The sequence below is a fragment of the Thunnus maccoyii genome, chromosome 2 (genome assembly GCF_910596095.1).
Source record: "Thunnus maccoyii chromosome 2, fThuMac1.1, whole genome shotgun sequence".
Classification (NCBI taxonomy): Eukaryota; Metazoa; Chordata; class Actinopteri; order Scombriformes; family Scombridae; genus Thunnus; species Thunnus maccoyii.
Window position 1 is genome coordinate 16,694,484 of NC_056534.1, and position 243,192 is coordinate 16,937,675.

A 243,192-nucleotide genomic window follows, 5' to 3' on the forward strand; every position below is an offset into this window, starting at 1 on the left:
CTTTTGAGATTGTTAAATTATTACAGTTTAATTATTCACAATCAATGGCAAAAGTAATTTATAAATTATTTGTCAATGTGTTCATGTAACTAATTATAAATAATACAAATGGTAGCCATGGTAAATACTTCTAATGCTTCTCATTAATTACTTACGAGTATAATATGTATTATAGTGATTGATCATCATAACAGTTTATAAATTCTTCATTATATAGTGTTACTTGTAATCTGTACAATGAAATTTGTCCAAGTTTACCACTGTTAATGAAGTCGTTTGAGTGACATTTTCTTATTTACAGCTTAACAAGGACATTCCTACATATTTAGAACTTTGTTTCCCCATATAGTGAATTTGTTTTGTGAATGAAGCTGCACTTCCAAAGCAGTGTAACAGATGACTTTACCTTCTGCTGATGTCTGTAGTTGAATGATTAAGTCCTGATCTGCTCTGTTGCCTCATGCACTCCCCTGCTGGACCGGGCCTCCTGCCAGAACTTTGTCCCTCTGTGTTTCCCTCTCTCTGCTTTCCAACTAACAGTCTGAATGAGAGAGGAGGGTGAGTAGACTGCACATAGAAAACAAGGTTTCAGTCCTTGCACACAGACTCACGATGCACAACAATCCCTCTAGCTGATTTCATAACCACCATGTGTTGATGAGGCTCAGCTGTGTTCATGTCTGTCCTCAGAGCTCAGGGGGGAAACTGAGGCAAATCTTAGCTGATCTGCCATGAAATGTAACATGCGCTGTGATTGGCCAGCCTCTGAATTTGTTGGCAGACCTGCCTGTTTCTGTGCCCTTGACACTTTCAGAAGGAGATCTCTGGTTACATCTCACAGTAGATTCCCAAAGTTTTACCACAACAAGGCCTCAGAATGATGTGTACATGATGAGAGGCCTTTAGCAACTCCTTAATATAATATCTACTTTCATTAAATATTGTAAATTCAATTATTTATTTAGAAAACCTTTATTTCCTGTATAATTTTATAGATTCAGAGTGCACAATTTATTTAAGTATTAATACACCAATTTATGAATCCCTCCCCTTGTCCTATTGTCTTGTTAAATAGCTGTAGGTTCTCCAAAAATATAGTGTTTTGTAGTGTTTTTTTGGTGGCTCCTTCAACAAGCTGCAGGTGCAGAACAAGACGTGTTTGTAAGTTAGATAAGAAGGAGACTTTAGTAGGAAGGATAATGTGGGCTGTTGTTCAGAGTCTTTTGGGTTGTGCAGCAGGATGCAATCAGGCTCAGTGTGACTGTCTGCCTGTGATTGAATGCTATCACTTTATCACTCTATTCAGGATTTGATTTGCTGTATTGAAATGAGGACTCCAGCTATGTAAATGGTTGATTGAACAGTATTTAATATAAATAATGTAAAACTATAATGAAATCAAAGAATTTAAAATATAAATTTCTCCCTTGTGGTTTTTGATTTTTTCCTCACAGAAGAACACAAGATGAGTGATTTATAAAGCAGATATGTATGCTGTAGTATACAAAAAAAGACAATTTAATTTCAGTTAGACTTTTAAGGCCCTGCACACCCACACAGGTGTTTTCACTTGTGGCTAATTAGACCTCTGCTCAAGTTAAAGTTGGGTGGGGCTATGTAGAAAATGCTTGATGTCACCAGCTCTATGGAGTAATAAGAATATGACAAAAGTGTAAGAATGTAGTCACACAAGCACCAATGTATGCAAGTATTCACTTTGTCATTCATTTCAGTTTAGGTCCATGAGAATGACAATATCTGCATGTATTTCTTGTTCTGCTGCACTGCCAAAATCAGCAGGATACGTTTGTTGAACTTCGACAGGTGAATTTGCAGTCAACCATAGAAAAGAACAGAAACAGTGACTCATTGTGTTTGGATACGGAGACGTTAATCTAACAGTGTCCCCCCCCCCCCCCCACCCCCCCCCCCCCCTGTTTTGCATATTACACTATCAGCCTACAAAGTGCAACGTTGCTCTCATGCAACGTTGATGTCATTCTGTGGCCACTTTTGTTTGGCTGATGTCAGTGTACTGTAAGTCTTAACATGTGCAAGAAAACAAACTGCATGCTTCAGTTAGGTTCAGTCTAAACACGCCCACACATGAGAAGAGTTCAAATCAGGCTAAATAAGTGAAAACACCTGTGTTGGTGAACCATGGGTGTGCAGGGAGTTTAAGTGATCGGGCGACTGGAGCTGTGTGTTCATTAATAAACACACACAGTGGTTGATTTTCAGAACTCAATTTTAGTATTCATCAGGGGATTTTAAATTAAGATGAGAAAACTAAACAGGCGGTTGTTGGCGCTGTCTCTCATAGCTGGCATGTTAAATGTCGTTCTCACGCTGAAACTTGGGTCATTCTGTTCCTTCGAGTTACCATCTCATGCTCCTTGCTCTTTGTAACTGGCAGCAAGTTGACATCCAAAAAATATATCAGATCTGTGTCCTTGGCATTTGTTTGGTTTGGAATCGTTGTTTGGCCATTAAATTTTACTTCAGCCACATCCCAGAACTGCACAATATGAGACGAAACAGAGCATGCTTTCTTAAAAACCATTCGAAATTAATCAATAAAAATGTTGTGCTCTCTTTGTAATAATAAACCAAACAGTTGCAGCATTACACTCTAAATGAAACCATATTGTAAAATTGCCTAAGGCACATTTTGCAATCATGAACTGACATGACTAAATTTGAGTGAATTTTGAAAAACTAGTTTCAATTTCAAACACAGGAGTCAACATGTTCCACAGAGCTTTGTTATTTATTTTCTACTGTAATGTAGTGCTTTATTATTAATAGTTTATTTGGATCTCTATAAAAAATATCCAAAGTTGGATACAGAGGGCAAACACAACATCATTTTGCCTATTTGTTTTAAATTTTGAATTCATTTGTAGTGTGTGCAAAGGCTTGAATAAATTGATCAGTAATGGTGCTCCTTTTAATCCTATAATTAAAAAAGAAAGAAAAAAAACAAAAAAACAAGCTCCACAGCTGCCTAAACACCCATCAGGTGGTGAAAAATGAAGAACTGCAGCTCAAATATTTAAGTGATACTGGCTGCCGTGTGAGGGAGAGCTTTTAGATACCAAAGATATCGTTTCAGTAAATGTCTTGCACTTGAAAATCTCTAAGGTCTAAAAAGAACCGGCCCATATTCTAGTGCTTGATGTTCTGCCTATGCATTGAAAAAAAACAACCATCATATTATTAATACTTACAGTATTATTGTGTGTCTAACTTCTTCTTTGGTGCTGGAGAGACTCGAGCCATGTGGGTGTTAAAACTCATCAGGTTTCATGTTTGCAAGGTTGCACTTTGCACATATTTGGAGTCAGAAGTTACAGTACAAGTACACATTCAAAAACACAGTCACAATAGATCTCTACCACTTAAGCATCAATAGAAAAAGAACAAAATCAGGAATATTTCTCTGCTGTTGTTCTTCTTAATTCTTATGCAGATTTTGAACTATATATTTTACATTTAACGACTTCCATGATATGAAGTGCTTTGTCATGTGAGAAGTAGAGCTGAAACAATTAGTTGATTAATAGATTTAGTCAATCGTCCAAAGATTAATCAGTAACTTTTTTGATATGTGATAGATTTTTTGAATTACTTTTAAAGCAAGAATGACCAGCGTTTGAGCCAGACTCTTAAATGTGAGTATTTTCTGGGTTTTTTTACTGTAAATTGATCATCTTTTGGGTTGTTGGTCAGACAAAATGTGCAATTTGATTTATGTCCTCTTATCAACATTTTATAGACTAAACAATTAATTGATTTAGCCAGAAAAAAACAGCAGGTTAATTGATGGTGAAAATTAGTTGCAGCACTAGTCAGAAGAGAAATTTGTTGCAAATACTAAGATCCTCTAACAGACTCCAAAAAGGGGCACAATGTGACAGATAGCACACATGCTAACATGCTAATGCTACATGATACTGTAGATGTGGGAAAATAAAGGAAATTTGAAGAAAATTAAGTTTTTCTCGATTATTTTGGAAGTGGAACATGACAAAATCATTAAAAATATGTGGGAAAAAACCCAAATTATCTCCTCTTATGTGTGAAAAATGTGAAATTTTGAAAATATGTCATCATATTCAGATGAGGAAGCACAATTTCTTCTAACGTTATGACTGTGAAAGTTGCTAATAATCGGGGAGGAAACACACACTGATTTCCTTGTTTTCTGTTGCTAATTAAAACTTTCCCCATGTCCTTTCAGCCTGTTTGTCAGTGAAGAGGAGGATTAACACTGTTGTCCAACAGAAGTGAGGACGGGTTGAGGTCTGTTCTAACACCATCTGTCACTTTGGCACAGCATTATGGCTTCTGAGCCTTTTCTTTTCTTTCCATGTACACTCACTTTATGCCTCCTTCTCATAGATTTAAAAGGATACCAACATAGTGAAAGTATGGAAACAGCTCTTGTCTGTGGTCGTACCATTCAGTGCTCACTTTTTCACTTCCCTGGCAAAGAGATGGATTAAGAGGAGATATTTAATGTCTTCCACTTTGTCATGATGTTTTTCATTTTAATGAATTAAAAAGACTGAGCCGGTTGTCGTTAGACGATGATAGAACTTTTTATTATGTTAAAACTTTCTTAATTTTATTTAGTATTTCCATTATTTCTGAAATAACATAACGTACAGAAGGCACTTACAAAAACAAGTTAAATTACAGATGCTGTTATTATAAACATTAAATTACTGATTTAAAAAAAACAACAATGACATGAATGATAAAGAAAAGAAATGACAGCACCATTGGCAACTTTTGAACTGTACATCTCAAAAAAAAAAATTCTTTTAGCATGATTCGAATCTACAGTACAATAGAAACAATACTTATTTGTAATCAGTGAAATAATGCCCGAGCTATGTTTTTAAGTATAACATAATCATCAAGATTAATCAGTTCAAAACTCAACAGTTTGTTTATTTATATTCTTTTCACTAGTCAGAGGTTCATTTTATTTTACATATTAGGCTTTGTGGTTTCAGCTCTGTGCAAGTCCTGGTACATCTCTATCAGGCGAGTGGCCTCTCTCTGCCCTGACAGCAAAGCACCATGGGTAGTGGAATAGTATTTTCGGTGGGTGGCCTCTCCAGCAAACAGGACCTGCAGGGGCTGAGGAGGAAGGAGGGGAAGAAAAAGGAAATGAGAAAGGGAAAAAAAGGATTTGAGAGAAGAAAACCAGATTCAAAACAAGATCCCTCAATGTCGTCTTGACATATTTTTGGCCTCTTGAGTAGCACTGGTCTGTTTCCATCACGGATTCCCTTGTTAGCGCTCTACATGTTGCAGGCTACAGTTACTTTTCCTGAGGGCTTACAATTTCAGTTTAGCAGAATTAAAGGGCTTCAGCAAAGGGGTCGTGCTGTTCCTTCAGCAGTGTCAAGTGAACACACAAACACACAAACCCAACCCCCCCCCCCAACCCTTCACTCTCTACACCCAGAACGCTTCAGGTTTCATGGTCTAGAATGCAGGCCAGGAAACAGCATTCATAACCCCCCTGACACCAGCTGTATTTGCTCTGCATGTGCTGGGATGTGACATGGTAGTGATGAAACCGCTGCGTTAGCCAGATGCTCTCAGAGTGCATGCAGGGATTGTAAACAACCAAATGTACAGTCACTGAGAATACTATTGTAGAAGCAGTTATGTCCCAGTTTTTCAGTGAATACCGTATGAAGCAGTTACTATAAACAAGGAAAAATAAACACATACTGTATAAGTATTGGTAACACTTGATTTACAGTTCTAATAAATCCTTATAATTTCCTAGATTAGAACTGGTGCATAACTTTAAATTCATCACAAGATTAATGTGATGTGTTAGTAATTATAGGGGAAACAGAGACTGTGGTGCTTTGGTACGATTCTGATTGAATTATTGATTCCAGTTAATGACTAGTGTAACAGACGGTGTTCTAGTCAGTGAACAAGAGGTCATGCAAATATATGAAATTTGTCTGCAGGCAAGCATACAACTGAAGTAGGGTTGCGATGAATGATTATTTGTATTGTCAGTTAATCTGACAATACGTGATTGCTGATTATTTTCTAGATTAATCGACTAATCGTTTGGTCTATAAATCACCAGATTGTCCAAACAAAACCTCAAAATATTCAATTTACTACAATGTAACTCACTTTTGAGAACCCAGAACCATCAAATAATAATAATAAACTAATGACTGAATGTTTACTTGGATTTAAATGAAGCAGTTATTTCAAGAAAATTCCTTTAAAAAAATAAACAACTAATTATAAACTGAACACAACTAATTTAACTCAAAAACAGTCTCAGAACTTTCACTCTATTTTCCCCAAAATTAGTACAAAATAACATTACAATAACTAATAGGAAATGATGTAAAAAAAAAAAAGGAGAAAAAAGGCATTTTATTACACTAAGAGCTCACAATGCTTACAAATATTAAGTGGAGGACAAAATAACAGAAACGCCCAACAAAATAAAGCTGTAAAAAAGACCAATACCAGTAACTGTTGCTTAACAGTTGCCATAAAGCTGAGTCAACATCTCTGACATCATCTAACATGATAAGCTTCACAAAAATGAAGAGTTATTTCAGGCCTGTTGAATTACATTGTATCATATCATACGTATATGTTCATATTATTGTGTCCACCCCCTGTGTCATCCTATGATTGTCTCACCGGAGCCTTGGTGCTGTTGGCGTAAGGCAGTGGCATGGACAGCCTCTCAAAGTCTCCGCCACTGGAGCCCACCCTGGTGAAGGAGTAGGAGCCTCGGATGTGGGGGTTACTGCCCCACGAGGAGCGCAGGATGCGCCGGGGCTTTGGAATGTCGGGGTTCCCTGCGGACGAAGGGACGGAGAGCGAGGGAGAGAGAGACAACTTAGTACAGAGAGTGGAAGGAGTTTGTTCAAAACTTTGTAACCAACCCAGTCTCACATTTAAATGTGTAATAGCTATGTTGGTCCACAGCGCCAAACATATAACGGCTCTAAAATTGTGAGATGCCTACGTTTTTTCCATTTTTCGCAAAAATGTATTCAAAAGTTTACGTGAAGCTGACTTGAGGCTTCAGCTATCCAAATCTGTCAAATCAATTGGATATCTTCCTTAGTTAGTCTTTGAAAATTCCCTCTGTGTTTCCGTGTTGAGTGGAAATGAAACGACAGTAACAAAGAGAGGGAAATCAGTACTAAAAAGCCTGTAACCTTGAAAGATGCCCACTTGTTATGACTCATTTTGACGGCTGGTGCCTCAAGTCAGCGAATACATGTTTGTGCAAAATGGTCGGTATGAGCAGCATAAGAATGAACAGGAGGAATGATAAGAGCAAGCAAAACCTCAAACCGAGAAATATTAACCTAGAGGTAGAGTAGCTCTAGAGGAAAACTCATTGGATCATGAGGATTCATCCTCTGGGGACCATGAATGTAATAACAAAATTTCATAGCAATGCATCAAATAGTTTTGGAGATATTTTAGTCTGGATGAAAGCAGTTGACTGCTCAACCTGACATTGCCATCCCTAAAGCCTCACTGCTAGCAAGTCTGAAAAGCCAGCTCATTACAGAATGAAACCAATTCAAACTAAAGACGTGGCAGCTCTGAATTGAGGCCTTTCACTGGGAAGTCCAATCTGGCAACACTAATAAACGCGTGACCCTCTATGAGCAGAGAGGCACCAGCGAGTCTATATGTAATTAAGCAACAGCTGAGGGGATTTAAACCACACTGACCTAAATGAGGAATGTGTGTGTGTGTGTGTGTGTGTGTGTGTGTGTGTGTGTGCATGAGTAGTTTGTAATTTACAGTCTGCAGTTATAGGAAGTCAACTGACCGCATAATCACGTAACAGTCACTGTTTCTGTGCACGCACCGTGACCTATTATTTCTGAAGGCACTTACCAAGTTATAACCTGAGACATTTGTATAATTTACAACACATTTCCAAATCACACAGTGAGTCAGCTTGGAGGCATGCTGTGAAACTTAGCTGCAACACTCAATGAGCCTCAGAGAAAGTGGGGCAACCATCCATACCATTTGTGTGTATGTGTCGCAGCATAAAGGATGAGTGATCATGTGTCAGTTAAAGTAAAGGCTTTATCTTATCTGACACATGATCTGACCTTGTGGTAAAAAGACACAGATGCACAGTACCTGAGTCATTCAGCTGTATTATCTGTCAACCTTTTTTCATGGGAAAAGCTACTTACGTCACAGCTGAGGCTTATGTCATATCCTTTATATGAAACACAGTTATCCAACCCGAGTCACAATTCTTATGAGTCACTGAGCTGACAGCCTACCAAGGCTATTGTGTTAGTTTGAGATTACTGATTGTTAGTACTAGAACAGAACTGGAAGACGGAAGTTGATAGTCAATATAAGTCAGAATTACAAAGGTAGAGTCATTTTCTGTAAGGAAAGAATAGTTTGCTCTTCAGAGATCTTCTCAGTCACGAAATGATAAAAAGAAGAAACTCAATGAAACACAAGGGAATTTTAACACAAAACCTTGTGTTAAATATCACCTGAAAAAACCCTCAAAGCTTCTATGGTAAACAGGATTATATGAACGATTGCCCATAATACACAGATCTGCCTCCTTTTGTGTGCGTGTCCTGACCTGTAAAGCGCCTCAGCAGCTCAGTGCAGGTCTCAGCCACTGTTTCGTCATCGCAGCGCTCCATGTGCAGCGCCTCCTGCCCACAGATCCAGCCGCTCAGCATGTAGCCGTAGCGCTCAGGCGGGTAGAGGACGTCAAAGCTACAGATCTTCTTGTACCACAGCTCCTCCGGGTAGGCCAGCTGTTCTAGCTGAGCCTCATCCTCCCACACAAACTGGATGCTGTTGCACTCGGGGCTCCAGAAGGGCTCAGCAAACTCTAAGAATATCTTATCGGTGGTGCTAATGCCCAGCTTCTCGATGGCTAGCACCTTGTCCTCAGGCAGAGAGGGGGAGAACATGGCTTCGTGGTTCTGCTTCAGCACGCCCAGAGAGGCTGTCACGATCACATGGTCTGCTGTGATCCACTCCTCGTCTTCGCACTCCACGCAAATGGGGTGACCCAAGATCAGAGCGTCCTCGTGAGGTTGGCATCCGTGGTTGTTTTCGTTGTGGTTGTTGCCCTGGTTGGTGTCGTTACTCTTGGCGATCAGCTCTTGACGCTGGGCTGTGTAGTTCCAGTGGATGCAGCGGACTGGTTTGCTAAGGCAGACAGTGTGGGAGGGGATATCCTGGGCCAGGAGCTCCACGATCTTCATGAAACCACCAGGAATGACGTAATGAGCACCAGGGATCTCTGTCCACTCGCCAAACTCACTCAGCGACACCTCATCCATACTGGGAGAGCTGCTTTCACAACTCTCCACCTGGAGAGTAGGAGAACAGGAGCGCATACAAACACAGATAATCAATCAGTTACATTTCCACTGGAAAACTACTTGCTGACTTATAAACTGGAACACAAATCTCCAATTTGCTGTTTCACCCCCAAAGACAACACTTTGATGACTACTTCAAGTTAAATTCATACTGGAGGTGTGTCAACAGCTTTATCTCTGCAGCTACAGCCCTGAACAAACCAGCATGACTGAACTGGTTTAAACATGCTGGGAACATATCATGTTTTATTTATAGGACAACTCACCAGTAGTGTATTAATAAGAAACAAACATGTGTTGGTGCTACTGTCTCTGTTAGTAAGTTAGCCAGCATGGTGGAAGTCACCTGGTGGCTGCATTTAACAAATATGTTTTATTTCCTGTGTGTTTCTGTGAGTGGGTGGGAGTGTATGGACGAGCGCTCAAGAACATGAATATATGAACAGGCTACCGATACAAAATGGTGTTTTCACAGCCTACAATAATCATACTCACATCTTTTTGACAAATAGACGGACAAAAAAAATAGAATAAACAATATAATTTCCAATCTTTTTTTGTCTTTATGATAAGTTATTCAACATAAAATGAATGCATACAACAATTACAATCATTGATTAATCATTTAGTTGCTGTTTTTGTCTATTTTATAGAACTGTAAATTTAATATGTTTAGGTTTAGACTGTTGAAGATGCCACCTTAGACCCTGGTAAATTGTGCTTGAATTGTTTTAAAACTTTGTAGTCAGATTAACTGATAATGTAAATAATTATTAGTAGCAGCCCTCATATTGTTCATTGATTGCTTGTCAAAATGCCTTTCTAGTACAGAATGTGTTTTTCTATTAACACACAGTCTCATACAATTTAACTGGAAGTTTTTACATTGTATTCAGACAAAGAAATCGTGTCTGAGCAAAGCAGCGCTCTCAACTGCATGGTAGGAAATAAACACAAAACAGCTGTGCTTGAAATAACAAAAGGCCGCGGACTAAATATTTGCCAGTTTATATCAACATAGATTATAGGTTAGAGGCTAGTAAATAAAAGCTCATTAGTACTATATAATTAGCAAACCAATCTTTTTGTAATTAATAGCTAATTGTTGTAGCTATTAGGAACACCAAGCACAAAGATTAGAGCAACATCTGCATCTCATTCCAGTCCAATTATACAGTAGGTCTGTAATTGTAATTTCCAATGTTTCCACATCATTTTCCAAATATCTGAATTAATGATTTATGAATACATATGAATATATATATTCATATATATATGAATATATCAGCAAAACAACAGCCAAAACAAGAGCCTCCTGATGCACCACTCAAGATACAACATGGTTTTGATAGGAGAGGAAAAACCCAGGAAGTGATGCGCTGTTACAGTATCACATACACAAGTGGACATGTGGATGTGGAGAACACACACACACACACACCTTGAGGTACTGTTGAAGCATTGACAGTTTGAGCTTCTTGGTGCTTTCGGAATCATCAGGATCCAACATGATCTTCTTGCGCACCACGTCTCGTGTAAAGACGCCAACGCTGTTCTGGCTTTCAGCACAAACTGGCTTCCCGTTCTGGAAGAACTCCTGAGTCAGCTCGTACACCTGAAGGAGGGCAAAGGTGAAGAAGAAGGAGGAAGGATGTACAGAAAGCATAGGAGGGTGAAAGAGGGAAGAAAAACAAACCACTTTAGTTTAATTCAACACATAGTAAACTTTTAGCAACACCACAGCAGATTAAAAATAAAGGCTACCCGTCACTACAGATGCAACACCTTAATAAATAGAAAGGAGAGAGCAGGACAAAATACTGCAAAGAAAGTCTCTATTGACCTCCAGGGTGATAATAAACCTTTTCCTAAAAAGCACAGAGTCAAAACAGCACCAGTAATGTATCAACATGTATCGAGTCAAAACATTAACAGCATGAATCTGGACTGTGTTCACTTTAAGTTAATAAAGTTCAACTAGATAAATTCCTTGACATATAAAGTGCAGCACGCACTGTAAGTGGAACACTTGCTAAATTCACGGTCTGTGTATGTTTAGGTATTATTAGTTTTGATAATAAATTATGATGTTGGAGATTGTATGCAGTAAGGTGACATGATTTTGTGTAAATTGAAAAATCATCTATAACAAGAAGCAAACATTCCAATAGATGAAGTGGGGAGAAGGTATAAGAGCAGCGATGCACCAGAGACAGTGACAAACGAAAAAATCCTGGAGACGGGAGTCTTTCCAAGTTAAATCAGTCAAATCACAAATTTGTCTCAGAGAGCTTTACCAGCTGTACAACATATGCAAAAAACATAAAAACGATTTTCAAAAGTACTAAGAAAACTGGAGAAAGATTGACTGACTTGGCTACACAGGGCTGCTAAATGTAGCAGAGGAAAGAGTATCTCCGGTTTCCAAGGTGGTGAAACTGCAAGGCCGTTAATATAGAATTCCATTAAGATTTATCACATGGAGTTAGCACGTTATTGAGGTGCATGCAGAAAGCAAAGATGACAAAAGAACTCTATTGTCAACAAAAGAAAATGCCTTCTGTGTATGTAATATGTGTGTGCTATACCTTCCCTCTGTAACTGCTTTTCCAGACGTGACCTACTTAAACGATACTAATCCTGCTCAAACAAGAGCTGCATGAAGGACTTGAATGGCTATTCCTTGTTAAAATCTGCACACTTTGGAGGTCAGATATGTCCAATAATGCTGTTGTGGATGTTAGCTGTGGTGAGACTGACGGGACATCTCGATTCCTTAACATACATTTCTTTTCCACACTGTCTGACAGTATTTTGTATATATTCTATGTCTGCTTGCTCCAATTCTTCATTAAAGCTGTATAAGACTTCCCAATTTTTTCCCTGTTTCCCCAAAACTGATATATATTTTATATAGTTTTAGTAGGTTTCAACGATGTTTGGCTGCACAGTAAGTGTTTGTAATGACTGACCAACCAGAGGGCATTTATGGGTGGTCCCACTGACTTCATATAAACTTGCTACTAAGGCTATTTGACATAATTTAACTCACATATTACATATTCTGATGATCAGTCATGCTGAATAATGAGTATATTTGTGTTCTGGTCCGTGCATACATCCATTTGTGCATGCAAGAGTGAATTCCTGTGCGTATCTATGCGCCTGTGTGCATATGCGTCCCTCTCACCTCGTTGTACAGGTCACTGAACTCCTCCACCAGGTCCTTGGGGATCCTCTTCCCGACGTTGGTCTGGTAGTGAGCCACACCGTTCTTGGTGTACAGGCTGATGCGTCCCACACTCCTCTCCCCGTCCGTGGTGTCCTCCAGCAGCCCGTTGTCCTCTGCCAGGTGGTACACTGGGTTCCCATTGGCGCCATGGATCCAGGTGGCTCCGAGCTCCAAAGTTGATTTTCCTACAACATAAAAAAAAGCAGAGATCAGTGTGAGTTTGAAAAAAATATCTCTTTGAACTCAACACCTCCTGCATGGCTTTGAATGAAACAATATATAAATTCCACTTGGCTCAGGTGCAATCACTCTAGAGAGTTAGATAATTTGACAATTCAATTTGAGGTCAACTCAATTAACATACTGTAGCTGAAGGCCACTTAAATACCATTATTTAATGTTTTTCTTAAGAATAATGGACTGACAGTACCGTGTATGACAGACTCTTTTTTTTACATGGATTTATGTAATAAAAACAGGCCGATGCAAGGACAGAGATGGCTAAATGCTTTACATAACGTCTAAACACATAAAAAAGACTTTTACGTAACCGATGCAATTATCCATGTGCCTGACATACTGGTTTGTATGTAACGGTGCAGTACGAGTGTGTTTTTGCACGTGACTACTTTTATAACCATGCAGTATCAGTGCCACAAGCAGATGTTGTTTCCTTCCTTCTTGCCAGCTGAAAGAATTTGTCATAAAATCAGCAGCCGCCAGAACAACTTTCTCTGGCACAGTTCAGTCGAGACTGTTGGGAAAATCCACTAGCGTCACTGAATTACTCTGAAGTGGACCAAGTGAAAAAAGACGTTATTTCTCTTGGCACTAGGAACAATGCTGGTTGCGTAAATATACAGCTTTCAGGTATTACATGTTTGGGTGTTATTAATGCATACACACATTTTAAGGAAACAAATTCCTCTTACCGTGCTGAACACTGTGAACTCTCCCGCCGATGTGGTCTGACGCCTCTAGGACTGTGACATCCGTGAAGCCGTTTTTCAGTAGGACCTTAGTTGCAGCAAGGCCGGCCAAGCCAGCACCAATCACCACTATTCGAGGCTGCCGATGAGTGCGTAGGCCGCTACTAAGAGGATCATCAGTGCTGTCTGAGGAAATTTCACAACTTTGCATGCCTTCCAAGCTCCTCTTCGATGGAGTCTGTAGATAAATTAGAGAAAAGAACCCAAGTTAAAAATGGAAGCATTAACACCGAGTCAGCTGGCAGACAGAAGCTCATAGAGCAGAATATGAGTCTGAGTTTATGTGTCCTGTAAATGACACGTAACATACTTTGAAGAAATAATATACTTTAAAGTAACTGATTGCAAACACTGTTGGTTGGTTGGGTCGTATTAGGTTGCATGCCAGTTACAGTAGCAGTAGATGCTACCTCTTAAACGCTCCTATTTTCAGCTACTGATCACTGCTTCTCTCTGTTGATACAGTTTGTCTGTGTTTAGCATATGTTGTCAAGATTTTACAGATTATTAACCTCAATATGAAGGATTTTTTTGACCAGTGTTAAAAATTTGCATAAAAAAATCTGTCCAGAAGTCATAATGTGTCACTGTCACTCTGGATAATCCACAGAAAACGCTATAAAAAGGACCTACTTTCTACCTAAGAAAATAATTCCTATGATAACTGAAGTGAGGTCTGTGGATTATCCAGAGTAACATGGACACTGTTTCTGGAAAGATATATTGCTGCTGAATTTATGTAATTTTTCAAATCTAACCACACCACAAAATCTAAAATCTTAACAAATTAAACCAAAACTATCTTTGTTGCTAGAGAAACCTCAGACTTAAGTTTAAAATTGTTGTTTTTGTTCAATATTTTGGTGAACTGATGCTCTAAAAACTTTGCTGTTTTTTTATGACCGGTGTACCTACAGTACTGATGCCTGTAATTCAGCCTATGTGGAGCTCTGTTGTCTCATATTGCTAATTAGTGATGACTACACAAACCTCTTTTATAGCTGATAAGTGCTTCTTACTGGCATATTCTCTAATATGACCCAAGTTTACAACTCTATTTATGACTGTGATTAACCTCAATTTTCCATGACATGTTAATGACATGTTAACGTTAATCTGCCTTTGTGCAATGTATCATGTTGTATGACACTGTTTACTGAGGTCAAATTAGACGTCCTGACACAACCCTGTTATTTGTCAGAACCCAAACGACACACAAACAAAAAGCAATTTCATGTTACAATATCTCTAATTATACTAAAATTGCTCAGGGGCATTAACATTTAAAGTGAAGAATACACAGACGGCCTTGTCTGCCTTGAATGTATGGACAGCTGTGTGTGAAACACAGTGGGAGTCTATTCAGAAGACAGTCCTGTTAACCCGATAGAGAAATCTACAAAGTACAAACTGGAGGCGGCGGTTTTTCATCAGTAAACTGTTGTAATCTGACAGTTTTTAATTTTAAATGGGTAATTTGTCTCAGTAATGACATGCGTGAGCAACAATATCAACTCCTCTGAGGTAAAACTGTGATATCCTACCGCTACACAACTCACACACATACTCCCCACTTTGTTACCACAGCAACAGTGGACACGATGTGGTACATATGGTTCTCACAGCAGAGACAATTCAGTGAATCTAAATATCATAATAACTCATATTTGTGTTACACCTTGTCTTAACTTATATGAGCTCATTAACCTACCTCCAATTAGCTAAACAAGTACATGCATGCAGTATGTAAACCACAAGTAGATAGCGGCCATCGTCAGCTGCGTTCAACCTTGATTCAACTTTGACATTTGTGAAACTGTGTTGTAAGCAAGTTGTCAATCTTGACAAGTCAGCAGCATGAATCACATGATCAACAAAAGCTGACAAAGATGTCTGACAGGAATCCACCAGCCAGCACTGCATGAAAACTGCATGATAATGGTAATTGTGAGCACAGATTTACTTGATTTTTTTTTTTAAAGATTCATGTTGAAATAAGGACTAGACTGTGGTGTCAAACTAAAGAGGACATGCACTGGGATTTCTGTAAATCGGTATAATTTCCTGTTTGAGTCTTTTCATGTGACCTTTGGCACAGATGTGGGTTAAAACTGCTTATCTGGACGGGTCAACATGTGACATCTGACCTGACTTCACGACCCTCATCCTGAATGAGGGTCGGACACGGTACGGATTTACTGAACATGCATTTCAATTAGAAGTGGCGATATGACAATATACACAGATAGACCATATAAATGTGTCTGAAAACAAAAAGAAATTAACAAGATTGTTTTGTGGAAATATTGAATTTTTATCTGATTTTTGCATCAATGTGATGATGTGTCTTGATTTGACAGATATTTAAATCAGTGACTGGTCATTTTCATGTGATTATTTTAAACAGTTTATCAATTGATTTCCCAGAAAATTGAAATATATTACTATGTCTTGATTTACATTTACCATTGTAGAGGAATTTATCTTTATTGCACACTCCAGTGAGACGTGTCAGTGTCTAGTCAGCAGCTGTAGTTCCCAACACGTCACTGCTTAAACCACAGAGTTACACAGAGTTACATCTTTGTACCGTAAGTGCCAAACCAAGTTTCACATTCAGTTCTCTCACTTTTTTTGAAACTAACCTCAGTAAATTGTAAATTATCCGCTGGATTCCCAGAGTCTGAAGCTAAAATATTGATGCAACAACATCATCATAAATAGTCATTCTTGGGTTTCAAATTTGAAGGAAAATGAGGGTTGATCTTGGATGTTGTTGGTCCAGTGTACTCATTTTATCATACAATAGGAAATATAAATAATAGCATCATCTCTAACATGGGACCTGCCATGATAGCGATTATACAGTTAAGCTTGTCTTTAGTAAAAGACCTTCCTGTGCTTGCTGGCTGGGACGTGACTTTTGAATCTGTGGTCTTGAAATGTGGTCTTTCTCTAGCACGTCAGTTTCCTGTGCCACCACATGTGCAGTAAGTTAAAGAATAGATGTGAAATTGTGGGTTTTCCAATGGATGTTGTTGTTGTTCGAGAGGAGGGTCATAAGAGGACACGGCTTTGTGGCGGACAACAAATGAAGATATTATGTCTGACAGAGGATACAGCGATAGACTGGATGGTTGGGTATTATATTTGTTGTAGGATGTTTGATTATAGTATTTGTTTATATCATAATTTATCAGTTTTCTGTCTGGCATTTTAAACTGTAAGCATCAGGCCTGGGGTTTATTGTGTGTATCTGGTTTTCTACACATCATTTGTGAATAAACTAAATATATAGTAACATATTTACATTGGCAGCAGGTAATACTGTACGTCTCTAAGTATATGAATAATAATAAACCTGCAGCCAATCAAATTATGTCTGATGAAAGGCTCAACAAGCAAATGTCCTGTGACTAATAGGTAAAACCATTTAGATTATCGCTCAAGTATAAAATGCAAATATGTAAAGTGTAAAACTGTTTCCTGGCTACAGCCTTGGGGCCAATGGTTTCATTGCTTTACACAGATGTTTACATATGTATACATGATGATTTTCCACGCTCATTTTTTTCCACACAAAACATTTAAGATAAGATAGGTGTGATTAAGTGAATCAGTGAAACATCCTGGCAGTAAGAAACAAGCATACTGCATATCCAAAGATGAGTATTTAATCTCTGTCTGTACGCTCAGTATGCTAATGTCTTATCTCTGAGATGCTGTTGTTATATTTTAAGCATATAGTTGAATAAAAGCCAACACTCAGCCACTATTAATCTATTACTTTCCTTCTTTTGCAGCTGCCTCTTTGTCTGACAATAAGAGACACACTTCAACAAACCAGTAGGAAGTGCTAAAAGGATGCTGACGAAGCCAAATATCCTTGTATTTTCCTTTTATATTGATAATGTGATTGTGTTTTGAGGATTTAACATATTTGTTTTCTTTCTTGGGAAAATTCCAGATCATAGCTTAAAGGGATGACTTTTCACTCAGAATTATTTTGTCAATGTGGGGCCTGACCTAAAAAATAAATCAAATTTCTGTATAAACCTCACCTGATTTTACAAACAAGTAACCTAATTTGTTTAGCGAGACAATAATTTTAAATGGATGACAGATTGACCACTTCACACACTGGCCTCCCTCGACAGATTGCGCATTCCTCCTTGGTTACTTGTAATTCCACGACTGGTTAATACACTCGCCACATGCCACTAGTCCACACTTTACGCCATCGCCACAGATTAGTGTGTGGGCCGGCCTTGGGCAGATAGGCGGCTCAGGGTGGGGTGAGGAGGATGGGGGAGGGAGGGGGGGGGGGGGGGCTACCACTGACCTAGAAATGGCAATCTACAGTGTGTCTGCTGGTGGCCTTTTCAAGAGCAGAGCCGGCCTTAAATGCCTGTTTGTGAGCTCCTGTCTCCCATCTTTACTGCTTTCCTTGGTCCCCTTTATTTGTGGACAGAGCTCTTTGCAGCTGTGTCCACAATCACATCTGCATTTCTTCTATCAGTCCCATGTGAGTACTCGCATTGGCAACAAACATCTCTCTCCCTACATCAAAAAAAAAATATGCAGTGTAATCTAGGGGCTTTGTGCCAAAGGCCAGACATTCCACACTTCTCTCTCCCAGCTCTGATTTTCCCAAGCTGGGATGATGGAGTGGAGGCAACACACACACACAAACACACACACATATTCACACACACTAGGGATGTCAATGGTTAACCGTTAGTCGGTTAACCGCTGAGAATATTTTTGACCGGTTATGCATGTCGGTTTATAGGTTAATTTTGCATACACCCTCCGCTAACAGTAGATAATTACATATCATCAGATTCTTTTTGAATTACTGAAGTAACAGTGTAAAACCAACTCAAACGCGCAGTGTTGCATTATGGGTTGTTTGTAGCCTTAATGTTGCTAGGCTAGCGAATGTCTTAAAGTCTGTTCACAGTGAGTGTGTTTAACCTGCAGGAGTTTCTGATGGCTCGTGTAACATCTTTTTCTGCCATGGAGGGAAATAAATTCATAATGAGTAAAAACAAGTCCAAAGCGTCTTCCAGCATCTATTCTGCAGAGACGGACTATGTCGCTGCCAAATACCACTGTCACAGATAAGGAATTAAGTCAAGTGAAGTCAAGTTAAGTTTATTCATATAGCACATTTCATAAGACAGTCGTAAACTGTGCAATGTGCTTGTCTAAAAAAAGACAAACAGGCAGTCTTATAAATAAATGCTAACTGCTGAAGAAGTGAGATGGTGTGAGCAACTATACCATGATGTGAGTTATATTCAAAAAGTAACATTATTTTCGGCCGGTCCAAGGCCATCACCCAGTTGGTGTGCTGAATGATTGAGACCGATACACTGCCAATCAGTGTGGAACACTTTGAGGAGAAGAGGGATGAGCTAAAAGTCAAGCTAGCCAGGGAAGATAAGCTAGCTCTGACCACCGACTGCTGGACAGCTCTCACAAACGAAAGCTAGATCACAACTTTTCTTAAAAATTCACCGGTTAATGGGTGTCGGTCTATCAAAAGCAAAATTAACTGAAACTGACATCCCTAACACACACATACGCACACACACTCTGCTAGGGCTGTCACAATAACTGCAATATTGCAATACCGCGCTATAGATAAGTCAACCGCAGTGGATGCAAGCAACTGCTACAACCGCACTATATTCAAGTTTTTTCTTTTATTCATGAGGCTAGGCCCTTGTTTTACACTTTGTGCGTGTGTATAGAATGTCCAGCGGCCCCTCCGTTCTGGTCCGGCGGCTCACAAACCTCACAAGGCTACAGCAGCTAGCATCCAGGCTAACAAGCTAACCTGGTGTTCAGCCCTCATAACAGAGCCGGGCTTGTTGTGAGCTGACCGGGGTCAGTGCTGGTGTAGTTAAAAACATGTCTGTATGAATATTTTGTCTCAGTTATATGTTTAAATTCTCCCAGGTCACCATGCGGCCGAGCAAGCTGCCGTTTAATCTGCTAGGTAAAGTAGTTTTCCACCAAACATACAATCCAAAGGGACTTGGCTGTAGGCCACAGTTGTTTCCTGCCACAACACGATTTATAGTGTTCTCTGTGTTCGTCAGGTACTGCTGCTCAATTCAGACAACACATAATCAGGCTAACATACCTTGACCCCTTGACCCCACCCCCAAAAATGGCGCTAATACTTCATATGGCCGCGCTGTTGAGCCACCCTAAATCAAAAATTTTGGTGAGATTGGCTCTGACCTGATATTTTTACTCTTAACCCCAACCAACTCACAACTCCAACCAACAAAGGCAACAAGTTCTAGCCAATCAGAGACAGAGTAGAGTGGGTCTTCGCGGAATACAGATGGAAAAAAAAATAACACCAGTGGACAGCATAAGAGTTTCGCAAATAGGGTTACCATCTAGACATGACCCTTCAAACTGGCTCCAATGCAAACCAATAGGTGACATCAAGCCTTGCTACATCCATCTTTATATTTAGTCTAAGGTCCAGATTAAGAGGAGAACAGTGCCCTGATAACGACAAGAACTGCAGATTCAGGGAAGAGACTCATTGGTGACTGACAAATTATCACCACTGAGAGAGATCAAAGAAAAAGATAAGACATCAAAGATAATATTTAACTATAGGCCTGTATATTTTGTGTTTCTTTAAAGACACACACCCTGATCTAGCACAGTGAGTCACATCCTTGAAATTTAAAAAAAAAAAAAAAAAAGGAACCACTTTCTTTCAGTCACGCTATGTAAAGGGTTTACACAGTGTAACAAATGTTTTTATTAACAATGAATAAATCATCCACTAATACTTGATCAGTTATAACCCGTTATTAGGCGCAATTGGGCTGCCAGGTTGTCACTTTCACTTCCTTGGACTGAAGTCCATTTATTGGCAACTTGTTAACATTTACACCTGCAGAGTCGATACACTAAAAACACTTTATTGAAGATTTATTAACATTTTAAGTTCAGACTAGAGGATTTTTTTAAAGCAAGCATGTATTAATTTGTTACTAGCATTTATAACTGTATTATTGCTAAATAGAGCGGTTAAACACCAGCTAAATGATTTTTTCTTGACCTAAATCTGTAAAGCACTGGTGAATTATTTATTGACCCATAATCAATCCATTAGTTAGTCAGTTAGTGATAAAGGGTGCCTTGTTGGAAAGTGGCACCAAAGTGTGGATTAATAAAATGAAAATAAAAACTTTTAATAGTAATCTGAGCAGTTATCCTGCAGATAAGAAAAGTCTGACTGGAGGCAGAGAGCAGATAAAGAGAAAGACAATCTAACTGTTTGATCTCAGCTCCTCTATATGCTGCCTGGCTGGAAAACTATAGTGTTGGGAAAGCCTTTACTGCCACGTATAAGCTGTGATGCCAAAGTGGCAGCAGTTTGAAACAAAGAAAACTACTTCACTGAGTTACTCTGACTGATTGTCTGTGAAAGACAACGTGTGTTGGAGACATTACAACACATAAATAGTGTTTAAAAGCGATAAAACAAAGCGAAAAACATAAAAAATCCACCTTGTTCCAGGCGGTGCAGTTAAATAAATCCAACGACCTACAACACATCAGTGCAACATCACATTTTGATTTCAGCTGCCGGCGCTGTGTGTACACAGGTTGTTTTTGTGCACCGTTTTGCTGTCTTTTCCACACAAACAACTGGGTGACATCTATTATAATGTATTTACGGCCGCTCGCAGCGTGACAGCCACAGTAAACAAGCTGTTCTCAGTGTGTTTTCAGCGATAGAGCATGTTCTGTCCTTTCTGGTCAACATTTAAATCACCACACTCGCCATCACCGTCCCGCTGTTAAATAATAAGTCTGTTTTTCAGGAGACGAGCTTACCTGACTCTCTTCGTCTTCAGCTTTAAAACCTCAGCTTGCGCCGTTTTCCCCTCAGCTCTGACCGGCTCCGCTTTGTATTTATGCCTGGAAACCAGAAGCAGCCAGTTTCTCGGTGGCCGCTGCCTCCTCATTAATTAAATATGAGGAGTGATGACGACATAGACCAGCCCTCCACTGAGTCAGCCTGCTGCTGCGCAACACGCGCGCGCGCGCGCGCGCGCCCACACACACACACACACACACGCACACACACACACAAACATCCTGTGTGCCACATGCAAGCAAATCATCATATAATAAACATGAATAGATGGATAAAAGTAATAATAATACACCAGTAACATAATAACAATAATATTAGCCTGATAATAATCATGCGTTTATCTGATGATTATTATTATTATTTACACACAGAAAACACATGTGAATTTATCACATATGGAACATTTTTATTTATTGAATCCTTTATTTAAACTTGTAGTCTCATTGAAGTATGGACAGACACGTAAATATATATATATATATATATACAAACACAAGTTAGGCATTATTTTCACATTACAACAAGCAGTTAGTGGTATTGCAAGTGCTTTAGTATAGTCTTTTAAAATCTTCAAGTGAAATGAGAGATTTTAACTTCCTTTTCACATTATTTCATATGTGAAAATAGAATAGAATAGAATAGATTAGAATAGAATAGAATAGAATAGAAACCTTTATTTCTTCAGGAAATACCATTCATTCACAATGGTGCCCCACAAATACAAAACTAAAACAAGCCATAGGCTATAACAAGAAGTGTAAAAGGTGTACAATCAACAATCTTATACATAAATATAGTATAAACACAAGACAAACGACTTACAAAATACAAAAAGAACACAAAGAAAAGACAGTAATATAAGTATATTGCGCAGTGATAAAACAGACATGAAAAACAGGAGCATTCGTTTTTAAATAAAATAATTGTTTAACAGAATCTTAAAATGTTTTAGGGTTAAAAACTTGTCTAATTTAAGAGATTCTTGAAGCTTATTTCACCTATGAGGAGCATAATAGGTGAATGCCGTTTTTCCCAGTTCTGTGTTCACATGTAAGATATCCAAAAGTAATGCATTCTTGTGAGCGAGTGCAGTATCCCATATTTCTAAAAAGGGATGATAAGAGCTTATTTAGGATGGCTTTATAAATAAAAAAAGAGACAGTGTTGTTCCCTTTGAGTGGTAAATGATGTCCACCCAACCTTCTCTTAGAGGATACAGTGACGGGCTCTAAAACGATATCACATAAGAAAGAATAAGAAAAAAAAATAATAATACAGCCACATAATGGCTCATGTGGTTTTCATACAATGAAAGACAGTCAGTTTTTTATCTCATATAAAACATGTATGTATATTAACCATGTACAAGATTCACATATAGGCACATGTGGTTTATCAAGTGAAACAGAATTTCACATATGTTTGTGATTTTAATATGAATATTTCACAATTGTCATTAACTCACATTTTGGGACATTGATATTATATTTCATGTGTGAAAATATAATATAAATATATGAATTTAATATGCTTTTTTGTAAGAGTTGGTATTACACTTGTGATTATCAGTGGTGAAAGAAGTATTGAGATTGTTTAGTGTCAATATGACAATGTAAAAATACTACATTGCAAATAAAAGTCCTGCATTAAATTGTTTTATTAAGTAGAAGAAGAATTATCAGCAAAATGTAATCAAAGCATCAAAAGTAAGAGTACTCATCAGGCAGCAAAATGGCATTTTAGAGTGTTATATTGCATTATTGGATTATTATTCCTGGTCTGTGTAGGGTAAAGTTAGCATTAAACTGAATTACTGTGTAAGTATAAATAACTCAAAATTGCACTTCTTGTTCTTGAGTAAATATACTTAATTGCTTTCCAACACACACCATCCTTCAGTCAACACATACAAAACATTTACTCCTCATGATCCGGATGCTGTAACAGTCCAACAAAAAGAAATGTTGCAATAAAGAAATAAGTTACAAAGGCAAATCTACAAGGATGAATTGATGTAAATGAAGATGCTGACTGTGTGCGACACACACACACACACACACACACACACACACACACACACACACACACACACACACACACACACACACACATATTCAAAACACACAAACCAAATGTTGATGGGACAGATGGTTTAATTTTTTCCAAGTCCATTTCCATTATTTACACAGACAGAATCAATTTAGGATGGAAATGAACAATCTTATATATTTTCTCAGGTTAGTGCTATAATTTACCCTAAAATACACCCTCAATCAAACTACACCCCACCTCCGCCCCGCAACCACAGAATAAAAATCTTAATTTAAATAGAAAAGATGTCCAACAACAAACAAAAAGAATAACATGTCACTAACATATTTATGGCATCTTCTCAGTGACAACTATTTTAAATTGATGATCCGTGTCTGTGGTGGATTCGTTTCATGTTGTTGAGCAGGAAATCCCTATGGAAGCAGGCGCCGTTTGTTTTGGTGGGTTGACCCTTTAACTGCTCCGAAAGGCCACTGCCAGCTGTTTTGTCTATACAGATCCAAACCCATAAATCAACAGGAGGTCATGTGGGTGATTCAGTGGTAGGGTGCACCTCTCGGATGTCATCAGTGTTTGTCTGTGTATGGGCCAACAATCACTGAAGTTCATCTTGCAGGTCACCTCCCTTCCTGTCCTGGGCTTTGTCTGTGCTTTGTTAAAAGAAGGAAGTTTGCCAGACAATCATTTGAATAATCAGCAGAAAATGACACACGCTGTGACAGAAAATGGTGCACAAACCATTAAACTAAACCATCAAACTAAAGTGAACCACTATCTATATCATACATACTTCATGGATAGTTTCTTATCTGTTTGTTTGAAGATACGGTATTGTTACTGCTGTCACAGCAATCATTGTGAAGAACATTTTCCATGTCCAGGTGCTGAGTCAAAAAAAAATTGTAGATAATTTCTGCTTCCCAAGGACTTGCAACACTGAAGAATGCTCCATTTCAAGTATATTTTTTCTTTATTTCATTGAGAAAAGTATGTTTCAAGCTCAAAGTGGCTCTTCATCAGGTACAGAGACACAACACAGGAAATTAAGGTATAATAAAATATATTATAATGCAGTTTCATTAAGTTCTCAAGTGGGCGTTTTCTTATATAAGCACTCAAACTCCAGACGTGGAATCCAAACTTTGATACATTTGTACATGTTGTTCCACTCTCCTCTCTCTTTCTACCCTCAGCTTCTGTCCTTCCGTTTACCCTCGTTTTATTGTGTAAAAGGCCAATTTGAGTTGGGTTTTGCTCAGTTGTGATTTCATTCCATGAAAAATTATCCCCCCTCCAAAAAAAGAAACAAAACAAAACAAGAAAAATAACACAGCAGACAAGCATCATAATTATGACTTTTTGATGACCTCTGAATCTTTTTCGTACTTGCTGTTTTTCTACCACTTCTCCAGAGTGATGCTCTTGTATTGTTTTGGCCCATTTTAAAGTCCAGATTTGTTTTGTCACTGAAGAAGTTGTTTGAAAACTATGGTTCTACCAGTAAGCCTGTGGTTTTTACCTTTTAACTGTTGGTTTACTAAATGGACTACTTTGCTCAGTTGGCTTTCTATTTGTAGTGCAGATGTTGCTCTATCCTGTAAAGTAGTCTGGTTAATATACTGGTCTTCAAGATGATGGGGTCAGTTTAGGTAAACTTAGACATGCTTTTGATGAAATGTTTTGGTTCTCTAAAAGTTTCTTCAGTGTGGACAGCTCTGTTTTTAGTTTGTTTGAAACATACAGTACCAGTCACCAGTTTGGACATACTTTCTCATTCAAGGGAATGGGAAGGTATGTCCAAACTATTGACTGGTACTATAAATAAAAAGCTCAGTTAAATTACACACCAGCATGGACTTCAAACATGTCCGGCTGAGCGTCATGCATGTTTAAGAAAGATTGCAAGAGCCACATTTCTCTTTGGTGTGGATCTCTAGCACCACACTAGTCAGATATATGCTGAAGACATGACATGTGGCAGGCAGGGGGTTAAAATGCCAAACCAATTCCAAGCAAAACTTTTCTCCAGTTTTTTTTTTCTCTCTGATTGTTTGCTTTTCTTCAGGAACACCTTATTCAGTTGCACATTGCTGGAAGCTGTGTGGAGAGCTGGTAGCTACATTTACATTACAATCCAAGGCGGAGTCCTTTAATTTTATGGCTCAGATAGTCATCTCGCTATCAGCTGAAATTTGGATGTGTGTGTCTATTTGTGTTCAAGCAACTCAAACAGCAATTTGTAACTGCCTTTCTATTTCTGAGGCTCTGCCCATAACAGGGCATTATAAGCTTTAAAGTGCAGAGTACTATTGCTTGACTCCTCCATATAAGATTGACATGTAAACTCGATGTCACATCAGGAGGCTGACTGACTTTGAACCATCATGCAACAGGTCAGCATGACATAACCTGGCTAGCCAGCCGCTCATTCTCCATAAAACTGTAACTGTAGATGTTCCAGATAACAACACACAGGAGGCTGAAGTGATGTAACTTGTCCTCTCTCTATGCTTCACAGAAGGAGAATATAAGCATCCTGCAGATTAGTCTGAATTAAATAAACAATGGCCTAGAACTCTGAATGGACAAATTTTATCAGCAATGGATGTGACGCCTGCCCTTATAAACTGAAGAGTCCTATCTGATAGGTTCATCCTGATAGGCTGAGCACCTGTATGGAAACTTTAATGTGCTGAAATGATAATATCTTGTGCAAAATACAGCAGCATTAATTTATATATGTATCTCTGTGGAAGCATGCCCTATGTACATACAATATAAGCATTTAAATTGTTATATTAATATATTATGGTATTGTAAGTACCCTTTTTATATTCATGTTTGTACATCATGCCTCACTGTATTGTTTTTTATATATTTTATAGTTTTGCAACCCAAAGAAAGGCAACTTTATTTGTACAGCAACTTTTAACAATAAGGGAAATCAAAGTGCTTCAAATGTCAATCAAGTAACACTTTACTTTAGGTTCCCCTACTTAGGACTTATAAGCAGTATATAAACAGTTTTTAACACACTATGATGTAGTTGTAAGCAGATTCAAGTGCTAATACATGGATGCTGGTATATTAACAGATAATGAATGACAATATAATAAAATACAGTTATAATAATTATATTATAGTGTGTTAGAAACCATTTATTACATTTTTATATACTGATTATAAATGCTGAATAGGGGAATTAAAGTAAACAAAATGTGTTAACAAAATGGATAAAAATGAAATAAAACAAGATAAAAAGAAGTTACAGTGCAGTGCAAGAATAATAAAATGGCCCTAAATTTAATTTAGTAAACAGCTGTGTAAATCAAATATACAACAGCATATATGCCAAGTATAAAAAGAAAATTTGTATCAATAGATTTATTTCACCATACTGTGTTCATTGAAGCTCAGCTAAAATTGTAAGGGCACAGCAAGAAACCCTGCGGGTATCTACAAGACACATCAGCACAGATTAATCAGCCCGTCTTTTATTGACAGTATTATGCAACCACAGGACAGTTTTGTTCTCTCTATGCATTGGTGCTCTCAGATCACATGTTCCTTTTTGCTATCTTAATTACTTTACAGGGCGCCCCGGCTGAGGTGACGTGATTAGCACGTGAATATGCATGTGTCTGCTGCATAATTAAAGTGCAGGGGAATGCTGGCGTGGGACTGGTGAAGCAGTTGGATCATGAGAAAGGCCCCTCTGTTTGTTGGTCTACCGGGGCACAGAGACCTCACATTGTGAGTCTGGCCAGTGTTGGGTTACTGTATTGTCCATCGTTTTCCCACCTCCCTTTCGGTCTCTTGCACAGCCACGCACCGCAGAGGGGGAAGAAAGTAGCTTTTCATTGATGGGTCAGTTGGAGCATGCACAGGAACTCAGTGAGGAGGGGAGTCAGTCAGCTGGCGACAACTGCCTCTCATGGTCTTGAGCCATTCCCCAGCAACAAGCAACCTGCATGAATGCTACAGAGTGACTCATTACCTCCACCGCCACCGTGAAGCAGTGAGGAGGGAACAGAGGACCAATCAGAGTGTAGTCGTTAATGGAAGGTTTATTGTTATAGTGTAACATGCTTTGGTCAGACTTCAAGGTCCTCTGTCAGTACAAAAGAACATCCACCGCCAAGTCTGCAGAGTTCAGTGCAGGACAATAGGGACTGCAAGCATTCTTATTTATGTAAGAGGACTACAGCATATGTTGCATTTTGTGTTGTCAAAATACACAGTATGTATATCTCCATCTCTTTTATTTCTCTTGATCAAATACCTTACAACTGTTCATCAAAGGGCCAACAGCAGGGCCTAAAAGTCTCTAAAATTGTTTAATTATTTCTTTTTTTCATATTTTGTTTATTTATCTATTCAGTTGTATTTTCCGTATTTTTTTTTTTTACAGATTTGATGTTATTTTTTAATGTCTAAATGCTGCTTTGTCTGCTTTGTCTGGTGAAATACTTGAATGATTTATATTTTACAGGTTTTTGAATATGCTGAGTTTAAAAACACTGGACTCCACATATAAAAGACTCACATGTGTAAGTTGTGTAAGAATTTTACCTCCCTCCCAGGTCCTCCCAGACCACAAAACTCCACAGAAAAATACAGAGGACATGACCTTTTATGACCTAACATAAGCATGTGAGCCACACACAAACTTGTGTCTTTCTTCCTGTTAACAAATGACAGCTAAGCCATTGTGCCACTCGGACCATTTAAATGCTAATGCAAATAAAAACACATTCTTTTTGTTGAATGTTTCAACAATATGTTTCATGTGCCCCTGATGAAAGGCACTCTGTGAGGAGGGTAGATGTTTCACTTGATGGTAAACAGATCTGAGTACTGCGTCATAAAGGAATTTGATCACATGTTCAAATGGAAGTAAAGATGAGCTATTCAGTGTTTCAGTGTTAATCAGAGTAGGCAAACAGCAGACCATAAAGCTGAAAAGGTTTCACTATCATTTCAGATAGCATGTTTTTCCTCTCATCTGCCTTAAACTCTGTTGCCCCTTACTCTTTTTCACACCCTTTTGTGTATACTATCACACCACCGGTTGCGCAACAGGTCTTGGCCAGAGGTCTGAGTTTTCTGTTGTTGTAGTGTAACAAGGAACCCTGTCACAAGTGTTTTGGCCAAATCTTTCCTCCCTCTCTGAAACTGATGCCCCCTCCTCCTCTTCCTCCACCCCCTCCACTCTCAAGTCTCTCTCCCACATGTTAACTAGTACGCTGCCTTTGTCATAGAATCACCCAAACAACAAAGCAGCTTATCTTAGTAAGGCTGAGGAGTGGTAACAATGTGCTTACATAGTAATGTGAAAAGTGTAAAATAAGCTCACTCCTCCCCTCTTTATATTCTGCTGTTCCTAAGTTGAGCTCATAGGACTTGGTTTTACAATCCTGTATAATAATCAGCAGTCATTCCTTGAGTGGGGGTAGGGGTAACTGTTTCATTGGGTCATTAGGTTGGCACCTTCCTTCCTTGGTGTTTCGTTGATAGGCCCACACAGCAACAGAACTTTCAGGAGGATCAGTCGAGTCCAGGTTTCTTCTGTCAATAATTCAGTCCTGTTTGTGCGGACTGTAAATCACAACCAGCAGCAACAGAACTTCAGGAGGATAAGTCAAGTCCAGGTTTCTTCTGTCAATAATTTAGTCCTGTTTGTGTGGACTGTAAATCACAACCAGCAGCAACAGAACTTCAGGAGGATAAGTCAAGTCCAGGTTTCTTCTGTCAATAATTCAGTCCTGTTTGTGTGGACTGTAAATCACAACCAGCAGCAACAGAGCTTCAGGAGGATCAGTCAAGTCAAGGTTTCTTCTGTCAATGATTCAGTCCTTTTTATACAGACTGTAAATCATAATCAACGGCAACAGAACCTCAGGAGGATCAGTCGAGTCCAGATTTCTTCTGTTAATGATTCAGTCCTGGTCATGCGGACTGTAAATCATAACCAGCAGCAACAGAACTTCAGGAGGATCAGTCAAATCCAGATTTCTTCTGTCAATGATTCAGTCCTTTTTATGCAGACTGTAAATCATAATCAACAGCAACAGAACTTCAGGAGGATCAGTTGAGTCCAAGGCTAAAGAAAAAGCCAAAAACATGCTATTGTTGGTATCATAACAATGTCAATTGTAGTTGTGAAGACTTACAGTACTACAACAGAGCAAAACGTCTACTCAGAAAAGAACAAATTCATATTAGGAACCAAGAAAAGAAGGGTAAGTAGGTGTTTCAGTGTGTATTTGATGAAGAAGTCAGGGGACCGTTAGCATAACTTTGACAATCTATAGAACAAATATGCAAGCTTTCAAAAATATAAGTATTGACCTTTGGATGCAATCTTTACTTCTGTTTGGTGAAATTAAATTTAAACACAGTCTATGCCAATATAATTTGTATGAATGAATATTTTGGACAGACTACATGTATGCTTTTACTAAATCTAGCTTTACAAACCACTTACCTATCTAAATATACAGTAATACAGGCTGTGACCAAAAACATGCAAAGGCATGAACCCCCTTCTCAATCTTAGATTGAATCACCTTTTCAGAAATATTTAGAAATAAGATAAAGTTCTAAAATATCCTAGTTCCACAACATCAGCCATACTGAAATAAGCCATCATTGCTGCACCTTCTCAAAGAATTTAACAAGGCTTAGAAACAGGAGGATTATACAAGTCTGCACCCACATTAATCTCCTCTGTGATTTCAGTGTGAGAATAAAACAACTACAGTCAGAGTGAGAAAAACAGTGATACTTATAGAGGTGTGGCCGAACAATGTAGGACAATGAATCATTTAGTAGGATAAACAGTGTTTTTCAGCTCAAGACAACACGAACAATGGCTGAGTTACACAAACCTTAGTTTACTTCTGTCTCAAGAAATCAGAACAACCTGAAATCTTGGTTGATGATGAATGAAACTCTTTTGAATTTAAGAGAAAAAACAAAAACAAATTCATACTGTATGTCAATTCAGTTCCAAAAGATCTGAAAAAGTTAATTTATACCATAAATCTCTACTACTACTGTACACTTATGGTTTCCATGGTTATACAGTACATAAAATGGTCATGCAGTTACTGATATTGTGTAATGCGTAACATCAAATGGAGGAGTCTACAGTACAGTTTATATACATGTGGTGTGCTACAAGGATCTATCTTGGGACCTTAAGACTTTGTACAGATCTTCTTTTCCCATTTAGTTCACTGGTGGATCTAACATTACATACAGTCTTTCATATAAAAAATACTAATGATGAAATAGAGAGAGTAGTAAAATGCTTTCATTCAGTATTAAAAAAAATACATTTTAGAAAATGTCAAAGACTTAATAAATGTAAATAAGGAGCAGACACAGGATACCTGTTTTCTAGGCATTTTGTTTGATGAAAAATTGAACTAAAGAATGCATATTTATATATTCATAGCGTTATAACTAAATAGTGAAGTTACTTGGTATCATCATCAATAACCTACAGTTTAGTTTAGTTTATTTCGGTCATTTTCAACTTATACAACTCAAATACACATGTAAATAAATAATAGATAAATAATAAGTCATTACTTTTGACGCACTGACAAACTAAAGCAAGATTAGACTTCAACCTACACCTTGTTTAATAATAAGCCTTAGCGTATTACACCTACCCTTTTTATATTCATGGTTTGTACAGATCCCTTTAGATTTATACACTGAAAATAAAAAAGAAGAAAAAAGAAATTTAGTTTAATTTAAATTTAATGACAACTTGTTAATATCAAACCATCCTTTTAAAGTTTTCAATTCCATTTCCACTGTATTCAGAAGCTGCTCAAAATCTTAACCCAAACAAAATAAATTTGTATCATCTGCAAACACAACAAACTTTAGTAATCTGTCTGCTTTGAGAAGTTTGCTCAGTGTTTGCTTGTTTAACTCCGCATAATTCCATGATTTATTCTCCTTTGATTTCTTTGGGCTAGAGATATCTAAACAAATTATTCAGGCCAACATGTATTACTTTTTTTCATTTATGCTTTTCAGGGGAGTTTCACTGTATGAGCTAATGGCTTCTTGCTCTATCCTGTTACATTTTTCCACTTGCCATTTTATATTTCCACAAGTACATCCAATCAAATACATTATCATAACTGAAACATGCTCACTTAATGTGTCAGTGTCGGTTTGTCTGGATGTTTGCTTTACTCAGCATATTCAATTCCTTGGTCCATTCCTACTTCTCCATCTGAATCAGCGGAACAACAGACCGCAATCCTCCTTGTGCGTTTTTTTTAAACTAACGCTGTCTGGTATGATGGAGGACTCACCCTTTTGCAAATAGGACAAAGGGAAGTGCTGAAGAATGAGGGAAAAGGTCCCTCCCATTTCCTTTTCATCCCTATCAAAAACATATTCTTAGTTAGTAGTAAGGAGCATGTTCATGTTTGTGATCTGTAATTCTGCATAGTACTACACAAGTAAAACAGCGTTTAATATTATTTAAGCAAATGAGCTAAGAGCACTTTGAGAATGAGTTGCAAAAAAAGCTGATGAGTTCACTTCTATGTGAATTAAAAAGTTTTGTAAAGTAGAGTTGAGGAACTTTTAAGATGCTAGAAGAAGATTTAAGATGTCATTATCAACAGAAGAGAAGTAAGGTTTCATCTTTTTGGAGTAAAATTCTAAGTGTGAGTGTGTATTCATAATCTGCACACAGTATTAAAAACCTTGAACAAATTAAATGACAGCTTCCTCTTGACTTGCTAGACTAAATTAAACTACTATGAGAACATCAAAGGCATGACATTCCATTGCCAGTTGCCCCAGTGCCCCTATACCTTTCCTTTCCATCCATTTATTCTTGCTTTCTTCAACAAGTGAGGGAAGTGAGAAATTAGGACCACAAATAGATACAGCAAAGAAAAAATAAGCAATAAGATGAATGTTGATTTTTTAGGCAGTAGGAAGCAGATAGAGCTAGACATGAAGAGAGAGGGGGACAATAATAAATATAGCTTCCTGTCTTATCTTTGGCCCAAAGAACAAAAAAATGGCGTGATTATTACATTAGTGTCCAAGCCCTTTGCTATGTGTCATCCGGTGTGTCCTACAGTAAGGACATGAATGGGAGGTAGGAGATAACCCCTTGACCTCTGTGATATGGAGGTTATTTTAGAATTCCAGGAAAGGGATGAGTGACCAACACCCTGATGCAGTCATTCTATGACCTACTGTGAATATTATTTTCAGCCACCAGTTACTGGTGCTCTGGTCTTTTAGTAATACCATCTACCACTTAATTTTTCAGAGTAGATGATAGTAAAATGTACTAATGATCATATTTAAAGCAGCATTAATTAAGTTTTTGGCCACTTAGGGGCAGCGGGACAACTTGCAAGCACAACAGAGCTATAACTTTTAAGTACAGCTGAAATCATTTATAATAATCCCTCTTATGTTTTTAAATTTTTTTTTAAAATGTATTGTTAATCATCTTGTACTTTTAGAAAAAGAAAAAAGGTCTTCAAAAATGTTCCTTTTTGTCTCAGTTTGAAGCTTCTATTTGGAAGGCTACTGGTAATACACTATAGGGAACTGAGACAAAGTAAACAAACTGCAGTGGCTACAAGTCATGGACAGACAGTGAGTTACTAACAGGGATTTTGAAGAGCTATTACTAAACCAGCATCTAACAGGACCAAAGAGATATTTTCAGGTATGTTAACATGCTGTTTAATGTACTGCAGCTGAGCAGCTACTTAACTAGCCTGCTAACTGACATTAGCGGTTCACTTTCCGGGGTGAATGTTTGTTTGGTGGCTCGTTCAACAAGCTAAGGTGCAGGACAAGACATGTTTTAATGTTTGGAAGTTAGATAAGAAGGAGACTTTAGCAGGAAAGATAATATGAGTTGTTGTTTAGAGTCTGTGGCTCTTGTGTAACAGGATGCTATCAGGCTCAGTGTGACCATATGCTCCATGGACGTATAAGGAGAACTGGATACAGCATTGGAGGCTGTATTCCTATGAAAGCTGCGGCTCAAGCCAAAAAAGCCACTTCCCACTGTAAAGAAATTACCCAGATGAAAACATACTGCACACACTCTTTGGGCCCCATGTGCCCATGGAGCATGCTCACCAGAGACTTCTGCCAGCTGAGACCAAGTAGGTCTATCTGCAGACTCACAGCATCTACATGATACACCCACTTGATTAGGTTTTGGCATGAAGAATGGGATATTTAGGGTTAGGGGTCAGGGTGTGTCGTGTAATAAAGTGAGTGTGTCATGTAGGTCTGCAAGACTGCAGATAGACTATTCTCGCTGAGACAGCTAACTTCTGGTTTAGCCCTCCAGCTAACTTGAATGAGAATAAAATAATTCAATCATGTGACTCCTTTAGACTTTTGAAATGTGATTGGACCAAATCGATCAAATTTTGATAGTGAAATGAATCAATTCACAGGGGTTGCAACGCTCAAAAAAATGTATCCACTGTTTTACAGCCACTCCTTTTGCCATGACTGTGTGTGGGAAAAATGCTTTCTAGGCCTCTGTTGGACTTTGAAGTTGTAATTCCACAGTTTGGCCACTATGTCAAACTGGCTTCAAAGTCCACTGCTGTTCCTGAGGGCTCGGTCTGCTCTGCTGTTATCACTTAGCTTTTATTCAAGATTTGCTTTGCTTTATTGAAATAAGGAACTCCAGCTGGCTGCATAAACGGATGATAGAAAAGTATTTAATAAAAATAATGTAAAACACAATCATGAAATCAAGAAATTTAAATTTCTCCCTTTTGGTTTCAGATTTTTTTCTCAAAGGAGAACACAGGACAAGTGATTAAAGAGCAGATACAGTATGTGCTGTAGCTACTAGACAAAAAAAGATTTTATTAAAGTTTTATTTCAGTTGGACTTAAAAAAGTTGATATGGTGAATGTGTCCAGGATAGTGGAGCAACATTAGCATTCATGTGGAATCATGTTTCTGGCCCCCTGATGAATGAAAGTCCAATGTTCACTCTTCTCCCATTAGCTCTGTTTTTGTCTCCACTAACTCCTGATGGAGATATCTGGCTCTTTAGCTGCAAATGCTCCACTATGCTCACCAACTACTCACCAACATTGTTTTTCTGTCATTTGGTGATGAGCAGGTAGTGAACAGTCGACTTTCATAGCTTTTTTGTGTCATTTCTCAATGGTGTTAATCCTAATTTAAAATTCTCTCTTGAGCATGACCTACAGTGAGTATCGTTTCTCGATATGGGGATTGAGTTAAATAATGGGAGCCTTATTAGCACACTGTACAAGAAAGAAACAGATCGCAACTCTTTTCTTCTGGCTAGAGTTCTAAAATATGATTTACATAAAAGTCAATTTTACAGATTAGGATGCCATCCTGATGAAAACTTCATATAGAACGCCCTGGGGATGAAACGCTTCCTAGAAAGGGGTTATGCTACTAAATGTATAGATGAGGTTTATCATATTGCTCTATCTAAACCTAAATCTGACGAATTGAAAAAGGTGTCAAAAAAGAAAAACATTGCTCAGTGTCTTGCATTACTACTTACACTCCTGAGGCTCACATTGTTAAGAACACTATCCTGAAATATTGACATATCTTGGCCACAGATCCAGTCTTAACTCAACATTTGAAGGACACACCTCTCTTTGTTTATATAAGAGGACTTAACCTGTGTAATAAATTGGTTATTGTCAACATATTGCCTAATTCCAAACAGAATCTCCTGGCTCCTCTTAAACAGGAAAACTATGCCTATGGCAACTGCGCCTAATGCCATAATACTCGGAGAACTAATGACTTTAGACATCCCAGGACAGGAAAAACCTGTCTACCTGTTGAAATGCCCATGTGATAAAATCTATGTTGGTAAAACTACCCATCCCCTTAAACAAAGAATTAGTGAATACAAAAGTTAAATAAGATGCAAAGATATCGGCTATCCTGTAGCCTGTCACTTTAATAACCACTCACACCCCCTTTATACTGCTGCATTTACTTGCTACCTGTTCATGCTTTGAAAAAGGTCTCTGACTGAAAGCTTGCTAATTAAAAAGAATCTTGCATAGATATTTGCACAGATTTTTCAATCAGTTTATAGCTTTTTTGCTTAAAAAACTGCTGCCTGTTGCAGCCAAAAATTAAAGCTGCAAGCAGCGTTGAACGGGCCCTCGCGCGCACGTTAGGCCGTGGCGCAATCGAAGGGCTTCTGTCACAGGCATGTGGATGTTTTCAGACCCGGGCTGTTTTTAGACAGTGCAAGAAGGATATAAACATCACTTCCTTTGTCCACTATTTTGCATGCTGCTGGGGCTGCTTTGCTGAAATTTCGTAGGGGGCGCTATTCAGCCAGTTTGCATCACTGATGGAATACTGTCATGTAGACATGTTGCGGACGGGAGTCTTATCAAACATGTAAAGTCTGGTGCAGACTGGAGCATGTACAATAAAGTTAAAGCAACTTCCTCTGTCATGGTGAAACATCAAATCTAAACGGTGTGAGGATGAGAACTTTCTGCAGGGTGAGACATGTCTGTGGCATCAAAATTATGCTTATGCTGTTTTGGGCCATTTCACTTGAATTTCAATTAGTAGATTGAAAGCTCTTGATGACTTTGTGTGTAAAAGAAATTAGTTCCCTAATTTTCATCATGTCTATTTTTTAGAAAAGTAAAGACTTTTAACCCACATGACCTGGTGAAAGTTTGATTGAAATGTGTACTGTCAGGTGTGTAGAGACAATAAGTAACTGCAGCTGGACACAGAAAAATACTCATACATTTAAATGGGGAGTGTGAGTGAACCGCTAGGTGCTTGGGCCCTAATAAAGGAAAAACTGCAGTACAGAGCTACAAATTTTAGTCTTGATTTTATTTTTCTGCAGCACTTTATCACTAAACTGTCACTCTCACTACATTTTTTCCCTTCCCCTCATAGGTCATCCCCACTACTGAATTATACATATAAGACTCATAATTATTGTAAAATAATTGATAATAACACCAAACTTCATACAAAGTTTGTATATAATGCACTGTATGTATATAGACCTTTCTGCTGTATCCTTCAAAAATGACCTCCATTTAACCGTGACACCCATCCCCCCACTTTTTTCCCTCCTTCTCCCTCTCAGCTGGAGAAAAGGATTTCAGAGTACTACATACTCTTCTTATGAAATATCCTCATAAATCCCATGACTTTGGCCAAATGTTACATTAAAAATCACATTTTAGTAGGAATTTTCGTCGTGAATCCATTGATACAGGTTTGAAAGTGGTCTGACTTATAGTTTAGACGTCAAAAGCCTCAGTTTGGCACAAAGTCAATGCCTAGAGATTGCCTCCCCATTGGTTTACATTGTAAGGTGCGATGTGGCACTCCAACTTTCGGGGCTTATAAAATCTAAACCGTTCGAGTTATTACAAAGTTTTTAATAACTTTTGTTCAACACAGTGTGATAAGTCATGTATTAAAGATTGAAGCCAATACCATTAACGCCCTAGGAGGAGATAGCATTTGTTCGGGGTCCAAAATTGGCACAAAGTCATACTTTGATGGGTGTATTGTGGACTTCCTGTTGGATTTAGGTCAGGGGTGTCGTGTATGATTTGTAGGTCTTGATGAGACAAATAATTGAGTTTTGGTTCAATCTCTCTACGACATTCCTACAGGCCGTGGCGGCCATTTTAGTGACATAGGTGGCGCTATAGAGCACATTTGGCTCAGGCCCTAATGATGCTGATGAGAGCAGTGAAAGTGAGCCAGCACAGTAACGTTGCAGGCCGTACAACCAAAATAATGAGCTGAAAGACACTAAAATACCCCATAGAGATGAGGGGAACTGCAGAGTCAGGTGAAAATTTCTTGTGTGTCATCACTAGGTGTGACACCTCTCACATTACTTAGTTATTTGATCCATTGGTAATATTGAAATATTGATCATGGCAATAATCAGTAATCAGGCTGTGATTTTAATCTGTTTTCACAAATTGGCAAAGAAAGTAGAAGTGCTGCTTTTACATTAAAATTGCTGTTGTTATTACATCTACAGTTGAACATTGTTTACTGCAACACACCTCCATGCTTTGCTCTCCATGTGAGGTCAGCGAACACGCTCTTGTTTTCATTTCGCCTGTGTTTGTCACTGGATATGCCACCTCGTCACAGGCCACTCTGCTAAGTGTGTCTGGGTGGGAGAGCTGGGGGAGTTATGTGACCGTGGACCTCTCCTGTTACAAAACATACAGTGCAGCCCCACAACCTTGCTGATTCTAAATGTCACACAGATTGCAGGAGATGCTGACTCTCTCACATATGTACAAGTAGGATGTTCTTCTAATTTTTAATCAGAGCTGGCAAGCTTATAAACACTGAATGAATTTTTTCACTGTGGCTGATCTGTAACTGCAGTAGAGGAGTTGACTCGTAGTGAAAAGAATGTGGACTCTCATGGGCCTCTTTGTCAAAGTTAGTTAATTACCACAGATGGACTGCACTTATATAGTGCCTTTCTACCTTAACAGACAAAGCACATTACAATTTTTGCTTCTTATTACTCATTAACTCATTCACACACTGATCAGCCTGACCATCGGGAGCAACTTGGGGTTCAGTGTCTTGCTCAAGGACACTTCGATACATGGACAGGAAGAGCCAGGAATCGAACCACCAACCCTTAATTAGTAGACGAACTGCTCTGCCTCCTGAGCCACAGTCACCACAACAATGCTTGCAAAACTGTTCAGTTAACTTCAGGTTAGTTTAGAACATCAGAGATGGCTGTTTGTTCAATAGGATTTATTTGATGTTACTAGATGATAGTCAGTCAGCTGATAGATAATATAATATGAGCCACTGATGGTTAAGTTTAAATGAAAACGCTGATAACCAGTCAGTTGATGCAAGTATGACTGTGTTGCTCCTTCTGAACTAAAGTAATGCTCTTTTTCACAACACAAGTAATTCAGTGATGCACAAAGTGTATGGCAAGAAAATCCCCCATGATTCATCAAAATATCTTAGAGGGAAAATTATTTTTTTTTACAAAGCAGGAATCAAAGCAATATTTTTATTTAATCGCTGCAAGCACAGTGACATTTTAATGTTAAAAAGACAAAAACAGAACATTTCAGAGCTCAGATATCTGGGTAATGGAAATGCCTATGCCTCAATAATGCCACAGAGGGGATTGCAATAACTGTGGCAATAACAACTGCAAGAGATTGTATCACCATAAAATACAATATGACTCTTTCTTTTATCCTTGATTAACATAACAAGTGCTGCAAAAATAGACACATATCTGTTTATAATCTGCATCTCCTTTACTTTTTATACACAGTAGGTCCTATATTTGAAAGGTACGTGAAGCCTATATACTCTATATACTTATATACTATATAAGTGGATTTGAATTACAAAGACATGCACCACACCTGCACATTCTGTACGTCCCTTTTAAGATATAACTATAGTGGGATATAATCTCTGAGAAATTCACTATCTGAGAAATGTAGACCTACTGAGTCAGTAATATATTTAAACAGATAAAATGTACACGCAGTAAGCCAACTGTGTAACTTTAAAACAGCAAGTTAAAGCAGCAAGTTTACTTTTGACATATCATGGCAAGTTCACTTTCAGAGAACCCTTCAAACAAGGGAAATCCAAAGTGCATATGAGACAAGGAATTAATAAAAATGACACTGAAGCAGTTATAAGTACAGGAATAAGTAGCCTAAATTTTTATAAAACATAATCATAAAATAAAATATGTCAGCCTTCATCATTTAAACCAGTTTATAGCTGGAACAAACCAGAGATCTTCTGTAAGTTTGTTTCAGATGTTTGGCTCATACAAACTAAAGGCTACGTCAGACAATGTTTTGTTGTGAGCCTTCAAAGCAGCCAGACTGGCAAACCAGACCTGAGAAGTCTGCTGGGTTCATAACACAAGAGAGATTTATGTTGGTGTTTATATAATCAGAACTCAAGCAGCAGACTGAGCTGGAGCAGTCTGTATGTTATATTGGAGAGAACTGGACACCAATACAGTGGTCTAGTACTGGTTGCTTAATCATACCTGAGTCCCCCTGACAACTGTAATCAAGTAAATGATATTGAATGTCTTATTTTCAGAATACTTCCCAGTAAAGTACCACTCTGCCCTCTACAGGCCAGCTATACTCCTCTCTTAAAGTGGGACAGAAAAGCCTGGCAGTAATCTTTTAATGACTGGTTGAAATTAGGTCTTTGGGTCTTTTTTCCAAAAACAAAGCATTGTGTATATTTGGCATGCAGATAAGAAAATATAGTCCTTTTACTGACCCTTAAATGACATAAATTTGTAAATATACCAAGTAAACATAACTTATGCATGTCTTTAAAATCACACGCACACATCTATGTCTCCTACTTTGACCTAATATCTCATTCCTGCCTATAAAACTTCACATCTCAAACCTTACCTGTTTCACATCTATTGATTAGAATGTGTGTATTATTACATGTCTTTACAATGTCATTCTTTCCAATTTGAAGCAAATGATCTAAACATATAATGCACTATGGTCACCACTAGAGGGTAGCAAATAGATATTAGTGCATGAACGTGTCTTTCTAGAAACGCGTCAGTCAAATATTACATATTGTCATGTTCTTGACACTATGCTTGAAGAATGAAAACTCAATGTACAGTACAGTACAGTAGGTCAGTGAGACATCTTCAACTTAAAGAAATGAAACAAAGTGAAAAATTATGGGACATATGACAAAAATTGGTCCATGTTATGAAAAAGTTTTAGTATACAGGCTGTTTTACTGTGAGATTGTCACCATTTTGCTGAAAAAAGAACCTCTCAGGAGGAATTTTCCTTATCTGTGGTAAATATACTGAGGGACTTAGCTTTCAGAGTGTATTAACCATCCACATGGCAGCAGAACAATATATCATGATTCTTTGGTGTATGATATATAATATACAGTATGTACGATATATTCTCTGCAGTATTGGTTTGTATTACAGTAGCAACACTATATCTGTTTGATTGTATTATAGTGCTGATACAGTAAGCGCACTCGAGGAATATACTCAACACAGTCCTGCTTTTGAGATTAAATGCAATTTTATCAAGTTTTATCAGTTTTGTCTTCTCATCTTGAAAAAAAAACTGTGCTAACTGGACAAGACATAGTGAACCATGCTCACTGCTGTCTAGAAAAAAAAGTTTTCCACATTAATGTAGAAAACTTCAAAATGTTTCTCTGCTCCTCAGTCTTTGATGGTTTACATGTTTCATTTTACTAGTCATTAAACCATATCCACCACTAATCATCTCCATGACTAGATACACTACAGATTACTATGTGTTGATTGAGCTTCTGGCAGAATTGTGGATAATTACTGTTACTAACCTTAAAGTCAGACCATGCAACTTTATTGCCAGCCTAGCAGGTTTGGCAGCATTCAGTTCGTCACAGTTTGCTCTCTTCTTGACTGAGACATGTAGTAACACATCATTTTGCTGTGAACACAAGACTTCTCTTACAGGCTGTGTCACAAATATGTTATTACTCATGTTTTTACTTTCCCGTTTGTCAAGGCAGATGGCTGCCCACTTAGAACCTGGTTCTGTTCAAGGTTTCTTCCCGTTAAAAGGGGAGTTTTTCCTTGCTTCTATCGCCAAGTGCTTGCTCATGAGGGAAAGTTGGGTCTCTGTAAATTAAAGAGTACAAGTCTAGACCTGCTCTATGTGAAAAGTGCCATGAGATAACTTCTGTTGTGATTTGGCGCTATATAAATAAAATTGAATTGAACTTATATACAGCATGTTTTATCCCAGTGAGGGATAAAACATCATTACTAAGATATCATCAGATTAACCAGTAATCCTCTTAGGGGTGCAAGATAACAGACAATGTTTGTGAATTAAATGAAAGTATTAGCCTGAGAAAGAACAGTTATTACTTTGACCCTTGGCAGAGTACAAAAGTATGTAATCATGTTTCCATGGCTATGATTTTGTGCCATTTTATGGTGCTTTTGTGGTGCTGAAAACACAACAGCCTATTCTTAGCTGTATGGACAAGACAGAGTGGTAAATCACACAAGACAGTATTGTATGTGAAGAACTGGACATAATGGCCATCAACAGACTGAAGGAAGTGTAACATGGTGATAATAAACCTCCTCTCTCCAATTCTTCCAAAATAATCCCTCCATTCAGTCAGTACCAAGCAGCAGCCTCCTCCTGCCGTCCCATGGAAGGGAAGGAGGACCAGTGCCAGTCTTGTACCTAGTCTGCAATCCTTCAATAGGCCTTTGTGGATGCTGCCATCCTTCCCCCCCGGCCAACCCCCGGCTGCCCATTCACAAGTGTCACATGGCACTCCCACTCTGCGCCCATCTCACAATGCACCCCTGTCATTTGCACCTCATTGACATGCGCTCATAGTGATGTGCATTGGGGAATGGTCGTGCTCTTCCACTAGTTTCAAAGGAAATGAAGTGCCAGGCTGGGTGGCCAAAGTGTGGCTTCCTGGATACGGTATTCATATTTCGTAGGAGGAAGTGCTGAAACGTGTGTGTGTGTTGGGAGTTGGCATTGAGTTTCAGCAAATGTGTCACACCAACCTCCAACACCTTTATCTGTCAGTTATCATGAGTAAATGTTAAATTGATATTATAAACCAATAGCAGTCTTATTAAAACCATACGGTACAATGTAAAGGCTGAATAAGTGGGTGTTATAATGGGAAAAGTCATATTTAAATGTTACTGCTAACATGTGGACGTATCATGTGAGAGATGAGGTTGTAAGACATGAAATGTAGAAATTCTAGATGTCTTCCAGGCCTCTGTATCGTCCCCCACACTTTGTTCAGTGATCATGGTAACTCAGTCTAGTTATCAAAGTATAAAAATTCATGATTTAATGAGATGTGTGAGAACAGACAAGAAAATGTACCCAAATAGGCTATGTCCACATAACAAAGGCTCCTCTTAACTGTTTCATATCTATCATTTAAAACATTTGGAATAAATTTCAGAGCAGATACAGGTCTGTTATGGTGAGAGACGTTTTTAATAAAATGCGTGGGTTTTCTGATGAGCCAACCAGCATATAATTTCACTTCAGTTCTACATGCATAGCTTGTACAGTGAAGTAAGAAGCTGCTTGAACCATCAGAGGTGAGCTTTCCGCTCTCATCTTTCTGTGTGTTGGTGGAAATCTTCTAACCTGTGATCTGAAAATTGAAATTCAGTCTGCACATGTATGAAATTCTGCATGGACCAGGCATCTTTACTTACTCCAGAGTCTTTCAATGCTCACATACAGTAACTTGATTTTATGTTTACATGCTCTGGTTAGTTTGGACTCAATGGATGGCTCGAATCTAGGTTGTAACCTGGTTCTTAACCACCACATCACAAACGGGGGAGAAATGTGTCCTGACATACAATATCCCTCTTTGCAACGGCAGTACACATCAAAGCAGGCAGTAAGTTGAGAGCTGACTGTGGCTCTCAAGTGTAATTGAGCTCAATGTCAGAATTGTCCATAATATATTGGATCAGCCCCTCACGACTCATTACAAAGATGTTTGACTATTAGCAAGTTATGAAATATGAAAAAAAAGCAATACTAATATATTTATAAGCAAAGACATTGTTATGGAATGGGCTGCGTATGACAGCTGTTTACACGATTTAGATCATAAATGAACACATTAGAAAGTGTGCCTGAAATACTTAAAAAATGTAGCAGAATCTTTTTGTTAGGCATTAAGGCCATATAAAACCATATAAAACAATAATTGATGATCCATGTTGTATATTATTTTGCTATTGAGCCCGTGAGGTCACCTTGAAGTTTTTGGGAAGAAATCTATATTTTTTTCTTTTTCGTGTGTTACTTTATGCCCCTCGTCTAGGAAAATTGCCAAGTGAGGTATGGGTGAATGGCAAACGTCAAACTGTCAATCTGCCTTCAATCTCAAACTGGTAGCATGATGGAGTCAATTTCTGTCTATATTGTTTATCTTAGCATTATATGCTTATTTAATTCCATCCAAAGAAATACATTTCACATATGATATGCTTACTTGTGTTTCAGAACTAATCAGCCGTACAGGTAATATTACAGAGACACTGCCTCTATTGTGCAGTAATCGACAAAATCACATCAGAAAAATAGCCCTAAAACAGCCCTGAAGTCTAAAAATATTTAATGGACCCAATTTTGAGATATTACCGGTATGAATGACTTTCTTTCTCAGCTGTATCCACCCATTACTGAAACAGGCCACAATCACCACCACATCATCACCATCATTGTCATTGAGAAAGACTAACAGCATAGAGTTCACTACAGCATGCAGACATGAATAAACATTGCTTGCTGCTATTGCAACAGCTACCCTTATAAATAAAGGTTCAGGTTAAAACTGAGGGTGATTCCTTATGTCTTGTGGTATTTGATTTGATTTGAATACTGTCAGTAACTCAGTGTTTATCATCACATCCGTCTTTGGTACCGCTGACTAATAACACATGATTTATAAACCACTAGTAAACCCTCAATGAAGGGTACTTAATGAGAAAGTGCTAACCCTTCTTCTTAGTGATGGAAAGCAACTACACTTGCTCAGTTTTGAGGTACTTGTACTTTACTTGATTACTTAAATTTTATGCTACTGTACACTCCACTAAATTTTAGAGAGCAATATTATAAATATATCCACTACATTTATTTGACAGCTGGTTTAATTGCATTGATTTAAGAGGTTTTCCTGACTGTAATCATTCCTCCTGTTTATTCTGGCTATTAAAAGATCTCTTTTCAAAGTAAGCGATGGGGGCCAAAATCCACAGTGTGCCCACACAGTCATTTTTTTTCAAAATTAATTTAAAATCAGAAGCTTATATGAGGCTTCAGCAGTCTGAGTTAGTCATATCAAGTGGATATCTGCCACATTTACAGTCTTTTTAGCATCAAATTCCCTCTTTGTGTTTCCCTGTTGAGCTGCGGTGGAAATATAGTAACAAAAAGAGAGACTTTGGCACTAAAGGGACTGTAATGTTGAAAGATATCTACTTGATTTGACTCATTTGGATTTGAAGCTTCATATTAGCTTCAGATAAACTTTTAAATACATTTTTGCACAGAAGGAGGCTTGTGGATTTTGGCTGCCATCACTTACATTGTAAGTGCATTATGAAGGGATCTTCTAATGGTTGGTATGAGCAGGAGGAATGATTATGGCAAGAATTTTGAATGCGAGACTCTTATGTGTAATGTGGTATTTTTACACAGTGGCACTACAACTTTTACTTAAAGATCTGAGTGCTTCTCCCCTCCACTGTTTTTAAAATAAAAAGGTTGAAAACATAATATGTTATATAATATTGAAGTAAAATACATAAAGGGTCAATGCCTTTTGAAATAAAACTAAAAACATAAAAATGATGCAATGATAAAACAGCAGCGGAGTAACAGCAGCCTACAGACTGTTTAACATTTAATTTAATACAAATGATCCTTTGCAGATCATTTGCTATAAGTGTACATTATTTGCATAATTATATGCAATAAAACCACTGTGAACATAAAGGCTGACATTCAGAAAGAATAAGTGATAGGTTTACATTATCCCACACTTGTACTATTCTCATCACCATACTTTCACTATACAGCTCTTTATGTAACCTACTACACTATTTAGATATTTATATCTTCATATAACTTTAAAAAGCAGCAAAATGCACGTATTTAACTATAACCAACTGTTTCAAGCATTTAACTACATTTTTCCTTAATACCACATTTTCACTTCACAGCTCGCCATACAACCTACAACAGAATTTTGATATTTATATCTTGATATATATATCGAATGGTATTTCCTTCTTTTAATCCAATGGCTGTCTCTCTTGTAAAAGGTGTTATTGTAAATTAGTACATACATAAAATATAGGCGTATTCTCTTGTCACGATACTACAGTACTTTTGATACTTGCTGTTTTATATTGCATATTTAGATACTAGTAAGTGCTGCAGCTGCCAAAGTACTCTTGAATTGATTAATATACTGTATGTAAGGGGTTCCTTATGAAATTATTCCATGGCGTCACCGTTACGGAACCATTGATGGTTCAGAGTTGAACCATTATTTTTAAGGATAACTTGCGATCAGCTACGTGACCATGTGCAGCATCCCCTCCCTCCTTCCCTCTCATGCTAGCATCACTCCCCCTCGTACGTACACGCTGTCCTCAAAACCTCCGGCAGCAATAGCCGCATTGGTCTGTGTACACTGAGCCGACTGGGAGGAGGAGGTGGGATCCAGCTCCTGGTGGTCGTGGGCTAACAAACGTTTACGTGCGAACGGTGCGGATCGCAAACAACGACTCCCGTTTGCTACCGACTGGGTTTTTGGGGGGAAATCGCGACGAGAAAAGCCCATTACGGGACCCTCCCTCCCCCCTCCTCCCTGCCAACTATACACATTTATCCACCACTATTACATTTCTTTTAAGATTTAACGTCGTTTATTATTATTATTTTTTATTTTTTTAACCTCCGTTTCCCCACTCGGACTCCAGCTAGCGAGATTCCTGTTGTGACCACAACCGCCACCAACGTCCACATCGTAGGCGGGGGCTGTGTGGTGAAGTCGCCCTGCAGCAGGGGCTGGTTACGTTAATATTAAACGGTATTGTTGCCCAACAGTTTTCGCTTTCAGTTTGGGTCGACTTCTCGTTTTTATTTTTTCTGACAACGCCTTGTAGCACCCCGAGTGTGTGAAGAAATACATCACAGAAGAACACAGCTACTACTGGGACTGAGGGAATCGCTGGTGAGTGAACGGTCCTTCGTTTATTTAACGCCTTATCATTGTCAGCTAACATTAACCGTTGAATGTGTCCAACTTGGCCGCAAGCAGTGATGCTGTTATATTACGAGTTCACACCCAGTTAAATATATGGTTTGTTAACTAGTTCGGCATGTGAGTCGCCCTGTATTGTCATGAATACTTTTCAGGGTGAAGTGTGAATGTTTCTGAATTGACTTAACGCAAATAACATTATTATTTTTAGTTCATTTGGACCGTAAGCAGCTCAGGGATAACGTCAAGTAACGCTATGTCATTCGTAGCTACGGTTAACGCTAGCTATTAACGCTGCTAGCTAGCGAGCCTACGCCCAGTTGGCTCCCGTCCTCTAATAAGCAATAACCGCATCAGGAATGTGTTAACCATAGGTGCTAAATAAAGATGCCAGCTTGTCATGGTGTGTATATAATGTTGTGTGAAGCCCTTTAAATTAGCTCTCACTGAGCATAATGTGTGGTCAACTGGCTCAATGATGTCCTATCACCGTAATCGCATATATATATATATATATATATATATATATATATATATATATACACACACATATTTTTTTTTTTTTTTCTTGCTGTCATGTCATATCATTAGTCACGTACACAGAAAGTGCAGTCACGATAGTTGGCACCTAAATTCCCCACATTATGAGCCAGAGAGTGATGAGCCTTGTGGTTAAAACGCATGGTAGGGCTCAGGGGCTTTCTCTGGGTTTCCGTCAACACTGACAGCATTGTTAACACGCCTGACCTGTAACACGCCAGGCTGAATAAGTGTAGTTGGCAGCAGTTCAAGTATGATACTGTTTAGGTCGTATCTGTATGCATTAATTTACTTTATGTATTTATTTAACACTTTTTTGTAAAGAAAAAACAAAGAAAAACTTCCAGTACTTCCAGACTCTAAGCTGATAAAATGAGATGCATTTTTTTTTTTGATGTTGCCAGAAATCAGGCACACTGACTTCTGTCTGTGGAAGCAGCTGTCAAGTCATCAGAGACTATGTACAATGTCCCAAAATCTCTGTAAAGGTTCTGGTATTTACAGTATGGAGAGCATGTATTAAATCACAGTAAAGCATTTCTTTTCATAGCCGTACTCTCCATTGTGTTGAATTCAGGTTATTTAACTGGCTACAACCTTGATCCAATGCTGTCAATAGACAGCGGACTGCACTAAAAGTTCAAATATGTTCAACTTTCCGTGCACTGACCTCTGAGAGCACTGTGCTCATGACTGTATCTCCTGTCCAAAACAGAGGAAAACTTAACTGGTAGTGCCTCTGAATTTCCAGGAGTCTATAAACAAAACAAGCAAGGAAACTTAATTTATATAGTGCTTCAAAACAGTTAAAATATACAGCTGTCTTAAAAGCACACAAAGACTTCAGATGACATCTTTCCGTGGCTGAATGCCATCCTTTAGATGGAACAGCAGGTCCCAAAAGCTTGATTTGAGAGAGCATTGGCAGTGATCAGTGATGTTTGCCAATGTGAGCATTATTACCCACCTAATCTTGAGCTGGAGTGGTTAAACATTGCACTGCACTAAGCAATGTACAAAAGTGAATGCCCCATAGTAGCATCTGCCACATGACGCTTTTTTCATCAGCCTCCAAGCTGTCATATTTGGAGACTATCATGCGTTTAAGGCAGTTTTAGTCATCATAGTATGAATAAGGAAGGATAATTTCAATAAACGGGTAATTTCAAATGTTGATTATGTAAATTATAGCTACAATCAGTTAAAAAATATGTCAAACCAGGCAAATAGTCCAGAATGTCCTCAGGTCATATTTTATGAGTCATTTTAAGTAGGTATTACTTAACAGTTTTAAGGCATTGGAGAAATAAATATGTGAACAAAGGTGAGCACAGTAATGCAGAATACTTCATCATCTACAGCTTTTATTACTTTGTGCTGCCAAAGAAGCGTCAGGGATCTGTTTTCACAGCTGTTGATTTGCCTAGCATCACAGGGGCCATCTATCTATCTATCAGTAAGTAACTGAGTGTTTATGATGTTATGTCCCTGGAGGTTAATTTCTGCTTTAAGCCAGATAACATTCTCACATTTCATTGAGGTGTTAGTAGTATAAGACAAACTGAAATGAAGTCATGGATGAAATGGCTCATATTTATACCTATACATTTACATGCGTTTGGTGAGCACTCAGACTTCCATCTTGCATTTTTCTTTAGTTTACATAGTAGTAATAGTCCACTTGAAGACATGTAGGTTTCATTCTCTGCTCTTCTCAACATGTGCACCAGGTTGGTGGCACCTTAAAGGACCTGGAGCTGGGGGCACCAGCTGCTCTTAAGTCCAAACTTAGTCTAGTTATAATTATCTGGTTATATAAGACAAGATAAGAAATTTGCAGTATAGTTGTAGAGTAAAATAGGTCATGGAAGATGGTCGACATATCAGTTTCTGTTTAATAATAATGTAAATCGAAAAGATTTAAATAATTTTAAATTAAATCATTTTCCCGCCATTTCTTCAGTTTTAATGATAAAACTCGATTCAGTAAATTATGAGTTTGAAAGCAGAAGGCAGTTAAGATCTCACCACAAAATTAATAATGGATTTACGAAAAGCTGCAACTTAATCCTGAAGAGATTAACTACAAGGGAACGAGCAGAGCTTGTTCCTTTCTTCCTTTTTCCTATAGTTACTTATACTGAGAGAGTTTTTCTAAGGGATCACGTAGCTGCAATACCGGGCGTCTGTAACACTAAGGTGCTGCTCTTCATCTGACTTCACTGTTCTCTTAACAGAGCAATGCAAATGGTTGAACTGGTATTTAGACGGCTTCTGTAAAGGGTCAGATACTCTGAGACAAATGGGAGTCAGCTATGTTTCTTGACACCCAGTATCGCCAAATATGAAAACACACTCCTGTGATTAAAGGGATTAGTTATACAAAGATAACCTTGATGGTGAACAGCTTGTAATCACCCTCTCATACAGTCTGCTAGTAAATCAGTGAGCCTACATGCACTTAAGTTAACAGGTTATGCAGGTGGAATCGGGGAACACGTTTACATGCACCTCAGTAACTGGTTTACTGTAAATCTGTGTATACACACAGCAGATCAGAAATCAAATTTTTGCTTTGCTTATTTTGAGTGTATTGATTGTATTTTATGGGTCGGTGTGTTGGAGGAGATGATCTAGAGAAGACAGGTAAGCAAACAGACAGATGAAGTTGAGGTCTTCCTCACAGCGCTGAAGTATGTGGACTTCTAGAGGCTAATTTGTGTCAATTTCAGGCTGAAATTCATATGGAATTATTTAAAATATGAGGACACGTTACTCTGTATAACTACCTCTACTTTCATCTGGCTACCCAGCTGTTCCTTGTGTGACCAGTGTGATGTCTTTTGTCAGGCACATGCGTATTTCTAAAAACATAATTAGAAACGCGGTTACGTGTATACACGGCAGAGAAATCGACGTTCTCCAGGTTTCTCGTTTACATGACAATTAAGAAATCGGCTTACTCTACAAAGCTGACTGTAAGCCGGTTACTTGCGCGCATGTAAACACCCTGACATGCAGTTTAGGAAATGTACTGCCAGTGTGTTAATTCCAGTTGTGTAATTTTCCAGTCAAGAGGAAATTAACATTACTGAACATTCTTGAAGTGTAGGGAACTTACTTGAGGGTACTGGTCTATCACAATAAGGGCAGAGGTTAAATGGTCAATTACCAGATAAAATAACAGATTTTGGTCAGACTAGTGTCTCCATAAACATGTAGAGCCGGTCCAACATGTTCCAACTACACGTTTTTTAGCCTGGACATTATAAGCTTGACTGCCACAATACTTCAGACAGTTGTCCTTCAGACTCCTTCAGTCTCCTTAAGTACCTGCAGTAATCACACATAATGAAAGTGAAATATGCAGTTTTTGTAAGAGTGGGAATGAACCTAACGGGATTTTATTCTGCGTAACACAATATACTGGTGGCTAAATGTGGCAAAAATACATTTTGTGTGGTTAGAATCCATTAAGTTGTCACAGGAGGCCAGCCTTTAACTTTCAGAGGTTAACCATTGCTGACCTTGTACTTGGCTGAACATCAAAGTAAATACAATGATGTGGCCCAGGCTTTTTTTCCATGATATATTACCCTCCACAAAGAATCACCAGTTCAGTCTTTTGGGGTGAGGGCTGCTGTAACATGGTTTGACTTTAGGGGGCATCTTCCATACAGTTAGAATGTGAATAAAAGAAACAGGCAAAGACAAAGGTGGTTTTAATAGGCTAGTGATACCAATAGGTGTTTTTTGTTCCCTTTCATTTGGAGAAAATTATGCTAAATAATGGCTCCTACTAATTCTACTTATGGCTAAACATATGTTTGGATACAGTGAGCATAATTTATGTAAACATAATGCATTGAATTTAATCTGGACCTACATTTATTTTCTCTGAGTAAATTTAACTAAATAAATAGAACTAAACTCTAAATTGTGTGTGTGTTATTGTGATGTAACAAATATATGCATGATTTAGTTTTGTTGCAGACCCCTAAATATACAGGTCGAAGCAGAAATAAGTTGCACCTGTTGCTAATAAAATAATCCACATTACCTGATACATCTGATAGAACCTGTCTTGTTACTGTAACTTGAAATTTGACTCAGAATTTGGCTACAGCTAACTATATGACTTGTTTTCATAGTGGCAAAACAATACCAGTAAATTGCTATTTTAATTAATCTGTTAGTGTGATACTGACCTTGACAAAATGAATTAAAGAACCTCCGGAGGAAATATTATGTAATGTAATATAATATAATATACATGCAAGCAATGAGTCATGCGCAATGCCTGCGTGTGCACTGAGTGTTGATCAATAAGTTGCCCCCTTTTGTGTTATCTTAATGTGGAACAGTTAGCGGGCAACTTTTGATATTGTGTACTCATGTTTGCTCTTTACTGTCATCCAGTAATCATAAAGTTGTTGCTCTTGGCCTTGAGCATAAGGCTCCTAGCCAACTCAAACACTAATTTGTCAAATAGATTAATGACAGTGGTGCCTCACTGTAGATGAAAATATGTCTATTGAGTAGACACACAAAGCTGGTGTCCATTAGAAAGCAGACAAGGGAATATTTTAGATTGACTCAAAGTTACTTGACACTTTCGCATGTTCCATTTTGTCTGGATTACATTATTTGTTTATTTCCTCCAGGTCAGTAGCAGATAACCCCAAGAAGTGATATGACTTGTATTGGGTTCAGGTTGTTTTCATGTTTTAGCTTGACTTACTCACCCTCACATGACCACAGGTTTTATTTATAGTGACTGTGACCCTGCACTTTGCAGAACAAGTGTCCTGTTTCTCTAAAGTAGGTAGCTGTGCCAGACATTGCATAGCATTAATTGTGTTACAATTTGAATACCAGCTTGTTCAGTGATATGAAAAGTATGTTGTTGTTGTTGAAGCAACCCATTAGTTTTGATTTAAAAAAAAAAGTGTGTGTGTGCATGTGTGTTTGGCCAAAAGACAAACCTAGAAAAAAGGGTTCACAGTCCACAAAAATAAATTAAAATTTAGTAAAAAAAGAAAAAAAGAAAGTAATTATAAAATGGTGACAGTTAATGAGGTGAGGTAGAGTTCTGAAAGTAGAAAAAAAAAAACTTCCAGAAAAATGTGGCACTGGATATGAGGAGACAAGAGTGCTGTGAGACAGCTGTGTGTGTCAGTTCCTCTTGTTTGTGTCAGCTTATGTTACTATCAGAGTCCACTGAGGAATGATGGCGTTTGAGTGGAGGGAGAGAGAGAGAGAGAGCAAAAGAGCAAATATGGAAAGGTCATAGCAATGTTTTTCATATTTGTCCTATTTAGATGAGTCTAGTTTATGGATAAAGTTCTCTTCTTTTCCCATCTCATCATGATTTTGGATTCTGTACTGCTTGTCTTATTTTGGATACCTGAAATCCTAATTCTGTTGCTCTTCTGAACCTTCAAGTTTTTATGTTTTAGTGAGCTGTTTGCAGTTTAGCATTTCAGGATAATGTTGCGTATCTGGGTCAGACATAGTTTCAAAGTGAATTAATAACTTGGCACAGAAACACAGATGTCATTTATCAATGAATAACATCAAAGATAGAATATGCTTATTTAAGTAATCTATAATATAACCCAAAGTTGTTTTTTTTATCATATTAAAATTAAATTCCTTGTTTGGCAGTTTGGCAGACTAAATAAGCACTTAAAGGCTTAAAGCTCTAATAACTTGTGATGGACATTTATTACTATTTCTAATATATTTAAGACTAAATGAATTACTGACACATCAAAAACAGTCACAAGTAGCCACAGAATATCTTGTTAGTTACTGGTCATTGCATGTATGGAATGACCAGTCATGGAAATGATATACATACCACCTGACGGACCAATGAACAAACAACATGACACTGAGCATTTGTTGCCCTAGAAAAGAAGTTTTTAAATTAATATATTTCATGGAAATAACATGACAACATGTATAGGGATGGTTACCAAGGACTGGTCTTAAATTGTTACTGGCTCCTGATTGAACAGTAATGCCTGTAAGCTCCTAGAGAATTTGGTATTGCTGTCAGTATTTGGACAAATTCTTTCATTAATTCATAGTTCTGCAATTTCAGTTTGCCTGTTGAATTAACTTTTTTCCTACATGTAGCTGTCCACTAATGATGATGAATCCCTTTGTGTTGCGCGACTGCTTGTGTGTACATAATGTGGACTGAATAATGGACCGAAATGCAACTAAAAATTTTAACACATTAATAATTTAAGCTGTGCGGCTGGCTGTGGTACTCTGATGCTCTGCCTGCTGTCAAAAACTTGCTGATCTTAAATTTATGCCATGCATATTAGAATTTTCCTTACCCGTTTTTGAAGACACTAACTTCCTGTGCACATATGTTAAGTCACTACTCTGTGTCCATATGGAAGAAAAGGCTTGTTTCTGCACCAACCACATGAAGGCTACGCAGCCTGTTACCAGTTTAGTTCACTTTGTCCCTCTCTAGATGAACAGCAGTTAGCAGTTTGCCATGATCACTTTGAAAAATATATAAACTATATATATAAAAAAATATATAAAATATATCTATATATGTGTTGGAGGGTAGTGAGGTGTAAGGGTGTAACGGTACGTGTATTCGTCCCATACTGTTACGGTATGCATGTTACGGTTCCGTGCATGCAGTCATACTGAGAATATGCTACGTGACCCGAACAATATCTGTCAAAATAGTTTGATAATTCACTTACACCAACATGCAGAACAGTAACTCTAGAGCGCACGTTCCACCTGGAACATTTTGGCAGCGCACCACTAGCATGCTCACGGGTATGTTAGCTTAGCCAAGGTAACGTTAGCCTGGTTACCCCGGTTACCCTATAGTGTCGCTGCTGTCAGAATGACAAATGAGAGACCCATAAAACTGACCAAGTGCAACACTATTATTAAAATATGCTCTGGTATCTCCTTAGTGAAATGATACCCTCCCTTTCCCTTTAAGTGAAGCTGTTCAGAACAACTATTTGATTTCTGATGTGGTCAGACAGCACATCATAAGAACCAGTTCTGAGAGAGAGAAATTTAGTGAAAATATATTAAAGTGAAAGTAGTGGTATGGTCCCTCTGACTGAGAAATTATTAAATATGACATCATTAGATTATTAATACTAAAGCATCAGTGTGTAAGCAGCATGTTACTGTTGTAGCTGCTGGAGGTAGAACTAGTTTCAACTACTTTATATAAAGTTAGACCATAAATTCGCATAAAACAGCTGTCAGCAGGTCAGCAGGCGTCCTGACTCCTTACAAGAAACAGAAAGGTTGTTTTCCTTTTCCATTGCAACAAAACTTAACTGTTCCAGTAATAGTTTTGGCCAATGAGCTGTTGTTGGATGTATCCATTTTTCAAAATGAAAAACCACAATGTTATTTTCTGACTTTCTTTTTTGTTTTCCCTGCTGTGCTGAAATCATACTGAACGTGACCCTAAAACTGAGGTACATACCGAACCGTGAACTTGGTGTGCCGTTGCACCCCTAGTGAGGTGACATTAGATGTAAATCCAGTCATTGGAATTATATAAGCAGCCAACATTAGGTTGACCTTATCAGCTCCACTCAGGTTCTGCGCCTCCCACATCTCCATAATGGGAGTTATAGTTACAGCAACCTACTTACTACAGAACTTGCCACAACTTTGGAAAAGCAAGCTTTTTGTAATGCATATTTCAGGACTTGAAGTGGAAGCACTGTTGGTTATTTTCAAGTAATTGGGTGCATTATCATCAATATCATCATCTTCTTCACTGTTTAAACAGAGAAAATAGTTTTTCAAAGCTTTCTACATCTTTCACTGACATTTCTATCCTTGATCTTGACTGTTTATGCATTTTGACACATCTGTTTTCCTCCTCTCTGGCTGAAAGGTTGGATTAACTAACCACTTTTTTCATGAAACATAATTACTAGAAGCAGTTATATTTAGATGGATGTATTTACAGATATAAGAGTTGGCAATGCCTCATGCCCTCCCCCACTCACAATTCAGAAAATTTGGGCTGTAGGTTCAGTAAACCAACATATCAATGTGGGAATTCCACTTACACAGCCAGCACATTTTGAAGAGTCCCTTGCTCTGCCCCGGAGGCCCCGGTGTTTTTTGCTGCCCTTTGGCATATTAAGTTTCAGATGTGCAAATCTCATGGCCGGCCGTGGCTGCTAGTGGAAATTTCCACTTCTCTTTTGGACAGCATCTTGCAAGTATGATGTTGTGGGCTGATCACAAGTAGGCTAACTGTTCAACAGAGCTGGGTTTTTGGGGTTGTTTTAAACAAAATATTAGGCATGTAATGAGATCATTTAAAAAAAGAATAAATTATACATACAACTATTTTGGGAAAATACAAAGGTCAGGAGTATATTTAAACTGTTTTGGTAAACCACTTGGATACTTCTTCATGGGAAAAAACCCAGTAGCAGTGTTATTCTATTTTACACAATTGATCAAGAGTGGAGTCTAGAAGAGGTCTAAGGAGGTTTGTGGGCGGAAGAGCGGTGCGTTCATTGTGTTGATTAAGCTCCTCCGTCATCATACTGTATGATGAATAAGTTACATAACAACTGAGCAAGAGGAAAGGAATGCTTTAAGAATGATCTTGGGTTGTCTAAGAAAACATCAAGTTGGCTGCAGTTGTGTTAAACTGCAGTAATTTAAAGTTTCATGTTAGATTGGTTGCATAATGATTTTGATAGTTCGAATTTTAGTCCAGCCTTTGTCAGTTGTTACTACCTCACCAGTAGTGGGGAAATGGTTCACAAAACCCAGTGTAGTCCATGTAACATTTCTCTGACCCACTTTCAGGGTTATAGCTTTTGTTGCGTAATATAAGTCCAGTCTAGTTGCCAATACTTAGTTTAAGTCTTTTCTTATATAGTTTAACATGTCTTAAAAGCATTTTGGTGTCTCTATTCTCTATAAATATGTAGGGTAACTACTAAGTAGTCATTATAGTCCTGAATGGGATTTTGGATCAAAATATTGTGATATCAGACTGTAAAGGTGACATCATTAAATTGAATTGTCACATGAATGTAGAGTATTTTCGAAACTGTTCTAAGGAAGTCTGCGTACTTTCTTTCAACATAGCATTGGGTCAAAATGAAACCATTTTGTTACACAAATAAGTGAAGACTTCTTGGCATTATGGTGATGATTCTTGAAGAGGTGTTTGTGAGTGTAGTCTTGGTTAATAAATACTCAGAAGAATTTGAAAAAAAGTAGTAAAACGATTACCAGCCAATATTTGGAGGGAAGAGAAGTAATTCTGAGAAATTATGTTTGCTTAATTTAGTCAGAGAGTGATATTTATTTTAAGAAGAAAGCTTAAGTTTCCTACACACACACAGCAGCCCAGTAAATGGTTTTATTCTATGGAGGTCTCACCAGAAAGGAAAACCGTACTGTCAGTTGAAATTCTTCTGAATCATTTTTTCATTTGTGCTAGTGGATCTTGTGGGATCTGGGTACAGGGTCTATGAGTACTGGAACTCAAAAAAGTGTCACAAAATGTCCTTATCTTATCTCTGACATAAAGATTAGTGGGCACACCGCCCTTGGCAAATAAAACCAAATATTTTGGCATGGCCAGACACCACTACAGGTTGGAGAAAATATGGTTTTGTTCTCAATTCTTTTAGAATATGGGTGAACTGAGTCTTGAAGGCTAAACTGAAGACATGGTGTGTTAGCATTCATCTTCTATTTGCTTTTACTGCTCTGTCTTTCATTTCACAGAATTTGAAAGATGAATTTTCCTTCTTCCATCATATCAAAAGAAACACTGCAGTGCACAATGACTGTGATTTTTCCCACACATATCCAGTGAATGTGATGTGCTATGCATGGTCTTGTTGCTGGTTATGTAATAGGGTGAGGCCATGTGAAAATGTCTGAGTGAGAGAGGCAGATAGTTGGTAGAAATGGTGGGATGAAGAGAGCAGATGCAAGTCACATCTGCCCTTTTCAACAATAAGACGCTGTTTGTTGCCAGCTCATCAAATTCACCCTGAATGCAGTTTTTCTCTCGTAGGCTTATCCTCCATTACATGTTTTTACAACAACATAGCATTTATAACTGGTATACATCTCTACTTCCATTGTTGTGCAGTAGAGCTACCTCACTTTACATTCACGTTTTTCACTCAGCTAGTTTTATCCCCACTGAAGCGTGCAAGTTTGACTTTTGTCCTGGTTGGAGCCTTCAGAGGGAGAAGGGCAGCAAGGTATTTTTAGATTTACAAGAAGCTATTTCATAGCAGGAAACACTATGGGAGGAGTTTAGGAAACTATTTTTAAATCTAGACAATGATTAGTTCTTAATGTCATAGCAGGTATTTGCATCAAATCAAAAATCTGACTAAGGTTTGTTAAAATTTATTGAAATAGAGATGGGTGACAAATTAAAGTGAAACCCAACAATAATTGTCTAAGTAAACTGTTGGGCCACTACTGGCTGCCAGAGCAGCTTCAGTGGGCCATGGCATTAACTCTACAAGTCTGTTAAACTGGAAAGAACACCATTCTTCCAAACCATATCCCCTAATTTTGGTGTTTTATTGATTGTGGTGGAGGGCAATGTCTATCACATTGGTCCAAAATCTCCCATAGGTGTTCAGTTGGGTTGAAATCTGGTGACTGCAATGGCCATATCATATGATTCATATAATTTGCATACTCATTAAATCATTCAATTATCCCTCACTGCCTGAATGGAAGCATTTGCTCATACTGTGTTTTTCCAATCACTCATTCAGGTTTTTCTTTAAATTTGTCACCTGTTTCATTGGTGAATTTTTGTTATCAGTTAGTCCAGCATTTCGGCTCATTTTGTAACAGACCCCTATGATTGACAATGTTACACCACAAAAGCATTTTTTAGTTAAGTGGGTTGTTTACTGCAAAGGGGTAAGATTTCTAGATGACTTGATCTACCCAAGGTCCTCTAGCTCAGCGAATCCTGATACTTACTGTAGGGGTGTTTTACAGAGCGATGGTAATAGCCTTATAGTGCAGAGCAGAAGACTTTTAAAGTCTAGCCCTAAGTCTAACCTGCATTCTCAATGACCAGCATACCTCCAATGACATACTACGAACTCCAAAACTATTACCCCCACCTGAGTGACCCATGTCTGTACTAAAGCTGTCCATACTCCATATTGTAGCAGTGTAAAGGTGGATTTATGCTTCTGTGTAGCGTGTCATGGCAGTCATGCTGTAGATGCCTCAAGCATAGAAACTGATTTATAGTTCAGCGGAGGAGTTAACCCACTGACGGTCTAGCACCACTGCAACACTTGATGGATGTGTTGTGATTTATCAGGCCATCTTGTGCGTTAAATATGCAAAGTAATTGTATTTACATGCTTTCCATCACTTCATGATGGCGGGAACATTTGCCTTGTCACTTCATTGATTTAGTTATGTAAGCAAATTTCTGTTCGGGAAGGAGGATATTTTGTTAAGTTTTGCTGCAACCAAGCAGGCGCAAGTGTCCTGCTGATGTAATTTGTAGTCATCACAGAAGCTGGCAACAGTAGCTAGCAGGACAGGACAATATATCAATATTATGTCGATATCCTAATATGAGACCAGATATCGTCTTAGATTTTGAGTATCGTGATTTGGCATAAGTGTTGTGTTTTCCAGGTTTTAAAGGCTCTGTCAGACCATAAACAAACAATTACAAAATTCAGGCAACTCACTTATGACGCCTCATATTACTCCACTGATCCATAAAACACCCACAAAAATTGTCTTGTTACATTGGCAAAGGCCCAGTCGATCCAACGAGTAAAATCTTTAGTCCGAAACACATAATTTCATCAATGAATACCCATGGACCGCCGTTGCATCATTTCAAATTAGCCAGCAGAGGTGCTTGTCTTCCACCTATTTTCCCTCATAACTTGAGTTAGCTTGTAAATATTAGCGATAGCTTGGTATCAAAATGTCGGTTGAACTCAGACTTTTCGATTAACACCTCACTTGACCCAATAGGAGCTTCAATTTCCTGTCCTCAGCCTACAATAGCCAACGAGAGTCCATGTTGAAAGGAAGTGCCTGCCCCTCCTCTTTCTTGTTAAGATCGAGCCAGTTGGACCAAATGATGACTGGCGCTTCATATAGCCATTGAAATTCTGAAATGACCATGTGCAGTTTTAATGGGTTCTATAAAGCCACAACAAGAAAATTATGTAAATTTAAATAGTTTGCTGTGTGTTTCCTTCTATATAAACTGCTTTTCCACCATAGCACTTGTTTTGATTCTTTTATAGGCAGTTTAGTTAAGTTTATTTTCAGTTACTCTGAAGCAAGGGTCCTTTGGAGTCTCCAAATGGCCTTTTTTTGGAAAAGGCCCAGACATACCCTTAGAAAAACATGTGTAAAATATTAATTTTCTGTTGTATTGTTATCATTTTTGAACGTGGACTAGTTAAGGCTGTGGTCCCATTGTGTTTTCCAGCTAATAAGTCCCAGCTTTAGCTCAACTGCAGGCATCTGTTTGCAAAAAACCTTATACTTCAGTGTGTTCAAACTTCTATTACTCAGTGCCAGCAGCACTTACAATGTGTCTGACTGTTGGTGGAAAAAAACTTCAGTGTTACCTTTCAAAAGAGACCAAAACCATACATATACTCCAAATGGTTCAAGAACCAGTTTCAATTTACTCTGGATATGCCTGGGATAGGCGTTTTAGGGTAATTTTAGAGGAATTTACAGGAATGGTATCCACACATTATGTAATGACGGGTATTTTTTCTGTTTGTGAAATTGTGGGTTGTCAGTTTTTATTAAAAGGTTTTTTGTTTTTTTTTCTGGCCTGTCCCTAGGGGCTTTTGTTCTTACTTATCTACTGTGTAGGATGCATTGTCAGTGTATTGGTCTCAAATTCCCCCAGAGGTGTTTGGAAAGCATGTTGCTGTGCAGTGTGTTTGTGTGACCAGATAAGTAGGGGGAAGGTTGTTGTGGCTCTGTTTAGAGAGAGAAACCAAAAGGAGTCAGAGAGTGAAGCAGGGCTTGAGTTTGGCATGGAGCCTTAATGAACAGGGCAAAGAAGGGCTGCGATCCAAACAAGTCAACCAGAGACAACCCACTGACAAGGCTGTTAAGGATAAGTCATGTCACTTCTCTAATGCCTGTGCTCTGTATAGGTCTGTACAGACGTTTCTGCTCTGCAGCATGAAGGCACCACGCGGGTACAGTAAGTGTATGTTGTATGTGTGTGTGTGTGTGTGTTTTTACATGAAAAGAATAAGATATAATGCTTTAGTTGTCAGTTGTTCTTGTGAGGTTGACAGCTGTCCTCTCAAAGTGTTCTTTTTTAAACCAATTGGAAAAAAGTCTGCTTCAAAATATGCATGGTAGTAAAATAACAAATAGTTCGCTTCACGTTGTATTCACTGTATTTTGTCAGCTTATGCCTTGTTGAAATATTATTCAAAATATAAGAAATGACAGTCCATAGTCCATAGGATTACTTCAGTACCTACAGTGAAGAATGGAATGTCTGTGTTGGTTTCATGTATCTCCAGAGGTGTTTAGTTTGTGTAAAAGGCATGTAGGTCCGCAGCATGTTGTGTTTCTCAGTTAAGTGAGGTGGGGGGGTGTGTCATGGCTTTGTTTAGAGAGACACAGAGAGAAGCAAGACTTGAGTTTGCCATAGTACCATTAGAAAATGGGCAAGAAAGAGCCATGAAAGTGACAGGATTTCATAAGTTAGCTGCAACTGAATTTGTCAGCAGCACTTTGATAATTAACAGCGAAATAAACAACTAAAATGACTTTGTTGTCATTTGGATATAAACACAAATACATTGAGCCCTAGCTGGAGCACTATCTCCAGCCACCACTTGAATCTCTAGATTACATAGATGTGATGATGCTGTTTTTTAAGACAGTTTTGTTTGGCACTTGCATCAGCAATACATGCCAGTAACATTCATGCACTTTCAGTTTATGGACAATAGTTTCAGTTTGCACAGTACAACTCTTAACGCCGTGTCTGCACAGAAATCATTTCAGCCAAGTTTTTCAGTCGTCCGTCTTGCACTTGTCTGACAGAATGGATGTGCTTCTATTTTAATCAATACAGCTGTCTACAGGGGCCACATAATGGTTCACGTTTCACTGTATGTTTGCTGTATGCATGTTAACGCATAAGTCTATTTTCCTCTGTTTTATACATGTAACTACAGTGATTGCATACGGGGCTCTGAGTCCTTTCAAAACACAGGTGACCAACACTCAACACTCTAAACGCGTCCTATGTAGACAGACATACGTAGCACTAGCTGCTGCTTCTGCTCTGCTAACATACTGCTCATGCGACGCCTCCTTTGTAGATGTGATCTGGCCTTTTTGCCCAATCTCTCTGCATCCCTTTTCTTCTTCTGGTGTGGCTGCATGTGTTCTATAGAGTGAGAGTTCCCCGTATTTAAAAGTAAAATGTGACTGGCTGAGTTGGCAGTGAGTTGTTGAGATAAGCTTAGCTGGCAATATGAAAGTTAAAGATAGTGAGAAATTGAAACATGTGTTTGAAAGAGAACTTCATGTTACTCATCTTATCACTCCTGTTCTCTGATATCATGAGCGAGATCTCTTACCAGAACAGCGTCCTGGCATAGAAAGCTAGAAAGAGGTGTGAATATCTTAAATGGTGAATGACACTTCTGCCAACCCCCTTTTTATAGGTGAGTCAAGTGGTCCCACATTGAGGCGCCTGTCATGACTGCTGATAGTAAGTAATGTTACATAGAGGCTTCTGGGGATACCACTGATACAGTGTTCCCCACAGAGAGACACCTCACTTATTTAATAGAGAACAGGTTTTTGGGTCACTCTGATAGAGATATGGTGTGATCATAAGCAGAAGAGAATGTCTGATGGGTTTAGCAAAACCTACAAAACTTTCCACTATCATGAGGAGGACAGAGAAATGAAGCTCTCGGTGTTTGGTGAAGGGGAGGGGCACAAGACAGGGTTTCAAAATGAGCAAAAGTTATTCCTGTCCTCCCCTCCTCTTTCCTTGGTAAGCATAGACATGTCTAGTCATATCCCTTTGGTATATTGAGTAAGAGCACCTGACAAATAGATCCTTGCTGTTGTGCCATGACTTTTATGAATCACTTTTTTACAAGGAATTTTTTAGGCTGCTTACGTAACATGAGCAGACAAATAATAATGTGTTGCCTTTTATAAACTTTGTTTTTTTGCCTGTTTTATTACAGAAAACACTGTGTTAGCAGTGTGTCATTATGTATTTCAAAAATGTGTGTTTTTAAATGATAAAACAGCATTTAAATCTGAAATATTTCTCAGAGCAGTGTGTACCCGCACCTTCCCTTTCTCTCTGGATGGCCATTTGCCATGTTTATGGAAAATAAATAGAATACTGTAAGAACAAAGCTCTACCTGACTGTTACTCATAAAGGACACAAATGAGAATTTAATACATCATATAATGTTACAATATGCTTATTTCTCACTGCGCCATTGCCTTACTGTTTGCTTTCAGTGTAGATTTTGAGGTTTGGGCATCCTCCCAATTTAAGCAAATCCTAGAGCTGGAGGGCTTTGCTGTGAGTTGTAAATCAGCTGTACAGGGATTGCCATTGGCTCAGTGGCTAAGAGAGGGAGGGAGCTGCAGTCCAATGCATATTAACCTTAAGCTACAGTGGCTTTTCATTGAATCATTCTAATGTTTTAGTGTCTGTTTTTCTGTGAAGCAAAGTGCTCTTTTACCTGTTCTGAACCAACTAATCTGAATTGGATCAGGTTCATGAGCTGGCAGGGCAGGAGGGAACCAAGTTTCACTCCCTGCCTCCAAACAGAGCTCAAACACCCCATCCTCAACTCAAAGCTTTTACATATACAGTTCATGGACATTGTGGAATAATTATGTGGATTTAGAGATAATAGGCAATGTGATTATAGGATTAAAAGGTGCATATTGCAACTGAAGCCCAGGAGATTTCTGCTTACCAGTGTGGATGCCATTTTTGGAAAAGATTGTATTTGAAGTCTATTTGGCTATATCCTGTCACATATTCTCTCATATAAAATAGTTGTGTTGTATGTTTGGGACACACTCACAGATGTAAAGAAGTACACACATGACATTATTAGAGCTGCTACAGTCCTCTAATCTTCTTTAGACATTAAAATCCTACAAAAAATTGCCATTCAGCCTTGGTTTAGTTATAGCCTATGTACTTAAAAAAGAAGCAAAATAAAAGAAATAGTGTTTATAAAAAAGATGTCACAAATATCTAACTTTCTAAAACTTTTCCAGAACATTTTTCCATCTTGATGTGAAGACATGAAATGTGTGAACAGGCTGATAGAAGATAAGCTCACAGTAATAATAACAGTAAAACTGAAACCTGAAATATGTTCCTGTAATATTGAAAGTAATTCTGTAATTTGAAAGTGGAAGTACTGTAAATGACTTTACTGTTCCAGTTGCCCAGTGTCATTTGTTGCTGTTTCGTTATTGGTCCAAGTTATTTCTGACTTCTGAGTGTGTGTTGGAAATGTGTGGAAATACTTAAAAGTCATTTGTCTCTCTCCCTCCAGAATATCCATGAGCTCCGATTTCCCGCACTACAGTTTCAGGATGCCAAATATTGGGTTTCAGAACCTCCCCCTTAATATCTACATTGTGGTGTTTGGGACAGCCATCTTTGTCTTCATCCTCAGCCTCCTCTTCTGCTGCTACTTAATAAGGTAAGCTCAATGCACCTTTTAGCTTTGGATTTGGCTTTGCTTCGAATTTTCACTGTAATTGATGTTTTGCTGTGTGGGTTTGTGGCAAAAGGTGTCATACAGGGGTTTCTTTGGCTAGTCGACATTCACTTCTACTCACTGAGTGCAACAAATCATTAATGTGATCGTTGTGCAACACAAGTTGTCTTCAGATATTAATGGACTGTGTGGACTGCTATATCCTGCTCATGCCATGGCCTCTTTCCAAAAGGCACAATGGAAAACATAAATACATATAAATGTCTCTCAAGAGTAATGTATCTTTAGGCTTGCAGGGCTCTAATTTCCAAACCAGTCAACCATAGAAACCAAAAAGTCAGCCAAACACACATCGACACTTCTACAGCATTTAACACTGGCTGTAGTTTTTCTTGGAGAGGTCCGATGTGTTCGAGATTTGTTTGTCCTACAGAGTCATTTACAAATTCAAATAACTAAGCAAATTTAAGCTATTGTCGCCCCATTTCTGCACAATCACCTCTTTAATCGGATTTTACATTTAAATGTGGATTTACAAATTCACAAAGCTTTGCACATATCTAAATGGAATGAAATCTTACTTACTATACTCTTGATGAGAAAACTGTCTGTAGTACCTATACTTATCTGACACTTGAAATTCATAATGAGAGCTCATTGTTAATTCTCCAAGACTGTTATTATGCAACAGTCCTCAAAATACATCATTGTACATTTCAGGTCACTTTGGCTCATGAATTATTCACTCAGAAGTGCCCCTTTGTATTCAGATTCATGCATAAACAGGATACTTTAACTGGCATTGTTGTTTCTTCTCATAGAAACACTGCAGTGGAGGTCAGTAAACAAGTCTGCACCCTGAATTTATGTTCTTGAAATCTATGCAAAATACTTATCATCGTGTCGTTGTTTCTGTCCAACAAACTGTATGACACTTGTCACTATGGCTGAATTAAAAGCCTTTTTTTTTCCTTTTTAGAAATGTGTGTTTTTGTATTTGTTTTGCTAATATTTTTAGTTCTTTCACAAAAGGGCAAAATGTTTCAACAGCACAGTTTGGAGAAAGTAGCTACAATACTACAATTGGTGACTTGATAATCTGTATTGATGAGGAAAAAGGTAATATTACGCTGAGGTTCAAAGCTGCTTGTCTACATTATTATGATCATGGCACTTGGCGTCAAAGAGACTAGTGATAATCCTTTTTTTTTTCCTAATAGCCACTCAACCTCCTTAATACCCTCACCATAGTCCCACATTAATTCAATTTACTTTGTGATATTCATTTGCATTTGGATGTTTAAATATTTTGTTTGTAACATTTATATTCATCTAGTTAAAGCATAATTTTTGAGAGTTGAGTGTAATCCTGTAATTATTAACCCACAAAGGAAAAATGTAGGTTGTTACTAGTCATTCCCTTGCCCCTCTTTTTAACCCAGCTGGTCTAATCAAATTGTCCTGGCTACTGTTGCTGCAGGGGTTATCTCCTGGCAGCGACAAACTTAACAGAAATAATGTCCAGCATCTTTTATCTAAAACAGCGAGAAGCAGCAGTTCCCAACAAAATTCACCCCTCGCCACCCTGTAATATGCTATCTTGCAGGCCAAATGGTAAGTAGGTTAAGTTCACCTGTGTTCCTACAATTGCTCATCTATCTGTAAAGAGATACGACTTTGATGCAGTACCATGATTCAATACTGAAAGTCAAGACTGCTAGTTTAAGTCACTGAAGGCAAAAAGAGCAATTTCGCTCCATTAAAGGCGTCTAAAGATGCAGTCTCCCAAAGGAACTGGCCCAAGATTACTTAAATCATGTGCACTATCAAGGATGTTGAGTATACAATTCAAAGCCTCATTACTTACATTTTATTTTCATACAGCCTGACAGCTTCATTTAAGCAAATTCTTCCTTTGCTATTCATGCAAAAAGTCATTTGAAAGGAGGAATCCTATAGTTTCTATACATGAAGCATCATTGCTATTGTTTACATTGACAGGTGAATGAAGGGGCCAAGGAATAGAGTTGACATGTGACTGGTTGTTATTCCCACAAAGACAAACACACACACACACACAGTTTGACACGAGACAGCCTCTCACAGCAATACTCAACTACATCTATCACACATGTGTGAAATATTCATCGCTGCATTCACAAGGATGTGAAAGTATTTCGTAAGCATTGAATGTTGCTGAAAGTAAAGTAAGGGTCATGAACCTAAATATTTATGAATGTGCAAAGTAAAGAACTACGCAGTGATCTTTAAAATAACGACCAAGGTCAATCTACCATGTAGTCAGCACTGCGGTTTGTAACATTTACACCCTATAAAGATGGATGACACACATGTACAATTTGAGTTGCCCATTCACTGTCAAATTATGATAATGATAGCTTTAAGAAGACGGTCAATTTGGACACCAGTTGTTCACCTTATCCTTTTTGCCCACTGAACTTGCGGGCCACTGTGCAACCCCCATCAGTCGCCCATGACCCCTCACCCTTGACCTTGTCCCCTACCCTTGGGAGTCTCTGCACCTTTACCTGCTGACCTCTTTCAAAATGTCAGTTTCTCTCCTAGACTGTGCTGCTTGTTTTACAGATCCCTCTCACTCTGCTGCGAGAGGTTAAGGTTACTTGTAATGGAGGTAAATCTTACAAACCTATGAATTTCTCCTATCTCTCTTGCTCATTTTCTTCCCTCTTTTCTACACATTTTGTTTTCATTCTCAGTACTTAGATTCTTGTCTTGCTCTCCCTGTTCTGTCACTGAGCCTTTTTATTTTTTGCTCATTTACAAGAACAATGTTTATTAAGAGTTACACCAGCAACGTTGGTTGTATCTGTGAGTACTCTCTGTTTAAATTGAATGCCTCAACAACCCACCGTAATGTTTTTTTTAATGTCTGATCCAATGTACAGTATTTTGGGTGATGTTGTGAGTTGATATTTTACTTAAAGTTCAGCACTTGTTGTGAAAAGAAACCAAGGCTTATTTTCTTTTAAGCATTATATCTGTTAATATGTAACTTGGCTTACTATTGTATTACTTAGCAACACAAATATTTAACAGAGTTCTGTTAAATGTCGTTTTATTATTTTCATTGTTTCTGTAATTGGTTAATCCAGTTTTTATTAATTTAGGCAGTAGTCTCATTGTTTTGCCTGGTATATGCCTGAGGCAGAATCATCTCCTCTAACGCATGCAGTCATGCAGTGCATACGCACCAAAAATATTTTTATCTCAACAGTCTGCACTGCAAACTCTAGTACCAGTATGATATTCAGCATGTATTGCCAAATTGCTTTTATCATCTGGCACCACATTGATTCAGTAGCATAGATTGGTGTCATAAGGCAAGTATTTGATAAGGAAATGACATATAAGTTTGTTGTTTTTCTCTCCTTTTCCAGGATGTATGAATGTTTTACCTTTTTTTTATGTAATGTGGTGAGTTGAAGAAGGTCACGTACTAATCAAATAGATGTTTTGTCTTTACGTCTCCCCAGGTTACGGCACCAGGCGCACAAAGAGCTATATGCATACAAACAAGTAAGCAGTCCAGTGACACACACTCACACACACACACACACACCACTTAGGAAATTATAAACTATATACACACACATTCAAATATTATCTAAGAGAAAGGGAATGTGTTAAGAAAATCACACGGTCCCTCTGAATTGTACCAAAGTTGAAGGGAAGCAAGTGGCTCAGCTGGAAAAATCAGGTTCAGGTGGGAACTTGTCAGTAGTGTGTAACCCACAAAACCAGTAAGAGGGAGTGATGGAGGGCATAAACATGACTCGCTCATGTCCTTCAGTTATGTAATACCAGTATGCAAGAACACTCCAACATGCATACTGGCATAATAGATGGTAGGGTGACGACTGACTCTAATTTGTCTTCCTATGTATCTCCCTGCCTGCCAGCTAAAAACATTAACATCATGTACATTACCATTCAAAAGTGTAGACACACTTTCTCATTCAAGGGAACAGGAAGGTATGTCCAAACCTTTAACTGGTACTGTATGTATGTAAGATGACTAAGCTCATACTGTAGACACACACAAAAATAGATACACACAGGCACTGGAAACCAGCAACTGTATTACAGTACATAATTATCTCTGCATCTCTTATTCTGACTGGTTGATTTTTCATTAGATGCTGGTTATTATCTGTTGAGTCTCTTTATCTGTATTTCCAGAGGAACTGCTCTCTGTGATAGTGTCATCCAGTGACTAATCTTTTATTATCTCTTATTATGCCTCTCAGGTCATTCAGAAGGAAAAAGTCAAAGAGCTAAATTTGCATGAGGTAAGCACTCATCGTCCTTGGTCAGTTATTATCAGTTGGTGACACTTTAATACCTAAAAATTGTTTTTACTTAGCACTAGAGCTATCTAGTGGGCAGAACGTTCTGTAATGTAACCTGACAAGTACACACTGTACTGTTATATTAGCTAATTTTGGACTGAGCAGCCATGTGTGTGAGTAATTTTAAAAATGCTTCAGCCCCCCGTATATATTTACTACAATCATCCTTCTTGTATTTTCATCCTCTTGGTTGTGCAGCTATATGGAAACCCATGATGCACTGTGCCCTCAGATGATTTAAAGTAAACGGCTAAGCCCTGGAGCAATTCATGCTATTGTTATGAACATAAATGTCCTCAGCTTCAAGAAGGACAATAAAAGCTTACAAATGGTGCAAACTCCTGTTATGTAATGGGCATCAGAAGCAGACGTATGTACCTTGTCTGCACATCCAAGGGCACATGGTGATGTTTGTTCGCCGCAGTTGCATGTTACTCAAGTGTTGTTTGGTTTTCTCAGATTTTGCAACGATAATAACATTTACATTGTTTGTCATTTAACACTCAGCACATCTGTCTTGACTCACTGCCATGTCAAAAGGAGCATCTTGTGGTTAAGTAATGAGTGTCCTCCCTGCCGGTATTACATAATGCTGTATGCCAGCTCAGCATAGTTGGAAAATTACAAGCAGCAGTCAGTGTGTAAAGCAGCCGCACTGGCTTTGCAGTGCAGCAGTGTTAGTCCCCATCCAAGGCCACTATCCCTTTAACACTACAGTGCAAATGAAATGTTAGCAATAACATCTCGTGTGTGTGTTATGGCACTGTGCTAAACATCTTCAGTGTTGTCATCAGTGTTGGTATTTCCCACTGTCACATCAGGCTCCAGCCTTTATGTTATTAGAAACTGAGAGAACACATCAGAGGGTGTCATGTGAGTGAAGTCAGTGACAGACAAAAACAAGCTGTATTGTAAGGACAATAACATGCACACAGACACATACACTAGCCTGGGTGGATGACCCAGTTTTGAAGGATCCCACGCTAAAGGATCACCCTGAAGACGTGTTTAGACTGAGCTGCAAGGATTCAATCTCAGCGTTTAAATGGAATAGCCAGAATAGGACTGCTAATATGAGATCAATTTACTGTTAAAGACATGTTTATGTTTGTGTGATGGTGTAACTTGACCAGTTATCCTAGATAACTGCTTTGACATTGACTCCTTTCTCCACTTACTTGTGTAGGAAATACCCTAATGTAAAGAATTCATGTCATACAATATGGGATGAAAGTATAGCTGCTAAATGCCGCTGATCTTATGAAGGAAATCATATGAAACTATATCTTTTTTTACATATGTGTAAACAGTTGGCACGTGCAACGGATGACTCTAATGATAAGAATGGCCCGTGGTCTACAGGAGTACAGACTGCTTGACTGATTGTGATGTTCTGTTTGGTCGATAACACAATGGGCCAGATTTATGTACACAAAAGAGCAGGATAAACTTGTGATGTGCTGTTCATTCAATTTGCACTCAGAATCTGTATGTAATTAGTGTCTGTCTTACTAAGGAAGCAGCTCATTATCTGATCAGCCACTGGAACTACTTCCTACAGTAGTTATATTCCAAGAATGAAAAGGCACACTTCAGCGGTTGAACTTGTCTCAGTACAGCAAGCTCAGGAAAAAATGTAGTGATGCTGAAATATAAAACCTCAATAGTGAAATTATTCTACACATACACTACACTTATCACACATTAAAAAATGTCCGTACTTATTAAGATTACATTTAAATGTCTATATTTATAGGTGTGGAATGCAGTATAAATGTTTTAACAAACAAATGATGTAAAATGACACATAAAAGATTGTGCATAACAGTAAAATATACTACAGTATAAATGTGGTTTGTAAATCCACAAGACTCATCATATCTCCTCCTGTTTATTTATTTTTGTCATTGAGATTGAGATCTCTCTTTCAAGAGAGACATGAGAACAAGAAACATTCATGTTCAGACAAGCACACAATCAGCAAACAGAAACAACACAATTAAGGTCAGACAGTCACAATCAACAAAGAATTAGTAAAAACTGTTAAAAGAATTATAAAAAAAATCTGATAATAATGCTTTAAACCACCGAGGAGAATGAAATGGTCTAGTTTGAGGGCAGTTTGCAGTTCATTCCTTTTAAAAGGTGTATAGTACCTGAAACCAGTCCTGCCAAGATTAGTGCTTTCATATGAAACATCTAAGGTTAAGTGTTTCTATTAGTATTATTTGTGCAATCCTCATTTTAATGCACATACATGAAGTACAGAAGGCAACCAGTACTTGCTGGTAGATGAAGAGTCTTTTGCACTTTACATACAAAGTGCAAAAGAATACTAAAGTACAGTCCTGTGTACACACAGTACATATTGTGAAAGGATGATGTCGTCTGTGAGAGAGCTTGGCTGCAGTGGCCTTTGCTTAGCCTCATATCCTGGATGACATGCCACAGGATTGATTTTGTTATAATGGTAGAATAACTATCAAATTTTTCACACTCATCTTGAACTCATTTGTTTGGGTTTCACAAGGATGACAGTTGAGATTATATCTCTGTTTTAGTCCATGATTTCGGTTTTTATGCCTCTGTCTTAAAGTAGTCGTATCCAGCATTGTAAGGTTCAGTGCAATTATTAGTCTGTTGTTTTCATTTTGATAATGTAACTAGTTCAGTATGGACAATGTTTTGGTATTAGATTAGATTAAAGGCCTATAAATATTCAATGCCAGATAGATCGTTAGGAATTGGCCGCCACCCATATCTCTCTGCAGTTTATTGACATAGGTGCCTGTTTTAAATATTGAGTTTTAAACTGAGTTTAATGTGGAAAAGTCAGTAAGACATCAAGTACACCATTCACACTTACCAGTAAATTTTCTGTCAATAAGTGGTTTTGGTCAATAGTCTGTTTATTGTTGCACTGTGTCCATCCAAAATAGAAGTTGAAAACTTTATAATGTACTTGGTTAACCTCGGCTTACAAAGCCATGCAATTTACTGAACCGAAAAGGAACTAAGTTGTTATGGCCCAAATTTTGATTTTTAATTACCTGACTGGATGACAATGTTAATAAACTAGTTTCTGCTGAATAATCTATTGTTCTGTCACTTAAACTTTTATAATCTTTAACTATTGAGCATTTCGTATTAGTCTTTACAGGTATAAGTTAATGTTTATTTTTGCTCTGATCAAATTCATGATTTGGTTTTTTGAGTTTATCCACAAATTTAAGTCCATGTACTTTGCATGTTACATGATTTTGTTGACTTGATAGGGAAAAAAGAGGCTCTGTCAAAAGTTGTCTAAGGCTGCCAGATCTCGACTGTGAGTGTGACACTACAGACCAGGCACTGAAAACAAGAAGAACGTTGATCTATTCACAAGTAAAGAGAGCAAAGCAGACATCTTAACAGGGGATTGTTCTGTGTCCAAAAATCCTCTGGAGAAAAAGCTAAGAGCCCCCATGCTGTTCTTTTTATACAGAGTTGTCCATCCACCGCCCATAAAATGGAGCTGGAAAAAAGAGAATCTGTGTTGCTAAATGAGTAATAGTTGCAGGGTTAGACAGCCAAAGAAGAGATTGCCAAATTAAAAGCCTCTGCCATGAAAGTTTTGTGGTGAGAATGCTGCATGGACGCCTACTTTGGACATGTTTGCAGATTTTTTTGCCCTTTTTCCTCACAGCTTTGAATGTCCATTACCATATGCACAGCAGTTCTTCACTCTTCTCCCCCAAATTTCACCACCCACTGTGCATACGCCCCAATCAAAGAGTCACTAGTGGAATAACAAACACGAGGACCTTTGCCATTTACCCACTGGCAATCGCGGCCAGTGGAAGGCATGGCCAAGCAGGAGGTACCAGTAACAGGAATCGAACACCTGTACCTGACAATTATCATCCTGCCTGGTTGTCTTTTCACCTTGCATCACCCTGGAGTGATTCCACTATTGCAGTTGGCAGTGATGCATGTGGCAGAAAACTCTTGTTATAGGTTTTATTATCGTGTTTAGAAAGGACAACATGCAGTTTGACTGGGGTGGTCTTTATGTAAGAGAAACCCAAGACAACTGAAACTACAGAGCTCTATGGTGAACTGATTGATGATTTTCTGAACAGAACATCAGCCCTCAGCCCTCACCTACGGTCAGTAACTCTTGATTGTGACAGGAAAAGCTTAGATAGTGTATACAAGTTTCCTTTGCAGGGAGCCGAGGCTTACCCGTAGGGACAGGGTGGGGAACTGCTGCTTTGTTGCATTGAAGGGAGACAGTTGAGTTGGTTCTGCCATCTGATTAGGATGCCTTGTGCAGACCAAGAATGTGCTGCTGAAGAAATTATATATCCTGTTGGGCCTGGACACACTGAGCTGGAAGAAGTGGATTGTAAGAAGAACGTCGGCTTAGCCTGCTGCCAGGGCGACCCAACAGTAAAAACAGACAGATAGACAGCTTAGCATACTCTTCGTACTGTACACCAGAGTCTTGCTAATTTATTTAGATGTCAAACGTCTTCTTCCCTGGTTATACCCAGGATGCACTGAACAAATTGTACATGCAAAGCTTCGTCATCATGTCTTCATAATTAAAGAGCAAATGACAGTTGCTTAATAAATAAAAACTGACTTGACATTATTACATAAGGAAATTCACAAATATTCTTTAATCTGCAAAAGCAGAATCTACAGATTTCAATAAACTGGCAACTGATAAAGATCGTCCCTTTCGTATTTTACTCCATGAATAACACGTCACACACAGCCAAAACAGTTTGCTAATGCTAGCTGGTAGGTCGTGACCTGTTGCTGAACACGTGTGTGTAAAGCAAACAAAGACAAACAATTCCAGTCTATCAGGATTACCTCAATGACCCAACAAAGGACACCAGCTAGAGCTATAGGACTATGTTAACACCACAATTTCCCTGTTTTATCAATCATGACAGAAACTAACAACACTGAAGAATTATAGAGTCTGGTAGAATACCATGAATTGGAAAGCTGGCAAAAATGTATTTTTTGACTAAAAAGATAAGTTGAATATGTACCAGTTTTACTGTTTTAGATTGGCTTGGATGTCTACCATTGTACTGTGTTGTGGGTCCACTGTTACTTTGAGTTTTTCTAACTTATATGTTGGAAACAAATGCTGCAAAAAGTCATCTCCATCACAGTGACCACATTTTTTTTCTTTTGAAAAGAAATATTTCCACTAAAAGGTAGTTTCCAGCCACTGACTGAACAAGTCCCCAGTGTGAGTTAAGTCAGAGTTATATAACAGAACATAGTCGGTTAGTAACTGCTCTGTTGTTTCTGTCAAATTTTTTGCAGATGTTGGCCACATTTTGTCTTTTTCCATTTGACCTTTGCTGTTTAGACAGTTTGTTTCCACAGTTTGTTGTTTATTTTATCCACCAACACAACAGGAGTCCAAACACCAGGGTTCAGCTAACAAATTTAAAGTTGTTACATGGCTCTTTATGGAAAGTTTCTCTCTAACCCCCTCACTCCCTTTCAGATATGTGCAGTATGCTTGGAAGAGTTCAAACAGAAAGACGAGCTGGGGATTTGTCCATGCAAACATGCCTTTCATAGAAAGTAAGTATAAGGTTTTGTTTACTTTCATGGACACACACACAAAGTCAAGGACACATGGATCTGTACAGATTTCCGTACAAAGTAGTCTATTTTCATGCAAAATCTTTAAAGACTAAAGTGAACAAATCATTGCACGGATTGAGAGTACATTGGTATCTAAGACAGCAATGTCAAAAAGTAAATAAATAGATTTTCTTGTACATAACTTACAAAACTACATGTGTATGAAGTGAGAAACTGCACAGGACATGATGGATTGCTTGAGCCAACTTTATCCCACCCCCACTCTCCCACCCCCCCCGTGCCCTGACCATTTCAACTGAGTTGTTTATATCAGCACGACACCTCCCTTGGCCTAGTTTTTTTCCCCCCAGTTGCTGCAAGAGCGGTCACCACTCACTGAATCTACTGTATAAACACTCCTTTTAGTGTGTGTGCAATGAAGCCGTGCTGTTTTGCAGAGAAAACAGACATTCCAAACAGACCGCTACCAAAAGAATTCAGGAGTGAAGAGCATGTTTTCTTTTCATACTTCCAAACATAGAAATTAAAATCAGTAAACTGCCAAAGTGAGGTAAAAGACATTACATTTATAATAACAATGCTGTTTCATTTATATTCAAGTTTCATGTTCATGTCACATGTGCTTTAAGAAGTCACTACTCAAGCTACTACTAGCAACCCGAAGTGACAGTCTATTTTGATTTTTGATTAACTTCCATCAACAGTCACATAGCATTCTCGGTCTTATGAAACTTGTACTCACACACAACCTCAGCATCAAAGTAGAGTTGCAACTAACAGTTATTTTCATTAGTGATTCATTTTCTTTATTATTTTCTCAATTAATGGATCAGTTGTTAACTCTACAAGTGTTTAAAAATAGTTAAAAAAAACACACCATTATAATTTCCCAGAGACCAACATTACATCTTCAGATTTCTTGTTTTATCTGGTCAATAGTCCAACATCAAATTATATTCTACTGACAATGATATAAAATCGACAAAAGCAGCAAATACTCACGTTGGTTAATCTGGAAACACAGAATGTTTTGCATTTTGGCTTGAAAACAAATCGATCGCCGGAATAGTTGCCAAGTAACTTTTTGTTAATGGACTAATCAATTCATCGACAGATTGTTTCAGCTCCACATGAAAATCACACATAGATCACAGGAGTGGAGGGTTTAAACGTATAATGGAGACACAGACAAGTGAAGTGAATAATGTTGTGTCAGTGACTGACAGCGGTAGTATCACACCTGGAGAGCAGAGCAATCAGAACAACAATGATAATGATGATGTGTTACATCGCCTAATTAGATTTTGTCACCTTATGTCACTTAATTAGTGTGATTATAGAATTTGGTTTTGGTTGGTCACACTTGTTGAAAAGAAACCTAAATACCTGCCTCTTCCTAAACCCATCACTCACCTCTTGTTGATTTGAATGATTGCTGTAGTTTGTAGTTTGCTTTTTCACAGAGAACAGAAACTGTGGTCAGTTTGGATTCTTGGCATTTACACTGGATTCCTTTTTAATAACGAGTCACCACAGTGAAAAAATATCTAAACATCCAAAGAAAATAAAGCCACTCCGGCCCCTCCACTGCTGACCATCTGTGTTAGAGCCCGACAGATACTGTAGAGTTTTTAGGTCGGTACCAAAATCTACATTGGTATATTTAAAGGGTCTCTTAAACTTTTGTCTTTTAATTATACTCAACATTTTGCAGTTGAAAGATACATTTGTAAAACATCTTTGGTGGACACACCATGTCTAAATTACTGCAAACATAATCTCAGGCATGTCCTTACTGCAATTTCCTGTTACTTATCTGCCAACATGAGCCAATATAATCTGTTTATGATAAGCTAAATTTGTTTGAAAATAATAAAGTGATCATAACAATAATAATAATAATAATGATGATAAAGTTCATTTATATAACACTTATCAAAATCAGTGTTTACAAAGTGTTTTACAGAGAGCAGACAAAAAGAACTAAAAGTAAGATACAAAATAAACATATTTATGTACAAGTACATCCCCACATATATAATACATACATATGCACAGACAGACACATACACACACAACCTCACACACACGAAAAAAAATCACATAATACTATTATACATTATATTATGGAATATTATGATGCTTCCATCTCAAACTTTATGATCCCACCAAGCTCTGTGTCTTTATATAGAGGCTTGATAAGTGCCTTTGAATGACCTTTGTGATTTAAGCAAAGCGAAGTTTACATTGTTCGTACATTTCACATATCTCTGTCTTCCTAACTCTCCCCCCCCCCCCGCTGCTTCGTCTTTCTCCCAGGTGCCTCATCAAGTGGTTGGAGGTGAGGAAAGTGTGCCCGCTGTGCAACATGCCCGTCTTGCAGCTCGCCCAGCAGGCCGGCAGCACAGACCCGCCTGTGCCAATACAGCAGCCTCTGCCCGGCATCGAGAACATGGTGTAGCAGACTCCAACCCTCTCTTACAGTACACTACAGACACACATAAACACACATCCCGACACTCGTACTCTCACCTGTACAGGTACACTTTGGTATGAGTCTGTGGACACACCGGAGAAACTGGAGTTACTGCGCAGATACTCACGAAACCTGTGAATCTGCAGCCATCGTCACCTCTCTTATCTTTGCATTGGTTCACAAAAGGATTTTCTGATATCAGTTCTGACTGATGATCAACTGTTGTCATGTTTTTTTTTTTTTTTCTTTTCACGGACGATGAAGAAGAGTTGATCTAGAAGAAGTTTCCTTCTCGGCCGAGATGTGGTTGATAACTTTTTCACAACCAAAGCACTTTTCTGGGGACACCAGCTTAAGACCAGGAGGAAAAAAAACACAAAAGCCAAGAACTACAATACACTAAAATATATTTTTTTCTTTAACAAGCACTTTACGAGAAGTCAAACCTTAATTGCTTGTGATCGTAGTAGCAAGGTATGTTTTGTATTTTATCATTAACTATTATTTTAATGTACAGTACAAAGCCACATGGTTTTTCATTTTTAATTAGTAAACATTGATTTCTAAACAAAAAAAAAATAATCTCAAAGGGACAACAAATACCTATGTTAGCTATCAGGAAATTTGGACAATGCTTTGTGTTCTAATTGCACACACACACACAGACACACATAAGAAATTAAGCTCAAAGCAACCTCGAGACTTGATGTCTGACTAAATGTGAAAGGTCTGAATGTGTGGAAACCCAAAATTGTACACGCAAACACTAACACACTTCATATGAAGCCTACAGAATTTGTTCCCTCATCACCTGTTTGTCGTTCTTATAATGTGACTGTTGTTTTTTTTTTTTTTTTTTTCTTTTTTTCTGTCAAATACAGAAAGGTGATACAGTGAACAAAGTTTATTTGGACTAAAGGAATTTACCGGGTAACATCCTCCATATATGAGTGCTGTTAGGCAAGCACAGGCTAAAAAGTGACCATCACCCCAGGCATTGTGTAAGATTTTAATTTCATCAGAAAAATATCTTCGACAGAAAAGAAATTCAAAGTTACTACTTCAAATACTGTGATTATTTAAACCAGTATTAGTGTGTATAACCTGGTGCTTTATAAAACTGTTTTACAGAACAAACAACGGTAATGAGGCAATATTCAACACATCTATAAACTTACATGTTCCAGTTTGATTTTGCTCCGTTGCTTCTTTGTTTTTATGTTCCTGAAGCTGAGCTGTGTGAATGTTAACAGTGCTTTACTTCAGATTAAGGCTGAATTGTTCTGTCAAATTGAGACACTTTACAAAACAAAAAACTGTTCCGTTGATCTATCTTAAACTAGCATCATACGGTATATCTTGCTAGGAAGTGGATGATAATTCAGTTTAGGAAAAAGACCAGAAAGAATCCGTTTTTTTTGCCTTTTTGCCATTCAGCTTCTACTTAAAATGTGCTGCAGCCACAGTAGCGGTTACCTTTGTTTGCTTCGACCCTGATAGATTATTTTAATTTATTTTTTTAATTTATTGTAATTTATGGGTACAGTTACACAGAGTGAACGAGTAAACGGATCAACACCTGCATCAGAATTGCTGTCCTCAGCATATCATATTGGTCAAGATACACACTAGTGAGGGGCACCCATACCTATCATGCCCCCTCCCCTCTTCCCCCCAACGCCCCACAGCTGGGCTGCCAGAGAGTCAGTGGTCAGCAGGTTGTAATGAAGCAGCATTTCCATTCATACACACACACACAAACACACACACACACACACACAGGGTAATTCAGCTTTTTGGGAGCAGTATTCTGGTGCTTTCGCCTCTCTCCCTCTTTCTGTACGGTACACGGTGCTTTTTGTTTTGCACCATACATACAGTAACTCTGCTTTTGTGCATATTTTTTGTCCTCATCTCTTGTTAGCTGCTTTTGGTAAATGTGCTGATGAGTTTAGCAAGGAGGGGCTGAAAAAAGAAAGCTTTGCTACACAGTGATGGATAAGTGAGAGATTGTCTTTTACCTGTGATATGTATTGTTAAAAAACAATCATACTTTTTTTTAAAGGCACAATCTGTGATCCCAATTTAAACAAAAGGGACTAACAGGATCAATGAATTACACTATTCTACACCAGTGGTTCTCAGACCTTTTCATGTCAAGGACCCCTAAACTGAGACAAATTAGACCATCGACCCCCATCTGATTGAATAAGATTTTTGCTCTTATGTGTTTAATTACAGAAAATGTATGAAGCCCATGACCAAAATAGTCACATATTCTGTCATTGTGTTACTTATGGATGAAATTATAATGAAAATAAATTATTCCCCTTTTTGCGGGGGACCCCCTGGAACCCCCTCAAGGACCCCTCGGGGTCCCTGGACCCCACTTTGAGAACCATTGCTCTACACTACTCAACATTTAAATCTTACATTATTACAACATTAATGATGAATAATAAACAACTAAGCAGACCACTATTTCAAATTCTAATCGGATGAGAAACGCCAAATGTTGAAAATTACTGATTGTGCCTTTAACAAGTTCTCAGTTAGATTTTATTAGGGCTGCAACTAAAGATTATTTTCATTAGATTTCTATTATTTTCTTGATTAATAGTTTAGTTGTTTAGTCTATAAAATTTCCCAGAGCCCATGATGACATCTTCAAATGTCTTGTTTTTCCCGACCAACAGTCCATAACCCAAAGATATTTCTATTATTGTCATAGAAGAAAATATGGAGAAAAAAAAAATTCTCATATTTTCTTAAAAAATGACTCAAAGCGATAAATTCATGATCAAAATAGTTAGTGATTAATTTGTCTGTTGATCAATTAATCGTCTAATCGTTGCAGCTCTAGATTTTTATTCTCTAACACCAAACACAGTCATGCACAGGTTCCCAGCACATGGGCGGTTTAACAAGTGACAATGCATTTGCACCTCCTACGGCAGAAAAGCATTGTTACTCTGACCTCTGTGGTTTGAATGTTTCATCTCTGCTCAATGTCTGCTCTCGCCCCCGCAGCGATGACCTCTGCGGTGGGGGTCAGAGCACGCAGCAAGGTGAAAATGTCAACTGTTGGATGAGAGCGAAAGCAGGATTTTCATCCAGTGTGTAGCGTTTCAGTCGGTTGTTACGTGCCCTCAATGAGGCCCAATCCTCTTACAACTCAAAGAAACTCAAACTTTTACTGTCCACATTAGCCTTATTTGAACAAAAACAGACTGGGTCGATTGGTAATATCACAGTCTCTTCACTCTATAGATTATGATGTGTTGTGTGATCAGAAAGGACTAAAAGTCATTTTTATTGCCTGGCCTGAGATTTGTTGTTTCCTGTTGAACAAAATGAGAAACATAAGGGCCCTCTTCATTATGTTGTGTGATGTAAAGTATTTTGATACCTTTTGGCTTCTTAGTCTTTGGTAATTAAGAGGCTGTGACTGTTTCATTGAACTTGTATCTCACCGCAAATGTTACAGAGTAAGACCCAACAACATTCTTGGCTGTACATTATTCCCCAAAACTTCACTAGTTCAACTCAACATTGGTTAATATTTCTGCCGCCGTCCTCGAAAGACGACACATTTGTAGCTCAGTGCTGATAACACAAGTCTTAAGCTTTTTGTTCCGGTTTTGTCTTTGAATGTACGTTTCATGAGAGAAAGAATACGAGGAGATTTAATGTGAACGCATGCTACTTTGCATAGTCAAGTTGCCACTGATATCACCATTGTTAAATGTATGTAGACAGTAGTAACAGTAGTAGAGTATTTATACATAATGTAAGGTGCACAAACATGCTCCTGCATATAAACTAAATGGCAGCTGAACACTTCCTGCCATTTGGCCATCTTAAGTGTTGTGTTTGATTGTAAACACTTTTAGCCTTTCCACCCAAACTTCCCTGTTTCTTCCGGTGTGCCGTCCTAATCCCACTTAAGACTTAAGTGCCAACCTAAAATGAACTGTTATGAATCAAAGTCCCTGCCAACAAGAAAGAAGGTTCTGCAATTTGAATGAAAGAGAGACAGTCTAAACAGATAAAGGAATCTGATCCAGTCATTAATATAGTAGTAAACTGCCTCCCTCCATTGACATCAATGCAGAGTTTAATCCATTATAAATAGAAAAGACACGGTCGGATGAAATTCCACCATCAGGAATACAGCTTCACATCAAAAATGTACTCATACTCAGTAGAAAGCATCTGAATGATTGCATCAGAAAGACGTCACAATGTTTGATGGAAATAGTGTTTTGGCAGAAGATGACAAAACTATGGTTTTATTTAAAAATGTAAAAAAAAAAAAAATTGGTACTCACATCCTCAATAGATGAGGAGTTTCGTTATATTTCCATGGTTGGTTTTAGCGACCAGACCATTTAGGACTTTAAATCTCTTATCACTGCCTCCCTGAAGTGAACTTTCTTCTTGTTTGTATGGCGTGTTATTTATTCCTCTGTAGCTCTCGTAGTGCCCTTCCAACTCATAAATAACTTCCCTCCTATCTGTCCAAACAACCCCTCCCACCTACCTGAGTAAACCCCCCCACCCACCCACACACCCCTTTTTGTTAACACTGATTATGTTTGTGGTCTCTCACAGACATTGTTTGTAAAACTAAGAATTCTGCAGCAGAATATTTTTGGAGACAATTGCTGTACAGTATTTGTAAGCTCTATTTTTGTATATTGCTATTTTGGAGAAAATAATATGCTTTTTTTTCTTTTTCTTGTTTTTGCTAATTTCATGTTTATTCATTTTAAGAAAACTGTTGCATGTGACTGACTTGAACTGTAAATAAAATTTCCAAGTTTTGGAAAGATTTTAGTGTTTTGTCTTGTTTTACACAGAATGTGATTAAAGAACACAAAATTTCTTTTATCAAAAAAAGTGACAAAGGTTAGAGCATCTGATGGAAAACTGTTCAATCCCAAACTAGTCACACACAGTAAGAAAGTTCAGAAAGTATTCAGACAGAAATGTGGCGCTTCTACAAAAGTATTTAATAAATTCCGAAATACTTTGGTAAATAAGCAACTTCAGTTTTTGATTTTTAATAAATTTGCAAAACATTTCTGCAAACATGTTTTTCTTTGTCATTTAGTGTGGAAACAATTGTATATTTAAACAATTTCAAATTAGATCAATATTGCAAGGGGGATATGAACACTTCCACTGAAATCCACTGTAACTAATTTTATTGTTCAGATTCACTCATGAACTCATCACCAATCAACTCACAAAATTAATGCCAATATTTTACTTTGTTTAAACAGTAACTACAAATGTCTGATGATCTGGATGTTGACCAGACAACCATGACGATTGTGTTATACCACCATCCTGTGGGTAAATGGTGTTAGTGCAAATGATTTGCTTTAACTTGTCCTGACTACAAAATTCACATTTTCCCAATGGTTCGACTACCGTCGTGCTCAATGCTGAATATAATTTTAAGTCTTGGAGAAAGCCTGAATTTGATTTAACCTACAAAACGACCATATTGTCTCAACAGAGACATCTAATAGTGTTTCTCTTACAGCCTAAAGTGGAAGAATTACAGTAAAACTACTGTTCCTTTACACACTAAATTTTAAAGATCCCCTTTAAACAGGTTTTTGGAGTCATATAAAAATCTTCTGCTTGGAATAATTAATTCTCCGACATGTTTTTCCCCCAAAAAATGTTCAGTTACAATGGTAAAAATCCTTAAAATGGCATCTTCTCCTTCTCCCTTATTAAAAATCCAGAATCTATGAACAGGCAAATATTTTCATTTCAAAAGTTTAACTGCTGATACAAGATGTCTCCTGTTTCACTGTAGAGTCAATTCTCAGTGTTTGTGCACTGGAGGCTTCAAGTTTCCACATCACACTTGTGTAAGTTGTTTACTGGCCCTTAATTGGCTCCAAACTAGTTGTGATGTTACAAATCCTGCTGGTAGGTTCACGCCTTAAACTCAGATTTAAGTTGAGCAAAGAGAAACTTTCCATCTTCAGCAGATAAATGTGAAAACAGCCTTCAAGTGTCAAACTCTGCACATACATCATTCTGCACAGTGAAGCTCAAACATCCAAGTAAAGGAACAAGATGAAAAACATATTTTTGAGAGGAGGGAGACTTTAACATTCTTTGAATTCTCTTTTAATCCAGTGATTCTTTGTAAGGGCACGTTTGTGATCAGCAATTCTGAGGTAACAATCTTCAGAAATGGGATATGCACTACCTGCTGTATGCTACTGTGAAACAGTATTAGCAGTATATATATAAAAAAAGGTGAAGATAAAAAGACATTTTAATTTTTTTGTGCTTGTTCACACAATGTCAACTGACAATTGTTCGGGTTGTATTGACACACCTGTGCAGGCACTTGCACACTGATTCATGTGACTGATGAATCTCATACGACTGCCATGTGACTTAAGACTCACATATGACCTTCAGTGACCCTCAGTATGTAGTCATATGTTGTCTACTGACTACATGCTGTGTTTATGTATTGTTCTTTCAATGCTGCAGGAAAATGTCCTTTAGGAACAAATAAAGTGATTGATTGATGTCGGGAGCCAATCAGCTCCTCTGAGGTGGTAACTGGGATTAAAGACAGTAAGAATTCCTTAATAAATTTGTATTTGTTTGCGTGAAATAACCACAAACTACATCAGGCTTGGTAGAATTGTAGCACAGGAGTACTGATTTGTTTTTTGGGGCTCTAATCAAAATATAACAACAGCTAAGTTTTGTATTCAGTCATGGTAGCCTGAACCTGCCTTTAATCATTACACACTTAACTGAAATGTGACTTTGTCCCATTTGTCATGTAGACATTGTTCATCTGATTTGTGTCTGTGTATAGGGAAATAGTTGACTTATGTTTTCATTTTATATTTCTAAAATTATGTATTTTATAATATGACTGCAGGTTATTTTGAGTAGCACAGGGAAGAGTGATAAAGAATTGTCTTTAGACGTTTATTTTAGGTGGGTGACGCCTGTTTTTTTGTCACTTTGGCAAATAGTCTCATTCAGCAAGTCATTTTGATGAATGGTGACACACCCAGGTCATATGTCAGGTCATCAGTTAGAAACATTTCTCAATGCATGATAAAAATAGACTTTAGAAGGAAACGTATTGATTTTGTACGATTTTTCAGTCACATATGCATTAAACAGTGGCCTGACAGTCAGGATGGGTTTGAAGTTCAAAAACCATTTTCAAGATTTAAGAGTCTATCAAGTTATTTATTGAGCTTTTTGTATTTTGGCTGAAAAATAACAAATATCTTGAAGATTCTCTCTTTAAATGATCAGCACCTATGTTTGTTTACTACATTATTTACATTTTCAGCTTTAGACCAACTGTTCACTTTACACAGGATTTTAAGAGTTCAAATCTTCACTCAAACATCCCCTCAAAATGTTAAATCACTGGCACAAGTTTAGCTTTCTTGAATCATGTGAAATAGATCATTTTAACATGTAAGGTGGAAAAATGACTGTGAGCGAGTCGACTGGGCAGGAAAAAAAGCAGTAAAATATTAAATGACAACTTTTAAAATAGTGGCAACATAAAAACACAAAACAACTTATTCTGAGTTCTCACAAACTTTTATTATAACATTTGAACACATTGTATCATCTAGATTTTTTAAACCTATCAACACTAGTATTACTGTGTTTAACATAAATTACATACTAACTATGCTTCAGTGTAGCTAAAATTACTGCATTCTTAGAAAAAAATAGATAAAAGCAAAAACAACCAGGTTACGCTGTACAGAACTTAAAAAGAACACTGAAGTGACACATAATAACCAGTCTGCTCATGTACATGATCCCAGCATTTGCAGCAGCGTTAGTGGCAGTGCTGTTTGTGTTTGTTGAGTTTACTGTTGTTATCACCGCTGCTGTTGTTGCTGCTGCTGTGGCTGCGCTGTTGGCGTTGGTGGCTGCGCTGTTGGCATTGGTGGCTGCGCTGTTGGCGTTGGTGGCTGCGCTGTTGGCGTTGGTGGCTGCGCTGTTGGCGTTGGTGGCTGCGCTGTTGGCGTTGGTTGCTGCGCTGTTGGCGTTGGTGGCTGCGCTGTTGGCGTTGGTTGCTGCGCTGTTGGCGTTGGTGGCTGCGCTGTTGGCGTTGGTTGCTGCGCTGTTGGCGTTGGTGGCTGCGCTGTTGGCGTTGGTGGCTGCGCTGTTGGCATTGGTGGCTGCGCTGTTAGCGTTCGTGGCTGCGCTGTTGGCATTGGTGGCTGCGCTGTTAGCGTTCGTGGCTGCGCTGTTGGCATTTGTGGCTGCGCTGTTGGCACTCATGGCTGCAGTGTTGGTAGTAGCTGTTACCTGGGCATCTACTGATGCTATAAAACAGAAATATAAGATATGACTGTATTCCTTTTCCAAAAATTGCAGTATACAGTTTTGCTCCAATGAGAAAAACACACTCACCGATGATCAGAAGATGTATCAGGATTGTCAGAAGCATCTTTAATCTCTGTCTGAATCTCTATCTAAAAGAGAAAAAAATCAAATTTTCTTTATGTGAGCACATGGTACAGTTCCCTCCATTTAACATGAAACTTAAAGATCAACACAGTCTATGAAAGCTTTCTGAAAGTTGTATTTAAAACATAAAATAATGAAAATAGTAAAAACGACAAATCAGAATAATACAATTAAATCAGTAAAGTGAAAAAAAAAACTCCTTATGAAGTAGAAAAAGTTTGCACTTACAAAATGTCTTGAGGTGCTCCCTCTCGTCTCCCTCTCGTGTTCTTTTAAAATACTCAGTTTGTCACAGCCTTTATATGGTGAATGACAAACAGGAAAAACGATGTCAGCTTTACACATGTTTGAAGAATGATCATTCTTTCACATCGGTCACTTCAGTGTAACACGTTGCTTTGTTTATCTGTGTATTTTCAAGATGTCAGATTGCTCTACTGCGACTGAAAGGGTTTACAGAGCAAACAGGCCGGTGACAAACTCGAGGTGTTGTCTTGCTGCGTGACACAAAGACAGCAGTCTGTGTGACAATTGTGAACTATTTGTGCATAGGCTCTACATCAATAATGCATTTGTCATTTTTTTAAATGCATGGAATGAGAATAAAGGTGAGGAAAAACCAGAGCACCTTTGTGTTCAAGCTGCTATTTTGGGTGAACATACATTAAGATGTTCTTAGACTGAAACCACGTCTCATGATGTGTTCATTTACGTAGGTGAATTGTTAAGTTATGTGTCAGTGGTGTAGTGGAGGGTACACACAGGTATATGGAGTATACCCACCCATCAGCCAAAAAAGACATTGAAATATATAGGAGAGTATATCCACATTGTTTAAGCATGAGAGTTAATTATATCCACTTTCGTTTTCCAGTGCTTTCAACCACATCATACGACCTTCATCAGCGGATGGAGTTTACCCTGCTGTCATGGATTTTTTTATTCTTTATTTGGATTCCCGACAGAAACAATAAAACAAAACAGCAATTTAAAGTCACATTGATTCATAAAACAAGAAAAAGCAAAACAAGCCAAATATAAAGATCACAGAAATAAGAAAAATATCATAAAATAAGTTAAATAATTCTATGAAAAGGTGGACAAAACAAACTTAAAATAAAAACAAAAAACACAATTGTCAAGATAGATAGAAGAAGAAAGTAAAAATCATCAAAAAGGTTCCTAAACTGCAATAATTAAAAGGAAAGTTGTTGCCGTGCAGCTCGGTAGCTGTTCAGGACGTTGTGGTGTATTATCTTAAAAAATGAGGTTAAAAGTTCATCCTTCATTGGAAACAGCAGGTTGGAAGCTCAACATATAATCAACTTAACCAAAAACTATCCTCTGATGTGATGGTTCATTAGTATAAAAGTTGTGATTTTACTTTGTAAATAATTGATCAGATGTCACATTATGTCAAACAAACTATCTATGAACCATTTTTCACTGTAAAACACTAACTAGTGCTAAACTAACTAATCCAGTGGTTTTAAGAAGTCCTCTAAAATTGGAAAACTGTGAAAAAAGTCTGCAATTCCAAGATGGTTTATCAGATGTGGATGTAAAAGCTGAGCATAAACACCAAAACTTGTCCTATTGTCAGAGTATTTACCGTGTGCACAGTAAATACTTTGAACCAGTAGCATAAGCAGGCACTTGGTCCCATGACAACAGCTTCTTGCTCAACACACCTGAAAATGAAGAACACACGATTGACTTGAGGCACAGGTACCACACCCTGTACGTCTCAGGTGAGACCATAAAATTTCTCAGCAACCGTACCATCAATGCACACACAGAAAATATCTTAAACTGCATCATCAAGAAAGTCCAGGAAAGAAAAATTATACAGCCTTCACTAACTGTATTCATGCCTTATTATTTAAAAGATTCTGATATGGACATTCAACAAACCTCCTCTCTCCATCAGCTGAATCACTGAAACACAAAAACATAATAATCAAACAGGAAGGTAACATCATGTCTCTCTCTGCTCAATACCTATCAAGTTTCTCCCTCTAGAAACATCACACACCTCTGTCCACAAGATGTCTCTCTTCAAAAACATTTTTTTTCCATCTATATAAAGAATCCTGAACTGTTCTGTTTAATCCCAGACATGCAGTATAACCCTCCACTTGTACACTTGTGTCATTTGGTGAGGTGATTCTTCTTCCTGCCATGTCAGCAGAAACTATTTTTTCACATGTGATGTGATGTATTGATGTGATACTGTTGCTTATCAACCATACGGAAAACAAATCCTACGCTTGTATTTATTAAAGTGAAAAGATATTACTACTCTACTGTCCCATGAATGACCCCTAAAACAGTATAGTCTGCTGTTTGCATATATGTTAAAGGGCTGCATTGCTTCAGTATGGAAGTAAAAATGTTTCTACATGAATCATTAAGATATAAGGTATGTAGAGCTAATAGATGAACGATCAGGAACTTCTATTATCCAGGTGTTAAAGCTGAGAAATGCAGGTATTGTGACTTTATGCAACCGCACAAGGTTAATGTGTGGACGCTGCTCTCTACAGATGCTGTGTATAAATTCCTCTCAAAACTGTTCAATGAATCAACATCAGAAACTTAAAGCAGGTGTGTCATTTACGCCATTGTGTTGTCAGGAAGTATCACCCTGTTGAAACATACCCATGAATACTACAAATGTCTGGTCTACTCTGACATAAAGACTTTGATCCAAAGGTATTAATGGAATAACCTCAATTTAATGTCTCCAAAACTATTATATTATCTCCCACAGACCTGCGCAATTCTAATTACATACAGTGGCTTCACAAAGTATTCAGACCACTTCACTTTTTGCACACTTTGAGTTGTAGATTTCATTTTAAATGGATAAAATTGCCATTTTTGCCCATCAATCTACACTCAGTGACACAGTGAAAACAAATTTTTTTGGTTGTTTTTTAAAAAAAAATTTTTGTTAATTTATTGAGAATCAAAAACTTAAATTTCTCATATACAAGTAATCAGACCCTTAATTCAGTACTTTGTAGAAGCCCTTTTGGCAGCAGTTTGGTTATGTTTTTACAAGCTTTGCACACCAGGTTTTGGGCAATTTATCCCCCTCCAAGTGAAAACATGTTTATATAAATTTTTGCAAATTTTTTAAAAGTCATAAACCCCATAGAACATCTGTGGAGAGACCAGAAGATGGAGGCATTTCACAGAGTCTTCTTCTTCTCATCCAATGTGGCAGAGTTTGAGAGGACCTGTCGGGAATAAAGGGATAAACTGCCCAAATCCAGGTGTACAGAGTTTGTAGAGAGTGAAGCTGCGGCCAAATGGGATTCACAAAGTACTGAATTAAGAGTCTGAATACTTATATAAATGAGATATTTCAGTTTTTGATTTTTAATAAATTCGCAAAAAATTCTACAAACATGTTTTCACTTTGTCGTTATGGGTTATTGAGTGTAGATTTGATGGGCAAAAATGGCAACTTTATCCATTTAAAATGAATTCTACAACACAAACAAGTTCAAAAATCTGAAAACTCAGAGTCTAGAAGTTAAAATGGAGGCTCATCAGCAGTCCAGAGATGATGTTTCCAGTACCGCTGTTGTATAATAGCAATAATACATTTTTAACATACATTTAATGTGCCTGTTTTATCCTCAATTAATGTGACAATTTGTTTTTCAGCAAATATTTTTATTCAATAGAAAATCCTGTAAGTGAGACAAAGTTTCACTTGTATGTGATCTTTTTACAGGCACACAAGCACCTTTAAGAAAACGTATCAGGTCAATACAGCAAATCATAAATATGATATTTATAATCCAAGAAAAGACAACATAGAAAGTTGAATCCTCATGTTCATTGATGTAAGTAATCGTCATATACAGCAGGGTCAACATAACCGTCACACTCGCTGTGCAGCATGTTACATTCACTTTACTGTTAACACTTTTCTATTAGGAAAGCTTTCATTGGGTTCTTGTGTAAATAAATCCTCCATCATAAACTAGTCTTTCATGCCTCGCCTGTTGCCAGAGTTACAACATGCAGGCGAAGGACTGAGCAGATACATTTTATTATCTCATCCTGTCTTCAGGTGAAATCTTAACCGTGGTCGGCCTTGTTGGTTTTTTGCTCTTTGGCTTTTATGTTCTGCTTCTGAGATTTCTGCAGCAGAGCCAGAGTGTCTCTCTTCTCGATCTTCCTCAGTTGTTTCTTCTTCATCCTCTTGATCTTGGTTGTATTACGGATCTGTGAAAGCATACAAAAGGTCAAATTAACAGTGACATAAAAACTGCTTTTTTTTTTTTTTTTTTTAAATTGATTTGGTTTTATTTTACACTTTTTTGGGCAAATTTAAAACTTTCTCCATAACTATAGTCCATCTCCAGTGTTGCTCTAAAGTTGCGACAACTGCTGTGTGTGTCGTGAAGGCCTTTATTTTCACCATTTACCAATTGATTGGACCATTATCAGACCTTAGAAGAAGCTTTGTTGGTATATTTAATGCCTTAAAATACAGTCAATAGACAGAAAATGAATTGGCAACTGTTTCTTAATAATCAAATAATATTTTTTTGTAATTTTTAAAGGAAAATATGAGGATTTGAAGCTTTTGTGTGTCATATATGATAGTAAACTGAAAATCTTTGTATTTTGGATGGTTGCTCAGACAAAGAAAGACATTTGAAGACAACACCTTGGCCTCTAAAATTCTAACAGGAATTTTTCATCATCTTTTGATATCAGAGACAAAACGATTATTCAATTAATTGAAAAAAAAGAAATTGGCTCACACTCACAATTTTGTACAATAAGGTGAGCATCTACATTTAATTCATATTTGATATTTGTGTGAACAACAACGTACCACTTGCACAATCTCCGACTTGCGTTCGTTCTCTGCGCGTCGTTTCAAGTTGTCTTCTCTTCTTTTCCTCTTTTCCTATTGAGGCAGAAAAAACAGAATATATATTTTTTAAAAGGTGCAAATGCTTCCATATATTAAAAGCGTAAACTGACCTTCATCCCACAGCTTTAGCTCACCTCTTTCTGTCTGGCTTTCTCCTCTTTAAGCTGCAAAGAATACCGTTTCACCAGCTCCTTCTCTCGCTTGGCCTCCATCTTCTTTTCCCAAGAAGAGCACAATGGTTTATCTCTTACTAACGCAGAGAATCTGGAAAACAAAAATCATAAATGGCAGGTTAATAGATGATACAAGACAATTTATAACAGTGATTCCATTCATAACATACATTCATTAGAAATGGTGCCAATATCTTAAACAAGATTTATAACAAATCAATTCTTTTCCGCAACAATATGTTACTTTGCCAAGAAAAAACCTGTTTTTACAAAAGACTTTGTTATTTATTATCTGTCCCTTGTATTCGATCATTGTGGAGATTGTTAAAAATCAAAGAGCAGGACTGATTTATAGCAAGAATGTGATGTTCTATATTGATTTTTTAGGTATTTAACTCATTGGATGAACCAAAAACTGAGATTACAATCTGATTACTTTATTTCTAATCAGTTTCTCAAATGAATTTCTTGACAATTTCCAATAAAATTACATGTAGATCAAAAATTGTATCCATAACGGCCATCTCGACTACAGAAGGAAATATTAGAAAATATGTCATCATGATCAAATCAGGTAATATCTAATCAAATAATTTAAGTATTCTGATAAATCAGGTGACACTGATGAAGCAGCAAATTTTACATGTGTCACATATTAAAAGTTGGCTGCAGTTAATAGTTTTAGAACACAATGCTTAAAAATAATGAGGCTTTGATGCTCAATCTTAATTAATATTTCTGCAGCATCATCACAGATAATAGTCGTCTATAAAGTGACACATATTTCACTTTCAGGTTTCATGTTTAACTGGAAACTCCAGATTTCTGTCTGAAAAATGAAATTAAAGGACACGTTCACAATTTTTCAAGTGCGTCTAAAAACAACAGTCAGGTGTCAACATGAACAGTGAAAGAGGTTTTCCTCGCTATAATCATTCCTCCTGTTTATACTGGCTACTAAAAGATCCTCTTCAAATGTGTTTTCAATGTAAGTGATGGAGGCCAAAATCCACAGTCCTCGTTTTGAGCAAAAATGCATTTAAAAGTTGATCTGAAGCTTATATGAGGCTTCAGCAGCCTGAGTTAGTCATATCAAGTGGATATCTGCCACATTTACAGTCTTTTTAGCATCAAATTCCCTCTTTGTTTCCCTGTTGAGCTGTGTGTGGCAGAATAGTAACAAAAAGAGGAACTTTGGCACTAAAAAGACTGTAACCTTGAACGATTTCTACTTGATTTGACTCATTTAGACAGCTGAAGTGTCATATTAGCTTCATATAATCTTTTAAATACATTTTTGCAAGGATGGAGGACTGTGGGTTTTGCCCCCCATCACTTACATTGTAAGTACATTATGAGGGGATCTTCTAATGACCAGTATGAACAGGAGGAATGATTATGGCAAGAAAAACCTGTATTAATGTTCATTTGGGCACCTGACTGTTAATTTAAGGCAGACATGAAAAACTGTGAACCTGTCCTTTAAAGGTTTAAACACTAAAGTTCAGGGACTGAAGTGAAATCCTGCTCCTGGTTGTCACCTCTGCTTGTTGCGGTCCTTCCAGACTCTCCCTGACTTAGGTTTTCCCAGCGGAATAACTGGATTAGGTTTTGGACCCAGGCGAGGTTTCTTCTGTGTTTGAGGGCCGGTCTCTGAACTCGCGGGTGCCGTTTCTGCAGCTGCAGGCCCGGACAGATGACCGTCTCCGTTCCCGTTAACGCCCGCGGCTCTGTCTGCGTCCGCTGCAGCCGAGCTGTGCGGCTCCGGTTCGGCACACACGCTGGGTTTCTCCTCGGCCGGTGTCGGCTCTGGCTCCTCCGCCGGCGGCACCTCCTGGATGACAGACCTCCTGGTCCTCCGGCTGGGAGTCCTCACCGGGGCTTCAGAGTCGAGCAGCGCGGCCGGAGTGCGCACCCTGCGGCCGCTGCGGGTCCGTCTGGTCTCTGGCGGCGGATCCTGCATCTCCTCCTCTCCGTGTCCCTCTTCAAAAGCTGCATTTTTATCCCTCTTCGACATGTTTTCTAATTAAACCGACTACAACACATCACTCTGATAAACTTCTCGACCCACGTGTGACCAACGGCAGCGTTGTTCCGTCTTCTGCCTCTGAGGCGGATGTAAACAACTAATGTGCAACACCGCCGCCTAGTGACAACCTAGTGGTCCGGAGGGTGAACTGCAGATATAAAAATAATAAATATTCTGGTAACTACATATTTTGTGTAAAGATCCCCTCCAGACATTTAAGATGTATATAAAATACTCCATAATAATACCTCCAATAGTAGTTTGTGCGTAATATATGGTTTTTACAGAATCTATGAATATATGAATATATTTCCTTTCAGACGTTTAACAGCTGGACACAAGATGTCTCCTACTTCACTGTAAAGTCTATTTTCAGTGTTTGTGTCACAAACCCTGTTCGTAAGCCCGACCCCTTAAAATCTGATTTTCATTGAGCTCAGAGAAACTTTCCTCCTTCAGCAGATGAATGTGAAAACAAACTCTGCTCATACATCATCAAACAAACATTCAACTGTAGGAACAAGAAGAAAAACACATTTTTTGAGTGGAGGGGGACTTTAAATACATTTATGAGACTTAGAATATGATACAAATTAATTTACTGAATGAGAACATTTGCACCTAAACTTGTGTCAAAAGTCATGAAGAAATTCTGCACTTTTGTCCTTTATATTTAATCAACTTTTATCTGAGAAATATCTGGAACAAACAGGTGAACTTTCTGCAAATAAACTCACATAAATCAATAGATTTAAGATTTATTTTACAAAACCCACAAAAATTACATAACACATCAAATCCCTTATGTTGTAAATGTATTGCAAAAGATATATCTTTAAAATGAATCTTTAAATGTTCAGTTTATTGATTTATTTTAACCTTTTAGTTAAATCTATAAAGGCCTTGAGGATAATAGTGTAACATAATTACATCCTGTGTCTCTTCAGCCTTTTGTAATGTGAGGTATTCAGTTTCACTATTAAAATATATCTGTTCCTGGTCATTCTTATGATTTTATTTTATAATATATAAATAAAATAAATTATTACATACTACCAATGATTGAATATTAATAAATGGCTCTCCACATTTCCGAGTGTTTCTGATTTAAATTCATTGAATGAAATGAATAATTAAAACATTTCCTTGGAAAATTTAAACATTATCTCTGATTCATCTTTCCTGCCACTGTATTTATAAACATATTTTCATTTGTCACCTACAACACATTGAAACACTTGTGTGTTTTAAAGTTGGTTTTGGGCAAACATCATATTCACAAATCCAGATTTCTTCAGTTTCTTCCAAATAAAAACTTGTTTTATGTTGAACTTCAGATATTCTGTGATTCTGTCTGTAAAGCATCTAAAAACAAACAACAACAAAAAAAGCTTTAAAGACTCTCTTACAAACATTGTGGACAACATTGTTAGATGATTTAAGTTAGTTTGCAATATTGCTTATTGATTTTTGAGATATATTTATTCATTTTTCTCTCTTAATTTCTGTGTTATGTATCTTTTTACATTGTACAGTTGCATATCTGCTTATATTTTGTGATTATTTCATTTGATCTCTAATACTCCCTGTTGGTTATTTGTCTTGTAACATTGTTAGATATAAAGCTCTTACACATTATTCTACATGAAGCCTCATGAATAAACTGCGCAGTGCTGCCACCTTCTGATTTAAAAACGTTCTTACACTATTAAAATATGGCATCACATGATTTTTTACTTCCGCAACCCATGATACCAGCCGCACATTCAAAACACGGCAGTGTAATCAGGGAAGTAAGTACTGTAGCTGGCTGTGTGTAGCTAAATGCTGCATGACAAGCTACTTAAATTTAGTTTTGCACTGGAAAAAGGAACAGTGAAGACTCATCATGTCTCTGCTCAGAGCTGGAAGCCTCCTCCTGCTGCTGCTGTGTGCACATTCAGTAAGTAACTCTGACTTTTTAAAGGGTTTAATGAAGGCAACAACTGCAGCATTTCGCAGACATTAAAAACAGAGAAGTTACATCTGGTTTTATAAAAGCTTTGCCACCATAATGCAACACCTTTGGGACCTGGTCAAATTAACTGTCAGGTCTTCGAATACACAGAACCAAACTGTACACAAACTATTAGTTATTTATGATGGGTTGTTTACATATTTGTAAACACTTGAGGCCAATATTTTCATTTATTGTCAGTTCCATAAAACAAAAACAGGCTTGTTTTTCATCTTGAATTCACACTTTTCAGTATATATGTGCACATAATTGTAATCTACATGGTTTAAAATACCGATCAGGTCTTTTAACCTTCATCTGACCAACATATTTAATATACAAGGACTGAGGACTGGTGTCAAATAAACTACAGTAAGAAACAACCATCATAGCAAAATGTTAACTTATTTCTTCTCAAAACATTATTAGTTATGTAATTAATGTCACCTGAAAAAACAGAATATTATTATTTTAGGCAAGTTACAGTTAATTTGCAAAATATATTCTTTTCTTTAATATAAATTTCAGCTTTTATCCTGAGTACAATCTTTCCACAAAGCCTTCAAAATGACTGACAGAGTGCCCCTCTTTATACATCCATGATGCTACCCACTTGATAGTGTGTGATACTTTAAATTAGGACCCATGGCAAACATGAACTCAATAAATAGTTCCATCTATTAAAACTGCACAGGTGGAATTGGGTGCTTTTGACTGGGACCCCAATACATTGGTATTTTTAAAAAGCACCAATTAAAACAGAAACAGAAAATGATGAATGATATGAAGTCATTACGAACAAATTGATTGACAAAGTCATGAGAAGTTGGAATGACAGAATAAATCACCTGTGAGATGACAAAAAGCAACTTGTATTTACCTGGTTAAGGTTAAAAACACTTTCCACTTTTTAAAAACAATGTTGTTAAAATGGTTGGTAGGTACATTATCTCACATTGAAAGCAATATTCACAATCCTGAGTAGACAGTCAAGGTTTCCATGTCTGAATGACACATCCTGAAGTCAGCTGAGATGTCAGCTGCGCTGTAAAAAGATGAACCTTCAACCAAATAACAAAACACAATATTTCTCTACATATGAGGATCACTGTGACGGCCCCTCTGCTTTGTACTCCTTGTTGCTGCTGTGTTCTTTGTTTGAAGGGGCAGGTTCCTGAGCACATTGATTAGCAGGATAGGAAAACACCTCAGCCTGGTGTGCTCCATATATGAAGTCAGTTCAGATCCTCTCTTCTCACCCACACACACTCCTGCTGTTGCTTTTCGGTTCCTTTTCTTTTGTTTTTACCATACTGTAAGCAGAGAAGTAAGTACTGTAGCTGGCTGTGTGCAGCTAAATGCTGCATGAAAAGGTACTTAAATTTAGTTTTGCACTGGAAAAAGGAACAGTGAAGACTCATCATGTCTCTGCTCAGAGCTGGAAGCCTCCTCCTGCTGCTGCTGTGTGCACATTCAGTAAGTAACTCTGACTTTTTAAAGGGTTTAATGAAGGCAACAACTGCAGCATGAAGGGGCAGGTTCCTGAGCACATTGATTAGCAGGATGGGACACACCTCAGCCTGGTGTGCCCCATGTATGAAGTCAGTTCAGATCCTCTCTTCTCACCTGCACACACTCCTGTGTTGCTTTTTGATAGTACTTTGTGTTAAATAAATGTACTTTTGTATTATTGAATACCTGTGTGACTTCCCTTTTTTGCCACAGTCTAGAACCGGGCTGTGACAATCACCACAACACTAATAAATGCAGGTGTGAGTCAAATTGTGTTGTAACAGTTTGTGTTGTGTTGACCTGCAGCTCGGTGCACCTCCTTCATTCAGTGTGGATTACCAGAACGACTGCTTTCGTAAAGATGGGGAACAGTTTCGTTACATATCAGGAAGCATCCATTACAGCAGAATCCCCAGAGTCTACTGGAAGGATCGTCTGCTCAAGATGCACATGGCGGGGCTGAACGCCATTCAGACGTAGGTTTACCTCACGTGCTTTGCTTAGGTTTGCTGTTTCAGCCGCAGCCAGTTGTTGGGACTGTGTCATGTTTGAAATGCTTTCAATATAAACTTATTTATTTATTTACTTATGTATTTATTGGGACCATGTATAGCACAATTACAAACAGTGCAAAGCAAAAAACACACAGGACTCATAATACAAAATACAAAGCTACACAAAATAGCACATCACATATACTCACTATGTCAACTAGAAATTAATGATGTAAGCTTGGCAAATTAAAAGCAAGATTATTTGCGTTCATGAGAAGACCATGAGATGAAATTCACAGTCAGTGGTTACAGAATGAGTAGATTTTAGCAGATTTTTTAATTTGATTTTGAACGTACTGATGGAACTGTGTTCTTTTTTGAGCAGAGCTGAAACAATAAGTTAATTAATCGATTAATTATTGGATAGAAACATAATCACCTAATCATTTGACAGTTGATTGTCTTTTTATGAAGCAAAAATGCTCAAATATGAGGATTTGCTAGTTTCCTCAATTTTATGTTATTTAATTTATTTTATGTTTTTGGGGGTTTTGGACTGTTCATCACCTTTGGCTCTGCGAAATTGTGATTCACATTTTTTCTATTTTATGATGTTCTATGGACTAAACAATTAGTCATTAATAGAGAAGATAATCTATAGATGAAGATGAAAAAAAATGATTTCATGAATGTTAGTAGAACCTTGTTGTTGTTGTTTTGCTCTTTCATGAGTTTACTAAAGTTTGAAGAATAAACACAGTTCTATGTCCTATATTCAACTGTTCTCATCAGGTTAAAATTCATGAACTTACATGTGATCAACAGAACAGTTTGCAGGATACTTTGGTGTCTTCACAGTTAAGAGTTTTTTTTAATTCAATGTCTGTTAATAAGACTTGTAATTGCATTCAAGGATGATGGCATTCTTGTCTAAATAGGCCAACCACAAGATATAAGAGCCTACATAAAATAACCCAGGTGTTGGATGTGTTTGGATGATACTGACACTTTGGTCATTTCACAGGTACATTCCCTGGAACTACCACGAGGAGTCTCCAGGCCTGTACAATTTCAGTGGAGACAGGGATTTGGAGTATTTCCTTAAACTGGCTCAGGATGTTGGTTTACTGGTCATCCTTCGGCCGGGACCCTACATATGTGCAGAGTGGGACATGGTGAGAGAAGCTACATTTATTCACATTGTGCTTGTGTGTATTCAGAGACAGTTAGGAAATACTGATCTACTACTACATTTTTAACTCTTAGCGTACAATATAACAGAAATGCATTTGCCTTTTCTTTATAGAAAATATATTATGCTGCTCTTGGATATCAATCCATATCAGTGTTTGATGATATAAAAAATGATGTATTATGTTAACAGAAGCTTCATCAAACATACCACTGTCTCTTCAGTGTTTTGTAATAGTCTCACACTTTTTAAACAGAAGGATGACTTGTATAACTTAAAGGATGTTGCTGGCGATTTTCTATATATTTTTCTTTATGTCAACAAATGTCATGTGCAGAATCACACCAACGATGAATTGATCCTACTTACAAATATTGTGTGTGTATCCAAAGTCTGATATAACTTATTTCTCTGTGCCGTAGACCTGCGTTGTTGTCCAAAAACTATTAAAGAGACGTCAATGAGCCACATCGCTGCGCTTGTTGACATGATGCTTCACCATGAAGAGTACAGGCACGGTAGTTTGTTTAGAAACGGCTCCAAAAACTAATAACAGCAATCATGTTTTCAGCCTCCAGAGAGTTGTTCCATGTAAGGCAGACGCCACTGTGCATGCACAGGAATGCTTTTTGGACAACAGTGAAAGCACAGAGGAATAGATATATAGATAGATGTCAGATAGATATCAGATAGATATAAGATCTATCAGGCTTCGGATACGCACACAAGTAGGATCAGTTCATTGTTGGATTGGCTCTGAATATGAGATTTGTTGACAATAACAGCTTTTTCCTTTTAAGGAAAAAATAATTCTATCTCAGTCATTTTGGTCCACTGACCAAAACTAATAGTCACAAGTTTACTGTTGAGTAAACTATGAATCATGTGAGTCATGGTTAAAGTGATGGTGGCTGTAAATGTTTGTACTTTGCTCATCTGTAAGGAATTACAGCTTTAATTGGTATCAGTTATAAAATGGCACAATCCAGCTCTCTGCTGTTTATCTTTATGCTCCAAACAGTAATAGTTTGTTTCTTTTTTTGCTAAAATATGGCAAAAAACACTGCTTCCATGTCATGCTGTCACTTGCCTCAAAGCTGTGTAGAAAATATGTTTGTAACGAGGATTTTGCTGCAGGAGTGGTTTGAGACATTTCTATACATGTATGTTTCCATTTTTTGTAATCCAGTATAGAAACTTCTCTCTGGAATCCATTGCAGCTGACATTTATGCAAGATGACAACAAACCACTGTTTGTGATGGACAAGAATACAAACATTTACAGCCACCTTTCAGATGTATAGTGGATGTTTGATACTGAAAAGAAAGTAGTATCACTTTAAATTCAGCTTAATTTAAACAGTACGTGGTTCGGTTTAATGTAGTACTGTATGCTATTGTGTAATTCTGTCAACCAGGGTGGGCTGCCTGCCTGGCTTCTCAACAAGAAAGACATCGTGCTGCGGTCGACGGATCCAGGTGAGAATCAAAGATGAACAGGATGAGTGATGAGGAGATATAGATTACATGCTGCAGTTGTACAGTACCAGTCAAAAGTTTGGACACACCTACTCATTCAGATGTTTTACTTTATTTTTACTATCTCTACATTTTAGAGCAATACTGAAGACATCAAAATTGTAAAATAACGCATGTTCAATTGTGTAGTAAACAAAAAGGTTGTTGAAATTTTCTGAATTGACTGACTTTCATGTCTTAAAGTAATGATTGAGTGTTGTTTCTCTTTACTGAGTCAAGCGGTTCTTGCCATAATATTGATTACTACAGCAGTCGAATAGGGCTATCTGCTTTATACCAACACTACCTTGGCACAACACAACTGATGGTCTCAAGCTCATTAAGGAGACTAGAAATTCCATCAATTAACTTTTGACAAGGCACATTTGTTAATTGAAATCCATTCCATGTGACTACTTCATGAAGCTCATTAAGATATTGTCAGTAGTGTGCAAAGCTGTCATCAAAGCAAAAAGTGGCTACTTTGAGGAATCTAAAATATGATACATATTTTGGTTTGTTTAACACTTTTTTGTATACTGCATAATTCCACGTTATTTCATAGTTTTGATGTCTCCAGTATTATTCTACAATATAGAAAATAGTAAAAAAAAAAAAAAAAAAGTAAAGAAAAACCCTTGAATGAGTAGTTGTGTCCAAATTTTGACTGTACAACACTATAATTTGTGTTTTTCAGATTACATTGCAGAAGTAGATAAGTGGATGGGAAAGTTACTCCCAATGATGAAGCCTTATCTGTATCAGAACGGTGGACCCATCATCACTGTACAAGTGAGTGTTAAGTTTCTACGACCACTGCAGAAGATTTGGTACTGAATTAACATCTCTCTCCTCACACGTCTGCGTTCGGTAGGTGGAGAATGAATACGGCAGCTACTTCACCTGTGATTACAACTACATGCGTCACCTGACCAAACTGTTCCGCTCTCACCTGGGCGAAGAGGTGGTGCTCTTCACCACAGATGGTGCTGGGCTTCAGTACCTCAAATGTGGCTCCATACAAGGTCTCTATGCCACTGTTGACTTTGGGCCAGGTAGGTGTCAGATGTGTAGTTGATGTTGTTAAATTTACTGAAAATAGTTCACCATCACTTAAACTTCAAATGGGAGGGAAATGTAAAGAAAAAAAACGTTTATGTCAGGTTAATGGTTTTAATAATCAGTGTTTTAGTTAAGTAAAGGTTTGGTTATGTGTTGTATGTCCTAAATTAAGGTTGAATTGTAAATTCTTGCTTGAGATGATATCAATTACTTGTTGTATTTTGTGTTTCAAGTTGTCTGTTTCTTGTTAGCTTCTCATCACCACTTTAGTTCAGACTGAAAAAACTCAAAAACTATTGGATGGGTTACCATGATGTTTTGTACAGACATTCATGGTCCCCACAGGATGAATCCTAATGACCTTGGTGACCCTCTGACTTTGCTTCTAGTGACATGTAGGCTGACATTTGTGGTTGTTACTGAAACATCTCAACAACTTTTCCGATGGGTGGTAGTGGAATTTGACACAGACGTTCATGGTCTCCAGACCAAGCTAGACGAAAGGTCACTTGACTTTTCATTTAGTGCCGTCATCAGGTCAAAATTTCAATTTGTCCAATACTTTGGATTATGACTACATACCTGCAAAAACTAAGAAACGACATTCCCATCATCTCAGCCTACTTTGTTTTTAGTGCTAATTAGTAAAGGTTAGCTTGCTAACATGCTAAACTAAGATGGTGAACATTGTAAACTTAATACCTGCTAAACATCAGCCTCACAGAGCTGCTAGCATGGCTGAAGACTGTTACTCTTGGGTTTCTCTATAATGACTCATTTTCACATCCTTAATTAGTCAGGTGTCATATGTGCTTATCTTGTGGTTTTTTTTGTTCCTCTAGGTGCAAATGTAACCGCTGCCTTTGCTGCACAGAGACACGCTGAACCTCAAGGACCTTTGGCAAGCATTTCCCTCAATACAGTTTGCACTCTAATTTTAAAACCACATTTACTCTCAGACGCTCATCGGGTTTCTTTCTGTATTAACAGGTGAACTCTGAATTCTACACTGGCTGGCTGGACCACTGGGGCTCACGTCACTCTGTCGTGTCGTCCGCAATAGTGGCCAAAACCCTCAACGAGATGCTGGTCCTGGGAGCAAATGTCAACCTGTGAGTCCACTGATTTCTTGGAGAGGTTTAGACACACTGATGCAGCCAGACATAGACCCTTGTGTCTCGGGCGATTGGATCACAAGTGGACAGCACTAAATACAAGTGTAAACGACCAAGATGCATTGTGATCTCATCCAAACCATATGTTGAGGTGGTCTGGGACGCATTTGACCACATATATTTTGTAGTGTAAATGCTAATGTGTCCTGATGCGTCCCCGAAAAAGACATAACTGGAAAATATGTCGTCAGTATAGGACATAGTGATTGTTGATTTTACAGTGTGCCAACACCAAATGACTTTGTCCTGACAATCTCAACAGTTGGAATATCCCGTACATGTATATTAGTTCTTGAAACAAGTTTGTTTTTTTAGCTAGCCCATACGAAACAAATCTGGCGCTTGTCTGGCAACAGACTGGAGTAATAGCTGTGTGCGTGGGGCCCTTTGACCTACTAGCGGATGTAGGCAGTAATGAAATCTGAACACAAATGGTCTGCTGGACACTTTGGAGACACATGATAGACACAGGTTTGAACAGCGATGTGTCTCGGCTGTCCACTTGTGTTCAGATCACTGAAACGCATTTTAAAACCAAGTGTAAACAGCCTAATAGACATGAATATATTGTATATGTACACATATACACTGTCCCAGCAAATGTTCAGATTTACCATAAGACTAGGTACACTTTTTTTTTACATTCTAGGGCAGTGGTCTTTACTAATTCTTTCATGGGAGCCACACTGGCAGGACACAGTCAGCAGGAAAGCCACATCTATCACAAAACACCAAAATCTGCCTACTAATTTGTCATCCCACGACATAAAATATATAATGCAGCCAATACAATCTGAATTGAAAACAGGCTGACCTTTATACTGGGATGAGCCTCATGTGTTTCCTTGACTTTCCTCATGTTATATTTGTAGTTTGTTGTTGCAATCATTGTGAATCATATGTATTGGCTATATTATCATAATAATTAGCCGCGATGCAAGCTGTCAGTTAAAGCTTAGTGAGCTGCATGAGGCTTGCGATTCATGCAATGAGTAACACTGTTCTAGTGGTTTCCAGTCAACAAAATATCTAGTTACAGTTACATACATTTGCAAAAAAAAAACATGACTTTGAAGAGAGAAAATGTTCAAGAGGTAAGGAGTCCATGTGGTTATTAAACTATTTAATTTATCATCCTCTCTTCACAGGTACATGTTCATAGGAGGAACAAACTTTGGATACTGGAATGGTGAGAGCACTTTGATAAACTGGTTTGATGAGCTGACAAATTCACTAACAGCGACTCCCAGCTATGCCACGTGTGTCTGTCTCATTGCCAAAATAATCATCTGAGGAAAGCACTCTCCTTCTGATTGTCTTGTGATACACTCAGGTGCCAATACACCATACGGCCCGCAGCCCACGAGCTACGACTACGATGCTCCGCTTACAGAAGCAGGAGACCTCACAGAGAAATACTTTACTATCCGAGAGGTGATCAAAATGGTACGCATGCAAGCAGGGGCGTCCTGCAGTCAATTGTTTTGAGTCTCTTTGTAAAAAATCTCCTGAAGTCCATCCGCTGTGTTGTAGGAAGCATTTCAGTTCTGCAAATTCAGCAACTAATAATAGTAAAGCCCAACAAGCTAACACTAATGTTAGTTTGGGCTATAGTTAAAACAAGTGATGCTGAAGTCACTTTAAATAGGGAAATTATGAAGCTTTAAGCTTTTACAGAAAATAATAATAATAATAACTAATGTATCTTCCCACAATAGTACCGTAAAATACCAGAGGGACCGATACCACCAACAACTCCAAAGTATGCATACGGTGCTGTTACAATGAAGAAGGTAGGTGCACAGTTGTGTTTCCATCTCCTTCTCTATTCTAATAATAGTCTAATAGTCTAATAATCTAACATAATAAGTCTTTACTTTGTAGCACTTGATCTAAGAATTACACATTGTGTATTACAACCTGGTGATGACAGGATTATTGTCTGAATATTTAAAACATTAGAAAAATAAATACTAAAATGCAACTCTCTGCCACTGCAGCTCCAGACAGTATCAGATGCCTTAGAAGAACTTTCCTACTCTGGTCCTGTCAAAAGCATGTATCCTCAGACTTTCATTGAACTCAACCAGGTATCTTTTGATTTTTTTTCTGTAATGATGAAATGATAACTGTAATTGATATGTATTTATTTGTTTAAAAAGCATCTCTTTTTCCCTCTCCCCTGCAGGCATTTGGTTATGTGCTCTACAGGACTAAGCTGCCTGTAAACTGCAGCACACCAACTCCGTTGTCGTCCCCTCTGAATGGGGTCCACGATAGAGCGTATGTGTCAGTGGACGGGGTGAGTCTGCCATTTTAGATCTGACTGTGTCTTAACGGATATCACAGTCAAGTCCACGCACTGTGATGTCACAGATTGTGTCATTGCTCATCACTAAATCAGTGAAAAGTGGGTTTGAAATTAAACCTCAAAATATGTCTGTATGAACTAATTTTAGACAAATTTATTCACACTTGGAACGCTACTTGTGTTTAGACAATATTTAACATTTGAGAAAAGCATTTCATTTTGTTATCGGTACTAAAGCGTATCAATCAATTAATATATCAAAATTTTACATTTAAAAATGATAACTGGCCCTCGTTTTTTTTATCCCATTTTTTGCATCAATCAGTAAACTCTGATTATTTCTGAAATGAATTGAAAGTATTCCCATATGACCATGCTTATTTCTTTTCAAGGTGGCTGTAGGGGTTCTTGAGAGGGACAAAGTCATAACCGTCAATGTGACTGGGAAAGCTGGCAGTCAGCTGGACTTGCTGGTGGAGAATATGGGCCGAATCAACTATGGAAGAGGCATCAATGACTTCAAGGTTTTTTATTAGCTAAATTTAAAAGTTACTGTCTGTCCTTTTTAAAATACAGGTGACTGGGTAACTATTCTTTATTGGTGTTCAAATGCAGGTTGAAAAAACTTAAAAACATGATGATTTTATATTTTTCTGTGAAGTATAAGTCCCTGATCCTTCATGATGAGCTGGGATATCGCTATGAATTCAAATTTATGAAAAATAGTTTGTTACTTGCTAACTTGCTGTTCACTCGGTTTGAGCTCCCACCTCTGTTTTCTTTGCACAGGGTTTGGTGTCCAATCTGACTTTGGGGAAAGATACGCTCAACGGCTGGACCATGTACAGTCTCAGGATCGATGAAGCAGTCAGCCAGGGCTTACTCGGGGAAACAAAGTCCGCTCCAACAGACCCACCTCAGCCTGCAGCTCTCTCACCTCCGGCCTTCTACAGGGGCAGCTTCGACATTCCTGACGGCATTCCAGATCTCCCTCAGGACACCTACATAATACTGCCCAAATGGAGGAAGGCAAGTCACTCATATGGGACATTTATGTCGCAAGAAAAACCTAATCAGTAGATTGTCAGTTATGTAAAAGTGCCAAGCATTGGCGTCTTAAATGACAATCAATCCAGGCATTCAGCTCGCACATAATCTACATCAAACAAAAATAATAATAATCTCTTAATTTAAGTTGCTGTCTCAGGTCTAAAATCTGTAAAGGAGCACACAAGTGCCAAAACACACTGTCCTGTGTGTAGAAAAGTCAGATAAAGTCATATTAGACATGCGATCCTGACTTTTCAGAATGTAAATATTGCTTTTAGTCCATCCACCCATTATCTATACCTCAGTTTCCTAACCTTTTTGGATTGCGACCTTTTAAAACAAAGTAATGTTTGCTTGTGACTTCTAGTCACAGGTTACATTTGTTTATCAGCTGTGATCAGTTCAACCAAAGAGTGACTTTTTTCCCCTTCTTTTATATGAGTAATTCTTTGAGGTAAAATTATATGGTAATTCACAGGAAAGGGCAAAAGATTACAGGGAAATCTGAAAAAATAAACATAATTTGGTGCAGCAGATACAGTACATTTTTTATGGTTTCCTATCCTTTTAATCATCTAGGGAACCACCGATCTCTGCCCTTGTATCCTAAATGTCCCTTTTTTCTATCCCATTCGCTTAAGGAATTAGGATACCATAAACTATAGCTGATATTAAATTGCAACAAACAACTTATTGTGTAACCACAAAAATGCAACCACTATGAGAAAACTATTACACAGAAATTTCACATACATTATGTACAGAGCATAAGATATTTTAAATGAAATTAATAAACGTCTGCATAAAATTGGCACATTTTCACTATAAAATGACCACCAGGTGGAGGTCATAGTTGACTTCTTGTACATCTTCATGGTCCATCACTACCTAAAATCTACTGGAAATGACATAGAGCTGTGCTGCGCAATAAACCTCAATTAAGGACCAGGAACGCATTGCAATTTGCAGACAGCAACTTAGTCAAGCTCAACTGTTAATTAATTAAAAAAAAAGAATTGACAGATAAACTGATAATGAAAGAAAACTCTTTAGCTGCAGCCATACTCTAAATGTGGATAATGTGCTGATAAAATTCATGCTATGTATCATTTAGGCAACATATTCTCCAGCATGGAGTTGGTCACATCTCGTCAGTGAAAGTTTTACACTTTTAATTTTATGGCAGCTACATTTAGCTGAGTCCCTGGTTTCATCTTTTATGTTTTGTCTTTTGCTTCATGTTTTGGTTGCGGTTTGGTCATTTCATAAAAGATTTATTACTTAAGATCATTGAAAACCCCCTAATCTGCATTTGTAAATTTATACTTTAGGGGCAGGTTTGGATTAACGGCTTCAATCTGGGACGTTACTGGCCTACTCGAGGCCCTCAGGTGACGCTTTTTGTTCCTGCCAACATCCTCAGCACCGCTGCACCCAACAATGTGACAGTGTTGGAGCTGGAAGGAGCTCCCTGCAGCTCCGGGCCGTGTACTGTGGAGTTTACGGTCACCCCCATCCTGAATGAAGTAGTCCAGTCCGACTTCAAGCAGCACAGCAGAATGTTCAGTAGAGTGGATCTGTTGTGATGATAAGGGAACTCGCTGCTGCACAATTTGCACTACTCGTTGATATATAAATATCAAATCACCACTTGCTGTTAGAGATCGATGTATGACAGATTTTGCCAATTGAAGCACTGCCAAAACACAGCAGCCTGTATGATTTGAAAGAATGTTTTATTTTTTGTGTGAAAAACACATCAGGGAAATACTAAATATATCGTGGGACTGTCGCCTTCATTAATGTTCATACACTCTGAATCTGTCTGATTTAATGATTATAAAGCATATGCTTTTTTAATTGAAAAATAAAAAAAAATTATTTGATAATACTTCAATTATTCCCTCTCTCTTTGTATGACAGACGCTGGCCAGATGTGTGTATCACCATACCATAATTTATCTTGATAAAGTCATATTTCATTTGTTATAGAACAGGTGCAGAATATCAAGGATGTGTTATTTTAATCCTATATTGTGTCTTGGTGACGATAGTAAAAGTTAAGTCGTTTTCTTAGTGTTGTGTGTACTGTAATGCCCACATGTGGTCTCTGTTTGTATCTTTACTGAAGACAAACACTCCATTTATTGCTTAATTATCCCAGATTCTCAGCTAATATTCATTAATAAAAATAAAAAAGAAAAGGCAGAAGACAGGAAAGCTTTTCTACTTCATTAGTCCTGTGACTATAAACTTTTAAAAACATTTTTAACAAACATTAACTAAATATTTTCATTGACAATAGATAGCAGAAATACACTTAAGACATTCAGTAAACTGGAAAACTTAATAACTTCATTATGAGTGAAGAAACAGATGTAACAACTCCAGGAGCAGTGGGACACTGAGGTCAAACAACATTTATAAATGAAGATAGGTCTAGAAAATAGGAGGTCATCTTCAGCAGAGACAAGTATACTGGGTCGAGCTTGTAGCCCAGAGATTTTTACATGAATAGTGGCAGCAGGATTATCTTATCATGAGAATGTAAGATATGTGAACAAAGTGTCTGAAAGAAGAGAGAATGTGTACATTTAAGAAATGGGAGAGTGAGAGCCTGCAGATTGTATTGCAGTCAATGAGAGCGAGATTGTGCTCTCTCTATCAATTAAACTTTTGATATCAAAAACTATAACTCTTATGGGAAATATATTTACATTTTGAGAGAGAAGAGGATTATGGCAACATTTTAAGGTATGGTATATGCTTGAGGAGTTAAAACTGAGGGAGTGAGACATGTTAAGGATTTTTTTTTGTGAGGTGTAAAAAAACTGTGCCTGATGATGTCACACACTGGTGAGATCTGAAAACTGCTGTAAAAACCCTTTACTTTGGACTTAAAGTTCTCCAAAAGTACAAAAGGTATCACAACACAGAATACAACTTTGAATATTCAAAGTTTTGTGAACGGTTTAAAATTTGAATGGGGTCTGTAGGATGTCCGAGAAGTTGAGTTTCAAAGTGACAAAGATTCCAACTCAGTTGGATTATTCATCCCATAGACTGCCATTATAGATTTTGATGTTTTAAAAATGAATATAAAATCGGAACATGTAGAAAATAGAAAAGTAATAGCACACATCTGCTGAATGAGCTGCACAGTTTGACATTTGAATGGCTTTTCTAGCACAAAGTATGAAGCAGTTGAAACGGTCCAAAAAACGTACAGAATGTGTAATAAGAAGAAGTGGCGGAATAATAAAAAGCGAGAGGCGATCACACAATAATGTGGTAACTTCTGTGCGGCAGAATTATTCTTGGATCTGTGGTGCACACATACTTTGAAGCATAGGGTGGCGGTAATGCACCAAATACACTGGTTTCCAAGCGCCGTTAAAAACAAAAAGAAGAAGACAATTGACAAAAAACGTAGAAGAAGAGGCGTTGGCCTGGCTGCTGGAAATTTAACACGGAGAAGAAAACACGCTGTTAATGGGATGTTTTGTTCAGTTATGAGGTAAAAAAAAATCTAAATAAATGCTATAGCATGCGGATTAATATGACAATTAAAAGGTTAAAGTATAGTATGTTAACTAACTATACAGCTATGATTAGCGTGTTTAACTAGCTAGCTTAGCTTAGTGGGATGCTAACGAAGGCTGTATTATTTACATTCCTTTCTAGCAAACAGCATCTAACTATTGTCATTTGTTGCTTACCAGCTGAGTTGGTAAACAATAGTCAGGTGCCCAGATGAGCATTGAAATAGGGTTTTCTTGCTGTAACTCTTGATCACACTGGCTATTAGAAGAGTGAGAGAAGTCCCTCTTATTGTTACTATACTTCCGCAGCTCAACAGGGAAACACTGTCCGAGGAAACAAAAAGAGGGAATTTGATGCTAAAAGACTGTAAATGTGGCAGATACCCACTTGATATGACCAACTAACTAACTCAGACTGCTGAAGCCTCATATAAGCTTCAGATCAACTTTTAAATGTATTTTTACAGAAAAATGATTGTGTGGACACATTGTGGATTTTGGCCTCCATCACTTACATTAAAAACACATTTGAAAGGGGTCTTTTAACAGCCACTATGAACAGGAGGAATGACAACAGAAAGGAAAACCTCCACCAGTGTTCATTTGGGCATCTGACTGTTGTTTTAAGACACACTTGAAAAATTGTGAGCCTCTCCTTTAACCTCTGTGTATCTTTGATTCTCCTCTGCAGGTTTTGAATGCCCCTCTGTATGGGATAACATCGTTCAAAATGCAGCACAGAAGCTGTATGATTGAATAGATTGAAATGCTGGCATAATCTGACACTATTTTACAGACATGCCGTGGTACCGAAACACCAAGCGGAAGTATATATTTTAAACAAACAGTCCAGGATTCATCACACAGGAGCAGTGAAAGTCAAACTGTTCTTGTGTTTTTCATCAGAGAGCTGGTTCTCCTCGTAGACAGAAGCTCAAATTGAGCTGTCTTCATATAGACCATGGTAGATAATCGCTACGCCACAGCTCTTGTCATTGGCTCTGTGCTGAGCCTGTTGGCCACCGTGTACCTCTCTGTGGCTGTGGGAACCCAGCACTGGTACCAGTACAGCAATCCATCAGTCACACTTGAGGGGATCAACATCACCGTGGTCAAAGAAGAGTTCATCAGTGGGGAGTTTGATGAGAAGACGTACAGCGAAAACATGTTCCGCTTGAACGGCACGCTGGGTCTTTGGTGGAGGTGCATCCTGTTGCCCAGCCGGTCACACTGGTTCAAAGAGCCAGGTATGAATTCCTGCTCAGAATGTTGCATATATACAGCTACAGTGCTGCAGACACCAATTTACATTACAATTACATTACATTCTATTTAATGTAATGTGGCAGACTGACAGCAATAAAAAGTGATGTAAACTTTGTCTAGTTTCAATGAAACACAAGATCAAACATAATATGATGAATATAAACAGTGTGGAAAAATGTTTCTAACTTTTGTTTTTATCTTACTCCAAATAGATCAAACCTTTAATCAAAAGTATATATTAATGTTTTATTGCAATATTGATGTGTCAGGTGATGTAGAAACATAATGTATAGATAAAATAATCAGATGTGAAAGTCTGTTTTTGGATAACCCGGTAAATTAATTCCACTCTCTTGTCAATATCATTGTAAACTTCAGTGTTTCTGCTATCAGCTACTTTCACTCTATAGTGACCATTTATTCCAGTTTTTTGTGCCACAGAATCCCTGGTGCATAATATTCTGTTGATTATCACTATATTTCAGATAACAGATCTTTATTATCTTTATTCTTCATTTGACTTTGTTCTTTTCAACTCTGACTTTAGATCCCAAGATGGAGACGCAGTGTGTGAGCTTCACTCTTCCTCAGCAGTTCAATCCAAAGTACAAACAACCCGGAAACCATAACAGCGAAGAAGATCTGCTGAGAACATGTGAGTCCGGTCTCAAAGCCTCCTGAGACAAATCTGTGACTCTCGGCTTTAAAAATAAACAAATGTTTCCTTCTTTGTGAATGAGTTGATTCTGTGTTGAAATAGTATGCTGATTTACTTTGAACATGCTTGCATTTTCTCACTTGTTTGCATCAAGCTTGGAAGCCAACACGACAGTGTCCTCTTTAAGGAATAATGTTCTTAGTGAACTTTTTTTGACAGCATTTATCACTTTATTCTTTTCTGCTGTACACACCAAGTGGCGAAAGACTTTTAGGCACAGACATACTGATGTATTCAAAACTTAGAATTAGATAATGTTTCTTTATGTGTTAAGGTTTCAAACTTTTTCTGTTATTATTGTGTCTTTGTTCAGACTTGTGGAGGTGCCAGTTTCTCCTGCCCTTGGTGTCACTGGCCTTGGTGTTCCTCAGTGGCCTCATTGGGGTCTGCGCCTGCCTGTGCCGCAGCTTCACCCCGACATTGGTTGTAGGAGTGCTCCATCTTCTCGCAGGTGAGACAAATACACGTATACCCCCTCTGTTCTAACTATAGACTGTAGAATAAGGAGGCACAACTGTGACAAATTTAGGCAAGAGTTGAGGGATGTTGGCAAGCAGCAATCACCTAAGTGTCACCTGCAACAGGTCGGTGAGACTTAAGCAGCACCGTCCCAAAACATACAGTCTCCCCTTTACATGATGAGTTCAGCCATTTCAAATAAATGCCAACAACACATTACCGAACAGTGCTGACATTAAAATATGGATACAACCAATCAGTAATTATCTTTTAACTAACTTTATTGTTTGCATTGTACAGCACCTTGTAACTCTGGTTTTGAAAGGCGCTTTATAAATAAAGTTTACTTACTTACTCACTTACTCACTTACTTACTTTAATTTGATGCAGAATCTATCAAGTTCACCGGCTAGCAAACACTGCATGGCGTTGCGTTATTTGACACACGTCATTCAACAGCAGTAGCACACACTGGATGGACTGTACAGAGAGTAGAAGTAGTTAAGATATGTTGATGTCACCGGGATGTTGGATCAGGGGAGCGAATGTCTTTAAGTTTCAGACTTTTTGGGAGCGATGACCTGCACTGATGCTGAGAAAAAAGAACAGTCGGGTATCTTGACTCATTGACCATGATGACGCCGGTGTGTGAGCTCACATAGAAAACAACTAGTGCACGTGTTTGTACGCATGCAGGATGCAAAATTAACTTTTTTATCCACCGGCCAAATGGCGAGTGAATGTTCAGATTTTACCAGCCACTCAATAGATTCTTATTGTTTTTTTGGCTGGTGAGTGAAGCAAATCTACCAGCCACTTGCCTATGTTACCAGCTTTTGTCTGATGGCTTATGCTAATTTTGTGCCCTGTATGCATATCATCAGCTGCCGGTATCTTTTGTCCCCAAGTGCCGGGTTATGCTTGAAAAGAAGCAGTTTGTACAACGTATTGTCTGGTGTTATTACATTCAGACTGACATTAGCTCTGTGTGAAGAAACACAGCAACACAACACAGGGCAATTTGAAATTGAACCAGGCTGCAACGCAACATGACGTCATCTGGCAAGGTGCTGTGTTGGCTAATCACATACATGCAAGTGCACATTCCAGCTGTAACATAAGTGCCGTGTTTCTGCTCTTTACTTCGCAATTGTTGCAATGAAAGATAAAATATTTGCTGCTGTGATAACTCTCCAGATTTGTAAAGTCCTGGCTGTGAGTATTACAAACTGTTGTGTGGTGTTTTGGTGTCTGATAAGTCTATAAACCCGTAAATCTGGTAACTTCAACTGGACATCCTGGATTGTATTTCATTGTCCCACCTGTACCTTAAATATCACATCCCCACCATCACAGCCCCCTGCGCTGTTTTAACTCAGAACTGTTTTTCGGCGTTTAGACCAGCAGTGCTTCTTGCACTTGGCTGCTTGTGAGGTGAGTTTTTCCGAACACGTCTCCACCTCACTGAGCTGCTCACTTTTACTTTCCCCAACTTATAAAAAAAAAAGATTTTTCTTTGCACCTAACATCACGACATGCTGCTGATTAATTACTGCAAAGCAAACACGATATAATCTGTCAGTTATTGTCACCTGCTGAGCTGAATCAGACATATCCTTACGCATCTCAAAGCGTGATCAATTCAGTTATTAAATGATGATCTAAAGAATCACCTCACTCATTAAATACGTTGCTGCGTTATGTATGTAATGCCTCTGTTTGTTTCACCTGAATGTTAATGAAAGTCATTTGTTTTGATGTTAGTGGGGGCTGTCTTTATTTCAGAAAATGGGTGTCTCTGCCATATGAAACTCTGCTTGTGGTAAATACTAAATGAGCTCCAAGGACACTCTAAACCTTTCTTGTGTCCACTTGTCATAAGACGACCTGTAGTTTAGATTTTATTAAGCTGTGGTGGTTTCTGGTTGGACCACATAAACCACATAAATTCATCCAGTCTAGTCATTCTACTGTCTTTACACCTTCACAAACTCTGTATTGTTTCACATGTGCGTTGTAGCGGCGTTCGTCATTTACATCTCTGCTCTGCTCATCAGGTCTGTGTTCTCTGGGCTCTGTCTGCTGCTTCCTGGCCGGGGTGGACCTGCTCCACCAATATTCCACACCGCCTGAAGGGGTGGAGGGCTCACTGGGCTGGTCCCTCTACCTCGCCCTCATTTCCTTCCCTCTGCAGATGATGGCAGCTGCTTTGTTCCTTTGGGCGGCTAGGAGTCACCGCAAAAACTACACCCGCATGACTGCTTACAGGGTAGCCTAAAAGAGAGACTGCTCTGACCGTCCACTGCTCTTAAGACTTTTAAAAATGGTCCATACAAATGGACTTTTCACTTCCACTTATCTTTAAATATAGAAACATTTCCTTGGTATCACAGGTCACCTACACACTTAAAGCAGGGATAAACTAAACCAGTTTGTAGCTAAATCATCATAAGTGCTGATAAATAGAGGTTTAATAGCGTCTAGTTGTGATATCTTTATTTTCTAGCATCTGTAACCTGTATCTTACCCAAAGCATGTTCTTAATGTATTTAAACATCCAGATGTTATGGATCATTTGTTATATCTGGTGTGAATGGTGTTGGTGTGCATTATTTGATTGCCTTCTTTTTGGTTGCCATTGCTTTTACAGCCACTCATCACCTTACCCTTAACTGAGTTATAGTTCATAAACTTGCACTGTAGCAAATTTTAAACCTGCAGTTACCCAAGTAAGGGTAGCGTTTCTCTAATGCTGCATGAGAAATATCAAATAAGCCTATTTTTCCTTATTTTCAGTTCTATTTTTTTACATAATCTGAAATATGGAGCCTTTGCTGTGCATGCCTTTTTTTAAGGTGACATTTCAGTCATCTGTGGTAATTGTTGATTTCAGTCTGTGGTATGTGTTGACTAAATGTCACAAAATGTCACTCACTAAAAATGTAACCACTCATTCTCCATGTTTGTACATCTAATATTTATTAACACGGTTAATTTGAATGCAAAAAAACCTGAAACCTGTGACCTCTTTCTAATATTTAAATTCTGATGTTTCAGCCCCAAATTGTACTACTGCCATTTGTTGAAGTGAAGAACTACTTAAAATGTTTTTCTTACTCGGGCTGCAGTTTCATCATTTACTCAACTGATTGTTTTGACAGCCAAAGATACGTTTGCATCAATTTCAGCCTTTTAAATGCAAAGTACTTTGAATTACAATGGATTTTTCAAGTGCAAATCATTGAACGCATTATGATTTTACATCTTTACATTTTACATTTGTGTAGAAAATTAATGAATTTTCTATTTTTTGGTGTCAAATTCTAAAATTACTCAAATGTGGAATCGAGATTGTGATGTTTTTGTGTCACAATGTTTTGTTACATGTCTAATGTGTACACACTCTGGCTTTTGTATGTTTCTATGTATTCTGAAGCACACAGTGCTTGTTTCTGTATGAATAAATTTGACTTTTTGCTGAGTTGTAGATTTTTGTGTTATCCTCGTGAGATAATTGGTGAAACTACATCATCAGCCTTCATAGTACAATTATTTAAATATTGTTTTGATAAATACACACTATTTCTAGCAGTATCAAGAGTTAAATTAACACAGCTGCACACAGACACCAGAAATTGGCTTAAGGCGGCTTCATTTTTTGAATAAAATTTTTTTATCAAACCTTTTGACAAACATCTTCATTGATTGTATCAACTCATTTAATACTGTGTGGTATGACTTATGGTTATTTTATTACTGTTTATTAAAGATGTTTTAAGACAAGAAATATAAGCTTTGAATAATAATTTGTTTCTGATATGGTTTTTCCACAAAAAAGTTCAATTACCTCATTAGAGTCCTTAAATTAAATCTGCTCCCTCTCCCTCTTTATAAATCCAGAGTCTATCAATATGCTAATATTACTCATTGTTCATTTAAGGTTTAATTGTCTCCTACTTCACTGAAAAATCAAATCTCCATTAATGTGCACTGGAGATTTCAAGTTTCCACATCACACCTGTGCACGTTGCATACTGGACCATGATTGGCTTCCAGTCTAGTTGTGATGTCACAGATCACGCTCGAAAGTTCACGCCTTAAACTCAGATTTAAAGTGAGCATAGAGAAACTTTCCACTTTAAGCAGATGAATGTGAAAACAAACTGAGCATTCATCATTCAGCTCAGTGAAGCTCAAACATCCAACTGAAGGAACAAGACAAAATAAATATTTTTGAGTATATTTAACAATTTTATATCATCGCAATAGTTTTCCTGGTTGTGAGATCATTTCATTATGTGATAGTTTAATGTTTACAGTGTATCTTCTGCACAGAGTACCAGGTGTAATCAGTCTATTTTATTGATCTCCACCCGGGTGAAGACAATATGAAGCAATTCTGTTGTAAATTTTAAACCGTTACTATAACAGACTAAATAAAGTCCTTTGATACTTTCTCTCTCTCTGCTCTGCATAAAAGTACCTCATCTCTTTTCTTCGACTAACAACCACAAATCATTTGGCAACTGAGCAATCCTTTGACCTTAAAAAAGATCCAAACCAGGTCAAAACACTCTGCTCAAATTGAACCATGTTTCCATTTATTCAAACACAGTTTTTGCATTATTATTAGTGCAAAAAGATCAATATCCTTAGAGTAATTGATTCTAGTTAATATAGATTCAGGAGGTGGAGGATTATAACTCCAGCACCTGTGCAATATCATTCAGTCAAGTACAACATCAACAACCACTTTGGCACAGTGAGCTCTCTTTTAAGCCTCACAGAGGTAGTGGCGGACATATAGTGAGGTGATAGATAATGAGGTGTGAGATAATCATGTTATTGTATCCAGCACCTGCAGAAAATTTGATCATCATTGCATAGTTTAGTGTATTTGCTCCTGAGAATTATGTGAGATCATTTAAAATGTGATTATACATGGAGTGTACACATTATTTCTGTGGTTATGATTTAAAATCTCTCCAGTACATCTTGGTCTAATTCTGTCTCTTTACTCTCAGTTCTTCTTCACATTGACAGACGGGACGGTCAGTGTTTTCTTCTGAGCTAAATGGAAAGCAATCTTCTTCTCGTAGTAGGCACATTCATTCACAAAGAAAGGGTAGAGTTCTTCACCCTCGTGCTTCACCGTCTCCCCATAAAATGACTGGAATAAGGGGTCGCCCGGCTGGAGAAGCTTGAAGTCATTATCCTAGAGAAAGACAGAGGATGTTATAACAGGTGAGTCACCATGCACTCGGGCAGCTTTTGAATGCAAATATGACATTTACTGTTTGGCATAATAGACTCCCGAATAGGTTCTTTGCTTCTTTGAATTCATGTTTGATAATTTATGTTGCATTGGTTAAGTGAAGACCTACAGTTTAATGTATGGATGTCTCTTGTCCTGCACTGTACCTGTAGCTCGGGATGTATGGCAGCAGTAATCTCATTGGTCGTAGGATCCCTCGGGTAGTCTACGCTCTTCACCAAACTGTATGCTTCAACCTCACCTCCTTCAAAAGTAGTTCCTGCAGGTACAGAAAGTGGTGGAAGAAGTATTCAGATACTCTACCAATACAGCAATGTAAAAATAGTCCATTACAAGTAAAAGTCCTGCATGAAAAATCCTACTTAAGTTAAAGTATATAAGTGTTAGCAGCAAAATATACTTATATAGTATTGCAGTAAAAGTAGTGGTTTGGTCTCTCTGACTGATAAATTATTATATATGACATTATTAAATTATTGATACTGAAGCATCAGTGTGTAAGCAGCATGTTACTGTTGTAGCTGCTGGAGGTGGAGCTAGTTTGAACAACTTTATATACAGTTAATTTTAGTCCATTGGTTCCTAGGGGTCGAGCCCCTCAAAGGGTCACCAGATAAATCTGAGGGGTCATGAGATAATTATTGGGAAAGGAAAGAAGAAAAAACAAAGTTCTGATACATAAATCTATTTTCAGTTTTTGGTCTTTTTCTCTAATCTGTGATTTTTGGTGAAATATTGAATCTTTTGAACATTTATTGAAATGAAACCATGTGAGAAGTTTAGAGGGAAAAATCACTATTTGATGGAGCTGTTAACAACTCACAGACATCTGAAATGTGACCCCGACTACACACTGCTTTTTGTAACTTCCAACTGAAATCACATTAAAACTCCAAAATAATGCCAAACATGTTTTTTAAATGTATTAATAGTTTTGTATTAGAATGAAGAAAAAATGTATTTAAAATATCAGAAATGCTACAAGTCTTGGACAGACACTGTGTCACCACAACAGGGATGTTTGAGCAATGACCAAAGGTTTCAGGTATATTCATCAATTAGCTATTTAACCTGATAACAGACATTAGCGGTTCACTTTTCCCTGGTGAATTTTTGTTTGGTGGCTCATTCCTTCAAAAGAAGGAGACTTTAGCAGGAAAGATAATGTGGGTTGTTGTTCAGTCTCTTGTGTTGTGTAGCAGGATGCAATCAGGCTCAGTGTGACCGTCTGCTCTGCCTGTTATCAAAGCCCACATTAACGCTTTATTAAAGATTTGATTTGCTGTATCAAGATAAGGACTCCAGCTACATAAGAAGATGGTGAAACAGAATTTAATTGAAATAATGTAACTAGGAGACACAATCAGGAAATTGAAGGATTTAGAATATAAATTTCTCCATTTTGGATTTTTTTTCTCAAATGAGAACACAGGACAAATTATTTACAGAGTGAATATGTATGCTGCACTAGACAAAAAAGGATATTTAATTTCAGTCAGACGTTGAAGGATTCACCCAAAATAATAATTAAAATATATTTGATCACATTTCATTATTTAACTATGAATATATAGTTTTGTTTTAATGTGGCCAGACTTTGAGAAATCCACTTTTTAGATTTGTGCTGTTACCTCCATCGCATTGAGAGCTGATATCTCAGACCCTCGTCAAATAAGACCAAAACTATTTGTAATTGAGAAAATATATTATTTTTGTTTTTTGGGGTTGTTTCTCACCAGAATTGAATTTTTGAAGCCACTCTATTGTGAGGTCTACCGCTTCCTTCACAATGTTATAGATATCAGCTCTGAGCACTCCAGTGGGTTGAGGGCCAACTTCGATCGCTGCAGAGAACAAGAGAAACAGCTCCAATATTTATTGTTTCAATTCTTTCTTACTTAGTTTCATGCAGATACGGACAGAAATACACTCACACACACACACACACACACACACACATACACTTACCAAAGCCATGTTTGCCCACTGATTCTAGGGAGTAAGCTTCAGAAATTGGTATATCCAGCTGGATTGCTCTCACGGGTGCAGACGTCATCTTGCTCTGAAAACCAAACAAGTCAAATTTAAAAAAGCAACCCTCTCATTCTTACACACAATGATTTTACAACAGCTTTATCCTGGAAGATAGTGAGGTGCATATTAATTTAAGATTCAGATTCAGACCATGATTACATTTGCAACTTTGGTTCTGGAGCATATAAACAACATACAATAAAATAATGACAAAAATAATGACAGAATAATGATGCCTTGCAGGACTAAAGTGTAATAAAAAACTTAACGGAAGCAGATCTTCAAAAAAAGCACCTAATTTACATTTAGCTTTCCGACTATAAAAACAAAATCAATATAGATGGATGATTAAATAGTACTTTGACAAATACTTTTTCATAATGTTTGCATTCTTACATTAAAGTCATTAAAAAAGCTACAGACCCTTTGATTCCTATCAAAGCTTTTTATACTGTATGTATCTTCTCGTGGTGTTGACTTTAAAGTTATAAATAACATGTCTGTAATTCATTCATTTTATTTATTTATTTTCGTGTTTTCAGATACTTTAAATTCCTGTGAATTCAACAAATACATCACACGCCTTTTTTAATTCAATCTCCATGTGGCATTTTTAAAAAATGCAGCATTTTCTGTAAAGTTAAATATAAATTAAGTGGAAGATTTACATTATGAGACCTGTATGTCCAGTATTTTGTTTCTCATAATGGATATTTGGCACCATAACAGTCAACATCAGAACCTTTCAGGTCATGCAGTCACTTTTTTTGTATTTGTGTGGATGACTCCATAAAGCTCTTACCTGCATATATTTAAAAATGTGCAGGGTGATCCAGTCTACGGAGTAAAAGATGAGGCATAGGCCCATGTTGGCAGTGGTGTTGTGAATGTCACAGACCAGATCCACGGCCTCTTGGCTTCCTTTGGGCCCGAGCAGAGTGTTCAGCTCCTGGGCTCGCTTCAACTCAAGGGGTGTGGAGTCTGTTATTGGGGCACTGGAGGCCAAAAGATGTGAGAAAGTTTTCTGACACATGCATTCAGTTTTTTAGCAATTTTACTTTCCTGCTACAATGCAGAGCTGCTGACTCAAAATGTTACGATGCAATTTTTTTCTCAACTCACCTCAGCAAGGCATTTGTGAAACAACGGTTGAGATCTGTTTCTATGTATCTTCTGCAAGCATCGACAGCCAATGGGTTTGATAGGACGGCAGTTACAGAAACAGATCCAGCCTTATCCACCTTCTGTTTCTGCATTTCTCTCACTATGTACACCCCCGACATCTCATTTCCATGGGTGCCACCACAAACGGCAACACGGGATAATGGTGGGAGATAAACGTGCTCCATCTGTCAGCAGGCAAAAAAAAAGAGTTAGCTGTTAGAAGAGTGTTGTTCTTTGGTATACTGTATACCCTCTGTGCAACTTCTGAGTAAGCCAACTCCTTTAAAAGTAAAGATAAACACTGACAGTCTGCTGGAAACCTCTTTGAAATGTAAACACGTTTTACATAAACCAGTCAGTAGACAGTAATGTGTGACTGGATGGTGATGAAATCAGGTTCAGCCTGTGGGCAGAAACTGGGGTGAAAAGTACAAAAGTCTCATCAGAGGACAGTCAGTGAGTCATTTCACATAATAAGTGACTGACCCAGAGGAGATCTCAGCGGATCTCTAGATAAACATAGTATCCAGATGTAAATATAACATTAGAATTTATGCAGGCACTGTTAAAATGTTTGATGTTTGAACATTGTCTGTGAATGATTTCATAGAAGCCCTCCTGAACACCAAAAAACTGTTGTTGTCTGTTTACTCTTCCTGTTGTCAATACGTTCAGTAAATGAGGTTATAAACAGATAACAGCTAGTCTGACTTTTGTTGTTTGTTTGCTAATAGAAGTAATAAATCCTAAGTGTTTCTGAAGGTTATGTAAATCTCAAGATAATCATTGACAGGGATGAAAGTCTCAAAAACCGTCTTTTGAACACTTAAAGGTTATTTCTTCCAAGCTACATGGTTGTATGTAACTGACATTATATCTAAAGTGACAAAATGGGAACAAACAGCTGCTGGAATGACAAATAGACACAAAACTCTCCTCCTACAGTCTCACTGTGTATGTATGTATAAAAAAGCATTAAAGTGTTAAACAATGTCTGTGATATTTAAGTTTTAGATTTCTATTTTCATGGTTTTGGTTGGTTTATAATTAAATTGTGAATTGCATCATGAATCCCAGTTCTTGAATTTAAGTTGAGTTTAAAGTGAAACAGTAAGCAAAATAAATTTAATGTTCTGATTTAAATGGAGGGAATTACAGTTGACACAGTTATTGATGCAGTTTAAATGATGCGGTTTAAACTATTAAATTACATACATCTAACTGTGTTTTGTAAAGCAAACACATCAAACCTGTTAAACACCTTAAACATACATAAACTATTCTTCAACCATTTGATTCTGGGAGAAAAATAAAGGATTCTTATTGACACTACATTTATACCACTGTTGCAATACTGTGAGAGTTCTTGTCCTAATTAGTGTGATATTAGTTTGTTTTATGGGTATTTTGAGAGCCCTGTTTGTTCTGTGACTTTAAGAGAAGAAAAGGGGTGAAAGAAGGGTGAGGTAACAGTCGACTGAGCAAATTTAAATTTATGGCAAAAACAGGTCAAACCAGAAAACACAGAGAGGTACACAAAGTATCAGTGCACACAAGCTGTAGGGAAGAGTATGCAGTATTTTCCTGAAACCGGAAACCATCAAGCAGTTTTCAGTTATTACAACTTCTCTGTTTATGATTCATACAAGTTAACAAAGTGTTTTTTGTCAGCTCAATTTTTAAAGCTTGGAAGCTTTCAAAGTGATAAAACATGATCTTTTAATAGTTTTCTTTTTTAATAGGAGAAGAGTAAAGAGAAACCAGATTTAAATCCTCTCTTTTCATAGTTTTAGCCAGGAATCTGACTGCTACATGGACATGTTGTGGTTGTGAAAGGACCTCTTACTGCTCAGTGTCTTAAGGTCAACACTAAAAACCACATGGGATACAGCTGCTGTTAGAGGCCCCAACATATTGAGAAAATTACCTCACTGTCCTCTCTGAAGTCTCTCTCTAAAACTCCCTTTTATACAACTGCAATTAAGATTTTACACATGGGTTGCATCTAATACACAAGCAGTATTACCATATTTATACATCAGATTCATAATGTGGACAGATTCACACTGATTCTGTATGTTATTTTCATAAATACAGTCTGCTTTTCAGTACCAAAAAACTGCACTGCCTGAACACTCCAGTGTTGTTGCGCCTGTCATACACACTGATATATTACCAAGTAAACAGTCAGATCTTTATTTTACAACATCAGCTGTCAAAGCTCATAAACTGCTATATACTGTCAGCATTCATTTAATTGAAAATGTAACATAGATACCTGGAAACCAGTGGTAGAATGTAACATTTCATTTAAGTACATCTACTCGAGTACTGTACTTACTGTAAGTATAATTTTATGGTACTTGTACTTAACTTAAGTAATTTCATTTTATGCCACTTGATACTTCCACTCCTCTACATTTCAGAGGGAAATATTGTACTTTTTACTCCAGTTATCACAGTTATTTGACAGCTTTAGTTACTTTTCAGATTCAAATTTAACATAAAATAACATAATGATGAGCTTATAAATTACACCGCATTATTAAAGATTAAACCAGTGGTTCCCAAACTTTTTGGCTTGTGGGCCCTTTACAAAAATCAGTTTGTATTTGTGTCTCTGTCATGTTCCAGATGTCTTTGAGTTGTTTGCAGTTACACCATAGAGACATGTCACCTCACGTGGTTTCAAATAAATAACTGTTTGAGGCCCAAAGAGGTTAAACTCACAAAAATGCAAAGATTAAAGAAAAGTTCTGAAATATTAATCCAAATGTATGTAGCAGAACTATATATTTTTTTCTTTTCTACTCAATCAATCATCTCAAGGCCCTTGAGATTTATCTGGTTATGCTTACAAAGCAACTAGCTCGACCTCCAGCAGCTACAACTATAAAATGCTGCCTATGCATGACTCATCAGTTTTAACAATGTACTTTGTTAAATTTATTTAGTATATCAGTACTTTTACTTTAGTACTTTAAGTGAATTTAGCTGGTACTTTTACTTAAGTTGGATTTTAAATGCATGACTTTTACTTGTGATGAGGTATTTGTACATTGTGGTATTGATACTTTTTACTAAAGTAAAGGAGTGCTTCTTCATTCTGCACTGCTGAAAACATTACATTTCTGATAAACAAAGTGCTGAGTGTAGAGCACACACCTGTCTACCAGCTCTGCACAGCTCAGGTTATGCAACAGCACAGTGAGAGAAACATAAACATGTAAATGAATTCAACCATCAAAAAGTGCATGAAACATAAGTATTCTACAAGTTCAAGTCTACAAGCTCAGCAACATATTTACCTCCATATACTTTACTCGTCTTACCTTTCTGCCAAAGCTCAGCCCTGTTCGGCACTCTCTGAACTTCAGTAACCTTTGAACTTAGAGGGAAGCCTTATCAGGACAGTAGTGCAGTATTAATAACCTGCAAGCAAAGCAATCTACATTAGACACTCCTGTAAAGCTACTTTCCAGTCAGAGCTGTCAGCCATTCACATGCACAGGCATGAATGAACGCAGAGACGAGCAGATACAGATACAGGCTGTCCCAATCTACAGCCCGTCCCTCTTGCTTTGTGTTACTTTCTCTTTCCTGTGGGCCTCCTCCTCTTTCTGTTGCTTCAGCTCAAATTTCAAGCAGTTAAGTAACAGGAACTCGCTCTCTGAAATTATATTAATAATAACAAAGTCCATATTCACAGAAATGTGAGATAGTTTCATTTAACACAGGCAGGTTTTAATTGAAGAGTATTTGAAGCTAGGTGCCTGTAAATTCTTGCACCACTTCATGCACCATCATGACTGATTCACACACTGATATGCAAAGTTAAGAGTGTTTAGATTGTAAGCAGCATCCTACAAGTGAATTGATTTTCTTCTTCCTGACTTTATATTTATAATATATTTATATAGGCCTACATCTGTTTATATTCTGTTTTATTTCTTGGTGCTCAATAATATAATTTTAGTTACTGCTGCAAAGGTTGATGTGGAACTACATATTTTCACCTGACATTTATCTGATTAAATCAAAATATTTTCTTTAACTCCTTGTCTGTTATGATCTATTAAGTGTTAAAGCATTAATTACCTTAAATAGCCACATCTTTCATTTCTTTTCCTCCATAAAACCCTTCCGGTCTCTCCGGTCTCTTCTTCTCTCTCTCTCTCCTAAGCTCCATTTAAACATGTAATCCTGTTGGATCAGTCACTTCATCGTAAGCTGCTTGTGTCACTCTGTCTCTCGTTCTCTCTCTCAGTCCAGTTCAGTTTGATTTCAGTTTATTTCATTTTACCTCAACTAAACGAGCTTCAATATTGCCAAAATGAGAAGAACTGGAAGGATACATTTCCTGTTTTTGTTCAGCTCTCTGCCTTTTTCTCTCTTTTGACCTGTTACCCCTTAAGTTAAATATATCATAAAGTATAATAAATGCTTACAGGTGTTCTGACAAAGATTAAACAACATTGTACAATCATTTATTTTAGAGGAGCAACCAGAAGTTCAGTCTAGTGGTTAGTTAAAGCCTAACTTCTGTGTAAAAGTTTTATTTTGTGCACCGGATGTGTTCATATATCTCTGTAAGTCACTTTACTCACAAACGCAGACACACAACTTTGCCTTCATGTTTGCTGCCAGAAGATGGCAGAAAAGCTTTCAAGCTCATCAATAAATGTCCAGGTTTTCACCAGTGGAGATATTACAACATCAACAGAGGAGAAACTAATGATGTGGCAAATTATTTATAACAGTTCCTTTGCATATTGCTGTGTTCTTTCTGGATAATTTATCTTTGATTCCTTGTGAGGAATAAGAGGGAGAAATAAACTGGAAGACACATTTTGAGCAGGACAAGTGTTGTCTCTGAGAGCCACATCCACTTCAAAAAAGAGCAGGATGCAAAATGTATTTCTCAAGACAAAAAAATCATTTTGTGAGCCAAAGTTCCTTCATTATTATTCTATGCATCATGTTTGTAGTTCCTCTAACTAAACTATCAATTTGTAACTTGTGCTGAGTTCCTGGTGTTATTGACAACTGCATACCAGATATAATGGAAATCAATTTGGCCCATTGATTTCAATGCATTCATAGTTTGCTTAGTTGCTAAAAATGGTATCAGCATTAACTCCAGGATCAGGTTCACACACTGAGCCTGGATCACACAGCATGTTGATTATTGTTTGTGATCATAGCATCTTTTAATTTAAAATAAATGTTTGCTCTGATCAATGTTTGTTAAGACTGATCCATGTCATTTTGATATTACCACTAGGGGGCGCCAAAGTTGGAATTTAATAATTCTGCACATGAACTGGACATTTAAAGGACCAGTGTGTAGAATTTAGTGGCATCTGGTGCAGTGCCTGTATAAAACAGACAGGCAGATTGCTCAGAGAGAACAATATATATATGTATCAACAACCATCATAGCAAGATGTTAACGTATTTCTTCTCAAAGATGATTACTTATGTAATTAATGACATCTGAAAAAAAACCAGATTATTATTATTTCAGGAAAGTTACAGTTAATTTGCATATTGTGTAAAATGAAAATATACAGTTTTCTTAAATACAAATTGCACATTTGGCTATAAGTTTATCACTGATAATAATTCATATACTTTAGAGGCCTAATTTGTGAATCCTTCCTCAATACTAATTATCACAGGTTTCCAGATGTACAAGAATTGATCCAATATAGAACAGCATTAAAAAATAAGTTCATATTTGTTTATCCTTTTATCACTTTTGTTGAACAATGGCACAACCTGATCACAAATAAGCAAGAAGAGGCATCACTTGAGATTTTTCTTGAACTTCACATGCAGACCAGCGGCCAAAAGGGCATTTGATATCTTTTTTTCATGGAAGTTCATGTAGTTTGTCACAGATAAGAAGAGGTCAAAAGTCCAGAAAGACTGGTAGTATAAAGAACAACTTTATTGTGAGACCAGGTTGTTCTTTGTAGCTTCATACTCTTCAGACTTTGTCCCTTTCTGGATGCACCTTGGAAGCAGGTAAATGTGCCACTAATCCCTCCTCTGTTTCTCACAAATAACACGTTTAAAATACAGAGCGACCTTTTTTTTTTTTTACTAGTTCAGACATATCAATACACAACCTTGTAAAAAAAAACAAAAAAACAGCAATGTTGTAGAATCACCGTCATTTCATATTATTGTTTAGATGAAAGACTTTTGTCATTATGGAATTTAACAGTAAAATTGAATTTAAGTGTGTTTCCTGCTAACAAAATCTTTCAATCAGCCGTTTTGTAGAATCGTCATCATCTGACTTAATTAAAAAACACCGGTCACTTTTGTGGTATTATAGATTTACTCGTAATATTCCATTTTTAAAGTATTTTACTAACACAACCTTGTAATAATACCTTCATGTTGTATGATCACTAGCAGATTTGAAGGTAAAATTAATTTCTTGTTGTGTTTTTACTAACAAAGCCTTATACTAAAAGGAAGAAGGGACACCTGCACCCTGTCCTCACCTGCTTAATAAAGATCCTTTAATATATAAGGTTTCAGTCAAACACCTTCTTCAAGTATATGCTGACAAATGGAATAAACATCTTTATATATAAAAGGCAAGATTCATAGTAACCAATTATCACAAACATTTCATTAGTGGCAACAGGCTCCACCTTGTGGCTCAGAGTGAATTCCTCCTACAGTTGGTCACAGAGCATCATTTGATCTCAGTCAGATATAGATCTGTATGATACATCTTAAAAATATTAAAAACATTAATGAAAAAATATTAAAATCACATTTGTCAACTCAATAGCAATCTGAGTCAGTCACTCATATTATCAATAAACACTAACAAACATATAGAGAAATATAGAAAAAAGTAAGTAAATTACATAAATTTATGACATAACAGCCATTATCTGCACTCAACAATATTCTTAAAAAAATTTTAAAATGCGTGTAAAATGATGTGAAATTTTTAGCGCACATTGTATGTAAATTTACATTTTCATTTCCACTGAACAGGAATATATTATGTCATGAAAATGTGGCTTCTTATCTGATGTGAAACTGTCAGAAAAATCTGACATATACAGTAACTATCAGGAGCTTTGTGTCTGAGTTTCAGCTCAGTCTGTCAGTTCCAAACTGTTGTAGAAGCATCGACACAGTTAGTGATCTTATTAAGGACATGAAATGATGTAAAACATCTTTACAAGTTTACTTTTCTGCACCGGTGTATCAAACTCTTCATGTCAGTCAGTTTCACTTCTATTTGCCTTACACAGATTAAACTACGTGACACACGGACACCAGATGAAGAGACGCTCATCTTTCCAGCTGTTACACCCAGTGTGATTAAATGATGCCTGAATTATTCATATGAAATAGAGGAAAAATGATTTTGAATGCAGCTAATCATATTAACAGCCATCTCTTAATAGCCTGTGACCTTTTTAGCACAAGAAACAGGAAGTGTTTAAATAGGGCTTGAGTGGTGACATTTGAGGAAGGGAGTAGCCCAAAAAGAGCGCTCTGGGTAATGAGGTCTTGCTGAGAGGAAACAGACTTTTTAGCCCGGGATCCAGGTCCAGCCCTCAGGATGTCTTTTACTACCTTTTTTCACTATTGTTTCCTGCTAGCCTGTACCTTGGATCATCACAAGTTAATAACGAGCACCTTCAACTTGAGGCCGTTTGGTCTCAGGAGGCCAAAAACCCTGTTTTGTGTCTGGCAAAATGATGTAAATGCAAATATGAAGGTACTACAATTACACAAATAGTCATACGAGTATGAAATTTGGCAGGAGTATCCTGAAACAAAGGGGGAAAGTAGCAAAATAAGATTCTGGGGCTTGCTGCTGTTCTATTTAAAAATTTACAAACATGTATTAAAGACACACAGCAAGTTTCCATCATGTATGTTTTCTACAAACTACAAAAAAGAAGGAACACTGGTGAGTTTTGACTCTGAAACAATGCATGCTGGGTAATCTGCTAGTCCGCTGATCATGTTTCTTTAAAAACTAATTTGATGTATTTTATTTAATAAATTAAGTGAAACTCTAAGCAGTTCATTCAACTCATAATTTCAAGTCAAAAAACTCATAAATATGAGTTCTGAAATGATATTAAAAGAAAAACTAGAAATTTCAGATTGAATTAACTTTTTTAAAATTATATATTTAAGTTAATGATAAATTATGAGTTGACTCCACTAAATTCTGTATGATGTTTGTGTGATGTGTAACTGTGAGCTTTTTATTCATATTTATTATTTACCAAACTGACTCAACTCAGGTAAAGAAATGTTGTGTTTTAGCCCATAATCATGTTTTGGAGGATGTGCATTTTCAGACTTTCAAACATAATATTAATGTTTTTATTCATTTTCAAATTGATTCAAATTTTTTGTGTTGTTTCATGTTTTTTGAGCATGTACGTTCGTTCTTGACCTGCAGAATCTCTTTTTATTAAATCTTTTAATGCATCTGAATAATTTCTAGTTAAATGTGATTGAAATTTAGATCTCACAATCTTATCATGTTGGAGAAATGGATTATTTTACTAAAACATTTTCTTTCTGTGAATTGCAAACTTGACTTTTTAGCCCAGATCATCTGCACCACTGTCACAGCTTTAACCCTTAACATCTGTCATGAGTCAGATCAGCCTGCAGACTGAAAACACACTCTGGATATTCTGCAGAAAACATTTTGTGTGTGGAACGTGAGGAGATGTTTCTCATTTTTTTTCTTTTAACCTATATGTTACATTGAGAAACACTGAAAGACTTCTCCATCACTTTATAACCTTTACACTTGATCTGTTTTACCGAGCTTATGGTTACATAAAACACACCAACCATAAAACCCTGAAGCTACAAGCTTTGGTATTGATGGCACCACCATTAAGGATTAACTGTATCACGCTCACACTGATCTAAGGCTTCAAACAGCTCTAATGCATCCCTTTCTGAATGAAATGACTTGGACATTTATCAGAGAGTTGACATAAGTATTTGAGAGTAGCAAATGTAGGTTACACTGGGAAGAAGAAATGACCAGAACAAACATCTGTCGATCAGGTTTGGATCATTAAAACATCTCATGTTGAAGGAGAAAGTTTAATGCACTTAATGTAAATTGCTTTGCCAAATTGATCCATGTCACATAATATAAATTTGTAAGCAAATATATCATAAACTTACTTCATGCACTCAGAAAAAGAATGGATTTTGCTTTAAAATACCCTGCAGGCATTATTCATTCAACAGCTTTGTTGGATTTATGTAATTAGGACTTGTTCTAGAATAAAAATAAAAAGGCGTATTTACTGGATTTGGATGTTTTTTTTTACTCTCCCTGTGAGTGACATCATTGACTGGCTGTACCAGCATCTCTCTCTCTCTCTCTCTCTCTCTCTCTCTCTCTCCCTCTCTCTCTCTCTCTCTGTCTCACTGGTCACATGTTTACTTGCGCGTATGTTGCGCATCAGAGGTGCCAAAGTGGTTTATGCCGTCTGTCAGCAGCAGCTTGCAACAGATGCGACTGAGGATATTGGAGGAATGGCCTCTGAACGGGATGGATCCAACTCAACCAGAAATCTGACCCACCAGTTTGTGCAGCCGGCGTGGCGCGTCGCTCTGTGGTCGGTGGCGTACAGCACCGTGCTCGTTGTGGCTGTTTTCGGGAACTTGATCGTGATTTGGATCATTCTGGCGCACAAGCGGATGAGAACTGTGACCAACTATTTCCTGCTCAACTTGGCTTTCTCTGATGTTTCGATGGCTGCTTTCAACACGCTCATCAACTTCATCTACGCGGCGCACGGAGAGTGGTACTTTGGGGAAGTGTACTGCAGGTTTCACAACTTCTTCCCGGTGACTGCGGTGTTCGCCAGCATCTACTCTATGACAGCTATAGCTACTGACAGGTAGAGGCTGAGTGGGGAAAATGGGATCACACAGTTCGGATAGAATTTAGAGATACTTGTTTATTTGTTACAATTATTTTCTTTTCCCCTAAAATTCCCACCATGGATTCACACTATGAATTCAAATGCAATTAACTTTTCATAAAAAAAATGGTTAATTAACACAGATATTTAATTGGGTCAGTTTACTTTTACTTATTTAAGTTAAGTTAATCATTTATAATCATTTCAAAGCTTGTTGCAATGCTCTGAATGAAAATTTAAGGATTTGTGACCTTTTGTGCAGCCTATCAACTGTACATACACAGTGCATGTAAAAACAAATTTTGTATTCTTCTTCTTTGCTTTAGATGTCAGTGTGTTTACCTTAAATTCTGTCAAGTATTCAGTTTTAAAACTATGACAAATTTTAAAGACATCCTTTAAAAATTTTGCCAGTCATTAATTTGACTTTAATCTTTAATGAAAAGTGTAGATCATAGTTTGCGCGAGCACTTACTGATACTTACCAAACTGTCACTGCAGAGGTACAGCATCATCACCAATAGGTCTTTTCACTGCTGTGTTTTTTAAAGGTGGTGTGACGGGTTGTCGAATCGCTTCTTTGAACAGCTTTAAATTTGTCTTTAAACAGATATTCATCAGAGCATTATGACTCAAGAAACCAACTGTGAGGATAATGGCAGGATTGCATTAAACCCAGCGTACTGAAATGTATGCACAAATGTAGTGTGTGCATTAACCAGCTTAACTCACAGTTCAAGGCGATGTTGTGACCTCTGACCTGTAGGTACATGGCCATCATCCATCCACTGAAGCCTCGTCTGTCGGCGAAGGCCACTGTGGGAGTTATTGTGTGTATCTGGAGTCTGGCCGTGGCTCTGGCCTTCCCTCTCTGCTATTTCTCCACCACCCGAGCTCTGCCCGGCCGGACTCTCTGCTACGTGGCCTGGCCCCGCATGGCCGATGACCCCTTTAAGTGAGTGCACACACGACACACAGCTACACACAAACAACAGACACTCACAGATCTCCTTATTATCATCATTCTCCTGGGAAATGTTGGCTATAATCTTGTTTTTTGTATTTGCTTCGCTACATACATGCAGGTATCACATCATAGTAACAGTTCTGGTCTACGTGCTGCCTTTAGTGGTGATGGGCATCACTTATACAATCGTAGGGGTGACACTGTGGGGAGGGGAGGTCCCAGGAGACTCATCTGATAAGTATCATGGACAGCTCCAGGCTAAAAGGAAGGTAAAAATGATTTTTTAATGCATTCACACTCAATAGTTACACTTTCCACATTTATTTTGTTTGTGTCTTCGGAAGAAAACCATATTACAGCTCATGATAGTTTTCCTGAAAGTCAAATTAATTGTATAGCCCAATATAACAAATCACAAATTTGCCTCAGGGGCCTTTAAAATCTCTACAGCAATACAACATCCCCTTTAACAGGGACAAAAATGAAGAAAAAAAACTCAGGAAGAGCAACAGAGGAAGTATTCCTCTTCCAGGACGGATGGACATGCAACAGATGTTGTGTGGACAGAATAGATCAGATAACAAAAGAAATACAGACTGGAAAAACAGGATGGCAAAATTATAGATGGATAACATGATGACATGCATGAAAAATCTGATCAGGAAGATGTCAAGCAACTTCCAGAAGCAGCCAAACAGACAGGACCTCCATCACCATAAATGCAACAGAAAGAGCAACAGACTTGCAGATAAAATATTACTGCTGTACTTACCTTGCAGCCTACCAAGACAGTTTTTTAAAGGCATGGAAAGGTAGCTTTTGTTAATTACACCCTGAAACTACGGAATAGTCTGCCTGAGGTTTAATCTGTCGACACTTTTAAACAAACACGTCATCTTAACATTGCTTTCTACTAAAGTTTTTTTTTTTATCTGGTCCTATCTTCTTTCTTTAAATTAGACTTTTTGATATTTCATTGTCCATGTTTTACTGTTTTATTGTAAATGCTATGATTCTTCGCCTTTAAGTACTTTATGATGCATTTTATTATTATATATTTACGCATCTTATGCTACAGTATAGAAATAAAGTTGATTATTATTACTACTACTTCTGTAAAGCCAATTTCTGCTGATACACAGCTGCAATTACCATATAAGGAGATCACAGACTGAATTCAGGTTCAAGGCTCTCTACTGGAAAGCATTCACACTGAGAGCCTGTAGTATGTTTTATGTACCTTATCGTCTGTGTGTCTCTGTGTGTTCGTTTCACCTGGCTGCAAGAAAAATTTCCCCTCTCAGACAATAAAGTTAAAAGTTGAAGTTTAAAGTTTAAGTTTAGAAAAAGTTAAGAAGGAAAAAGCAGAAATATTACAGAAAAGACTAACTTCAGCAAGCCGGTTCCCCTTCTGCACAAAATAAAGACAAGAATAAAACAAAAACCATAACCCAGAAAACAACCATCAGCTCTGTTACTGTTATATCTTACCTTGCATTCCTAACAACATCAATTTAACAAAGTACAAAGTACACTGATGTTGTGATGTACTCATACAGTTTAGCCTCATGCAAACATGGCCAATGATTCACTTGCAACTGCAGCCTAGAAGAAGAGGAGGAAAACATAAATTTCAGAGTGCAGAGACACTTGTTTGACATCATCAGCTTAACAGCACACTGAGTGGTTTCCAGCAGCTACTCAGAGGGTTGGGTTAAACAGGGATTAAGGTCATTGCAGATGTCATGACGAGCATCTATCAGGACAGCTGCAGGATTAACAGCAAAGAATACAATTTATCGATAAACATCACAAATACTGCAGGTTGACATGTCGGATTATTCAGAGAGAAGACACAGAGGTTAGGCTGCGGAAGTATTCAGATAAAGGATGAAATTTTAAAAAAAGGAATCATGAAAATTATTGCCTAATATGTGGATCAGCAACTTTTTTGTCATTGACCAAACTGCACTGATCAGTTTCATCTTAATTAAGCTCATATTTATCCCGTTAACTGAGTATAATGAAGTAAACAGCAATATAAACTGCAAAACAGTAACTTGAAAATAGATTTGTATTTTTGGTACCACAAACACACCTATTCAGCACACGGAGACAGAGACAGGTGGAGGCTCGCTCTTTACAATCTTTTAAAGAGCTTCATTGAAAAAAATTCATCAAAGGCTCAGATGGTTGGCAAAAATGGAGCCGTGGAAGATAAAAGAGATTTATAAATGTCAGGAAACAAAGCTACAAAACAATGTCTGGTCTGATTCAAAGGCCCGCGCTGACAAGATGCCATCTGGGGTGGAGATAAGAGGAAGTCGCTCTCATCTCTCTCGCGTCTCTCAGATGAACTTCTGCTGATGGTATAATAGCCGCCTCCTTTTAACCCCCCCCACCCCACTCCCCCCCACAGCTCTGCATTGTGCTGTAATGCGCTGATGAGTTCTGTGGCGCTCCCATCCGTCCTACCTGGAACATGTTGGGTCTGTTGCGTCATCACTGACCTTTCCCTCGCTTCATACAGCTGCCATTTTGGGCTCGATGAATGGAAAAGACTGAAGGGAAACAGACAACGCACTTTCTCCTACAGAGACAATGTGCATATAAAAGAGCTGCCATGGCTTCAAACATCCAAAATCACATTGATTTTCACATTTATCACATGACTTTGCAGTTCCTGTCAGCTCTGTGGAGCTTTTTAGCAAATTTCAGCTCATTGTTTTCGGCCCCTCAATTTTACTGTTTTGGTTCAGTCTCACTGCTTTTGTCAATTTTGTTTCCTGCAGCGACAGGCCGTGCTGTTTTTGGCAAAGAAGCTCTGAGTTAGCGACTATAGCTGGTGAAAATAGTTGAGCATTTAGGAGCTAAAGGGCCAAATATTTGTGTTAAGAGTTGGTGGAGACCAAAAATGGTGATAAAAGGAGAGTGAATATTAGACTAACATTCTTCAAGTGGCCTGACACACAACTCCAAATGAATGATAATGTTATTCCATGCCCTTTGGTTGTATAAATAGGCAACTGTTTGCTAACATCTTCATCATATCAACTTTATAGGATGATTACCCTGCAAGTCACAAAAACAACTTTGCGATATACAAGAAGTCTTTTTTTTCCCCATGCCATACAGACATTGAACACAGAATGACTGCATCAGGGAACACTTGTTATTTTATAAAACTTGCTTTCTGGTATTATTTATATAACCTATCCATGCTACCTGCCCATTTGCACCACTGTATGTTGTATATTTTGCATGTTTTTAATGGTGAGTTGTGCTATGCGTAGTGGATTTACTTTTGGTGTACTTTGAGAGAAGCCAAAGACAAATTTCCACTGAGGTGGACAATCAAGTCAATTACCCTACCAGTACTGCCACCCACTTATTCTACAGTAAAATATGGACAACAAATATCAGACACCACAATGGTGTTAAGTGTTAAGGAGCATGTGGACCCAAATGCAGAGACCGAAATGCAAGGTTGAAGAAAACCTTCTTAATTCTGAAGGCTGGTCAGGAAAAAAACAGATGCTGGCTTGGCTGAGCAGAACTGACTACAAAAACATGACTAAACAGGCTGAACATAGAAGAGCAAACTCAATGGAACAGAACAAAACAGAGGATCCAACCAAGACTGAGCAGAAAACCAGAACTTAAAAACTAATTGAACTAACATGGAGATCAGGTGCAAGAAGGGAGATGGGTGGAGAAGCTCAGAAGAGGGGAGTGAGGTGATGAAACAGGAGAATAGACAGGGAGCCGATCGGCTGGGGGAAATACAGGGAGCAGGGTAGGACTGACGAAACTATATGCAGGGCAGGTGTGGAGAGAAAAACAGACTGGGGAGGAGTGCAGGACCACAGGAGGGAAACACAGAGCAAACCAAAACCCAGAAAACACAATACCACTTAATCACAACCCAGCATAAATCAAACTGTCTCAGAATTACACAAACTTAAGTACACAACACTACAAGCTAACTAATAATGTAAGACAGTCCTTCAGAGATACAACTCAATGCAGCCTTCTCCAACACAGTCCAGTCTTAACATAACATATTATAACATAACTTCTCCACCAGCTGGGGGCTTCTGCAAATGTTTCCTGAGTGCATCTGGACAGTTATAGAGTAGATATGAGCCTATTACAAGCAAAAACATGTAGCTGCAGATCAGGACAAGCAGCTGCTGCAGCCTGTTGCACCATCTGTGTGTAAGTTCAAACTTAATTACAACACAAATTATTACTAAGTTGTGATTTATGCTTTACTAAACTAAAAGCTTAAGTTAAAAAGATAGTTTACAACATAGCTCTGAGTAACAGCTAAATATTTACAAACATATCCCTAGGGTAGGTATAAATCATAAAATGTCACTGAACTCACTGATGGTAAAACAGCAGTTTCCTGCCACGGCATCATTTTTTTCATTGATTGCTGCCATTTTATTAAGCTTTTTTTTAGTTCTATAGACCTAATTTATTGATATGATATTTCAATAGCTTACTACAATGTGCTACAACACCAAGTGGCAACCCACTGCAGAAATTTATGTTTTTATGGATACAGAGTTAGCCATTATCACTGATATTGGTCACTGAGCAGCACAATCCCTTATGTTGTAGGAAGGAGCAGTTATCCATATAGATAGCTACAGGCTTACCATTCAGTCTCATATTCTTCAATCTGTGATGTTATCCAGCAGCTATTGTAGCATCATTATCTAGCATTAGCTTTATTGCTACTTAGCTAGCTAGCTGCTACAAATGAAATGTCTAACGCTTTTAATGTTAACATAAGACAACATACCTTTATATTGGGCTTTATTTTTATTTTTATTATGAAATAAAATGTGAATATCTGCCTCTTGACATCTCCTCATGGACTCAGGCTGCGATGTGCATCAAACAGTATCCCACCTTTCACTTTCAGTGCTCACAGTACGGGTGCAGGGCTGAAAAATTGTGAGGAACAGGAGTGCAAAGTTTTCTTTCTTTCTTTTTTTTCTTTATTTGTTCATTTTTTACCTCAGTAAAGAAAATGAGGGCAGAATTTTTTTTTTTTTTCCATTGAGGGTGACCAGTGCCCACCAGACAATTGGCGACCTAGGCAACCACCTATATGGCCAGTGCCTTTAGCCGGCCTTGCATTCAGCATCACAGTAACGTTGTTCTTGTCTGCTGGATAAGTGTTATATTTCTCCTGCATATTACATAGTTGTGCCTTAATTTTTTGATAATGAAAAATTTGGTCAGTTTCTTAGTCATATACACACAGACAGTGGTGCCCTCTAACCTACAAACAGTATGAATATGATTGCGGTTCATTTCATGCAACGATTCGTTGATTAATTAGCTATTCAACTATTTTAGTAATTTTTTATGCAAAATTGCCAAATATTTGCTGGTTGCAGCTTCTTAAATGTGATGATTTGAAACTTTTCTGTAATAGTAAACTGAATTTCTTCAGATGTTGAACTGTTGATCAGACAAAACGAGGAATTGAAGATGTCACCATAGACTCTAAAACATTATAACAGCCATTTTCATTATTTTCTGACATTTTATAGACAAAATGATTTATCGATTAATTGAGAAAATAATCAGCAGATAGCATTAAAGCATTTATGAGCTTTTAATGCAGTTTTATGTGCATTGAGTAGGAACAGAGACAATCATTAAAAAAAGGTTACCACAGATTGTTTCTGAAAGCAGGAGACCTGTTGTTATCCAGAATCTATAAAAGTAGGGGTTCTCCAAAAAAGGGAGAGAGGGATATTTGCTGTTCAAGCTTTTGGTTTTACATCATCAGGAGCAGGTAGAGATGTCAGAAAACAACTGCTAATACGAAGAGATGCAGCTGATAACCCAGTTGCACCAGTTAGACTGATGATGTCACAGGCTAAACTGTTTGTCAACACATACCTACACCAAATACAATAAACATCATGTCAACAACTTCAGTTCCTTAAAACCTTTTAGACCACTGCAGGGTTGCAACCCACAATTATTTTCATTATCGATCAATCTGTTGATTATTTTCTCAATTCATCGATTAATCGTTTGATCTATAAAATGTAAGAAAAATGAAAAATGTTGATCACAGTCCATAAACAAAATAGATTTTGTTTATTATCATAGAAGACTAAATAAACCAGAAAATATTCACATTTGAGAAGCTGGAATCAGAGAATTTTGACATTTTTTCTTTAAAAAAATCACTCAAAATGAATAATCAATTATCAAAATAGTTGGCGAATAATTTTCAATCGATCAATTAATCGACTAATCGTTCCAGCTCTAGACGACCGTTAAGAGAAGTTTGTATCTGCAACTGTGAAAATGCTTCTTTGAGAAGAGGGATGTACCAGTGTTTAGTTCATCAATTATTTCAGTGTTTCAACTTTTTTTTTGTATAGTTTTCATCTGGAAATGCAATATTCAGAATGTTTCTGGATTCCTTATCTTGGTATTTTAACGTCTGCTGGCATGAATTAAGATTGATCATTGACTTGACCTTTTAAATGATATTATGTTCAGTTTTGAATATGGTGACCCCCACCAGATACAGTGGAGAAGCTCAGGTGTTACTAATAACATTGACAATGTTATTCAAGTGTCCCAGTAAGTCATGACAGTGTGACAATGAGCCAACATGCACAATACCAGGACCCTGAAACTGAAGCAGCTAAATGGCTAAATCATTAATTTTAGCTGTGCATTTCCTACTGTGACATGTTAAAATGTCTCCCTATTTGTGTTTTTGTCCTGCTGATGATTCTTTTTTGCATTTTTCTTTTTTCTCCTGCAGGTGGTGAAGATGATGATCATCGTAGTGGTGACCTTCGCCCTCTGCTGGCTGCCCTATCACGTCTACTTCATTGTGACAGGCCTCAACAAGCATCTGAGCAAGTGGAAATACATCCAGCAAGTTTACCTGTCGGTGCTGTGGCTGGCCATGAGCTCCACCATGTACAACCCCATCATCTACTGTTGCCTCAACAGCAGGTGGGTAAAAGTAACACCACCTCACAAACACACATGTAAGTGATATGTATGTACACAACAGCATAATGACATGTCGGGGGCTGATTTTGGGTGCAGGTTCCGGGCTGGATTCAAGCAAGTTTTCCGCTGGTGTCCGTTTGTCCAGGTGTCGAGTTATGATGAGCTGGAGCTCCAAAACACAAGACTCCATCCGGGTCACCAGAGCAGCATGTGCACCCTCTCTCGGGTCGACACCAGCGTCAGCGAAGACGCCAGCTCTCGTGATAACAGGTCAAGGTTCAAATCTGAACCCATTAATGAAGACAGTTAATTGTCTCCATTAGGTACAGTTTTTTTGACACATATTTTTGAGTTGCAAAATGCATTTGAAAAGAGTTTCTGTTCACTCATAGTGCTCTTGACTTTTACGCCAACAATCTGCACAGTTTACTTGAGCTCATTGTCTCTTTTTTGTCTCTGCAGTTGTGTGAGGTTTCACTTTATCAAAATTATTAAAATTCAATTTAATATTAAAGGTTTTGACATATATTTGAAAACTTGTGTATCATGCTGTTATAATTACAGCAAACAAAACAAAATATCTGACCCCGGGAGAAAATTTACTGTGATAAAAATACCATACTCGTGGTTTACTTACTTAGCTATTCCCGCCACTTTCAGCCATATTCCATGGCATTCTTCGGCAGGTGGTGAAGATTTCGTCACCTGACGACAAGTGGTAGATAATTTTTGATATTAATGGTTTTTAATCATATGAAAGTATGATTAGAGAGAGAGTTCATTTGTTTTTAGTCATAAAATCCTGCTGTTCATTTGTATTTTAACAAATTCTTACACATTTTGGTTACTATCCAAAAGTGCTCAAGAGAGGATTTACTTGTGTAAGTAGGTTAAATGAATTGAGGCAAGTTTCCTTGAAAAATCTGAAAAAAAAGAAAAAAGATTGATGTCTAGTTTGAGATGGTGAATACATATGTGGGTTTTAATTGTTGGAATTACATGAACATTTTCAGTGTTTCATTAACATCTTAAGTCTTTAAAAAGATCAATTTGTTTAAGAAGACATTTTAATTATAACCTGCTTTCCCTGCTCACATTGAACTTTCTGGAGTTTAATTTATTTCGACTATATCATCATTTGTTATCGTTACTTCTGTTGTAAAACATAGTTTATGCAGTGGGACAGGATATTTTCAAAAAAGGTTATGACTACATTATATTCATATATTCATATTTATATTATATTTATCATATAACATCTTTGTTAAAACAACAAATATACACACACACACACACACACACATATATATAAATATATATATATATATATATATATGTTGTTTTAACAAAGATGTTATATGATAAATATAATATAAATATAAATATATGAATATAATATAGGCATAACCTTTTTTTTTAAAATACCCTGGTCCACTTGTTATATTATACTTTTTTCAGTTACCACAAGAAAGATATTTTCTGAGCATGGTGAATGATATACTTTAAGCTGCTTCTAACATTTTGTAATCACATTTGTTTAATGTTATACTCAGCACGCTATTATATAATATAGTGGGATACACAGTATGATTTGATGAAATGCTTTACTTGTGATAGACATACAGTATATTTAATCCTGTCAGACTATTACTCAGTGGATTTTATCGACTATAACTGCAGTATTACTGCAGCATGAATGCAGCTCTCTAATACAGCTCTTTAATGCCCTAAATGTTTTTATAGTGACACTGATGTTATTAAACAAACCTGTTTAGATGTCACCTGCATTTTATGATCAAATGTAAATTCACAAGTGCTTGTAATTTTTGTTAGTTGCAGAAAGCATGTGCCATTTTAATTTTTTTGTTGTGGGATATATATATATATATATATATGTTTGTATATAGTAATGTACAGTATGTGTTTATAGTATTGTGTATATAGTATGTTTTGGTGCATACTCATCTACTCTTACACCAATAGACACAACATGTTGCCTTTGCAGTGTATTTATGTTTTACTGTTGTATTATGATGTAAAATGTTACGATTCTGTGTGTTGTCATCATTCAGAGCTTTGAGCGATCACAAAAAACTGTTTGTTAATAACTATGAAAGTGTCTCCTCCTATAATAAATGTAACATTAAAGAAACAGCTTGTCACATACTGGGCAAAATTCTTTTTTGGCCATCTTAGTCAGAGTCTGATGAGATGATCAGTTTCATCTCTATGGGTCCTTTAACCTCTCCAAAGCTGCAACCTTTACATGTTTCATGTTTATTTTTACCTTTCAGAGTGTACACAAACACAGCGAAGTGCAGACCTGTGTGAGCTTCTTTGCAAGTCCATAAAAATCTTCATCACACACAAGTCATTCCAAATGTTCATTTAAAATGGGTGGAAACATAAATGTAAAAACATGTCATTGTCGTTTTAGGAGCACAGCAGTTTGAGTCTGTTTAGTGAAATTTGTTGTGTTTCTCTCCCTTGTTTCCTGTCATCTGTTCAATATCACTAAATTCAGGTATAAAATGCCTAAAAAAAAGATAAATAATTCACCTCATGCAGCTCAGAAACAGATTACATGTAATACCACACTTTGTCTGTATAATATGTACTGAACAGCATGTGTTAGTTGTACCATGATCATCATACTGTGTACTGTAATATAAAAGTGTTAAGGGTGTTTATTGTAGAAAGATCTATCAGCCTAGATTTATCTTGGACTCGGGTCCTCCAGAGGCAATTAAGTTCACATCCTTGTGAACCGCAGTCATGTTGTTCTCTGAAACAATTAACTATGAAAAATGAAGAAAAAACAGAAGCTTAATCCCTCCCTCTCTTATACACTCTCACTCAGGATGCAGCCTGCATTTGATGAACTCTGTTTGCAAAGTTCTGTAACTGTAATTGTCACATGAAAAGTTATTTGCAGAATAGTCCTGAAATAAACATACAGATTTTAAATTAATGAAAAGACATGACAAGGGCAGTTCAACCTGTTGTATTTATTCTTTTATTCCTGAAGGCCAAGTTTTAACTCTCAAACAATGCATGCTGGGACATCTGCTAATAATATGCTGATCACGTTTCTTTAAAAACTTAATTTAGCAAGTTTAGTGAACTCTCACTCATCATTTAAGGTTATATTACTTCAAGTCAAGTGAATTCAAGTTTATAAGTTCAGAAATGGTCTGAAAAGATTTTTACCTCAATTAACTGTAAATTAATAAAACTTACATATTTAAGTGAAGTTAATGACAAGTGATTATTTGATTCAGCTATGATCCTATATGATGTTTTACAGTGTGTATGTATGTATGTGTATGTATGGTGGAGAGATAGTCTCCACATGATAGAGGATGTATATATATTTTGATATTGTAGTGGCAGTTTTCTATTAAATAAGAGACTCACGGCGAGAGAATGTCTTTCTGTGTTATTTATTCAAAACACTTGCAAGTGGGCTTCAACCTGTGATATAAAATGCCTTAGGCCAAGAGTAACAGCCTCTATGTTTGGCCTGGTTTTTATACAGCAATCTACACAAAAACACAGACACAGGAAACAACAAACATGTTTCTTTTCTTATCTCGACATTTCCCGCCTTCTGTGGTTCTGAACCCAGATTTTCAGACAAGAAAGAAGACTCAGAGAATCATCATCACCATATATGGTGAACAAAACCCAGGCACATGTAACTGTGAAACAAAGCTTTCATATAAGGTGTTAAGATAGTGCTTAATTATAAGGCATAAAAGAGTATGTGCTGTGTTTTCCACCACAGATATGCATAAAGACAAAAAAACTAACACTTTCAGTCTATAATTCTGTAAAAAATGTAATGAAGGTAAGGACTACATCTGTGCATCAGACTTCAATATCTAACAACACCGCAGTCGGCAGAGTATCACAGCAAAGCATCTTGTTCATTTTTCAACTGCACAACTGAGTTTTGTTTTGTGATAACTCTCAGTCTCAGACACTGATTCATTAGGCTCAGCAGTTAAAGAAAAAAAGAGAGAAACCTAAAAGCACCAACATGAGCCACTGGGTGGAGACATCAGCTGGTGACCTGCAGAGATGGAAACAGAGAACGAGACATCAATACGTTATTGTAGTAGCTGTTAAAATATCTTGTTTTGGGTGAAGAGCAGTTTGGAGACATTAAATGATAAACAATTTTACATATAGCTACAGTAACCAGGCAAAACTTTTCTGAGCTTTGCATCTATTTCAATTAATTTCACATTAATTTTTAACATTCAAATATCACACATATGTATAGAACCTCATAATTTGAACAAAATATTTCATGTTTGTTAAGAACATTTAGGTCTCACCGAGAGAAAATGTAGCAATCGTGTGAGCTGGCCAGTTTTGAGTGTTTCAAACGGATCTCAGTGTATGGATTATCATCATTATTATTTTGTACTACATCTTCCACTGTGAACTCTTCAGCTGGAGATATGAGAACCTCGTCCCCTTTCTGCTTGCAAAAGCCTCCCAGGCTGACATAGAAGCAAGTGGTGATATTGAAAAAGGTGTCGTCCTCTGATAGCTCCCCCTCTGAGTTTGGGTCTGGGTCTGAGTGAAGTAAGGTGAATCTTCCAAATCTCACCTTTGAGCCTTTTTGTGCTTCGTATTTAGTGTTTGAGATATGAAACAATCTTTTACACTTCTCCCCATTCAGCGGCTTCATGAGCTTCATGGCGTCCATGAGCAGGAAGTGAAGAGACTTGAAATGGAAGCTGTTTTCATAGGTGCTAACATTTCCTCCCAGTGTCGCCACTGCATTGTTAAAGGTCTTTCTGAAATCTTTGTCCCCATATGCATGCGTTAAAAGTGCAGCAGTGTGTTCCTTTACTCCTCTGGGGATAATTTCTGAACACTTGGTGTTCCACGCTTTCTGGAATACTTCACTGCGGTTGAGCTCTTCTTTTAACACTGAGTCGATAACTATCTTCAGGGCCTGTTTGTCGCATCCATCGTACAGGGTGTCTACTGCTTCTGGGGCCATGTCCAGCTGTTTTGCTGCAGTCACCTTTAATTGAGTGTGGAATTTAAAATACAGCTTCAAGAGAAGAGAATATACAATTTTTTTTGTATCACAACACCTTGAGGAAAGCAAGCGGTGTATTTTTTATAATTTACTACCTCACATTCATTAAAGCCTTTTTATTTTTAACCATCCACTTCAGTGCCTCGAATTTCTTTTTCATACCACACCCCACCCACTGATGAGGGCACATTTTGTCTTTTTAAAAAAATATATCACAACAAGTTTTGAATGGCTATTTACAAGAGAAATAACACTTACTTTGTAGCAGAGAGCTGTGAAAATCACAGTGGCAAGGAGCATTTTTCTTCTGTAACACATTTTGAAACAACTCTTCATGTCTTCTTATCTGCACTGCTGCAATAGAAATAAAAGAAAAGCACTGCAGGACCAAACATGAATAATAACCTCTATGACGTTACACAATGTCCAGAAATAGGGTGATCTGCTTAACTTGGCTTCTCTTGCAAATACTTTGTTTCAACAAGCCATCAGTCTTTGGCTTCTTGCACAAATACTTTGTTTAAACAAGCCCTCGATCCACTTTTATCACTTTTCCTCCTTTCCATGCGGTACCCACCCTTCCCAGTCTATATAAACACAAATCACCAAGCACTAAAATGAAAAGGAAATGCTGAAAAAGTTGAGAGACACATACCTTAAGCAAGGAGTATTAACATATGGAGACAAATCCAGAAATCAAGTCCGTGTACATCAAACTGCAGGGGTGTAATCGTTCTCTGCAGGACACTGTGGGAAGTGAAAAAACTTATCTCAAAAGGCAAAACCCTTTTCCCTTCCTGTGGAAGGAAATAGCACACCATTGGGAACCCTGATGTCTAGTTATTTGTTCTGCCTGAGCTACAGAGTTACTGTCTCCTCTTTTGAATTTGTTGCCAATGCTTTTATATATATTTATAGATAAACCTTCTTAGTCTCACCCAGCAGTAATGTAAATTGTCTTCATTTATCTGTTTAAGTGCAAGCTCTGTCTTTCTGGTAATAAATTGGATACATTCACAAACTGGGTGTTTTTCTTTGTTTTCTTCTTAGAGGATAGTTGCATGGTCTGTCATAAAACAATACTCATATGCAGTTCTCATATGTACATTAGAGTAGTTTTTTGCTTGCAGCAATAATGAATTCTGCTCAAACTGGACATCAAAACATCCCTTCCCAACATGCTTCAGTGCAAAAATGCATTCCATCGTTTATCTGAAGTCAATATAAGGCTTCGGCAGCCTGACTTAATCAGATCAAGTGGATATTTTACAAGACGACATGAATGGAAATGCACCAAACTTTGCAGAATGTAGTCTCATCTAAATCAGATTTAGTATACAAATGCACACTAAATCATGGGAACAGGTTTCCACTGTGTGTAATCATATGAATTTTAAAAATACACAAACATGCACACATAGGTTAAATTAGGTCAAATTAAGCAGAAGTGTTCATGAGAACAAACCAAGAAAACTGTGATTGTTTTGCTTTGACTTTGCAAAATTTAATAATCAACTCATGCAAACATTTTTCATTTCTTTTTTGCCCTTTCATGGCTAAATGGCTACACTAGGCTGCATTATTACTTATTTGAAACCAATCATTTATATTGCATTGAGTATAGAATCATTGCACAAATAATTAGCTTAATTTAAAAGAAGAAGAAAGCTGTAAAAAAATATTTACTAAAATATTTTTTAAAAAGCACACATTAGGAAAAAATGTCAGTTCAAAGTCCATTCCTTATCCTGTTGGTAAATAGCATTTCTTACTGCACAAATACTTACCTGATGACTATATGATGTTGTTTTCTTTGCTTTTCCCCTGAGATGAACAGCTCATTCCTCCTCTGCAGGGCTATGTTCCACCTCTTGATCTCCTCTAACTTCCTTCCTTTCCTGCTGGTACAGCAGCCATATTTGTGGAGCAAACTGACTCCATAGTAACAGCACCTTTTTAAAATATTATTACGCATAACTGTTCAGTCTGAGTGGGAGGAGCAGGAGGAGGAGTGTCTGATTGACAACATCCCATTCACTCCAGATCCAAGCAGTGCCAGGCTGTAACACAGTGTGAGAGGATAAATGTATGGAGTCTAGTAAGTGCCACGAGTTATTAGTGGTTAATTATAATCAATTCAGCGTTTTAAAAACAGTCTATAAAGCAATTAATCAAATTTACTTATACATTGGGGTATACATTAAATACTATTGGACAAATGGGCATTACATGAGTCAGTCAGTAATTCTCTTTCATGATCTCTGTCTTGTATAAAGAACATATTCATGACATTGATTTTTAAAATTTGTTTTAAAGGCTTTAAAATTTTACTTTTTGTTGCAGCAATAAAACACAGTGAAGTGGTTATCCTTCAAAATAAAGCTTGAATTATAATTTGCAAAACCTACAGGAAGGAATCGTGGGAATAAAACAAACCAGAAACAAGCTGTTCCACAGTGTGCCAGAAATAACTTTCACCAGCTTTGGACAGTAAAGTGAAATGAATTAAACTCAAAATCTGATTAAATGATGACTGATTGTTATTTACACAGTATTATAACTAACTGAATGACTTTCATCAAACTCCAGTGATCTCAGAATGACTCCCTTAAACACTGAAGGAAACTGAGCACTCCTTGATGTTATCAGTTCCACCGAATTATACTTCATGCATGGACCTGCGTTTCCCCTGCTATGATAAGTCAAAATGTCTGCTGTGAAAAAGGTCTATTAAAAGGCAGAAGTAACATCAATAGCACTGGGACCTACCTCTGTTATTATAGTTTTGGCAGTTCTATGTGCTTTGTTATAGCCTGTGATTACAAGTCTCTGTGTCATATTAGTCAATATTCATAATTTGAGGCTCTAGACCGTGGCCCATAGTTGCTCTTGAATTTATTGAAACTACATCCAGTTTCCTTCATTAGTGATTGTAAAATGGTAAAACTGTAAAATGTAGCTCTTAAGTCTTAATCTTGTTCTCTACTGACACAGAGTGCTGTTTGTACTTTAAGTGTCACCTTCACTTTTTTTTCATTAGACCACACTGTGAAAATCTGGCCTGCAAAATTAGTACTTTTACATTAGTAATTTAAGTAAATTTAGCTGGTAATACTAACTGTGCCTATTTTTTATTTTATTTTTAATTTTTTTTTGCTAGGCGAGGCAGGGTAGGGCGGGTCATAACTTCGCCATCCTAGGAAAACAACATTGCATACAGCGTAACATCGGAAATAGCGTCATTTCCGGTTACAGAGTCAAACGCGCCAAAAAGAAAACAAGACGCAGTGGCTGAAAACGGTTTGTTTATGTTTCTCTTACAACCAGTTTTCACCGAGTGAAGAGTGACCAACCAGATTATTTGACTTAAACACTGATTAACGTCATTTACTGGACAGTTTTAACGCCGAACACTACCTAACGGTGAGTTTTTATTAACATACATCGTACAAAAGCGGAACCGTTACGTTAGCTAAATTAGCGAAGTTTAAGCATAAATTAGCTTTTGACACTCAAGTCTGGACTAGTTTAATGTGAGGGCGGTTTACATTGTTACTCTTAAGAAGTTAATTAATGTAACGTTACAGTGTCAGTAGATGTTTTTAGCTGCTGGTGGGAGAAGTATCCCTCAAAAACAGTAGCGGAAAGTAAGTATATTTAGCCTTACGCAAGTATTTTACGTACACTGCTTAAGTTATAATATTTAAGTAACGTTACTTCACTAATTTACATTTTTACTTCTCCTCCACTGAATTTATTTTACATCTGTAGTCGCTTTAGTTAGTTAATTCTGAGATTAACTATTCTGAAAAATATATTGAAAATATAAAAATAAAGCCATTTCTTTCTTTTTTTTTTTTTTTTAGAACAAATTAAAAACTACCCTACAGTATTTAAGTTTAAAGTAGCTTCACTGCGACCAGCCACAACATTAACATGCTGCTAATATACACCAGTAATAATAATCTAATTATATAGAATATGACACTGACAGGGGCCTTTCTGCATAATAAGTACTTTTTCTTTTGATATAAAGTAGAAAAGTAACATTTTGAATGCAGGACCCACTTAAACTGAGTAATTATGGTGACTCTAAGTATCTGAAAACTTCTTTCACTGCTGACTATAAGTAGCAATACTGCAATATAAATATACTCAATAAGTAAATAAAGCCAAATAAGTTCTGAATTCAAAATTTTACCTAGAACAAAAATGTCAGTATCAAAAGTAAAGGTACTAGTTATGCAGATCGACTCCTTTCAGTTATATAATTATATTATTATTACTGATGTTGACAAGATTTTATTGTTAAAGCAGGTCAAGCACAGTTGAAATACTTTGGGATATTTAAGAATCTATAAAAATCTAATAAATTTTATATTTTACATCACTTCATATACTTATCATGTTTGTATGTAAAATTTCAGTCTTCAATAATGTAGTTTAGTTACTTTCCACTTGGGTTGCATCAATCAATCAATCAATCACCATCACTGGTTTTTACAGGAGGACAGAAGTGTCCCTGAACACTGAATGTCTACCAGCTCCAGGACGTCGCACTGTCACTTATCTCACCTCAGAGGTGAACAAATGATGAACAAGCCTCCCTGTGGCTTCAGTAAAGGCTTGAACAGAAGTGGTCAGTAAGCAGCTGAGGATGAGGAAGTGGGGAGACCGACTGAAGAAGGTTGAACAGCTCGCTCAGTCCTTTCAGCAGAATCCTCTGGCCACACGCTACAAACCTCGACTATGGCCGTGTCAGCCTTCCTCCGTCTGGAAGCTCTTCCCTCGTCAAAGTTTGGCTATCAGCTTCGCTCAGAGCTGCAAAGAGGTAACACAAGACTTTGCTGACGCTGGTCTGTTAATGGTATCTGTAGGTTTGAAAAGTCTTGAGAAGCACTAAATTCACTTTCCTCAAAAAAGGCATCAGAAGGTATTAAAATGTCCTCACGGCTGCAAATAACAATTAGTTTCATTCTCAATTAATCTGTCAATTATTTTCTCAATTAATCAATCAGTCGTTTTGAATATAAAATGGTGAAAAATGTCGATCACTGGTGCAACCTCAAATGTCTTGTTTTGTCTCGATCAACAGTCAACAACCCAAAGATATTCAGTTTACTTTCACAGAGGACTAAGGAAACCAAAAAATATTTACATTTAAGAAGCTGGAACGAAAGAATTTTTGTATCTTTTCTTACAAAGTGACTCATTGATTATCAAAATAGTTGCCAATTAATTATCTATCGATTGAATAATTAATTAATCGACTAATCGTTGCAGCTCTAAATGTGTTAAATTTAATGTACAAAAGTCTTAAATATTTAAATATTAAAATTTTCTGTAGCAAAAACTTGTTGTATACATCTGGGAAATAGTGAAAAAAAAGTAATTTTCAGCCACATTGTCCCTACTGGTTTTCCATCATACTTTCTTTTGATGTGTATGACTATGAAAGAAACTAAACTTGGTGAATCCTGCAGAAATCATGTCTCTCTCATCAGTTTGCACCGTAGATTGTATATCCTCTGTGTGAAGTTATTTTCTAGTTTTTCAGGGAGAAAAATGCTGACATTTGTTTTTTAACATTCTTTAGGCTGTACATGTTTTTGCACTTGAAAAAGAGAAGTCACCCCAGGGTCAGAGGATCTTCCTGGTTACCAGTTACAGTGAGCTGTGGCATTACTACAGGTGAAGACCAGGACTACTTTGCAAAATTAGGAGCATCTACTTTTGTATTTTTGAATAGATATGTTGATGTGCAGTCATGGTGATCTGTTCCTCGTTTTTTCTCAGGACATTCACACAGTCCTTGATGCACTGCTATGAGGTGATACCAGAGGGCACCGTCTGTAAGCTTTACTTTGACTTGGAGTTCCACAAGCCCTCAAACAAAGAGGCTGATGGGAAAAATATGGTGTTGTCACTTATCCAGGTTTTGTACATTTTTGCATCTTCATAGTTTTTATTGAGCAGCTTGATTCACACAATGATGACGTTTTTGCTCGGTGTAGTAATTTTAGAGCCAAAGAATGTGCTTTAAAAAATATCCGCGTGACACTCAGTAAGTGAAAAACATGAAAACAGTAATATCAACAAAATAAACTGAGCAAAAAGGTAACAAGGAGCCTAGATAAACCTCCTCTGTCACCCTAACCCACCCAATTTCCTTATATATCTTTCACTCATGATTTTATTGCATAATTGCTTTGAAATATTACAAATGTGAAAACTGTAGATTGTCCTCTTATTTCAAACTGCAAGGTTACTTAATTAGGAGTTTTCAAATTCTATTAAATTGAGAGACTTTTTGTTTTAGCATATCGAATCTTTGCTAATTGAAGGGAATTAATTAAGTTGTCCAGCCACATTTTAATAGTTTGGTCTTTAGTTCTCTTCCCTTTCTGTGTTTTGTGCTTTGACAGTATGTTTGTGAAAAGCTGATGGACATTTATGGGATTGAATGCTCTGCAAAAAACATCCTCAATCTTGATTCCAGCACAGAAGAGAAGTTCAGCCGTCATCTTATCTTCAATCTCCAAAATGCAGTTTTCAAAGACAATATACATGTTGGTATGTGAAGTGTGGCATCGAAGCTTGTTACATTTTATTTAATATGTAATTTAATCATATTTGTTCTGATTTTTCCTGTAGGTGCGTTTATTCATGCAATTCTTCAACAAGTCTTGAGCACGACCAAAAGCGGAAGTTGTTTGGATGTTGAGATTAATTCATCAGCAGAAAACAGTGAAACAGGGTTTGTTTTTTAATCCTATGAAAGGAAATAATCTCATTTACTCTGCAGTCATCACTATGTGTAACTTTTCTCAATGATGCACTGACAGCAGAGCACATGCTGATCCTGAAGTGAAACCAGCAAAGGCAGACGAGGAGGCTGAAAGTCCACAGACAAAAAGGTGTAAGCAGGAGGAGAGAGACCTCGGCTTCCTCCGAGTGAAAAATAAAGATGGCCAAGATTGTCTCTTTGTTGATCTGGGTAAGAGAAATCCCAAGCTTGTGTTTGTCCTTTTTCACCCTTAGATACATGCAGGTACATAGCTTAATTCCTACCCATGAGCCTCTTTTCACATATACTCCTCTGTATGAACGTATGGATTCTAATTATAATGGTTATAAATTTACAAAAACAGGAGTTTACACCAAGAACAGAAATTTCCGCCTTTACAAGTCATCAAAAGTGGGAAAGAACGCTGCCTTCACTGTGGCGGACGACAACAAGTTCACTACCAAACCTGAGAAGGGTATTTCTGCAGAGGAAAGCGTATTCTTGGCTTCATTAGTCTGTAATGTGAGGTATGTTGAAAACACTTGAATATTTTTCTGTGTATTGTAAATATTATTTCTACCAAACTACAACTTATTTCTGTATGTTGTCAGCTTCACAGGTCAGAGGATTCTTATGTGGGATGTCCCAGAAACAAAGGAAAGTAAAACCACAAGGCCTCAATGCCAGCAGGAACCAGGTAACAAACAGACAGCTCTGTATTTAATAATCAGGCAGCATATAATTATGAATATTATTTATAGTTTTTGCTTGATATTTTTCAATAGCTTTCATTTATGAAACTTTTTCCTACACAATAAGGCACAATCTCCGGCTGCCTGTCGTCTCCTCACAAAGAAGTGGATGACTTTGTGTTAACTGTGGTTAAAAAGGACGGCGTACAAGGAAGTAAGTGCTTTGGCTGATACAGAATATCCTCCTGCAAAACATCTGTCAATTTTAAAGCATTTCACAGGACATTATACATTTCTGCTGTTTTGTAGCAACACTGAAATTCTAAAAAAAAAAAAACTATAACATTTTATTGCTGGTAAATATACCATTATAATATGGTATCATCTCAAAGTCTATTCAAAAAAGTGATATAGCTTGAATTTGTGTTTTCATCTGTTAAAAGCTACTTTAAGGTCAAATGTCAGATGTGTCTTAGCACATGTGATCGCTGTAGATGAAAGAAATTAACAATTAATGTTCGTACTTGTTTGATCATCCTATACACAACTGATGTTATACAAACATGTTATATGGTCAAAAATATTGTGATGTTTAATGTTTCACCCTTTGTGTGAAGACATGTTGCTAAAAGCATGTAGTGTTTGTCCCCAAACTATGCAAAGACTGATTGTAAGTGTATCAGTAACATCAAGACAGTCACGTCTCTTATGTTCACATCAACAGGCATCAGACGATGGAACTACTTTGCCACTGAACAACTGCTTGTCTATGACATCGCCAAATACCGCTGGTGTGAAAATGTGGGCCGGTTTCATAAAAGCAACAACATTATGTATGAATGTTTTCCATGTCCTGTAGTATTTTGTCTCTCTGTGTTTGTGCTCCATCTGTTTGACTCGGTCTCGTCCTCTTCTGCAGGATTGTTGTGGATCTCAAAGAGGAAGCTTGGTACCAGAAGTGTCACGATCCTGAATGCAAGAACTTCAGATCCTCAAGTATGTCACCATATATAAAAGGAAAAATACAGAAAGGCTTTATTTTACCATTTTATACTAATTTCCAGGTCATTTTCAGAGTAAATTGCAGGTATTTAACAGTTCATTTTTAGGACATTTTAAAGAGACGGTGGTGCAATTTGATACAAATTATGAGAAAAAAGAAAAAAGTGTTAAATTGGCTTAGATGGCAAGAACCCACTCATTATATTTAGGCTCATACATAGTTGTTAATTTGTGCTAGTTGTAAAATGTGCTCATTATTTTAAGAAACAACCTAATATGCTAATATGCTGTTTGACACATAAAACTACACACTGAAAACAAAGTATTTTCTGTCAGTTTAAGAATTGTTAAGAATCTAATTTTTTTTTAGAAATTTTGCAAATTAACAGCTATGAACCCAAATATAATAAATGGGCACTGACTAACTAAACTAACACTTATTTCCAGTTTTTTTTTCTTGTAATTTGTACCAAATTGCACCACCCTCTATGTAAAATGTCCTAAAAGTTACCCAAATTACTCAAAAAAGTTCCAGAAAATAAGTATCAAATTAAAGGAGCTGTAAAATAAAGTGTTACCAATTACAATAAATTGTAGAGTCTGTCTGGGGTAGTGAATAAATTACAGGTGGTGAGACAACTTGGCTGAGCTCAACATTTCTCATGTTACAGGTTACCCGCTGCCACAGGAGATCTGTGTGAGCTACATCATGACCCTGGTTAGTTTACTTCATTTCTACCATTTTCATGACTGAGAGAGTCAGAAAGTCAAAATCCTGCCTGTGCTGTTACTGCTCAGAGCTGTGATGTTCTTCACGACATGCAGCAGCCAGCGTGTGATCGTGTGTTGTGTTCACTGACAGGATGAAGAGGACCAGGCATACATGATGGATGACGCTGGCAACATTGAACCCAGCCAGACACCGAAGCAGGCGTCACTGAGCAGAGTGTGTCCAGAGGAGGGACCTGCTGATGCATGGGGAAACGGACAGGATGACCGGGACTACTTAGAGAGCCTCGAGGACTTTGAACAGAACAGCGGGGAGATCTCGGATCAGCTTCTGCTCAGATGCATGGCCGATTTTGATTCCCATTAGAAGGTGATGTTATTTTGCACTAACAAGACAGCATCAAATATACTTACTGATGCACTTTATTGAACATTTTTTTGTATTAAATTGTAACAAATCAATATGGTTTTATATCAACCATAATATACTTTAATTTAAATGTGTTTCCGGTTAAAAAAAGACAAAACTAAATAGCAAAGTTTATGAAGAAAGTGTTTATTTGTTACAGTTGACAAATATAGATACTGTACTTATAACTCCAGCACAAAACTGCACCTTTGCCCTTTTCTTATCATAGATTCCTTTAAAAAAAACAAAACAAACTGAAACAATATGGCTTTAACTGTCAAGAAGGCCTCGACATAATTAGATGTGCGTATTGATCATAATTCAGTCAAAACATCTGAACTCACAATGTCAAGCAGCTGAAATGCTGCTCCGTTCAACGTAAAACTGCTGGATTATCGACCATCAGTGAAATGTTAATGCAAAATGCAGACGAGGACGTGGAATTAATTTTGAAAAAACTGACTTGTTAAAATGAACTGTGATACCACTATCGGCAGATATTTGCCCTGAAGACTTGCGCATCACACAAATGGCAGTTTGCAGCTTTATCCTGCAGCTTGTGGCACTGAAATTTGAAAGGACACCTAAAAAGTATAGTAACATTCAATATTTCCCATGCATTGTTAACAGAAAAAAAACAAAAAACCAACCAAAAAAGACATAACATCTGTCGAGCAACATGGTTCCCAATAGGCTTTTCACTACATTGTGTTGTAAAACAGGCTTATTGGCCGTCCTGTAGCCTGCAGCTTTGAGAAACATGGGAATGCTGGGAATTAATAATACAGAATATCAGGCATGATACAAACACATATTACTTTTCAGCAAATACACTATTTACAGGTTTAATGGTTACATTAAATATCAGTTTAAATAGATAACCAAAACATTAGTCTGGTATATAAATAGGTAATATGTGTCACTGTTGGAAAAGCATGTTTAAAGTCTCCCAGCTCCCAATAATGAAAAATGATCAGAAATGTGTTCAGAGGCCGGACGTTTCTGACCATCAAGTAGTCAGATTTTTGGCAGTTAAGGCATGAGCAAGTCACATCTCCCCTTTATGTATTTCAACCCTTATCCTTGGATAAATAAAACCAGTAACATGATGACAAGTTCTGAATTATCAGCCAGTGACAGCAGCAGAAATCTAGTGGTACAATTACAAGATGAAACTGGAACAAAACGTTTCAAACTGAGATTTGTTCAAAGGCAGTCTCCACAAAGTTGTCACTGGCAGGGAAATAGAGGGATGTCCTCTTCAATAAACTATTTGGTTCTGGCTGTGCTCTACATGATTGTAACCTTCTCTACTTCTCGATCCAAGCTCACATCTTGATTTTGGCATAAAGTTCATCAATCTGGTCTCTGAAGTGACTCCGGAGCTCGACCCTTTTGGCTTTCAGGGTGGGCGTCAGCAGGCCGTTCTGGACAGAAAACATCTCAGGATGTAACATGATATCTCTCACCTGCAGAGGGAGAACAGAGCGAGAGAAGAATGAATGACACAAAGAGTGTTAAGTAAGGGTACAAAACATGATTATTTTCATTAACGATTAATCCACTTATTAAAGCATAAGGCCGGCAATTTTATATATTTCTCTTATTGTCAACAAATCTCATGATTACTGTGATTAGTCTTTGGAACCGCTACTAAAACTACCGTCGCTGTTGCCTTTAGGGCGAAGAACATGAGATTTGTTGGCAATAAGAAAAATATAGAAAATCACGAGCCAGATCCTTTAATCATTTGGTTCATCAAGTGTCAGAAAATGGTCTGTATCACAGTTTCCTAAATCTCAACATGACGTCTTCAAATTCCTTGCGGTCCGACAAAGAACAACAGTTCAAAACCCTTCTTTTTGTTAGTTGTCAAACTCTACAAAGAAAAGCAGCACATCCTTAAAATTGATAGGATGTCACTATGGGATGATGATTTATTTTCTGTCATCATTTCATCCCTACTTTGAAGACAAAGAAAATATAATTATTACTGAATCAAATATGTTGCATTTTTAAAAAAGTTTTCTAGTGATGCACTAGATGCATCAGAGTGAAAAAAAAACAGAACTTGATGGTATTTTGATGCATTAAACTCAAATGTGGTAACAATCACCTGTTCAAAAGACTTGAGTCCTGCTTCTTTGCCCAGCCTCAGAATGTCCTCCAGAATGGCGCTCTTTACATCCTAAGAACCCAAGATCAGAAAAATGTTAGCATGTATAGAAAGTGGAGCTGCATTTTTTTTTTTTTTTTTGGACTGCTGATGGTAACAAATCTCACCTTGTTTTTGCACAGATCAGAGTAGGATCCTTCAATTCCTTTGTTCTTGGCCCAAATAGGTAAAAAGTCAGGATCAGGTACCACGACTCCCACCAGACATGCCTTTAAAATACAACACCGACAACATGAAGATAATATAGTTCAAGTATTAGTGTAGATAAAAAAACAAAACAAAGATTGATTAAGATTAATGAATTACTCACCTGTAAACTATCACCATGAACAAATATCTGAGCCACTGGATCACTACGATTATAGACGGTTTCTATTTTCTCGGGGGCGATGTATTCTCCTTGTGCCAGCTTGAAAATGTGCTTCTTTCTGTCAATGACCTTCAGAGTGCCGTTCTGCAATGAACCAGATGAGAAACATAACAACGTTAAGCCACTTGGCTTCATACGTTCGGTACAATAGTCAGAGATCATCAGGGTTTTGCTTACAGGAAGCCATTTCCCAATGTCCCCTGTGTGCAGCCATCCGTCCTGGTCAATTGCCTCAGCTGTCCTCTCACGGTCTTCCAGGTATCCCTGAAATACATTTGGTCCTTTGACACACACCTGGCGAGAGAGACAGCAGGGGAAAAAAAAAATTACATCTACAAAGAGCAGGACTTTCTGGCACCAAAGCATTTCCCATGCAATGTACAATATTTTTATGTGTCATTTTTGTTTGATGTTTCATATGTTATTTGTGTTTTATGATTTAATCTGCCTTCTTTACCAACCCTCACTGCATTGTCATAAAGTGTTTGCCTGCACCTGTCTGGTTTCTTTTGGTTCTTCTCAGTAAATCTGCCTCACATGCAGCTTATCTTCAGAGATAAAATTGTGTTCATCCAAATGCAGCAGTCGGGCTCTTAAGTGTGCTTTTAATAGTTTTTGAACACAAGTCAAATTGTATGGCAGCACTTGTTAGCGAGATACATTTATTTTTTGGTCTTTGCAGGGGATTTGTTGATAAGTTAAATGGAAAGTCTACAAAATTCTGTTTGTAGAATGAAGAGTCATGTAAGAAGTTGAGGGGAATAGATCAGTTTTCCAGCCCAGTGTTTGTATTTGATTGCTACTGAAGCAGCACTCCTCACCTCTCCCTCTCCGTTGGCTGCCAGGTAATTCATTTCTGCCACATCCACCAGTTTGACATAGTTGCAGGGCAGAGGAGGCCCGACGTGACCTGGGGACACAGAATAGTCAGATTTTAATGTTATGATCCAAGCAGCCTTCAACATACTGTGTTAAATTTCTCTCTTTCTGAATATTTCTAGTAAAACAGATGTAACTGTGTATATTTCACTTATTGCCTACAATATATCAGAATGCACAATAAATGTTACCGGCTGTCCAGTCTCCAGGCATCGACATGGTGCACCCGGCTGTACATTCAGTCTGGCCGTAGCCTTCATAAAACTGTTGAGTGCAGGGCAGATTTTTAGTGACATTTATGTTAAAATTTTAAAAGGTTACTGATTAAAAAGCCTAGATAGAAAAGAGTAACGTCAGTATGCGGGTCACCTGACAGCCCAGAGCAGCTCGTAGGAATGTCAGGATGGTCGGGGACACCGGTGCTGCTCCTGTAATCATGAGCCTCACACGTCCACCCAGGCTCGCCTGCAGAGTGTGAAATAAACAGCAAAACAACTCAAGATGGTTGTATGATTCCAAAGTTGAGGTGAGGATTAAAAATACTGTGCAGTGACAATTTAACACCATATCCAGTGAATGTGGGTTTAATTTCTTTGAATGACAGACGAATGTGGTGTGTCCATATCTGCTTAACTTTAAGGCACTTCCATATTATGAAGCACCAAGTTGGACATATCGGAGCTTTCAGAAAAATCCAGTTTTCCCAGTTGTAATTACAATGTGGACACGTATGCTGTTTACAAGTCATAAACTTGTAATTATGATAACTCCAATATAACATGAATCTGACATCAGCATGTCAGATGATTTAATATTGAAATGACTAAAGATAACTTGCCAAATATAATTGGTGAAACTATACAGTCATGAGTTCATCCAACATTAAAAAAAGAAAGACATATTGTGCCTTAAAGAGCTTAACATGTATGTGTGAGCTGATTTTGTGACATCACAAGCCAATTGTGGTCCAGTACACAACTTACACAAGTGTGACGTAGAAATTTGAGGCCTCCAGTGCACAAACACTGAAAATTGACTTCTTATGTATAAGAAGTATAAAGTTTTAGACTGGAACCAAATCGTAATGCTGTTAAGGATCGTGTCACCATTACCTGTACTTTCTTGAAGATGAGTTTGTCCCACATGCTGTCCTTTCTGACCACACCGCTACGAAGCTCTGCCTCCTTCCTCCTAAAAGCGAAATCAAGCAGCCATCTCTTCAGTGGCGTGTTAGCTTGACCAAACACCTGTAGAGAAATGGAAAACTTATTGTAAAGGCCTCTGCCACAGAGGACCTTCACAGTTTACAAGACTAGGCAGCAGCTGACCATTAATACCATTATTAATGACACAGTAGTGAATGTAAAGTATCTTTAAGTAACCTTTATTGAACTAATATGTCAACAATATAACAACAACACGACCAGATATTAGTCTGACCTTATCAAACATGCGGTTGAGGAGACGTGGGACCACAGGGAAGACTGTTGGCTGCAGCGTTTTCAAATCATCCATCAAAAGCCGAATGTCTCCTTGGAAATATCCGATACGAGCCCCATGGATGAGGATGACACCCTGATGAAAACACAGCTGCTTATTCTTCCATATGCAAATTAGCATTTTAGCCAGAAGGTGGCATTGTTGTGGAGATTTCACTACACATTCATTACTTGTTAAAAACTGCTGCTGTATTTTTCACATTCAGAAGCAACTGGCTGTTCCGCTGTGTTATCTTGTTATCAGAACCCTCTCAAACAAATTAATAAAAGCAGATAAAGAATGACATGAGCATGCGTGTTATAGTTTCATAACACCACAAACAGATTCTCACTTCCTTTAAAGCTGCATGGGTTATTATATCATATGTGGGTACCTGTACCAATAATATACTTGAGTTTCAGTAGATACCACAGTGCTTCTTTTTTGATACCTTATTTTAAAGATTATAAACATGTTTTTTCTATAAAACTCAGCTCACAAATAACAATGAGCCAAACTTCATCAGAATAGGTATTTTGTTAACACAAAGCACATTTTTTTATGATTTCAACAGAGATATCTGATCAAAGAATATTAATTTCTTTTTATATTCTGTGGTACGGACACATGTTTCAGTTGTTGCTTAATAAGTATTGAGATTCTACACCCAGCCATGAAGTTGTAGAAGTTAAGTATGTAGGACATTGCTATGACGTGCCACTACCTTTAAAATACTATATAATACGGCTTTCAAATTTCTTTGCAAATACATTTGAGGGAACCACAGACACAACTATAAGCAGTCAGAGGAAGCCATAAGAGGCCTGGCACTACTATTCTGATAGTGATCCTTTATAACTCTTTTAACTCTACTTATGATTTCATGACGCAATATATCTGAAGATAAACAAACCCATGACATACCTGCACAACCCTCTCAAACATATGAGCTAGGGGGAGATAGGATACATGAATGTCATGAAGGCTCAGCATGCAGTGTACCTGCAGAGGACACACAAAACACATGCACGTATGCAGGTCAAGCATGGCATACTGTACCTCCACCACCCTCTCAAACATATGGGCCAAAGGGAGGAAGGAGATGAGCACATCTTTAGTGCTGGGCTTCAGTGAGCCCTGGACGTCGTACACAGGGGAGGAAGAGATGTGAGAGGAAACAGGAAGAACAGGAAAATAAAGAAGGACAAGGAGGGTCAACCTGGGTCACACAAGGATTTTAGATTTTAGGCTATTTGGCTAATAGTTAAAAGCTCAGATTTTATTTGATCCGAATCACATAAATGTAAAGGTGTATATTTAATTTTCAAAACAGGGATAAAGATCTAACTACCAAATATAAAATCCCAATTGTTTTTTGTGCTTTCTATAATATTTGTAGTATAACAAAAAAAATGAAATGTCCTTTGTAAATAATGCACTAACCATAGTTAAAATCATATTCAGTTTTATTGAGACCTGATGCTTTGATAGAATACTGTCTTTGCATCTTTACTACAAAGAGCTCCATTTTTTCTTATCTTTGATGTTCAATTCTAGCATCTTTGTAAGAGAAATAAAAACGTTTTTAACTTGAAAAACATGCAGAGGAAGTGGAAGTACTTTTTTTTATAATGTTTGAAGAATGGCTCTGGGGATGACAATGTCAGTTGGTCAGCCCACCACTTTGGTCCAGACTGAAATATCTTGACAACTCTTGAATTGCTATGAAATTTTATAGACATTCAAGGTTCCCAGAGGATGAATTTTATTTGGTGAAACCCTGACCTTTCCTCTAGAACCAAAATTAAGTTGACATTTGTGGTTCAGATGAGATGGGTCCCCATGAAATTTACAACAGATATTCAAGGTATCTAGAAGATACATCCAACGACTTTGGGGAAACTCTGACTTTTCCTCTAGCGCCACAAAGAGGTTGACCTTTAAGTTATTTTTCTTTATTGAAATAGCTCAACAACTACTAGATAGATTGTAGTGAAACTTGGTACATCTGCAAAACCTTTGATTTCCTGGCTTTTCATCTAGCACCACCATCTGGTCAAAATTGACTGAAATTTTGTCCAATACTGTCTATGAGCAGAAACCTGCAAAACTTAAGTTCATTCATTCTTCTTACATTCCCATAAGCCTCAGCTGTACTGTGTGTCAAGTGCTGATCAGAAAATGTAAGCATGCTAGCATGCTAACCAACACATTGAACATGGTAAACACTGTCTCACAGAGCTATTAGCATGGCTGTAGACTAGTGCCTGCAGTCTTCCTCTCAAGCCTCTCAGCCTAACAATATGAGTGTATCAACATTTTTATCAACTCCTGTCTTCTCTTATCTGGATATAGCAACACTAGAGGGTGAGATGTTTGATTTTTAATGATTAAATTAAACTGTAAGAGTCAGGGGAAGAAAACAAGGATTTTGAAAAGTAAGCGGGATATCAGTGGACATTACGCCCTTGCAAGAAATATTTTTGAAGATAGAGAAACAGAAGCATTTGTCTTGAAGCAAGAGGGTAAGAATCAGATATGCATTATTAAAAAATCGAGTTTATGTCAAGACTGAAATTGTATATCTTCCAAGTTTAGCTGTTGTGTTTGTTTACCTCTGTTATTTTAATGAAAGCTGCAGTGTTGGAGATGACATTTCGATGAGTAAGCATTGCACCTTTTGGGTTTCCTGAAAGGAAAATGGTGATAATGATTGTACAAAAAACCCCCCAACAAATCACATTTCAGAAAAGTTAAAGTTGCAATAATTTCTGTACTTACCTGTGGTTCCAGATGTAAAGCAGATAAGTGCGAGGTCCTCTGGTTTAGGGGGCTGTAATCAGATCACAGATCTACACTAAAGCATATGAAACCTGAACTGCTACTGCATTAAAACGTGCACATATCATATCATATTTCATTTTTCCTTTGACAGAATCCTGCTGGTTGCAAATAAATGATCATAAATGAAGCTGAAAGGTGATTCTCAGTTTAAAAGTTCAAACAAAGTGTGCTGTTCTTACTCACCACTGGGTCTTTGTGGTTTGTTTTACCTAAGGCCTGGAAAAAAAAATACAAAATGTACAGTGAAATACAGTGCGTCTCTCCAGGAAGTGCTGATAATAATCATGCTTTTCAAAAACACTGCACCTCAGGGCCTAATTTCCATCCAGGTCTAATCAGACATGACGGTAAAACGAGTACAGACAAGACGATAATGTGGTAGAATTGAGAAATACTTTTGAACAACAACATCTATAAAGTCTTAGAAGATTAAGGGTGTTACTCTCACCTCAAACTCCTTCATGCTCAGGATCTCAACACCACACTCCTGTCCGCGGGACACCATGTCGCTGTCGAAGGCCTCCATGAGCACAATCGTCTTTACCGTTCGCCCTTTTTTACTGACACAGTCTAGAATCATCTGAGCCTTTTCGGGTATGTCACAGATCACTGACGAGATGGCAGCTGAAAAACACACAGCAACAAATAAACCACTTAGTTTGTGCCAATATCAGTGTCCTTGATCTAAAAACAGTGATAGCGCTGCAGATGGTGTGAGGTTATTGTGTGAAGGTGCCCTTTTGTGTACCTTTGTCGAGAATGTAGCCAATGGCCTCCGTGCCAAGTGTGTCGTACAGTGGAACTGCCACGAGGGAGTATGTGTAACAAGCCAGCTCTGAAGTGGTCCACTGAAAGACAAAAAAACATGTACAGACAACAGATTTATAATTTATAACAAATACCCAAATGCGGCAACTTTGAGTTTGCTCATCAAAACATTCCAAATAATAAGTGGTTTACACTGAACAGCTGACCATTATTATTATTTTACTTGCACTAAGAATGCTGTAAATTCCAACTTAATTGGAAAAAAGATGGCTCATTATTTTTCCAAACTCTTGGCAATGCTTCAATTATACTAACACACAGCAAAAATGTGTTATTTTAATAGATGTTGTGCAGCTGGAAGAATTGCCATCTCAATCACACTGTCCCCTCACTATTAAGTGAATAATTTCATCACTGTAAACTGACAGATTATTGGAAGTTTATACAAAATAAGTTTTTATGAATTGTTTCAATCTACAGACAAATTAAGGGGGAAGAGACAACGACTGTGTCTGAAATTGTTCTGATTAGAGGACCATATAGTTTGGTGGTACTTGATCATCATAATGAATTGCAATTTAGTTTAATTTCCTTATATTCCTTTTTAATCACTGAAATGATGTGAGGAACAATTGAGAGGTCTGGAAGCAGGTAATATACAGTACTGTGCAAAAGTTTTAGGCGCTTTAGATGTTTAGATTCTTATCCATAATGCAATAATACCATCAGAAAGGCAACTGATTGGTCCCAAATTTATTCTGCAGCATGACAACGACCCCAAACATACAGCCAGAGTCATAAAAGAATTATCTTCAGCAACAGATTATATGACCCAAACCCTGATCTCAACGACATCGAGTCAATCTGGGATAACATAAAGAGACAGAAAAACTGTGTCAAGTTCTCCAAGATGCATGAAAAACCGACCTGCCAAGTACCTTGAAAAAGTGTACTGAGGAGAACTGGTGCTGTTTTAAAGGCAACACGTGGTCACACCAAATATTGATTTCATTTAGGTTTCTCTTCTCTTTACTGCACTTTGTATGAGGTTACTTGATAAATAAAAACAATTTATAGCAAAATATTTGTAAGCATCCTCACTTTATCTTTAGTGCCTTAAACTTTTGCACAGTACTGTATTTGTATGGCAAAATAAAAAACAATTTCAAATACCGTTCAGGTCATTACTCTCATCCAACACCTTTTTTCTTTTTACAGTACATGATAGCAGTTAGTGCTTAATTATTGACCATTAACTGAACTTTTCACATTACATTGTAGGATAATATCAGTTGACTATATAGGGTCTAATAATTCACATTGACATTTGGACAACAATGTTGGACACAGACTATTGTATCTTTGCTTAAACAACCATGCAACAGAAGTGCAGAGGCTGATGGGAAAAGGGAGGAATTAGAAAAATATCTATAAATACAAAAATACAATAATGCATTTGTTTAACCTCTGGTCTGTTCTGGGAGAAGATGCCGACGAACTTGTCTCCTGTATGAGAGTGTCCTCTGTGAAGAAGAGCAGAGCCGATGTACTCCGCTCTGTTTGCCACCTGTGCAAAACAAAACAAAACAAAACACACAAGTCTGCATGTTAAATTTACCGTGTCTCCGGTGATCGTATGTTGTTAAAAATAAAATACTTCATGTCTAGTGATCCACATCTCACCTCTCTGTATGACTGCCACTCGTAAGGTTGGTTTGGTTTTCTCGATCCTAAACAGGGTCCATCATCTGTGAGGGAAAGTTAGATTATCACCTTCATCTTCTCAGACTGGAAGACTTGTGAAAATCACATTTAACGTATTAAAAGAGCGGCACTAACTTGATACTCTGAGCCCTCGTAGGAACACCTCATACATTGTTCGTGCATCATCGTAGTAGTGTGTCATGAGCTCATCGCTGTCAGTCAGCACTGACCTTCTTGCACGTTCTCCACTCTACAAGACAAAACATGAAAAGTCACGACTGACTGAACCTTCCACACCCCTACATCATGACACAGTACAATGTTTCTCTAATTGTCAGCGACTATTCAGCTGTTCAAAAGATTGAACAATTAAAAAAATATTACTTTATTTTGTGGTAACCATTTGCTCGGGCAAATGTGTTTATTGACAACATGAATCCTGTATACTAACGGTTCCCAACCTTTTTAATCTGACAACCCTATCAGATGAGCTCCAGTACCCCTTCATTGCCACTACTCACCATTCAAATGTGTCCATTTGAATGAATTTATTGTTTAACTTTATTTAACACTATTAATTATACAAAATTGGATATTGTTACAATTATTTCTTTCATCTAAAGACTTACTGATCCTGCAATTGTCAGTGTTTAGACTTCAGTTGGTTTTTGTCTTGTTTCAGTAGGTTTAGTCAAGTTTGCATTTGTACTGGGTCTGAAATACAAAAGCTGCACATTTGAACTATTTTTTCAGTACTTTATCTTTCTGTTTTGACTTCCCTGCTCGCTTGCTAACAGGTTTTCATGCACTCTCAGGTTGGTTGGAGGTGTTCCCCTGTGTGTGACTGGCTTATTGTAACCAATTTGTAATCCTATTTGTGTGTTTCTTTTCCTCCTAAACACACATATGTAGTACAGTATATATCTACATATATTACATGTTTTATTTACCAAATCATAATATCTATTTTTGTTGTTGTTGTTGTTGTTGAGCTCCTCCATAATCTTTCCATGTGCACCCTGGCAACTACAGAAGTACTGCTAGATGGAAATCACAGCTCTACAGGAAGCAGCAGTTGTAGTTTGTGCTGAAATATGCACTAATGTATATTAAAAGTCGTATAACTTTAACACAGATGTGTAAGATTTGTACTATTGTGCAGATGTTACAATCTTTGAGTGAAATCTTTGAGGACTGCAACACATTTTTATGAGCACTAATATAATCATAAGATTGCAAACTGGGGTCATATGAGAGAAAATTCAGTTTTTAATTGAAGTATACACACCATTGCCACTGTAGCATGACTGTCACAAGTCTGCCTGATCTCAAATTGTTGCTGTTACAAAATGATTGTGTAGGGTGTGTCTTGTGTCTCGGTGATTAGACAATGACATATTTAAAAAAAACAACACTATGTGTTGTTGAATAATTATAAAGCTGTACTGATTATTTCCACTTCCCCAGCACAGCAAGCTTTAACTAGTCTGAGATAAACCTTTTATCGCTTCAAATGTGACAAGAAGTGAGGCTATCAGGGCTCGTAATTTGAAGAACTGCAACGAGGTCAGCTGTGATTAGAGTTCCTGGAGGGGATCCCATTAACATTCCTGCTGAATGAGGCCTGCTGTCTCGCTTTGTTTTGCATTCCAGTAGTTGGATCACTTTTTCCAAAGTTGTAGGATCCGTTGCGCAGGAAAGAATTTATCCAGTTTCTTTTTTTAAATATTACAGTAATTGGTAAGAGTTTGAAAAAAGAAAATCAATTCCTGACAAATATACACTTCAGAGAGTATTACTGGAAAAGAAAAGAAAAGAAACAAGATCCCTTACTGGTATTTCCAGTGACTGCTGGCCAAGGTCACAAGGTGGTTTGAGGGCTTTTGGCCGGCTGGCAAACCAGTAGGTGGTGATGGCAGCGAAGGCACCCATGCCCATGAGTGTGTTGGCGGGCAATCCGCGCAAGTACTGCCGAATTTCATCCAGCTCGGGAATCCGCAGCTGTCTCAGGACTTCCTGAGCCTGCATGGCTGTTGTGCACTGACCCTGCAGGAAAACAGAGAGGGGAACATTCAATTTGGAAACTTTTAGTCTTAATTCTGCACTAATTTTCTTGACTGGAATCAAGACTTGCTTGATTCTGGAAATCTATTTGTTAAGTGTTTTGTGCCATTTTAAACATTTCTCATCATTTCAAAAGGAAAATCTCCTGTGTGAAAGGTCTTTCAGTTTATTACTGTACTACAGAGTTCCTTAAGGATATGGTGATACAGCAGGATGTGGTACTTTATCTTTTTTATGAATGGGTCTATTGTTTTACACCATTACATAACAAGAGGGCATGCTTAAAGTTACAGGCCATTTACTACGTCTTTGTCTACCTGTAATACTTTTTTATATTATTATAGATTTGTTTTCTCTTTTTTTTTGCATTTATTTATTGGATAGGTCAGCAGTGAATGTGCAGACAGGAAACATGTGAAGACAAAGTGGAGTATGACATCCAACAAAGGATCCCTGCTGAATCAGACATGTATACGTTGCAGTTATGTGGTATTGTCCACCAGGACGCCCAATTTCGAACTTTTCTAAACTGTTAAAATCCAATACTTATGGCATCAAACATAGTTTGAACCAAACAGCTGCTCAAACTAAAAAAAATATCCCTATTAAGGATCACACAGATGTGATATTTCATTTCTAAGACTTCCATTTCTTCCTGGTATCTGACAGCAAGCAAATTTCACTATAACACAGCTCTAGTATGAGCATGTATCTGGCACAAAGATGTAATGGTAACAGAAACATACAGTAAAAATCCAAATAAAGCTTCAAGGACAAATCCACAGTGAATCATACAGAGCAGAGTGATGCAGCAGCAGCAGCAGCGTTCAGCTCTGTGAAATCAGTGATGATCCACCACTTCAAGAGTTACTGCCTCACAGATGTGGAGTGTTTCAAATCCAATGTTTTTTAAACATTTTTATATTAACAACAACAGTCTGAAGTAGTTCAGTTTGGCCCACCTCACTACAGAAATCTTGGCTGTAAACTAAACTTGCTTATTTGTTTTATCTTAATTGTATTACGCATCATTAAGTTTCCTTTATTAGTGTTTCCCATTTTATGTTCAGCTACTGTTGTTTTATGTTTGTTGTCTTTTTAAAGTAGTTAATCTAAGGTGAACCAGAGCGTAACATTTACTAGTCCTACATGTTGTAGTAACGTGTTGATTGAAAAGAACAAGAAATGTAAGACCTTGAATGAGACATTTTTATTGATCGCAACCTTTATTTTTAGAGATATTGAATAAGCTATATAAATCAATAAAACTAAAATAAAGCTCTTCAGATGCAGATCAATCAAAAAATTCAGAAACACAGCCGTAACACAAATTCAAGCAGTTCAGAAAAACGCTGCTGAAAAACACGTAATTACTATGTTTGCTATTCTTTTTCTTCCGCTCGTCCACAAATGTTGTATAAAAAAAAGGGAGATGTGCTTTCCCATCCTAACAGCTGTCCACTTGGAAACAAAGACACAGGAAGGAAATATGACTGGCCGCAAACATTTTCAAATCGCAAGCCTCCACAGAGATATAAAGACACAACCACAGACACTGTACACACAAAGCCAAACAATACACCACTCATTTTTGAAGGGAAGGGACGCTTTGAGGTCAAGATGCTTTAGCAATGAGATCACTGGGCTGAAACCACAGTCTTCAAAGTCCTTGAAATAAAGCACTGTTCAACTAAAATCTGAACATAACCTTGAACTGTCTTTTAATCACATTTTAATATAAAATGCAAATTAAATGAGCCTGAGGCAAGAAATACCTATCTAAACTATTCAATTAATATCTTTAACTAGCATTTATTTTTCAGTTCTTCCACCTAAAATATGAAAATACATCAATTTAGTAACTTATATCTCAACATTTACTGTTTTTTTTCTCCTGTTATCAGACCATGCAGCTTCATGCACACCGTGTAAACTCATTTGACCCCTAGATTGGAAGGTAACACCACTGTAAGTAAATGAACAAGTGAACAACCAACACAGAGGTAACAATTGACTTCTCACCTACTTCTATTATTAACGCTGAGCCCATGACAAACTGGACTGGTGCCAACTGGGGTAAAGTACTTCTGAAAAGCTGCTGAACAAGCTACTTTGCTTAAAATGAGATGGAGATTATACAGGAATTACACCTGCAGTACAGTAAACTGATGAATGTACCGAAATGAAATCAATGACAATATCTGCTTTCGAGCATCACTCAAAAAAGTATCAGGAATCCCTATTAAAGCATTATGCATCTATTTATCCTCTGTATCCTCTGAAATATCTAAATTAAATCTCAACAAATGTTCCATTCAGTCTTACAGGTGTCACCATTAACTGCTATGAAAGGCGAGTAAGGATCACTGCTAAGTCAGCAAACAGGACAACCTCAAAAGCAGCTAAATGGATTTTGTAGAAGTTCAGAATTTATCATTAAGACAAAATAAATCACTGTACTCACAGCCGCACAATGTGTATAAATGCGTAGAGGTAGGAACTCTGTCCAAAAGTGGAGAGGTGTAGTTTATCTGTAAGACCCTGGGCAGCACAAGTTGCTATTAGCAGGGACTTGCAGTGACTTCTAATAGACCTCTGAGGTTCTCACAACTATGAATAGCAGAAACACGCCCCGTCCAAACAGAAACACAGACGCACGAGGCAGGCGTCACTGCTAGCCTCTCACTGGAGCGCAATTCAAACAGCAGGTTGACTTAAAACCACAAGATAGACGTTTTTTGTTTTACATATATATATCTGATTTCCAACTAGGCCTTTATCTACTGTGATATCTACTGTCATGACTACAACCACATGCCAGGTGTTCATGATAATGTGCAACAGCGGCTGGAGATTCAATCTAGATTGTGAAGACTGATTGAGAACGAACAAAACGCTGAACTTAGAGGTTCAAGTATTTTCAATTTCAATAACATTTATTCAAGAGTGAATGGCCAATACATTATTACACTTTATCTGAGCGCACTGTGTGCAATTCTTGCGTTGCTGAGCGTCCAAACTGCTGAAACTATTCCAACAAAACAAAATCACACACTAATTACAGGAAAGTTTGTGTGTTCTCCTAATATTTACACTCTTGTGCAAATAAAAATTATATCAAATTATATTGACATACAGTGATAAATGGACAAATCAGTAATCAATCCCAGTTAATAAACTACAGCTGAGACAACATATTCAAGCATTTTAAATTTTCACAAGACAAGTGAAAACTGTGGACATTGATATTTCACAACGGGATTTGTACATTTCCTGCTGAAGTTGTCAGTTGGAGTAAAGATTTGCAAGTTTTGACCAGCTGTCACTACATCAAGCAAAATATACATGATTTTTTGTGAAATGTAACAGAAACATGTGTTACAATGTTGAAATATGTGGATGGGCCACACATAAAATCCTCTCTCACGATATGCAAGTTTATGTTATGATATTGATCATGATTTAGTAGTTTATAGATACAATAAACAGACATGAATTTAAGTTTGTGGGTCATCCAGTGAATTAAATACCTGACAAATCAAAATATATCATCATATCACCAGCCCATACTGAATGATTAGTCAATCAACAGAAATAGGCCTATAACATAAATCATTTAAGTCATTTATTAAATTACAAAGTAGTTACTTTTAGGAATATCAGGATGTGCTCACTCTTTTGTTTGAGCTTATCACAAATTCATTATTTTCTTACTCTTTGCTGCACAAAATAATCCATTTTAACAAATGATTTTAGTCTTCGGAAACGTCTGTTTTTGTCATGATTCTTTACATTTTACAGACTAAACAATCAATTGAATGAAAAATCTTCTGAGTAATCGATATGAAAAGAGGTTTCAGCTGCACCCCTACTCAATGTGTGTGTGTGTGTGTCTTTATGACAGTTGACCAACAGCAGGCACATGCCACTGGTGTCATGCTTGGCTTAGAGTAGTTGGAGGCAAAAGGTACTCCAATGCCCCCACCACCACCCTCCAACACCACCTCCACTCTCCATACTTGGCCTGAGAAGATGACAAGCCAATGGCAGAGCTGGTTCGCTAGTCACCCCACACCCTAGCACACGCAAGACACCGGAAAAAAAAAGGGTTGAAGGGGGGGGGCGGGGGTTAAGGCAGCTGGCTCATCTGACACATAACAGAACATCAAGACTAGTTGCCTGAAGCTCAAGAGAAGACTACAGCTGTAGTTTCAATAAGAGCCGGCCAAAACCACAGCCAGGAAGTAACACACACACACACACACACACACACACACACACATACACATACACACACATACACACACACACAGTTGGTCATGTTGAAATCCTCAGAAATGTTGAAGTTCCTCTTTGCGGAGTGGTACGCTGAGAGAAAAGGGATGTCTAGTCGGGTGTTGAGCATTAGGTCAACTGATTTAAGCTCATTATTACAACCTTATCACTGGAGGATTAGCACACAGAGCCTTCAAACACACACACACACACACACACACAATATGTAATCCCATTTCAACAAGACGGCGACTTACAGATCTGAGAAGCGACTTTCTCTCAGCAGCTACATGCATCTGCGTAATATGATATACAGTATGTCATGTGCAGCTGAAACAACTAGAGGATTAATCCATTGACAGAAAATTAAAGAGGCAGCTACTTTGATAATGGATTGATTGTTTCAGTCATTTATCAATACTGTCTGATTCCAGCTTCTCATTTCTGAGGATCTGCTGCTTTTCTTTATCTGATGGGATCATAAACTGAGCATATCTAGGAATATGCTGTACATGATAAGCGGGTATATGGGATGGATGACATTTTAGCCGTGTCTCATCCTGAGAACAAATCATATAAACCAGTCATAGATCTTTTTCTTGTTTTTACAACGTATGGAAGTTTCTTATTGTAACAACTTATGAGAAATGTGTCTTGCTTTAACCAGATGTTGTGTAATAAAGGAAAAGTGTTGTCAAGAACAAGATAAAGTTATATATAGTTGCAACAAGAAAGGTTCCTTGTTTTAAGGAGAAACTGAGCAACATGCTGCTGTAGCAAATTAACGGCTGACAAATGTAATAATTTGTTGCAGCTCTAACGTCTATCTGTAAATCAGTTTCTTCTCCACATCCTTGATGCGTGTCAATGATTGTCTGCTTAATATAGCTTACTAAAAAGGAAGAAGACATATTTTTTCATCTTGAAACCAAACATCTTAGCCTATATCTGACTTCTGCAAAAAGGGTAAAAAAAAAAACACAATCCAGACATATTACAACATGCCCGTGCAATCTAAACTTTCAAATTCTTCAAACTTGACGACAACTTCCTGATTTGCAGGCAAGAAGCTGCACACTCACTGTCTCACTATTGATTCTGCTCTAAAAATGAAAAATGTTGACGTGTGAAATTCATGAGTTATCGACTTAATGGATCCTGTTGTGGTTGGTGGTAAGTTTCTGCCAACTCATCGATTATTCAACGCTTTTTAGTACAGTGTGTCATGAAGGAGGCGATGTAAGTAGCAGGATGATTCAATAAGTTCCTGTGCGAATCCATTTTATACATATGTATGTGTTACGCAAAATCGACACATTTCTCATTATAATATGATTGTTGAAAGTTGCTGTAATAACAAGAAACTTCCATATGTTGTTAAAACAAGAAAAAGATCTAGTCAACGCCTAAGAGAAGATATCATAGCCAAGATCGGCTAGAAAACTTGGCAATGACTTTGATTAAGTTTTATTTTGTATTTGGGATGAGACACAGCCAAAACATGATCCATCCCTTACCTAACAGGAAGCATTTCACTGTTTATCACTGAACGGCTGCTGGATGATTATTTATGCTTGTGGTGTCAGTGTGACACCTCTCATCTGCTTCTTCCTTCTGCCTGACTCAAGTCCACCCTCCTCCGGTCATACTCACGAAAGGCTGACCTCGCACAAGAAGTCCGTGCTCAGGATTGCAGGTCCTGACCTCAACGGTGAACTTGCACACACTCTCCGTCACATGGCCGCACGGCGGAGAAATGTTTGGGGGAAGGGAGGGTGGAGGATGGGATTTGTGAAGTGGAACAAAGGTCACACGCACTCGTCAACAGCTACCGACACAGCATCAGGGCACATGACCTCTACCACCAGGTCACAGAAAACATTGCTGCCATTTTGAAACTATTTTTCAGGACACGCAAAAAAAAAACAAAAAACTGGGCAGTAAGTCCTTTAAAGTGATTTTGAGACACTGAAGATTTTGAATACGATAATTATTCAAGTTCTGTTGCCCTACAACCAGGGCTGCAACTGACGATTATCTTCATTATCGATTAATCTGAGGATTTTTTCTTAATCAATCATTTAATCTATAAAATGTCAGAAAACATACCAATCACCGTACCCTGAAGCCTAACGAGTGAAATCTTCATATCAAGTGTCCAAAACGCCGAAATATTCTGTTTACTTTCACATGTTTCAAAGAACAACCTCACAACTCAGAAGCTGGAGTGAGAAAATGTTTGGCATTTTTGCTTGAAAAATGACGATTAATCAATTATCAAAATAGTTAGAGAAGTAAGTACAACTTCGATTAATCAACTAATTGTTTTAGTTCAACGTACAATGCACCTGTCACTTTGCACATTTGGGTGTGCAAGAATACAGCGCTTCAGCAGCTGTGCAAGATAAACATGACATATGAAGTACTTCTGGTGTTATCTCGAGATACGATCAGCACCTGAACAGATATTACACTCAGTAAAGTATTAGGAAACAGGACTAAACAGTTGACTGTAAGAGCTTAAACAGAGAAAAAGATACGAGGCCAGCTTTCCATCATCATACTCCCAGGTTGATAATTTATTTTTTTTTAACTGCAAGATGTTTCCCAGGAATGGGATGATTTTTTCGTAACTGTCTGATATTTTCCAAGAAGTTGCGTTGGAAAATCACTTGGTAGAAACAACATTCACAGTAATTCATTCTTCTCTTAACACTCCATACAGAAGCGTGATAATTTGAGGCTGGTTTGTTAAACCAGAGCCTCAACTTGCTGACTCACATGACACTTTTAAATTCAATTTAGACAGTTAAAGACATCAGGAAAAGGTGGTTGGGATGACTTTTCTAAATCCTGCCCCGAGCTGAAGTTCCTGCTTTTAAAAAGGGCCCCCGCGTCAGAGCTGCTCTTGACTGTTGTGTAAACATGAGCTAGCTTGGTATTTATCATAGTATCTAACCTCAAAACAGACAGGCAGGCTGATGCTGGTACTCTCAAATAACCAAAGCAGATTGACGGTCTGTTCCTGAAAACCACAAAGTGTCCTTCTGTTTCCTCTAATGAAAGCTGCTCCTGTACTCAAGGGCAGAAACACATGATTGCACGGTCACTTTTCTATCACCCCACGTCTGAAGTGTAACTGTACTGCATGGCTCAACATGCATTACCTAACCTCTTAAAAATGTTGTTTAAAAAAAAAGTGAGGAAAATGATAAACTGCACACTACATTCCACAGATTCCTGAGAGAGGAAGTTTGCCATAAAACTCCTCTGGTGCCAAGCGCACCTCGCCAAAGGAGAAAATCCACTGATATTTAGCAAATACAATAAATGTCGTCCACACATGTGTCTGTCAGTCAGATTTTTCATTCACGGATTTAAGTGCCAACAAACAAGCAGAACATTAAAGCTATAATTAAAGTTAAAGAAAGAAGAGAGCTTCCTGATGTGGTGACTGAATGTGTTCAGTTGTGATCTGCTTTAACATACTTAACTTCGTTATAGAGCGAGGGCTCCTAAACTTAGTCATAATACAAGAAGTGCCTGATCACCATCTGTCTGTGTGCTAACTCCAATCCGACAGTTTCTGTTTCTGTCTCTGCCGTCACAGGAAATAACTAACAGCTCAAGCTTTCTGAATAACCGTTGTTTTACATGCTCAGTGTAGAAGAACCATTCAAATGTATTTGCAAGTTTTACTTTTATATACTGAACACTTTTGCTAACCCTTTTCAAATGCGCATTAAGAGTTATAGATTTACTGTAGGCCACTGTTCAGGCAACCACTGGTTTCCATTCATTTCCATATGGATTAAAAAGCACTTTGCAGATTATTGAATCCTGTAATCCATCACAGTAAACATCTAATCTGCATTATTTGTGTCAGTGTTACATAGGGTTGGGCAATATTTTGATATTATATCGAGATTGTGATATGAGACTAGATATCATCTAAGATTGTGGATATCGTAATATCATGATATGGCATTAAAAGACAACACGTCTTTTCCTGGTTTTAAAGGCTGCATTATAGTACAGTGATGTAATTTTCTGAATTTACCAGACTGTTCTATTATTTGCTTTTACCCACTTAGTCATTATATCCACATTACTGATGATTATTCATCAGTAATCTCACTGTGTAAATATTTTGTGAAAGCACAAATAGTCATCCCCAGAAAAGTATTGCAATGTTGACATTATTTGGTCAAAAATATTGTGATGTTTGATTTTATCCATATGGCCCAGCCCTAGTTTTACATTGTCTTTGTGTGGCAACACTGATTCAAGCCTGAGCAATAAATCACTCTGGCCGATCTATCAGCTGATGTTAATTGTAGATATGTCAGTATTGGTATCAGTAGAAGTAACAAGAAATTGCAGCACTGTTATGACAAAGACAGAGGGGCCCTGGTTTGTTGCATGTCATTCCCCATCTTTCTCCCCTCATTTGCTGTCATTTCTACAGTCAACTCTATAATAAAGGCCAAAAATGAACCAAAACATATCTTTTTTTAAAATGCCAAAGATGTGTTTGAGATTATTTAGAGGTGTCTCCATTATTAGAGAATTTTTCCACCAGAGAGCGCTGACAAGTCTGCTTTTTAAAAAGGATAGTTAGCCTAATCATTTGGGAGAACACTGATACCACACTTGTGTTGTTCAGTAAATATGAAGCTGCCTCAAGCAGATGAAGTTTAGCTTAGCATAAAGCCTGAAAACAAGAGGAAAAACGGAAACGGAGCGACATTTGTGACTGACAGTTAGCTTCCGGGATTCTCCCTAGTTGCTTGGCAACTGGTCCCAACCCAGAAACAGTCTGATACGTAACCCTTCCGAAAAACAGCTAATTATCTTGTTTTTAAACTATAAATGATCTTATTAAAATGTTTGTTTGAGTGTGTATTCCAGAACGGGCTATATTTGTTTGTATTTGTTCGAAACGTGTAAACTGCCTCATTAAATCAATGATAATGTAGCTAACTTTGATAGAAAACGAATACAAACTTGGTGTTCACTGTGATAGATAGTCTAACATTGACCCAGGCACGTTTCAAGTGATTAGATTTTGAGCTCAAACATGAAAAAGCACCAGCACACTTAGACTAGAGGGCTAATCTAACTTCCTCCTTTAAGTGTGCTGAGGACTAACAGGGTCAGACACAGACAGTTATACGGCGGGGATGCAATGACATGCACTTGATAATGTTCTCATTTTCCTTTTTTAAAACTCGTTATAATCTTATTTCATCAACGCCAACTACACTGGCGTCATCGTACAGGGCAGGTACACAGATTAAACAGAGATTAAATTTAAAGTGTTCAAAACTACGTATCTCATTTGTCTTAGTGTCTAATCACGCAGCCCTGATGCTACGTGTCCATATATCTATTTAACGCTATTTAAGAGGACGTGCACACGGGTTTATCAGCGACAGATAGAAGTGATGAACACACTATTCTGATTAATACACAGGATGTTGACTCAACATGATGTCGATGTGAACATAGTGAGCATAATAAGAAAGATATGAGAGGCTATATGAGGAAATACAAAGATATAAAACGTGGCTTGACTCTGGTCTATTTTAAGGCAACAATAAAAGCGAACAGCAGCTGGTTTCTAACGGCTCCTCAACGCATCCTACGACTAAAGTAACTCTATAAATATCTTACAGTCAACAATAATATACTTAATACTGGAGTTTTTAAGAGGCAAATGTGTCCACAAACCTGTGTACCGCAGCAAATCTGGAGACTTCAAATCTGACTCTTGAAGAAGCAACAGCAGCAGCAGCGGGCTACGTTGTTTTCAGCTGCTGCACCTCAGCCAATCAGAGACGACCTTCCGTGTTGTTCTGCCTAAAATTTGAGAGAAGCGCTGTCATTGGTTGATGTGTTGAGCTACCGACGGTTGTGCATATTTTACATACAATAAAGGCCTATTGGTAGACTGTAAATATGTATGTTAAAAGGCACATCCTGGTGAAAAGTCACATGCAGCTACATCCTGTAGAGCAGCAGAGGAAGACAAACTGACGTTACACATGCTTTCATGTGGCATTGGGCTGACATGAATTAATAAAAGTAAACAAATAATAATAATAATATATCAGCCCAAGATGGGTCAGAAAAAAACAACCAAAAACAATCAAATGAACGCAGGTAATGTAAGTAAGAGTTTTTTGTGACTGAAGTCTAAGGACAGAAGGGTGTTATATATACTGTACAGACTGTAAAACACAGATTTTTTGGGGGGTCTACATAAATATTGTCCACCAGACTGGAAAATTGTCCTTTGCTCACTATAACATAAAAGCACCACAAGAACAAGTTACAAAAAACACTGCAATAAAACAAAAACAAACAATCACAATAACATAAAAAGCATGGTGTTGCTCACTAAAAGGGCCACACAAATATGTAACAAAAAACACTTAAACAAAACAAAATACACTTCAACAAAACATACAAACTATCACAATAACATAAAAGCACCACAGGAACTTGTAACAAAAAACACTGACACAAAACAAACCATCACAATAACATGAAAGCACTATGTTCCTTCACTAAAAAATAACATAACATAACATAACATAACATAACATAACATAACATAACATAACATAACATAACATAACATAACATAACATGGCATGGCATGGCATGGCGTAACGTAACGTAACGTAACGTAACATAACATAACATAACATAACATGGCATGGCATGGCATGGCATAACATAACACAACACGGCACGGCACAACATAACATAACATAACATAACATAACATAACATAACATAACATAAGCATAGCATAGCATAGCATAGCATAGCATAGCATAACATAACTTAACATAACATAACAACATAACATAGCATAGCATAGCATAGCATAGCATAGCATAACATAGCATAACACATTACATAAAAGCACCACAAGAACATGTAACAAAAACACTGCAACATAACAATCAAATAAACAAAATATATTGAAGTATAAAACACAGTACAGTGGTTAAAAAAACAACTCATTAAATACTTAAAACAGAGCGAAAGACATAAAATTAGAAAACTGTGAACCAAGATTTGTGTTTCAGTTTTTTTAGTTGAAAATGTTTTTTAAACAATTGCACTTGGAATAAAAAGACTTCTTAAAATATTTTTGGTTGCCAAAGGCAGCGCCTATAGTCTCAAACTGATGGCCTTATGGCTCATCTCAACAGTGTACAACAGCTCCCTGAGCTTCACATAGTTTCCCATTTGATCTTGGTAATTATTTTTTATTCTTTATTTTATAATTATTTGTTGTTCTTAACTTGACTACATACAGAGATCCATTGACCCTGATCGACAAATAAATTGTCATGTTTTCTGGAGGATTAAACTAGCCAACAGTGAGGTCATGTCTTTTTTCTGGGAAACTGGGGCTTTTAGAAATTAAGGGGAAGTTATGCTCTACTGTGAACATAACTACTGTGAGGTATTACAGTATTTAGGCTAATTCCAGTATTTTAAGATTAAGTATTCAACAACTTTCAGGCCAAGAAAATCAATAAAAGCTTCAGTATTTCTCCTGGCAGTGTGGAGAAAGCTTTTAGACCTTCATATTGGAAAGCTTCATTTCACAGGTCTATAATTCACTAATCATTTCCTGAAAGAACTAATGTTAACTGGTCCTGAGACTGTAACCAGTAAGTTCAGTCAGAATTTAGTTTGCTGTGTTGGGTTTATGTGTCCAGATTCCAAGAATAAAACTTTCAGAAAATATGACTGAACAGCTAATCAAATAAGTAAAAGAAGTACAATATCATTAGACTTTCTTTTTGGTATCATCTTTAAGTCATGACAAGTATTTCTAAAATCCTGGCTACATATCTACTGTCCAACAGTATATACAGTAGTTACAGTGCAGTGAATGGGTCAATCCTGACGTGTGAGAACATTTACTTTGATAATAAAAGCTAATACTTCTGTACTTTTATTCAATTTTAATGCAAGATACGGAGCCCCTAAAGTCCCAAAAGGTTGTATTTTTTATCTTGTGCACACAAGATTATTATTTTGTGGGAACAGGTTAATATCTGTACAGTGAAGGCATGACAGGCCTATGCTTTGAATACCCCGGGGGTAAGTTGCGTTTATAGCTTTTAATAGTTTTTTGATTTCTCAAGTATGTTAGAAACATGGCGGCGTTCGTTGTTTTATTTGAATAGTCAATTTACTATGTTTTTTATAGAACCCCTAAAGTCTCAGAAGGTGGTATTTTTTATGTTATGTGCACAAGATAATAACTTGTTCCCACAAGATATTAAGTTATTCGCACAAGATAAAAAAAATACCACCTTTTGGGACTTTAGGGGCTCTGTAGACAAGACTTTTACTTGTAACAGAGCATTTTTACTCAGCTCAACTTTACTCACAGTACACAGCTGATCAGCACAGAGAGAGAGAACCAGAACAAGGATCTGAGTACTTCTCTCACCGCTGAACCAAAGCTGCAGTAGCATCATGTTCGCAAAACATTATCAATGTCCTTTATGTTTTAATTCTTTGGAGAAACTATAAGTTATACATTTAAGATTTAAAGTCATAAAGTGAAATGTTTATCTGCAAAATTCCACACATCAGTAATCTGCTTATCTGAATTTAGATCAAGATTATTGTGAGCTACAAACCTTTAATGCAGTCGAGAGCCTGAAAATAATATTTGAAAAATGATTTTAAAATGTATGTCAGTGATACAAATACGGACCAGATTATTGTTTTTATATTTTATGGTTTAGCTGCAGTATTAATAGATCTCCTGATTCTCAATTGTGAGTTTCTAACAACCTTATCATTTTAAATCTATAATATGACATTAGTTTATGGATTTTCTCCAATACAGGTAATAGACTTTATATTGTCTTTTTAAGACCGAGATTACAGTTTAAGTCTGTCTGTATAAAGCTATGAGAAGTTTTGCATCTTATATCTACAATATTTTCTAATTGACAGGCCACTGTAGTTTCCAAAGAACACCACTGGAGGGAGCAGTTTTGCACTTAAAAGTTGAGTTCATACTAGGTTCAATATTTTTATGTAAAATGATACTTTCTAATAAAAATGAAAACCTTTCAATTTAACTGTTGTATTGCAAAAACCACACACCAGTTTATCATGAGTCAGAGATAAAATAGCAACTTTAAATAAATCTTCATGTTGTTTCATGTAAATGATTATTTTAATGCCTCGGTGAAAAGCAGCGACTTTGTGTCGTTATTTTTTAATCTCCCCAAATGCAATATGATATGAATATGAAATGTTATTTCTGCAAGGAGTTAATAAGGATTTAAATTAGTTTTAACTTAAGGAAATTCACTGTGATATTATAATATCACAGAAAACTTCGTGAGAGGAACAGAATAGCTATACTTCTATTCCCATGTTTACAAGCTTTAATCAGTACAACATCGGCCTTTAAAGCTGCTGTATTTGTTTTTCAAAGGAGCCCATGATGTCTGAACTCAGCTTTAGATCATCTCCTCGGGCTGAATGGGGACCGTGTGAACTGCTGCAGTTCAGGCTGAGGGTGGCGCACCAAGCTAAAGGATTGTGTCAGGGACCCTCAGAGGTCACCACGGGTCAGAGCGCAGCGCCTGACAACACCGAGTCCTCACAGGCTGCTGCTGCTGCTGCTGCTGCACACAGCTCTGTCACAAATTAGGCTTGGCTGGAGACGTGTTTATGTTTTCCTGCAGAGCTGCTGTACAGATATTATAGAGAGACCTCTGGATGTTAAATAGAGGGGAAAACATGCAAACGAATGATAGAGTCACCACATAATGAGGCACATAATTGAGTCCATAGTCTAATAACATGATTCCAACTACGATTATTTGTTTTTTATATGGATTAAGGCTGTTTGTGTGTGCGTGTGCGTGCTTGCAATAAGCTATTATATTATATATATTATATATATTATTATTTTTTACATGCACAACCAAAAGCTTCTGTGTTAAACCAACCATGCAGGATTAAGCTACAACCTTACTGTAACAATAAAAACATGTACAATATCTAATAATGTGAATTATTTCCATACTGCAAATAATTGCACAATGTAACATTATTAAGGGGAATCTAGTGCTCTGTTGTGTGCAGTAGTGGTGATTCTTTGTTGACACTGATTTCTCTGTTGCCATGATTGATTTCAATGTATTTCTAACTTTTAATGCATCTGAATCATTTCTATATACTGTATTTTATTGCCCTTGGCTGCATGCAAAACAGCAAAACGTGGCTTAAACATTAAATTGGCACTCTATTTTTGTTGCAGACAATATATTTGTTAAAATGACATTATCCCACAATAGGTGTAGCGTATCTAACTGACTGTGCAGCTGTACATTATGTAATATTACAGAGTATTAGTGCGTCAAAATGCCAGAATTTGAAGTAAAAAATTATTATTGAAGCCTAATTTTCAGTCAGGTGCTGTGGACAGTAGGTCTGTCTATGGGAAGTCCAAAAAGGAAAAATCATGTTATTTTTATATTATCAATATAACCACTCAAACCACTCAATAGTCTAAAGTCCTCAAAGCTTGTTTATTTCCTTTGACATCACTGTATTATGTTTCCTACAGTGACTTTTTGTTGGTATGTTTCAGCGTTGTATCTTTCTATACAAATTACTGTAGTTCTTTCCTACTTTTGCCAATTTGAGTGTACAGCAGTGAGTAAACATGATACTTACACTGCATAGTGTCTATAAGGACCAATATGACAAATACGATCAAAACGTTGTCACAGATTCACAATTAATCCAGAATGAATGTGTTAATGTGTCCATAAATGCGCAGAGATTGCAGCTCTTCTGAATAACGCAGGCAGACTACAGCTGTAAATGTAGGGTATTTTTTAAATCTGAGGAATAATGTTGCTGCTAAAACAACTCCACCACAACGATCAACAGTTAATATAATAACAACCATGGCACCAAATCATAAAGGTTGCCATATATTCCGAATATAGTGTGGTAAAAAAAATGTGGAAACGTAGTGACTTGACAAATAATTTACTCAGAAGAGCCCATGCTAAATACTGAGCACGTTCGTTTATTAAATCAGACAGTTGTCAAACCAGTTAACAAATAATTTGAACACGGAAATACAAATGTCACATCAAAGTAACACAACATAACTATGATGAAGTAAAATCCTGACGCATCATTTGGCTTCGTACTGACGCAACACTTGGCCTTAAAAAGTCGGTCAGCAAAAACTTCCAGTCTTTAATTCAGTTTTTAAAAAAAAGCAACAACACAGACGTCCCTCCATATTTCAAAGGACAAACACATAAAAAGTGTTAAAAACTGCACAGTCAAGTAATTGGATTTTATGCCCTCGTCCCGCTCGCTCGCGCTTTTCTCTCCATGGTGCTCTAAAAACTCTCCAAACGCTTCAGATGTCTTGTGAGCCTTTCTTTCACAATCTCCGCTGCTTTTTTATTCTTCGACACTGCTCACAGGATCAAATATATCCAAGCACGGTGAAACTTTCGAGATTAAAACGTTCTCAGTGAAAAAAAAAAGAATCGGAGCAAACTGTCTTGGCGCATGAGAGCAGTTTGAATCTGTGAGAAGGAGCGCACACAATAAACCTGTTGTTAACCTTGCTGTGAAAATATGTTTGAAGAAAACAGCCAATTGTTGTATGAAATGTATTCAAGTATAAAATAATGCCCTTTGTTTGGGGGGAAAAACTTGAGCAATGTGAGGGTACAAAAGTCCCCTGTGGCATTTACTAGCACCCTTTGTGCAGTTTGCGCTTTGGCGTCTCCACTTGGCGCATTACCCAGGCCCCTTTAAACGCGATTGTTTCTTTCTTTCTAATGACATTTACCGGATCAAAACATGCTGTTAATTCGATCAGAAAGCTTCACCCTTCATAACAATGGCAGTATAATTTCTCCCAAAGTTTGTTAAGTTGACCGAAATTAGGCAAATGAATAGGGGTCTCCAGGCTATCCATCTTGCAGGTGACGGGGAATAATGCGCGTTCACACCAGCTGCATTCTTCTTTATTTCTCCCTTTCTTTCACAGCATTATTAAAATTTAGGCCAATGAAACTATTCATTCGACTGAATAGACATTTTCTTATAGGATAATAGGATACAAATTGAGCCTCTCCAAAGAGTCTCCAGTGGTGGGTAACCCTCGTGTGCCAGAGGCTGCTGGAGACGCTGGCCTTGACGCAGACGACGCTCGTGTGCCAGGGCTAATCACACACCTGCCGAGGAGTCCAACAAAATAAAGAATGTAAACAAAAAGCTTGCCATCTCTCATAAAAGATGGACGTGTCACCAAGTCGTGTGAGAAACGCCGAGAACAAACGGGGGGACTCCGTCTCCAAAAGATCTCCCCTGAACTTGGCGGAACAGCCTATTAAAGGCTTACTTAATTACTCTAATGACACTGGACAGGCCTTAAAACTCGGACCGGGCTTGGATGAGAGTTAAGATCGCTTGCTGGGATTTGTAAACAGGCGATCGTGTGAGAAACGCGAGTTGGAAGAAAGAGGGTTTCTTTTTTCGCCGGCTTTGTTTTCAGTGCGCACAGTGCGCCCCGCCGGATCAGGCGATCCCAACGCTCAGTTCTTATTTCCCGCCTGGGTTGTTACTATGCAAATAATATTCCAAAAGTAATCACGTGTCTTTTGAACAGCCACGTGGATTAACAAAGCAGGTTTGCCCCCCTGCTAGCCCATGGCTTTAGATTTTTACTATTTCTTTAACTGATCCTAAATGCACACATTTACCCAATGCATGGCTCTAATCCCATGGAATAATTTACACCATGAATGCAGGAGTCCCTTGGATGATCCCTTTATAAGGACCAGCTTTCCTCTCAAACCTCAGTCTGCTTCATCTCCTGCCAGAGCAACACATCTCTCCAATCACCAGCTGAAGTGATTTTTAAGAAGTTTGTCAGAAATTCGTCGATGGCATCTAAAATGAAAGATCGGAAGGTATGCGCTCCATGTGCGCTCTGTATGAGGACTGAGATATTTTGGAAACATGGCACTTTTAACACTTTTCAACCACTTTATGGAATTTTGTACTTCATTATTGACATCGATAATTGTTTAACTACCACACGGAGGTATTTTTATGGTAGAAGAAGGGATATCTATTGTGCACCTCCTCTGTGGCACGCGTTACAGGAGAACTACAGCGCACTACTGGTGTAAAAGAGCCTTTCTGACACTTACGTAATATTTGGCGGCAATAATGCACCTAATTATGTTACAAACACTTTGAATGTGTTAAATTCACTGTGTTGAATTCGCTAAAAGATATGTTAACCATTTCCAATGAGGCCTCGGAGATACAGAAACTGTCTGGAGCGCAGATGTCCGTTGCGCGCTCTGGAGCAGCGCGCAGCGCGCCAAACTCTCCAAGAATTTTAGATCTCATGACCAAGTTTCCAAAATATTTCGTCGCTGGATACGTTTTATATGTATTTATTTGTCGTATTTCTGATTCATACAAAAACTGTACATGAGATGTACTATATTATTGTCATGTGCTCATGTTCTTTCTCTCCCTGCTTTTACAGAGAACTCCCATCTCTCACAAAGTTATTGAGAAACGAAGACGGGACCGCATCAATCGCTGCCTAAACGAATTAGGGAAAACAGTTCCAATGGCACTGGCAAAACAGGTATTGTATATTTAGTCATGTATATAAGTGATTTATTACTTAAAACACAGTACTGATAATTTGGTAATGCAATGTAAATCGTATTTATAAGTGGATGTGATCATGGTGAATATTTGTAATCAAACATTTTCTAAGGTTAAATTTTTTATATTTTGGAAGAACTCTGGAAAACTGGAGAAGGCTGAAATCTTGGAAATGACAGTTCAGTATCTGCGAGCGCTCCACTCAGCGGATTTCCCTCGCGGGAGAGAAAAAGGTGAGAAAACTCAACACAGAGGTGTTATACTTTACGCATCCCAACATCACAGCTCTGCAAACGAAATATTCGCATTTTATACAGTGATGATTAGGGATAAATGTGGGTTATTTGTAAATGTTTGTCATTTTTAATTAAACCCTAACTTGTGTTCATACATTTTACTGCAAGTCCACTTTTACGCACTGGAATCAGACCTGTTAATCATCATTTCATGTCGTCAGGGGTTTAAATCGCTGCGTACTTTGATTCATTTCAGGTGAACTGCTGGCTGAGTTTGCGAACTACTTCCACTACGGATACCACGAGTGTATGAAGAACCTGGTGCACTACCTGACCACAGAGGATAGAGCTGAAACCAAAGACATCAAGTACGCACGGATCCTCGCCTTCTTACAGTCCAAATCCCGTGCGGTCACCGAGCCGGTGTTCGGCTCTGTCGGCTCGATGCCAGAACCGTCTGACTATCTGGGTCAGCTGCACTCATCACCGGAGCACCAAAGCCACAGCCCCACTGACGCCGTGTACCAGCAGAGTCCGCCGGGACACTTCTCGTGGCACAGCTCGGCCCGCAGCCCGGGCATCTCGTACCCAACAGTGCCGCTCTCTGCGCACACACAACAACACGGTGGATACTTGTCACCGGTGCAGGGACTCGATCACCACTATTTCAACTTCATTGGTCACACGCACGCAAACACGTTCAGTTTGCACAGTGCGCAACATGCCATGTAAATAACTGTACCTTGTTTTGTTGTTGTTTTTTATTTATATAACTGTGAATGATGGAGACAGACCCTGTACATGATGTGAATAAATATTTCTGATGAAAAATCAGCCTCTTTGACATCATTTACACTCATTTTCTAGGTGGTTAAGTGATGCTTTAGTGCGTAATTAGAGGTCACCAAAATTACAAGCAATTACAACACAAATATCTTCATGTAAACATAGTTGGAAAGGCAATAAAAAAGAGAAAAGAAGAAAGAAATGGTCTTCAAGTGCAACTTCGTGAAAATGGTTTCAACCTTCAGAAATGTATTAGTGATTTTGCCACATTTATAAATATAAAGAAAACGTGCTACTACATAGACTGGATAGCCTTTACTTTCATTATAAAAAGGAAAATAAAAGTAGTTTATGATTTGGAGTGATTTTTTATTGTAAAGTGAACCATGTGGACAAGACAGGCTGCTCAAACTTTATTTAAAAAAACTCAAAAAGGCTCCCTATTAGGAGTAGTCCTTCTTCTTGTTTTAGAAGAATTCAGACACAAATATAAACAGCCTCTCTTATCCACAGAGAGGCTGTTTATGGGCTCATCTGTGGGGTTAATGGAGGATGCAGCAGCAGGTTCCAGGGGGCAGACATGAGCCTGATTCCCACTGGGCCACCACACTCCTGACTTTAACAAACCTGCACTTAACAAAACCATGCACTCAGTGCACTCAAGACCGACCCCCTGCTTAAAATTTAAGTCTGTCGTTCAAATCAGAAACTTTTTTTTGCACCCAATAAGGAAAATAACAAAGGAAACAAAAGTAATTGTGATGTGTTTTGCATGTAGAGTTACATTTCTAGGATCTCAAAGATGATTTCAAGAAGAAAAAGGTGGAAATTTGCCCCCTCTGAACTTAAACTAAGTTTTAACATTCCCATATATTAAAGTGAATGAGACTGAGTACATCAGGATTCAAGAGGGATGTTATGCAGGAAATAAAAAGTTGGTGCTTATTTACATGTAAAATGTACAATTCTTGAGTCAAACACAACCCACAGAGCAGCATTACTTCAATATGAAACATTTTATCAACAAGAAAAGAAATCTATAGGATTTACATGCAAAGAAGGGACTTCCTTCTAAGTCTTTTAAACTTTCTCTCACTTTGTGAAGGGAAGCCATATTGGGACCAGTTACTGGCAGAAGGGGCTCTTTGCCCTCCTAAGAATAAGGAATTACTCCGATCAAAAGAGAATTGTTTTTGCCAAGCTTGTGTCTCCAATATGTGACCACAGTGTCTCAATAAATGCATTAAACTCCTTCCAGGCCTCTTCTGTCTTCCTTTAAGTAAGTTGTATAGTGTTAGATTGTAAAAGAGAGGTTAAAAAAGGAGAGAAAGAAAGGGGGGAAACTCCTTGTTTTTTTAAACCAAGGAGCCCCATTGTGGTGCATATGAAAAGGGAACAATCTCTGCGTCCTTGTGCTTCATCCTTGAGTGATTGCGAAGAAAAATAATCAACACCATGAAATCAAAGTTTCTCTCGGAGAAGAGTGCAAGAAAACACTTTTTCTCCCAGTTTTCCTTTAGAAGTAAGGTTGAAATCAGTACATATCTCTCTCCTGTGTCAACTTTAGCCACTCTACCTGAGAATATTACTAAAGGACAAACAACAAGGTGTGTTGTACATACAGATATGATGGATGGGAGAATCATTTCTGGGTGGATGGGTCGATGACGGCTGCATGGATAAACCCGCATTAATCGCCTGGATGGTTGGATAAACCCACATTAACCAGCCCCTGACCAAAAAAGACAAGCAACAAGAGAGCAAATGAAAGAAATGAAAGACAGTGGCCACGCAGATGGAAAAGTGACAATACGATAAAAGAGAAAATGCTTTGAGGGAATACTTGGATCCCCACGGCTCCAATATTGGTTTAAATCCTGACTCTAAATACAAAGTTTAGCAGGAAGAAAAAAGACTCATGTTCAGCCAGATGAAAAAGATTTGGCCTCAGCACATCACATGAATAATAATAAATTGAGCAAGGATAAAAAAAAGGACTCTAAGGACATTTATTGTCATGTAAACTGAGCCGCGGTGGTAAAGCTTCAGTCGGAGAATGTTTATCTTTCACGTCACATGCTGAACTTTAACAATCCAGTCTTTTGAGAAATCATTCGTCAAAGAAAAACACAATCATGCTCAGAATTGAGACTTTGATAAGCATGAAGTCAGGGAAGTTTATAAGGAAAAAAAAAACAAGTTCTCACCCAGTTTAAACATCAGGGACATTGATGGGAATAAGTCCAGGACTTTATCATTCTTTGACAAAGTCTGATAAGTGTTTATTTTATAAATGTATTAGAATTTTGACAATAAACCAAAACTGAAAAGCAGCTACGTTAAATGTGTTGTACAACTTTGAGAAGCTTTGTGTCTGCATCCATTTATTGTTTTTAAAACTGTTTTCATATTAAACAGTTCTATGTTGATTTATTGTGATATGATTTTTGAACCACTGTCTCACGTTACACTTTTTTGCTAAAGGTACAACAACTGTGTTTTAAGCTGCTAAAACTTTTATCTGCAGACTCGAGACACTTCATCCTCTAGTGTAATTTTTATATTGAATGTTTTATGGCAACTAACTTTTATTTTCTTGCTTTATTTGTGACTAAGATACTCTTGATACACTTTATAGTTACTACAATTACTACTTATGTTGTATGATGTGTACATAGTATTTAGTACCTTTCATTTTTGTTTTTTCATGCACATTAGATAGATAGATAGATAGAGTATATATACACTATTTGTATGTATATATGTAACTGTATATTCCTTGTATGTATAATATAGTTTTCCCTTTTTAATTCCTTCTATAATGCTACTTTTATATACTTTGATCTTCTTTACTGCCAAATGGTTTGTTTTATTCTAATTCAAAATATTTCAATATTTGTAAATACATCAATATGTGTAGTGTGGAGGGGGCTACAAGTGAAATTCATTGTATAATGACAATTAAAATGAACCCTGAACCTTCATTTGTACATGGTAGATGTTCATAATGTATATTGTATTCTAGGTTTTTAAGTTACTGGTCTGTTCTTGTGCTTCTGTTGTTGTAACACTTGAATTTTTCTGTGTGGGTTCAAAAACATTTATCTTATCTGTACTGCAATGTAATGCAAAAATGAATTTTGCTTCTAAATAATGTTGCTTTTAAATTTCAAACAAATACAATAATAAGTTAAATTTCAGTCAGTTTCAATTCTGCAATGCAAGCTTCCAATTATGGTCAAGTCAAGTCAATTTTATTTATAAAGTGTCAAATCACAACAGAAGTTATATCAGGGCACTTTTCACATAGAGCAGGTCTGCAATCTAATTAATTTCAGGAATATTGTGAATAAATATTGAAGGTGTTTCATCTGAGTTGTGGATGTTACTCAGACATTGTGTTTGTGTACATACAGCATGAATATGAGCATATATGGGAGCATGAATGTGTGTCTGTTAGTATGTACAGTATAACCACATACTTTAGCCTAGTGGTTCCCAACCTGGGGGTGGGGTCCTCCGGATAAATCTAATGCATCACTAGAGCACTATAAACATGTCTTTCTTACCAAGTCATTTCTGCTTGTAACTTGAGTTCTTAAATGTTTTGTTCTTAGGAAAAGTGGAATCTGCCAGTACAGTGAGACGTAAATCAATTTGTGTCAAATATTTTCTAAAATCAAGCTTCTGGAAAAGTTTTGAAATTAGTTGATTTCTACTGGAAACAGATATAAGTTCTCACTGTACCTGTTTCTTTTTAATTGTCAGGTTTTATGATTCAATTATTGACAGAGATGACTTGATAAGATGATGGTTTTTAAAAGTGATTATCAAAGAGATACTAAAGAAAACCATTACATTTTTTTTTCTGACACTTTTTAAAATTCTGCTTTTTCTCTTGTCAAAGCATTTATACTTTCACCTCTTCATGCCTCTAAAATACTTGAAATGGAACAATTAGAGAAGGAAAACTGCCCCTAACTCATGACCTGTGATATGGGGCCCCAAGGGGCCACTGCATCATTTTAAAGGAATAGTTCAATATTTTTGGAAATGCTTTCATTCACTTTCTTGCCGAGAGCTTGATGAGAAGATCAACACTACTCTTATGTTTGTCTGTTAGATATAATGCTACATGTGGCATGTAGTTAGCTTAGCTTAGCATAGAGACCAGAAACCATGGATGTATCAAGAGAGCTGGATATGGTGCCGCCACTCAGCCTTGTTGCCACTCGAGTTATTGCAGCGAAAAAAATCCCCTGCCGCCTAAAAAGGATTTTCCCCAAAGACCAACATAACAAAAGAGACGTCTTTAAAACTGAACAAGTTTATAGTAGTTTAATCCATGACGGTTTTATATTTGTAACTTTCTTAAAGCCTAGAAAGTGATTTTAAAGTTTGTGATGTCAATGTCATCAATGTAAATTTAATGGGCCAAGCAGAAACTCGCAGGCTGTGCCAGCAGGAGAAACACTATTGCACATATTCAGTGGCTTATGCGCCAAGGCCGGAAGTTTTCATTCGAGTGAATGGGCACCATCTTTGATTCTAGTATCCAGTTCCTTTAATACATCCATAACTCCCCAGTAAAACAACAAATTGTCATTTTTCCTCTCTGTTTTTTACAGATGAAACAAATAAGAGGTGATAGTCTGCAGATTTTGTTATATTTGGACATAGCCAGGCTAGCTGTTTTCAGTCTTTACGCTAAGCTAAGCTAACTGCATGTTGGCTGTAGCTAAATATTTAACAGACAGATATGAGAGTTGTATCAGTCCTCTCATCTAACTCTCAGCAACAAAGCAAATCAGCATATTTCCAAAAACTTTGAACTATTCCTTTAAGAACTCACAAGCTAAAAAGTTTGGACAGCACAGCTGTAGCCTTAAGAAGGACACATAAGTAGCGATCTGCCCTGTAAGTGTGTGAAAGCTTCTGTTTTGATCTTTGCACCCGTATGAGCACCAAAGTCAGGCTTAGACAGTTAGCTAAGCTTCTAAGAGTACAACAGCAAATCTCCTTTCCTTTACCAGGGTGTAGTGTGTTTGTGTTGCGTCTGTGTATGTGTGTGTGTGTGTGTGTGTGTGTGTGTGTGTGTGTGTGTGTGTGTATGTGTGTGTGTGTGTGTGTGTGTGTTTGTGTGAAGGAGGGGGTACAGTCAAGCTTTTGGGAGCGAAGCCAAAGAAGTACACAAGCTGTGAGAAATCCAACAGTCAGTCCTGGTTGGTAATCAAAGTACTCCAGTGGCATCGGGTCTCCGCCGGCTCACCTCAGGATGGTCGTCTGATCTACAGCCTGAAAAGACAGAGACAGAGAGCAGGAGGGGGAGGGGAGGGAGGGGAGGAGGGGAGGGAGAGAAGAAGAGGAGTGAGAGAAACAGAAACAGTGAGAGAGACACAGAGAGAGAGTGTTAAGAAACAGAGATCATTCCCACAACAGATACCACTATCTCACAGGGTTTAAAGGGCCCCCTTTCCGTACACCTCCCCCGTTCCTCCCTCCCCTCCTCCTTCTCCTCCTCCTCCTCCTCCTCCCCTCCCCTCACCAATAATGCCAAAACTTGGCAACCAACCCAGCACATGAGCAACAGTTTCCCATCAGAGAGAAGCAGCCATCCTACTGCCTTGGCACCAGCCATGTCTGAAGAATGACGGGCACTGTAAGAGGAGAGCAGACATGAATGGAGTCTGTTAGGGAGAAAAACAACATATATCAATGCCTTTTGATTGTCTGGGAGCACATCATTGTGTCGACATAAAGTGTGGCTTGGAACATAAAAGGGTGAAAATATTTGATCTACTATCATATTAATTAAAGGGTATTTGTTAGGATTAACACAGAAAAACATGTTAATTATAATTTTACAGGCAGACTTTTTACATTTTTCGTCCACACAAGCTAAAAGAATTAACTTACAGTGTTTTTTTATAGTCATCTCTGCCCCCTGCCAAGAGATGACGGTTTCACCTTTTTGCACTTGGCACAGCCCTCTATGTGCTCACCAGCAATCCAACCCCAATGCCATCAGATTATGCAAATCCATGGAGATGTCCTATTCAACACCACCTCCATTTAGGACTAAGATAGTTGAGCCAAAAATGAATAGAGTGATAAAAGAGGCAGTGTTTTAAAGAAGGGAGCGCAGTGAAGGGTCAAAGACATCTCTGATATAAATGAAAACATAATGAATACTGTACAGAACATCCCACTGTGGACCATCATTTCAATCGTGTCCTTGCTTTGTCTTTTTCTGTTGTTTTTTTGTGTAAAGTTTTTCTTCTTCTTTGACATGGACAATCTGAGAAATATGGAGCACGGCATGGGAACAGCCCAACAAGCGTGCAACGACACACTATAGAAAAGAGCTACGAGTTAAAGAAACAAAAACAAAAAGAAACAAAAATTGGACCAAACTCTTTGTTATTCATGGGAAAAAAAGAGCAAGCTTGTTAACTTGCACAATTAAGGCATCATTTGCCAAGAGAAAGTGCAGTTCTCTGTTTGCCTTTGTTTTTGGGGACAAAAGGTTGAAAAAGCATGTTTCACGTTGGTCCTGTGAGTTTCATGCGGGTGGGTTTGGTTATCTGCTGTGCCACAACAAGGGGCACTTTTGTCACGAGCACAGACAGTGTGACATCGGAAAGTGCTCGAGATAAATCAGGTAATTTTGCATGGTAGTTAGACAAAGAGCACCATACATTCCAGTTCCTGTGTGTGTTTATAAAGGGAGTATGTGTAAAAGGGAGGCAAATATAACACCGTGTGAGTAATTTCACAAGACGTCTCCAATAGAACGGCATCAATCTATGAATTAAGGCCTTTTTGTTAAAGCCTAATGGCATTAAGTTTGACAACATCAATAAATTATTCATATTTGAAAGAATATGCAAGATTAGAGAATGCCAATAGAGATATTTCTCTACATTTGCATTCCTTCACATTCACAATAATAAGAAAAATTAAAAGATTTCTGGCAACATTTTGTTTTTGTTGGATGCCAGAAAGATTCCTCATGTTTTTACTCAGCTTTGATGTCACTGTGCTCTCAGCCGTCCTTCTCTCAGTGAATTCAGATAAATAATTCGGATGAAAATGGTTGACAGTGAAGTCTGTGGATTATCGAGAGGGACACAGTGCTGTGAACACCACAAACAAAATTTCATTCACCTCCATTGTAACGGGACAGAAGCAGAAGTCTACAGTTTTGGAAAGTAATTAAATACATTTACTCAAGCATTGTCTTTAAAGTCCCCTTCCACTCAAAAATTTAGTTTTTCTTCTCGTTCCTTCAGTTGGATGTTTGAGCTTCACTGTGCAGAATGATGAATGTGCAGAGTTTGTTTTACATTCTTCTGCTGAAATTGAAAAGTTTCTCTGAGCTCACTCATGATTTGTGAAATCACAGTTTGAAGCTTATTGTGGTCCAGTATACAATTTATAAAAGTGTGATATAAAAACGCGAAGCCTCCATTGCACAAACACAGAGAACTGACCGTTTTAGTGAAGTAGGAGACATCTTGTATCCAGCAGTGAAACTTTTTAAATGAACAATATTTGCACAATAGATTCTGGATTTTTTAATGAGGCAGAAAGAGTAGATGTTATTTTAAGGACATTTAAAGGTAAAAAACACCATATCAGACACAATTTATTATTCCAAGCAGAGGATTTTGTGTTTGATCTCTTAAAAACATGACTGGAGGGAATATTTGAGAACAGTTTTGAGGTACTTCATTTGAGTATTTATATTGTATGCTACTTTATACCTCAAATCCACCATATTTCGGGGGGTAGAAGAGTTTTGTACTTTTTACCCCAGTACATTTATTTAGCTGCTGTAGTTACTAGTTACTTTATGTATATTTTTGATACAAAACATATGGTGAGGTTATAAAATAGGATATGTTAGGGATAATCAACAAGTAGGTGTGTGTTAAATGGTTTTAAGGTACAACATGGAGGCAAAGAACTACCCAACAGTTTTATGATTATCCCTTATTTAAACCACCCATACAGTGTATGGAGCAGTTAAAATAAGACCCAACTCAACAGGCTACAACATTAACTGCTGATTAGATGTAAACATGTCTGTAATTATAATCCACTAATAAAACATGGGCCATATTCTCCTGATAAGTATTTTTTTACTTTTTTAATTTAATTACTTTATATTGTTCTGATAATTTTACTTAAGTATAATATTCATGTAGGACTTAACTTGTAACAGAGTATTTTAACATTGTGATGATGATACTTTTACTTCAGTAAAGGATCTGACCATTTCTTCCGCCACTGGAGACAGATATCTCAAAACCTGAGCAGATAAAACCAAAACTCTCTGCATGGCTAGATACCAACAGAGTGATAAAATGTGCTTCTTTATAATTTGGGTGAACCACTCCTTTAAATTTTATGTTCATAAAACAGCTTGTCAATTCATGGTTGAGCACAATGTGAGTGAAATTCTGCAAGGTTCTCCTATATCAGCTTTTCTCTGCATTTCTAAAAGGAAATAATTCAATTAGCCTGCATGTATTGAGTTGTAAACTGCTCTCGCTGTTTATTTACATGCATCAATCACGCAGTTAACTCGCCCCTTTCTGCTTCTATTCTGTAAGTAGATCTCAAGGTCTCCAGCAGCACAGGAATGTCCATCTTGGGATTCAATGAGGAGAGCCGTCCTTTCAGCTACAATCACTCTTGTGCTTGTGAGACTGCATTCACGTGTGAAGGTTTTCTTTAAGAAAGCCTTTAAGTTGTAACCAGGGCTGGTTTACTCCTGACAGAAATCTTTCTCAAACATAACGCTTCAGTGGCGAGTAGAGAATATGAAATCCGACAACGTGAATTAGGAGAATGCAACATGAAGGTCTTTGGTTGACTGAAAAGCTGTGTGTGTGTGTGATGTGGTCAGACGGTCACAGCTGAGGCACCTGACAAACTTGACGCCCCAGTCGACTCTTTGCGGGGCTAAAAAGAAAGGGTAAATAAAACCCAGAGGTCCTAATGTGCTCCCTGTGCGCTTGGCTGGACTCATGAGGGGCGAGCATGGTATGTTCGCCCTTTTGTCCGGCGAGATGACGGCCGCTCCTCTGTATTTAGCTGCGTCCAGGGCCAGCGTAGGGCCAGCGAGGGGGCGCCCCAGGGCTTCACAGGTCACAATCTGAGGTCACGATCTGAGTAACCAATCCAGAGAAAGAAATAAAGCAGAAAGGAGATTGGCAGCCAGTGAGGGTGAACGACCTGTCGAAGACTTCATCTCAAGTGACTGAACGAATGAATGAATGACAAGATCAGGCAAATAAATTTTTATGTGTGAGTGTTGATAGTGTGACTGAAAGCTTTTATTGTAAATGAAGGGTAACTTTATGATAAACAGAGATTGAGTAGATCCAAAGAAAGATATTCACTGCTGAGAGGAGAGACACAGAAACAATGAGAGCAGTGTTAAAAATACGGAACATCGTACATTTGAAAGACTGTTTCCTTTAGTGTTTAAACAGTCCGATTGGTCATCTGGCTGTGGTCATCTTGGTGGTGGGCGAAGCGGTCATACCCTCTCTGACCTTGCTATGACCTTCACAGCAGGGCACCCATGTCTGACACCAAGAACATGATGCAACACAACACAGACTATGGGACAACAACCACGTACGGCAATCTGTTTGAAATAACACAACTCATTCATGCAATGAGACAGAATGAGCTACCAGATTTCTAGGTCTTCATCAGCAGGTGGAGATTAAAACTCCACATTTCTATTCACTGATGAAGTCTGTGAGATGCTGCTAAAATCTCTGGAAAAAGATGGAAATTAAACCCTGAGTAAAAATAGTTTTGTCAAACTATTTTTCATGTCTTTTTTTTTTGTTTGGGAGTTTATTTGACATTCTGCAGACTCTCAATCTTGCTGCTTCCCCTGAACTCTCTCTATCAGCACAGAGCCAACATACACAAAAAGGAGTGTTTTTTTTCATACCCAACATTAATACCCATTAGGAAAACAAACAAGGGCTTGTGAGAGCATCATTCAGAGGTATCTGCTGCACTCAGAGTTGGCAGCTCTCCCTGCCAACATGCCAACATCGGGGGTGACTCTCAGGCTTTACCGAGGCGAGCTGGGATCCATTCAAAGAAACGACTAAACTGATCATCTGAACAGAAAGATTAAATTTAACTTGTTTGGTGTCAGACGTAAGTCTAGACAAAACAAATCTTCAACGTCAATTCACATTCGGTCTATTCAGAATAAATGTACTGTGCATTTGCTTAGTAAAGACTTGGTGAATACTGACTATTTGGTTCAAATATGTATGTAGGGACATTGTTCTTGGAGAAATTATTCTAATCAGTGTATTTTTCCTGTTTATTTTAAAGAAATCTAAAGAGTTTCGTGTTTGTATTACCAGTATTACCCTTCTAGGTACAGATATATGCTTTTTTGTTTTTTGTTATTATTGTAGCTAAATTAAGCTCTTGCTCTTATTGGTGGATGAAGAAGAATAAGAATGAGAAGTAAAGTGAACTTTTTTTCAAGAAATCTGTGTAAGGACTGGATTGCTAAGAGAATTTATCATAAATTTATATTACTTTTACATATATGGTTTCAGAATAATCATTAAGTTAGAGCAAACTCAAACTTTTAAATCCTATGATGTGGAGAAAGTACCAAGAAGTTTCTCTTGATGCACAAAGATACATCCATTTGAAACTTAAGCACTGATCTGAAAGGCCTATGGGAAACCTAGTTGATAAACAGCAAACAAAATGAGACAAAAAAAGTTTCCTGTCTTAGTGTCAGTTGCACATTCTCTGCTAAAATCCAGCAGGAGAGAGAGAGAGAGAGAGAGAGAGAGAGCGAGAGAGAGAAATAGGAGGATTAAAACAGCCACAGAAACAAGCCACCGCTTGTGGGGAGAAGACACCCACAGATAACTTTCTGAATGGCCGCTTACGCTTCTCCTTTTCTCTCCCCATCATAAGATAGGAGAGGAGAGAAAAAGGACTAACAAGATGCACATTTTACATTGAAAACTGTTATTGTTCCCCTCCTAATCTGGCCCACCATCTGAGAGAGGAGGGCTGCGCTAAAGAGCGGGGGGCTTTAATGGGAGGACGAGAGCCAACTCAGGGACGAAGGGGAGGAGAGGAGAGAAAGGGGGGAGGTGGGGGTGGGCTGGTCTTTGGCTTTAAGGAGGGGATCAGTTGGGAAGTGTAGAATGGATGTTTCTTTTTCTCTATGGGGGGAACTTTGTATTTGACTGTTGTTTGTATCTGTCTTTCAGTGGCCTGATCCCCGTGGGCCTGGACAGAGAGATGCTTCTATATGTGTTTGCATGTGTTGTGTAGTGTGTATGTCTATGTGTGTGTGTGTGTGTGTGTGTGAGGCAGAGAGAGAGAGAGAGGGTGATGGTGGGATCTACCCCTCTTCTTTCCTACAGCTGCAGCTCAGCGGATTAGCCGTCATCCACAAGGCAACATTACACAAGTAGCCTTTGAACAAAAGTCATGGATACTATTAATGATATGGTAATCCGTAATGGAGCTACCTCCCAGTAGTGATTATACTGACATGGGAAGAATGTCCAAGAGTCCTGGACGCAACTACCCAAACAACACTGTGGCTATTGTTGGCAGGCCTGGTCTGAGGCCTGCACCTACATCCACTGGCATCAGCCGACTAACAATCCCTTCCTGCTACACACACACACACACACATACTAAACTGCCCCCTGCTTTCTTGACACCCTTCCCTCCACCCCGATCACCCTATGAATAAAAATGAAAACCCAAAAATGGATGCAGAGAAAGAGAGGGAGGGAAAGGGGTGGGAGCGGAGGGGAGGAAAAACAAAGTGTCTTGGCCTGGATCAGCCGGGGATTTCTCCCTATGTGGTTCCCACACACTGACTCGAGCTGGATCCCTCCTCTCTCTCTACTACCCGGTCCATCCTTTCTCCCAATGGCCGGGGAAGACCACACAAACACTAAATGATTTCACGATTTAATCTCGGATGGTGGTGGAGAGGATGAGAGTTGAGTCAGTGCTCTCCTTTTCATTCCTAGTGGGCTACAAGCCTCGATAGTGGGTGTGTTGGGGTGTGTTGGGGTTGGGATGGGGGTGGGGAGAGAGGACACTGTTTGCCTGGGTAAATGTTCTCTGTTGGACAGACTGGGTCACAGCAGGGGTATTTAACCCTAAAAACTTTTAAATATAGTAACCAATTTCTGTGTTCAACGCAGCCACTAATCCACTGTGGTGTTACTCCAGTTGTGAAGGTGAACACACTCAGGGCAGCTGTGCATAAAGTCGTAAGTGTGTATGATGTCATAACAACTTAATAAATACACTGAAACAACATGCATCATGTAATGAACTACTAAATTAACAGATTAGAGTGTATGCATTGCACAACACACAATAATGGTCAATAAAAAATTTAAAAATTATGAAAATGTGGCTAATTGAGACCACGGGTTCTCTCAAAAACAGCTAAAAAAACACACTTAACATGGTTTCATTAGTTTAATAATTCATGACTTTTCCTTATTTTATGAGAACTGAATATAAGGATAACTTTAAACTGATGACATGTTTCAAAAGTCAGCTACAATCTCCCAGAAAACTTGGTGAGGTCTGCTCCAACTCTCAGTTCTTTGAAATGAAAACTTAAGGCTTTTCTGTTTGTGACATGTATTCACATCTGACATTCATTCATATCTGTCTTATTTTATTTTAGTTTATTTTTTTATCTTTGTCTTCGTGCCTTTTGTATTTTCAGTAAAGTACTTTTGTAATTACCTTGTTGTTGAAAGTTGGAGGAATTCAGCCCTTATCCCTCCACACCATTTTATGTTTCTACACACCTATCCAACAGGTGAGAATAACACAACACTAGTTAGGAGTTTGTTACAGAAAATGACCCATCACCTCTGTTTGGGGTCTCAGAGACCTCCACTGTCAACACGATTAAATACTATGGATTTTTATATGCTCTATATCTGATCAGTGTTGACAGTACTTTTTACACAGCACTTCTCACCTGGAGGCAAATACAAATAAGGTGATTTGGATTTTTGTTACCGGACTCTATAACATTCCTAAAAGTTAAACATCTTGACCCAAACATAAGTAATGTCACAATGTAGAACATAACATACATTACTGTGAATGACTTTTTGACAAACAATAGGAATATATATTTGTTCATGCACAGCCGATAAAACATATAACATATGAAATATTTTCTTTCTTGTTATAACAATGTTACAACACAAGTTTGTGGCAAATGGAAGGGTTACTTAAATACTTCTCTGCATTCAATAAGGTCAGAAGAAAATAAACATTTGGCAATTATTATTATTATTATTATTATTATTATTATACGTGTGGAATAATAGTAATAGTCTGTGGGACCCCATACAATGAGAGAGAGGAAAGGTCAAGAAAACAAAAGAGTCAAAGTAAAATGTAATCATTATGTATATTGTTCTAGAGTAATTATGCATTAGTTACCTAACTACGTCATACTTTAATGTACTGCATTTGTTATATGTCACAGCTTGTGATTAGCTTTGTATTACACTGGCCTCTACATTTAATTACATGTTTTACATTACATCTAATTCATTTATGAAAGTCTCCATTTATCACTTATTCACTGTCCTTACCTGACTGTTCCTATTTAGGATCAAAGGGGGATCAGAGAATATCCCAACATGCATTGGGAGGAAGTAAGGCACTGAACACAGGTCACCCTTCCAACATCAAGCTAACTCATTAATAACTAAATAATTAGCTGTTTAATATGGAGAAGTTAAGTCAGTGAGCACTAAAATACTAAGAATTAGCAGGGTTTGTCAGAAACGATGCAACAGAAGCTGAGACATCCTGACTTTTAGTCCCTCCTATATGGGTCAAGATCGAAAAACACAGGATCCTACATTTCCCATAATGCAAGAGCATACGAGCATCTTTATATTAGATCTTCCCTGAATGTTAATGCTCAGATCTTTCAAACTCCATGCCCCCACTTTCCGTTACAAAGCTGCAGTCTCTAAGCTCAGGATGAGATAACCCTGATGACATCACCAGAGTTGTTTTCTCAGACTTGACAAAGCTCCTCCACAGCCGAGAAGACATCACACAACTGTTTTCACAACTTGAGATACTGCTCTGCATGACTAGTTAACTAATCTTGATGTATAAAATTGGCAGCGCGCCCCTTTAACATGATCTTAAACTTTTGTACTTTCACACAGGCTGAACCAGAGATTAAGCTGAAAGAAAGAAGACTTCCACATCAGTGAAATGAAGCTTTGCAGTAATTTCAATTGTAAAATGGAGCAAAAATAATTTTGGAAAATAACTTTCGATGTTTCAAGTTTAGAAGTCAGTGTCTGACAGGTCCAGTGTGAAGACATCTTGTTGAGAACTGCAGAAATCACAACATATGAGTGCAGCCCACTGAGATTAATTATGCAGATATTATTCCTCCCAAATGCCACACACATTCACACATAAATACGTCAACGCTGGAGGGACGGACAGACCAACGGCTCACAAACCATTTCCCATTCTGATATACAGTACATCTGATGTTGAAAACATCATGAGTTTTATGATAAATTTACATAATATTTAATTGTTCTTAACAACAAAGACTAAACTGACATATAAAAGGACATAATAGGATATATAATAATCCTCTGCTTGGAATAATAAATTGTGTCTGTTTTTTTCCACAAAAATGTTAAGTTTCCTTGTTAAAAATCTCCTACTTCACTGTGAAGTCCAGTCTCAGTGTTTGTGCACTGGAGGCTTCAAATTTCCACATCACGCTTGTGTAACTTGTTTACTGGTCATCGACTGGCTCCAAACTAATTATGATGTCACAAATCCTGCTTGTAAGTGCACACCTTAAACTCGTTAAACACTTTCCTCTTTCAGCAGATGAATGTGAAAACAGTCTTCTAGTGTTAAACTCTGCAAGTGAAGGAAAAACAAGAAAAAAACAACAAACGTCTGTTTGATGTTGAGATTAATGATGTTGTACTCCCTAACTGGGGAATAGTCTTTCTGTTTTGTTTGGGTTTTTTAAAAAATATTTTAATATTGATGTTTTACTGAGTCTACAGATAGAAATGAGCTTTTAGATAAATCTGGTACAATAAATATTAAATAAAATATTGTGGATTGTCTCTATTAAATAAACTGAAAAATAAAAACAACTGATAAACAAATATATGGCAGTGTTTTCTTATAGTTATGAATGAAGTTTATTCACCTGTGTGTACATGTGTGCAGGTATTATTCCCCCAACATTGTATATATATTTTAACTAGAAAAAGTTACATTTTCTGAAGAAAACTGAAGTGTGTTGAGGCTGAAAATTGTAGGAGCAAACACTGTAAACGAGTTAAAATGTCTTAAAATGTTCACTGTTTGCATGTGACATCTTGTGTGGAAGTTGCAGTTTAAGTTGAAACACTTAAAGCAGTTAAGGTGGAGGAACTGAGAGGTTTGAGGTGTCTGTTGAAGTGCAAGACGTGAAAGCAGTTGAACTGTCATTAAAAGAGTAAGAGATGAACAGTTTAATTAACAGTTAAAGTTTAGCAATGACAGCAGTTGAAATTTTTGTTGAAGTTGAAACATTATAGTTAGTTGATGTGTGAGTTTGTATGTAAGCAGTGACAGAATTTGAAATGTCAACTGAGGTGTTTAAACTGTCAGTTGAAGAGTAAAACTTAGTTGAAGCCTCAGTTCATGTTTAGAGGCTGAAAGTACTTAAATGATCAGTTGAAGTGTAGCAATGAAAGCAACTGAAATTTCTGTTGAAGCATCAGATAGTTTAAAGGGTAACTACACTGAAATTCCCCCTCTCCAGCATATTACAAAAATGCAACAGTTGAGTGGAGGGCAACGAATGTTGGAGGTGTGGCTACATAACGTGTGACACAGGAAGTCAGGAGGACACTGACTGACCACCACTCAGTGTAGCATGAATAGTGATGTAGAGCTAAACAGTCATGAGCAGCTCCTGTCAGACTCACTGTGTCCGTGCTGGAAACACAGAGAGTCCACTGGAGCTGTAACAGTCAGTGGCACATTCATGGCCCTTTGTAAAAGTTTCTGTGTAGTACCTGTGTTATAGCTAGCTGAGCTAGCAGCTCTACTACTAGAGGCTCTCCGGTGTGTGTGTGTGTCTGTGGGGGAGTGTCAGTACGTAGCCATAGCTCTGCTGTTCATCTTGGTTAATGTTGCTGTCATCAGTCCTGAATATCTTGTTAAGCTCTGAATAAAGCACAGTTATCAGTGGGCCCATGTGTTGTGTTTACTGTCACAGAAAAGGAATAAATCTCTCGTTTATATACGACGTTGCCTCTCTGCCGTCTCTTATCAGACTTGCTAATGTTACCAGCAGCTCTGTGTGAGAGGATGGATGTATTATAAGATCTGGATACCGGACCCAAAGATGGCGCCTTCTCAGTTCAATAAGAATTGCTTGCCTGGTGCGTATGCCAAAAAAGTTTCTAGCTTCCGGGTTTACTTCCGGGGGTCACATGCGGCCCACTAAATATGTGCAGTAGTGTTTCCCCCACTGGCCCCGACTGCGAGTTCCCGCTCTGCCCATAGACTTTACATTGTGATGATGTCACAGATTTTTTAAATTGCTTTTCTCGACTCGAGGAAAGTTTTACAAATATAAAACCTCCATGGATCAAAAATTCCTAATAGAAAGAGTCATAATTGACCTAGTTTACAGTCTGAGGTGTCCTGTGAACAGTCTCTTTTATAATGGTGGTCTATGGGGAAAACGCTTTTTGGGCTGCCGGGGGAATTTTCACTGCAATATCACGAGTGGCCAGTGGGAAAAACTGGAAGCAAGGCTGAGCGGAGGCAGCATATCCAGCTCATATAATACATCCATGTGTGAGAGGCACAAACTGAGAATACAATTAGTCAGTGTTCTGATATTTATACTTGGTGCGGCAGCTGATGTAAATGAAATAGACTTTGGAGTCTTACCTGTTATGTCACGATTAGGGAGGGACAGAGAATTTGACTGAACAGAGACAGAGATAAGCTAATTTTGAATAGAAAAAACTTTTTTTTTTTACACACTATATGTGTATAAGGCCTGTATTATCATCATATGCCAACTTAAGTCTATGTGATTAAGCGTACAGCATAAAAAATGATTTAGAGAGTAATTACCCTTTAAGTGTGTGCACTGTTAATAGTTGGAGAGTCAGTTGGTATGTAATAGTGTCAGAAGTTGAAATTCAACAATATATAAGTTATTAATACATTGTTATTAAAATTTTTATAATATTTTATTACTGTTCAATTATTTATGTAGTGTTTTACATTATATGTTGTTACACACTCTTATCCACAGTCTGTACTCTTAATAAAGTCATGCATGATGTAATGATACTGTTGGAGAAACTATAAATCATATTAAGGCCAAGCTGAAACCACTTTACTGTATCAAAGTTTGAAGCTGCAGGCTTTCATTCATTCTCTCAAACTTTTAGGGTATATGATTTGTAGCCGAGGCGATTTGAGGCGGTTTGTTTCAAGAGGGTCTCTTAATTAATGCAAATTTACAAACAACATTTAAAATGCCACTTCTTAACCATTAGGCTGCCTCTGGATCAGTCCTCTTTGTAACAGCTCTGTCCTTGCTTGACTGATATGTCAAAGTTGAAGACGCGGCGGAAAGTAGAGAATGAAAATACCACACAGGCACTGACACAGGGATCAATCCGATTGGAATGATTTAGCATTTCTACGTTTTGAATAAAAATGAGTGCGCTAGACGGTGGAGCAGTTTGATTAGTGGGATCCCTAAGTCCCCCGAAGCCTTCATGGCCCTTTCTCTCTTCCTTCACTGCTAGAAGAAAAGTCTTCTTTCTCTCTTTTCAGAAGTCCCTTGGTACCCCGGCTTTTTCCTCACTGTTGGTATTACAAAATCCCCATTCAAAACAACCCTTGTCACCTGTCAACTAAGCCCGGCTGGTTTGCTAGGTCTTTATCCTCAGCACATACACTCACACGTACACAGAGGCTGACTCCCAGCCCCTACCCCCCACCCCCATTTATGCACATATCCCCTACATTCATACAGATACATAGACACAGACACAACCGCAAATCCCAACCGCACACACACACATGCTCACACACTAAAACCACATGTCTGAGAGCTGTTACTATAGCAATTTAAAATTCATTACCCTGTTCACTTTAACAAACGTCCACACTGGGATCTGTCAGCTGGGCTTTTGCTCGTTAGTGGTGAGGCCCGAGACTTCACGTGCACCAAGAAATAAACCTGTTGCATCGTGGGCCAAATCTGCTGACCATTTAGGACAAATTTACACAAACAGGAAAAGTTGAGACAATTAAAAAGAAAAGATAAAAGCACAGTTTGAATTTATATTGGCTGCAGAAAACTGAGGAAATTAAGACTTAAAGGGGTGACATTAGTCGAATTATTGAAGTATAAAAGGTGTTCAAAAGTATTTTTTTTCTTGTTGTTGTTGTTTGTTGTGGTATATTTACTGCTATCAACCCTTACATTCTCATTTTGATCTCATGTTTTTTTGATTATTCTCTTCATATTTCATCTAAATCATTCCAAGTCTGTCATGTTTTGAACTTGTATTTTTTATGTAGTAAGTTTTTTAATCTCAGAGGCCCTTTCCAGGTAAAACTAAGTTATATATATCCTTTTTTCAGTGTCTTATTTACATTTGGAATCAGATATATTTGAATTACATTAAAAAAGTACATTATGACTTTTGAAATAATCAAAATTGTCTGCATTTCAACATTTTGTGCCACTTTCTAATAATTCATAATGAAAGGGTTGCAAAAATGTTGATAATGGTTAATTAATTGCTTATAAATGTTTATAGATCATTAATAAGCCAGTAATAAGTAATAAGTTTATTGAAATTTATGCATGCAGATGCGGAGGAAGTCATTAGTTATGTTAGTAAGTATTGATAAATATCAGTCAGAGTTATTAGTAAAGCGTCATGGCTTACTCACTCTACAATAATATATCAAGTGTGGAGTTATTGTAAAAAAAAAAAAAAAAAAGTAAAGTTTTTAATTGCATATATATATATATATATACACATATAAAATCAGATATGTACAATCAGATTACATATGATTAATAGCTGTGTTATACTGTCTCATTAATTTCTACACAAGTTATGGGTGCACATAACTAATGTCCTTATATCAACTTAACATAGGGTGTTATGAACCATTAATTAGGTGTTTATATGCTGCTTATAAATGTAGTCAAAATAAAGGTCTACCCCAGTGTTTGATAACTTATCTTCTCATTCTAGAAAAAGATAGTGCTAGTGATGTTGTATTACAATAAAGTATAATGTTTACAGTGATTCTATTGATGCATAAAATAATGTGTCATTTGTGTGTGTCTGCTTGTGTTGGGAGCCAATACGACGAGGTAGTGAACATTTCCGTTGTTGAGCAGTGAAAGCTTGAGCAGCAGCTGTACAAACCTGAGCTTAAGCAAGCTTCAATCTGGGAGGGGGGTGGAAGGACGACAGAGGAGAAGGACGGGTGTTGCGTGGTGGTGGAGGTTGGAGGGGTGTTTAACTGATGGCCGTAGAGAGATGTAAGGGTCAGAGCAGAGGGTGGTCATCCGGCCCGGTCACTTAGCCGAGGCCCAGTGCGCCCCGAGCAGCCGTCGCTCATTAACCCGCTGACAGGAGCTCCGGACACCCAGGATCAGTTGCCCCACACAGAAAGGTCACAGGGTCAATCAGCCCTCTCTCCGGCCATCAAATCAAGATGGACGCACAAGCAGCGACTTATCCCTCAATCAAAGGGTCAGTGACGCATTGTCAGACACACTCAAACACAAGCACAACACACACACACTAGAAACACACATCAAAACAAATTGATTTATCAAAGGTGTTAAGGCTTTTTCATACTAATCTACTTTTAAGGTTTTCAAATAATCTCAAATCATGTTTCAACAAAGACAAGCAGAGTATGAAGACATATGTTTGGCTAAATTTTTGTGACATTTAAAGGGTGTTTTAGCATTTAAATGATTTATTAGCAGACGGTGTAAATATGAAGGATAGAATAGAACTGAAATGCATTACCAAAGATCTCACTCACTTTAGGTGTGGTGAAAGTATTTCAAAACCAAAATCACACTTCTGTTTAATAATTGGTAGTAGCGAGTAGTAGCGATTGGTGAAATTATACAAACTGTTCCTGAAACCTACTACATTCACTATCAATTAATCAGCTGATTAATTATTCAAATAACATAATACTGTTCACATCTTCCAAGATCACAAAGGGACGTCTTCAAATTTCTCAATTTGTTGAACAAAATATCCAATTTATGATAATATAAAACAGAAAAACAGCAACACTATGAGAAGGTGTAACCAGAGAATGTTAAAGGTATTTTTGCCTAATGATCTATTGATGTCCAAAATGGTTGTTGATTAATTTTCTGTCAAACAACTTCATGATTAATCAAATAACTGTTTCAGCACTAAATTAATCTAAATTAATCTTATTAATCTATCTTAATCTAAACCATCCTTTTAATTACTTTTAGATTGCATCTTGCAACAACACATATGTTAGTTTCAGGCTTTTCTGCTTTACACTAAAGCTGCCAATCTGAAGTAGAATTGGCCATAAAGCAACTACTGTCTTGTTGATTTCCCCTGCTTGGTTTGCCACAATGCATACTAATACGCAGGGGTGGTAATTCAACTGTTTTTGTAGCTGTAGTGGTTATAATGTGTTCTGATTATTTTGTCCCTCCTGTGCTTGTAGCATCCAAGTATGGGCTGGTTTATCTGCACTTCATGCTGTAGTCATGCCTACATTTTATTGAAAAGACTTATCAAGTACCATGAATGAATGATCATTTCTGAGTAATACATGTGTAGTAAAGTTAAGCAGACTTGGAGAGATTTATAATTCCTGAAGCCTTCCTGTGTATAAATGGGTGAAGTCATCCCCTTTTTTCTTGTTTGAAAGTTTTCACTCTGAATACCAGATGAACATAAAAGATGTTCTCACCACAAGGAAGGAGCAGAACCTCTCAACAACATGATGTCCATAATAAAAACCAATACATTTACATACCAGCACATTTGCACAAAAGAGCCACTGCAGGTTAAACCCTTGACGGGCTGTGTGACAAAGTCCTCCTCATTACACACTCATTCCAGATGAGATTATTTCACAGCTAAAATGACCCACACTAATTTGGGACTAAGGGCTGTTAAGAAGGTTCAGAATCCGTCTTAAATGGCCTTGAGTTTTGAAGAGGTTGTTGTCTTTGTGGGAAGAATGAAGAATGGATGAATGCAGTTCACACACTTGTGTAAAATGGACCATCATCTTAAGGGTGCTACAAATATATTACTCCTCTGAATTGATTAGTTTGTCTTGAGCGACCGCCGGTTCGAGTGGAATTCTTTCTTTATGTGTGAGAGACGAGTGCTGCCATTTAAGATTTTTCTACACTTTGGTATAAAGAAAACAGGGTAGCGGAAGGTAAAAGGGACTGAAACGTCAAAGCAAAGAAATGAGAGTTTTTGTTCTGGCTTCAGGTTGTATTGTGGGGGTTGTTGCAAAATCCAAGGATAATCAGGATACACAGGAACTAAATGGGTAGAATTTAACAATATTGTGATATTTTGTTTGCATAAAACCTGATTCTTCATCTGTATCATGCATGACACACAGATTGATGCATGATAACTCTGTTTTAATGATAATACCTGTATTGGAGGGATGGAGAAATTGGTGAAATGAATGAGAGGTGGAGAAAGCAACTTAGCAAGACAACAAAAAACAAAGATTTTTTTTTCCAGAGCAATGATTCATATCCTGTGCAGTGAACATTCAAAAAAAGTCTAATTGTCCCTCATCGAGCTGTTTTATTTCATTAATCACTGTAATAGGGAACCACAAAAACTACACAGTATTTAGACAAAAGCTTAACCAGACCAAACAAATCACAGAACAAAAAAACTACAAATAGGTTTGTGAGATAACAACATGCAGGAATAACTAATGAAGATACCATGTCTACGTACATGTTAGACTTACACAAACACAATCCCTCTCTCTTCTGTTGGGACTGATCCTGATCATGCACATCCTACAGCCTTCCTAAACCCTGAAAATGGACTGTGAGCAAAGTTTACTTTGTCTAATTCATCCAATTTGGAGAAGTTAATCTGTGGAGTTTCTGCCTGCACTGGTGCTTCTCATTCTCAGCTTCACGGCCAAAGTATAAACAGTGTGACATTTTTGAACCCTGCAAACTTTAACCACAAAAGCAGCAACTGCAACACTTTAGTCAAATGCAATGCTGTGTTGACTATACGTACGTAATTAAGTTAGTTGAGTGTAGAAAAGATTTAAGAAGGGAAAGATTTAATACAGAACCAAAAAAAAGGAGTCTATAGTGTATATTTAGATATATTTACACTTTATATCCCCTGAGGTGCTAGTCATAGATATGTAAATGAAAACTAAACTAAATCTGAGATTGAAGTAGATCTGGTCTCAAGTAGAAGAGTTGTGTTTGTTAGGCTGCAGCCAAGGAACACATAATAAATTCAGGGGATTGCACCACCAACAGATGTCACACCGCATATATAGGCAATACATACATGATGTAAGAAAAAAGGAAAAAATACATAATATAATTCAATGATCAATGAGCCTGATCAATATGATTATAACTAGGATCACAGTGACTCAATATAATTAGTCAACTTGCTAAAAACCTGGTGTTTAGCAAGGCCAAGGCCAAACATTACAGTATTAAGCATAGGAATAAAGCAGTGAGTACAGGTAATACAATAATCCACTGCAGGATAACGCTTTTCAAAAAAAGATATGACACTTACATATTCTTTACTGAGTTTAATTACATTTTTCTTCACGATACGATGCCTAAGACTGATTGAGGCCGGTGCTGACAGGACATGATCTGCACATAGAACTGGACCAAAGGTATTACAAAAATGAATTAGTACTAGAACCACAGTGATTATTCGGTTAATTAGTTGATTGTTTATACTTGGCACGGCAGCCGATATACAGAAAAGACCTCTGAGTCTCACCTATTATGTCATTATTAGAGAATCAGACAGAAGTAAGCTTATTTTGAGCAGAAAAAGTAGTTTTTATACACAATATGTTGATGGAAAAAAAAATCTGTATTAACATCATATGCCAACATAGACCTATGTGATTATGTGTACAGTGTAAAAAAATGATGTAGTGCATAGTTACACATTAAAACTGAACCTCACACTTTTAACACCTAATTAATTTACTGTTATGTGCCATGAAACACAAAAGGCAAAACAGGAAAGATAGAGGTAGAATATTTGCTAAATAAATTCTACAATATGTACAGACAGTATTTAGAATCAGAGCGGAAAGAGGGACAAATACAGTATATCATATGAGACCTCTGTTCTTCTAAATACATTATGTCTAGTCAGCTTCAATAGACAACAAATCTGTTCATACTTATAAAGAAATGTACATGTAGAGAGAGTCGGGGCCAACATGTCACCTATCCCAGAAGTTTAAAACAAAAATAAATTCATATGAGGAAGTTACAAACCTACAAATTGACTAAGGTTCAATGAAAAAAAGTGAAAATTTGTTTATTTGTTAGGATCCCCATTAGCTGTGCCCTAAAGAACATCTAGTCTTCCTGGGATCCACATTTAAAAAACATACATTAAACATTAGACTCAACACAATTGGCAAACATAAGACATATATTAGAGAGTAACATTAAACTTACACTGCAAAAAACTACAAATTGGCATATGCATAGCATCCTACAAATACGTTGTTCCTGGGTGTTTCCTTATTTGCTTTTTAAACATTGATTTCTGTGTTAATTTAGTCAATAACAGCGGTAAAGACTTCCATGTTTTCATTGCTCTATATACTACTGTGCGTTTAAGGTAATTAAGGTTTGCTTTGGGAAGTGAAAACCAGCCCTCTGTTGCCTGTCTGGTGGTGTTTGTATATGACTCTAACTTGTGTTTTAATTGACTTTAGTGATATGATGGAATTTAGGATTGTAAAACTCTCCATTTTGAGAGTAGAAGAGCAGCAATCAGCCTGTCTTCAACTTTTAGACAGTTGAGATGGAAGTGCATGCTATTGTCCACTTGATAACCAGTCATTCTGGGCAACACAATATGATGCATTAATCGACAATGGACCAGCACACAAACAATTCAGAGACCACTCTGTTTCTCTGTTGAGAAGAACCTCCAAATACATTTGATAAGATTTGTGCTTGGATTTAAAAAATTAAAAGTATTTTTACAGTTATAAAGCTGAAAATGTTGAGATTTTGAAAGATTTGATTGCATCATTATGACAATTAATAAATATAAGTATTATCACTTGCAAAAACTGCCGATGATTTTTGATTTGCCAAACAGTCACAGTGATAAACTTCCCTACCTCACATATAACGTTTAGACCATCATATTCTGCCAAGTCTCCTCTGACCACACAAATGATCACAAGATATTTTTAGATGATAACCAAACATGGACAACAGATAGTCATGCAGTTTAGAAACAGTCCCGTCACTCAGGCAAAGCCAAAGAGTTTGACTCCCCCCCTCCAACCTCAGATTTCCTACTCGTCCTCTCTTTCTCCGTCCATCTTTCCACTTCAGCACCAGTTCTGCTCTCACACTCTCTCTCTCTCTCGTTCTTACTTTCACCCCACCCCTAATTTCTCATGGACTTCTTTTCTTTCTGCCTCTCTCCCTCAGCCCCAGTGTCTCTCACCCTCCACCCCCACTCCTGCCATGTCCATCCCTCCGTCTCCCACTGACTGTGTGTCTCCAGGTTTTCCTGATTGGTCATGGGGATTTCTGAGTGTGTGTGTGTGTGTGTGTGAGTGTGTGTGAGTGAGTGTTTGTGTGTGTGTGTCCACCTTGGCTGCTCTGCCATGGGCACTACCCTGACTGCGGGTGAGAAACGTCAGCTGCATGATGCTGTCTCTCTCTCTCTCTCTTTTTTTTTTTACACACACATGTGCCTTTGACTCTCCAGTCAGCTTCTTTTAACGTTTTTGAAAACAGGCCAACAGCCAAGAAATGGCTGAAGAGGGTGAGAAGAGGGTAAACTTAAATAATCTCCTTCCCCCTGAGCTCAGCCTCTCTGTCTGCTCAGGAGAGCCCAGTGTGCATCCCAGCCTGCTGGATTTGAAGCCACAGGATTGTATTAGCGGTGCGACTTTTAACAGGAGACTCATGGGAATAAACAACCAACTTGATCATCTCTTATAAGGAGGGAGCTGAGCTTTTGTTGATGCATAGCTGTGTTGTTCTGTGTAAAACCTGCTGGATTATGCTGCTGGTAGTATAGTATATTAAGGCTTATCAAATTATCTGCTAATTATTGTCTCAATAAATTGTTCAGTCTACAAAATGTTAGAAAATAGTGAATTCCTGGAGCTCATGAGGACTTCTTTAAATTTCTTGTTTTGTCTGACCAATAATCAACATATAAACAAAATAAACAAGTAAAATAAATAATAAATATGATCCCAAAATATCTAGCTAACTATCATATATGACACAAAACAGCAACAGATACTGACGTTTGAGCAGCTGGCACCAGTAAATGTTTGGCATTTTTGCTTTAAAAATGATTTAAATGATTCATCAAATATCAAAATAAGTGCCAATTAAGTTCCAAGCATTATAGAGAGGTAATATTTTAATTTAAGGAGGAACTGAATCACTGTGCAAATTCATAAAGTAGAGTCAAAAGCAGCCAGTGGTCCCATGCTGGTGAGTTTTGACCCTAATATCTGTGGTTTTAACCCTGTCTGACATTCATAATCTCTATTATCTTTGAGCCTCTACTGGTCTGAGATAGACAGTAGGGGATCAGACGAATTAGAAAGATGCTTGTCACAGTTGCTTCTTAACAGATAATATCAGTGACTGTATCGGCGTAGGGACGAGCTGTGTGCGCCAACGGCTTTGTGTGTATGCGTTTGTGTGTGTGTATGTGTGCATGCATGTTTATGTGTGTGTTGGGGGCGGGTTTCTAACTGTCTGACACCTGCAGCTCTTCATATTCAAAATGCAAATCCAAGCCCACTACCCCCCCCCACCAACCCATCCACAACCCCTCCCTCCATCTCCGAGATCCAAGGTTACTGAGCAACGACTTTTTCCAAATCTAAATCAGATTTAAATAATCATACAAAAAAAGAGTTTCAGCAGCACTAAAAACACAAGAATTAAAGCCTTTTCTGGAAATAAGATGAGAAGCAAATTTGCTGATCTAAATGATGTGTAGTCCGACAAAATGTCATGTTTACTATAACTACACATGGGTGACTGTTGGTGAGCTTTACAAAAAGTCACTCTAAATTACATCTTTTTGGAAACAGGCAAACATAAAACTCTCTCGGTTGACATCATCTACAGTATAGTAACAAACTAGCTGATTATTTTGCAGATACTAATTATATAAACCGTATTAACAATCCAGGGAGTTTGAGATGTACAGGATTTTAATTTCATTGATTGAGGAATGTCTATGAGAGACAGAGGTTAGATCTAACTGTACACTTAGATCCCTGACAGCTAAGAATGAGAGTTTTGAAGAATAAGATGTGAGTCCAACTCAAGTGTTTCTCTGAAAATGGTAAAAAAAATATAACTTTTGCTTGCAAAAAAAGCAGGTGCAAGCTCCTGTGTCGGCAAGCATCTGCCTTTACTGAAGAGCTGATGCGAACAAGATGCTGAATCTCTAACCAGCTACCGAGGTTCGGCAGCTGAGCCTGACCTCTGACCTGGCTGGTGGGGGCTACTTAAGAGTATTTCCCTATGGAGAACAAGTAAAGTGGTGTGTTATTTGTGTTATTGTGTGTGGAGTGTGGAGTAAATGAGGAAAAAGCACCTGTCTCACTGGGTATCACGTCTGCACTGTGGGGACATTGGGGCAGTTTTTGAATGTAACCCAGCTCTCTAGTGCCACCCACTGACTGGTCTAGAAAACACAACACAGCAGCAGGGAGATGGGGAGGTGGAACCAAAACCTCAAGTACCATCCTGGTGGAAACGGGGTCTATATACAAACCCAGTTACATCTCACTCTGTAGCTTTATTAACCCTTATATACTGTATGGGTCAGATTTGACACATTTTGACATTTGAAAGCAGTAAACACATGCTAAATGATGATTTTTAAGCCTGAAACTTTATGACTTCGTAAAGTGGCCCAGATTATACAAAAATAGAAATATTTCAAAATTATTTATTTTTGTGCAGCTGCAGCTAAATATTTGTACATAGAGGGTGTATTTATTCAAAGAAAAAGTTACTAGAGGGGGTCAAATCAAGGTAAAGAGTGGTTATGTGGAATTTTGAAACAGTGAAACTATAAATCGGCATGGTGTGTGTATTTCTGTCAGTGGGACAGTGGGGAGAGAATTCATGGGGGACCTTGATACTGTCACTACAACTTGCTGTGTTCCCACCGTGTTGCTACACTTGCCAGGTTTCCTACCTTGGTGAACATCTGCACCTGCAAACAAGCCTATACAAAGTAACAAATCAAACCCATCAATTACCAAGCAACCAACATAGTGGTTGCCCAACATAGTCCTTCCTGTAGTGGAGGGCAGCTTTCATAGGATAATAAAAAGTACCTGAGCCCCTATTTCACTCATTTGGTTGAGTGGAAGAAGTGATTTGGTGGATCTGTTATTCCAAGATGAAAAAAGGAGGCAGTGAGTTGAAGAGAAATCATTAGAAGAGGAGGACAACATAGAGAAAATGGAGGAAAGGTCCTTGTGACTTCTCTCATGCAAAGGTGACACCACATTCCCCACATGCCAGCCACAGCAGCCACAGCAGCACAGCAGTTCGAATCTCGCCCTGATCAGTCTGCAGTCCCACAGTCAATTTCACAAGGGGACAAAAGAGAGCGAGATGCAACTTCTGCACAACAAAAAAGGACTGTAAAAGTAATGTTTTTTGCAGTTTTGTTAGTTTGAAATTTGCAAACCAGTTTGTTGTTTTGTTTTATGACTAACACACTTAATGCAGAGTCGATTGTATACAACTGACAGAAAAGGAGGGTATGTGGTTTACAGGCAGTGTTGATTGATGGTTTTATTGGTTTTAATGAAACCTACCGTTTAAAAATGTTGCATCCTTTACTTTCAATAAAATTAATAGAAATAATTATGCTTGGTGTTCTCCTGTTTTAGATAACATGAGGTCATAATATAGTGTGATTGTGAATGTATTTTCTCTATAAACGAATAAGAAAACACTCTCTCTTCTCTCTGAAACATTAGTGAAGAATTAATCACCCATTTATTAATGACTGATAAGATATTTGTAGATGCAAAACACATTTGTGGTTCAAAATTTGGAATAGGGACTAATTATAAAGGGATACTTGATCAAAAATGACTCACAAAACTCACAAAATAAACTATAATTAATTTGTAAGAGTTGGTGATATGAAGTATGATAACAGAGCAACACCCTTAGATTTAGTTTAATGCCTTAAATGTTGTTTTTTTCTGTATTATGATCAGTATTGGTCTTAATGTTAGTGTCATTAGTACAAATATTAATATTGCTATGGAAATGTTATCAGTATTACTAGTTTGATATAATCATGAAACATCTTGAGAGGTTTATATCCTCACCTACGACAGACAGTAGATATGACTGTGTGGATATGAATCCACACAGCCGAGGAGCGCCGACAAGTGGTCAAAAGGTGGAAGTTTTAGTCTTGGAGAGAGAGGACAGAGCGTAAAACCTCAAAAAACATGCCGCTGTACATTATGTTCAGAGCCTGACCTATAGACTGTACTGTATATAAACGTCTGACCTCTTCACTCCATCAGAACGAAGCCAAGTTGGCCGGTTTACCAGTTTGGATCGTGTTGCTTTTTCCTGTCAGAGCATCGAGCGTTTGCGTCCTTGCGCATGTCAAGTCAGCCAGAGTGAACTTTCCGGTACGACATTTCACAATAAACTCGACTCACACACGGTTGCCGCCATGTGGAGCACTAGTGGAATGTTTATTTTGAAGGAAAAACAGTATTTTCCGTTCTTACTGTGTCTCATCTTGAGTAGACTTGACGCATGTTTCCAACAGGTGCTAAAAATGAATATGCAGCAAAACTGTCCTCGAGGAAAAGGCCAATCTAAAAAGAAATACAGTAACAGTGACACAGTATCAATAAGCTGTATTTCAACCTAAAACGACAACCTTTTCCCTATTAATAATAATAATAATAATGATAATAATGATTAAAAAATATATAGGCTTACTATAATTTTACCTTTCCTAGTAGCATTTGTGTTTGAAAATATTGAGATCAATGAAATCCTTGTGCGTGCCTGTGTAGTGTGCTTCTGTGTGTGTATGTTCATGTAGGTTAAAAGGTCATTTTTACTACACTTAAGCTCTTTATGCTCATCTTTACACTTAAACTCTGAGATGTTCAAAGTGCTCTATAAACCTGGTCTGTCCCATTTTAAATGTATTCATAGAATTACTGCCTTCATTTTAAGACTTTTGTAAACTCAATTGACCTATAAGTGCAGGCTGTGTTATGTTTGGATTGTGGGTGAGGAGGCTGCTTAACTACAGGACTTCAGGTAAAGGTCTTTGCCATGTTGAGGATTGGATTAGGGTAGAAATAAAAGTGTGTTTTTATTCTAATCAAATTGCATAGATTGTGTCCTTTAAACGTCCCCGGCTCGGCCGACTATTTCCTTCAGGAACATGGCGCACGTCTTGAACTTTAACCTCGGATATTTATCCAATCTCGTTTATCTGTTTGACAAACCTCAAATCCATCACTCAAAATTCTCGCGATAAATGGCCCCCATATATTAAGGCAGATGGGGGGGCTTCGTCCACTTGAAGAGGCGTTGGGTTTCCTTGAGGACCTTGTTGAGGTTTGGAACAGTCAAGGGTCTCAGATCCGCACAAGAGACATCCAACCATGTCGGACGCGGTGGTTAGTTTTATGAAGGACTTTTTGGCTGGTGGCATCGCCGCTGCCATCTCCAAGACAGCTGTCGCTCCCATTGAGAGAGTCAAGTTGTTGCTACAGGTAAAATAACCGAACTAACTGAATAACTTTTTCCCACAGCGTGACCGCATATTCACTGTTGTGTGCGTAAAGTGTGCGTAAAAGTTGGATAACTGGTAAACCAAACGCTAAAACTGTTAAACTGGAATATTTTTAATGGAAGAAAAACCCAACTGTGCTAGTAGGTTCATATGGTCTGTGCGTAATGTCAAGACGCACGTGAGAGGTCCATCGTCAATGAGGAGATAGTTTTACGCACTGGCTCTTACAGTGTTGGCGATGATGACAAGAGCGCATTACGGTATACAGTATGCGCTTCAATAAAATGGCCATAATACACATTTACAAGCTATTACTACGTTTAATAAGTTAACTATTACTCCAATGTAACAGATGACCGCAGTAATATTCAGTGAAAGTAAATTGCTAAATTTAACTTGAAGTATGTAATCTAATACACAGCTGATTCTCAAGTGACAGGAGTGCGCCTGTAGAGGGCTAGGCCCACAACTAATTCACAACTCCTGGCCGTAGAATATTAAACACCGACTAAGATGCTGTAAATACAAATAAAGATATTGTTACAATTAAAATATTAAAATTAAAATTTCACAAAAATAATGTTTTCTGTTGCTCAGAGGAAAAGTGCCCTGGCACAGTTCCTTTCCACAAAGTTTTTCTAGAGAACTCGTCACATTTTTGGGAAAGTTAATGTGTCTTTTTTTTTTTCATGACCTTTTTTCTGTCCTTGTTTGCAGGTCCAGCATGCCAGCAAACAGATCACCGCAGAGACCCAGTACAAGGGAATCATGGACTGTGTGGTTAGGATCCCAAAGGAACAGGGATTTATTTCCTTCTGGAGAGGCAACCTGGCCAACGTGATCCGTTATTTCCCCACCCAAGCCCTCAACTTCGCCTTCAAAGACAAGTACAAGAAGATCTTCCTCGGTGGAGTGGATCAAAAAACACAGTTCTGGCGTTACTTCGCTGGCAACTTGGCATCTGGTGGTGCCGCTGGTGCGACTTCCCTCTGCTTCGTCTATCCTCTTGACTTCGCCAGAACAAGACTTGCTGCCGACATCGGCAAGGGCGCGGCTGAGAGAGAGTTCACCGGTCTTGGAAACTGCATCAGCAAGATCTTCAAAACCGATGGCTTCAAGGGTCTTTACCTCGGATTCAACGTGTCAGTCCAGGGTATCATCATCTACAGAGCGGCCTACTTCGGATGCTTCGACACAGCCAAAGGTGTGCACATCTGTTCGACTTGACCTTTAACATGTTTTTATCTTACTATATGTGTATTTTCTTGTGACGAGTGTGACTAAACTCTTCTCCTTCCAACAGGTATGCTCCCAGATCCCAAGAACACGCACATCGTCGTCAGCTGGATGATTGCCCAGACTGTCACCGCCGCAGCTGGTCTTGTCTCATACCCCTTCGACACCGTCAGACGTCGTATGATGATGCAGTCTGGACGCAAAGGAGGTGAGCGTCGCTAAGCTTGTAAAATCATGTCCTTACAGTGATGTATTTGGCGCAATTACGCACTTTACGCATGCATTTATGGGCATTACGCATCACTATCCATGTTCTCCATTTCCACAGCTGATATCATGTACAAGGGCACAATCGACTGCTGGAGGAAGATCCTCAAGGACGAGGGATCAAAAGCTTTCTTCAAGGGTGCCTGGTCCAACGTGATCAGAGGCATGGGTGGTGCCTTTGTGTTGGTGCTGTACGACGAGATCAAGAAGTACACATAGGCTAATAAAGTCTGTAATCCACCAGTCCCAAAAAGAAACCCTCCACCTTGCTTAAGTCTTAGTTCTTGTTATAAAGGGATAACAGCTTGTGGTGAATTATGATGTGGGCATGCACTCCTGTGTTACAGCCCGGGGATGGTTGGTATATTTGATGCGTCTCCTCAGAAATCTGTATATATATCCCGTCTACACTGTGCCTGAAGGCATGGCCAGTCTTTCAGTCAAGCTGGTGGTTCAGTGGAGTTGTGCTGATGAAAAGGATGATGTCACTACCTTTCATAATGCTGAGGCCCATGTGTTGTTATGTTGTGACCATTCTGACTCTGTATCCCACCTCATACATTATTTTAATAAGAATAAAGATTTCTTAGTCTACTGTTTATTTGATGCAGCTGTTCTGTTGTCATGGCAACCTGTCATCTCGTTAGTTTCAGACTATAAAAGAAAGAACCAAAATAAATTAGGGTTTGTTTGCTCTCGTTGTTGACAAAAGATATGTATCATAAACACACAGACTTACAGCTTTAGCCTTTTTGACTTTGTAAAGAAATCTCTAAAATTAACAATATTAAAAGTAAGTTTCACATAAATACCTTGGATTTCACAATCACTTCCATAAGAACAATTAAAGTATCTTTCTTTTTGTGTGTGGTATGTGTCCACTTGGTATGAAGTGATCACAAGTCATTAATATTAGAATCACTAGAAATATCATTAGAAAAATGTGGTTAGACAATGTTTTATCGGTTCATTATTCGTCTGTTTGAAACTGTAAAATATCACAACGCCAACTGGCAAAATAAGCAGCTTTATTTATTATGGAACAATATATAAAGCAACACTAATACATTTTTAATTGCGTAAAAACATTTCTCAAGTGCAACAAACAACGGATATTGTCAATAGGACCCAGTGATGCGCTTCTTTGTACATCAGATGGCTGGAAACAGCAATGTCCTCAGCACCAAGCTGGTCGGGCTGTGCTGAGTTTTTTTAACCTGGGTACAGGTGTACTGCTGGAGTCACTGGTGATGGAAACTGCTCTGGTGCTGTGGTGGGCGGCACTGGCCGGCCTAGGACACTTACCTGCTGGTGTGGACAACAGAGAGAGGTTAACCATCTCATTCTTAAATTAGAAACCAAACATTTTACACTGTTACTCCAAACTTACACTAAGAAGAAAGTAAAAATTTTAATTTAATATATGAACCTTTTCACAAAAAAGGCCTTTTTTTTTTTTTTTTTTTTTTTTAAACACACTTCAACAATATGCCCATTTGAATTGACAGTAAAAAAATAGAAGTTTAATGTACTTAGAGCAGGAACATCAGTCTTTACTGATCTATGAATGAATGGGTGATTCTTACCAGTAACTGTCATCCACAGCTGTTTTATACTGTATAAAACTCTTCTCCTTCAGTTAACTGAATCTCTGTAGCCATCTGGGGGCAGCGGGGCAGATATGTTTGATAAATCTGCAGCCTCCAGTTTGAGGAGTGCTGAGTTGCGGTACAGTGCCATTAAACACTCTGATCCATTTTGTTTAAATCATCGTGTGCAAATGAAACCAGTCTGCTACAAAACAAAGCCAGTTTACGCAGGACATCCCGAGACACTGGATTACTGAGGCTTATTCATGTGTCTTCATTATTCTACATCACTGTGTTGCAAAATAAACAACATCAGCAGAACACATGTCTTAATCAGATTTTCAGCACTTGTGTGCAAGAGGTTAAATATTTCTGTTAAGTAAATATTAGGGATTATTTCAGATATGCAACTCAAAGTTGATAACACTCACATTTAGGAAGTGCTGTTTATAGAAAATGAGTATGGCAAACGAAAAGTGTTCGATGTGGGAATAATATTTTTGCAGACAGTCGGACAGACAAACACACACACACACACACATACATCAACCTGCTCGTGGAATCAGATCATTCAGTGAGGATTAGGTGCATACAGCAGGTGGTTTCTCACAGGTGATCTGTTTTAAGATGATAATCCACGTCTCCCTGATGGTTCAGTTGTACATATGAAAAATGTAACTTTGTGGAGGAATTCACATGATTGAGAAAGAAGTTTTATATTATATATCTGGTATGAGCAGGTATTCGGTCACCATACTGTCATACTGTGTCAGGTATATAAATAACAAAACATTTAAGTGTTGTTTTTTTTTTAAACACTGTAATACTCTGGCTTTAATTTCTGACAATGTGTAAGTAATTTAAACTGGTATTGTATTAGAGAGTGCCCATTAATTTAGCATATTAGTCTAATACACCATCTTAGCACATCTGTACCTTCTGAATGAGTAATGCTTGTTTAAAATATGTTTTGATATAGACATGAGTCACCTACCTGAGGCTTTCCTGGTAGTGGACCTCTCTTTGCTGGTGGACCTCTCTTTATTTGTGGTGGATACTGTATAGATGGGGGATTGAGGAGCTCCTGGGTATGCGACTAGGCGGTGATAGTCTGCCAGTTGTTCTGAGCGCTTCAGTCCAGGTGAAGGCTTGGCGGACTCCAGCCTCTTCAGGAAAGCCTGAAACCCCCCCCAAAAAACAAATCTGTATATAATTAAAACCATAAATGCAAATGTCCTGAAATCTCCTGTCATGTTTACCTTGGAAAGATGTGGGCATATAAAGTATATGAGGTCAGTGTCAATAGCTTCCCTGGGGAAGCTATCAATCATCATTTTGAACATAAAAGCACTTCCTTATACTGTATATATGCTCCTAAAGGAAGTCTTAAGTGTCTCCAAGTGTGTGTTATACCAGAGTTAAATATGCGGCAAGACTCATCAGCAGGAGTTTTATATGAATAAGAAAAAGTTTTCCTAGCATTTGATTAACAGCCATTTACTGTTAGTCGATCATATTTGTTGTAGCTGTTGACCTACAAATTCTAACACACCATATCATATTCAAATAGTGTTTATCATTCATAAAATGAGCAAGTATTTGACTCAGAAATTAAGCACAAAATTCTAATTCTACAAATTCCAATTAAAGGGGACCTATTATGCTTTTCCTTATTTTCATATCTATGATGTCAAACTGTAAGATGTTCATGTTAAAAGTGGCAAACGTGTCAAATAATGAGGTAGAAGTAATCCCTGTTAGCAAAAAGCACCGGCTTCAGACTGCTCTGAATGCTCCACCATTTTTTCTACTTTCAGCCCGAGCTGACGTGAGCTCGTGATGGATTTCTTTATATGGTTCACTGCTCCACTCGCTAACATTATGACATTTTTCCATTGTTTTGGCGGTAGTCATGCCGAGCCATGACTGGAGTTGAGCTAGCACGCTGTGAGTGTTTTTCCATTACACAGCAGGCAAAGTAAAATAAATTTTTTACTTGCTGAAGGTGTGCTGGTTGTCTGCAGCTCTTCACCGAACATCATCATCACTGTGGCTGTTTCTGCTTGTACTATTGCTCCGTGCATTATTTCTAACTGATCCGCTGAACAAAGAGCTCCAAATATCTACATATGTTGTTGTGTTGACCGGTTTTAGCACCACTAACGAACCTCTGCTATTTCAGTGAGGACCACATTTCACTTCCTGTAAATTCTTCACAATAAAAGTCTCCCGTTATTTAGTAATTTAAAAGCTTTTAATATGAAGCAGTAAAGCAGGAAATGTTGGGTTTGCATTGGCAGTAACTTAACACGACTCTGATACGTGCTGACCCTCGGCAGCTTCCAGAAGCTGACCAATCGGAACAGAGTGGGCTCACTGGGTGGGGGGCCTTAAAAAGACAGAAGCTAAGACTGCCTGTTAAAAGACAGGAGCTCAAACGGACTGTAAAGAGACAAAGTCTATACTGAAGGGCTGCATAAAGGGCCAGTATGAGATAAATAAGGAGTTTTCTGAACTGTGAATCATGAAAAGCTACTCTTGTGGAGTCCAAAAATAAAAACATAGAGCTGGAAATGAGCATAATAGGTCCCCTTTAAATTATGAAAATAGACAAAATGTGGTGCTTCACAGCAAACACAACCTAAAAGCATGAGGCAAAACATTGTAGGCAAGTCACTGAATGTCATACACATGCATGCTGTACAGAAATGCCTCACTAAGCAAAAACTGTCTATGAAGCAATGCAACTGGAAAAAAAGCCCCACGGTCGATAGAAATTCTCCTAAAGTGCACAAGTCCCACAGCGTTCACAAAACGGCATTACTGGCTTCTAGTTGGGAACAGACTAGTCACCTACTGCATTTCCAATGTGTCAGCACTTTGAAATCTCGTCAAACTAAATCTAAATCACCTATTTGACAGAAAATTAAGCATATTGTGTGATTTACTGATCTTTAAATTCACAGAACTAGTTCTACTTGTGCAGGACAAACGAGGTCTTTTATGTGATGTGTGGGGTGGATATACTGATCACACGGCATATTCAATTACTTCACTCTAAGAATAGAGATGGCGAAAAGCATCCATGACAACGTAGAGAGTTGGACCGAAGATAGAGGACAGTCTGTCCTGACATGGTTTGAAACACATTTCTTGATAACAAAAACCCCTAATGGTCAATGTAAGATCTTAAAATCAACAATAATGAGAAACATTAGTGACAGTAATGTTGAAGAAATGAATGCAAGTTTTCTGTTTTCACTTAAAATACCTGCTTGAGGAGGAAGCAGCATCCTGCTGTTTGCCAGTAGCTAATCTAATGATCATTTCCTGATTCATTTTAAACACTGCCACTTATTGAGCACTGGGTTTCTATCACTGAGCGGTCAGGCAGGGTTAATATACGGGGTGAGAGGCTAAGGCTGCAGAGGTTGAACTGTCTCATAATGTCACTCCGTGGCGCTGCTTGAAGCCCGCCACCTGCTGCCATCTGTCCAAATCCATCCGTGTTTGTTTTCAGGGGAGGCTCTCTCACACTGCTACTAACTCAGCCCAACTGACTTGCACCTACAGTATCTAGCTGGTGTCTTTAGATATATGTCAACTTCAGGAGGCAAATACCTATTAAAATAAGTAATATAATTGCCCAAAATCATACAGTTATGTACACACAGACTGATATATGTCTGTTATTAATTAAACTACTTAAATTGCAGACATGTTTTTCATTCTGCTTCTACAAAAATTGATTAAAACCAATTACAAGACATTCCATTAAAAACACATCAGCATATGACACACAGACATGCGGACATGTTTTGTAGGAAAATCATTGATGCAGTAATGTTGTCTAGTTGATTAAGTACACTCAATGCATCATTTATAGCCCTGTTTGAGAGGGTGGCTGCATTGCCACAATTAAAGTTGCGACAGTCAGTCGATTAATTGATTAGCCAATTGTCAGAAAATTAATTGGTCACCATTTTGATAATCAAATAATCGTTTTATTCAAGCTTTTCTGTGTCATACATGATAATAAACTGAATATCTTTTGATTTTGGACTGTTGCTCCGCCAAAACAGGATATTTGAAGACGTCTCCTTGAGCTTTAAGAAATTATCAAGGGCTTTTTTCTTTGCTTTCTGACATTTTATAGATGACACGATTAACCCATTAATCGAGAACATAATCAGCAGATTAATCGATAATGAAAACAATTGTTAGTTGCTGCCCTAACCTCAATTAAAACACATTTGCAAACAATATATTTTTATTGACAAATCAAGGATGAGAACCAACATTTAAATAACCAACAGTAGCTACGTATTTAGTGTCTGTTTACATACACGTAATTACACAAATAAGAAACCTGAAATCTCATCACCAGTATCAACCGATGATTAATTAAATTTAAATAACTCTGATAAACCACCAATTCGAATGCTGTTGTGTACCTGTATCCATTTGTTGTGACTGAAAATTTCAAATATTAAATGTGTATTTAATTCAGCAGTTTTTTAAATCTTATTATTTTATATTTACCATTGTGACTAAATAACCACTGATTAGTTTTAAGATTATTTGGCACTTTGCCTTTTTTAGATGGATCAGTTTGACAGGAGACAGGAATAAATGTCACGAATCAGCGGTCTCTTGCGAAGGTTTGACCTTGAGGATATTCCTGCTCCACACTGGCCCAAAATTTGACACCAGTGCTAAAGTGAACACAGCAAATCAGGGCTGCAACTAACAATTACTTTCATTATCAATTAATAATTTGTCTATAAAATGTAAGAGATTACAGAAAAATGCCTGTCACAATTTCCCATAATCCAGGGTGATGCCTTCAAATGTCTTATTTTGTCCAACAAAAAGTCCAAAATTTAAAAATATTCAGCTTACAATGACATAACACAGGAAAGCAGCAAATCCTCCTATTTAGGACTTAAATTATCAATCAATTATCAATATAGTTACCGTTTCATTGCAGCTATATAACTGCAACCAGGTCAAAATCACATTCCCAAGATCTTATACTACTTAGCTGCTACATGATGATCCAAGGAAACACAATTCTGATATAGATTTGAAGAGGTGCAGTATTTGACATTGTTGAGCTAAAGCTTAATGGCATTAAGCTACAGCTAATGAATCACAAACATAAAGCAAAAGAAATGTTTTGTTCTATCCAACTTTCCTTCATTTTAAAGAGCACTGAAGAAAGTGGTTTGAAGAGAAAGGGAAAAAAAAAAAGATCAAATTCCCACACAGGAAGGCAAACTCACCAGGTTGTCCCTCTCGATGCGTTGCTGTTCCCGCTGCCTTTTGATTCCCTTGCTGGTAGTCCTCTCTTTACTGGTGGGCATCTCTTTATTTGTGGTGGATGTATAGATGGAGGATTGAGCAGCTCCCGGGTATCCGACTAGGCGGTGATAGTCTGCCAGTTGTTCTGAGCGCTTCAGTCCAGGTGAAGGCTTGGCGGACTCCAGCCTCTTCAGGAAAGCCTGAAAAAAACAAAAAACAAATCCATACATAATTAATAAAAACCATAAACATGCAGAAAATCAGAAATGCAAATGCCCTGACATCTCCAGTCATGTTTCCCTTGGAAGGATGTGAGCAGTATGTGTAGCTTTCTTGGGGAAACTATCAATCATCATTTTGAACATAAAAGCACTTCCTCATACTGTATATATGCTCCTAAAGGAAGTCTTCAGTGTCTCCAAGTGTGTGTTATACCAGAATTAAATATGCAGCAAGACTCATCAGTAGGGCTGTAGTCTGCTAGTCGACTGGTCGATTAGTTGGTCGATATGCTCTCGTCCGACTAAATTTTCATTGCTCGAATAATCTCCGTGTTATTTTCATAAGGAGAAAAGTGCTACATCAACAGCTTTCCAGGAGTAATCCATCATTTCCTGCGGCGGGAGGGACAGATTAACAAATTATCTGTGAAAACAACTTTGAACTCGCCCAATCTAATGGAGACTGCTGGGTCTAACTGTACTGTTTACTGAATGTACTGAACGTTTACTGAATCTGTGTTTCTTCATAATGACACAACAAGAACCCCCGCCAGGCACGCACGACTAATTGGCTAGTTGACAATTATGTACGATTTTTGTCGACCAAGATTTTCTTTGGTTGACTACAGCCCTACTCATCAGCAGGAGTCTTATGTGAATGAGAAAAGTTTTTCCTAGCATTTGATTAACAGAGCCATTCACTGTTAGATGATCATATTTGTTCTGGTTGTTGACTAACAAAATATAACACACTCTATCATATTCAAATAGTGTTTATCATTCATAAAATGAGCAAGTATTTGACTCAGAAATTAAGCCCAAAATTATAATTCTGCAAATTCCAATTAAATCATGAAAATAAACAAAATGTGGTGCTTCACAGCAAACACAACCAAACAGCATGAGGCAAAACAGTGTAGGCAAGTCGCTGAATGTCATACACGCAGTCACACTCCCACATGCATGCTGTGCAGAAATCCCTCACTAAGCAAAAACTCCATATGAAGCAATGGAACCAGAAAAAAGGCCCACAGTCAATAGAAATTCCCTTAAGGACACATGTCCCTCAGTGGTCACAAAAAGGCTTTACTGGTTTCTAGCTGGGAACAGACTGGTCACCTACTGCATTTCCTACTGTGTGAGCACTTTGAAATCTCTTCAAATTAAATCTAAATCACTTTTTTGGCAGAAAATTAAGGATATTGTGTAATTTACCGATCTTGAAATACATAGAACTAGTTCTACTAGTGCAGAACAAATGAGGTGTCTTTTATGTGATGTGTGGGGTGGATATACTGATCACACAGCATATTCAATTACTGCACTCTAAGAATAGAGATGACATTAAGCTACAGCTAATGAACCACAAACGTAAAGCAAAAGAAATGTTTGTTTCCTTCATTTTAAAGACCACTGAAGAAAGTGGTTTGAAAAGAAAAGATAAAAAAATGAATCACAAAGAATTGATAGATTTTCTAACCTCTTGCCATATATGCTAATAGCATAAGGGAGGTCAATTAACATTTAAAAAATATATTTATCAAACTCACCAGGTTATCTCTCTCGATGCGTTGCTGTTCCTTCTGCCTCTTGAGTGCGCTGTGAGAGCGGAGAACGACAGGCAAGTTTTTTTTCGCTGTGTAGGATTTCCTTCCCGCTGCACTTCCTGGTCTGGATGTTGGTGAAATGCGTGACAGCTCCCGAAGAAGTCGCTGGTTCTCACGATCTATGCGCCGGACCTCATCATTGGTGAAGGAGTAGTTCTTCCTGTTCCTCCCTCCCGGATAGCTGTAGACCACTTTACCGCCGAGCTGACTCCCTGAGCTGAGAGAGCCTGATTTATGGGAAGTTGTTATTTTAATTGGTCTTTAAAAGATAGTTACTGCATTTTATGTGATGTTCAAATGGTTGTTTGACCTGACGGCAAACCAATTGTGAAGTACGTGTTTTTTTTCTTTCCATCAAGTACATCTAGAATACATGGAAAATGTATATGTACAAAAATAAAAATGGCTATCTCCTTTAATATGCTTTTTTTTTTAGAATATATCATATACATCATAGCAAATATAACTGACAGACAACAATGGCAGAGTTTTACTCACACTCATCCACATCCGGATCTGAGTCATCTCGATGTATGTTACTAAGGCCAGTGGAGGGCACACTCGCCTGCTGCTGCTCTTTAAGGCTCCCATCTTCACCCTCCGTGCGGTTCAGGTCCAAGGACTGGAGAGGGCTGATGTCAGGAGATGAGAGGGGGCTCACATCTGTCACTGTACCGTCTGACTGCTCTGTACAGAGCGGTGGCAAATTTCGAGATCTCACTGAGCCCACTCTGGTCCTTCTCATTCCACGGGATAAAGAAGGCTTGCTGGGCCTGGGAGGCTCTAAACTGCTACAGGACCTTACTGAGTCTGTGTCTGTGCTGATCTCGCTTGAAGTGGGAGATGGACTTCGGCGGCATTGTGTAGGAGATCTTTTATTCCTCCCCTTTGAGCCTGAACATTTGGGATTGGATGATAACACTTCTTCTTCAATCACATCCTCATCATCTACCACTCTGGCCTCGGCCAACAAAGCCATAAATGTTCCACTGGACTTTTTAGAGTCTTCCTTACCATCATTGCTATTATTGTTTACTTTATGTGATGCAGAGGCAACAGATGATATGCTGGACGTCCTGCTCCTCACTTCTTCCTTTGACTGTCGGCTGTTCTCTTTCCTTTCTGCTCCACTACTACTGTTGTCCTCCACTCGCTTCAGGTGCTTTTTTGCCCGATCAGTCCTCGGGGACAAACCACCAGCTGTATTTGCATGTAGCCTCTCACGTGCTGGTGGCGTCTCCTTCTCAGTCTTCAAGTTTCCATCTATCTTCTTCCTTCCATCTCTACTGACTTGGCTATCATCACAGTCACTGTCAAAAAATGAGTGATCCACTTCACCTTCTAGTTCACTGGGGTTGAACATGGCAGTCTGCCCAACGTTTCAACAGATGCAAGTAAACACTGGACCTGTATGGTAGTGTAAGAATGAAATTTAGTTCATTTAAAGGTTAAAGGACCATATCACTGGTTTTTCATGATTTACTACTAATCACATATACTGTACATTACATCATAGCTAACTATTTTTCAAAAAATACTAATGTTTTAAGAAAATTAATGCCACTCCAGACATCCACTGATTTCTAGCTATTTGTTTCCATAAAACATAAAAATTAATCACCAAACTCTTAAAACTTGCTTGTGTTACAAAATCCATCACAATGAACATCAAGTCTGTGATAATCTTCCACTAAGTCACTTTATCAATATGAAATATTCTAATGTCCTTTCCAAATTAATTGCACTAGGGCTGCAACTAACGATTATTTTCATTATCAATTAATCTGCCGATTATTTTCTCAATTACTGTATTAATTGTTTAGTCTATGTATATGTAGTTATGTATCAGAAAACTAAGAAAAATGTCAATCATGTTTTTTCCAGAGTCTAAGATGATGTTTTCAAATGTCTCTTTTTGTCTGACCAACAATCAAAAACCCAAAAGTATTCCATTTACAATGATTTTGAAAAAGAGAAAAGCAGTAAATCCTCACAAAGGAGAAACAGGAACTAGAGAACAATTTTTATTTTTGCTTAGAAAATTACTGAAACTATTAATCCATTATCAAAATAGTAGCCAGTTAATTTTCTGTCAATCAACTAATCAGTTACTTGACTAATTGTCGCAGCTCTAAATTGCACATTACATCACAATGTGTACAATTGCTGTTCACATGGCTGTACACTGATCAAGCAGGTTTCAAGAATCTGTTCATTGATATTTAAATCAAATAGAAATGGATGGAAACCAATTGTCTGCTTGAATAGTAAAACAAGTACATCTGAATCTTAAATGGTTATTTTACCCTTCTTGTTTAAAGTATGTGTATTATATAGGACATAGTTTTATGTTTCTACATCTATGATTTTATATCGTGGTTATTAGTTTCTTAAATTCTGTAATCAGCATGTTGATTTATTAGGATGGGAGCACTATTATGGTGCTATGATTTTGTGGGAATGCGTTTGCTTGTTCATGGCCTGCATTTGATGGCAGGAAAAAAAAAACATCATTTTAATTTAGGAGCTAAAACCTGCAAAAACATTAACTTAACTATTGTCTCATTATTGTTAAGTTATTCCATACCAAAGCTGATTCAACTTTACAATAATGTATGCAACTTATTATTAACACATGCAGAAATTTAGCATAACATTTGATCAGTTATGGCAACGTTGCTGCCAATGACGGCACTTTATACAACAGATACGGTTTAAAACATTTACACTCTGTGAAGGCAAAGCATAGCTTAAACCCTGAAAGTGTCATAACATGACTTACAGCTTGATAACGTTAACTAGCGTTGCTAAGTTTGCTAGTTCAGTGAAGATATAGCTTTAGCTAAAGCATTAGCTGTATGATAACAACATCTCACCTGGCAAAGGGCCGCACCATAAACAGTTTGTCGCGTTATATTTGCATTTTCCGCTGCATGTTGTCCTTTACAGGATGTTTATTCCGTCCAGGAGACAAGTAAATTAAACGTAAAGCTGCATTTAAAACAAAATGCTAGTGCCTTGTATCTGGGCAACGTCACTTCCTGGCAACGGTTGCGCAGTACAGGCTGGTTATGGCAGGTCCCTCGACACTTTTGATAAGTGTTGCTCGACAGAAATGACATATTTTCGACAGATAAAAGTGTCGCTCGACACTTGCCTTTCATGTCGCGAAACTGGAGAATTTTGTTATGTGGCGGACACCGTCATATTTTGTCGCGCGATGTGATTGGGTAGTGGTACTAACGTCGCCATGGAGATAGTTTTCACTGAATTTCCTTATTGACATTTTGGTCTGTAACTTTAACGTCCTTGTTTAATTAGTCCCGGTTAGGATGATATAATGAAATTAAACAAGCCGGCTGGAGAATACAGTAGCTTCTGGTTACCATGGAGACGACTGAGAGCTTTCGCCGAAGTGTACATTGAAAACGTCGCGCGACTCTTTAATTTCTGTTGAGCGATACTTATCAAAAGTGTCGAGCGACCTACCATAAATCCGCCCTGTAGTCTGGTGCATAAGGCGTATTATAAAAGAACCTAGGTCGATTATCACTTAGTTAAAAACCGAATCAAACTGTAAAATCGAAATCAAACTGTTTCACCTCGATGATTTTTCCTTTTCCATTTTTTTTTTTGAATTTCCAATTGGGCGATACAAATTGTCATAATTGTGTCCTAAATATCACTAAATGTCCATTATAACTCGCCTTTTCCGGAGCTTCATCCGCTGATGAAATCATGTTGGGTGCGGTTGAAAGATCCGGGATAACAACACTAAATTAACCTTCATAAAGTAGATCCATGCTCAAGACTGGATTTTAAATATTGCAAAACATTCATTCAAAATATTAAACATCAGTTTTTAAGATTTTGAAATGTGAAAGCATTTTTCTACCTCTCCACTCATCCAACATAAAGTCTACATTAACCTTTATACAAGTTATATCATAGGCTATAATATTTTTCCCCAGAATTCTACAATTCCCTTAAAAATATTAATGATGTATATTCATTTTGTAAAACTGAGCCTGAATCAGTTATACATTTTTGCACTGATTGTCCCTAAGTTATAATTTGAAGCTTTAGACATATTTGTGTGTAAATTTCACAAACACAAACAAACTCTTTCCTAAATATGTCCAAAAAAGATTTAAAAATGGCTTTTTGATAGCTTAGAATTCATATAAAACAAAATCAGACTATCAAAAAATGAGTTTATACATTATCAGGAGTGAGTCTCCTTTATGTATACATGTGTGTTTATGTTTTCAGTAAGTGACAAGAATCAATGTATTAAAAAGAACTGGCTACTCTCTCTCTTTCTATCTCAACTTTACAGAGAAGCCTATAGAGAATTTACACTGCAGTGATTTGCCCTTGCAGTCAAAAGCTTAAATAAAAAAAATACAAAAACATATCAGGGAACAGGACCTGTGGAGGAATAGAGGAGAGGTCACTGGTTTTTTCCTCGGGGATCTATTATGCTGAAGTAACTGCTCTCCCTGGTGCATCTCCATCAACAAGAAAGGGGATTATCTGTAGGCGCGTCCCCTGAAATTACAATTTGTCACGGGTTTTCTTTTAATAACATAGTTAGACCCAGAAGTGACACACACTAATGAAATACCAATGTCCTGGGACAATAGCACTTGGGGGAATATATCGTAAAACCTGTGTCTGGTCACTGTCATATAATTTACATGCCAATGCAGGATGGGTTGAGATGAGGATTGAATGGGGGATATTTCTGTGGCAGTCGCATACTTAGACAATCAACCACTGGACGACAAATCACAGAGAGTGACAATGAGGCATCTGCAAAATGTCCTGTCAGTAAAGCTTTAAAGATTTTTAAAGAAAATTCACATTTCTTAATTTTTATGGCTACTGGTGAGAGGAAAAAGCTTCCATTTTGACTCTGACAGCTGACTGGTTGTGAAAACTCAATTACAGTGTGATTGTTTTCCAATAATGGCCTCTGTCAGAGGGATCAGTGCAGATCAGGCTGCATTCAGAAGATGCTTCTTCTAGTTCTCAGAGTGGGACCAAAGGCACCTGGAGGTCCTTTAAATGTTTCCGGGGGGTCCACAGCAAAATGAAGAAAAGTGTAATTTCACTTATTCACTAGCAAATATCTAATTTACAGAATTTGAATGGGTACTGCAGGCATATATTTTTCTCTACAGGTATAAAAATCAAGACAAAACATCATAAAACATAGGGGTCAACATAAAAAAAAGAGATTTGTCTGGTGGAGGTTTTGAGATTGTGTATTTGGTTGATATTAAAACATTTGTTGTGCTGAACCAATTAGTCCATTAAATCAATTTGTAAATTAACTAGTTCATTAAGAGGCAACTATTTTGATAATCAAATAATCATTCAAGTCATTTTTCAAGAAAGAATGCCACATATTTGTTAGTTCAAACTTCTCAAATGTGACAATTTGCTGCTTTTCTTTGTCATATGTGTCAGTAAACTGAATATCTTTGGGTTTTGGAGTAAAAGTTAAACAAAACAAGTAATTCTAAGATGCCAACTTAGGCTCTGAAAGAATTGTTACGAGCATTTTTCACTATTTTCTGACTTTTTAAAGGCAAAATGATTAATCGATTAATTGAGAAAATAACTGGCAGATTAACCAATAATGACTGATAAACATCATTAGTTACAGCCCTAAACATTTGAACAAAGGCAAGTAGTTTGAGGACAAGATAACATATACTTTACAGTTTAATTATTTGTTAAATCTGCCATATATTACAGTAGAAAAGGTTCTCTACAGCAGCAGGTGTCCACATCATCCAGCAGCAAAAGGGAGCTGGATTGGAGTTCTTTAGTCGACCAACAACATAAAAGAATGACCAAACTAGTTCAAACTAGTTTCTGCAGTGAGCCTATTTGGTAAATTTTACTGACATTTGTCATATTACGTATAACAAGAACAGGAAGTATATGATCAATTTCTATTTTTAATACAAAAATTACATTAACCTGTGGTTGTGCCTTTGTTTGCTAAGACATCATATATATATAGGCTGGACTAAGACCGTACAGGTAAATCACAAAGATTTACAGAAATTATTCAAATTTTTGCAAAGTTGGACATGTTCCTGTAAAACAAACAGTTTATAGAGTCCCTCCAAAGTTTTGCATGTTTTACCAATGCCAAATGATGTCACACTGACAGAACGAGACAGTAAGCTCAGATGGTCTTCGGCCGCTGAGGCAGACACAGATTATAATATGCAGTTTGATCCCAAAACTCTGGTCCCTTCCAGCCACACCAGCCCTGAGAAAGACGACAGACACACAAAGGTCAACACCTTCAACATTTTATACATTATACATATATATATATAAATAAATAAACTTACACTATACATTAAGACATAATATACAGCTCACCTTGTCAGTGATGACCTGCAAGTCCTCTGCTCCTGTGTAATGTGGATCTAGGATGAGGTAGCGAATCTGCCCTGTGGTCTCACTCCATGCCACACCCAGGATAGTGTGAGCCAAAACTCCCCCTCCTGCAACAAAGAACAGATGTTATTGAATTATTTTACCATGATTTTTACCAAGCTTGTGTTTGTATGAAGGAATTAAGATTTGTTTGTCTTTGCCAGTCATAACTAATATGGGCCAATTAAAATGTTGAACTCCTCCTTTACTAAATCTGCACTACACAGAATATATGAACATATACAGTATAAATATAGATATACTGTATATTCACATATAAAGCAGAATCAAAGCACTAAACCTATTAAAAAATAATTGAACTGATTATTGACGTATTTAAGTTATTTCTCTTGTGTGTTCAAAAGCTGCTGATGAAAACAAACCTTTCACAGCATCAGAAAACATTTATAATTTAGATTAAGATGATGTCTGACAAAATAAAACTTTCAATCAATTTGGTAGTAATGTTTTTAATATTAGTGACGTGTTGTAATGTGATTATTGTTTTAAGTAAAGAGTAAAAAATTACAGGCACAAATGGTGTTCTGGTAAAATATATATAAAAATGTATAAAATTACAGTTTGTCTCAGGTGTTAAGATAAAAGTTAATTAAACCTTTAACCCCAGCATGGTTGTAAAAATGATTTGACATTCAGCTCACCAATCATGATAGGAGTCCCTTCAGTAAGGAAGTGGTTGGCCAGTTCTCTGCCTTTAGACCCCAACTCAGACCCTTGACTGAAGAGTACAAACATCTGTCATTAGATAAATCTATACAACAATAATGTACATCATGTGCACAAACTGGTAGGCATGTGATCACACAACACACCTCACAAACATGATCTTGGAAGTGACTCCGAGCAGCTGGTTCAGAACAGCCTGAACCTCAATAGATCCAATCCACTGACGTGATCCCACAAAGGATGATTGTTTGTCTCCGACGTCCACTAAAGCCTGGAAAAGGAATGAGCCAAATAAAAAACAGCTGTCTTGACAACAAAAGCACAAATAATTATTAATTACAGGGCCACTACCTGCTGGATCTGCTTGTGAGTGGGCACAGGCTGCTCTACGTAGCCTTGCTGCTGGAACCAGGAGCAGATGGTCTGGAGGGAGCGGTAAGCGCAGCCCCAGCCGTTGTCATCCATACGGTCCTGCATGTAGTGGTGATAGCTGTAGATTCCTTGGACCAAGTACACCTTAAAAACACAAAAAAAGATAAATCAAGTTTAAAATTCCTTGCTCAGGACAGACTGTGCCGTCTTTAATATGTTAAATCATATGAATATTTGAACGGTTTTACCTTTCCGTTGTCCAGGGTGGGATGTGTGAGGACTTGATGAGGGTTTCGTAGATAACCGTCTTTGTACGGTTCATTGGGAAAGTGGTAAGCATTGGCTCTTCTAAAATAGGGCTTGTCTTCTGGTAGCTCAAAGTGTTGATGTAGTTCCTACACAGAAAGATTTGTGCAAAATAAAATGAAATAAAAAAAGAGTGAATACATACATCAAGTGTCAAGCCAAGATGATGCGTTTAACTAATGGAGAGGTTCACCAACTTTTAAAACTGTCTTAAAATAATAGTCACTTTTTGTAACCATCTCTTCACTGCAGCTCAACAAGGAAACACTGTCCGGGGAATCACAAAGAGAGAATTTTATACAATAACTAACTTTGGATCTGCTTCATCTGACTAACTTAGACTACTGAAACCTAATATAACTTAACATAACAAGGACTGTGGATTTTGTCCCCCATTACTTAAATTGAAAACACATAAAGAAGGCATCTCTTAATGGCCACTATGAACAGCAGGAATGAATACAGCGAGAAAAGCCTCTTTCAATGTTCATCTGGGCACCTGACTGATGTTTTAAGACAGAACTGAAAAACTGTGAACCCGTCCTTTAAGCAAGTACAACAAGCTGGATCCACTGCCTGCTGGATAAAACTGCATTAGGACTACAACTTACCATTATCTTCATTAATGAGTCATCTGCCGATTATTGTCTTGATTAATCTTTTAGTCAATAAAATGCCAGAAAATAGTGAAAAAATACCAGTTATAATATCTAAGATCCCATGGTGAAGCCTTCAAATGTCTTGTTTTGTACAATCAACAGTACAAAATCCTAAGAAATTCAGTTAACTATCATTTATGACACAAAAAAAATCTTCAAATCCTCACATTTGAGAAGCTGCAACCAGCAAATGTTTGGCATTTCTGCTTAACAAAATGACAAAAATAAAAAAAAACAAAATTTTTTATTTCTTTATGTTGTTTGAGTGAAAAAGATGCTAAAACAGAAACAACTTTAATGTCGGGGGAACTACAGTACGTGTTACCTGCTCATGTCGGATTTTAAAGAATCTCAGTCAGTGGTTCTTACCTCACGCTGTGTCTCCAGTTGGCTGTCAGGCACTCCTGCTGGATAAACCACAGTCACCAGTCCTTTTGGCTCTGGAAGGAGGAAGTGGAGTGGTTCAGGGACCAGCACTGTGGTTCCTTTCATGTGTTGCAGGGTCACTTTCTCCATCTCACACAGCTGATTAGTTAGCGCCTCCACTAGGCGCTCACAGGCTCTGCAACACCAGAACACATTTGTTCATGGATTTGTATTCATGGTGGTAGCTAGCAGTGATTTTACAACAAACCTACTGACACTGATACACTAAGCATTCAGATTTTTTAAAATATCTTTTAAGGGTGAGACGTACTCTTTCGTGGTGTCGTTGCAGCTGGTGCGGACGACACAGTCCATGGGAAGAGTTGTAGACAGAAAGTGGGAATTCTGGACTGATCTGCTGAGGATCGGTGCTGAAACGGGGCCTTTATTTGTCACCTCCATCATCAGGCGAAGGTTTACGACACTCTGAATGTGCATTTACATAAACACAGAAACACACACCATAGCTACAGTAGGTTATAGGTGAATATGCTCAAGTTATAGCAGTGTATGTAATTCTTCTAACATGCTGTAGCAGATATATCTACTGTGGTGTACATGGTGAAAGAACTGTGTTGTGTTTTGGGAGTTAGTATTTCTCCACTGAGACAGAATATCATAAATATTACAGTTTCCATCCATCTCCATATACAAAACATGTTCATACCACTGCTGAGCTCTTTTTGCTTTTCTTTTTTGCAGATCTCTTGCCAGCGCTCTCTTGTTCATCTGTCCTGAAATAAACAAAAACATTAATTTGAAAATAAATGGGAAAAAGGCAGCCGATTCCATATGAAAAGAGAAAAATTTAAAAGGAGAACTTACTGTATCCACTGATGTATATCTTCACACGCTGCATTAACACTTTTGTTTGGCCAAATAATAACGGGACTGTCACAGACGGTGAGAACACAGGACTCAGATTTCACCTTGGAACGGAGGGTCTCAAATGTTCTTGAGATGACTTTTTGCATGAGCGGCGCTGAAAGAAGACAATTATTATTATCATTAAACCTTTATTTAACCAGATGCATCCCATTGAGATTACAAGATCTCTTTTTTGAGGAAGCTCTGGCCAAGATAGCAGCAATACAGTGTTTCAAACAACATCCAAGCAAACATTAAAAACACATAAAACAAAACATACAGTAGCAACTCACAGAATCATATATTACTACAATATTACTGATTTACTATTACTACACTGTTATGATATACTTTACATCCTGCTGCTATGGGCTTATTCTTGCTGTCTTTTGTTGACAATGATTTTTAAAATGTCTGTTAGTCAACTGTGCAGATCCTTATACACCTTAGCAACATTCATTGCACTACACTGTCTAAAAAGCCCAGATAGAGTCTTACACTCACTGTTTTATTGTCTTCTGTACCAGTTGCTTTTTATGCACACTGTAGCACTGAAGGATCAGGAACCCCACATATCTGAGGGATTGTGAGCTGATTAACAGGACAGAAGCCAAAAAACTTACCACACATATTTTTGATTATGTTTATTTTTTCAGACCTTCCGCTAATCTCTAGGAGGAATGATTACAGTGAAGAAAACCTCTTTCAGTGTTGATATGGACACCTCACTCTTGTTTTAAGACAGAATTTAAAAATTGTGAACCTGTCCTTTAAGATGAATATGGTTATATGGGTCAGTGGCCCTGCTCTGTGGCTTGAGGCAGAGCAGCTAAAATTACTATTTTCAAAGACTTTTAGACACAGTGACCATCAGGTAGTATAACGTTTGGTTTATGAGTATTATTTGCTCACATTTCATCTTATTCTCCTCCCATGTGGTGATTGATTTGCTGCAGCATCCAAGAAGGAGACAATAGCAGGGAGAGTGAAATGATGCCATTTAACTAAGAATATTTCCTCAAGTACTGTACTTAAGTGCAATTTTACAACTTTTGCTTTACTTGAGTATTTCCATTTAATGCTACTTTATACTTCCACTCCACTACATTTCATTTCATTTATTTGACAGCTTTAGTTACTTTTCAGATGATGATTTGACACAATGGATAATATAACAAGTTTTCAAAATACAACACATTGTAACAGATGAAACCAGTGGTTTCGAGCCTGTTTGGCTTTTGACGTCTTACAAAAAGCAGTGTGTAGTCGAGGTCACATTTCAGATGTCTATGAGTTGTTAACAGCTCCACCAAATAGTGATTTTTCCCTCTAAACTTCTCACATGGTTTGATTTGTTGAAGCCAAATGCTGCTGACACACTGATTAATAATCTAATTGTGTCATATATAATAATATATCAGTCAGAAGGATGAAAAGAGTATTTTTACTTTAATAACTTAAGTACATTTTGCTGCTAATGCTTATGTACTTTTACTTAAGTAGGATTTTTCATGCAGGACTAGCAGGAATACTTCTTCCACCACTGTTAAACTGTTGCTTGGAGCCTCTTGAACCATATCTGGTGCAACTCTGGAAAACACTATGATTAAATGTTTTGTGGTTAAAAAGTCCATGAACATTAGTTACCATCTGTGCTGTCCAGCTGACATTTGAACTCCAGCGGCCCCCTCACACGAAGGATGGTCGCAATGTCGGAGAGATGCGAGTCAACAACCTGAGATAACACAAAACAAGTCAGCAGCTGCCTGGAAAACCAATTAAAAGAGTTTATAACCTCAATTAATTCTGTTGTCTTGTCAAATGCCAACAACAAACTGAAGCTCTGTGTCATCCAGCTGGAGGTTTTCTACGGTCCAGCAGCAGGTTGACTATAAAGTCGAGCTACAAAAAGCGACATAAACGTTTCATTTCACTAAATAATCAATTAACTTACCATTGTGGGGTTTAGTTCAGTGATATAAGATCACAAAGCTAAGCTATCAGCTATGCTCTATGAACCGGAGGCTGTCATGTCTGTTGTAGGAAATGTTCAACGTGTCTCTCACTGCTTCATTCTATTGGTCCACGATGACCACGCCCACTGCTGTTGCATTCAGGGTAGCTCGTAATTTAGGGAATTTAGTTAAATAATGTAACAGCCTTATTTATTCACTCTTTTAGATCATTTTCTAAAGAGGACGCTGTATTTCTTTTTAATATATATATTTTTTACACATTCAATCATCATACAGTTTCTTTTTTTAATTTTTTTTTTTTTCACAAACTTTGTTACTTTGTCTGTTTTTTTGTTAACCGAGCAGAACAATAAGAAACACAAAAAACAAAAAGAAAACAGTCTGGTAATAATCTCACATGACCAGACATCATTTATATCCTTGATAAATATAAATCAAGTAACATAATAAGCAATATCCACAATCACAGGAACTCACATGAACACAGATTAGCCCACTTAATAGGAGGGACAACAAGACAATATAAAACCAGTTAACAAAAAACTAAACAAAAACGACAAACAACGAACAAACAAACAACCAAAAAAGTAGGGGGTAGCTAAGCCCTGTACGGCCAGCAGTAAGACCGGAAGTTCCCAGACATAATGACTATCTATAATACGAGATAACCCACACTGTGTAATGACTAATCCATATTGTCCTCCACTATAAAGCGATCAGAATTGCATTTTGGCACTTATAGATTCCCTCCAGACATGTAATAAGTAATTGCATATAAAAATACTCTGCTTGGAACAATAATGTGTGTCTATTAAGGTCTATTAAGTATGATTTAAAATCCCTAAAATTGCATCTACTCCTTCCCCTTCATTAAAATTACAGAAACTATGCATATGTTAATTTATTTCATTTCTGAAGTTTAATTGCTGGATATAAGAAGAAGTCTCCTATTTCACTGTAAAGTCAAAACAGTGTTTGTGCACTGGAGGCTTTAGGTTTCTACATCACACTTGTGTAAGTCGAATACTGGACCAGGATTGGCTCCAAACTAGTTGTGATGTCGTAAATCATGCTTATAGGCCCACCCCTAAAAATCAGATTTTTAATGAGCACAGAGAATCTTTCCACTTTCAGCAGATTAATGTGAAAACAGCGTTGTAGTGTCAAACTCTGCACATTCATCATTCTGCACAATGAAGCTCAAACATCCAACTGAAAGATCAAGAAGAAAAACATATTTTTGAGTGGAGGGAGACTTTAAGTTTTCAAATTCACTGCTCTGTTAGTCGAACTGAACCTCCTGTATTGAATTTTCCTGGTAGGTTCTGAACATGCAGGGCTGTTTTTGGTATGAGCACCAGCTAGTGGAGTTACGCTGGTTTTCTTTCTTGCATCTGAAACATGTCCCTCAATAGTTTCAGGTTTGTTAAACGGAGAATTTTATGTGACGTTCATCAGTTTATATCTTTCAAATGGTCGCTCTATGGGTTAACAACACAGTTAGGAATCATGCAGTGTTGGTGACTGTATCTAGAGTTACAGATGATTTAATTAAGGGATAATACAGACTTCTACTAATATGATTTTTTTTCTTAGTTTTTAATACACAGTTAACCAGTAACACTGAAATCTAGAAATGACCATTTTTACTGATGCACTTTTACAACAACAGTCCCAAATATTACAGAGTAAAAATAGATGCATAATTCACTGATATTTTATACTTATTTTATTATATCTCCAATCTGTAACATGACTTTGAGAAGACACAGAGAGAGAAATAATCAGTGCAAAAATTTGAAGAAATGTTTGTGTATTCATCCTAAATTTTTGGAAAAAATAATTTGAAAAAAAAAAATCCTCAAACATCGCAGAAAAATGTGACTGCAGATATTGTTCAACAACTATCTGGAGACCAAGTTATCCCACCAATTATGTACTTTCTGATGAACTGATGAAGAAATGCAGTTCATGTATAGCAGTATGCCCAACTAATGAACTATATATACATATATGTGTGCGTGTGTGTAACTTTTCTTTTCTGTTTTTTGTTTTTCCTGTTTTATTTTACTTTATTTTATGTGTAAAAATATGAAAATCAATATATATATATTCAAGCAAAAAACAGACAAACACCCTTGCAGACAGTCTCAGAGTAGGTGATACAACAGCCACTATAGCTCCAAACATCCTCAGGTTGTGCACTGTAAACTCTTCTGTTGTGATGCTATTTGTATCAAGTGTGTCTCTAATGCTGGTTTGGTGTCTACTAGGATGGAGTGAGGCATACTACATATCTAATTATTCCAGCATCAGTGCCCATCTCACCCGTCTTATGCAACATTTGAAAACATGCATGAACTTTCTTATATTCATATCTTTTTGTTCCACCATATACTTGTCATTTTTACCTATGTTTTTTTCAACAAGGTAAAATAATGAAAATAGACATAATTAAATACATAGCAGAGCAGTGAAAACAGTTTCTTTATGCATTGCCTGTTTGCCTTAGGTCATTACATGGCAGCAATGCGTGTTAGTCCAGGCAGAACGGCAGGATTAGAGTTACTGGATGTAGTTGTTATGCATGTAGAAGTGGGAGCTTTATAACTACGATTGGTTCAAGCAAACATCACACCAAACCTCAACAACTTTAGAGAAAAAAATCCTCATGAAAAGCTGCATTTATAGTGACAAGACAAATCAGATAAGTGTGTGTATTTACCTGCTTTTTACCTAATAAAAGCAACTTTTTTCAGCATATACATTAAGGGTAAACTATATGAATATCTCTCTTAATATAATTCACATTTACAGCTCTTTGTAAGATAATAGACCTTTTACACATAAATATGTTTTGACTTATTAACTATTCTTTGTTGTTATGGAAAAGTCAAATACATCACAAAAGAAGCCGAGCTGAAAATGAGGTCAGCTTTCAATCAGTTATGTTTTGCTCTAACATTGCCTCTGGATAAAATCATGAAGGGTTTGTTAGGATTACTGGGAAAAGGAGCTGAGATGGTCCTTTTCATATAAGCATTCATAATAAATCCCTTGAGTGTAGCAGACTGTCAGGAAAAAATTAAATAAACACACTTAAAATATCCAATGTTCATGGCTGGACTGGAGTTTTAAGACTAAACAGGCAGATGAAATGGTTGCATTATACAATTCCTCAATTTTAATAAAATTTTTGCAAGAAATTAACTGTTGTTTCATAATGTAAAGCTGAAAATATACATTTGTGTAGCTCAAGACCTCGGCCAATGTGTTTGGTAGTATCCAAAGAACAGAACATCAACAAACATTTACTGTAAGTATCTATTAAAGGGCTTCATGTCCCTGAATGTTGCAATTTGCCCGAAAAAGAAGTTTCTTTTTGTTAGATTAAGTGCAGCTATATTTCTACATTTCCACTGTCTGAAGTCACTGCTGTTGAGCTCTGTGGACTCTGTGCGCCGAGCTTGATTTGCATTGAGATTTGCTATCTCACTTCGCATCATAAACAGAGTATCGGGAGTGTGTGTGCAAGGACTGAATATATGGCACACACTATGGAAACTCACATTACAAACGTACACTCATCATATGGGCATAAGCAAAGTTTGTCTTTGGATACATCTGGTTGTGTGTAATATCTGACAAAATGACTGATGGCAGGATGTAACAACAGCGATGAGACAGTCGTTTGAATATATACAAATAATCTCTGTGCAGGTGTGATACCGAAGTGAAACTTTTCGTGGAATAATCCACTTCAGCTTTCTGCTTCTACTGTAAATTTAGTGTGTGCTATTTTTTCTTTTCCTTTTCTTTTCGGGAATGCTCAAGATAGTTTTTTTTGTAGTCACTGACAGCATGAAAATGTATTGTGAATTAATTGCATTTTTCCGAGATGACACAGAATACTGAGCCAGACATACAGTAACAATATACTGTAAATTCTCTGTGCAGGAAAGGTGACATTCATTGTGTTCAGGTGGCTGCATTGTGTGTGTGCTTTTCTGTCAAGTCTATCTTGTAGATTATAGGAGCAGCAGGGGCTTAACATCACTTAAAATCACATAAAAGTAATCTTAAAAGTAAAAAAAAGAGCTTGTATTTCCCTCTTTCTTTCCAGTTTGGCATTTTATTTTATAAAATTATATTTTTTTCTTCTATGGCATTGGTCTAATTCTAGTTTATGACCTTAACATCGATGGTGGTTGCTCCAATAAATCATTTTTATCATGTTGTGCTCAGGGCATACTTCCATAAAACAAGCTCTCTGTGTGTGTGTGTGTGTGTGTGTGTGTGTGTGTGTACAGGACTTTCACAGCTAAAAGAGGAATTTAGTTCATGCTAATCAAATTATGCGTCTATATCAGCCCATGTAAACAAATGCGCTGCATTTCCATCAAGTGAAATCATTGTCTCTCCAGTTTTGGTGAGGATTACATGTTCCTTCATGGGTTTAGATTATCTGACGCACTTGGCCCCTAAAACTCTTTCAAAGCCCAACAGATCACGTCAAAATGTATTTTCAGAAAAACACAGTTTTTCCAGCTCCTGAAAGTTGCCATTTTGGAGAAATATAAAATCCATTCAACACCTTGTACTTCATGCATTCCTGTTGTGGGTGTTATTATATTTTTTAAATTTTATAATCTCCACAAACAGCAAAAACCTTTGAGAGATAATAACTGCAAATCAGGTTAGTCCATGGAAACATCTTGATGTAGCATACAGGACACACATCTTTTGCCTCTGGATATCTGATGACCTAAGCTTCACATCATTGGTCCTCTACTGAGCCATGATTTTCTGAATCCTGGTCCTTAGTCATCCCCCACTGCTAATGGGTTCACCCGGGGACATCATCTAAGAGATGAATAGATGAAAAAAAAATACTCAACATCATTGCCTGATTCCAGTGGTGGAGTGTAGCAGAGAGCATTTATTCAAATACCGTTTATAATTTAAATACTTAAATAAAATTTCAAGTAACTTTTACTCTGCTTGAGAATTTCCACATTATGCTACTTTATACTTCTACCCTTCTACATCTTAGAAGGAAACATTTAACTTTTTACTTCACTGCAATTATTGGACAGCTATAGTTACTTGCTACTTTACAGATTAAGATTTTACATACAAAATATGATCAGCTTCTAAAAGATGATGCATTTTTACAGATACAATTTCCAACGAGTACAAAAATTACCTTCACCTCTGCCAGCTAGAGCATAAAAATGATCCACAAATACCAATGTATCACTAATAAATGTTCAATAATGTAATATATAATAATAAAACATTGAGAAGGGTAATTCTGCTGGATTACTTTTTTAAACTTTAAGTATATTTTGCTGATATTAACTGCAGGACTTTTACTTGTAACAGAGTATTTTTACACTGTAGTAGCTATTTTTACTTAAATAAAAAAAAAAAATGTCTTATGTTATTTCTTCCACCATCCACAGAACAGAGAAACAGTTGAACTTTTTTGCTTCTTCTCCGTCATCTGGTCCACACTGCCTCTATCCTTTTTTTGTCTCATCCACAACCTCTCCTTGTAGCTCCAGATAAAGACGCCTCCATGCTTCACCAGCTCTGGACTTTCAAGCCTCCGGTGCAGCCAACCAAAAGCAACCTGCAGTCTGCATTCAGTGATCAATTTCCGTTAAAGCCTGTGACCAGTAAGATGATGAGGCTGTTGTCTCTTCACATCTAGAATCCTTCTGAGGATTCTCAGTCATACCATCCTCCTTCAGATGAGGAGAGTCAGTGGGGAAAGTTTGAACCAAATTTTCTGCTTTCCCCAGTTAGGAGCATGTTCTATGTGGACTGAGAATGAAATGATCCAAGAGAAGTGGCCTGATGTCCAGTCCTGCCTGCAGTGTGGTCATTGCTCCTCATTTTGTTGGACGGATGCTTCGGAGCTCGACTTGGGCTCTCCTCTTCACCTGCAGGTTTTCACTGTCTCACCTTGGCACAGATCAGAGGGTCCATGTTGTAGATAATTATGACAAAGAGGTTTGTTCATGCCCGTGCAGCTGGTGTTGCCTCCTCTGGGTCCTGGTGAGAGGCAGCAACAACAGCTGTCTCCTCTACGGTAGCAGATGGGTCACTAAGACTCGAGGATAGCCTGCAAGATCTACTTCAAGATGTCACTGAGGTGCATTTGCATCTGCATTTGCCTCTTGAATGGAAAGGACTAACAGAGGAAATCTTGAGTATGTCTGTCATGCAGAAAGAAGAAGCACGTCAGTGTTGTGATGTAACATGTTGTAATGCAGTCACTTCAGTGTGCTTTAGAACAGTGGTTCTCAAAGTGGGGTCCAGGGACCCTCAGGGGTCCTTGAGAGGGTTCCAGGGGATCCCCAGCAAAAAGGAGAATAATTTATTTTCACTATAATTCCATCCATAAGTAACACAATGACAGAATGTACGACTATTTTGGTCATAGGTTTCATACACTTTATGTAATAAAACATCTAAAAGCAAAAATCTTATCAGATGGGGGATCCTGGGACAAAATCTTATCAAAGTTGGTTCCGTGGTCTAATTTGTGTCAGGTTAGGGGTCCTTGACGTGAAATGTTTCTAAAGTCTGCTTTAGAAACATTTTTCTTTAATTTTCATATTAAATTCAGCTTGTTACCTTTCATAATCTTGTTTCAATTAGGTACAATTCTCAAATAAACAAAAAAGACAAATGCAGATTCTAACTCACTGCATTTTATTTGACCCTTGTCATAATAAAAAATTGATTTGAACTCAATAAGAGTGTGTGAGATTTTTTTAAACCACTTTAATCAGTAATTTGGCCCCTAAAAGTGTTTGACATGACCCTAACATGTCCTCATAATTATTGACCACATAGGCTGATTGTGCCATGCACTCCATAATGACCCACAAGAGTGATTTCTAATATGCTGCTTTCCAAAACCATTACAAATCACTTAAAAAATAATCAGACACGGAGATCAAAACAGGTTAAAGTGCCTTAAGATCTTAAATGATAGCTCAGTCTCAATTAATTTTACTTCCTCTTTGCTCTACAGTGTAATTATTGTCAAGAAGGTTTTGTGAAACCACTGATGTCTATAAAATATTAGGCTGTGGTGATTTGATACAAAGAAGTCAAGCAATCCGAGATCAATGACATAAACTGAACTCTGTAAAATGGAGAGTTCAATGAATTATCTGCACTGAGGATCTTGGCCACCCTGAAGCCTACTGGAAGGGTTCCCCTTTTAATCTCTAACCTATAAACTAGATGTTGTTACATGGGAGCAACATCAGCATCCCGGGCCTCATTGTTGAAAGACAGCCAACATAAACAGTGTGCTTGTCCAAGGCTGTCCTACGAGGGACATGAAAACTCCCGAGTGACGATGCTGTTTTTTATTTAACCTCTGATATGGATTTATTATGTTAGACAAAGACAATGCTTTTTTCAGACCAAACAAGGCCAACAAGCAGCCTTATCTGCAGGCTCATCATGGCACATGGATTTTTATAAATTATCACTCAACATGACTAATCATCACTGAACCTTTGTCTCACCAGTCTTAAATAAAACAAATTATTCATTTCATGCTGTACTTAAATAAAAATTGTTTTAGTGTGTATTTATTGTTTTCTGCGACATATGGAGATAACTCAAAAGAGACATTGTCAATTTGGAAAATATTCTGATATTGTAGTACATTTAATTTATTTATTTATACGCAGTAGGCAAATTAATCGGCATGTCTGTGCATGTGCCAGCTGGTGTTAGCTGGCTGGCTCAGCTTTCAACTGCAGTTCTTTGGCAAGATGTTCTCATACCAATGAAGCGACCACTTAAGAAATACAAACATAGGACAGGAAGATGCCAAAGTGACCACAATAGCAACAAAATCGCAAGATACAAACCACACAGAATGTCAAGAAGCAGCAAGATAATAAGAATAACGTGTTATTTGGTTTATAGATAGATAGATAGATTTTTGGGGACAAAAAAGGAAGCCCCCATAGTGGAAATCAATAAATTTAAGGTTGAAGACTTGGTTAAAGCTTGAGGTAAGGTTGGGATTAGACAAGTAGTGATTAGGAAAAGTCTTCCGGTAATGAATGTAAGTCAATGTAATGTCCAATGAAGTAATGGAAACACAGCTGTGTGTGCCTGTGTGTGTGTGTGTGTGTGTGTGTCAGGAGAGAGAGAGAGAGATGCTTTATTAATCCTGAAGGACATTAAGGCATCCATTATCGTATTCAGTACAAACAAACAAACAAAAATTATACAATACAAACCAGTGAAAACCAAACCAAAACAATAAGTAATAAAAAA

The 243,192-nt window shown here is 37.6% G+C and overlaps 14 protein-coding genes across 36 annotated transcripts; 7 read left to right on the forward strand and 7 right to left on the reverse strand.

Annotated features, from left to right (window-relative positions):
* Positions 1-4,636: 4,636 nt before the first annotated feature.
* smox (spermine oxidase) lies at positions 4,637-21,622 on the reverse strand. 3 transcript variants are annotated; one of them, XM_042398941.1, is made up of 7 exons: positions 21,516-21,622; positions 13,578-13,812; positions 12,604-12,830; positions 10,855-11,028; positions 8,657-9,401; positions 6,709-6,869; positions 4,637-5,151 (listed from the first exon to the last, which is right to left on the reverse strand). In XM_042398941.1, the coding sequence occupies exons 2-7, from the start codon at positions 13,783-13,785 to the stop codon at positions 4,999-5,001; spliced, it is 1,668 nt and encodes a 555-aa protein (XP_042254875.1). In that variant the 5' UTR covers positions 13,786-13,812; positions 21,516-21,622; the 3' UTR covers positions 4,637-4,998. The 3 variants fall into 3 exon arrangements, with proteins under 3 accessions (XP_042254875.1, XP_042254884.1, XP_042254893.1); XM_042398950.1 differs by lacking the exon at positions 21,516-21,622 and adding an exon at positions 14,045-14,350; XM_042398959.1 differs by lacking the exon at positions 21,516-21,622 and adding an exon at positions 13,945-13,968.
* Positions 21,623-45,846: 24,224 nt separating this feature from the next.
* On the forward strand, positions 45,847-78,659 carry rnf24 (ring finger protein 24). Of its 6 annotated transcripts, none has more exons than XM_042429863.1 (7): positions 45,847-46,503; positions 60,273-60,317; positions 63,697-63,846; positions 67,380-67,422; positions 68,154-68,195; positions 73,774-73,853; positions 76,197-78,659. In XM_042429863.1, the coding sequence occupies exons 2-7, from the start codon at positions 60,301-60,303 to the stop codon at positions 76,336-76,338; spliced, it is 474 nt and encodes a 157-aa protein (XP_042285797.1). In that variant the 5' UTR covers positions 45,847-46,503; positions 60,273-60,300; the 3' UTR covers positions 76,339-78,659. The 6 variants fall into 6 exon arrangements, with proteins under 6 accessions (XP_042285797.1, XP_042285813.1, XP_042285806.1 ...); XM_042429879.1 differs by lacking the exon at positions 60,273-60,317 and adding an exon at positions 61,812-61,858; XM_042429888.1 differs by lacking the exon at positions 45,847-46,503 and adding an exon at positions 61,812-61,858 and having other exon boundaries at positions 60,273-60,322.
* Positions 78,660-88,524: 9,865 nt separating this feature from the next.
* Positions 88,525-92,061, reverse strand: ccdc86 (coiled-coil domain containing 86). Its single transcript, XM_042388450.1, has 4 exons — positions 91,479-92,061; positions 89,899-90,028; positions 89,723-89,797; positions 88,525-89,103 (listed from the first exon to the last, which is right to left on the reverse strand). The coding sequence occupies exons 1-4, from the start codon at positions 91,952-91,954 to the stop codon at positions 88,957-88,959; spliced, it is 828 nt and encodes a 275-aa protein (XP_042244384.1). The 5' UTR covers positions 91,955-92,061; the 3' UTR covers positions 88,525-88,956.
* Positions 92,062-93,706: 1,645 nt separating this feature from the next.
* glb1 (galactosidase, beta 1) lies at positions 93,707-106,167 on the forward strand. 2 transcript variants are annotated; one of them, XM_042399789.1, is made up of 16 exons: positions 93,707-93,908; positions 95,781-95,950; positions 96,993-97,143; positions 98,579-98,639; positions 99,376-99,470; positions 99,553-99,733; positions 100,583-100,641; positions 100,731-100,852; positions 102,064-102,104; positions 102,249-102,361; positions 102,634-102,708; positions 102,916-103,005; positions 103,104-103,217; positions 103,619-103,750; positions 104,016-104,255; positions 105,608-106,167. In XM_042399789.1, exons 1-16 carry the CDS (start codon positions 93,855-93,857, stop codon positions 105,860-105,862), a joined length of 1,953 nt encoding a protein of 650 aa, XP_042255723.1. In that variant the 5' UTR covers positions 93,707-93,854; the 3' UTR covers positions 105,863-106,167. The 2 variants fall into 2 exon arrangements, with proteins under 2 accessions (XP_042255723.1, XP_042255714.1); XM_042399780.1 differs by lacking the exon at positions 93,707-93,908 and adding an exon at positions 95,048-95,438.
* Positions 106,168-107,687: 1,520 nt separating this feature from the next.
* On the forward strand, positions 107,688-113,742 carry cldnd1b (claudin domain containing 1b). Of its 2 annotated transcripts, none has more exons than XM_042400244.1 (5): positions 107,688-107,793; positions 108,510-109,065; positions 109,632-109,739; positions 110,116-110,253; positions 112,319-113,742. In XM_042400244.1, the coding sequence occupies exons 2-5, from the start codon at positions 108,780-108,782 to the stop codon at positions 112,537-112,539; spliced, it is 753 nt and encodes a 250-aa protein (XP_042256178.1). In that variant the 5' UTR covers positions 107,688-107,793; positions 108,510-108,779; the 3' UTR covers positions 112,540-113,742. The 2 variants fall into 2 exon arrangements, with proteins under 2 accessions (XP_042256178.1, XP_042256187.1); XM_042400253.1 differs by having other exon boundaries at positions 107,691-107,793; positions 108,725-109,065.
* Positions 113,743-114,562: 820 nt separating this feature from the next.
* Positions 114,563-129,525, reverse strand: LOC121888083 (N-acyl-aromatic-L-amino acid amidohydrolase (carboxylate-forming) B-like). Of its 2 annotated transcripts, XM_042399383.1 has the most exons (8): positions 129,426-129,499; positions 122,067-122,166; positions 118,693-118,919; positions 118,373-118,565; positions 117,505-117,598; positions 117,273-117,380; positions 115,683-115,795; positions 114,563-115,476 (listed from the first exon to the last, which is right to left on the reverse strand). In XM_042399383.1, the coding sequence occupies exons 3-8, from the start codon at positions 118,917-118,919 to the stop codon at positions 115,282-115,284; spliced, it is 930 nt and encodes a 309-aa protein (XP_042255317.1). In that variant the 5' UTR covers positions 122,067-122,166; positions 129,426-129,499; the 3' UTR covers positions 114,563-115,281. The 2 variants fall into 2 exon arrangements, with proteins under 2 accessions (XP_042255317.1, XP_042255306.1); XM_042399372.1 differs by lacking the exon at positions 122,067-122,166 and having other exon boundaries at positions 129,454-129,525.
* On the forward strand, positions 128,147-137,875 carry tacr3l (tachykinin receptor 3-like). 3 transcript variants are annotated; one of them, XM_042399342.1, is made up of 5 exons: positions 128,147-128,669; positions 129,460-129,648; positions 129,779-129,929; positions 136,475-136,671; positions 136,768-137,875. In XM_042399342.1, exons 1-5 carry the CDS (start codon positions 128,218-128,220, stop codon positions 136,979-136,981), a joined length of 1,203 nt encoding a protein of 400 aa, XP_042255276.1. In that variant the 5' UTR covers positions 128,147-128,217; the 3' UTR covers positions 136,982-137,875. The 3 variants fall into 3 exon arrangements, with proteins under 3 accessions (XP_042255276.1, XP_042255284.1, XP_042255293.1); XM_042399350.1 differs by having other exon boundaries at positions 136,817-137,875; XM_042399359.1 differs by having other exon boundaries at positions 129,460-129,640; positions 129,756-129,929.
* Positions 137,876-140,098: 2,223 nt separating this feature from the next.
* si:ch211-145b13.6 (erythroblast NAD(P)(+)--arginine ADP-ribosyltransferase) lies at positions 140,099-143,783 on the reverse strand. Of its 3 annotated transcripts, none has more exons than XM_042391585.1 (5): positions 143,521-143,783; positions 142,389-142,480; positions 141,992-142,084; positions 141,015-141,745; positions 140,099-140,746 (listed from the first exon to the last, which is right to left on the reverse strand). In XM_042391585.1, the coding sequence occupies exons 3-5, from the start codon at positions 142,067-142,069 to the stop codon at positions 140,671-140,673; spliced, it is 885 nt and encodes a 294-aa protein (XP_042247519.1). In that variant the 5' UTR covers positions 142,070-142,084; positions 142,389-142,480; positions 143,521-143,783; the 3' UTR covers positions 140,099-140,670. The 3 variants fall into 3 exon arrangements, with proteins under 3 accessions (XP_042247519.1, XP_042247513.1, XP_042247529.1); XM_042391579.1 differs by having other exon boundaries at positions 141,992-142,087; positions 143,521-143,782; XM_042391595.1 differs by having other exon boundaries at positions 141,015-141,715; positions 141,992-142,087; positions 143,521-143,778.
* Positions 143,784-144,969: 1,186 nt separating this feature from the next.
* On the forward strand, positions 144,970-151,369 carry primpol (primase and polymerase (DNA-directed)). Of its 3 annotated transcripts, none has more exons than XM_042429980.1 (14): positions 144,970-145,033; positions 146,240-146,564; positions 147,330-147,424; positions 147,530-147,668; positions 148,159-148,306; positions 148,388-148,490; positions 148,579-148,730; positions 148,885-149,047; positions 149,132-149,217; positions 149,340-149,426; positions 149,937-150,045; positions 150,132-150,208; positions 150,886-150,932; positions 151,077-151,369. In XM_042429980.1, exons 2-14 carry the CDS (start codon positions 146,391-146,393, stop codon positions 151,308-151,310), a joined length of 1,614 nt encoding a protein of 537 aa, XP_042285914.1. In that variant the 5' UTR covers positions 144,970-145,033; positions 146,240-146,390; the 3' UTR covers positions 151,311-151,369. The 3 variants fall into 3 exon arrangements, with proteins under 3 accessions (XP_042285914.1, XP_042285904.1, XP_042285918.1); XM_042429970.1 differs by having other exon boundaries at positions 144,982-145,156; XM_042429984.1 differs by having other exon boundaries at positions 144,982-145,156; positions 148,582-148,730.
* A 114-nt stretch (positions 151,370-151,483) lies between these two features.
* acsl1a (acyl-CoA synthetase long chain family member 1a) lies at positions 151,484-173,823 on the reverse strand. Of its 5 annotated transcripts, none has more exons than XM_042429958.1 (21): positions 173,645-173,823; positions 163,406-163,618; positions 161,708-161,822; positions 161,552-161,616; positions 161,334-161,435; positions 159,849-159,948; positions 159,549-159,724; positions 159,284-159,316; positions 159,038-159,089; positions 158,872-158,945; positions 157,316-157,393; positions 156,218-156,352; positions 155,890-156,024; positions 155,147-155,242; positions 154,969-155,041; positions 154,720-154,808; positions 154,076-154,192; positions 153,839-153,982; positions 153,636-153,737; positions 153,469-153,540; positions 151,484-152,821 (listed from the first exon to the last, which is right to left on the reverse strand). In XM_042429958.1, the coding sequence occupies exons 2-21, from the start codon at positions 163,598-163,600 to the stop codon at positions 152,681-152,683; spliced, it is 2,094 nt and encodes a 697-aa protein (XP_042285892.1). In that variant the 5' UTR covers positions 163,601-163,618; positions 173,645-173,823; the 3' UTR covers positions 151,484-152,680. The 5 variants fall into 5 exon arrangements, with proteins under 5 accessions (XP_042285892.1, XP_042285885.1, XP_042285864.1 ...); XM_042429951.1 differs by lacking the exon at positions 157,316-157,393 and adding an exon at positions 157,181-157,258 and having other exon boundaries at positions 173,645-173,819; XM_042429930.1 differs by having other exon boundaries at positions 153,839-154,192; positions 173,645-173,818.
* Positions 173,824-180,745: 6,922 nt separating this feature from the next.
* On the forward strand, positions 180,746-182,613 carry helt (helt bHLH transcription factor). The gene is made up of 4 exons (XM_042429996.1): positions 180,746-180,927; positions 181,518-181,622; positions 181,782-181,878; positions 182,138-182,613. Exons 1-4 carry the CDS (start codon positions 180,901-180,903, stop codon positions 182,611-182,613), a joined length of 705 nt encoding a protein of 234 aa, XP_042285930.1. The 5' UTR covers positions 180,746-180,900.
* Positions 182,614-212,678: 30,065 nt separating this feature from the next.
* slc25a4 (solute carrier family 25 member 4) lies at positions 212,679-214,993 on the forward strand. The gene is made up of 4 exons (XM_042393036.1): positions 212,679-212,871; positions 213,609-214,095; positions 214,195-214,335; positions 214,456-214,993. Exons 1-4 carry the CDS (start codon positions 212,761-212,763, stop codon positions 214,611-214,613), a joined length of 897 nt encoding a protein of 298 aa, XP_042248970.1. The 5' UTR covers positions 212,679-212,760; the 3' UTR covers positions 214,614-214,993.
* Positions 214,994-215,405: 412 nt separating this feature from the next.
* cfap97 (cilia and flagella associated protein 97) lies at positions 215,406-226,294 on the reverse strand. 3 transcript variants are annotated; one of them, XM_042393014.1, is made up of 6 exons: positions 225,992-226,292; positions 223,614-224,522; positions 223,059-223,342; positions 221,269-221,487; positions 216,978-217,161; positions 215,406-215,699 (listed from the first exon to the last, which is right to left on the reverse strand). In XM_042393014.1, exons 2-6 carry the CDS (start codon positions 224,476-224,478, stop codon positions 215,572-215,574), a joined length of 1,680 nt encoding a protein of 559 aa, XP_042248948.1. In that variant the 5' UTR covers positions 224,479-224,522; positions 225,992-226,292; the 3' UTR covers positions 215,406-215,571. The 3 variants fall into 3 exon arrangements, with proteins under 3 accessions (XP_042248948.1, XP_042248939.1, XP_042248957.1); XM_042393005.1 differs by having other exon boundaries at positions 215,406-215,702; positions 225,992-226,291; XM_042393023.1 differs by lacking the exon at positions 221,269-221,487 and having other exon boundaries at positions 215,406-215,702; positions 225,992-226,294.
* Positions 226,295-228,830: 2,536 nt separating this feature from the next.
* ufsp2 (ufm1-specific peptidase 2) lies at positions 228,831-234,951 on the reverse strand. Its single transcript, XM_042437177.1, has 12 exons — positions 234,852-234,951; positions 234,545-234,632; positions 232,856-233,012; positions 232,698-232,764; positions 232,302-232,456; positions 231,974-232,166; positions 230,888-231,034; positions 230,619-230,783; positions 230,414-230,538; positions 230,243-230,319; positions 229,524-229,648; positions 228,831-229,407 (listed from the first exon to the last, which is right to left on the reverse strand). The coding sequence occupies exons 1-12, from the start codon at positions 234,852-234,854 to the stop codon at positions 229,321-229,323; spliced, it is 1,389 nt and encodes a 462-aa protein (XP_042293111.1). The 5' UTR covers positions 234,855-234,951; the 3' UTR covers positions 228,831-229,320.
* Between the last annotated feature and the right edge of the window lie 8,241 nt (positions 234,952-243,192).

Excerpts from the sequence above, each read along its gene's own strand:
- LOC121888083 (XM_042399372.1), bottom strand. The coding sequence starts at position 129,474 with ATGATGGCCATGTACCTACAG. Across the intron at positions 115,796-117,272 it reads GCTTCAAAAATTCAATTCTG|GAACTACTTTTGAAGGAGGT; the intron begins GTGAGAAACAAC and ends CTGTACCTGCAG. Across the intron at positions 115,477-115,682 it reads CCATACATCCCGAGCTACAG|GATAATGACTTCAAGCTTCT; the intron begins GTACAGTGCAGG and ends GTCTTTCTCTAG.
- ccdc86 (XM_042388450.1), bottom strand. The coding sequence starts at position 91,954 with ATGTCGAAGAGGGATAAAAATGCAGCTTTTGAAGAGGGACACGGAGAG. Across the intron at positions 89,798-89,898 it reads AGAAAGCCAGACAGAAAGAG|GAAAAGAGGAAAAGAAGAGA; the intron begins GTGAGCTAAAGC and ends CTGCCTCAATAG. Across the intron at positions 89,104-89,722 it reads AGTCGGAGATTGTGCAAGTG|ATCCGTAATACAACCAAGAT; the intron begins GTACGTTGTTGT and ends ATGCTTTCACAG.
- primpol (XM_042429980.1), top strand. The coding sequence starts at position 146,391 with ATGAGGAAGTGGGGAGACCGACTGAAGAAGGTTGAACAGCTCGCTCAG. Across the intron at positions 147,669-148,158 it reads TGGTGTTGTCACTTATCCAG|TATGTTTGTGAAAAGCTGAT; the intron begins GTTTTGTACATT and ends GTGCTTTGACAG. Across the intron at positions 149,218-149,339 it reads TCAATGCCAGCAGGAACCAG|GCACAATCTCCGGCTGCCTG; the intron begins GTAACAAACAGA and ends CTACACAATAAG.
- rnf24 (XM_042429863.1), top strand. Across the intron at positions 63,847-67,379 it reads TTCTGCTGCTACTTAATAAG|GTTACGGCACCAGGCGCACA; the intron begins GTAAGCTCAATG and ends ACGTCTCCCCAG. Across the intron at positions 67,423-68,153 it reads AGCTATATGCATACAAACAA|GTCATTCAGAAGGAAAAAGT; the intron begins GTAAGCAGTCCA and ends TATGCCTCTCAG.
- glb1 (XM_042399789.1), top strand. The coding sequence starts at position 93,855 with ATGTCTCTGCTCAGAGCTGGAAGCCTCCTCCTGCTGCTGCTGTGTGCA. Across the intron at positions 99,471-99,552 it reads GACCCATCATCACTGTACAA|GTGGAGAATGAATACGGCAG; the intron begins GTGAGTGTTAAG and ends TGCGTTCGGTAG. Across the intron at positions 102,709-102,915 it reads GTGCTGTTACAATGAAGAAG|CTCCAGACAGTATCAGATGC; the intron begins GTAGGTGCACAG and ends CTGCCACTGCAG.
- slc25a4 (XM_042393036.1), top strand. The coding sequence starts at position 212,761 with ATGTCGGACGCGGTGGTTAGTTTTATGAAGGACTTTTTGGCTGGTGGC. Across the intron at positions 214,096-214,194 it reads ATGCTTCGACACAGCCAAAG|GTATGCTCCCAGATCCCAAG; the intron begins GTGTGCACATCT and ends TCCTTCCAACAG. Across the intron at positions 214,336-214,455 it reads GCAGTCTGGACGCAAAGGAG|CTGATATCATGTACAAGGGC; the intron begins GTGAGCGTCGCT and ends CCATTTCCACAG.
- cfap97 (XM_042393005.1), bottom strand. The coding sequence starts at position 224,478 with ATGTTCAACCCCAGTGAACTAGAAGGTGAAGTGGATCACTCATTTTTT. Across the intron at positions 221,488-223,058 it reads GCATCGAGAGAGATAACCTG|GCTTTCCTGAAGAGGCTGGA; the intron begins GTGAGTTTGATA and ends TGTTTTTTTCAG. Across the intron at positions 217,162-221,268 it reads GCATCGAGAGGGACAACCTG|GCTTTCCTGAAGAGGCTGGA; the intron begins GTGAGTTTGCCT and ends GGGGGGTTTCAG.
- tacr3l (XM_042399359.1), top strand. The coding sequence starts at position 128,218 with ATGTTGCGCATCAGAGGTGCCAAAGTGGTTTATGCCGTCTGTCAGCAG. Across the intron at positions 128,670-129,459 it reads ACAGCTATAGCTACTGACAG|GTACATGGCCATCATCCATC; the intron begins GTAGAGGCTGAG and ends TCTGACCTGTAG. Across the intron at positions 136,672-136,767 it reads TACTGTTGCCTCAACAGCAG|GTTCCGGGCTGGATTCAAGC; the intron begins GTGGGTAAAAGT and ends TTTTGGGTGCAG.
- smox (XM_042398941.1), bottom strand. The coding sequence starts at position 13,785 with ATGCAAAGTTGTGAAATTTCCTCAGACAGCACTGATGATCCTCTTAGT. Across the intron at positions 11,029-12,603 it reads TCAGTGACCTGTACAACGAG|GTGTACGAGCTGACTCAGGA; the intron begins GTGAGAGGGACG and ends GCCCTCCTTCAG. Across the intron at positions 5,152-6,708 it reads CCAACAGCACCAAGGCTCCG|CCCCTGCAGGTCCTGTTTGC; the intron begins GTGAGACAATCA and ends CTTCCTCCTCAG.
- ufsp2 (XM_042437177.1), bottom strand. Across the intron at positions 233,013-234,544 it reads TCAGCTGGACAGCACAGATG|CGCCGCTCATGCAAAAAGTC; the intron begins GTAACTAATGTT and ends GTCTTCTTTCAG. Across the intron at positions 230,784-230,887 it reads CCACCCTGGACAACGGAAAG|GTGTACTTGGTCCAAGGAAT; the intron begins GTAAAACCGTTC and ends TGTGTTTTTAAG.
- helt (XM_042429996.1), top strand. The coding sequence starts at position 180,901 with ATGGCATCTAAAATGAAAGATCGGAAG. Across the intron at positions 180,928-181,517 it reads CTAAAATGAAAGATCGGAAG|AGAACTCCCATCTCTCACAA; the intron begins GTATGCGCTCCA and ends CTGCTTTTACAG. Across the intron at positions 181,879-182,137 it reads CCCTCGCGGGAGAGAAAAAG|GTGAACTGCTGGCTGAGTTT; the intron begins GTGAGAAAACTC and ends GATTCATTTCAG.
- acsl1a (XM_042429930.1), bottom strand. The coding sequence starts at position 163,600 with ATGCAGGCTCAGGAAGTCCTGAGACAGCTGCGGATTCCCGAGCTGGAT. Across the intron at positions 159,949-161,333 it reads TCTCCCAGAACAGACCAGAG|TGGACCACTTCAGAGCTGGC; the intron begins GTTAAACAAATG and ends TTTGTCTTTCAG. Across the intron at positions 159,090-159,283 it reads CAAACCACAAAGACCCAGTG|CCCCCTAAACCAGAGGACCT; the intron begins GTGAGTAAGAAC and ends ATCTGATTACAG.
- cldnd1b (XM_042400244.1), top strand. The coding sequence starts at position 108,780 with ATGGTAGATAATCGCTACGCCACAGCTCTTGTCATTGGCTCTGTGCTG. Across the intron at positions 109,740-110,115 it reads AGAAGATCTGCTGAGAACAT|ACTTGTGGAGGTGCCAGTTT; the intron begins GTGAGTCCGGTC and ends GTCTTTGTTCAG. Across the intron at positions 110,254-112,318 it reads AGTGCTCCATCTTCTCGCAG|GTCTGTGTTCTCTGGGCTCT; the intron begins GTGAGACAAATA and ends TCTGCTCATCAG.
- si:ch211-145b13.6 (XM_042391585.1), bottom strand. The coding sequence starts at position 142,069 with ATGAAGAGTTGTTTCAAAATGTGTTACAGAAGAAAAATGCTCCTTGCC. Across the intron at positions 141,746-141,991 it reads TCACAGCTCTCTGCTACAAA|CTGTATTTTAAATTCCACAC; the intron begins GTAAGTGTTATT and ends CTTCTCTTGAAG. Across the intron at positions 140,747-141,014 it reads GATTGCTACATTTTCTCTCG|GTCACCAGCTGATGTCTCCA; the intron begins GTGAGACCTAAA and ends CCATCTCTGCAG.